The sequence below is a fragment of the Accipiter gentilis genome, chromosome 1 (genome assembly GCF_929443795.1).
Source record: "Accipiter gentilis chromosome 1, bAccGen1.1, whole genome shotgun sequence".
Lineage (NCBI taxonomy): Eukaryota > Metazoa > Chordata > Aves > Accipitriformes > Accipitridae > Astur > Astur gentilis.
In genome coordinates this window covers 18,571,039-18,798,087 of record NC_064880.1, presented here as the reverse complement: position 1 = coordinate 18,798,087, position 227,049 = coordinate 18,571,039, and the positions used below count along the sequence as shown (strand labels likewise).

Sequence of the window (227,049 nt, the reverse complement as noted above, 5' to 3'; positions counted from 1 at the left end):
CCTTCTGCTTTTATGGAACTGACGTCCAACAGTTCTCTTAGAAAAGGTATCCAAGTGAAGAAGCTGCAGTGTCACAGCTTTTTCCCACCTCCCTGGGAACCAGATTAAATTCATCTGGAAGGGTTCACCAAGGTCTTCCTTCAGTGTTTGTTCTGGAATTGGGGAGGTGGGTTAATCCATGTACCAATTGTTCTGTATTGCAGCTGATCAAGCAGATATTCAGGAGAATATCTTATCAGGACTTAATGTGGCCTGAAACAGTGCTAATGCCTGCTGGGCTCCTCCCTGTCTGCTAAATTGCAGGCAGAGTGATCTCACTCAGTATAGCAGTATTGCTTGTAATAAGGCAGGAAAAGGTAGAGGTGGGAGCACAAAAGCAAAATGGAAATACCACTAGAAAATTCCCTTTCCGACAAATTCTTAGACTTTGCCATTAGCATCAATTTTCCTACTTCTGATGTCTGCCACCTCCTTGAACAGAAAGAAGCCAAACAAAATTCTTCCACCCTTGGGATAGTTATCTGTAGTTTTTAGAAAGGTGAAAGAATTGCCTTTGCTCCCTACTGTGACTTCTTCACAGAAGGGAGTAATCAAACATGTGATTTGAAAGTTGTCATGAAAATAAGGTAACAGGAGGTGCAGCATTGATTGGAGAGACGGGAAAAAGAATGACAGGCAAAAAAAAAAATGTACTTGCAAAGGAAAAACAGGGGTATAAAAAGAGATGAGAGTGAAAATAAACAAGCAAAGGAAGGTGAAAGCCAAGACAAATACAGGAGAGCAGTCAATAAAGAAAAGTGAGTAAAAGTAAATGAAAGAAGGAAACAGAAGAATACATAGGAAGAGAAACAAATAGGATGCAGGAATACTAAATGAAGTACCACAGGTCTAAAGAAGAGAGAGGAGAATCCCTTCCATGCTCATTGTTAAAGCCTAGCATATAAATACAAACTAAATAATATGAGCAATCTAAGTATCTACATCTGAACCCTAAATTAGTAAAAATAACTTCACATACTTCAAAACCAACTGTTTTAATTCAGAAAAATAGTTATTTTCCATACAAAACTGCATTAAAGGTTCTTCAGTGACTGCATTTCCCCCATCTGGTTTTATCATGCACTTTTTTTTTTTCGTAAGCAAAAATAAATAGCCTCTCACTAATGTGCTACAATGTGTTACATCTTCAAAACTGTCGAAATTAAATGCTCAAAATTACCTAGCACTGAAAAAGATAAGGCAGCATATACAAAAGTGGTGTCAGAGACAAAAATTAAGAAAACAAGGAGTAAGGAATTTTAGGTTTCTTTAATTATTACTAACATTAGTGACTTTACAGTATTGTTATTCATTAAAGTAATAAGTTAATGTAGTATTTTGGGGAGAGAAGACAATTTCAAATTTTCATTCTGTTAATATTGACGAAGGAATGAATCCAGTCAGAGAAAAAGAAGAACAACACCTAACTCAGGTCAAAACATGAACTTATTTTGTTTGAAAATTCTGCTTCCAAATTAATTTCTTATGCCCACTGTCCTGTTTCTACTGGGATTAAGTCTATAAATAGGGAAACCTGCCTCAGATTTCACAGAAACTAACAGCAGCAGCTTGTCATTTATGCTTCAATTGTGAAGGCATTTACACCTGTGAAAGACTATCTTAATGAAGGGATCCCATTAGATTATCTGCACACTGGATTTTACCTAACCACACACTTCATAGCTAACATAATAAAATTATCACTTCCTCCAGATAGCTAGGTAAGGAGTAAACTTAGTAATAAAAAATAATGCCATGTCAACTTTAAAAAAAAAAAAAAAAAAAAAAAAGAGTTTTTTTGAATCTCCATCTGTTCTGCGAATGTGCCAGTATGGAATCCGCTTCTCATAATGGCAATTTGTTTATGAGGATGTCTGCTTCCAAGTGTTCACAGTCTGACAGAGGAAAAGTGAGCTACGGTGCAGTCAGCAAATACTGAATGTAAAAATTAATGCCAAGAAAAATACTGCTCCCTACTGGCTCATCTAGATAAGAACAGAAAGCATTTTCCTTTCATATTTCTCAAAGTAACAAATTATTTTTCCACAAATAAACTCCAGTTTTGAACTATAAACCAAATATCCAAATATCAGTAATCAGACATGTATTAAAGAAGTAGTTGATTAGATGAAGCACGCAAACTGTTATGCTTTCTAATGGAAAATTAAGTGAGGAAAATGACAAATATCTCTAAAATAATTATTCTTCTTTACCTCTAAGCTTTATAAAGTGAAAAAAAAATTTAAAAAAACTATACAAATAAACAAGATAGCTAGGTTATACAAATGATTACTGTTCAAGAGTAAGGATACCTAAATTCTTAGCAATAGCTAGAATTATTTTACTTATTTTTAATCTGGCAGCTTTGGCTACAGGTAACATTTCACTACCCTCCCTAATTTCAACCAAGATCTGAAAGTGGAATCCCGGAATACTGCCACTATGCATTAGCACTGATTTGACTATATTTCAAAGACATTGGATAGAAAAACAACAACAATTTCATGGACTTGACAGTTTGCAAAACCTAACAAGAGCCATATCTCAATTCCAGCACATCAAAACAATCTCATACAAGGGCTTGTCTAGCCAGGGAAATGCAAAACAAGCTGGAATGTCAATCTTAAGCCTAATTGCTATTCTTTACTAACTCTCTACAAAGTCACTTTCTGAGAGGTAAATGGGTCGGTTTGTGGTTTAGTTGAAACCATTTCCAAATGCACTGACATTCAACCACATGAAAATGCTTGTACTAAATCACTGCTAAGAAGCTAGTAAGAAATATCAGCCTTTCATTAATAATTTTGTGCTATTCCCTTAGGTAGGCTCTACATTGATTTAAATTTTGGAAAAAATCAGAACTTCTGAACATTTACCCAGACCAGGCTTGAGACATTTTAGATGTCTGGATTGGAAAGGCTCTTACCTCTGGAACTCTAAGTAAGGCCTGATTTTTGCTTGTCTGCACAGATAATAGGGTGGATTTTTCTCTGTTTCTGTCCTGCTTCTGGCTGTAGATCTTTTGGTTTTTTCAAAAAGTCTGATCTGTGAATTCTGGGCTAAATTTGCACTGCCATCCAGAATCTCAGTTTATCTCTGGGCATTAAATTTACACTATCAAATAACTCTAAGCCCTGAAAACATGCACATTCAAATCTAAACTGTACTTTACACTAACAGTTTAGTTACCTGGGGATACATTCTCCATAGTAAAAAAGAATTGTTCTTTATTTGCTATTTTCAATGGTAGGCAGCTGAAAGGATTTGAGTTGTGTTTTAGTCTGTGAAATATGATAGCAGATATTTCTCTTACAGTATGTTTTGGACATACACCCAGGCTACCAACTGCATAGCAGTTCAGCAGTGTTTTCAAGCTGCTAAGCAGAACTGGGATAAGGAATAGCTAGGCATCAGATATCCATCTTGACAAGGTGGCAGCTATACTAAATTTAAATCTTACCACGTGGCTTTCAAAGTAAAAGGTACAGAACAGGTTTGCAGAAGAATGGCAGTAAGATTCTGCTTCTACACTTCTATGAATGGAGAGATATATTCAAATTATTGTTGCTCAATTGGCTGTCCAGTTTAATATGCTGCTGTAAAATTCCATTATCAATGAAGAAGTCACAGCTTATCTTATCCCCCCCTCCCTCTGGCAACAAATCAGGTAACAAAGGCAATTAAGGGTTCCAGGATCCTGCCTCTTCCCAGCTATAGACATCTTCTTCAGCTTGAGGTAGAACAATTGCAGGAAATGGTGGAATTATAGCCTTTTTTTTTCTTTTTTTTTTCCTAGAAGGGGACTTTGAAACTTAGAGAAGAAACGCCTATCAGTCCTCTACTTACACAACCATGAATTGGAGGAAACTGGCCACATCAAGTGGATTTAAGCTGACTGACTGACATGACATAGAACTAGATTGTCACTTCCTAAAAGGGATGGGCAAATACACTCCCCGGATACACCTTCCTCTAACATTTCCTGTGCCTTCCCTATTAACCCACTCCCAGTATTCCACAGAAAAGTTTGGTATGTGAACACTAAAAAAAGCACCCCAAAATACTTTTCCTCCAAATGCATTCAGTATAATAGCTAACAGCTCTTGCATTGAAATGTTATAAATACAGGAAGAACAGACTTTGAAGAGAGATAGAGAAGTCACTCATCATGAAAATCAGCTGAACTCCAAACAAGCTCGCTGCCTGATGTTGTAAAAATACTACCGAAAACCCCAGTGTGGGGCCAAACTCTTTGGAGTTAACACAGCCCCTCAACTTCACAAATCCTGTATATAACTGGAAGCTCAGTAAGTGCTAAAGACACAGGGGGGAAATACTATATTTTATTGAAGCCATTAGTTCCTATGGAAAATTAATTATTAACAAGATCTTAAGACACGGTTGAAATCTTAGCAAGAGAACTTTCAGATAAGGAACAGAGAGAGAAGCGCAAGGCATTTCCTGGGGATTAATGACTGACTGGTGAGAGCTGATGGCACCTGGCTAAGCTTCAGACTCTGAATCCAGCTGATCTCTAAGTCCCAGGAAATGTTTTGAATCTCAATCATTATTGTTACTGTAATATGACAATTAAATACATACATGCACGCATGCACAAAGGTCTACAGTGTTTTAACAAGGGACTTGCTGTTTCAGTTGGTATTCTCCAGGACATTGCTGCAGAATTAGAGCTCTGTAAATTAGCCAGCTTGAATCATTTCTCAACATGCCATTCATCTTATGATAGATTACATATGGTATTGGCACTTGCCAGGCTACAGCACAGACATTTTGCATCTATTTCTACACATCTTCCTGTTTTAAATGTCTACTGAGAGAAATAAAATCTCTGGGTCAAAACAAGATTTCCTCTTTTAATCACATTCAGCGAGACATACGCATTCTGAATTTAGCCTGGAAGTTATGCTGCGTGTATCTTACCTCTCAAATAGTTGTTTCAAATATATATACATGAATATTTTCCTTTTTCTTTTTAAACTTACACTGGGTCCACAGTAAGATTTTATGCTCCTAACCTTAGTATTTTGCCTTTCCAAACTACAGAGACTGACACCACTGTGCAGACAACCTACTATGCCCACAACAAGCAATCAGACTATTTTGGACATGTGTATCCTGAATGTGACTCAAGCACACCCTGATACAATGTCAGTTGAACTAATCCAATTCCAGGACCATTAAAACTAACTAATTCTCTTCAGTTGTCCCAGGTTCAGTGCTATGCTGATTTGGCTTCATGATAGAAGATAGTGTCACAACAGTGCTTTGCATATGCTACTTAAGGGGGAACTTCAATGTTGCACAGCATTATACCATACAAATGCCTCTGCATTCAAGCTCACAAGTGACCCTGAGGGATGTGGGGGGATGAGGGACACACAGTCTATCAGTGCTGTCACTTTTAACCTGATACAATCACCCTAAATTAAGCCGAATAAAGCAAGTAACTTCCTTAAATTTATACAGAAATGTTCTTCTTGAAACAGCACCAGATAATAAAGACAGAATAGTAGACTTCCACCTCATCAATAAACTCCAGGGAGTCAGCAGCAACACTTCTCCAAAGCTTTTATATGGCTCGGTCATGCTCAGCACCGAAGTGAATATTTGACTACCACAGTCTTATATGCTGAGGGAAATTAACAGGTGAGCTCAGTTTAGTTATTAATGTTGTGGGGGTTTTAAAATCACAAAGACATTGGCAAATTTGGCCTATTTATCAATAAAGTCACTTTGCATTTTAGCAGTACTTTCTCATTCCAGTCTCAGGATGAACTCTCATACCCAGAATAGCCCAGAGGAAATCTAACTTTTATGCTTATTCTAAAGAATTTGAAGCTGAGATGCAGAGGTTAAGTCTCAGACAAGGCCACACATTAAGTTAGCAGAAGAACCGGGAACAGAGGTCAACAGTTCTGATTTTCAGTCCCCTTAGCCTAAACACACAGCTCCTTGAGAACAGCTAGTTCCAGAGGAATTCTCTCAACAGCAACCAATCATAAACTGCCTTTAAAATAAGATTCATAATCTACTGGTTCATTATTAATGTGTAAACAACAGGGAACTGAAAAATGACCATAACATGAAGACATTTTTGTGAGTTTATGGTTATGTTTAACAACAAAAGTGTTCCTCCCACATAGTTAATACTAAAATTATATCAATGATCAAGCTATTTTTTCTCCTCCTTAATTTTTCACATCACAATAAAGACACATAATAGGACTCTACAGGGGAGCTCCCAACATTCATATTCCTGCAGAGGGAAGAGGCATCAGCTACACATATTCTTCTATGTGGGTAGCACATTACTCTTCGAGTCCATTAGCAATGCTAGGGCCCCTGCGAAATGTGACCACAGCTACATCCATTTCCCAAAATGCAGGCTGTTTCTCTCCTTCAGTTAATTGCTTCCCCCACCCCCCGGCCTCTTAGCTAGAGCTTCATAGCCATACATAGTGTAACTCTTGCACCAGGTGTGGCCCTGAATACTGAAAACACATCTGCAGACAACATTTGTCTCCTTTTTATGCCATGAGCAATGAAGTGAAATTTTGCCTTTTTGCTCTCATGAGGAGAGCTCTGGGACTAATTCAATTGCAGATTTTTCCTTTTTCTCCTGCCTAACACAGATCCTGTTCTAATCTAATGACTAATGCTAGGGCCAGAAAAGGAACAAGTTTATCCCAGCAGGAACAAAACCTCAGGATGAAATAAAAGAGCTATTTTGTGCAGTGCTAAGTAACTAAGGATTCAATAAAAAACAAAAACAAAACCAAAAACCCAACACATATTAGCATCACTTCGTACACAGTAGTACCGTTTTATTTTTGTCCTACTATACTGTATTAGTTTCTTATGTGTAGAAAGAATGTGAATGGAAATTCCGTATGAATTTTAGTTGCCAAGCTTCTGATCTGCTAATATCTCATAAATTATAAACTACAGAAACCTTAAAACATTCTGTGCTTCAAAGAAATTTGAAGAAAATTATTAGGAGAAAATGAAAGAAAAAATGTGAAAACTGACGGACATGAGAAAATTTTATGGCATTACACCATTTGTCTCTTCTTCATAGACAAGCACTCAAACAAAACTGTTTGGGGATATTCAGGTCCAGATTTGACTTATCTCCGTGGGAAATTCAGAACAGATCCAAACTGAAAAGGAACTAAGAATCAGAGTATTATTGTTGTAGATGGATTTGTCCAGCATGTTATGCCACTCCCTCAGGTTTAAGAGGCAGAAGTGGGACTATTTTGCTGCCAGAAACAGCAACTGCCAAACTGACAAGAATAATGAACTGCACTTTACAGAGAAGGTGATGGTTGTCACCTGTTGTATGCTTAGATACTGGATCATGCAAAACCAGATAGAGTGGCACCTATGCAGTCTAAGTAGTAAAGGATGGTCAAAGCTATCTTGGAAAAGAGCTGGCTGGTATTAGAACACATTTGTTTTCTGCTTTATCATTAAGTCTTTGCACAATCATTACTACCTATAAATTCTTGGAATAAAGTTTTCAATACTATAGCACTATGCTCTCTGTAAAAACTAGCAACAGTACATAACAAATGCTCTAGCCAAAAGGAGCTACTAAACTGCTATTAAGAGGGCAGTTTACCCAGAAACTTCACCATATACAGACATCTACCACCTGGATGGTAATTACAGGGTTCTACATGTCAACTATCAGCATGAAAACCTCTGAAAAAACAACTGAAGGTAACTGTGTACACAGTAACATCCACAAAGTTTTGGAGTCACCAGGATTTCTATTTAAGGATTCATTGAGTACTATAAGGCCTTCCTAACTGTTCAGTAAAAATAATAAAGAACAAAATAGCTTGCTGTCTTGTGTGCTTTTTACATTGTAGCCACATCCTCTGCTATTCAAGAACAGTATAATGCTCCAAAGTTTGTTTTCATATAGCTCTTCCAAAGTACCAGGTATTACATTTTTCTCAGTCACATAAATCTCACCTCAGAGTTCAGTTATTGAATTTCATCTTTACACTGAAGGAGAAAGTTAATCCATTTTCTGGGGCATGCAAGCAGCTGTTTAATGAAGCCATCAGCCACTACCTTTTATGAAGGGATATAAACAGAGTGGATTCCATTTATAAGCCTCCAGTCCTGAGCCAACGTTCCTTTCAATTCCTCTGCCAGCCTCAGAAAGGAGACACAAGAATTGAACCAACAAGAAACAAAAGTTGACCTTCAGCAGTTGGGGGAAGTTGGGATGCAGGTCTGAATTTAAATGCCAGAGTTTGGGGGATTATTTTTTGTTATCTGATTCGCGTTTTGCAGCTTGAGATTACTTCTCAGAACAAGGAAGACCTTCAGTTAACAAACATAATACAGCTACAGATTTTGAATACTAGCAGAGAACTCTGGATATTCACTCAGATTTATGCCAAATAATGCACCCACATGATGATTCTGCAAATATACTTTATGTCCTTTTCTGAAATCCAATATTAAGACATTATTTCTCCATGAAATTACATGGATTTCAGTGTAGACTGGGATATTAAGTCAGAACAGAATGCTGTCTGAATCAGCTCTACAACTGATTTCTTAACACTGCATATTTTGAATACAGTTAATTAGAAATAAAACATTCATTTTCCTGATCAGACCATTCTTCAGCACAGTGAAGTAGCATCAAGCCAAAAAACAACCCCAAACCTGGAATGGTAAACCATACATCAACAACAGTTACAGACTAAGAAAATCATTATGTTTCTAAAGCAAGGCCTTTATTTACCAAAAATTAATGATGCTGCAGGTGAGATATGCTATGAACACCAGGTTGTGTACCTTTCTTAAAAAAAGGGGGACAAATAACAAAGTATAGAAATTATGGATGATAAAACAACTAAAAAAAGCAGGGACTAGACAGAAGGGAAAAAAATTATACCTTGTGCATCAGTAAATAATTTCTGCAAGAAAGAGAAGAAATATGACTTATTTTTTAATTCTGTGAGAAAGAGATGAACTAAGTTCTAATGAGAAGCAGATAACCTGACTCTTACCAGAAGCCTGATAATGTCTGAAGAAACTAACTCTCTTAATATTTTTCTCCATTTATTATTAACTGCAGTGTTCTGAACAGCTGATGTTTTCTGAATCCAAAAGGCAGACACGTCAGCAGGAGATGAACTACAGTACACCCAGTTATGTCAGTATTCTGCAAGGCTTTTATCGCTGGGCGTGAACAGTAACTTCCAGGCATGTGAAACTCAGAATTAGATGCATTTCTTAGACAATCATGGTAACAAAAATTTCATATATTTAAAAAGTAACTGGGAGATGGAGGTTTATTACTTTTTTGTTTTTGTTTTTGTTTTGTTTTGTTTTAAGGAAAATGCAGTACATAACTTCAACCATTATTGCAAGAGAATTCTTTTGATGATTCTTTGTTAAAACCAGAAATGTTTTATCATGTTGCCCATTGTGTATTCAGGGAAATTTTACATAATGAAGTAACCTTGATTTTTTACCATTGTAATTCTGAAGACATGCTACTGTCCAATGAGAAGATATTTTCAAATTATGGATTTCTGCAATTATTCATAATTTTACTAGAAAGAAGTATTGTAAATTTAAGTTTGAAGAATAGATATCCATGTTTCAAGATTATTCTTCTTTCAATTTTCACAAAATTAGTATTTAAGTGAGATTTATATTTTTAAGATGGAATAGGCTCTGCAGTATGCACACAGCATAACTAAACTGTCCTTGGGCAACCTTAGCTATTCTCAAGGATTTGAATTATAATCTCTGTGTCAATGATTCCCAGATTTCTTTCCTCCTCACTTCCCTTTTGTTCACACTTGTAATTCAAACTGCTTCTACAGAATCTTCTCCAGATGTCCTTTTGCCAAATGAAAATCAGCATGTCAAAACCAGCTCATCTTCTCTCCTCCCAACTTCTTCCCTCCTGTTTTGCTGTAACTGTCAACAATTCCACCTTCCTTCCTATCCCACAAGCCCTTGAGTATGGGTATCATTTTCAGCTCTTCTTGACTTGCAAAGGTTCCATGCACCCAATCACATATTTAATGATAATCCTACTGCCTTCCATATAATCTCTCTGCAGCAAAGTTTCAAAATAGACATCAAATAAACATCAAGTGCCACAGGCTGATTGAATGAAAGGAGGATTTACAAGTCACAGGTAGCCTTACCTAAATCTGACAGATAAAAAAAGGAAACTCTTACTCCTGTAAAACAAGTTCTATTTGCTTGCTCACATCAATTATTAATCTTCTATTTTTCTACATACAGGTATAGAAAAATAAGAATGATACAGAATGCAAAATATAGCAAGTGAACAATAATTTAGGCACTAACTAAAAAAGAAGATGCCATCTGTATTAAGCAAGGCTGCCTACTGTGAAAACATTGCACAATATCAGGTCCTACTCCCATTTCGGAGTTTGGGGACGATTATGCCCTTGTTATAAAAAAAATGTAACTAAACCAGCCACCATTACTGGACTTATTTAGTCGCTTATTCATCTTAGTTCTCTTTACTATCCACACAATTTTAATTTATCCATGGGCACAAGCTCTTTGATTACTACCTTTAGATCTAACCTTATAATAAAGATGATGAGTCCTTCTTTCAGCTATGAGTTCAAGATCATTTTGTTTTCTGAATGAAAGAAAGAAACCGCAACAGAAACTTCAATAGTTTTTGCATTCCAGTTTAGAGCCCCTGGACTGCATTTCAGTGGCATTTTCTTGAAGCAAACATATTCATAGACAAGAATAACATGCACTTATAATTGAACATGGTAAGCTAAAACAATTACATCATACCCAGCATGAAAAAATGAAGGATTTAATCTTTTTTGTTTCCTTTAGTCCATCCTAATTCAACACAAACATGTGAGAAATATTTCCCTCTGTTGAGGTAACCAAAGTGATCCAATATGTTCATTATTATTTAAGAAAATCCCCAAATCAGGCAAGTGTAATGTATATCCTGCATTATCATGCTGAAGTACTGAATTTGAAAGAGAAACTTACCTGTTCTAGTTTTCATAAACACGTAACATTTTCAATTACAGGAGACAGCTCTCTATGTATATTTCAAATCTTAAGCAAGTTGCCTGAAATAAGATGAATAGGGCTTGATACTTAGCAGGATTTTCACTTTATAAAGTCAGAATTTGCTCTTGTCTTCTAACCATGCAACTGGACTGTATGAAGTGGTGCACTTCAGAACCATAGCATGAAACAGAAAGGGCTTTTATGAAATTGACAAATAGAAAATATCAAGAAATCCAGACCCAAACCCACTGATAAAGAAAGTGATGAAGACAAAGCAAAAGAATCCCTGTTAATATCTGGAGCTCACTGCAAGCATTGCTCTGACAGACAGTTACAGCTTATTTAGTTTCAGACAAGAGCCATCAAGCTTATGCTGTGTTTGCCAGAATTCTTAGTTATTTTTATGTAGAGCTAAATGTTATTCTCTGGCTGGCAAGAAGATTTGGATATGGTATAGATATTTAACTTTATCTGGTATAAATGGGCAAAATGTTGCCTAATCTTGATATTTCTCAACCACCGAGCAATATAATTCCCTCAGCACCGAATACAAAAAAATATGTCCATAAAAATATTTGTGAATTTTAATTAAGAAAATAGTTTTCAGAAGTACCCAATTCACATAAAGCTGAAATTCCATGGAATATAGCACTTTTTTTGAGGAGGAGGGGAAAAAAAATCTTGAGAGAGTAAGTGCTGTTTCCATTGTCTTTGAACTTATCGTTTCCTACTTAATGGATGTTTTCATTCTCTGCTGCTCACATCTTTATAAGTATCATCTGAGTTTGTCATTTTGCATGCCGTCTTCCCATCTGTGACTCAGTGATTTCTGTCTATCAGTTTAGCTCAGAAACAGGGCAAGCAAGAAAGCACAGAGCCATATGGGAATGTAAGTACAACTGATTACTGACTTGTTTTAGTTTCAGCCAAACTTGGACTTCATCCTAGTACTTTCTTCACATAACCCATTATGTCACATGCTCAGGCAAAGTAAGGGATAATGAAAACTCAATCTAAGTTAAGAAGTCAATAAAATGTTTGCAGAGCATCTATTTCCTAGAGCTTTGGAGGGCCTACTAATGACTTAGCTATCCAGCTCCCCAACTTGCACCACTGATATTAACACCCACATTTCCTATCAGGGAATCCCTTTGAATAAAGCTTCATTATTTGTGATGTGGAAAGGTGATAGGAGAGCCAGTCCCAGCCCAAGCCTGTACACAGGCTCCATTTTCCTGGAAACAGGTAATGATTTGGAGCAGAGCACACTCAATGTCAGCATAGCCCTGGGCCACAGGTCAGAAATTAATCTTCTTTCAACAGAAAAAAGTCTTCCGTCAGCCACAATTGCTCATTTAGGAGATCCCCACATAGATTTTGCAGCAGAGAAGATATAACTGGCAACATACTAACTAATCCTACTGAGACGATATGCTTTAAAAATAGTAGCCGTCCACCAGGAGGAAAGATCTTATAATTACAGTTTTAAAAACCCATTTGTATGCTGTTTTCTGTTTGTTCTTGAAGATTCAAAAGCTAGTTTTCTATTTATTTAGGGGTTTGGGGCAGGAGAGTGTTGTTTGCTGGTGGTGTGGGGTTTTTTCCCTGTTGTTTTTGGTTCTTTTTTTTTAAACAGCTCTTTTTCTTTTGCTTTCCTTGCAAGAGATTAGTACAGAAGTTAAAAGCTTTTTAGAACCTTTGTGCATTTAAAGATCATTTAAAGAAAACACCAAAAAAATCCAAAGACACAGCTGTAAGGAATATGAAGGCAATGTACAAAAAAAACCACCAAAACACCTGAGACAGCATCAGACATGGTAAAAGGTGGAAGAGTACCACAGAGAAAATATACAACTGGAAATTTTTATATTTGAGAAAAGACATGACAAGATGAAGAGTCACATGGAATAATTATTCCTTTACTGATTTGTTCCACTGGGAAGAGAATTTTTATTTTTAAGTGAAGCTCACTTATGCTTGGCTTGGGTTGTTAAATTTTGGTTGCTTCTGCAGGACATTCGTATACTGACAAGTTTTTATGGCCTTCTATTAATTACTCCAACTTAAATAATGGTCCTATAATTTGAATGCATTTTCATTTATTGTATTTTCATGCTTCATATCCTAACAACACTAGCACCAGCACCCACTGTTCAGAGGTCATATAACACTTTCATGAATAATGTATTGGCACATAATTTTTATAACACATGGATTAATTGAGGCACAGAGCCTTTGTATTGAATGGCTAGAACAAGTAGGAAACAAGCATTCTCCTAAATTTCAGACGTGTATTCTTTATCTCTTCAGTATTAGCACAAAGAAACAGCTCATCTTTCTCAACATGGCTCATCTGAACAAGCTTATGATTTCACTGCACACAACAGCATCAATGTTAATAAAAAAAAAAATCAAATCCCTTCAAACTAAGTACATTACAAAATCAAGTTAAGGAGTAGAATAGCATTTGTGTAGAAACAAACAATTGAACACAATACTTGGCTTTTGTTCCCTTGCTAGATTTATTGAGAAGTTGGATGCCAAAACTGTCTTTTTTTGTTGTTTTTGTTTTAATTTAATGCCAATATCTAGAAAAAACATCTGGTTATTCTACACTATATTGTAACTAAAATTGCCAGAGAACAGAACATCTTTTGCAGACAGTACTGAATGTACCTCTCAACTTTCTCAGGTTTTATTTTCAAAATTATAATGCCTGTTTGCTGCTTGCTTTAATGTCTTTCCATATAGAGGCAATTCTTGTAAAGGATTCAGTCTTCGGTCTAAGTCACCTACTCTTACTGCCTACTCAGTGATACCAAAGACAGTTTTGTTTGAGGAACGCAATTACTGTTAGCTTACCTGGACTATAGAGAATCATTTAAATATCTGGTCTCTGAGAGACACTGAGATCTGAAAGGTGTTTTAAGGTTTGTTTTATTAGTAGCATATTTTAATATATGTATCACTGCACAAGGATGAATAAAAAATGGAAAAAACCCACAGTCATTCATCCTGGCTTTTCCTACAGGTTACACTCATCATCAGGATCAGTCTACTTTTTGAATGGCAATTGAATTCATCTGGAACATCATACAAGATTTTTGTGTGTAACTCAACTCTTACACGATTTAAATACATATAAATTGTGGCAAATAACTGATGACTTGATCTCAATTATACCACACAATAAAGCTTAAAATTCCACACGAACTAAAAACAATCACATGCATGACCTTTTTTTTTTTTTTGTGGTTATATCAACATAGATACACACTGCAGGTACTATAACATGGATTTTGCAGCACAATTTTCAGAATTAATATCAGACAAAAAAAATAGGCAAGAAACCTAGATCATGTATTTATTTTGGCCATTTTTTTTCAAAAACATTCTGGTTTTTATTATTTGAAACAAATTTTATTCATATTTTGATATTTTTCCTGACTTACTTTTTCCCTATATTTAACTCTCCTACCTCAGAAATAATTCAAACAAACAAACAAAACCCCTGAACATTGGCTTTAAGCGGGGTTTTTTTTAGGTTACTTTGAATGTCTGAGTAAAAGTAGTTTAATTCATGAGATCCTTTTCCCAGCTGGTATGCATCATTATAATACTACTGATTACACTGGAGCTATGCCATTGACATGTAACAAGTCCTTGAACTAGGAAAATTCATAACAAGTGAGAAAGCTACCAGATTAACAAGCAGAGTAATTCAGTCAAATATTTAAGAAAATCTGTAGAAATGGTCATGCTATATTTATTTGCAATTTGGCAAAAAGTGTCTGAGAACTTAGAAATATCTGAAATCATGAGATAGAGAGGCAGGGCCAATTAGCCTTAACAAGTAAAACCACTGTATTTTACAATACTTTCTGCAATATTACAAGGATAGCAAAGGCTTTCTGTCCTTGTAATCTGTTGCTCCAATATAGCATATACCGAAAACACGCAAATACTCGGATAAAGATGAAACAGCAGCAAGCCAGACAATTACAAAGTCAAAATAGCAGACAAGAAAATTCAAGTAGCTACTGTGTATAGCAAATGGTTTGGAAGCAAGTGTCTGTTTACACACTACAATAATGTGGAATCCTTCTGAAACTTAATACCTGTTGACAAAATTCTCAAATAAAATAAAATAAAATAATTCTGATACTTGTTTGGTTTGTGGCTGTGGCAAAGTACCAGACCAACTTTTCTGCAACTATCCTTTCCATCTTGCAACCCAATACTGCGTGTTCAGCTGTAAATACAAAAGCAAGCATTTAAAGAGTTTAGGTCTGTTACCAGGACTGGTAGCTATCTGACAGTAACAGAGGGGATTTAAAATTTACTGAATATTTTTTGACCTAATAGCTTGACATTTTTATAGTTTTGATTCTAAAGTGACCAGCTGATAAATGAGGTAACTTTAACATCAAGTAGCAGATAATTTTGAGTGCTGCCTATACAGAAATGCTAGCAAATAAGAGGGAGCAGCAAATACATCCGCTAAGCAAACATGGGTATGATTCTTGTTGGCTAGAATATTACTTCTCCTAAAATAGCAATAGGACAAAGGAAAAGACATCACTGTCCTCAGAGCAATCTCTATGGCTTGCCTGTCATCCCTCAGAGTCAGGGAAAGTATGACAGTAGTCTTCGCAAACACTGACAATCAAGGTGGCTCTTCCACTCAATGGCCAAACTTATTTTACCTTTAACAGCCTAACTTGTCATCTCCTACCTTATCCATATACTGTTCATATGATATATGACACCCACATGATATATGACATAAATTATAAACTACAGTTTACTGTGATTCAACAAAAGTGTCTGAATGCATAATGTTACATAAAAGGTACTTCCATCAAATGTTCTCTCCATTTATTAATTACTGTATATCATCATAAAGTTTTTACTTGACTGAGGCTTGTTTCAAGTGTAACAGGAAATTATATTCCCCATACCATGCTATAGGTATTTCTGTTTAACAAATTAGTTCTAATGGGAGGAAAAAAACCCCCAAACTCTGAAGATATCCTCTGACAGCCATATTCCACTTTAGCCAGAAAAACTTCTAGGAATGCATACATTACATACTTCAAATATTACATCTTCAGGGGTTTTGCTTCTTTAATCATGTCTGTGTGCTGCCTCTTCTGACAAATACCAGAAACAAAGCCTAGCTGTACTGATTAAATAGCAAGTGCATGATCCATTAAATTGTAGCTCTAGAAGTGGATACAATAACATATATTTGTAATTTGCATAGCTCTTGCTTTATGTGGTTATTACAGAAATCAAGCAGTCACAGGCCTGGAGTCCTCTCCTATGGTCTTTTTCAAAGGCATCAAGCAAAGTACACAGACTAAGGGACAATTCTCAGGATGGAGAAGGGTCAGGAGTGTGCACAAGTGAGTGGGCAGGAGAAGGCAGTTTTATTCATCTGGATCAATGACCTGGAGACAGGAGAGAGTAATAAATCTCCTAGTCTGTGGATGATCTCATGCTCTTTCAGGTAGCCAAATGCCATGCCCTAGCAAGTAACTCAAGTCACCAAACCCCATGAGCAGGGAAAAACACAGCAGAACTTCCATGTAGATAAGTGTAAGAGAATGTATTGGGGCAGGGGTGGGGGTGGTGGGGGTGAGGCAGGAAGCGGGGGGAATCTAAACCATGCCAGCATGACACTGAAATTGGGACTGGCAGTTACAGCTTAAGAAAAGGACACTGGAATCATCACTGGCTGTTCTCTGAAATCAGTGACTCAAACAGGCAGTGGCGGCCAAAAAAGCCAACAGATCATCAGACGTCATTCAGGAAGGGTATGAAAAACAAGACAAAGTGCTTCATTTTGTGACAGTATAAAATCTCTCTGTATCCGCACCCGAGTGCTGAATGCAGGTTTGGTCACCTCGGAAAGGATGGATGCCCCTGAAAAGGATGTGATCAACTTAGAAAAGGCACATGAAGGGCAACTAAAAATATCAAGTGGATGGATTAGCTGCCTGACTGAACAGGCTGGCACTCATCAGGAGGAAAGGGGAAAGCTGAACGGGGACAACATAATCAAGGTTCAGAGAAAGCTTCAACAAATTAATGATCTGAAACCCAGAAACAGAGACAGGGCAGAGGTATACCCTCTAAGATGCCCAAAACAACAGTTCTGGATGCTGAGGAAGAAGGGTGGGCATGCTGTCACAGGCAACAAAACAGTTGGGGAATTCCAATCAATTTAATTCCCAATTAACAATGGTTCCTCTTCTTTTGCTGCTCCTCAATTCTTACTCCACTGTTCTGTTGTGGGTTCCTCCACTGGCCACTGGCCCTTTGGGGTTTGTACCTTCTATGCCTTCTCTGCAGTCCTGTTCAGGCAGCTCTTCATTCCTGCCCCTGCTCAGGCACCCCTCCAACCATCGCATCTCTCCTGTTTCTCCTCCTTTCCTTTGGCATCTCTCTCTCTCTCTCTCTCTCCTGTTCCTTCTGCTCAGGTGTGCTCCTTGTTTCTCCTTTGCCCCTGCTCAGGTGTCTCTCCTGCCCTGGCATCGTCTCTTGTATCTCCTGTGTTTCTTCCGCCTAGTGGCTCCCACCCTTTCTTAAATATTTTTTTGCAGAGGCACCACAGACTACCCTGACTGGTTCAGTTCTGGTGCACAGTGGGTCCACTGTGGAGCCAGGTGTGCCTGGCACAGGACAGTGCCTGACCTACACACATAGAGGTCTCCTTGCAGTCTCCCTGCTATGAAACTCCTGCCAATTATGCCCAATACACAGGGACAGCAGGAACTGTCCAATCTCACTTTCTTCCTGACTAGCCTCTCCTTTACACCATTGGAGGTACTGATGGGCTAGACAGACCACTGGCTTTACACAGTATGGCATTTTTTTGGTTTTGACTATGCTGTCAGCCATGAAGTACATCAAGGCTCCTTTGAATAAAAACCATGACCTGAAGCAAATACGACTTGGATACACATACTTGTTCAGAGCTTTGACAAAATCTTGATTTCATGTATGAATTTGCTGGAAAACCTATTTATCTACAGAAGTCTGTCTTGAATGTGTGTGCTGAGCCAAGAAATAAATCTAAATGGCTGGGGAAATTAGCATTTTAAAATCCAAAAGAAATGGTCATCCAGGTGAAAATCTAGACAAACAATAGAGTAGTAATATTCCTTATTATCAACTACCTAGTCTTGGACATCTTAATTACTGTGTTCCTAAAAGGAAAAGCCAGTCCCCATCTTTGCAATAAGACTTGTAAAATAGATTAGCTAAAGCCATCTTAGTTATTTGTTGTACCTTTTAACTACCTAATAGTTTAATGGAACAATTTCTTTCATTCTGTATTTTAAAGTTTACCAAAGCATTTGTGATAGAAGCTCCCCTAGCTATAAATTTCCTTCAGATATTATTTCCAGTAACTTTCTCATCTAAAAGAAAACTTGCAGCTGTTGTGTTTTGAAAAACATTGGCAGGAATGTATTTGTATGTTGTGAATGATGTCACCATCTTGTGACAAGCTACAGAATGCTTTTGGCTGGGTCAGCTTTTGTGTAGGCCACAGTTATCTACATTTATTTTAAGCCCTTGATTAAAATATATCTTTAAAACATGCATGCATGCAGACATACAGCAATGAAAAGTAATTCCTTTTGTTTGTTTCATTTGAGTCGTTAATTCATTATACCAAACTATACCATATGTTCCTTCTCAATAGAAACAGATGGTATCAGATAGATTTACATGGAAGCTGGGTATTCACCTTCACCTCTTGAGAAATATTCTCCTAGCACACATCATATCTCAAATAATTGTTTTCTAGTAGGAGAATTTTATTCTAAACAGGGCTGATCCCATGCATCAGTTTTAACAGTCAGCAAAGAAAGCAGTTGCCTAAGGCCTCAAATGGGACAGCAAAATTCACCATAAAAGCTGAAGCTGTGTGAGAAGCTCGGGGGAAAAAGACCATGCAGCTGTCAGGCATCCCTCCAAAAGGGCTGGGCATAAAGGAGAAGTGGAAGCACACAGAAAGGGAGGCTGAAGATTGACCAGGCTGCCACCTCCACAGAATTGAATTTTGCTATCCCCAGGCCTGAGGACTAAATAAGTTAATTCAATTTGTTTAATGAGCTGGAAAGCTTCTAACAAGCCCTGCTTTTAAATGTCTGGTCAGGAATACAGAAATCTTTCTGAAGCATTAAATCTACTACTTGCAGAGAAGAGGAAATGTTCGCTTGTGTAACAAATAAGGGTGGTGAGCTACAGAAAAGGATACAGCCCTGTCAGGAACCTTCGCAAAGCAAAGCGTTTTTCATTGGAGCATACAGTCTTCTCAGAAATGTTAATTACCTTTCCCATGTCCAAAACACTCTCTACCCTATTTGGGAGCAATCCAGGTAGGAGGCCGGAAACCAGTTTCCACTTAGAAAGTTTTGATTTATTTTCTTGGAGAAGTAGATGAGGTTTCTGCCTTCAGACTATTTTCTCCCTGAAATATAACCATGAAGGAAGATGGGGAGCAGGGAAATCAGTCTGATGTTATTATGTACAAAATATCCCACAGTATTTTTCTCAGGCAAAGTTTGCCTCCTACATTAAAAATTCAAATCTTTTCTACTTAGACATTTACTGTGGGCTTTAAAACTCACGGAGGACACTGAGGATATATGCTAATCAGACTACTAATAGAAGCCTGGCTTCAACTATATTCTAATTATTCTATGAGCCTTGACAAATATAATTTTTGAAAGCACATAGAATTGTAATAAAATGTTCTCAAATGCATTTCCCTTACTTTTTTTTTTCCTGCAGTGAGTGACATTTAGACAGCATGTTTGACTCTTAGGAATTTCAGCAAATTACAGTTCCACAAAAAGATTATTAGATTTCTGTCTAACAGATTATGTTCCTCTGCACATTATCTGTCATCTTGTAAAACAACAAATATTCTTGAAGAACATATTTTAAAATAATACCTTTGACTTTCAAAGTTCCAATTTTATTTGTACTGTGGACTCTTTCAACTTGGCATAATAATAGAGAAAAAGCAGACTCCACTATGTCATTCAAAATGAATTATCCATACAAAAAGAAAGCAATAATACAGAACATATTTAGTATTCCAACAAATACTGAACATCTTTGAAAGTTGTCTCCAAGACAATTAAAGCTATTGGTATGAGTTCTGAGTGATGCAAACTCTAACTAAAATAAAGCTGAGATATCTGCCTGTTTCCAATGCTTTGGGTTTTTTCAATGCAGAAGATACTCAAACACCCTCCCCCCCCAAAAAAAACAACCAACAACAAACAAACAAAACAAACAAACAAACAAAACCAGCTTTCTCCTTTCTTTTGCTTTTCCTTTAAACAAATTGTTATTTCTGGTCTTCATGAACTTGATGAGAAGCAGAAAAAAGGAAAAAAAGAATCAAATCCAAGTCAGGTGGTTCTTAAGAAAGAACTCCAAATGCTGTGTTTCTAGGATGTCAGGATTATGGAAAAACAAGCTTAACTAGAAGTTTTACAACTGATTGATAGGACAGAACACTAGTTCTGTACATCAGTTCTTTATATATGTCAAGTCTGGTTTTATCACTAATCCTAATTTCAGAATTAGCATTTCCCCTTTTGCAAATGTACAAACCACATTCAAAGCTAGCTGTTCTTCCTTTTCAACATTACTAAACCTCTTTTCCTATGACATTTGAAATGCTATAATGGATAACAGAGTTGCTCTCAAGTCTTCTAAACAGTGCATATGATCTTTTTTATAAATCAATTTTCACTTTCCTTGACATTACTTTCCTGGGTAACATACTATACCTAGGAACTGGAACACAGCAGGGGTTATAGCAGGACACTGTCCAGTATTTGTCAGCTAATAGAAACCGGGCCACTAGGTAAAATGCCCTCCTGGTTGCAGATATAGCACCAAGTCTGAAAGGAATTACAATAGGGAATTAAGAATACTGCATGGATATCCCTGCTATTAGATATTAGCTGTAAAGATGAGTAGCTGATCTCTGCTGAAGGGACAAGACAAAAATGATCTACCTTTTTATTAAATGCTTACTGGTATGATAACAGTCCCAATACAACCAACTGAAATGATAACAGCCCTTTTTTACTGGCCAGACACAAGAGTAAACGTTCCAGTTGCAGACACAGAGTAAGGCTGTCAACTACTCATCCTTGTCGGTGCTCTAATATACCTGAATTACGATAGCAATATTACCTACAGTAGTAAAAGAAACAGAAAAGAAACAATTGAATTAGGATTCTATAGCAAGACATTTTAGCTGTGAAAGCTATTACCATTAAGCTTCTGCACACAGAAACTCATTTCTTTATATATTGACTTTGTGTGACAAGGTTTTGGTAGCGGGGGGGGGCGTTACAGGGGTGGCTTCTGTGAGAAGCTGCTAGAAGCTTCCCCTGTGTCCAAGAGAGCCAATACCAGCCGGCTCTGAGATGGACCTGCCACCAGCCAAGGCCGAGCCAATCAGCGATAGTGGTAACGCCTCTGTGATAACATTTTTAAGAAGGAAAAAAAGTTGGGACAGATGGAAAACGGCAGCCGGAGAGAGGAGTGAGAACATGTAAGAGAAACAAGCCTGCGGACACCAAGGTCAGTGAAGAAGGAGGGGGAGGAGATGCTCCAGGCGCCGGAGCAGAGATTCCCCTGCAGCAGCCCATGGTGAAGACCCTGGTGAGGCAGGCTGTCCCCCTGCAGTCCAGGGAGGTCCATGGTGGAGCAGATCTCCACCTGCAGCCCGTGGAGGACCCCACGCTGGAGCAGGTGGGTTCCCGAAGGAGGCTGTGACCCCGTGGGAACCCCGCACTGGAACAGGCTCCTGGCAGGACCTGCGGATCTGTGGAGAGAGGAGCCCATGGAGTAGGTTTTCTGGCAGGACTTGTGACCCTGCGGGGGACCCATGCTGGAGCAGTGTGCTCCTGAAGGACTGCACACCGTGGAAGGGACCCATGCTGGAGCAGTTCGTGAAGAACTGCAGCCCGTGGTAAGGGCCCACGTTGCAGAAGTTCATAGAGGACTGTCTCCCATGGGAGGGACCCCACACTGGAGCAGGGGAAGAGTGTGATGAGTCCTGCCCCTGAAGAGGATGAAGCGGCAGAGACAACTTGTGATGAACTGACTGTAAACCCAGTTCCCCATCCCCTTACACCACTGGGGCAGGTAGGTAGAGAATCCAGCAGTGAAGTTGTGCCTGGGAAGAAGGGAGGGGTGGAGGGAAGGTGTTCTGAGATTTGGTTTTATTTCTCATTAGTCTACTCTGGTTGATTAGTAATAAATTGAGTTAATTTTCCCCAAGTTGAGTCTGTTTTGCCCATGATGGTAATTGGGGAGTGATCTCTCCTGTCCTTATCTCAATCCACATGCCCTTTGTTATATTTTTTCTCCCCTGTCCAGCTGAGGAGGAGGAGTGACAGAATGGCTTTGGTGGGCACCTGGCGTTCAGCCAGAGTCAACCCGCCACCCTTTATGAATCAGAGAAACAATTGCAATTGATGTCAGTGTTGTCAATGCTGTTTCACTTGTAAGAATTTAGCTACAGAGATTTGATAGTGAAAAATAGAAAATACTGCCATACCCACTAACTTTATTTGCTACATTGTTATTTTTTCAAGTTTGACTTCATTCTCTATTTTCCTGTAACCTACAGACTGAAACCACTCTTTACCCCAATCATTTCCAACTTTTGTCTTATTAAGCTTTCATCAACCAGTATAAAAAAAGGAAAATGCTACGTTACTCTATAAGCACCAGCAAGTCTTTGAAGGAAATGAAAGGTATACTACATGAAGGAAGAAAAGGTTCATTCCAGTACAACAGTTCAGAAACTTTAATTTTCTTCTCTCTTTCTATACCAAAAGCAAGGCCTATAATGACAGACTAGATTTGATAATATAGCCTACTAGTACCAAAGCGCAGTGCTATCGTAGTAAAACACTTGCTCATAAGAGCATCATTATGAATTGCATCAGACTTGAATACAGTGTTGCATTTAAATGGCAGGAAAGATCTGCTCTCGGCCACAACAAAAATCATAGAATTTTCATCTGTCTGCTTCCCATCACACACTGCTGTGGCTTTGAAAACAGAGAAAAATTGAAAACAAGAGATGTATTATTTTGAGTGAAGATGTTTGAAGATGTTGGCTTTAGGTCTATGAAAGTTAAGAGCTGAAATCTCAGTGACCCTAGTCACTGCATCAATGATCATATTTCCTGAAATAAAATAAAAAATTTTAAAAAAGGTAAAAATCCCAAACAACCTATACAAAGAGACAAAATATCCATCAAAGCATAAATTCTGCTATGTGCCTCTTGCACCAGCCCTACAAATTCTTCTGTGAGTGTGACAGCTCCTATCTTGACAGAAGCAAAATAAGAACCTGAATTTTAGAATACATCTAAAAGCACAGATCATTGTGGTTTGAAATGAAAGGACGACTTAGCAAGGCAAGACCTACACCATCCTCTGTGGACTAGCAAAGAAATAGAAATTGAGGAAATGACTGTACACAGATATTTTAGTTTCACTGATTTCAGTGGAGCTTTTCCGTGAATAAAGCTAGACAGATCTGTCCATCGAGTAGCAGTCAAGACCTAGCAGAGACCCAGTTAAGTCATTATTCATTGGTACAGGTAACGCTACTGTAAGACAGAGATTTTAGAGCTGGACTCTCTGATGGCATATTTACAATTGCTTTCTTTCTATCTATTGACTATGTTAGAAGCCTGGACAGATTAGCTGCTTAATTTACACACTTAAATTATATGCCTATAAGTAAGTGGTGTTAAGATCTCCATCTGTGCCTTCTTACTTATACAAACTAACATTATTTACTTCAGAGCACTTTACAAAATATGTTGACTCTGCTTCAAATCCACTCCAGCAACAATAATTACTTATTATGGAAAAATGACAACTTGATTCTCTCTTTTATATCAAAGTTGGCCCAACTTTGACCTATGAATCTAACCCCATTTTTTGACTCTGTCCCTTGATGTACATGTATCTGAATATTTTGGTTTGCCTGTCTAAAACTGAAGACAGAAAGACCTAACCATTTGCTATTTACCATAGAAATTAATCAGTGTTTAACAACTGCAATGTTGAGTTCAGTAGGTTCTCTCAGTTCTCTATAGTGCAACATTAGTTTACCACAAGATTAATTTTCAAGGATTTCGAGCTACTTCACAAAGTTCATTAAAGTTATAATTGTACTGGCTTTTGTTAATGTCTGCCTAAGTCACTGCAGAAGTGCAAGATGTTGCATGTAATACAACTTCAGTATACCTCTGGCATTACTGCTTTCAATTTAAAAGAATAGGCAATAAAAAACAGATTTGAATTGCTTTCCTGTCATTCAAAAACCTAAGCTAATACAGGAAAAGAGAAGCTAAACAGAGAATATTACAATTTTTCCACCCACAATGATTCCATGTGTTTGTTAAGCTGCTATCATAGCACATGAGAAATGAGAACACTTTCCAAATTAAATTAATTTACTACTGTATGATCTCTTAAAAGTGTCATGTATTAATATTTTTTCCCAGAAACATGACCTCTGAAGGGTCAAAGCTACCACAACTATCACACACACAAATCTAACTAGATACTTCATAAATTACAAGTGTCCTGTGTATTTATTTTCCTTCCACTTATTTCCACCTCAGCCAGAAGTCTGTGTGCATTTTTATCATACCATGGTAACTGTGGCTTACTTGTAGGCACTTCATCTTTTCCAGCAGATGCCATAATCTACCTTAAAGAAGAACATATGAGAATGAAATAGCACAGGAAGAACAGCACAAGTTCTTGGGAGAAATACCCTACTTTAGGCAAGTTTGAAGCAGAAATTAAGATAGATTTCTACCAACTTCTCCTTAATCAATGGGTCAGTTGCAGGAGAAAGTTAACACCACAGTCAGAGCATCTCAGCATGGCTAGATAATTAGAACTCCTGTGGCTACTAGAAGAACTGTAAGTAAATGAAGTGCAACTCTGCTCATCACCTCCAATTCTTCCTTAAATTGTCACCTGAAGATGACTCGTTTGCTTCAGCAAGGGACCTGGGAGATACGGAAAGGGTTTAACCTTTCTATTCAGTCAGCTTTATAGCTCATCCACAAATGATTCCTACAGCAAGTTATCCTTAAAAATCAATTTTTTAATAGAAAATAAACCCTTAGCAAACTGATATGACATAAAAAATCTAAAATATTTTGAATGTGAAAATACCATGAAGAAAAAATGCAGCAGTTATTTATATTTGCCACCTTTTGCATCTCCTCTTTATTCCCTTGTATTTTCACTTCGCATGATACTAAGTGCCTGTATGAGACTTTGCAACATTTGCTGTTTTCCACAGAGTTAGCAGCATCACTAGCTTTCAAAGAATTCTACCTTTTTTTTTTTTCTTTGGGGTATACTAAATTGTCAGATGCCTTAGGAAACCCAGAATAATGGTGTAATAACAGGAGTTTGTCCAGCATTTTTTATTCTAATATAGAGCAAACAGAACAAATAACAGCTAAAGTATGCAGTTGTCAAACATGATTTTTCACTTAAACTGCTTCACAGTGTTGTTTCTGATCCCTTATTACATGTAGTAAGTAACCTTCCAGATATTACAGCATAAGCAAATTTCTTTAACTTCCATTCCCTTATGGGACTTTCGCCATTGACTTGGCAAAAAAAAAAGAAAGAAACAACCCGTTCCCTTAATCCTTTTCAAAAACATGATCTTGCAAAGGACCTTCATCCTACATGATGTTCTGTGTACGTGGTTTTCAAATCCAATCCAGAATTACATTCCCACAGCAAAGAGTAGAACATGATTCATATGACTAAGTCAAAAAGTGACAGGCAGTACGGCAGTGAACGTATATTTGTAGGAGTATCAAATTGAAAAAATAAGATATTCAGGTATGTCTGCAGCCCTGAAAATGTAGAAAGCAATAGAGAATTTTCTTTAAAATAATTATTTTCTTTTTATCTCACAAACAATTTACAACTTAATGGTAGAACCACCAAAGTGCAGTTGATGGAACTGCTTTTTCAAAGGTGAGCAAGGAGACAATGGTCTTCTAAGAAAAATGAATCAATCAATATAAAAATGAATTCCCCACACATCTTTCACCTGTTTTTATTTAATGCTTAATCAATTTCTAAATATCACAAAAGAAAAACATGTAATTATCACACATTTGTTATATATCAGAACAATTACTGTCACATCTGTTAACTTTTTTTTTCCCCCCAACTCTTCATCCTATCCACCTAGCTTATGTTTTCTTTGAGACATAGTTCTTGAGACAAGAACTAGTTTGTTATGATGGGTTTTCTTTTTGCAGGTGTTTCTACGTTGCCCGGTGCCTTGTTCCAATCCTTTTATAGCAGGCAGGGTTTTGGTCATGAGGAAAGTTCTGGTCATGATGGTCACATATCTAAAATGCACTAGATTGCTTTTCTTGGCATTGCTCCCCCATAAGACCTGTTTTTTCATACATATGAAAGATAAGCTGACTGTAGCAATCTCAGGTTTTTGACTAAAGTAACAGACATCAAACCCACAATGAGAATCAATAATCTTCTTAAAGTAATGAAAATAACTAACCACTTAATCTCTCCATGCAGGTACTTTCCTCTATATTCCCAATATTTCTAAACACATACTAGACTTTCCTTGTTTTTAAACAAAAAAAAAAAAAAAAAACACAAAAAAAAAAAACAAGCCAAAACAAAAACAAAACCCCAGTTGGGAAACCAGTAAGAATTCACTGTTTGCCCCTAGTATTTTAGCCCCAGTTCACAATGATTCAGGTAAGCATTACTGAACCACTAGCTATTTTAATGTGCTTAATATAGTGACACATAAGTGGAAATTTTGGTGGTTTTTGCCACTGACTTCAGTGGGAGCAAAATATAGCCAAGTCTAAACAGTACATGCATAAGGCAAGTCCAAATATCATGCAAGAATAATTAGGTTATGCTAGACATATATCGTTGCAAAACAATTCCTTGTGCTTATGATGCCCACTACTTACAGCCTGAGCAGATAACATAAATTACAGTTTGTAAAAGGTGCAGTGACCATTTTTAGAAATGGAGAGCTAAACGCTGTGATAAACAATTTTATTTAAAAACTCATTCTATTTTGAAATCATAAGGCAGATCCCAAAAACATTTGAATGGTTCCCTTTCATCTAAAAGAAATGAAATAATCTGTTTTCATTACAAGCTGTTTATCATATGAAGCCAAAAGGATATTAAGACTGACAAAAGGGAATCAGTTACAGGCCTTGTGCTACAGTGAACTACAAAATCTTATGACATAATACATCTTAATAATGCATAGTTGATAGCCATATAATATTCTTTTGCTTTTTTCTGATTCTAAGTTCTACATATAATTCAACAAATGTTTGTCTAGAATCCATCCAGGTTCAACACAAGGTTAATGTTGTGAATATAATCAGGGGCAGGCAAACTGGCTTGGAAAAAATGTCTCCAACTTCCCCCAGTTTTCCACCCTACATTCATTCTCATTCAAATCTTAGGTGTTGCCAAATTTTACAAAATATTTTTTCTATTTTATCACACAAATGGTAAACATTAGGGTTTTTTTCTTAGTTATTTTTTGTTTGGTTTTGTATTGTTTTAGTTAATCGCACTCAATAAACAAAATTAAATTCCCATGCTTTTACTGTGAAAGCTGCCTACATAAATCCCATTATCTATGATTTTTCAACTGTTTGTCTGGAATAGTGCTGCTCTTTATGTCTAACAAGAGGTTCAGCCAACACAGTAGCATTAGAGTGGCTTTCTGAAATTCATTCATCTTTATCCTCACAACATCCCAGCAAGGTCAGAATATATTATCCCTATTTTCAAAGTGGAAAACTGACATTTTGAGTAAGCTGAACTATAAGGAGACCTAGAATCGACCATAAGATTGCCAGACTGCTCTGCCATTACGCTGCTAGACTAGTAAAGGCAAATCTTTTTCATGCTATGTGTTATTTTCCATCTTCTGCCCTCTTCAACTCTGGTCCTTACATATTTGGGCCCCATTCACATACTGATGGCCACATGCTTATTCTGGCACATGTGCCAGAGATCTGTCACTATACTAGATCATTCTTCCCATCCTTTATAGTTTGTTATTTTATGCAGCTCCAACGGATATTGCTTAGCTCTAGTCATCTATGCCTTCATTAAGCAAAGACTTACAAAAAACTTTCTAGATATCACTTGCTTTTCTGTACCCTCTCACTGTCTAGTTCTTTTTTTTGAGTCAGAATGGTGAGGTACTATGGGAAAGGCTCAAAACTTCCAGTAATTCTAAAAGGAGGAAATACTAATGAAAACCTGTTTCTCAGGGGACACACAACCTGAACATGTGGATCTAAAAAATTGAGAAAGAGTCAAACAAGCACCTGTTGCTTGGGTGTTCAGCTATACAGGCATTTTTTGAGCACAGTTGTGCCATACATTTGATATCTTATCATGGTCAAGCCCAGAAGTGGCTTCCACGATTCCTTCAGAATGTCTATTAAAATATAAAGTAGGTATATACATTATGATAAGCGAGATGGTTGCATACTTCTGGTTATATATCTTCAGAAGGGCTTGCCCACCTGCATCCAAAAGGGAGATGGGATTGATTATGACAGGTCTTGGAAGAGGTTTAATCTTTACTGGTGACAGTACAGATTACTTTTAACATGTAAACTGGATAGAAGTGGGCAGATGGATTCATCTACAGTCACATTACATATTATTTTTCATATATTAAAGAAGTCTGGAATGACACTGAGGCTTTTATCTCAAGTGGGTCATTATTCTCTTTACCCTGAACTTCAGGATTACCTCAAGTAGTCTGGGCTTCAGATCTCAGGAGCAACATCTTAACTGTTATTTCTCTAATAACAATACTCCAGTAAAAAACCAAAATCATTTAGTGCAGAAATGTAAAAAAAAATGTAGACTCGTGGTGTCCAAGAATGCTTTGTATTTCATAGATGTCTTTTCCTACAAGAGGCATTTTACTTTTCCATCTAACTCATCTAGCATATCTTAATTTTCATCTGCCCATTTTCTCAGCTTTATTTTCTTTACTGGCTGGTGGAGATGTATGATAGAGAGCTTAATTTGTAGTTGATCTTAGAAGCAGACATTCGGACTCTACTATGTAGAAATAGAGTTCCTGGATTATGGTGATATTCATAACGTCTACATTCTTGCTAAAATTCTATATTTACTGTTCAGAAGTAGGCAATAAAGTTGATTTTTTTCCGTGAAACACTGGAAATGTGACCAGAAGAAAGCATAACATAATAGGAGAACAAAACTACAAGATGGTACTGAATTGATTTCTCTTTTCAATAGAGCCACTTCATGCTACTCCACCTTTATCTTAAGACAGGCATCCTCCAGTTTTTAGTGCTAAATTAAATAGTAAACTATTAACAATAAATATTATATATATTTTGAACTGCAATCAGTCTCAACTCTTTATTCCAGAAATAAATCATCTGACTACAGTAAACTGTAGAAAATTAATTCTGCACATCAAAATGAGAAACGCACAACACAACGATTATTAATTACCAGCTGCTTCCTTAACTGAGAGATGTTTTTTGTTGGCCATTCAAGCCTGGACATTCGCTGTGTCCATACAGATAACTGTCCTTCAAATAGATAAGTTTGCTAGGAAGGAATTTGTTGACAATTTACTCTGATTGAAATGCTTTTCCTTTTCATTGCTCCCCTTCCACCCCAAAAAAAGATACAACATGTAAAAAGCTTTTATTTCTTTTACTGTGCACTGTAGAAACAGAGAATATGTTTTTCTCCAGAGATTCAATACAACATTATATTTCAGAATTAAAGAACAAGGATGGAACAATGGCTCTTTCTGAATGTATCCAAATGGATGACTAATGCAATCATGTCCAAGTGAAGAAATAAGTTTAAAATAACTATTTAAAATCTACTGCAATCTTGTACATTTTGCTTCATACAATCCAAGTGTATTTCAAGAACTTATGCTGTGGCTTTGCACATGCACTCTCTCCTAGATGACATATAATTTGTTTCTATTCAGGCAATATTCTTCTCCATCAGATACTTCCATAGGATTCTTTTTTTGACCGATATTTATTGGTTTTTTAATTCCATCAACTCCACCTTGAAAGTCTTACCTTTTAAAACTCCTACACTTCTTCCAAATCAATCAGTCCCTCAACATCTGTTTCTTATTTATCCATCACTTGGATAAATAATTCTTATTTAGTAATTCAATAATTCACTTGGACCCACGTTAGCAATGGATAATAAAAACCTGTTGTCTTGAATCAGAGAGGGTAAAGCCTTGCTGCTATGTATTACTTGGCCTATCTGCTCCCAACAGTGGCAGCCAAAGGCTACATGTGAACTTTATTTTTCAGTTTTTTCAGTTGAAAGTCAACTTCTACCCATTCACGTTGGAGAGTTATAAAGCAAATGGCCAATGATAAAGCATGACAATTTGATAATTTTGAACCTACAATTTTCCTCTTTGGTTTTTTTTTTTTTTTAGAAGCAGCAGCAAACTGCCAGTGTAGACATTATCTATACATGCTAAATAGCTTAAGACAAACTCCTACCATCTAAAAAAAAGGCAGTTATACTCAAGATCTGATTAGCTCCAAATACATAATTTTAATTTATTGCATGTACCTTCTGCCATCAAGAATGTGCAGACACTCACATGTTTTTTCCTCTGCATTCTATTTAGGTCTATTCCCCATGGCATTGCAGCCCCTTTCTTGAGTCCAAGAGAAGCTCCCACTGGTATCTGTAGAGATCAACCCTGTATGTCTGTCACTCATTGATTAGTGCGGTTTCTTGAGACTACTCTAAATGAGGCAGTCTTTCATTTCCTTTCTCCCTCCCTCAAGAAAAAATATATGTGAAAAATACTTCTATATTCAGGCCAAAGGTGAAAAACTTAGTCATCTTTACTCAGCCATATTTAGGCATAGAGGGATAAAAAGGGAAAGTTTTTCAAAGTGTAAAGCATAGATGCAAAGCATTTATGTGAGAGAGCTGAGAATTAAGATGTAACACTCATTCAGTTAGCATTTGTCTCCAAGGAGGACTGCAGTTATTTTAGTAACAGTATAATGCAGCTAGTTTCATGTTTTCTTTGTATTAATAATTTCTAGTTAATAATACTTCTGCCTACACTAATAACAATTTCAGATGTGACCTTTTGCCATTCTTTATCTAGAACTCCTTCTTGCATAGAGGATAAGGAGGGTGATGGACCAGAATCTCTAAAGGCATTATGATTTATTTTTTTTAAAGGCAGACATAGCTTTTTTTACAATGTGTAAAACAACAACAAAAAAAGCATAACTGAAAAAAAAAAAAAAAGATTCTCTGAGAATGATGGGAGTCTTTCCACTGCCTGTGATAGAAATAGGATTTGTCTTTAAAAGAAAGACATGTCAATACATAAGGTGCAACCTCACACTGAAATACTTAAAATTCTACTAAAAACTATGGAAAATTGTATGTTTCTATAGAAGATACTGGTGTAAACAATTCTGCAGGTGCCATCCAAATGACAACAAAGAGGACAAGCAGGGTCCAAGCAGTGAAACAAGATCTGGAAGCCTCAAAGAAATGAAGCTGAGCAGGTTGATACATCAACCTTTCTTAAGAGCAAAAGGCAAAGCTTAGAGCTGGCTCAAATCACTTAATTGTCATAGTTGGCACTGACAGGAATGGATTTTACTTTTTATTAGGCAACAGCTTATATTACAGAGGTTTTACTAACTACTATCTATAGGAAGCTATTGCAGATTCCAACAGCAGAAGCTGACACAGAGCCAGCCTCCAATATTACACTGCTTGCCAGAAGTCAAGAGACATTCGACACCTTCTGACAAACAGCAATTTGCATATGTGTCTGAGGTGGTTTATCTCTTTTGGAAGTATAACAGAAATTTATGGCTCTTCAAAACAGTACTTTAAAAATTCCAGCAACACTGTTTGCATGTCATTCTAGATTATGTATTTGTGTTAAGAATACAAGCTGGCGATCAACAACGTATCCTGTATGTATTTATTTAATTCAGATTCACAGAGATCCCTTGTTTGCACATGACTGAGAAACAATTAAGTATTGGACCTCATAACAACAGCAGAAAGAATGGGATTCTTTCCTCAAAGAGGACTTCCCGTCACCAGGAAATTAAATGTTTCTTCTGGCAGACAGTAAAGTACACACAGAAATAAAAATTAATCTGTAGGCTTATACTTACATGCTTTCTCAAAGTTAATTAAGAGAGAAGGTTACCCAAAGTTCAATGAATGAGGCAATACCAACTCAGGAAATTATCTCAACAGATATGAAAAATACAAAATTCTATTTGTTGAGCAGATTAATATATATAACAACTTCTTCTACTGTCTTTTGCTAAGTTCTCTGATTATTTTAAAGTGTCACTCTTTGAAGTCCTCTATGAACACATGCAGGGCTTACACTAGAGGAACACACTCTCAAAAATGAAAAAAAACCACCAAAACCAAAATTACAAAAGATTGGGTAATTAACACAGAACCAGGTTAGGTTCTCTCTGCTTAACAGCCAGACTTGCCTAGATATCAAGAACACACAGGGAAAAACATGGCCCCAGTTCGTGTAACGGCAGTTCAAGAGCTGAACTACACAGGTGCAAAAATTCCCCAAGTTTTCTTGTAAGTTAAAATAAAAAAATTAGATTCATTTGTTTAAGACAAATAGGGAAAAAAGGATCTGATAGTTTCTGGGGGGACAGAAGTTTCTCTACCATCCTGGAATTAGTAACTTTGTCCAGGATTTATTTTTTGATGTGTTTTACCTTTTCCCTTGTCATTTTAGCCCCAAGATGAAACTTAGAAGGACTGACACTACAAATCTGGTAGCAGACGCTACTTAATTTAAGGGAAGGGCAAGAGGGTAATTTTTTTCTAACAGTCATTCTAACTGTCTGCACTATTATGCTTTGATCTTCAAATTAAATTGAAACCAACATGTTTATCAGCTCTGTGCAATCCCATCTTTGCTGAAGCTACATTGATACTTGGAAAAGTGAAGAACTAGCTTCTCAATGATAGCTTGGACTATGCATCTTAGAACTTGGTAGTAAAGAAAGAATTTACATTCTGGAAATTAATCTAATTGGGAAATCAGGAGTAATTAAACCTAGAGACTCAAAATACCTGGGATGTAGCACTGAGCTCCTCTGAGAACAGTGTGACAAAAGGCTACGGGGGGGCACTCTGCTAGATTCTGTCATAAAAACGTAGCCAGAATAAAGATTCTTCAGGATAACATTTACAGTCCTGTTTCAGTTAAGGTGTTTTCCAGATGACAAGAAACACATAAGTACTCATTTTCGAAGATGTCTCTGCCACAACCCAAAAAAAATGGTTTAGGAAAAGTATTTTAAATACATATATTAATTTCACTTAATTCCAACAATCAATGACTAAAAAAGAGGAGCATACACATTCTGGGAAATCTACATTAAAATTATCTTTGACTTTCATACATTCTCAAAAATCTAGGAAATATAGACCACTAGTGATATTTTAGGGTACTTTTTATGATGTTCACATACTTTGGATACTCTGTAATTAAGTACCATCCATGTAGAGAGACAGACAAACAGTTCATCAGTTTCAAATCTATAGTTAGGGCCCCAACTAGGCAAGGAAACCTTTATAGGTCCTTTTGAAGATTACAGCCCGGGGATCAGGACTGAACTGTTAAGCAAATATCTTAAAAACTTTACTGGCATCGACTCATGACAGAGTTGCACAGCTCATTCTTAGATTCATTTTCTATTATGTTTTTGTGTAATGCTTAGGCTCTAAAAATACCCCACAAAAGCTGAAAAGAATAAAGCTAGCTAGTCTTTTTGGCAGGACAAATAATTTTTGTGATATACTAACAGAAAGTTTTATGCATGATATAGCAACACAAAATAGATTTGCTTTACTGTAATAAAGTTTGAGGTTTTATTTTGACCTTTTAAAATATTTACATAAGGTCAAAGCAAAATTAACAGGCAGTAATCACCCTCTTCAACATAGTAAGTCTAAGTAAATCCATACTGCTGCTCCATTCAGAATGGCATATGTCACTGCATACAAGTTTAGGAATTCCAGTGGGTCATTGACTCGCTTGCTAACTGCAAAAATCAGTTTGGAGCCACTATTATCAAATTCCAGGGATAAGGAGAAAAATCCTTCATGTTTACTCCATGTTGCTCTGGCTGGGAGCCAACAATAGCAAAGGAACTTAGAACTGCAGGACTAAATCCCCATTCAGCTCACCCTTGTAGTCATAAAAAGGTTTATGCAGATAAAAGGACTGACAGAATTGTATCAAGTGCCATGCACTGAATTACTAAAAGCTTCCAAACACCCTTTTTATAAAGAACCTTAAAGGAATGATAAATCATTTTCTTAACATACCGCATGGAAATTTATGACACTAGTAAAATATAGTGGGTTTGTTGTCATTCTGTGGCAGGGTATGCTTCTGTCTTATTGTGCACAAAAATACAATCTCAGAATGTTACCAGCCTTATTTTACACAAGGAGAAATATAATCCAGAAGATTTACAGTGTTTGTATCAAGAGAAGAGAAATTATGTATGCAATGTGGAGGGAAAAAAAAAAGAATGACAGGTGGTAGATTTAAAACTGTTGTAACACTTCAGTTATATAGTTAAAGCAAATACCAACTGTTGTGGGAAAGGCTAAAACAAGCAGGGAAGAGAAATGTGAGTTGTTAAACTATCACACTGTTTACATTTGTAAGCAATGCGACAGCAGTCATGTTTAACATATCAGACTAAGTAAAAGCAAAAAAGTTTAAAAAGCTAAGTTAGAAGCCCTCCTGTTTCACATGCTTTGATAGCTGCTCTCTATTGTGACCTTACTGCCTTGAATTAGATTTTTAGAGAGGACTACTGTTATTTAAGAGCTTAAGTGGTGACACCAAATTCCCTAAAATTATCAGAATGCAAAAAGTCCCATTTTTCTCCTTTAAGTGTCTACATGAAAGGTATTTGAAAAGTTTAGGTATTCAAGTATTAGTCACATATTACTTCTTGCATCTGTGTCAGTATACCACGGCATAAACTGATTCACACGCACTAGTAACATCACACCCATCTATGATTCTATGATCCTGATACATATTTTGAAATTTTCTTCCAAACTGACCATGCTTCTTTTCAGAAAAACCTATAAATTCCCACTAAATAAATATTTTGCCTTTCTCTCTGCTAAAAAGATTAGCTACATTTTAAATTGACCATCAAAGATTGACTAGAGCAAACCCACAAAGCTTTGATCGGTTCTTCACGTTTCTTCTAAATAGAGGGGTTTTCTCACATCAGAAATATTATTAAGAATCTATAACTGGTATCTAATATGGTCTTCCCACGTGCAGCATACAATAAATGCTTCCATGCTTAATTTGGTGCATTCCAGATACATGGTTTCACAATAGGAATCAGTGGGGAAAATCATCACAAAGGTGTTCCTGCTCTCCACACACTCCATGCTCCCTTTCAGTTCACTTCCATGGAAGTGTTGGCACACCACGTAACAGAGGAAGCAGGAAGGACAGAGTTGCAAGATGGAGAGAATACCCTAAACTGGCACTAGCACTAAATGCTTTAAAATTAAAGACTCATGCACCCAGCAGGTAGATAGTTGAAATGCTGGCTTCAGTAAACTTCCCTGATGCTTACAGCCTTCCCACATTCACCCCATTATCTTTTCCCTTCTCATTTATGCCAGAACAAGTCATACAATTAAAAGCTTAAACTGATACAGGGTTAAAAAAAACCAAACTCCTCTTCCTTGATGTGTTGCTTTCACCCCAAATTAATAATTAATTCAGACATTCAGTTTGCAAAGTTCTACAAAAACAATTTCTCTGGCAGACCAGAAGCAAGGGGAACTGTGATCACAAAACTTTTAAGACAGCCTTGCTATGAGAAAGGCATCTCATGGAACTAAACACAACATGTGAGAGAAAACAAGCCCTGCATTATGGCTTCATTACTCTGCACAGCTGGTGACATTTTGCACAGATGCCGCTACTTAGTATCAATAAAATGGAACAACACAGAATAAACAAAAGATAATTTATATGTGTCATTTGGCATGGGTCATACCTCAGGTGAGAATGCTTCAAGTATCAGTGCAACAGCAAAATAAGAACAATAAACTTGGAAGAGGTAAAACAGAAGAAAAGAAGCCTTTAACTCCCATGAACATTCATAACATCTGTGGGATTTTGTCAAATATCTTTAGTGTCCAGTAGTCTGGAAAAATCAAGGTTCTAAATACAATTTAGAAATCTTACTAGGGAATGGAATAAGTAAACATACCAGTGTTCAACAACTCTTAAAAGTTTAAAGACTACAAAGTGTATTGCAAGGGCCCTAAGAGCATCCCCCCTCCTGGAGGCTTGTCTACCTGGGCTCAGGGCCAAGTTAGAGAGTGCAGCTGCAGGCTATCCCCCTTCCTTTGCTGACCATGCAGAGAGGCTCCCAGTGTTTAACCCCTTTCCCGTGGGAGCTGCTTTTAAGCTGAGCCTCTGCCATTTGCCCCTGCCTGAGCTACACCTCCTGCTGTGATGCAGCTGAACCTGTGTCTCCTCAGGGGCCCTGTTATTCCAGCCCACCTGCGGGCTGATCCTGGCCTGGCCTCGGTTTGTCTTGGTGTCCCCAACCGGCCATCTTGGGGCTGTGTCTGACCCTTTTTCTGCTCACTGGACCTGCCTTGCTTACCTCACTCAGGTACTGCTGTCTGCATTACCACGCTCAGCTCCTGGCTCACCTTCTCTCGTGGAGCAGCCAGCCCTCACTGCTTCATGACTGTCTAACCTTATGTTTTCTCTCAAGCATTCATGAGGGAATATAAATGGCAGAACATGATTTATAATGGTCTAATTACAACTGAAATAACTCTTACCCAGCTAGCTTGAGAAAATAAAGCTGAGAGGAAGTATAGAATAAAACAATTTTTAGGTCAGTCTGACATTTGTTGCAGGCAAATATTCCGTATGAAAGTTAGACTCTATGGTCACATGATCTCAAAAGGAATATGGAAAAGAAGACAGCTGTCATCATTGACATGACTGCTAACATAACAGAAAAACTTCAGCTGTGCCTAGAAAGTGATATAACTGGCTGGCAATGCATATATATATGGATAAACTTTTGACTCAGCTGTGGTGGAACAAGAGGGTATATAAACCAAAACAATGAAGCTTAAAGGGAGCAAATTCTTTCCAACGGCTATAAACTTTATAAACAGCAAAATAACTTGATAACTGTGAAGATTTAAAACTCTGGGATGAGTATTACACTAATCTGGACAGCCTTCAGGGGAAATGTATTGTTGCTTTGGTAGTTCTACTCATAAATTGTTCAAACCTATTCAAGTCATATAGCTCTTCCTCAAGATATTCTGTCAAGTGACAGGCCTGCACTCACCATTTCGGTTTTCTTGTTTAAAGCCTTTAGAATGGGATCACTTACATTACATTGTCAGATGCAGTTCCAACAGTTAGAAACGAAAAATCAAGAGCTTCCATGGGATTATGTTCGAGAGTATTTCTGTTCTGCCATCAAGTTATTTTTAACATACTACATTTCTTAAAAGTTCCTTATCATCAGGGACATAGTTCATTTCACACAGTTCTCCAGAACTGTTATATTACCTTTTCCATAAATACAAGTTACTTGTGCTAAAAAGAATCAACCTCTTCAACTACGAGTTACTGAAAAAACAGAAAAAGAGGAAAAGCATAAAGCAACCTAGTACTTGGCCTAACACAAGCCTTCCAAAACCAGCAACTATTGTTGGAGTCAGGGAGTAAGAAAGAAAATAATATTTACAATATATAAAAAATTAACCTTCCACTGAGTATCATTTTATGCATATCCCTAATCTGCAGAAAGTCTGATCTCTCTTCAGCACAGGAGGAATTACATATATGTAGGGCCAGGGTATCTGCTGGATCTAATAATTACTGGGGTAACCAGAGACATGGGATTAGAATAGAACTATTCTGAACTACTGGTACTGGGCTAGTTTCCTGACAAAGCCACATTTCTCAAACTACACTGGCAGCCAACAGTGCTGGATCCATATACCAGCAGGAATCATAGAACAATGCCACAGCCGTAACTTGTTCTTCCATTAAAAGCAACTGGGGTTCTAGAAAGCTGATCCTGAGCTTTTGCAGAGTCAGCACATGTTATCACATTAGCAGGGTTCTGATGTAGATAACCATCCACACCAAGTTACAGCGCAAGAAACCAGAGCATGAGGTAAAATGACAGTTAAAAAATGCAACTCTTCTAAGGTTGCTCACTTCTGCAGTAAGACAGAAAAAGTGATAAGTAACTGACTACAGATACAAATAAAGAGAAAAAAGGGTGGGAATATTGAAGGAAACAGAATACAATAGAAAAAAAGTATAAGAGAAAGAAAGAGAGAGAAAACAAGTTTATGGAGCAAAGACAAGGAAATGGAACGAGCTAAGTGTGCATAAACATTCATTACAGAGAATTCAGTTTACTTCAGCTCCAGACTTTTATTAGCAGTAATAACAGTGACTGATTCAGTTATAGGTATTAAAAAGGAGCTGAGAATTAATCTGATAAACTCAGACAAAACTAACAAATTCCTGCAGTACGACTGAACTGGGATGAGATTATATAGCTAGTGATCAATTTGGCCCGCTAAACACTTGCAAGAACACCTAGCTTGACAACCTAGGGGTGATCCATGACCAACTTGACTATCATTCCTTATTTAAATTGACTAACACAAGTGAATGTTAAAATATCTGCAGCTTGATAAGTGAAATATGTAGTTTTACATAAAGCTTCCAAGCGATTCAGAAAACATATGTGATTGTTGCCAATAAAGTATGCTTTTCACATAGAACCACTATTTGCAATCTTTTGATCCCAAAGTAGAACGCATTTAAGGCCACACACAGAAGGACATCAGTTCAGCAGGCACAATTTCTTAAACACGTAAAACACACAGTGGATTTAATTTCTGCAGTAACAAACAGGATTTACCTTTGGTTCAGCTAAGGAAAAAAAAGTAAACACAATCTCTTGCTAAGGCTAAGCTGGGCAACCCTTACAAAGACACAAAATAAATAGTTAACTCTTAATCCAATGGCTTTAGCAGTACAAAGGGGAGTGATCTGCAGATATGGACCAGGTTCACAATCTCCAACTAGCATCTCCTATTTGCCACTCATAGAGAAAGAGTACTGGCCTACACAGACCACAGATGCATTCTATATGTCCTTAAAAACTCATCTTCATAACTACGTTCAAATTCAGAGACTAGAGGAATGACCATCTGCACAAATTCTCACAATTACACCCTCATCTTAGGACACCACTATTAAAAATGCTGGGTAACCATAAAGTAAAGAAACAGTAGAGCTAGCGAGGTACTGCAGCACTGTGCTTTTATGACCTTTTAATCTTTATTACTTTTTAGTCCATGGAGTTTATTGCTGTTTCACAAAAAGCCTACCAAAAATATACTGCACACAATCCCATGCAAGAAAACAAACAAAATATGAAGAAATCGAGGTAATAAGAAAACTTCAAAGCTTAGCCCAGTTTTAATTTAGCTAGAAAAGAAAACCATTCCAGCACATGACACAAGAGAGGTTTGTATATTGTTTTTCTCCAAATAAAAAAAGGCTGAGAAATGGTAAGTTTGTAATCACACCTCTCAAGGTGAGTATGTCTTCCCACAAACAGTATTATTTGAATGTACAAGTTCAATACGCAAAGGTTCATCTACCTAAAAAACAAGATTAATTTACTGTTTCTGAGCTCTTCCTCATCTTTTTACCACTATGGTACTACACTCCTCACTGTTATATCCTCAAGAATTTTAAGAAAAATACTAATTGTAATAGCACTAGGCTTGCCATTTATGGAAATATACACAGTCATCTAGACAGAAAAGCAAAATGACTGCACCTTTATCTGAAAATTTTTGGGCTGAGCTTTAAGTAAGAATTTACCTTTAGATATTTTACATTTCCTTCTTTAAAAGGAATACTTTCTTTCTAATGGAAAGCAAGCAAAATTATATATTCAAGTTTTTCCAAGGGTTCATTTTGCTCATTTTTACTTCTGCAAAATTTAAAGGGGAAGGGAATGTAGAGGAAAGAATTTGTCAAGTTTTGATAACATATGGAGAACTCACTGAAACCCTCCAATCTTTATTTTGAAAAATATGTAAAAATAATCATATTAGCTTGTCAAATAATGTTATTTTAGAATATTTCTATTTATACCAGTGCACACACATACAACACTGATTTATAGCAAAATCTTACTTTTTTGAGATATGACTACTTGAACAAAAGCTTTGGCATCCCAAGCATTTAGCTCAAAATTTTTACCTCCTCACCAGTAATATCAGTTCACAGATACTGGCACTTTTCTTCTTTTTTCTGCCTAGCTCAGCCATTCCCCAACTCCTCCTCCAACAGTGGTTAGTGCTTTTCTCAGCAGGTAATTTGCTGTGAGGGGGAATTTGCAGTGAGATGGAAAACACCTGAGTGGGAAGGACAGCTCTGGGGCTGACTGCAGAATGAAAGGTTCTGGTCTCACCCCATACGGTCAGGGTTCAAATGACAACATCCCAAGATCTCTGTGCTACCTTGGAAAAACTGTAAAATTCTTATGTGAGGCAGGGCTTACAGTATTATAATGCTTCCTCACCTCGTTGCCAGGTAGCCTCTTCCATCTTCAGCCTCTTATCTGAGGACTACACCTTCTCTCTGATGAAGGAGGTGGGGGGCAGGTAGAGTAAAGAAGGTCTCAGCAAGAGGACACTCCTCTGCCAGTTGACGCATGTGCCATTTTACACTTTTCTCAGCATTTTACTCTCTTCCATCTGTGATAAATCTGTTGAGGGGAAAAAGTGGTGTTGAGAGACTGACTCAAATGATTTCGATGTGTTCAGGAGAAAATGCAAAATTTAAAACCAAATTATAAATAACATACTGGAAAATAAAGAAAACTGCTCTCTGTTTCAGGAAAATGAATGGCCAACACCTCCTGACCTCAATAGCATAACATTACAGTCAATATTTGTGTCTCTAACATACTGATTTTTGAATGTTTGTTCAGTTTATTTTGGAAAGTTCATGCCAAAACCAAAATCCAGTTCTCCTGCATGTAGCTCAGACAAAATGTGCTTTACTTCAACACAGGCACTACAGGTAACCTGGAAAATTTCATTAATCCTGGTGATGAAGGAAACGGTACTGGCTCATGATTCTGATTTAAAAAATCCAAGAATTTATTTCTCTCCTCTCACAAATTAAAACTAGAAAATAATCTAAATACAATGCAAAATGGTCTATTTAAATTACTTTAAAGTCCTTATATGTATATATTTATTTTTAATTTATGAATTTATTGAATACCAAATTACATGTATTTTTCTTGCTTTTTTTTTCTCACATCAGTACCATCCTTTGTAAATTTAAATGATCTGCAAAGATGAGGAAAAAACAGCATTAAAATACAACTTACAGCCAACAGTAACTGTCAATTCAATACTAACTATAATCTTAGGATTCCAAGAAAAATTTTATTTCTTAATACTGAATTTATTCCACCTAGAGTAGTTAGATCTTCGTTCCCTGAAGCTAAATGTGAAGCTAAGAAACCCACATTACTGCCCAGCTTTTGTAAAAGGGAGGGAAGGAATTCCATTGTATTTTAAGTCTCAGTCTACATCACAGTGTTGTAAGTACTTTTCCTTAAGAAAAAAGTGAAATCAGAAATTCTGGTTGATGATTTCATTTCTCACTACTCTGTCTTCTGTATTTCTTCGGACTAACAACTTACACAAAATATTCTCCAGTTTCTCTGTTTTTAACTATGCAAGGTATGAAGACTTGGAGAAAGAGATTGGATTTAGCACTTCTAAACTATCGGTCATCATAATCAGTCATAATCTCTTCCTCTAGAAACTAGCATATAGATGAGAAACCAGCTTACTGGCTATTTTAAAGTGAAACTGGTAATATTTAAAGACTTCCAGAGAAACAGATGGGTAAAAGGTCTAGTGAGGAAATATTTAATCAACAGAGATTTGGCAAATCTGTAAATGAATCCTTGCATGTGTGCTCTTTTCATTACAGGAAAGCAATATCCCTGCTGCCGATCATTTCCCAGCATTTTCAGTGCTAAACTGCACCTTATGACATACTGCCCCAACAGACTTAACTGTTTTAGCAACAGCCTCCTCGACTTACAGGCCAGATAATTCAATCTTTAACATACCACCACCACCACCACCCCCGATTTCATATTTGGCCCCCCCTGAGGATCCCAGAGGAAGGTTCTACTTCTGGAGATTTTTGATTGGACAAATCCAGAAATGGAATAATATGGTTACCTAAGCAGGGATTTGGAGTGTGACTTTGATGTTCCAGAGATGAATGATTTGGGGGTATGGCTCTAATCTTGCAGTTCAGTAAAGCAAGCAAGGAAAATGAATAAGTGCCAGCTTTTCACTGACCCTATTGTTTTCCAAAAAAACCCGCACCAAACTGGTTTTCTCAAACAAGTTTTGTAACAGCCTAAATTCACATAATAGCAATACTTTACAAGCCCTCACCAAAACTTTAGCTTTCGAGTATTTATAGCTCCTGCTCTTTATATCACAGGAAAAGTATGCAGAGTCTTATAAGCGGGAGAGCAGAGATGACAGTGTAAGGAAACTCAATAGTCACTTCGTTATAATGCAGTAGCTTCAACAAATAAAACATAAGCCTTAAGCCTTAACATGGCAAAGCATCTAGTGTGTGAAATGTTTTAATCTATTTTAGAAGAATTATACAACTAAGAGGTAATGATTTCACACTGGTAACTCTTTTTTCTTATTGGCTTCCAGGATCAGTCATAATTTGTATGTAACTCCTAATAGAAATCTATGCTGAAATCACTCCTTGAAACCCTAGACGGCTTTTCTTTCCAGCCCTCCCTGAGCTTCTAAAATGCAACAGGTATTACAGTAACTGTACTTGTTCCTTTCCCCTTGAGATAACCATGTGCCACAAAGAAATTGAAAAGCTCTTGCCTGCATTTTTCCAAGTATATTAAAAGAGGCTTTACTGTGTAGATATTAATTAGAAAAATTACACTAATTTACTTCCATTTACCACAGCTGCCTTCCATCTACTTCACATTAAACCATAATAATCTCTGTGATGTCCCTTTAGGGAAACCTCCACTCACCATACCTATAGCATTAAAATAACATAGATTTGAGGAAGTTACAACATAACTATGCCAAAGGCTAGCAGGTGGTTAATATGTCCTAGACAGGATATTGCATTTTACATTATTTGTTACATAGATAACCTAAAAGACCAAGTCCAGGCAACCAGATACCCTGTAATGACAGATTTGTGTTCTTGTAGACCCTAGAAATGTGAAAGAACCAATTATTGAAATGAGTAAACATGTTGACCCTTATTCATGCTTTTATCAGCTTCAAAAAACCTGAATAGAAATGTTGTACTTGTGATTACACTCAGGAACACATTGAAATGCTTGGACTTTACAGTGGTTTCCATCCAGATGACTGTCAAAAGAGCAAAATGAAGTTCATAAACATTTGAGGAAAGCAGATTTTTATACTGATGTGTGAGTTCACTGGAGTCCACAGGTCTCTGCTACAAATTATGCTAGAATTTATTTCATGAAATTATAGGAGATGAGGCAGCCAGCTTCAGTTCTGACAGCAAATGCATTATCTCACAAACTCTGGCCCATGATACAAGGGCAATGCATTGGCTTCTACTGTTTCTATCTGTACATCAATCTAGGAAAAAAAGTATTTAATGTTGTTTTATGTTCACAAAACTAATAAAGAATTGTATACCTTATAACAATCTCTATATTCTAATATTTTTTATGTTACAATGCCTACAGAAATTAGCTCTAAGTTATTGAATGTTGGCTATTCTATAGAGCAAGATGCTGTGATTATTCAAGACATAAAAATCAGGTTTTTAATGTAAATTTGAACACTCCATTGTGGCAGTTGCATTTCATTATTTGAGAGGACTACATGAAGGAGTTTTATATTAAAAGTCCAGTTTACAGAGTTCTGTAAGTGGTTATGAAAAAAATTTATATTCTTCCTCAGCCTTCCAACTCTTTAGGGAGGAGACCTTTTCTGCCTCTAAAGAATATAATGTGATTATTTAAAATCTTATTAGGATCTGTCTAGACTACCATAAAATTTGGTATGTCATATACTCCAAACCTGGTATGACTTTTAATATATTAATTTTATTTTTTAACGCCAACTTGAAAGGAAAACTGCAGTGCTGAAAATGGTAAGCACTGAAATGTGTTGGTATACACTTCAAAAAAAAGAAAAATATTGTTTCTTCTTTTGCCAGTATAGTTGCTGTATTTTCCCCCAAAAAAATTCAGGATATAAATGTAAATGCATGTTAGTGGTGAAGGAGAATGACTACCATCTATGTGCATTCCTGGTACATGAAGGCTACCAGAGATGTTGCAAACTTGTTGCCAGTTTATCCAGGTGCTCTTCAGAGAAAGGGAAATATGTAGATCCTCAGCTGGTAGGAATTGCCAAATGTACAGGAGTGAAAGATATTATAATCATTCATGTCAGACTTTATTCCTGTCCCTCTAGGATCCTTACCACTAGCTTTTTTTATTATTAAATTACATTTGCTTCTTAAAGTTGAAGTATATTCAATGAAGTAGTATTATTATTAAAAAAATTATCATACCTACAACCCCCAGATATAGTCCCTAAAATAACAAAGCACAGAGCCAAACAGGCATAAAAATAAACTGTGCTTAATCTTTCTGAATACAGTTTGAGTTCATATGCAGCATAGACATTCTGGAATTATCTGTTCTTAGCTCTTCTAGAGTATTCTTATTATGTGAAACTAGGAAACTTTAAGTATTGGTATATTTACTTTAAAATCCAAGAGCCTGAGCCGCTATGAATCACAGTTCTCCATACTGTGGCCAGCTATGGGCTAATAATTTATATATTAACCTCAGTTTGACTTGCTATAGTGACAGCAATGTGGAAAAGCATGATTTATGAGGTAAAGAAAGTTTAATCCATTAGAAGAAAAATACTAAGTCAAGCACACCACACTGTGGGCTAAAAAATAAGAGGCTCTTTCCCACTAGATTTTCATCCCTCTCTAGACTGAACCTTTCTGGCCACCAGATGTCTACCCACAAAGATCATAAAGGGTTGTGTCAGCCTAAATCTTAAGGCAAGTTTAAGAGAGAAAATGGGATGTTCTATGCTGGCTTCTGCATAAAGGCAAATTTCACCCAGAATGTAAATCAGACATTTTGTATGACTGTTTCAGGCCATTACCTAATAATTTCTCCTGCTGTCAGAAAGATTATGGAATAAATAGATTTTGTCAGCGGCATAGCCTAAATGATTTCTTGACGCCCCTTCCAGCCCTATTTTTCTACACTCCTGTAATTCTGGAAAGATGTTAAAATTTTCATACTGTAACTAGAATCTGAAGCAGAGTATTTCTTCACTGCTCTGGATGGCAAAAGTGGGGTCTGAACACCAGAGCATCAAAGCTGCTGACCATTAAACTCCATGACATAACAACAGAGGAAATATTCTCTCCAACTCCCTTGCGTCCACACTGGAATTCTTGAAAATCCTGGTGGTGTTTCCTTTTTTAGACAATCCTGTTAACACTAGGAAGCCGCAAAAGCCCAAAGAACCACACAGCAATATGATTAGTGGTATACTTTGCACGCTGCATGGTGAGTAAAGAAAATAGGACATAGTGAAAACAATGTTCTAATATGTATGTCCTTAGGCACAGACAGAGGAGAGGGAACTGAAGTCCCTGGATCCTTGCGGTAACTTTGGGCAAATCACTCGAGTTAGGTCTAAAATGCTAATTTTATTATTTTGGAGTGCTTCTGTGCTCTTAGTCGATATGCATTCCCCCTCCATGTTCCAAATCCATATCAATGCAATGTTCACACCCTCTATGCCTTGATCTTTCACAGAACCACAGCCACTAGGAATATCACTGCTCATTCTTTCAGGGCACCACTGACCGGAGACACTCAAACTCCGAACCTGGAGGTATAATAGATATCTTAATTTGAGAAACAGTGTTAATTAGTCCTATTGTGGTGCTATAACAACACAACTGTATCATTTCCAGGTCTGCAGCTAGTATTTCTAATGGCTTTATGCTGCATATTTCCACAGGACAATTTAGTAGAGCTATCTGGGGATCTCAGAATTGTTCTGCACTATGTAATGTAAATAGATCGTTTATAGTCTAGTTCTCTGTCAAACATGGGACTAGTACTCTCTACTTCACAAAAATGCAACTGCAGTAAACATTCACTAAAAATATTGCAGCACTTAAGCACTAAATTATTGCAAGTGAAGAGAGATACTCCAGAATGAGAAAACTGGGATAGAGTCATTAAAAAAAAATACAATTATTTTGCATGGGATAATGGTAGCCATTCCAATATGTTTCTACAAAACAAAACAAAACTAGACCACAGTAACCACAGGAACTCCATAGCACTAGATATGAGAGGTGTTCTCCACAAAAGTATTAAGATTGTCTTCATCAACAGAAGATAAAATGATCACAGAGGTGACACTGACATTATAATATTAAAGGAAATATCACTCACCATAGCCTTTGGTTAGCCAGTCATGGTTCTTTTAGTGCACTATGCAGTATGTTCACAGGTAAAGCTGTGTTTAGTCTACCTTCTGCCTCAGACTCTGGAAAAAAGAGGTGATATGTTCATTCCAGGCTTATGGTTTACCTCTAGGTAAAAGAAGAATGCAGAAAAGATTCTGAAGTTGAGCAAATCTAGAAAATAGCAAATCTAGAAAATGCAACATTTTGATCAAACTAGGCTTCCTCTAACCAAAGCCATGCAAATTTAAAAAAAAAAATCTAAGAGCAAGAGAGAGAAAATGCTAATGAAAGAAGGCGATAGGACTTAATAGTAATCCATATGCCTCTAGGGTAAGACACAACATCCATCTCTGTTTCCCAAGACTTCACAATGCAATATTAAAACTGTAAGGTTGTGCAATACAGCTCTGCTGGGATCGATTATACTATGTAAATAAACTGAAATATATCAGAACCTCCTTGTACGTCAAGATGCATTTATCTGTAGTGTAGACAGCTCTAATAAGTAAAGCAGCCCACCCCAATTGACATACTTCAGGGATTCTAAACCACAGTTATCCTTCTGTGTTATCGTTAAGTGCATAAAGAATCTTTTTATAAAACTCTTGCAAGACGCAAAATATTTCTTCCCAGAAGGGAAACTGTATAGTCAGAACATCTCATTGCTTTTAGAAAGAAGATAATTATGAATAATATGATGGGAACTTTCAGAACATACCGCATCAATCAAGTTCTGCATGAGTAATTATAATAATGATTTATAACCTTATTAATTTTGTCTGCAGGTTTCTGAAATACAAGATTTCTTCCGCAAAGGACAATAGCCCTCGGCATAAGTTCTTGGTAAATTACTGTGACTCTGCTGAGAACATCCGAGTAGTAAAGAAATATTTGTTTTCTGGACTAGGATTTGGATGTTGAGGTCACAGAGGGTATTGTCTGCAAGCTGGCTTTTTTCCTTCTGTGGCAATTGTTGTTTTAAAAGATTTTACAAACGTGTAAGCTGTGTACAAATGTACAAGCTGTTAGGTGTAGGATGGCTCATGTAAGTAAGCATTAAAATTCTTTTTCCTTCAGTGGGAAGCCAGCTCCCGTCTTTTCTCTTTATCACTACTTGAATGAGTATCTGTCCATTTCTTAGGGCTATATCTTCAGATTTCAAGTTAATATTTAATTTTCAGTGTAAGTATCATAAAGAAAGGAATTAATAATTTCTTTGCAAAAGTCAACTGGTTGAGAATAGCTTTACTGTTATAAAAACAAGATTAATTTTAAGCAAAGCTTACTTTCAAAGGGCAGAAGTAGGAAAAATGAGGCAAAGAACTAGTTTGTTACAGATCACATAAACTTACAGTAGGTTCAGAAATTATTACAGAGGTTCATATAAGCAATCACCCCTCAAGCATTTCACAAAAATAGTGAGAATAAAAAGGTAAACTTTAAAGAAAGGCCAGAAATTGCACAAATAAGACATGTAGAGGAAAACAGACGCAGAACCAAAATGAGGAAGAGAGGACTAGGAAGGAGATAAGGAACTAATTACTTGAACGGATGACAGGCCATCCATGGGGAGATACCAGAAATGTGAAATTGTTGTCAGTTACAATATGACCCTAAGATAGGTTTTAAGCAAGACAGTCATGTAATGAAACCCTCACTTTTCTGAAACAAAGCTGCTTCTGTTTACTTTATGCAGGTCTGTCTTACCACACAAGAAGTATGGTCAGGCTGACTAACAAGCTTTCAGGATACTTGTGAAATTAAATTCCTTTTTAATAAGGAGCCATATTAAGTCTTTGTAAATTAAACCATTTTCAGTTAAACCAGCTCTGAATTAACAATTTCAACATAGTTAACAAGCAACACCTTACAAACAAAGAAATTTTTTTCTTATTTTTCAAAAGACACTGATCTGATTTGAATGCAAACCAAGACAGATCAGATGGAATTCAGTTCAAATATATTTGTTCCCTTGCAAGAAAAGAAAATAATACACAGGATTATTCTTTTCCTCAAATTTGTATTATTTACTTCCCTTCCCATCCATTCATACTTGTTTGCTTGTTTCTTTTCTACCATTGCAATATGTCCCAAAGATATACCATGGCGTACACATTTAGTCGGTAGTGCATTAGTAGAGGAATGAAAATTTTGATACATTTTTAACTTTATTTATTTCAGCCATAAATTTTCCTGATGGCCAGCTTGATGATTTACTAGACGTTTCTCTACTGTGATTTCTATTGCTGTCTTTCCACTTGCTGTGTTTCACAGTAGTCCACATTTTCCTTGAGACACTATTAAGATACTAAGGGGTCAATAAAGAAAAGCATCCTTCCATTCTGTATTTCTTCAATCCCTCTATGTATAACAGAGAAATTAAGAAAATAAGGCTCCTATGCAGATGTATAACATTCTTCACAGACCAGCATGTCCTAATAAAAGCTAGTGACATGAAACCTGTTTCTGATGAGACGTAAGTCTCCTTTATCCCATGTTCATAAGAAGTTCAGCTGTCTGCCTTTCTTAGGTATATTTAAGTTGTGTGATTACTAGTGCAACATTTTAAAATAATATAAAGGTGCTCTCCTGAATGCAGCGAGTCTCCATAATTCATAATGCCCTTCGATTGCTCTCACTTGGAAAAATGGAATCAATAAATGCAGTAAATATTATAGCATTTAGATGCCCCTATTATTATTCTCTTGCTCTGTATGTCATTGATCATCTTACACCAAAATAAGCTATTTTACTCAAATATTTAGACATCAATGAAAGATAAAAATCTCATAAACATTCAGTTTCCAGGTTTTCCATGTCACAGCTGGCCACTAATATTACACATGGGGGAAAATGTATTTTTATTTCTGCAATACACAACCTTTTCACATTGTTTATCCACTATATCTGAGCATGCATAGATTTGGCATATGTAAAACATGCAGGTGTATTTGTAGCACTGTACTGCCCAGCTTTCTGATCACAATCTCTATAAGTATGCAATTTGTGTATAAAATCATTCCCCTAGAATACAAACTGGAAAGCTATACCAAGAGATTCAAGTGATACTCATTGGATGTAAGCCTAGCATTTTCTTAAGATAATATAAGGCTGAAAAATCCTTTCCTAGATAAGATGACCCCCAGTCTGATGGAACAAGATGAATAGGAGCCTCAGAATGTTTACTTCTCAGTATTAGTCCCCGAGAACAATTTCCTTAGGATAAAATTAATTAGAATTTTTTTTTTTAGAATTCTTTTCTTTTTGTGGTATTTGTTACTTAATTTTGACTGAAAAAGTGCCACATTAAGTTTTTAATATTAAACATTTTAAACAAAACTGTCATTTGCAGGTATTCCAATGATAATCTACACTTCAGTTTGTAAGCACCTCTTGCAGTAGTTTGACTGCAGTTGCCTATGAAAAACTTTCTGAATGAGAAATATTTGTCCATGTCGTATGACTATTACCAGAATAATTTAAGAATAACTGATATTTTCAAAAAGAGTAAAATTTCATATGCTTCTCACTATTTAGCCTTGAAGATACAGTCTCTAAGACTTATATGCAAAACACAGTAAAACATTTAATCTTATTTTAAAAAGTGAAATTTTTTAATGCTGATTATTTTGGGGTGCCTTATTTTTATAAAATTCATTGAATTGGTTTTTTTTGTCTTTAAAGCAGCTCATAAATCTCAGCAAAAACATAAGAAATAATAAAGGTAAACACTCATAGGTTTAGGAGATTTAAGTTTGTAAAACACGACTCACCAGTGGAAGGGGTATGCTGCCTCTCACACAAAGCAGTCAGACATCTAAACATTGCAAGCAACCCTGGTGTTTCTTAGAAAGAAGGTTCCTGTGTTCCCATATAGTCCATTGGTGTTATAGAAGAAAAAGGCATCATGAGCCCGTTTGGTGAAGCCTGACAAAGTTTCCATAAATCCACATCAGTAGTCCACTAAGGCTTCATGACAATGAAGTGGCAGCTGTAGGGTCAGGCCGAGGATAGGTACTGTGTATAACATCAGTGACCTCAAAATGCATGAAACTGCATACAGTGAAGGCACCCCTCACTCGCTTTTTGAATGAAAAAGATGTGAAGGATGACCTCAGAGACTTGATCACTTTAGCCCATAGTGGACTTGGCTATCCCATCTGGTTAGCCACAGACTAGGCTACTCTCTTGAGCATAGAACCATAGAAAAACCTAGAGTGAGCAGGACACCTGGAAATCATCTGGTTCAATCTTTTGTTGAAAATGGGGCTTTAGATTAGGTTATCCAGGGCTCTGTACAGCTAAGTCTTAAATAGTTCCTGTGAGACACAGTCCATCAGTTCTCTGGGTAACCTGTTCCAATGTCTAGTTGTTCTCATGATGAAGAGTGAAAGAAAACCTCCATCTTGCAATACCTTCCAGTATTGCAAGACTGTGATTGCATTCCCCTGAGCGTTCTTTTCTCTAGGCTGAACAAACCAACTTGCTTCAATCTTTCTTCATTTTTCAAGTTGTAGAACTCTCTAATCATCTTGGTAGTTCCCAGCTAGATCCTTCCCAATTTTTCATGTCTGTTGAAGTGGGGAGACCAAAACTGGACACAGTGTTCCATGTGTGGCCTAACAAGTGGTTGAGTAGAGTATAATAATCACATCCTTTGACATGCTAGTTATACTTTTGCTGATACAGCCCAGGCCATGGATGTGTAGATGTGTACTCCAGAGACTTAATGTGAAGACATGACACAAGATTGTGCAACAGGACATGGACTACATTGGTCATCCCAAATATCATACGTGGTTCCACCACTGAACTTCTCCTCTGGGCCCAGACCATCCGGCTGAGCACAAGCCTGGAGGGTTGGAGCAGGAAGGATTCCCAGACAGAAATTCTGCCTCTGTTCTGCCTCGGCAAATGGAGGATCCAGGACAACAGGCAGCTCTTCATTCAAGGTGTCCCCCCAGCACAGTAACACAAACTTCAGATCTAATGATCCTAACCCTAATTTCTGCATTCTGCCTCAAATAATAGGAAAGAAAAGTTTTGTCAAATCGTAAGTCACCCCACAGATAAGCAAAAGCCAGCCACACAGCTTATAATGATACTTGTTCTTTTCTAGGTTACTTTAAAAGAATGTTAATCTGACACTTAAAATTACATACAGCTATGTTTATATATATAAAATTTCCAGAAATGGTACCTTGACATTCCCAGTCTGGCTTATTCCTTACTTGGTCTATGGGAAGCACTTCTGTTTTTTGGTCTCCATGGCAATTCAGGTTGTTTTAATTACAAGGTTGTCACAGTATTTCCAGACTGAAGTGTGCAATTGAAAAGGAAATCAACTTTGAAAAAAGAAAATGCTTGTGTTGAGTAGATTAAACAAATAGTTCCTATTTACAAAAAAATAATGTTCTCCCTGCCCTCATTTATAGTTGCTCTGGTTCTACTGGTAAATTACTCTTTATGAATTTTAGCGCTCAGTTTTGTAGGCAAACCACAAAGAAAATTACATCAATAAATCTATCCACTGTATATTGAAAAACTTACCGGGGGTTGAATAAAACATATCCACAAAGTCAGGGGGAAAGGTTTTCATTCTTTTAGAACTACTTGTAAGCAATAAACCAATGCTAATTTCACAAATTACACCAGGAAGTGAGGGAGTAGGCCACAGTGTCCTATTTCCAAAGGAGTATTAGCGCTATCATGGTAGTCCTAAGTCATTGTCATTCACACTCAGTGATTAGTTACTGATGTTGTACAAAATGGAACAGCAGCAGCAAAGAAAGTCTAGGAGACTTAGACCAGAATTCAGTACAGGATGATGGTTAGGACATTAAATCAGAAGGTGATCACAACTGGAATTTCTAGTAATTTCTTAGAGTAATCAATTTATAGAAAGCTATCGTCAGCCGAGTAACATGGAGAAAAGGAATCACTTCACACAGCACAGTTAAAAGTATGTACAATTGTGTCCTTGGAACATGCAATCCTTTCAATTTCAGTACATCCTGAAGCAGACAGAAGGTCTCCTGATGAGACTTTTCCTTCCTTCCTCTGCGTAGGAGTCCCTCACATCAAAATAGAGTGCTTCTTTCCTGTCACATCAAAATAGAGTGCTTCTTTCCTGTCACTCATTGTTCCAATCATGCAGGGTTAGGAGATCATTTTGCCTAACAGAGCACCTCTTTAATTAAAGATATCCTTTTAGGAGATAGCTCTGCAGCATCTTCACAAGGGCTAGACTGGGTGGGGTTTAATCAGATATGGCTGATTTGAAAGAAGCATTTCCCCTTCAGAATAGCACTATGGCATGTAAAATGAATGTATTTCAAGTTATTGCAGCTTTTGTAGGCATGTGATTATTAAAACTACTGATTTGTGAAAGTTTTATTTTGCTTATATTCATACAAATGTTTACTGTAAGTCATATATTTTGACAGGAGGAACCCATGGCAGGAGGCTTTCACTTAAAGATGTGGATTTAAATAAACATAAAAACTGGAACTGTAAATCTAAAAAAACTCTATAGATAATGAAGATGTCTTTTTAAGTACTTGCTCAATCTTTGCCTTTAATATTTGTGCCTAAACCTGCATTCCACAATTTCATAGCTATGTCTTTCTCCTATAAATAATTAACAGGCTTCCTTTTAAATTAATTAACATTAAATGGAAGGTAGATTCTACTCATTCACTGGTTTACACTTTTCTGAATTTAAGTGACTGTTTAAAAAACAGCTGTCTCAGCTGCAGAAACAGGTCAAACAGAACTTTAACATGTACTGCAAGAGACTGATTTTTTTTGATGACTCTACTGGAGCTTCTCTGAATAGCTAGTCATGTTCATAATACAAATATGTTCCTGTATTTAAAAGTTAATTTTTGCTGGAGTTTGAGGCAGAATCCTGAATTACTCATGGATTACTCAAAAGACTTCTCACATTCCAAGAAATCTGCTTTTGAATTTTGTGCCTATATAAAAAAAAACCAAAAAAAACCCCAAAAAAAACCCACAAAGCAAAAGTCAGCCAGCTTTGGTTGTGGTTGCAAGTATTTTGCAAAGCTGCATTATTTAGTTGGGAAATTTAATCAGAAAGAGATTGCGTGGCTTAATATCTAGTTGTGCAATAAATAGTACAGCCCATTTTTTGTTATGTGTTAACATGAAAGTGGCTTGAAAGTGCTGAAGTTTTGCTGAACAACCTAATTGTGTGCCTTCAATAGGGTATGCTAGCTTTGTAATATAGGTCCTCAGGACAAAACCTGTCTTGAAGAATAAATGTATTCTTGTCCTTTATTGAAAACATTTATCAGCCATGTAAGGAATCTGCACAGGATTTAACGTTTAAAATATTGACATCTAATGACACGTAATATTTGACACAGTGAAATATGTTGACAGCCACATTGGAAAAGCAGGATGCTATTATAGATATGATAGACATTATCAAGATAAAATGAGAAAAAAGCTAACAATATTCTGATTCCATTAACTGCTAGGTATAATCTTCAATGCAATAAAAGAGAGAAGCCAGTGGAGAACTTACTGGTGAAAAAGCAAAATGCAGATGGCTGTGATTTAAGTCAAAGACAATTCTTCATTGATTGGATTTCACAAGCAGTATAAACCTATATAGCTAAATAATACTACTACACAGTTCAGAATGAGTGACATTTAAAATTGGCTGTTGTAAGTTAAATAATTCTGATATCCTTGGTGATGGCTTTGCATGTCTAGCTTTGATTTTAAAACACAACTGTGCCTCAGAAAACTAGGGGGGGGAACTACCTGGCATTAGTGTTACCAGAACAAATCATTTCAATGACCAAAACAAATACATTGAAATAATAATGGCCATAGAGCAGCAGAGAGCAGTAATTGAGCAAGACAGTAACCTTTTCTATCTGCAATTATTTCACAAAGAGCTGCAGGTATTTTCTTTGGATCAGCTGAGAGTCAATTCTCAGTGCACTCCTGTCTTTGCCCCTCAGTAATTTCAGAAGTCCTCAGACTATTTTTCTTTCCCCCAGGAGAGTGCAAAGGAAAAGCCTATATTCTTGTCTCAGTCACAACAGTAAATCATATACTTGCTGTCAGTCCTTGTTAAAGCCTTGGTGAAAATGAAAGCAAAATGGCAGCCCTACACAATAATGAGAACATACATACAAGGTTCTCATAGAAACTAGCATTCTGGATACATGGCCAAAGAGGGGTGTAAGGAGAAGAGGCTGGCGAAGATCCCCATTCAGAACCAGTCAGCCATGCAGGAACAAATTTTTGGAACTATAAAACATGGTATGTACCCAGAGGCTACCAAGGGATTTTGAAGACTCAAACACTTCAAAGAGTGGCATTCACAGCTTGCAGAACTGCACTCTGAATGCACCACTTCTTTCAGAATTCTCCGAAAGAATGGACCAGGAAAATCCCTTTACTGTGGTTCTAACTTACTTTGCAAATTGCATTTTACTGAAGAGTGGTTCCAAACCATGGAGGATCAGTGGTGCCATTTTCAATCTCTAATTTAGAAAAAAAAAATATCTCCAGGACACAGAATCAAAAAGTAAGCATCATGATCCATACCAATGATTTTGCTACATGTTATTATGCATTTGGTACAAATATTATAAGGTTGCTTAATAAACTGCAGGACAAAAACCACTACAAAGATTTCCAATGTTAACATTAGACACAAACTCTTCACTTCAAATTGTAACAGATTTTTTTTAAACACTCCACATGTGCATATGTCTGCAGGGAAGAAAAGAGGGGCAAACACAATCTATGCCCTTTTTTTGATCCTGGAATATCACAGCAAAAACAAACATTAAGAAAACAGTACATGTGTCTGGATTATTTCAAAATGAAATTAACCAATCTTGAATCTCATGGGGGTATATTTTCAAAACCCTTTGAAAAATAAGCCAAAGGCTTTAGCGGATACTGTTCAAAAACAACCAACAGCTAATGAGAACAACATTTTTGTTCCATTCATAAAGCTCATCAAGCTTGTAAATTAGAATAGAGGAATAAATTATTCCTTATGTATTGGTTTAGAGAAACTATAGTTGTTACTGTAAACTTCACATGAAACACATTATTTTAACATAAATTGTTATTAGCTTCCTGGAAATGCCACAAAGTTTATATTTTCTCTCTAGTTTAAGAGAAGATACTAAGAAGGCCGAAGAGAAAATAGATACAATATTAAGTTAATTAACTGTCACAGATATACTCTCCTTTAAGGTAATACAGAGATGCATTTTTATAGGGAATTAAAGGCACACTTTGGAGTACTTAGTGATATTAATGTTTGAACTTTACATTGGTAGAGAAAAATGGAAATAAATTAACCAATACAATTCTATAATTATTACACATAGCTGATATAATTATTTATAGGCATGGTTCATTAAGCAAAGAACTTGAAATATTAGCTGCTATATTGTCAAGAAGGAAAACAATCCACCAGAAGCAATGCCTTTGAGCTACATTCACAAAACTTACATTGCACTATATTTGATTCAGGGGCAGAAGCTCTCCATTGGTGCTGATAAATACAACATTCGAAACACAGGATAAATACTTTCTGCACTTTTCTAAAGCAAAATAATTATTTTCAGAAGCCAGCACTTTCTCAGACCATTACTGGCTCCTGGCCCATCTAGCTGCAGTTAAAAGCAAAAGGTGAGTACTCCAGAGCATTTATGTTCGAAGTGACTCCCAGTGTCCCACACAAGGCATGAACAATCTGCTCAAGACTCTGGACAGCCTTCAAGGTAAACCGCAAGTAGAGTCCTAAGCCAACAACAGCAAACAAGTTTGGGAGAAAGAGGACAGAGAGGCAACTTAGCATGTTTACCGGTCACTGCACAAGCCCATGTATAATAAGCACCTTTTATCCCAAAATTCATCATTCAACTCAACACAAGTCATTCTGCTGACACTGTTGTTTGTTTCCTCTGCCTTACACACCCTTTTCATGCAAAACCATACTTTAACAAGTTAGGTCGGGGGGTGGTTTCAATCATTTTGAATCTCCAACCAAGATAAATCACTCATTCCTTTCAAAGAAAGGATGTTTGAGACTATGCAGGATGTGCATTGAAAAAAACCTTATATTACCTATTCAGCCATCTTCAACATTTCTACTTCAATATGCTGAGGACCAATAGAGGAAAAAGCACTGCTCTAGGGAGAACACAGGAGCAGGCAAGTGTGGTATGAACATCTCTGTCTTGCCTAGACAGATGTGCTGACAGGCACAAATTACTTTCCAGCAGCAGGGATAATATGTTTGCTTGTATCCACTAGAGATAACATGCCAGCCTCAAAATCTTATTTTGTGTGAGATTTAATGGGCATTATATACAACAGTCCAACTTTATGGAAATATATTATTTACCCCATTAAAAAAAACTGAAATTGTTTGCCTGCCTTGTAGAATTAGCTAGCTTTGAGGAAAATTCATACAAGCCAGTGGAAAAGAATTCCATCATACACATCACAAATCAACTAGCTGAACCATTGTTTGGCTGATTGTGAGGCAGCTTTTAAGCTGCTCTAGTAGCTCTTGAACAAGAATAACGAGTGGATGTTTGCATTTTCTTTTTTTTTTTTTTTCCATATTATGAGATATTGGTGTATTCTTATGACACTTGCATTTCCTCTGTGGACTGCTTTTTCTGCTAGTTAGTACTCTAATGAAAAGACATTAGAATGAAGAGCTGTTGGCAATCAGCATATTACAGATTTCTATATCTAGTATTATAATTCAAATGTGGTATTATGAAGAAAACGCTTAATGAAAAAATCTGTTTAGAACAATGTTTTGCAGTTGTGTCTAAAAATTAATTAAAAAAAAAAGATGCACATGTAGTTTAGAAGTTGCTTTATGTTCATATGTTGACAATCAATAGTCTGTTCTTAAATCAGCTTTAAAATTTCCTTGAACCTCTTAGAAACCACAATGCAAAAACTTTATGTGAAAGACACCCAAATTCATGTGGTCCAACTGTCTTCCATCCAGATTTCTGACTTTTCCTCAGGGAACATCAGGAACAGCTGCTTGAGCAGTGAAACCTCTTCCAAAAGTCAAAAGCCTTCTCTTCTGTCTGTTGTAGCCTAATGCAAACAGTTGCTGCCAGCTGTAGTTGCTGGCAGGAGAAGACAGTCACTGGAAGAAGCAAGTGGTGGTGTAAGAGTGAGATGTTGAGCTCTCATTCAGAAAAATATGTGAAAGGAAGGAAAAGGTGCCCTGGGGAGATGGGAGCAACATCTAGATTTGCCTTTCACTGTGTGAGATTCAAGCACCTTCGTCTAAATTCTTGCAGGGCTTTGTTGTACGAATGTCTAGTCGGAAAAGAACTTCCGAAGTGTCTCTCATGGCTGTATCCCAGATTCCAGTTTTGCATCATGTATTATGCCAGGCATCCCAGTCTTCTTATAGTAAAGCAAACAATACTAGTGAGGGGACAAACCTAAAAAAATTATTCTGCAATACTCTTTATTCCATGTCTCCAGGAGATTAAGCTGAATCTAATAATAGTTTATTCATATAGCTCTCATCTGTTATATAATTTATTGAACATTTACAGCAAGTTTTCTATCTTAAGAGAAACTGTTATTGATGTTTGCTTAAGTTTGCATTGTAGGCAAAATAGAGGCCTTTTTAACACCCATAAATTGTAGCTGTACTAATCAGGATATAATTAATATTCGCTTGCCTTGAACCCAAATATTGGTATACTAAAATAGCACAACTAACAACAGTATCTAATGAATTTCTAATACTGTGATGGCATAACTGGACATAACGTACAAAACTTTTATACAAATATGTGATCACTGTGACCACCAAACAGGCAAAGACAGATGAGTGAGTACATGTAGCAGGCATTCAAGTAACTAGAGTTGTCAGACAAGATAAGCAGAACAACCTTACTACACAGGAAGGATGACCAGCAAAGCCAACACCAAGATAAGCAGCACTGTGACACCCCTTTTGGGAGGGAGTAGGCAATAGCATAAGAACATCACACGCAGTCAAAATCAGAGAACAAAGAAGAGATCACCTTGATCTCAGAGACTAAGAACCACCAAGGATTTCATCATCAGTCCTAACTACATAGCATCAGTTCTGTAGTCTTGTATGCTCAGTGCTAATATAAGAGTTACCAACAATTTTGCATGATTAATATAGCGTAAGAACTAATCGTTATCAAGAAGTGTGTTGTTGATGAATTGTTTTAGTGAGGTTAATCTTCTAAACACTGATTACAGCAATCTGTAATTCTCTGTTCTCTGTCCACATATATCCACCTGCAACAGTTGTATTAAGTGAGATTATAGAATACATTGGCTAGTCTTCAGTAAATCACTTAAGTGCACATCAGACTGTAAATAACATGATTAGTCCCAGTAAATGCAATAGAATGACTTATTTTAACAGGTGCAGCATCAAGAAGTTTTGCTTATCGTGGGAAGTTTTGATGTCAGATCTGAAATTCTAATCTTCTAATGTTTTGAATAATCAGAAAAAAATTCACTAGGACCACAAAATTGTATCAGTAACAGCAAAATTCCACAACAGACCCACCTTTCCATCAGTAAAAATGAATTAACTCTACTCAGTAGAAAAAGCAGCTATAGGATCTATTAATTTTGTTATCCTGGATATCTCATGCTACCATAATCTGTGGTGGTATACTTTGATGTCTCAAAAGTCTCATAACTGTAGAAGATTTATTCAAAATACCAAGATAAGAATTAAGGAACCAATTCCCAAAATTTATAAGCAAGCTTTCCAACCCAATCCCATGAGAATACTTTTTCATCTTAGATTATCTCTTGCAACTTAATTTTTGGAACAATGTCTTGTTCTAAGCAGGGCCAGCATCATGAACTGATTTGAAGACAAAGTGGGCCATGAACAAGGCAAGAGCAAAAGTTATGGTAGCAACAGAGACAAAACCACCAAGCTCTATCCAATCCAATCTGCACAGGTCACAGCCCTCTTCAGAATTGGGAAGGAAGTTATGGAGAGTGCAGACTACAGCTGGCTACACATATTTCCTTTCCCAGTTGTAAGGCCTGTTCTCTAGGTAAGCTCGACATAGGCACTCAATATTAAAAAGAGTTGGGGGACAGGGGCTGAAAAGGCATGAACAGAGAGAGTTACTAACTACAACCTTAAATATTTCTCAGTCTACAGTAGCTGCAAAATATCAAAACATAACTGTGATTTTGCAAGAAGGCTGAAACAGTAGTTGTGTTCTAAGAATTTAGGGCAGAGAAAATGAAAGACATTATTTTGATTTCTCTGTCTTGCTGCTTTGCTTTTTTTGGAAATTCTCCCAGGACATTTCGGGTTGGTCTCTTTACACTTCCTCAAATGGTCTATGGGGATTTCTAAAATCCAAACTACAAATGAAGACGTGTATTTTATGATCACATCTAACACTGGACACTGTTAATAAAGGAAAACTTGATGTGCTTGTATTAGTCAGAATCACATAATTTACAGAGGCAGGCATGGCAGTTCGAGTGGACTGAAAAACTATATTCTCTGTAGACAGTACATTGATTAAAAAACTGAGCACTTCTGACATCCTTTCATAGTATTAGGCAGAGGTCTGACTTCATTATTTGAAGACTAAGCAGCAAACTCAATAGACTCCACTCATTCCTTCATATTCCCTCATGCTGTAGCTAAAGAGAGAACACTAAACTGGTATCTAGCTTATTGGCCATGAGAAACTGTTTAAGTGATTGGAGTTTAAAATAAGTTATTTGTTTCACCAAAACGCTGAACCTTAACAGTTTTCTGTTCCTGGGAAATTGGGATCAAAGACACTCTAGGGTTCAAAGGCAAGTTTCTTTATATGTACTTCCACAGGATTTTTTAATCTGTCATCTTGACCGTTTAATTAATTCCTCATTTGTCCCTATCTGTCTGTTATCTCTTCTCTTACATGTAGATTACAAACTTTCTAATGCAGACAGGGCCAATCACTTGTAGTGTATGCTCCCCTGTGTGGCACAATGGATGCAGGACCCAAGAATTGAGTTCCTAAACACTACAATAATGCCGTGAAATACCACTGAAAGTCAACAGTTAAGCTGTATCTCATTGATGAACACATATACCAATTTAGCTTATAAAGAACGACAGAACACAGTCAAACTGAAGATAAGATTAGAACCCACATTCAGTGTAGTGCTTTGGGCCTTGATTTAAAAGTTGTGTTGAGTTACATTTTAATGAAGCAGAGCAACTATATACAGGTTTTAGCAGCTTTGCTGTTACCAAAAATCCATTTACAGACCAAGTAACCGTGTTTTAATTGTGTGGTTCCCCATCAAGAAAAACATCATTCAGAAGCTTCCTTAGCCAGAATTACAGACTAGCATCAAATACCCTACAGTTGGAGGAGTAGGCAGGAAGGAGGAAGCCCTTTCATTTCTCTGTCTGGTAATTAAAATGTAAAGCCTTTAGAGCTAGCTCAGCCTTTTCAATAAGCTTTGGACAGTGCCCAGCACAATGAGCTCCAGAGTCCCCAATTAAAGTGCCTATGCTCCATCACAACAGGAATGAAACTGTATTGAATATATTCAATAGACATTAATTTGTCAAATAGCTTAGGGTGATTTTTCTGTTTCCTAAAGGAGGATGGCTTGAAAGGAAGTCACTCACGCTGTAAACAGGAGTTTATCATATTCCACTTCCTTCTTAATTGTGTAACAATTTTTCTTTTTATGGCTACCTGATTTATGGCACCATACAGAGCTCAGCTGCTAACTAAAAGTGAATCTCGGCAGCACCAGAGGCTTGTCTCTCAGATTTTGACTGCATTCTCACTATGCCCCACAGCGTCCATATAGCAAATGTTTGCAGAAAGCAAACTGGTCTATAGATTAAATAGAGATAACCACAGCACTCAGGTCTGCATTCAGGAGAAAGACATTCGCTTCCCACATTCTGAGGGTGTGCCTTTGCAATGAAACAGGAACAAACTAAAGAAGCAGCACCTCTAATCCTTTTCTCACTCAAATTCTATGGTAGGAAGGAAGATACGGCTTATGCCAGTGTATCTAACATCTGAACTTTAAACTCACACCGACGTTAAGGCACCTCTAGCCTGATCATCTGTATTTTTGTCAGATAATAAGAACAGATGGTGATACTTGATACAAAATAATCAGCTAAGTTAGCAAAGAGTTGGGTATACATTTTCATAACAAGGCATCTGATGAGGCTGATAAATAAAACTTCCCATGGGAACAGAATACTGGAAATAACACCCTTATAATAGAAAAATATAACTAATCTAAAAAAGAGCAACTGAAGGTACACTTAATTATAGAAACCACAGTACTTACAACCTTTATGCAACTGGAATTACATTTGCAATATATAATTGGAAAAAGGTGACTTTCCCACCACTGATAAGTGCCAGCACACAAACTGCTCAAGTGTCCTATTCTTTACCTAGATAATCATTTTGCAGTAACGCAGGTATTATCAAATAAAATAATTGCAACTAAAGCTGGTCAAGAAATTCTTATCAAGTGCTCTTCTTCAGAAAATATTAATTTTTACTACCATTAATGCCAAATGTTTGGCAGAGAAGGCTTTTTTCATTACTTTTTGATGTCAGAAGAATAGTAATCTTAAAAGCTTTAGGCTAACAATAGTGAGTTTTGCTTGCTGATTTTTCTTTATTCATTTTAGAACTAAAATATATTATGGAGATTATTTTCACCCTTCCTTCTGAATGTATTTTTACTTAGGAAAAGTATTACAGCTATTATAATGGCATCTCAGCTGTGCTGAAAATGAGGAAAGAAGTTTATTAAACAGAACAAGATAATAAAACTTGCTTTGTTTTGTCTGTTGTCTTGTATATGAGAAAATACCCATTATTGACAATGGGTCAACAATGAGTTCGGCAATAAATTGAGTTAGCTGCTAGCTCTGCACATCTTGGAAAACTAAGCCTTTCTCTGTGCAGTCTTTAAATAGGCTTTCTCAAATACACGGTATAGTCTGTGCGACTCATACTGTATGTTTTATTCGTATTATATTCCAAAAGAGTTTAGATTGTTCTTACCACAGGATATTCAAGATTGCAGGATAACATTGCTTTGGTGTCAATGCAAATTCACTGGATTTTGGTATTCCAGAGCTGAACACTTCATTATGCCACTATCACTCCATTTGGTTCATTTCTCAGACTGCACACAAATTTCAGCTGAGATTAAAAGGATTCTATGATGCAAGAGCTCTGCTTGTCTGCAGACCACCAAAACGTAACACAAAAACAGTAACTACATAATAGGAGCAACAGCTGATGGGCCCATCTGGTCTTTTACCAGGCTTACCTGTCTAGGATAAATGCATTACCCTTATCATAGAGTAACAGTCAATAGCAAAGAATAATAAAGTCATTCAGGCTGCAAAGAACTTACAGTTGTGTAGGCCAACCTCCTGCTCAAAGCAGGATGAACAAAGAAATAACTATGTCAGTCAAATATACATTTGTTTAAAAGATACACAAAACCAGTAAGTTTCCCTGTTAACTTTCTCCCTTGGAAGTTCTTTAAATCTTGATATTTTTAAGATTAAACACAATAAGTAAAACTAACAGCATCAGTGGAAAAGTCTTCCAAAAAATGCTATTCTGTTTGGTAGTGTAGTATGACACCTGTTCCTTTGGGCTTATGTACTTATTTCTCAGCAGGAAGACAAGAAGCAGAGGTATGTTTATTTGAACAGCTGAAGAACAGTGCAAAGAGTTTATGATGGGAAGACTGTGACCTACAAGAGTCTTCTCTATTACCAGCTGTTTTTAAAACCTGTATAAATTTGAAACTCTATTACATATAACAAAGAACTAGGAATTTCTTACTTAGTAAAGCAAAAGATCCAAAGTCTCTATCCAATGTTTCAAACAGAAATTTAAAAACTTTAAAAATACATTATTTTTCTTTTGTCTGTATGTGTCTTGTTCTTATAGATAGTAATCCCTGCCAAAATAATAAGGGTTTGTTAGTTTTCTTCGCATCTTTTAGCTGGGGACCAACATCAGAACAAATAATAGGCTAGGAAGAAGTAAATGGGATGCAGTCTACAATTCCTGGTCAACAGGCAGTGCCTGCCTACCCTTGCATTTTGAATTCTTGGCCACAAGAAAGTAGAGCTGAAGAAAATGTGTGTGTTCAGGCTGTGTTCTAAAGAAAAAATATCATTAGGAAAAGAAAGAAAAAAAAGAATTTGAAAAATTCTTCAGTGGAGAATCCATTGCAAATGTAAGGAAAAGCATTTCTGACCTCAAAGCAAGAGGAGGAAAGAGAGAAAGAGTCTTCATTTTACAGACAGAAACAGGACAGAATTAATGACCGTATCTCTTAGAACTCCAGTTATGAATTTGCATCATATTTGTGTTCAAAACCGTGTGTCACATTTTAAATATAAAACACCATGATGGTCATAAGCAAGCACTATGTAGATTCATTCAAGTGTGGGAAAAAGAAAAGTGTGGGAAAATGCAAATGGGAGGGGTAATGAAACTTATGCTGACCTTCATTCAAAGTTCCCAAGAGTAAATACAAAGCAAATTGTAGTTCACATTGTGGCAAGTTTTTATGATGGCCTACACTTGATTTCTGAGCTCGGCTGTACTCAATAACAACAGTAGAAAAGAGTGAGGAAATAACCCCACTGTAATTCTTCAGTAATTCTAACACAAAACCCACTTAAGTGTAAGATATTTTTTTCACCAGTGTAATGCCCAAGAGATGTGTTCTTTTATTCTTTCTTTTTTTCTCTTTTTTCCTTTTTTGGTTGGGATTTTCAACAGAATGTTGAAGTAAACTAAACAAAGCTGAAAGGAAAAAAGCTGTGTTCCATTTCAGAAACAAAAAATGGGCCTCCATAACGCTGTTCCTCACAACGGATGCATATAGTCCTCTGACTATATGCTTTTATATGTGCGAACAATGTTTAAAAATTACTCTTCCTGACTTTGCATTTGTTAAAGTAGTATTTCTCAAAGTATATGTGCTGTTACCTTGAAACCCATTTCTTTCCTAAAAATACTGCATTTTTTTGTATTCTATTACTTCAATTGTAAGAATACTCATGTAATATATATTCTCAGACACTGGAAACATAAAGGCATAAAATAAAAAAGCCACTGCCACAGCCCTGCAAAGCCACTCAGCTATGCATTGAGATCTTCCCAGAGCATTGCTGCTGTTTTAAAAATCTTGAATTGCTGCCAGACATGCAAGATATGAAATCAGTTTATTGCTGCATGGTGAGATTTTCTAGAGAAAGGTCCAACCCCCATCATGCTTACTGGCAGTTAATATGGACTATACAACACAATAAAAATACAGAACATGGCTAATGTAGATATGAGTGAAAAAGTTTTTCTAAGAATTACAGGCATATAAACAAATACTTCAAAGAGAAATGACTAAGTTCTTCCTAGAATTAGAAAGAACAAGGAGGTTTAGATTTCCCCACATAGAGAAACAGGATTTCTGCATTATCTTTCTTGCATCATAATAATTCACTACCAATTGAAATAAAGTCTTTGCAATCATTTACCATTTGAGACAGCTCTTTTCTTCTCTAAACCTGGAGAATAAATCTTTCCAAACCTTTTCTTCACCAAACATTAAAGACACCATCTCCCCAGTCACATCATCCTATATTCCATTGTGGAAAGTGGAGGCTTAGCCATTTTCATAATATTGACTATACTTTTTCCCAAGCATTTCCAAGAATGCACTCCTCCTGCTGGATCTGCATGCTTAGAAGTGAATGAATGAGCCAAGGATGTATAGAATCCCCTAACCTGTCAGATTCTTCAGACATTATCCAGAAAAAAACAACAAAACTTAGAGTTCTATTATTACTTTTTCCAAAACCTGTTCACAGTGAGGATTCTGAAATACGGCAATGAAATTTGTCACTTTACCACAAAACAAGAGGAGAGCCTTTATACAGGATGCTGACATCCTACAAATACCATCATAAACATGGGTAGTGTCTCAGGTGGACAAAGCATCATTATTTCATTTACTTTAGCCTGATTGCTGATGACTTGGATTCACCTTGTGGTGGTTCCATAAAGAAATGAAGTTTCTCACAGAGATTTCCTCCAAACTCCTATTCTATGAATTTCACTGCTTAACAGTATGACCATGCCCAAGAATGCTTTTACATTATAATTTTTACAATTATATATTTGCCTTCAAAGTACAAAATAAAAACCAGTATGGAACAATTGTTTTCTTACTAACTGCCCATTGTTTTGACCTAAGCTTCTCAACAATTTTATAGTCTATTATTTAAAAACAGAACAATCCAACAATAAGCCCATAATGAGGAGGACTTCTTTTATCCTCACAAAATAACCAAAAAACAAACCCACAACCTAAACACCCTCTCCTATTTAAAGCCGAGCATCACTTTTATAAATTGCAAAGAACTCCAACGCCCTCTTGTGACAAACGATCAGAAAACAAGCACAGTTTCACAATGTCATACTGCACAGTTTGAAAGACTTCCATCCAGATAAAATCACTTTAGAAAGATCGTGAGACTTGAATGAAATAACTTCGGTTGCATTACTTTTTGCTGATTTATTCCCAACATCAGAACAGATGTCACATGAAGAAAAGCATCACAGCACAGTGACAGTATTCTGTTCCTGCTTGCTCTCTGGGTAATAGTTGCTTGGCTTCCTTCAGTCATGATTGTCTCTGTCTTAACTTAGATAGAAAGGTAGCTATCAGACAAAATTGTACAAGATAAGAAGAAGAAGTGTTTACCTATCAGTATGAATTCCTTCCACCTCTGTCATTTAAGGACCGTTTGTACGCCTACTATATCTCAAGCAGAGGATACCAAAAAAAGCTCCACTGGCTTTATGCCATCTAAGAATTTTTCCATGCTATGGAAATACTCAGGTATAATCCGAATGACTCATGGATATAAAAAGCAGTTTTGGTATAACTTCCTGTTCCAGTAGTGCATAATAAACATAGCTTTCAGGACCACCATAATATTGGCTACTTCTCTTTAATCAGAGTACTTTTGGCCTAAGTTCTTCATGAATATGATTTGCAGAAGGGCAAGGGACTAAAAATGGAGGAACATATGTAGCAAAATGCCCATTAAAATTTGGCCTGGCCAGACATATCTCTATATCTGCATCTATGTAGATACATATATGAAACTACTCATAGACTTTGTATCTCAGCAATTACATTTCAATGGTGAACAGAATACCAACTTACACTACACTGACTTACTGACTTTACAATGGGATAAATTCAGTGCCTATATAATACCGGTGTATTGGAAAACCACCAGTACCAATTTTCACTCCTGTTAATGGAAATTTTTCAGAAACCTATTTAGGGTATGAGAAAGCTAATGACTTTCAGAACTAAGGCAGGATCCCAAGCAGAGGGTAAATTACCATGGTTCAAAAGAATTAGATTGACTTTTCCTTCCTATATAATTTCTAAGACAGGATTTTCCCAAAAGATAGGTAAAATACATTGTAGATGTTTTGAGTATTCAATCCTGATACATGTAAATCCATCCAGCTAATCGTTCATTCCTTCCCTCTTGTTGCTTGGTATTGAAAACCAGTACAGTAGGACATGATTGCCAGTCCAAATTACTCACAGCCTACTTCTCACTCCTTGACATTTAGCTCTCAGTTGAGGGCAGCTGTTTTCTGGTAGCATCTCATCTTGGCTCCTTATCTGTCTGACTATCTATTGTTATGGTGTGCCTTCTTCAGTCGATAATCCTTGCAGCAGACTCACCCTTGTCTCAGCAAGTGTCATGATTTTAGAACAAATCCTGGTAGTGGTTTGCTTCTGCTATGCAGATTGAAGAAGCATTTGGGGTCCAGAACATGATCAGAGTTCAGAGCCTCTGATGGGCTGACAACTGTGCAGACATACTGGTCCAAGCTAACAAGCCTTCTACTGAGCATAACTGGGAAAGAGCCTATTGCTTCCAACATGCACTGCAACATTTAAAGTGCCTGTGCAAACCACTTTCTGAAAATTTTCAAGATACAAATGCTCTGAACTACCCCCTCATGCATTGATGGTATTCCAAAGTTATCTATATAAACCTTCATAAAGATAAGTCCATCAAGACAGAAAAGCTCTCTTATTCATTTCCCACAATGGATAGTTAGGAAAGTGCAGAGTCATCAAATGAGTTTGAAAACCTTGTTTTCTTCAAAGCATCTCCAATACCTCCAGTTTGCATGTATATACAGTTCAGAGTTCCACTGGAGGGTATAAACATCTGTATTAAGCAATACAAATTCTTGAATAGGATTGTTTAGAATCAGTCTTCTAGAATATCAGAACTAGAAATGTTTAATGCCATTTCTATGACCTGCAGATAGACAAAGATCAAAAGGTTCAGAATACTTAAGATGATCAATTGTACATTCAAACAGCTCACCTACTCAGGCCTTATACAAACCAAACTACTGAATCTCAGCAGTTCAACTCAAATGAGTCCACTGACTGTCTTTGCTCAAAGGACTGAGCACTCAAAAAAATTCAAAGATTGCAGAAGAAAAATAATACCAGTCATATTTCATGTAGAACCACAAGCATACTCCTCCAAGTATCTCTTCTTTGAGTGGGCCATCTGCTCTGGATGAGCAGTTTAAATGCCAGCCGAATAAAACGTGTCCTTCAGCCTCATCTCTTCTTTCTCTAGCTTCACCATATGTCTAATTCTGGGCATTTCTTCACTGTCACCTTTCATCTTTTAATCTATCAGTGAGCATAGGTTTTTTGGCATTTGGATTTTAGCTAACAAGAAGGGATGCCAAGTATGACTTATGGATTGCTGTAGTGATGAACATCTCAGTTTAAAATCATGGAAAGGTATATTGGGTTTAGCCAAGCTTAAAGCACAGGTATAATGACACAGCCATACTCTTGGCTAAAACCATAAGTTTCATTTAATTTTTCATTCAATATCCTATCTTCTATTCTGTTGCCTGCCCTTGTTCTCACCTTTAGCCATGCTTGTCACTATGACAGGTACATATCCACCCATTCTGTCTACACAGGCATGAGCTCTGCTATGTCATGTGGTCACACGTCTTTTCCAGCTAGTAGATAATATTTTACTGTTAACAATATACTTCTTCTCCCTTTTCTATTCCCCCAGAAAAATACTGACAAACTTTTCTGATGTATTGTAAAAACATTTACACATGCCCAAATAAAGTCTGCAGTAATGATACAGATCATAATATAAAATTATGAAATTGTTCAAGCACCTTCACTCACGAGTAAAACAGAAGAGACTGACCAGATCATAGCAGGATGGTGAGTAGAAGGCAGCTGTTTATATTTACAGCAGCAACTCTATAGTGGAACACCTACAGTTACTTGCCATGATGGCCTACTTCTCTTAGATCATGATTGAAATGTCAGTTAAATATTATTTCAACCTTATTCTCCACCTCAGGGCAGTGACCTAAAGTAGTGCTTAATGCCAGGAGTCTTTAGGGACAACCTCTGACCCCAGCTGGTGCCACCCCTTGGCTTAGATGAAAAGCTTTACCATGGTCTCTGAGCTTCAGTTGCTGTGAACTCACCATTTCTTGCTCTTGGTGTCCTCTGCTAGACATACAGGCAGACTAGGAACTCAGAAGTTTGGGTTTGAGTCATGACATGGTCCTATTTATTCACGTATCACACGTTTTCACAAGACTTTCATATCTGCTTACTGTTTCCATCCACACAGCACTCCAAAGGGGCAGGATACTGGTACTGGATGCTGGATCTATACTTCTGGATGGCTAAAGCTAACGTGCTGGCTTCACATTTAAAGTAACCTAGTGATCTCAACAGAGGAAGCAAACCATTTTAAGGCCCTTCTGAAAGCACATTAAGCTTTTGGCATAGCCAGTGAAGGTGTGAAAACAAAGATGTAACAAGTAGAGAGATGGGACAAATTGCAGCAAGACAGTTCACTGATGCAGTGCTGCACTCACTGGCACTGGCACTATAACAAAGACCCCATTCCTCACTTCCCTGAAGGCATGGGCAAGTAGCAGGCTTAAGTCTACTTCTGTTGTCCTCTATTCCCACAGATATCTTTATTTGTTATTTATGGTGTGGCCTGGAACTTCCAGGTAGTAGCAGTACATCATAGTAGAGCTTCAGCTGGACCTTAGAGACAAGAGTTAGAACTCAGTGTGCATGACCTGATTTGTTCTGTGCTAAGCAAAAGCCAGAAGATAGGAACTAGTATAATGTATTGGGAAGACTTTCCTGAAGCAGTAAACAATGTACCGGAAGCAGAAGACAAGCTGCAAATAGATCCAAATTTAGCACTAATGAACGTGGTTCCAAAATACTGGCTAACAGTGCTAAAAGCATAGAGCTCCTATTAAGCCAATTTCACATTCCAAAATTAGAGAAGTGGAAAACCCACTTTTACCAACACTAAGATGTCATGACCCCCAGCATTTCATTGTATGAGCTTTGCTAATATGTTGTACATCATTTTAATCCTGACATACAACATACCGTATGTTAAAATGAGGGAATCGAGAACAAATTTAATGCAACTCACATCCTGTTTGTTAATTGGCAGTATGAAAATGTATCTGTTCAGATGAACTTCATGTTCAATTAATTATCACTTAATCCCACTGCAGCTTTGCTCTTTACCGAATAAGTAATTGGTTTTTTTACCATTATGCAGCCCCACCTCAGGAGATGATACCACCTGTAAAAGGTTTTAAATTTATATCTGTACTTAGGCTATAGTAATATTAAACCAATCAACAATAGGTAACCACTCTTCCCTGATACTAAAACATACACAGCATATAGAATAGTATTATTGGGTTAGAGTATTATTAGCTATATACTACCTTAGCAGAGCTCCATCAGCTTTTAGCTAACCTGACGCTTTTCCTGTATTTGTACTTTGTTGAACACAAGCAGGCTCACAGCTTCCTGTGTGATGGCGATAACATATGTCTGACTTTGTTGTTGGCAGCTGGAGTGAAGGGGAAGACAATGCCCTTTGACCTGTGAAAAGCAGTATAAAGCTTATCAGATCCTTTCCAGATATCACTGAAGGAAATGGGCTGGAAGAGTTGGCCCCACATAGGAAATATATATAAAAAACCTGTCAGTACTAATCTTTTTGTAATGTCATTAAAAACACACTTGCAAATCTGAGTCCCAACTGGACAATATCATTTGTACAAACTGAACTGAAGTAAAAGTGGAGAGGAAGAATTATACACCACCCATTAAACTTAGGTTCACATCAATTGAAATGACTCAGTAGTCAGTAGTATCAAGACTGCTGTACTTTATGGTGCCAAAATAAATTTTTCTTAGCAATTATTTCTCTGCTCCACTTCTGAAGTAGACCTTTAAAGGTCACATATTGTATAAAACATTATACATGACTTTTCCCACTAAACAGTTAATTTGGGGGTTTTATCTGTAAGGCCTTCTAGGCAAACTGTGGTAAAGTAAGATCATGGACTGACCCCCACAAAAAACCCATATATAATGAAAAATATATTTGCAGGTTAGTGTTAAGGTAAGGTACTTACTGCCCTGCCAGATATTGTGGGCAGCATTAGCATATTAAGCTTTTAACAAGAATTACATTGTTTTAAATTGGTAAAATAGCTATCTCATTTACCTTGCACTACATAGTTACAAAACCAGTTAAACAGCACCAACACAAAAGTTAAAAAGAAAAAAAAAAAATCTAAAAAAATCACTCAGACTTTGTTATATGATTGTTGGAAAAAAAACCAACAACCAAACAAAACAGTGACAACAAACACAAGGTTAAAAAGATTATGAGCGGAGATTCAGGAAACCAAATTCTTCCTTTCGATGTGCTCACTTTGTGGATATGATGCCACCAGTTAAAAAGTAATTTTTCAGCATCTCCACTGACATAACGGGGAACATTTCTAGTTATTTCAACTGGAGATGGATACAAGGGGTGGGGGAGGGGAGGGGAGAAAAAAATGTAATCTATCATCCTCACATTAGGCAACTGAAAGAAAAAAAACAAATCTGCAGTTGTCAGGTGAGGCATCAGCAACTGTAATACTTCAAAATCTTTTCATGGAAAATTTTAATTTGTTGGGGTATTTTGTTGCCCCTATACCAGCATCAATATGCAGTAGTAAAGTTTTGTGTTTCACACTCAGAACCCTTGTCCTCTTAAACACTGGTATATTAACAACGGTTAAATCATTTAGGAGTCAGGAAATCACGCTGCAGATCATGATGGTGGTGTCAATGTAATAATGTAAGCAAGAGTAAACATTATTCCCATATTATTTAAAACATATTTTAAAATAACATCCAGGCAAGATTATTGGCAAGACTGAACATGCAATGTTCCACTGCAGATCTGCCCCAATTTATCAATGCTGTGCTCTGTTCCAGGTATCTGTCAGAATCCAAGCTTCATACTTCTGGTAGAGGAAGAGAGGAAGTAGGTTTTTCTGATTTGGGGACTTTGTTGTTTTTTCTTATATTCATAGCTTCTGAAATGATGCGGAATGAATGAATGCAGTTAGCCGATGTCTGCCAGAGATCAGTACCTGTGTAGTTTTACTCGGAAACTACTGTTCTGTTCTGGGAGCTCACAGAAGTCAGTGTTCTATTGAACAAATTCAAATCCCAAACTTATGATCATTGCTTAATGATCATTAGTAAAGCAGAAAGTAGCTGATCAGCACTCCACTGTATCACTGTCAATATATACTGACAAAACTCATTGAATATATACTGAGAGCCCTGAACTCCCTCTCCTTAAGAGGGGGCATCAGTCTAAACAGACAAGGCAGGGAAGAGGAGAAAGGAAACATTCCTGATAGAAAACTGAGGCATTTGAGCAATTTGCTCAAGGTAACTCAGGAAGTCTATAAAAGAACCAGGATGATTAGATTGTCCTCAGTCCTGGTCTACCGTTAAGCCACAAGGTCATCCTACTTTTTAAGTCTTACAATAAATAGTTTTTCTACTACTAAGTCAGTACCTCTGATAGGAGATACATCTTCTATTTTCATGACTTGCAGGAGATTTCAGAAATCTAATAATTCTTTTTGATCCCCAAAATCTTTGATCCTATGTTTCAGTGGGTTTTTTTGTTTTGTTTTGGTTTTTTTTAAGAGCTTCTTTGGAATAAAATTTCTTACTGTCCTGCTCCCCAGTATTTAGAGGTTCCTGGGATAAAGCAGTTGCAAAACACTCTTTGGAAATAGATACAATTAATTCTCAACCAAGGCAGGGAGCAGCTGTCAGACTTAACTCCACAGGAAAAGAAGTATGTAACCTGCAAATCCTGTGGGCTTAAGCACAACATCGGTATACATGTATAGAACAGGACCAAGATATATAAAAAAGAATGCCTAACCCCAAAGAGGGCACAGAAACCCTCTTCTCCCCAGAAATGGGAAGGTCAGTACTTCACAATGAGTTTCAAGGGGATGAAGGGGGAAAGGTAGCAGTGGTAGAGGCATCCCCCACCCTCTGTATCCAACAGCTACCAGCACATGGAAAAGATGACAAAATTTGCTTGGAGAACATAATGAATAAAGCATAAATTTTGTAATCAGGATACTTACCTGGAAGAGGAAATATTTAAGATTACATATCTGTCTTCTACTTGCTTGTATTTTGTTCAATGATGTTTAATACAGAGGGATTACCAAAAAAAAAAAAAAAAAAAAAAATGTGCACAGACTAGTATATAAACTAGCAAGATAAAAAGTCACTTTCCTGCTCTCTGGCCCAAAAACCCTTGACTTACAAAAGCACAGTTTCAACAAGAGAAAGGCAGAGTTCCCTTTCCTGTATGATTTCACATAGCTTAAACTCTGGAAATCAGAGACTTCCCAAATAGACAGAAAATGGAGATTTAACCTTCCACAGAGATGGGAACTGAAATTTTCTTCAACATTCCACTTCATATTTAAATTCAGAACTGGGATCCAGCAGTATTCAAAATTGCATCCCATAAGGGTGAAATAATCCACCATTGTCTGGACACTTCATGGTAACAGTTTAGAGAGATGAAAACAGATGATACCACATATCTGTACCTCTTACAAAGCCAACAAAACTTAGAAGTTCAAGAAGCTTTTATGCACTGATATTAAAGACAAAGCTCTCATTGCCTTAAAATACAATAAAACAAATCAAGAGGCACATGGCATCTCAAAGAACATTAGAAAAAATGTACTATTACACAACAGTTATTTCTAAAGACCATTAATACAGCTAGATCCTGCCACACAGCATGAGGCTTCTCATACTAGGAATATGCTATTCAAGCTGCTGGGCATGTTGACAAAGATCTATAGTGGCTGATCTGCTTTGAGGGTGAAGCAAACAGTGCCATTTTGCATTCTGTAACATTTCAAGAGGATGAGGATTGAGAACACTTGTACTCTGAGGCTAGTAAGCTGGACAGAACAGAAGCTGAGTAACTGCCAGACCAATTCTAGAACAGGAAGGGTTCAAAAGACAATCAGTTTGTAAGAGCAAAATGACACATCTTGCATCACATCATGGAACAGTTTGTAACTGCAAATGGGAATGGTCTGTCGTGTGTTATATATAATAACCAAATATAACAATATTCCCCATTTGCTCACTAGAAGGTGACCCTATAAACTGTGGGTCCGAAATATGCACAATGTAGCTGTTAATTTGTAACATTTACTGCAACAGTTTCTTTTCTGAAGCTCTTTCTCTGAAAAGTTCAACAAAATCTGAGACTTAGTCCTTTATATATGTTTGCAATCCTACCCTTCAAAAGTTTAGCAAGATATGTGCATTGCTAGGTACCTTTCTCAAACCTACCATTGAGAATTGTATAAATCACGAGACCGTGGGCTGGTCTTAGCTATTATTAAAATTCCTCTTCCCTCAGAGCAGATACTATACGTTTCTGTATGGCTGTTAACACTACGGCATCTATGTCTAGTGGGAAAGAAAAAAAAAAGTGAAATACAATTTTTTATTTCCTAAAACATCATTCAGAAGAGATGACACAGTGGTGAAAACAAGGAAAAGGACATCAACAACCTGGTCTGCAATACCTAGCTAAAAATTACACCCTGAGGAATTTGCTTAAGAATGTTGCACCAAGGGACTTTGTCTATTGATCCTCTTCCAGCTCCCTACCCTTTAGCCTTGGCCTGCTGGCAGGGGTTTTATGAATTGGTTGGAAGAATAAACTCTGAGGGTTATTTGACACACCACTTAGTTAAAGACAGCCACTTCAATCCTTCCAGTTTGACTTGTCCACTTGAGTTGACTCAAGTCACTCTTGTGACCAACTCACCTGAGTTGCTGTATCATGTCACTATATCAAGTCCCGATGTAGTTAGTGCCTTCCACGCTACTCAACGGTTCTTTCCAACCCAGGCACCAGGGTCCCCACCTGTTTCTTTTGTGAACATAGCATTCAAAAAAACTCCTCTCTGTCTAACCTTGTTCTCAGTTCTGCACAGATCTGGATCAGGGTCCTGCAGCTAGATCAGCTTTTCTTCATCAACACTTTTCCTCCACCACCTGGCATGGGGGGGCATCCATTTTGACATGGCACAGCACCAGGTCCCAGACTCCCGCTGCCTTCCCATAACCTCATCTCAACTCCTCCGGCATTGCCAGGGGCCCCTCTGCTGACTGTTACTGCCTTTCTGGGAGCTCTGCCCCATCTCTGTCACTTCCCAGCAGGGCTCGGTCACTTCTGAAATGAAAAGGCACTTCAGAGAAGCCTAGCACAGGACAAAAAGTCTTTCCTATGCCTTTAAAAAACATATATGGGAGTTAGACCCTCATTACCAAGTTATATCTGTTCATATTCCGGTAAAGACTACACAAATAACTTTTATATTATCAAAAGACTGGTAACTATCAATTGTTTGAAGAATTGATACAAATACTTAAGAAAAAGTGAAAATAAAAGACTTTTTTTAGACTCCAGGGAGTGCAACAGTTCCCCCTAGCGACTACGACGCAAAACAGAAACCCGCCCACCTTTGTGGTAAATGTTTTCAGAACTGTCTTTGCCTTACAGAAAGCGCGTAGTAAATCACGTGTAATTCAAGTGCGTTAAAAAAGAACGGAGGACTGCCGAGGGAAGAGAACAAAACTGGGTGAGGAGTCGACCCTTCGCTTTCTGAAAAGATCTCACCGATAACGCGAAGTAAAAATACCAGCCGTGCACCGAGCATCTTCACGGCTTTACGAGGCCAGCGCTGCGACACGCTGCAGGCAGCCGGCGGGAGCAACGGCGAGGCTCGCAGGAGCCTGGGCTTGGGCACGGGCACGGGCACGGGCACAGCGACGGCGGCAGAGGCCGCCTCAGGGAGCGGCGGGCGCCGGCCGCGGCTGCCGCCGGTCGGCTGTGCCCGGCGGCCCGCCGGCTGCGCCCCGAAGGCGGGCGGGAGTCCGCGGAGCTCGGCCTGCGAGGTGAGGCGGCCTCCGCTGAGGGGGCCCCTGGTAACGGCCGTGCCGTTGCCACGGCGACCGGCCGGCGAGGCGGTTGCAGCCTCGCGGCGGGAGCGCCGAGCTGAGGCGGCAGCAGGACCGGGCGCCGAGCGGCACCGCGCGCCTCCTGCGGCAGCTGGGGCACGCCGCCTTCCTGCTGCGGGAGCAGGGCCGGGACGGCCCGCCGCCGCGGGGCAGCTTGCCCGGCGGGGCCCGTGTCCTCGCTGGGCCGAGCCGGAGCTGCCAGGCCGCCCTTCCACAGCCTGCCCGTCCCGCCTCGTCTTTCGCGGGCGCTCCTCGCCGTCTGCGGCAGGTGCTGCTGGCAGCGCCGCGCTCGTGCACCCTGGCCGCCTCCCTGGCGGGGAGCGGCCCCGCGGGCACCTATGCGGGTGAGGGGAGGCGAGGCGGGACGGGGCCGGCTCCCGGCCGTCAGAAGCGCCGCCGGCAGACCCGTCTGCCAGGTTTCCCCGTCGGCTTGAGGGCGGCGTGGAGGCGGCCGGGGCCGAAGACCTCGGCGCCCGCGTACGCGGTCCAGCTTTAACGTGAGGCGCAGCAGTTCTCTCTGCAAAGGAACAGAGCCTGGTAGCGGGGCAACGTATACTTACACCGGTATCTTCTTCATAGCGTATTGGCGTTACCGACATGGAGCTGTTTGGTTTTAGTACCAGCAGGGCGTGGCGGTGAGTAAACAGGTTTATAGATCAGAGCAGGGGGGTTCCCGGCACAGCAAAGACAAACCTGGTGTCAAAAACAGTCACGCGAGATCCATTTCAGACTTGAAGAGAAAACCAGGCAGTTTGCACCAAAGCCCCTGATCCACTCCAAATGGAGTCACAAACCACTGCCCTAACCTGAAATCTCACACAAATCAGCGGAAGGGTTTCCTGCTGCCACAGGAGTTGTGCCATTCTCTCCTCACTGTTAGGGATGTATTACTTGTCTCAGGATTTGACAGGCTGAATCAAAACCCACTAAATGAACAGAAAATTACTGGGTGTGGGTAGGCTAGGTTTTTTGGCAGTCTGGAGAATGGAACCAGATCAGTTAAGAAATCAGTGACAGAAACATAAGCTAGGAGTGGGACTATCCCCTTACTTGAGTTTTTGAAAAAGGATTTAAATTAAGCTGAATTTACCACAGTTGAGATTACTCAGCTTCTCTCACCTCACCCCACAATTAATACTTCCTCTGTTAAGACTACATAAGATTCTTAAAAGGCTGCAACCTTCAAATTGTAAAGCTAAACTAACAACTAAATTCACATTGATATTGTTACATATCAGACATTTTGATAATAAATTCTAGGGTACTGCTGAAATAGTATCCATTACTAAAAGATCATGAATGTAAATATTAGCCTCTTTTATGGATCGCATGTAGAGTTTATAAATTTTAAATGTGTGAAGCAACGTCCTCTGGAGTTTTGATAAAATTTCTTTATAAATGTCCGTCTTATTCCTCCTCTCCCTCTTTGTCCTGGTTTCAGCTGGGACAGAGATAATTTTCTTCCCAGTAGCTGGTACAGTGCTATATTTTGGATTTACTATGAGAATAACACTGATAACACAGTGATGGTGTAGCTGTTATTTAATGCTTATCCTAAGTCAAGGATTTTTACCTTTCCCACGCTCTGCAAGTGAGGAGGTGCACAAGAAGCTGGGAAGGAGTAGAGCCAGGACAGCTGACCCAAACTAGGCAAAAGGATATTCCATAACATATGACATCATGTCCAGTATATAAACTGGGGGGAGTTGGCAGGGACAGGCAGATCACTGCTCAGGGTCTGGCTGGGCATCTGTCAGCAGCTGGTGGTGAGCAATTGTACTGTGCACCACATCTCTGGCTTCAGTTTTATCTCTGTTTTTGTTATCTTCCTTTTCATTACAATTACTATTATAATTTGTTTTATTTCAATTATTAAATTCTTCTTACCTCAACCCACAAGTTTTACTTCTTTTTTTTTTTTTCCCCAATTCTCCTCCCCCTCACACCTGGGGCAGGGGCAAGAGTAAGCGAGCAGCTATGTGGTGCTTAGTTGCCAGCTGGGGTTAAACCATGACACTCTTCCACTTGAAAAAAATTTAGCACACTCAGGCATTTTCCAATTTGTTTCATTTTTTTCTGATACCAAACACTTTGTGTTATATCACTGATTACAACTGCAGTTTCAAGAAAAATGAAAATGCAGAAAAATCAACTATTTCAAATATATACAGTAAAAGCTATTTGTTTATAAAAACACCTTGTACTGAAGTTAATCTAGCGCTATCAAGATATTTAGTGGGAAGACACTGACAAATTTGCTGCTTCATTTAATAAGAAATTAGCTATAGAACTACAGTTCATCTTTTATCACTTTTGTGTAGCAAGTCCTTCAGCATAAACTAATATAGCTGCAATGACTTTTCTAGCTCAGGGTGATATTTTTACTTTCACATCATGTAAACTGTAGTATTTCATGAATGCTGCCAGTATTGTGGAGATTCTCCTTCAAAATTATGGGTATGTGAAGAAAGTAAGCTGTGCAAAATGAAATCCTTTACTGATTTTTGACAGTTGTGGCTTTCTGTCACCAAACCCACAAACCTTTACAATCCAGAGGGTATAATCTGTATAGCCAGGTTAATTTTCTGACACGAGTCAGGATTTTAGGCTATTATAAGCCAGAATCTCAAGTGGTTTGTTAGATTTCCTTTCCTAGAACCTTAGGAACTCAAAAACCAGAAATAATGTAAACATCCTGCAAAATAATTAGTCTGAAGATAGTTTCCCAAGTAGTAACAAAGTAGCTAAATACAAACCAACCTTAAAGAACAGCCACCATTCAAGAAGTTACTTTTAAAAAAATATTTACAAACCAAAACATCTTGTACATAGTCAGAACCTGGCTTGTATTCTTCTATCTGAATTAGATTTTAGAAAATCTTACTTTCTGAAGTTTTGTACAGGCAAAATAACTTTCGTAGAAACCAGTGAGCTGGTTTTCATCCTAACTCATCACTAGAATTTGTAGTTTCTGGCTATGGAATATAGTGATGTGTGGTGTCAAAACTGTACCCAGACTGACGGAGTTTCAGAGAACAGATTAATTTGCCAAACCTGGCTGTTCACAATTTCCTACCTTGCATCATTTTCTCCTTGTGAAAATAAGGAAACTTCAAGGAAGGCCCTTCAGTGTTTTACTGAAATGTCAGCATTTGATTATGAGATTGGCCTCCTGAATCTTGGATGAGAAGCAAAATACATTCCATTCTCAAGCATCATGAATTATATTATGGAAATACTGTTTATGTCTTTATTATTCCATGTATCAAAAGATGGTGCAAGGCTTAATTCTTTGGGGTTTGAAAAGCATTTTTAGATTTTATGTTTGGTTGGGGGGGGGGGCAGGTTTAGCGGTTTTGGTTGGGTTTTTTTGTTGGGGTTTTTTTGTTTGTTTGGGGGGTTTTGTTTGTTTGGGTTTTTGTTTGTGGGGTTTGTTTTTTTTTTTTGGAAGAGGTTACTAGAGACGAAAACACTATGCTGTTAGTTTTTCAAAAAAATAATATTCCCAGAAAATCCTCCATAGTTTTTCACTTCCAGTACTTAGAAGCAAAAACTTTTTTACTCTGACTTAAACATATCTATAAAGGGGTCTTTTGGGATGAAATGCTGCTTTGACCAATAGATTTAGTGAACCAAATTTAACTTACTGAAAAATTATTGAAAACTTCACAGATTAGAAACATTTTTGATTCATTTTTGCCCTGGACACCATTTTAGATAGGGATTTGCACAAGCAATACTCTTAACAGTTTCTGTGCAAGTTATAAAAAACAATTACAACTTTTTGGGGCTGAAGCGTACTGCATTTATTTGACAGAGAGAGTACCTCCTGCATTTCATAGAGAATTACCACAAGTGAGGCAAGTGCAGAGTTCTGCCAAAAAATTTTTGTGTTCAATTTTGTTAGATGCTTGGGTCTTCTGGAAAAAGAAATCGAGGATGTGCTTCAGCAATTGCATCAAGAACGGACACAAAATCCAGAGGAAACTTCTCACAAACATTGTATCTGAAAAATGACAGATGCACTGATGAGAAAGAAATTGATGAAGAGGATGTTTGTCCCATTTGTCAGGAGGAGTTAGTAAAGAAAATGCTTCCCATCACTTACTGCAGGTTTAATACATAATTTGTTCCTTGCCTTGCTACATTTCTAATTATAGAATAAATGTTAGAAGATCTGCTAATACAGCTAGCTTCAATACACAAGGAAAAAATACCTGACAGTTGTTACAGTCCTTTTCCTATCTGGAAAACTCAGCAACTCTACAAGTTAAAATGTGGGTGGAGGGAAAGGGGGAAATGAAAAGGGTAGACTACTTAATATTTTTCTTGTATGCTTCTAAAGAGATTACAGAAACTGGAATTCGTTTTCTGTAGATAGAACTGTGATAACAACATTGACAAAAAATGTATAAAAATTTGGGCTGACCACCAAGATGAACTGGAGAATGACTCTGTAGTGAAGTGTCCACTTCACAGAGAAAACTTTGCACCTCTAAGGCTCATTCTAGAAGAGTTTAAAAACTCTAAACAACTTGTGACTGCAACAGAGACAACAAAACCAGCCAGGGACCTTGGAATCCCTTGTAATAACTGCAGAGTATTTTCAATTATAGGAAATTGTTACAAGTATTTTTAAACTAAGATTTCAACAGTGTTATGTCTTTGAGTATATCTTACAGCTTGTCACTTATTTCTCTGCCTTCATGAAAACTAACTAATTTCACCTACAGAGTAAACAATATATGCTTTGTAAACAAACATACCCCCATGGTAAACAAAGCAAAGATTTTTGGTTTTAAGTTGCTTTTAGTGCAGTACATCTCCAAACAATTCTGCAGTATGTATTTGGGATTATCCTTTTCCAAATAATAAATCTAGCTACTACTTTATGATAAAGTGCTAACTGCTTTTTAACCTAGCTCCTTATTCTGTTGATGTGTTTTTGTTTTTCCTTTTAGGTGTACTGAGTATCACCTGCGTCATGAATGTTTCACTGGCTTTTGCCATTCTCCACATTTTTATTTTTAGACAGGTACCAAGCAGGTTTTCTTTTGTTATATCAATAATAATTTATCTCAATTCCCCTTACACAAATCATTCAGACCTTGCACTGAAGCTAAAGATAATTGAGATAAGCAAAAATAACACCACAAACTACGACAGTTTGATCATCCTTTGCTTGTATACATTGCACCATGGCACCCTTATAGGGACAGCAAATGCAAATACATCCTTGCTTACTTAACCTACCTTTCTTGTTTCTCTATGTAGATAAGCCCTTGCAGTTGACAATGTGATGCAAAAAAAAAAGCGCCATAGTACCAAACATAAAATGAGAAGATTTTGGACCTTCTTTGAACTCTGCTTGCCCAGGGCATAGCATAATGCATCAGTGCCAGAATCTTCCCCAATTAAATCTAACTGTACTTTATTAACTTCTCAATTGTATTATCCAGGATACCAATCACCTTGTGTGAGAGATGTACCTGAGACTATTAGAGTCTGGGGGAAGTTCTGTCAGCACATTTTTTTTCCAAATAAGCGCCAGAAGAAATTTGCTAAGAGTCCAGGCCTAGAACTAGAGCACAGAAACCACAAAATTAAGAAGTTGTGAAAATGAGTATGTGCAGTTCTACAGATACCTGATTCTTTTATACTATTAATTCACTGTGTAGACTCAAAGCAGTAGGGAAAAAAATAATCAGTGAATTCACATTACTGTAACCACAAATGGATATACTTATGTCTTAGAAGCTAATTTTGCTGCTACTTTTTCTCTAGATATCCAGAAATACCAGCATTTCAAGTTTGAGACAGTTGTCTTATAAACAATGAGAATGTCTGCAAGTCATAGCTGAAGACTTCAAGTAGATATTCTTTGTTCCAGGCTTTGCAAAAGTATGAGATTTCACTTAAGATGGTTAATTGTATTTGCTACACCAAAAATTTTTAGGAAATAGATTTGTTGAATTGTTCTCAGCCCCGCTTTTCATCATTTACAAGAGTGTTTATCCTCTCTATCTTGAGTTCATTTTGTCTCAATTACTTTTGCATGTTACAGAAGAGAAATAAAAAATTGAGAGCTCTTCAACAGCTTCCAGAATTAACAGCCCAAGGACAAACATTTAAAAGCTTTAAGCCAGGAAATAATACTGAAGAAGAGATATTGTATCTTCAGGAGAAGGAAGATGCTTGTCTTTTTCCATACTATCTATTATGACAAACATGAAATATTCTTTTAACAGTTTCTTTACTTTAACAGTATCTGAAGAAAGGGCAATAAAAATATTTTGAATAAGAACATAAAGTAATTAACACTTATAATAAAACATCAAGTCATCATAACATGGTTAAAATTAAATATATCTAGAAAACTAAGTAATTCTCTTCATGTAGTTTAGGAACTCGCAGTAAAAGTATCAGAACAATATTTTGAATTTTCATAGTGAAAATATCACATGTTTAATAGTATTTTAAAAAAATGTTAGCAGTTTTTCACTCAAACATTTGACATAACAAATACAACAACCAAAACTTAACTGACAGCTTCATTGTACAGAAATGAAACAGATGATACAGAGAGAAACAAAAGCTTTTGTTCATCTTTGTATCTGCCACATCAGTGCACAAGGACTCTCATCAGAAAAACAGTGCTACCTGATGTAGGTGCTGCATGCATAAAAGATCAACAGTTAAGAAACATTCAGAAAGGATTACAGGTTCACATTCCAAGATCATCTCAGAAATTAACTGGTACTATCCAAAGCAAAGACTGAAGCTATTTCTTTACCCATGTACCATGAACATATGGTTATAAGTAATAAGGTAGTCATTCTTCTACACCATATAGAATCATAGAATCATTTAGATTGGAAATGACCTTCAAGATCATCAAGTCCAACCATTAACCATGCCCACTAAACCATGTCCTGAAGTACTCTGTCCACTTGCTTTTTGAATATCTCCAGGGATGGCGACAACCACTTCCCTGGGGAGCCTGTTCCAATGTTTGACAACCCTCTCAGTAAAAAAAATTTGCCTAATATCTAACCTAAATCTCCCTTGCCTCAACTTGAGGCCATTTCCTCTTGTCCTCTCTCCAGCCACCTGACAGAAGAGACCAACACACACCTCACTACAACGCCCTTTCAGGTAGTTGTAGAGAGCACTAATGTCTCCCCTCAGCCTCCTTTTCTCCAGGCTAAACAAGCCCAGTTCCCTCAGCCACCCCTCAAAAGACTTGTGCTCCAGGCCCCTCACCAACTTGGTTGCCCTCCTCTGAACACGCTCCAGCACCTCCATGTCTTTCCTGTAGTGAGGGGCACAAAACTGAACACAGGACTCAAGGTGCGGCCTTACCAGTGCCGAGTACAGGGGAACAACCACCTCCCTGCTCCCGCTGGCCACACTACTTCCGATAAAGACCAGGATGCCGTTGGCCTTCTTGGCCACCTGGGCACACTGCTGGCTCATATCCAGCCGGCTGTCACCAGCACCCCCAGGTCTTTCTCTGCCGGGCAGCTTTCCAGCCACTCTTCCCCAAGCCTGTAGCGCTGCATGGGGTTGCCGTGACCGAAGCGCAGGACCCGGCACTTGGCCTTGTTGAACTTCATATGATTGGCCTCAGCCCATCGATCCAGCCTGTCCAGATCTCTTTGTAGAGCTTCCCTACCCTCAAGCAGATCGACCCTGCCTCCCAACTTGGTGTCATCCACAAACTTGCTGAGGGTGCACTCAATCCCCTCATCCAAATCATCGATAAAGATATTAAACAGAACAGGGCCCAACACCGAGCCCTGGGGAACACCACTTGTGACCCGCTGCCAACTGGATTTCACCCCATTCACCACAACCCTCTGGGCTCGGCCATCCAGCCAGTTTTTCACTCAGTGAAGAGTGCACTTATCCAGGCCACCAGACACCAGTTTCTCAAGGAGCATGCTGTGAGAGACAGTGTCAAAGGCCTTGCTGAAGTTGAGGTAGATAACATTCACAGCCTTTCCCTCATCCACTACGTGGGTCACCTGGTCATACATGGAGATCAGGTTGGTCAAGCAGGACCTGCCTTTCGTAAACCCATGCTGACTGGGCCTGATCCCCTTCTTATCCTGGACTTGCCATGTGAGTGCTAAAAAACTATCACCACTATTAGCTGATCAGGCTTTTATCCTTACCCTATGCTTTGATAAAAAAAAAAAAAAAAAAAAAAAGCACTACTGAAAAGAATGACTGAGATAATTACTCAAACATCAATCACTTCTCTAGAAGAGTATCAATGACTACCCAAACCAGACTACAGAATTAGGTTCAGAGCCTATAATCTAAGACAGAGCAAGATATCACCCCACATAATTTCAAACCTAAGGTAGCTTTGCAAAAAATCACAATATTTGGGTTATGAATTCTGAGCTTGGGTTTCAAAAGGTCATGAAAACTTTTGTACCTTTTGTTCAGAGAAATTGGTGTAGAAAGTATTGTGTAAAATTCAATGGCTTACATCATGCAACTGTTCAGGCTAAATAAACATACTAGTTTCTTTTTCTGAGAGGGGTGTGTGTTTTCTGACTGTCACAGTAAGATCAACATCACTGGAATGACTTTCACAGCAGCTCTGGTTTAACAAACTGGTTAGCCCATCTAATAATTTAAGGTACTATTGAAGAGAAACTTCTGTCAAAAGACAACTTAGCATTCTGAAGCATTCAGCTTTAGTTGCTGTTTCCGAATTTACTGGGTTTTGTTTTCTTTTAGGACTAGTTGTACCCCAAAGAACACTGTACAATATTTACCCATTGTTTTAATTAGTAAACATAGTAATTTACTTGCCCCAGGTATTCAGTGTAGACTTTGAAGAGCTTTCAACTTGGTCAGCATGTAAGAATCCTACCATGTAATCACAAGGTAAGAGAAAAAACAGCCTTGTAAACATTAAAGAGCTAAATCTTCACATAGCCTGTTAACTTGTAGCACATTGGACTTTCTAATGCTGACACCCTCCAGCACATGGTGTATTGGAACTCTTAAGGCATGACTGATACGAGTGTTCATGTCACCGGTCTGAAAGTTCGCATCCTTGCTTAACTGTATGCCTCAGTCTTAAAATCTGCTTTAAGGCACAGGAAGCATAGTGGTTAGGAATGGCAGCTACAATTATTTTTTACAAGCCAATGGCAAGGAGCAGCATAATCAAATGGTCTGATACATAACTCTGCTAGCAATGAATCAGATTGTTCCTATGTCTGCATTCTTATTCCTGGAGCTTAGACAAGGTAAATAACATCAGAAACAAAAATTGCATCAGGGATATGTATGTTTTACGGCCATTAGTGACAACTGCAATGCTCTTCACCATTATCTACTGTTACCAGTGTTTACTTCTCTACAGAACAAATTCTGAATAAAGCGGTACTTCTCTTTAGGAGCCTGGTTCACTATTCATACTCTTCAAATTCTGATACATTTTGCCAGAACTCAGTAGCATCTCTCCAAGTAGACCTTGAATGAACTTAATTTTTTAAAAAAATTAAAACAGATTATTTTGAAAAGATTTAGACCTGGGTATTGAAACGCTGAAATATTTCCTGTTCAGTCTTGCTGGTTGATCAGCTGAAGCCACAACAAGACTCTTTCCGTGCTTCTTAATCAGTGTCAGTTAGCACCTTCCCATCTTTGGAGAGGTATATTTACATCCTCTGAGCAGTTTATAATTTCAAACACTTAGCAGTGGAGCTTTGATCTGTCTCAGTATATTTCTTGCAAAAAGGAGCAGAGTTTGCCTTAAAGTTGGGGAGCCTTTTGCAATCCTGCAGCAAGTTTCATAATTTGGAAATACCTTAGTACTCAGCCAACTTGTGAAGTTCATCTTTGCTACTTTGTACCAGCACCCTTAACCAAGTTCACAGAAGACAGCCCTTTGTCAGATTTATTTAACTCAAACTAGCTTACCTGACCAGCAGTATTTCTTCACTGATGACACAACAGTAGTTAATATAAAATTCCAACTCCTTGCTCACTTGTAGGATCTTGGTTACGATCTCAGTAGTTAGTACCCTTTAAGTACAGAATTGATATGGAACAGAATCAAAAGGGGAATTAAGCTGAGAGGGAAGGCTAGCAGAGTCATCACTGATTCCTCATAGCAAATATATGTGTAATTATATTATCTGTTACAGTTAAGTAACTTGCTATTAGCAGCACTTTTAAAAATGGGATTTAAATATCCAGTTTACAGCAGTCAGGAGAATTTTAACTAACTTCCTTTAGCTTGCCAGTGTCCAAAACCTAGAATCTATTCATTCTCTACATAAGCAACATAGCCCCCTAGCCATCAGTGAAGTTCCTGTGGGTTTGCACTTCTAACACCAGAGAAGAGGCTTCTTGGAATTAATTATATGCAAGAACAATTGCTTAGTCCATATTTAGCTAAGAAATATTATGCAGCAGCTGACCTTCCTACCTTTTCAGTTTCATAGGGAATATACTGACAGTTGGCTACTGCAGCGAAGAATCACGTCCTATTAATGGACATTTTGTATACAGTGCAATGCGTGGAAGGATATGCCAGCCAAACATGGAAACTACCCAACAGGTTCTCATGCAAATCTTGGCAAACTTACACAAACTTCTGGTTCCACCTGCTTTGCATCTGGAAATGGATTACTTCACAAGCAAACATCATCTGAACATGCATCAAAACATTCTCAAACTATCTTCAGAAAACTTTCTAACAAATATGTGCCAAAGTCCCAAAAGGATTTAAGATTTTTTAGCAACCTCCATTTAGAAGAATCTGATCAGAACAGCAGTAGAAACCTAAGTGATTTTTCCAGGCATAGTAAGGAATACTCTCTAAGCTCTTTTGAAACAGCATCTTCTGGGAAGCTCAGTACCATTAGAAAAGATGACATTCATAACACTTAGAGAAGCCAGCATCAGTTTGACTGTGGCAATACAAAGTAGTTACTTTTAAAAAAGTAGTTACTTTTAAAAAAGATGGCTGTAACAATTACACAATTCTAAGATATCCCAGGGAGTTGAACTTTGAAATCAATTTGTGCACAGCAAGCCATTCCTCAAAAAAGGGCAATAAGCATGTTAGAAACACCAGCCATCAACAGAGACTCCTAGCAAGACGACCACCTAAACATAATAATCTGAACTTTAAAACAAGAAAAATAGATTTATTATTGGAAGGAATTCCACTGCATACCAGCTCATGGTTGTCTCATTTTAGGTAACATACCTATATTCTTACTTTCATGCTCCACATGCAGGATTTCTTAGAGACCAAGAAACAAATTAGCAAGTGAATAATCAGATGTCATGAACTGTAGGCACTACAAAAATTAACTCAGTGCTCCTCAATGTTGTGAGAAATGTTCATATTAAATCTTCTCAAATAAACAGAAGAACTGATTTGGCTGGTGTAGATGTATTTCAGAAAATAGCCATATACTTGTAAAATTGTCACTATTTCTTATTTGCAAGTTTTTAACCTTCAGTCAAGTAAATTACTCAAATGTGAAATGCAGTAAGCTTTTATATTCTTGAGAGACCAGTTAGGTAACAGTTCTTATTCGGAGGTGTAATAAATTAAGCCAGACTCATTTTAACATTATTGCTGAAAGAAATTATATGAAATGTGCTACTTTCAAATGTGCAACAGTAAAAGCAAGATGGAAGAAACCTATTTATAGTATCAGCTACATTCTGTAAGATCTGCTATGGTTTCCTGATAGTTAATGCTCAAAAGAGGAGCTAAGCCTCCAAATAGTATACAGGAACCACCCACTTAGCCATTTTCAATCATGTACAGATGGCCAAGCCAAAGAATTCCTGAGTCTAAGAAGTATTTTCTAAATGGTAATATAACAAATAAATTTAAATTTTAGTAATTTTAGTTTTATTTAAGGTCTAGATTTCCAATAAGGTAATGAGGATTTAAACCTCAATACCTGCAATAAATGTAAATATAAAGCCCGATTGCATGAGAAATACCTTTCTTTCAACCCAGTTGCCAGCTGTTGATTAAATAGAACCAAGAGAGGTGCAGTAAGAACCTGCCATTTTTTAAGTTTTATTCTGAGATTCTAAGAAAAATGGGAATATTTTGTTGGATCTTAGCCAGATATGCGACTTGACTCTCCACTTACCTTTCCTTATGTTTTAATAGAAATCAAAATGTGATAGCATGGCTAACAACTTATTTAGAATAGATAAAACAGTATCATCTACTCACACATACTTTATTTAAATGAGTAATCTGTATAGTTTGGATTTTGTATTTCCTGATGACATAGAACCAAGTTGAACTTCAGTCAATTTTGACAGATCAGCTGATGACCCAGATATCTGATTTTTACATAGAAGTGAAATATGACAGAAAATACTGTTCTTTTATTGAATTGGAAATAAAATTCCTCTGATTTCTTTAGCTTCTTGTAAAGAGAAAGTTCACTCCATCTATTTTAAAGTATCTAATGGATTTGCAATGGTTAAAAAAAATTTACTTACTAGCAAAGTTGAAAATAAAAAAGTTATTCTGTGAGAGTAAGAAGAACAGCAGTAGTTTACTGGAAGACTGTAGCTTCTCAGAGCATTAAAGGAGTGATCATAGAACACATGCAAGTGCCCCCCATGGTAGGAAAACCTTTACAATGTGCTTGCCTGCAGTCTTGCAGGGTTTCTGAACAATGGCGAAAATACCAAAATGTGGCTTTTGTAAAGCTTGGAAAAGAAAAAGGCTTGAGAAATACTAGTGTTAGATACAATTAAGAATAGGACATTATATCCTGAAGTTTAGCTTAAGCTCTTCTATGTCACAATATTGTCTTGTTCTTCTACCTGGATTTAAGTATTTTGAGCTTATTCATAGCTGGAATGGATGCCTCTGTCTTACGCGCTGTGCAGACATACAGAAATGATCTTTTATTTGTTCTTGGAGCCACAGAAAATCTCTAAATGAAAGAATGCAGAAGAGAGATATTAGACATAAGAACAAAACCTGAAATAATATTCTTCTCTGGGTACCCCTTTCAATTGCAACAACATCAGTTTACACATGGAATAGTCTTAGCTGCACTAACCAAGAAACAGGAATCAGGTTTCATGTGGATATAGAAGTCTTACTTCAGCAGAAATAGAACAGAGAATGTGACTGAAATAGAATTGGTAAACTTAAGGATAACAACATTGTCATTAGAATTATGATGATGACAGAAATACACATTTTTTTAGTGATATTTAGCGAAAAAGTGTTAAGTAAGAGAGGTATGTTCCTAAAAACCTTACAACTTCAAAGACATTCAAATAAAAGTTAAGGCACTGATGTCTTTTTAAAACTTTTATTATATTGCATAAGCTATAACATTTTACAAATCTTAAGTTACATTTTCAGCAACAGATACACTGATACTGTAGTAAATACAGAGATGAAAAGACACCTCTGACAACATATAAAAAGGTAGAAATACTTAAAACCAGGATGCTGAATATCAAGAATGTTTTACATAAACAATATCCACACTAGAGTGTTTTTGAAAACGATTGCCAAGGTAATGAAGTGTTTGTTGAATGTAAGGCTCCAACGTGCAAGGTGGTGAGCACAGTCAGTTCACCTACCTTTCAGCATCTCAGAGCCAGGCTTTTTATGAACTCCATGCTCTAATGAGCACTAAAAAGTGTCATTCTACACAATAAGATGTAAAATTACTGTTCTAACATGGACTGAAGTGCAACAAGTTCTTCAAAGAAACTGAATCAGTTAACTGGGGAATAAAGTACCAGTACATTTTGAGGAGGGGGAATATAGGAATGTTCAATTAGTCTTAAACTGACTGAAAAAAAATTAATTTGGTAAAATAATTTTCAAGCTGAGTGCTAATACTAGAAGTGACACAGTTTTCCCCTGCCAGTCTAAAAAAAAATCTGAAGCCATTCTTTTTTGATAATCAGAACACAGTGAATACTGCTTTTCAAAGAAAAAGAAGCTCAAATTAATTTAAACCACCTTTCATATAAATTCTTCAACACAAATGTAGCTGCCTACTGTTAGAAGTGTGGCACAAATAAGTGCAAACTACTATAAAAGAATGCTCACTTTTAACTCTGTAGGTATAGTACTGTGGTTTGCATAATTCCACTAAATTAAGGGAAAAAAAAGCAGAAGCTTGGGTTATATAAACAATGCAGGTTAGGCTCGAAATGGAGATAAAAATTGGTTCTAGGAAGTAAGAATTAAGTACCTATCTCCACATCCTTTCTGCTTCTACTGGCAAGGAAGGTTAGCAGCTGAAAAAAGGATTTTTATCATTATAATAGTTTTCATATATAAACATATATTAATTTAATTTTTGAAGTTAAAATCCCAGTTTCATACCTGTAAAACCAGTGACTTCGAGATGCTTACTCTTGACTTACGAAGTTGAATCAGATCCCATATGTGCATTTTTAAAAGATACTACTGTTCAGATTGTTAAAGATATATTTTTTTAAATTTCTTTTCAAACATAAAATATAAAACCCCAGGGTTTACAGCAATTACCATCATCATCAACATGCAGGAGTCAGTATTCCAACATAAAACCCACTAGATCTGCCTTTTAAAATATTATAAAACCTACATAATTGTAAGTATGAATTGAGGGTTTTTTGGCTAACAGAAAAAAACCCCATAATGTGCTTTTCAGATAGTCAGATGTCCCACTGATAAAATAAGTTTGATGAAAGAGAAAGGCACTTCAGCAGGCTAATTTTTCTTCAGATTTTCCTAATATGCAGTACTAGACAATGGATGTAGTGTACTGCCTTTTAATTTGCACAGTGTTAGATTAGTAATATTGTTAACCCGTTTCACTTTTTAACTAATGAGAAGAGTTTAGACTGGTGCCTATTCATTTCATCCTCTTTGGTACAAATTACTGCATAAAAACAAAGCAGACAACTAAACATTCCTACATCCTGCATTACTTTTTGTGCATCATCTCTAGCTCTACATTGGTAAATAATGTCCCTAAACATCAAATGAGTTTTGGTTTCAGGTTTGTAAGATACAAGAGTTCTTTTATTTTCTGACAGTTCTATCAAGATTTTTCCTGTTAATCAAAAGGAATTGTTAAGTGATTCCCCCCCTTTTTAAAAAAAAATTCTATAATTTGTGGCATTTGGTGACAATCTGAAAGTTACTGTCATTTAGCTTATTCTAGTTAACACAGCCAGATTAATGTAAACACAGCTGCATTCTATTTAGCCTGATCACTTCCCTTATATTTATGATACATCAAAGCACTGACCTAAGCCACATGAATTAATCTGCAGAAACAAGCCTTGGCTGACTCCATTAAACCACCTTACCAAGAGTATGTAAGACCTGGAACTATATACCCCTCTGCAAGAAGAATACCAACATCATGTATTGCAACCATGGTGGGGAAACTGTCCTGAAGTTTATTAACCACCTTTAACCCTAAGTATATGACAAAAATTGGTGCTGAGTGTTCTGTATCTACCTAATACCCTTCACTTTAAGCTCTACTTACATCTATGTGGCTTTTTGCAGAAGCTGACAGCTCAAGAAGCATCTTGTGAAAAACTGAGATATAATTCTTGCAAACATTTGTGTTCTTCAGAAAGAATCGATTCCACCAAAGCACAAATACGTATCAGTTTGGAAACAAGCATCACAAAGAAGCTATATCCTTTACAATTTTCCCCACTCATTCCCTCTCCTTAGAGGGGGGCTTACTATAAAGGTGTTTTAGGCATGTCCCACTTCTTATTCTCAAGGTAATCAACCTCCAGATGCAAATAAGTGAAAACCTCTGAATGTTTCCCTGGCCTTTCCAAGAGCAGTGTGCCACAAATCCTTGCTGCTTCTTGCATAGATCTAATGTTAGCACTAGCATTTTAGCACTCTGTTAGCGCTGCAATACTAAGCCAACAGAGGAAAATCTTAAATAAATTCAGTGATTCCTATAAATTCGTGTGTGGAAATCTTATATATAAACATAGAAAAGCATTAGTTTGAGCACAAAGACAAGTTTCATGATAACATTTTGTCTTTTCCACATATGTTACACATCATATACTGTTATCTCTGGAATTAAAATTTTTAGAACTCAGTGTAGTCAAACTCCTTTTTTTTAATGATCTAAAACCAAAAAGAATTCTAGTCGCTAATAGGTAATATAGGTTTCCAGTGCATAAATTCCAACATACAGCTGCAACATGAAGACTCCAATAATATATTCTGTAAGGACTGAATATAAATATGATGTACAATTCTAATAATTTTAGAATTGTAGAGAGTTTTTAAAATCCAAGATTTAATGCTCATGATAGGGCCAAGGAAGAATTCCCTGTCATTGTGTGCTTATAGGCATCAGCAGTTTTCATGTAGCATTTATCTTTGCAGATACAACTGCTACAATAATTTCTTTCTACAGAATAGTTTTCTCATATTCTGACACAGAAAACAAGTTCTGTATTTATTTTTAATATAAAACTCAACTTTAGAGAAGCCTTTTCAAGTGCAACCAGCAGCATAAGACATTTGTGATAAACGCTAGCAAGTTACACACAGAAAAGTTGGTGTATGGGATCTACAAAGCAAGCAAAGATAGCTGTGGCTTGACTGGCATGGATAGAAGCAACAGCTGAAGACAGCCTTGGAAACGGTATTACCAGAACTGCAGCATGTGCACTCCAGAAAAGAATTTAAATACTCCACGAAAAGTCCACCCCCTCATTAAACAAGGGAGGAGCTACTATTTAGTAGAGATACCAATCCTATATATGATGAGATGCTTATTTTCTTGAAAACTTTGTTCTATCTTTCTTCCTACTACTGAGAAGCCTAGCAGCAAGAAACTCCTGCAAGATCTGTTCCACTCTGACTTGCTTTGTTGGCTAAAAGCTGAAATGCATCATTGATGCACAGCCTTTAAAGGGGCCATTTTGCACTACCATACATGCAGGGTAAAATCGTGACTAATCCAGACAGCCAAAAGCTCCTTTAGAATGATGGTACAGAACCGAACTCCTCTCTTTGCTCTTGATCAGCTAGCAGAGCAGACAAGAATCTGTACTACTTAAGCACATTTTTTGGCACTGTTACTTTGAAGTCCCAAAGTTATAACTGATCTTTTCAACATTTCTAATCCTTCTTCTTTGGTGACCAGATACCTAGTCTGACGCAGAACAAGAACACTGGAGTGCAAAACTTAGTTCCTTTGAACTCACATGAATAAAGCCATTTATAGTAGTCTGTATTTTTTAACAATACAGGTAAGTTTGAGGAATTAGGTCTTTTTGGCATATACAATGAAAAAATGCATTGAAAAAATCTGCAATATATTTAAGTTACTGTAGGTGAAACAAAATTTCCAGTGGAGACATATCCATTTAATATTAACACCTCAAAACCATTAGCTTGTCAGAAATTTTGTTATGGTCAACAGAATACATAATATTCTCTTTCTGAAAAGGGAGCCATCAGAACTGATGCAACTTAAGAGCAGGGCAATATTAAACCTCAAAAGTCAAAGCAGCTTTCAGAAGAAATGTACTTCTACACAAAACACATGAATTGATTCCTACTAACATATATAGGAAAGCAAAGGATGAAAATATCAGTATTTGGGGCTAGAGAATTAGCCATTCACAAAATCCAGTGGAACTGCACATAGGGGAAAAAAAATATTATGAAAATGTATTCAGTATAGGAAAACTGAATTACAGTTACCTAAAAAGAGTACCAAAAGCATGCTAATATGACAAGCCATCTTCACCTCTGAAGTAAATGAATTGTATAATTAAACCAGATTGTTTTGTCCAATTTAATTATAGACTTATTTGCACACCTATCTCCAACTTATTTTGCACTTTCATACTAGTGAACTCAACAAGAACGTCATACTTTGTTCATGAAGCAACTGCACACCAGAAGTTGGATTGATGTATTGCTAGTACCACTCTGGTTACCTTGCGTATTCTTCTAGAAACAGGACCAGACAACTGACAATCCCCACGTAACAGACATACTTCACAGTAATGTTTCCTGAGTAAATATTCGCAGAAGCCCAGCTGCATAGGATATTTCCCAACTCTTGAGTGTACTACAGGGCAGACAACCGAATGCACCTCACCCCACAATTCCGATATAGGCATTGTATGTTTGGGTCTTGGTACAGAACCTTAACCAAGCTCTAAGGGAAATTATTATAAAGCTTTTTTAGGATGATTTATAATCAAACTGCCAAAGCCAAAATGCTGGAACTTATTTCATCAGAGAAACAGCTTCAAAGCCACAGAAAGACATTCTATATGCTATATGAAGCACATTAAGGGATGTATCTACTTTTCTGTTAGCCAAAGTTGAAACGATCACTTTGACAAGATGAACATTAAAAATAAAGAATATTCTGATGGCCTTTTCCTTCCTCTATACATATCTTAGTTACATTTCATGCATTCATGACTTTTGGTAAATTTAACTCTAAGATGAGTCATAAGTAGTATTTATATTGCATTATAGACCAAATTTCGCAATCTGCTCTCTCATGCTCGTAAACCCCCCCAACTTTTAAAGCCTGTTTAACCCCTCTGCGATGCACAACCTAGACAAAAGCAGCTCAGGCTGGCAAAATGTAGGCACATAAACCTCTGATGATCTTCCATTTTTTAAAACATACAATGAAAAGCAACAGTACCCAACTTTCCTGCTGAAGGAAACTATTTCAAAGGCATAATTTGTCTAAACTTGCACACTGGGCCAAACTTATAAATATGCAGCGATTCAAGACTATGTTGTGGAGCACAACTGGCCCAACAGCATGCAGGAGAGAAGACTGTAACTGACAACAAAGCCAAAACAAGACACTGGGATCAGTAGCAGCAGCAGCTTCGAATGCTACTAGAACCAGTCCTTTTCTGCTGGATGTGGACACTTCATCACAGATGTCAGTCTTCAACGTCCACAGTTTGTAATAAAGCAGATTAAAACAAAGCAAATGGGCAACATCTTAAGACAGCAGGGACCAAGAACTTCAGCAGCCACAGAGCTTGTACACTTTCCCCTTCTGCCACTGCTATGTGGAATGGCAAACTTTTGCACATGGATGGGCACAAAGGGAAGGCAGTAATGCTATAGAGCTCTACTGATAAATCCAACAGAGCTCATCTGCTGGTGTCATGGGACTAACTGATGAAACACTTTACATTATATGAAGAAGTAGTAACAGACTCCTAGAAAAGTTCACATATAAAATACTGTACAGATGGTCACATTGATTAGGAACAAGGCTGAGGAATGGCTTTAAACTAGTCTACCAATGCGTTAGCAACAAGTGCAAAAAAACCTGAAACATGTGCCTACATTTCTAACCGCGCATTCCCAGAGGTGTGTCCAAGAATGACAGGCTTATTAAAATGTGGGCCTTCCCTACACTGCCAGCAAAACTAGGAACTGGAAAATTTTAATAGTAGCATTTCCCTGTTTTCAATTCACATTGAATATCAATTGCCTGGTTGAAGTTTAGTAACTCAAATCTGTATATTAAAAACAATTTAACTTTTCTTGATACTAGAAAACAACCTTTCCCTTGTAAACCCAACACTGCAGAATTACAGAAGTAGCCAAGAGACCAATAACCAGCAGGGAGAGCAACAAGACAAAGCACATTGTGTTTTAATTTATAGGAATAAGTGGCCGCTCCTCTCTTTTCTTCCAGATACTGGTTTTGCTATCTCTTCTCGTCATAGACGGTCTATCCCTTTTTTTAGCAGAAGGGATGCCAGATTCGTGACTTCCTGATACAGTTTTTCTTCTTAGACCTTCTTCATCATGCTGTTCTATGCCTGGCCCATTCCCTCCATCCAAAATATGCCTCACAGCCTGGTCCTCTGGAGTGCAAACAGTGGTCCCACTTTCACTGCTACTTAGATCCAGATCTTCCAAGTAAAGGATCTTAGAATGTGGCATATTTTTTATGAAAGTTTTCTCTCTCTCCAGTTTCCTACTAGGATGATGCTCATTCATGTCCACACCAGAGTCCAGACTGGTATCATTACTCTCTGTTTTTCTGCCCTTTTTCAGATCTATGAAAGAATGCCTCACTTGAGCAATCGGCTTTCCATCCAGGGATACAAACCACGCTCGAGGGTGCGGAGATGGTTTTCCTTTAGAGAGTTCCAATAATGTTTGTTCTGAAATACCTTGAAGTTCAGATGAAAATGGAGTCATTACAACCGCTTCATTCAATGTCCCAGGAACAGAGACAGACTCCAGTAAGCTATTAGTGTATCGGCCCCAGTTTGATGTTTGAGAAGGTAAGCCCTCTTCACTATCTAATGTACTGTTTTCATCTCTGCAGACAGAAGGCTGTGGATGAGAGTGCACTGGCATTTTTGGTAACGTTTGCATGTAACTGTCACGATTCATGGGTTCCATCATGGGGCTATATACTAACTGCCCTTTTCTTGGCAAAGTTGCTGATTTTGCAGGATGCAATTGCTCTGGAGAGTGGAAAAGGTCAGAGGTTTGAAGAATAGCAATAGGTTGATTGTAAAGATGCATTAGATGTTCTGGGATATGAGAAAGCCCATACATTTCCTCCTTCAGTGAAAGGTACCTGTTTTGGTCTTGAATGTCCCTAGGAGCCTGGGAAATAGTAGTGTTACTATGTTTCGGCAGCTGTAAATGCCTAACTCCAGCATTAGGCTCCAATGAATTGGCTGAATTTCTTGACTGACCAGTCTGACACGATGACTGATAAGAAGCATCCTCTGTGTAGATTTTAAAATTGTCTCGTGATTTTCCCTCTTCTGTGTCTATGGACATCCTTCTTTGAGGGCTGTATGAAGAAATCTTCGGTGTATATAACTGTGACTTATCCTCCAACTGTAAAGACCCTTTGACAGCATTGACGTGATTTATGTGAGTTGTTGACGTTGTCTGGTCTTTTTTTATGACCTCCAGTCTAGTTGTATTTTTTTCCTTCTTTTGCGTCCGACCACATTTATCCCTATGCAAAAGAGATGCAAGGTGACTGTAGAGCATACTAGGAAATAATAGACTGTTGACTACGAGAGCTGAAGACTAGATTTTGGTTAGGAAGTTGCAGTGTAATGTGACATCACAAACTTAAAATGAAGTTCTATAATAACTGTAATTTTTGAAGAAATATTAGGCTACACATTATAGTTTAGCCAAGGAAACAAGTCTTAACTTCAAAAGACTATTTTATCAACCTTAAATTCTATTAATGCTGAGCCTCTCTTTTTGCTTACCTGCAGTAACAAAGAAGAACAGAAAAAAATCCAATGATAATGACAACAGTACCTCCCAGTATGGCTGTAAGGAAAACTGTGTGATAGGCTGTTATGTCCTTGGAAACGGCACTAATAATGGATTCTAGATTGTCGAACAAAAGCAGACAAGAATTAGTTCTCAAAAACAAATAATTCCACTTGATATGCAGAGCTGTAGCTAATAAACTGTACTTTTCCAGTGATTTTGTGTTCCTATGGCACTACATTCATCCTTCCCTTTTCACCTTGCTATTTCAGCAAACTAGAAAATACACAAACAGTGGTTATAATATAATGGGTCTTCAAAGGTACATCTCAAGTACTAAAGCCTTACCATGACACCTACTCAATTCCAGTCAAATTACACTTGTATTAGTTGTCCAAACTGACCTAGAAACACACTCTACATTTTCTATTTAGTGCTTCTACCACAAAGTGCTATCTGTCTTTAAATTTTGACATCATATTTCTCCAGTAAGAATCCCTTCGTATGAATTTGCAAAACAGGCAACAAGTCTACATAAAACAGAATCCACTCCGACCGTTTTACCCAAGACTAATTTTCTTCTTGTATTTCCTCCTGTCATACATCATCCTCAACAGTAAGGGATACAGTCCTGCTGATTTTTAGATCTCCATAGTCACAGTTCCCTTGCAGGCTTCTTTCAAAAGATGGAGACAATATAAATATACAAGTTCAAATACAGTCTGAACTTTTCCCCCTATAGCATTTGAAGTTCTAGGAAACTGTTATATGCACAAATGCATTGAAACAAAAGTTTTCTAACTGTTGAAATTGCATGTCTTTTCTCCCATTCTGTTGTTAAATAAAGCCATCAAACTGACAGCCTTAGATACATTGTTACTTAGGCTACTCAGTAATTTCTTTGCCAGTCATTGCAATACCTCTTGTTCCAGGCAGTGGAGCTGCTATCCAGTAGCCTAAGTGTTGAGCAGTATATGTCCATACTAATTGACCATCTGCTTCCTTTACCATTCCTAGCCCACGGCTTACCCAAGCACCTGAAAAAAAAAAACCAGACAAAATATTGCACATGCCATGCAGGATTCTTCTTTATCTCAAACCATTAGCAATTAAGCTATTACCAAAAAATATACAAGGTCACAAGAAAAACTGAAACTTCTGACCTATATACTATTTATTACACAGCTTTCACTAAACATGCAAACTTTCTCTCTTGACAATTTCATTTCAAATATACCTATGTGGACATTTACTTTGAAACAAATCATCAAAATTACTTACCAGAATTAATTTAATATAATTCATTTTCTATTAACAAATGTTTTTCATAGATATGCATTCAAATAATTTGAAAAATCCTATTATATGAGCTTAAACATGTATGAAGGCCAAGACTAAAAAAAAAAAAACCAACAAAAAACTACTAAGGAGCAGGTAATCTAAGCATACGAATACAAGTCTAATATTAGCTAGCAGCACTTAGTGGCAAAGCATTATTATAGCATAATAAGTTACAATAGGATAAACAGTGTCTTGAATGTTTCTCTCCTTCTCCCTGCCCCAAGGCAGTAAGAGTTCAGTTCACCCAAGGAAGGTCTATTGTTAGGACACAGATTCCACACCATCTGTTTGGCAACACAAAGCGCAGGTATTATGGTATGCTAGCTTCTACAATTAATAAAGCATGCAGTAGAAGAGACAGAATTCTACTGAACGCACTTGAACACATTTATTGTGGTCCATCTGTTAAATTCTAATGACAGAAAACAAGCTCATATGAACGACCTTGTATTTTCAAGCTGCAAATACTGAGAAGGAGAGAGAACCACCAGCTTTTTTAAAACAACAATAACCAAAGCATGCAAAAAGTATAATTCATATAAGCCCAACAATTTCAATTTTTCTCCAGAACACTTCTTTCACCAAAGCAAAAGGAAATATCAACCAGACAGGAGGTAAAGATGGGAACTCACACATGCCACAATGTGCGCATGCACAGACATGCATGCGCACGAAGTATCATTCAGCAGTAAAACTTGCAGCCTTCTCCTGGTACTTGTGATGGCTGGCAGAAAGGAATAGCAGCAGCAACCAGCCACCTAGAACCCTGAAAGATGTGGTTTCTCAGTTACCTGGAAAACCTCTTGTCCAGACTCAGGAGCAAAACCAGCCAGAAGAATCTTCCATCCCTAACTCTCATATTAGAGGCAACAACAACAGATCCTCAAATTCTCTCTCCTATCACGTCTAAGGCAAGATATCACTATAAGGCAAAACTATTGTTTTACAAGTATAGAGGGTGGGTTACTTACAGGCAGATAAAAACCAGCACAAACCACCACATTTAAAGGGCAAAAAAAAATTCTAGGTCTCCAGAAGTTCTATCCTGACGGAACAAATCTGTAAGAAGCTATATAATCTCTGCTGTCCTCTTCAGAAAATTATATCTCCCCCTGATATACTCCATAGAACATAGTACATGTTAAGAAAAACATGAAAATGTGATTTATGGTAAGCACATATTCTCTTATGACTTACTGCAATCCCAGCAGAAGGATATGATTCTCAATTTAATGTTACAATGCAAGCTTTTTTTTTTTTTTATAAATTCTATTATAATCCATAAAGTACTTTTGGTACTAATGAGGAAAAATATTTAGTAAGAAGGAAGCCAAGTTCAATATACATCAACAAATTCTGCATTTACAGCAGCTGGAATATAATTACAAAAGCTCATTTTCCAAGAACAGTCTCAGTACTATTACACATTGAGTAACACCAGGGAACACTGCATGAGCAGACATGTAAAAGCAGTTTCTATCTCCTTCCTGGTATGTATGGATCAGTCTACACAATATCAAACACAGACCTGCTCCCTTACTGCTAACAATACTGATAAGGAAGCTCCGATTACCATTATGACATATTCCCCAAGGACTTGAGAGTTTAAAAGTGTGTGTCAACATCTTGCTGGGGACAACCCACATGCAACATCTTTGGATGCCAGAGTCTCCTTATTCAGTGCAGTGGTAGCTCACCATTCAGCTCAGATGGGGGCCTGCTGCTACTTACGGACCCTCATGAATGCTTGCTGGAGAGCCTAGGCGTTCAGCTGTCCTCAGTTACCAGAACCTTGACTAAGGAATGCCTTGCTGCTACTCAGTTACTGTAGAAATGAGTCATTTTGCACATGTCAGATCAAAGGTAAAAATAAAAGAAACGTATTTAAGAATTAACATCCAGAGCAGTGAATACAGTTGCAATTTTGACTGTAGAGAAGAGATGAGGAAGTGGAAGAAAAAGTAGAAGTTAAGAGTTATGCACAAAAAGTCTCTATGCTTGTCCACAGTCCTCCTTGTCCTCTCTCAGCAAGCAGCAGTGAAGGCTCCACGCAAACACTACACCTCAGTGAGCACCCATCACAAACAATTTACCTTTATGGAATCTCTATCAGAGTACACCCCATCTGACAGGAAAAAAACCAACGGTTTTGATAGTTTTTATTGGGTCAGCATACCACACTCCTACTCTTGCTCTACCCCCAAGGCCAACATGCCTAAGTAGGCATGTTGAGTAGGCCCCTCAACACCCACATACACACCTCACACTGGTTTATACTCTAGCCTGACCCTGTGCCCAGCTGCTCTAGCTCTGTCAACTTTTTGGTTTAGTACCATTGTTGACCTACTTTTCTGTTTAGTGAGTTAAAACAGTTCGACATAGGTACAGATGAGCACAGGAGCTGGCAAAAGTGGCTGTGGCAGCAAGAAATCAAACCCCTTTGTGCTATTTTACCACGTCAGACTAAAACCCTTTCTTTGATGAAGAATGTTAACCCTTATCACTGGTTACCCTTCTGAAATCTTCTAGGTGTATAGACAGACTTAATCTTCTACACCAAAACTTATTCTATTCACTCTTTTCCCAAGAGACAACCTAGCCAATTTTTTATTAGCATATTCTTCATTCAAATTAATGTTCTTTGGTTGTTCTTCAATAAGATGAACAGTTTGTTTCTTGAACATGTAAACAATGCTTTGCTGGAGTTGGTGTCCTCTCCTGTACTTTCAACAGCTGAATAACAGCTTTTTGCCTTAATAAGGAGTAAGACGCTTACCTCTTCACTCGCATGCATATTTCAAGACCAAGTGTGATGGAAAGTATAAAGTACAATTTAAGACAATCAGTACACTAATGCACACATGCCTAATACAGGACATCTAAATGGGATAAGTGTATGTAGCTCATTACTCACTCCTGACTAAAATTAGACAGGAAGGGATGACAAAAGGTTTAGAATGTCTAATCCCCAGCCTCCTCTTCCCACATATACTGTTAGAACTATGTTGTTCCCTTTGATAACTCTTATTTTGCCTTCATTTCACTTTCTGAATTGCTTTTGTTAACTGAAGTAATATCTATCCAGGTTTAGTGTCAAATATATAGCTATATAGCTTTATAGCTATAGTCTAGGAAACAAAGCATCCAAGTCTTCAATTCTGATTTTTCTTTTAAGAAGGCATTCACAAAATTACCAGGCTTAAAATTTAACATCACCTAAAACGTGTTCCCTGAATCCTTAGCCTCCTCTGAAAATACAAATCCATCACATGTAAAATTTGTTCAACAGGAATGCTAATGGATTTTACCAAAGATTTTTGAACTCATGTAAGCAGGGAAATTCCTTCAAACAATTCAAGTTAACCAGTCAAAAATAATACAGAACCCCTAATAAAATTTGTGGCTATTTACCACTACCTCATGTATTACTGCAATCACTGTCCCATGACATAGTGTCATGTGCCCAAAACTATACACATATGCTAAAAGGTAGAACAACATATAACTCAGCCCACTTACCGGTTTTCATATCGAATGTCCACGCAGGTATAGCATCTCCTGATTTTACAGTACTTGTGGGAAGAGGAAGTGTGATCTGAATGGGACCATTTACTTTCAGTTCTTTCCCAGTCAAAAGAACGTTTACGCATACTGCAGCAAGAGGAGCTAATTCCATGCTTTTGAAACCTGAATGTAAGAAATATCTTGTCTGTAATTTTCCATTCATATTCTATTTCTTAAAAAAAATATATTTAGAATTAAGAATCTGTCCTTATTATAACTAAAGTCAAGCCCTCATTCGCAACCAGTTAAACAGTCAGCTGTCACCAACTTGGTCAAATAACAATAAACATTTCTTCTCTTCTGGACTTTTAAAATCTTGTGATCAAAATAAAAAACAGTCGTATCTACACCAAATCTGTAAAAGAGAAACAGACTTTTGACACATAGGTCCAATGCTGACTGTAGAACCAATCATTAGGCAAAACTTGGCTTAGGGGTGGTGGAAGAAGGGTTTTTCCCCTCAGATAATTTGATTACTAAATAGCTAACCTATGTGAAATATAGACAATGTAAGATTTTTTGTATAATTGCAATATATATAACATTGAATCAAACTGAAGACTTATGTAGATATATGACTGCTGCATTTCTCAGTTGAACAGTCCTCTTAAACTCTCCTGTAAGGATTAACTTTCTAATTTGGCAGTTATAATCAACTGAATAGTTAATCAAGAGGCTCGTCAAAGCACTCAAAAGGAAACATTGCATATACAAAGCTTTACAATGCAGGCTGAAAGTTTGTTTCCTTTGTTTTCCTTACACTAATTTGCAAATATTTCAGAAAGCAGAATATGACAGGATGGTGAAAGAAGCTGAAACAGAATTAGTAAGTACCAGAAAAATGTTAAATCTATGCAAGCTGTTAGAAGCTGGTTGTGAGAAAACTCCTGATGCATCAGATATCAATTAGCTTCCACCTGCCTTAAAAGGAAGCCCGTTCCTTTAGGAGTATATGAATAATTTAAAACATATGCCAGACGCTGAAAGGAAAACTCAAAGGGGAGAAACACTGCTTATTTTCTTATGCTTTACATTTAAAGAGGTGAACTACGGATAAGAAAGGTCTTAAAATATGTAAGTCAAGATATCAATATATATGATGATTTTAATTCAGTGGAAATTAAAGGAGAGCAGGACAAGTTCAAATAAGCCATGTAGTGGCCACGTCCTGTGCTGCAATGAATTTAAGAGTCTCATGGCTTCAGGTCCACTGGGAATAGTAAGAAAAGAACAAAAGAAACACAGAACTGCACACAGTACAATCTACCAGAGATTACTGCATTTATGCAAATAAAAAAATCTGATAGAATAACAAATACTAAAAGATCCAACTGCATATGAACAGAGTTATGACGACTCACAAAACCACTTACCACTTCTCCAGTGAAAAAGATGCACAGAAAACATGATTACAGTTGCGCTCGGTATACTTAGTGACTACTTTCAAAGAGGGTTACACAGATTAACTGTCTGTGAGCCAAACTAGAGCATACAATCTTTATGCTAGGTGTAAAGCTCCTAGAGCTAACCATTCTAGTAAAAATGCAGAAAACCCGTCAGCTGCAAGTCAATTGCTGCAGTTTTACTGATTTCTTTAGGTTCACTTAGTTTACACTCTGGCCATAACCGTATTTTTAAGGGGGTTACTAAACCAGTTCCACAGTCTCATGAGATCCTGAACATAACCTATACACATACACACACATGTGTATAAGAAGCAGACTGAAGGAGTATTTTGGTGTAGTAAGACATGTTATGTTCTCATACTACATGGAACAAGGCAAAGAGTGACATCAGTTACTTACCTGATGTGTTCATAGCTTACTCCTATAGAAGAACAAAGCTTTGTGATTTAATGCAACAGAAGCAGGTTCTGGCCCTTTTAATTTAAAGCATATGTTTTTCTGAAACACTGTGCACTCATATGCATTATAATTTGAAGATTTCTTCTTTTAAAAAAATCTTAAACAACATATTTACATACCAGATTTATTTAGAAGAATTCCTGTTGTGTAGAGAAAGCTGTCCACTTTCAAAAATTGCTCTGGCACTGTCAGATAGGCTGTAACATTTGTAATATGATGATTTGTTGGAAGCTTTATTAAAAATTTTGGAAACTGAACACTTGGTTGAGATTTGGCATCTGTAAAAGAGTAATATTTTGTCTTAGCAATGGTAAAACATACAGTGTTTTTATTACTGTTCAGAAATCCATCTAGCATAACAACTTGGTTTCACCCATTTTCTCCATGGTTTGTCTATTTCTAGTCTAGCACTTCTCACAGCCACACATACAGCTACACCATTAACTGAAAATCTGGCTTTGAGTAAACAGGTATTATAAGAGTATATGAACATGCTAAATTTGTTTTTGTATGTGTACACATGGTTATCACAAAGTGTTTAGATTATGGTCTGCATACACTGAACTTACCAGACAGTTTTCCAGTAATTAAGACAGTATCTTCAAACAGCCATATATTAGCTTGACTTTGTGGGAATAATGAAAGTGTCACAGACGAGTATACTGTGGAAAGTGATAATATCTGTTACACTGTGCAACCAAAAAAAAACGCTGTTAAGATCTCCAGTTCTGAGGGAATACTGAATAGAGCAGTTAAAAAAAAGAAAGTATATGAAGACTGGATAAATAAATTACTCCTGTTGTCCAGAGCAGGAATTTCAGTGGTTAGGCAGGAAGATCTCTGTTGTATGTTTGCTACTGTTTTGTGCCTTCTATGGATAAACAAGCAGCTAGAACTCTTAAGAGTCCATCTCTTTTAAAAGGAAAAAAAACCCCACTTCATATAACTTTAAGAGCATGCAACAGTGAAAAAGGAAAACTTGTGAGGAAACACTGCTGAGAGGAAACTATAACAACAGGTTATACCTGTTATACAGGACTCAAAGCATCCAGGATCACTAAAGGACTCCAGGATCACTAAAGACAACATGATCTTTTGTCAAAACACATTACCAGCCCTTTGCTAAGTCTAGGTAAACAACTTCTCAGAATATACTCATGATATCACAATATAACCTACTTAAAAAGGGCTATTTTCTGTTTTACAACAGTAAGAACTTTGACAAGTCTAATGGATCATTCACCCTTACATCTGCATTGACAGGCGCCACCTCCCTTGACTGACTTCATTCAGTCTTTTTCAGTTGACAGTAACTACCCAGACTGCTGAAGAAGAGAGAAATTTAATTACCGACAGATACAGTTTAATAATAGGACTTTAAGACGCTTACGTACTTGGCATTCTCCCAGTCTTCCAAGGCAAAGGTGTTAACATGTAGCCATCCTTGTACGATAGGATAGTTAAGCTTAATCCTAATTTGTAGGGAACTTTTATTAATACTGCTCCATTGTTACCAGTAAGAGTAGAATTTGTCTTCGTGTAGTTAACAAACACTTCTACAACCGCTTGTCCCAGGTACTGATGACTGATGATGTCATTTACTTGAACTTTTAGTGTAAAAACAGATCCTATTAACAGAATGAAAAAACAGGAGGTCATAACACATCATAACTAAGGGCCATAACTTAAATTTGTAAAGAAGTCCTAGAGTTTATGCCTTATCTATTCATCCACTGTATGGTGGATCTCTATCTCAAGAGAGGGTAAGAACTGGCCAAAGCGAGGAGTAATCATACAATTGTATACCACAGAGAAGAAGGAACCTTGAGATGGGGCACAAAGATGCCGAAAAGTGTTTACCAAACTCAGCAAATATAATACCTAACCAGTTAAAAACAAAAAACAACAGCAAACCAAAATTACAAAGCAATTATTCCCCTTTTCATTTAATCTTGAACAATGCATCTGGGACAATGGGAGATTCAATGTGCCTTGCAAGTGCTCTGCAATATCACACTGATAATACAGATGGTCTTCTTATCCAAGTATAAACCATGGCTTGGGTCACACATTTAAAGAAGCACCTTGAGTTTCTAAAAACAGAGAACCTAAAGTCTACAGACTGTGGGATAACACATTTATTTTTACATGTGTAAAGTTATTATACAGTAACCAAAGCATCCAGACACTTTGACTGGTTTAATCTATCATGTCCCATCAGATTTACACTTCTGGTCTAGTTTTCAACTTCTAAATAATATTTGTCTATGTCTAATTAGAGGATCTGACATTCCTTTACAACACCTAGCATCTTGCAGAGATCATAGTTACAGTGACTGAGCAGTATCTTGAAAACAGTAAGTCCACTTGAGTAAAAGTCTCAAGATACTCTGAATTATGTTCAGTTTCTCTCCCACCTTGATTGTAAATAATGTATCAGGGAATCTTTTCATAGACAGCAGGTACATGAAAACAGACAGAATTCCATGTTATTTCCGTGTGAAATTAAGTTACTATCATTAATTAAAATATCTATGGACCACTGTTAAAAATATTTCAAACAACATCAGTTTTCCAGGAGTTTGGTTACAGACATACTACTATTGAACACCACTGCACTACTTCATACCCCAATATTTTCAAATAAATTAATTATGAACATGCATTTCTATTTAGGTCAAATGTCAGGCTAAGTTTGTTTGAAATTTATCTTCCTAAAATCGTAGTTCAATTTTATTATGTTCTCTCCTCTATAATTGAGATTGACATTGCACCAAGAGATTACTACTATTGACCTTGATTTGAATGAAAAGGCCTTGAAAAGCTGAGTGCAATCCATCAAAAAACCCAGCATGTAGTGAAGACATCCAAGTTAGGCCTCTATGAAATAAGTATTTATTTAGATCTATTGTATGCATGGAGCATACCATATATTCAAGCAAAAAATGACCTGCACACAACAAAAGCTACACTGGCCTCAATTTATTACTATTTATTGCATACACAGCAAAAACTTACCAGCTGTGCCAGTTTGATTCTCTCCAGTGTTACAGAAAAATCTACATCTTCTTGTGCCATTAATATATACTTTCAAAAAAAGAAAAAAGATCCCAATTGTACTCAAACATATTTGACTGAATGAAACAGAAAATGAACAATAGTCTTGGAACAATGTAATCTGTCTTTTTTTTTCTTATGTTTGATATTTCTAGAATAAAATTGCTTTTGAATTGCTGTTGCTAGAGGGTTTTTAAATCACATGATTAAAAAAAAATTATGTAAGCAAATTACGGCTACTAAACAGATCTTCAAGGCATTGATGCAGTTACACATATACAAAACTGGGAAGACAGGTCATTTGCCCTTGGTCAATAACTATTTAAAAGGCTACTAGATAGGGAAAACAGACTGTACAATGTTCCGAATCTGTAATCACTTGGAAGCCAGGAATATCTCGTGAAATGTTATTTAAAATTAAGAAATTCAGTACTACAAAATCCAAGCTCATGCTAGTAGGAACCAATCCCAGAAATGCCTGGTATGAACTAGTATTTTAACAGCTGGAATCAAGTCAGGAGAAAAAGGGCCTAGTATTAACAGCTGAAATAAGTCATAAACCAATGAAAACCTAGAATGTACTCAGAAAGACACTTTCTTTCAATCATTTCACACTTTTAATGTGTATTTTTCCATTTCCTGCTAACAATAAGCCTAATGAAAATACAGGTTGGGGAGTCACTACATTCCTCCGCCAGCTGTTAGTAAATCCAAAGGTTAATTGTGCAAAAATATTTCTTCCTCTCATCTCCTTCAGCTACATCCATATTAAAACCGGCTTTTTTACAAGCTTTTGGTTAAAAAGAAAAAAAGACTGCAAAAATGTAGAAAGCAATACTATTTTCACTCTTTCTCATCATGAAGCGACAAATATCATTGGCTGCCTTTAGCCACACTCAACTTCCATTACCTATTTCTCATATGGATTCAGAAATTGCCACAGCATTTTTCAAAACTGATACTCTGCCTGAAATGGTGTTGTGAAGATGCAGAAGCGTAGTTGTAAATGCTGACTGAAATCGTAGGGGGTTAATAAGACAAAGGTCTCCCATGTGAAAACAGACAGGGTCTTATATAATGCAAGCTCTGAAAGAGTAATTACCTGCATATTACTGTTATCTATGTAAGTAGCACTTACTCAAGTGAAAAATGCTCACTTCACACCCACTAATATTAAGACAAAGATTAAAGGAGACTGAATTCCTAGGTCTCATTGCTTTTGCCCTTATCTTTTGTGCTAACACAAGACTTTTCCTGAAGAGAGAAAGTATGTCAATCAGCTGGAAGTTGTTCCCTCCCTGCAAGTAATATATACGAGCAAAACATATACATTTTCTAGTATCAACCAGAATATACCCTGCCAACAAGTCACTTGAAGTTTGTGTGCAGTGATTTTTGGGAAGACATTTTTAAAAAAGAAAAAAGTAATCACCTTTTAATCCCTCAACAGTAACAGTGCAGAAACACGAGCACACAATATTATGCCTCTGAATCCAAATGTAAGTGAAATGACAATATGTAAAAAATCCTAGTTAAAAATCCAGCATCCAACAGTAACAACAATTTTCCTCCCCCACAGCCAGGTTTCACTATTGTTTTGTGTAAAACAGAGTGTACCAGAGCATCCTACAGCAGGCCAGCTGTAACAGCCTAGCTAAAAGCAAACCAGTCATAAGGTCCTAAGAGCTCAGACAGTGTATGCAGTAGTGGTCCAACATGTATGACTGATCTCTATCTTTCCAAACTTGATATCCCTTGACCAACCCCCTCACATGACTCGCATGCATTTAATGTGCAAATTTATCAGACACATTTAATGGCATTGAGTTATGAACAATGTCATATTAACACTCAAGACATCTAATTTGCAAAGAAAATCCTGGCAGTTTTTCTCCTCTTTATAAAGATCTTAATGCACAAGTCTTTAAGGACACTTTTAAGCCTCAAATATGATGCAGACTGCAGCAGCATTTTTTAATCACAATAAAACGTAATTAAAAACATTTCAGATGCAGAGATGAACTGTTGGTTAACTGTTTAACAAAACCAAAGCTGATAAATTAAACAATAGATGAAACTTGTGCTTTTTTTCCGGTCACTAACACTTGCCAAACACAAGTGGGTCAACTGTATCTCAATATTAAACCAATTTGACAGAACTCCTACAATTAGAAGAAAGAACTCAGTCTTAGCTAATTTGATTTGTGCTGCCTCAGAGGAAGGGAGATTTGTCTCTTGGCAAGTCCAATGGAAATGCCAGTTTCCACAACATTTAAATGTTTGCCGATAAATGATCGTACAAACGCAGCAGTTACTTAGACAAACAGGGCCTTCTACCATATTTAGCTACTTCAGATACGTCACAGCCAGTAAAGTGACATCTCATTTCTGCAAGCAGCAACATCTAATGCCTGGAATTTGGCTTCATATCACTGTCCTAACTTGGAAATCGTATCACAGAATTAAGCCAAAGAACTGCTTGGAATTGCAAGCTGGGTACAAAGCAGTGCAAAAAATTCTCTCTTTATAACGCCCCTATGTAATTTGTTCTTAATCCTTTACCTGCAGATAAGCAGTCATCTGGTTACCACATTTATCTGAGATTTAATTAACGTGGAAGGCCACAGACCTTACAGGCACCAATATATTTCAAACTACACTTATCATTAACTGTGAGATACAGCAGTGAACACACACATGGAGGGCACTGCCCAGGAAGTATTCCTATACATTCGTCGACCCAGACGCAAGCCCCTTTTCCTATTTATCACCAAGGTCCTATAGCAAAAGAGGTTCTACACCTCGAAGGAGGCAGTTACTCTTCTCAAACACAGGCAACTACCCAATTAAGCAACTATCTTATGGAGTGCAGGGAACAGTAACTACAACTAAATTATTCATTAGTACCTTCTCTCAGAAAAGACTTTTCTCATCCTTGCCCAGAGATGTTTAAACCCATGCCAGAAAAGGCACATGCTTATCTGTGTTCTATGGAAACTGCCTACACTGTATTACCATGCTCTCGGCTAACTGAACAGATGAAACGTGTGCTGTGCAATTTGCTTGGTCTTAGCTGACTGAACAATCATTTTTTCCATCTTTTCCATTCATAGAACACCATATTTTTTGGTTTAATATAATTAGGAACATGAAAGGTGCACTGATCCGTAAAGAAGAAATCACATGTTCTAAGAATATCAGGTTTTACTACACATGCAGTACTGCAATGGATTTTGCCATTACAGGGTGGGGGCAGGGAAGATCAATGAAATACATAATCTACACAGTCAACACACATCTGGCTTTAGTAAAACAACATCATATTAAAGCAATCCTCCTGCCCACAAAACCCAATCATTACTACTTAAAATGTCCTTAAAACTACAGTAATGCTAGTGACAAACTACAAAAGTGTACCTATAAAAAGTAAAAGCCTATTATACCTTTAAAGCTCATTAAAAAATCCATGTACGTGAAGGTGAGTTGTGGCAGCAACTCACTGACATGGGAATGATTTAATGCTGAAGTAAGCCCTCCTCACCACAGTGCACCATCAGCCTGCGGTTACCTTTTGTTCTTTATTAAGGTACAATGCATTGACACAGTACAGATTTTTCTGCCTTGCATAGTGCATTAAAATGACATAATAGGTGACCCCTAAACTCCAGTAACTATTTTATGGCTATATTTTGACAGTTATTCTCAGATACTCAGATAAGCTCTCTGACCAGCTTTCAATTATGCTTCTCATAGCTATCAAATAACCTGCAAGTCTCATTAATAAGCTGTACATCCTAACGTAGTCTTCATTTGCCAACTATCAATGTTCTTTTATGCTGTCTTACTCCATGCAGTCATTTACAGACCCTACATACAGATGGGCATGTACATGTATAAAGATATTTCTAACCCTACACAAATAATTCTATATATTCCAAATTGGTAATGGAATATCTCATTTAAAAACTAATTATGTGATTCTTTATAAAGATATTTATATGCTATTTATACGCTGCTCCTCTGATTTAAAATAATAGCATAAATGCAGAAAATTATCTTTCCTCCCTAAAATGACACAGGAATACTACTAAAATACAAAACACACTGCAAACATTTTGCCCTGTGCAATTTTAACTTTGTCTTTTATTAATGAGTTACAAGTACAATCTACACATTTTATTTTCAATGCATTAAAACTGAACTGAGAAGCAAAGAACCTCACACGGTTCACAAAAGGTCTGTGGAAATTCAGCAAATACTTAATCAGCTGTAAAAATCAATTTCTCTGGAAAAGAGAATGTTAGAGTTAGATAAGACACACACAGGATAACAAATACAATCGTTCTACCTGCCTGAAAAGAGAAAACACCTGAAAATTGAGAACTAGCTGACACAGTTCCATTCTTGCACTTAGCACAAGGTTAAAAGTTGTACTACCCCTCTCCAGAAGCACTCTGGGAGTTAAAACCTTGATCTAGTTAGCAAACAGCCATGTAACTAACTATAATCATGAAGTGACTGGTAAAGAACATTGGGTGCATAAGGACAGACCCAAGTTACAGTGACAGCTAAAACTTGCCCTTGTTTAGGTTGATCTTAAACAAAAGGGCAGCATGATTACTCTGATTTTAAAGCAAATATGGACTGCTCCTTGAAATGCGCTTTGGAAAAAGAAGATATTGACATTTTACTGCCATATGTCAGGGATGCTGTTCAATAGTGTTCAACTGTAGAGACTTACAGAGAACTGCTTCTAGGCAATGCAAAGATACTGTAAAAAATTAAATATTAAATAAATTGGAGCCCAGAGCTAATCAACATTTGCTCCTTTTGTATATGAACAGCCAATCCTGTGGAGTTAATACCACCACATAAGCTATACAGCACAGTTCTGCAGTTTAGCACTCTCTTAAAATATTTGAATGCAAAATTGAACATTAAGACATATATTCAGAGGAACAGCTTTGGCAAAAAATTCTGCAGTGGTGCAGAATATATTACCGACTTCCAAGGACAAAGCCACAAAACGGGGTCTGGGAAAGTAGGACACCACAGTATTCCCACTGCCCTATTTCTGGTCAACCAATTTCCACAGAAACCATCAACAAAATCCCAATTATGAAGGCGCTAAGGCTAGATCCTGAGGGGGGGCAACCAGTGCCTTTTACACAGAGAAAGGCTGTTACAGTCATTTTACAGGAGATAGTTTAACCCAGTCTAGTCCAATCTAGATGTCTCCAACAAGCACTTGCTTCATATTCAAGAGAAACTGTAACAGATTACAAATTAGAAAAAATTTGAACACACCATTACCTAAGTAGGGGATTTGTCACCCTACTCTGGTGAGCTTTTGTTGGAAAAAAAAAATAATTGTATTCTAACTCTGAGAGCTTTTCAAACATTTTCTTTTACATTTGCTTCAAACAAAGCATTACGTCAGAGAAACACTTCCTTACTTCAATATCACATGCTGTGATAGGCACATGCAGACCACAGTGCCAGAATCCTTAAGCATGTGTACATCGGTAAGAAAAAAATGGAAATTATTTACTAGAAGGTCATTCATATTGATAAATGCATTATTCCAGCACATACTACAGTCTTCAGGTGGCCCTTCTTTCCACCTTGCTGGGAAAAAACCAAAAATAGTACTTCAGAAAACATTTCACACACTATCCTGATAACTCAGTTCCAAATCAAGACTAGGCTGCATCTCTTGAAACAACTGGATACGTTTGCTTTTAAGAGCTGAACAAAACAGCCGTGTAAGAAAGATGTAAACCCAACAATCTACTGTAATCTCAAATAAAAACATCTCATCCTTGCTTCCATGGCTTTCTGCTCATTCATTGCTTTCTGAAAACTATCTTTCCCAGTTGCTGTTTCTCCATGCCTTTCATACTGTCCTCTTTTCTTGACAGAACTCTGTTGGTCTCCTTCCTCCCAGCATTCCTCCCATCCTGGAGTAATCTCTGTGATGACAACTCCCCATAATATTTTAGCCCATGAGATCGCTGATCATGAAGATCAATACTTCTATAAAAATTAGGGGTTTCGCAAGCTTCAAAAACTAAAAGACAGTGATAAATGCATTACATAAAATTAAATGCATTGAATCCAATCTATCAGGATGTGCACTTTAAAAGGAGACTTCAAATCTAGCAGACTGAAAAACTACAGGGGACTGCCTGTGGCAAAATTAGCACATGATACAGATCAAACTTCAAGGTTCTAAGTAAATTGGTAGGTCAAAAACTAGTTATACATTTAGGTCAAAACAGACCCAAAATTCAGTGTCATGTTATAATAAAACCATATTAAACAATACGGAAAAGCTGACCGCCTACCAAAATGCTAGAAAAAGTGTTATATATTTTACAGATAAGAACAAGGCCTCTTTCCCTTCTAAAAGGGATTTTGGTAGCAAAGAGAAGTAAATGAAAAAACCAACCAAAAACAACCAAAAAAAACCAACCCCCAAACCACACTACTTTAGAAATAGACTGGCTCAGTCATACATTCTAGGGTTTTTTTCCAGCAAAAATATTTATGGACTTAGGAGCATTTCTTCACATAGAATTAATACTGAATTTTTACTAATGCTTTTACAAAAAAGGTTGTTCATTGAATTTATTTACTTAAAATAATTTTGTTTCACTTAAACAGAACAATTATTTTCCTTTTATACCAACATAATTCAGGGGTTTATATTTTGTATATATGTGTGTGCATATATAAACATAAATCTTAAGCAAACAAGAGGAAAGGGAGGTTTGTTTTTTAAAGAGGGAGGTAAAGAAAATTACAAAACATTCTTAATAGAAATCTTGCCCTCAAATATTAGTTTAAATTTATGCCTTATTAGTACTTGGGCACTGAAATGATTTCCAAAGTAGTGAACAGTCATTAGGTCAGTGTAAATCAATAAACTGATTTTCTCGCAACTATTGGAATCGGTTCCTCCAAATTCAGAAGCAACTTGAAAGATTAAATCTAATCAGGACTAAATACGGCCAACATTCGCTATCACATCTTGATAGAGGATGTACTTGCCTACCGTGAGCTAATTTTTCAGAGAAGTGAAAGAATTCAGAAACGCCTAGTATTTTTCAAATAGACATTACATAACATTCCAGCTATCTACTTCCACGACACACTTGTACAGATATAGACTGCAGCACTACCTTGAGTTCATATTTTAAAAAAAACAAAACTTCTACACTTCACAAACACGCAAGCTTTTAGGGCTTGTAATTATTTTATTGGATTTGAATTATGTTATGATCTGGACAGCCCCAGAGTTTGAAATTTGTACCACTGCACAGGTAAATGAACATTTCAGCTTTTTCAATTTTAAGATCTGTTGTATATAAGAGATGATTGATTTAATGAGTTATTTAAATAAATAAAACCAACAAAACAACCCTCTTCTACAACCAACAGCTGAGTAATACCATTGTAAATGGTTATACTTCCAACCAAGATCTCAGACGAGATGCATAAAGAAAGTAAGTAAGCATGATATTCATTCCACAAATGTTGACACAAACCAAATGCTGATGAAATTTAGGTCCTGCAAAATCAATAAAACAAACCACATTATTATAGGCTGTATCCTTCATGATTACTACTGCATAATCAATAATACACCTTCCTGGAATGATCATGCTTGTAAGAACTACACAAGAATGTCACCAGGTTAATCCATAAAGCTGCTAAATCCACTCACCTATCCAGTGGGAACATACCCCCAAACACTTTCAAGTGCACCTAGTAAAATACATAAAATAGAAAGAAAAGAAGAATTCCCCTTTAAATATTTTTATGGGCTACCTAAGAAAGAGCTATGAAATTTAGAAGAGATCCCCCTCCCCTCCCCCCCTGTATTCCTTTAACACTGCATGGTATAAATATGTCATTTTAAAAAATCCCATGGAATATTTTTAAGTGCATGTCATTTACTGCTGTTAAAGTCTTCATTCAACTCACATATTAAAATCAGAATGTTTCACCATCCAAGACAGAACACAAGAACTCACAGGATACAATAACCCAGAATTTTCATTACAGAATTATATTTCACATGTCTTGTTGTATTGTTATAAATAGTAAGAATTTCAATAAAATTCAAAATTGACATCTGTTAGTGAAGCTATGACAATTACAACTACCATAGCAACTCTTCATTTTTATTTGCTGCTATTTTGTTGCATCAGCCAGCCTGGTTCTCAGAACTCTGGTTACTATGAAAAATGGAAGCTGGATAATTCACCTTCCTGAAGCAAGGGAGATATGCAGCAGACAAGATGAAATGCTGCAGTCTGCAGAGCTTCACTTATTTAGGATTCATTTATTTTAAATATCATCTTCTGTAACCTTAGATAAGTGAGATAAATGGCTGATATTACAAGACCAAAAATCTTTAATAAAACTTATATATCAAATAAAGATAAATTTGCAAGTGAAAGATTTAAATAAGCAAGTAAATACTAGTAATAGAGTTCCTGAAGCCTACAAAATAGAACACCTTTGCCCAGGCATTTCAGAGGCCATTGTAAGATTATTTTTTTCATTTCAGTTTACTCATTGGCTAATACTAAACCTGTAATGCTGCTCGTTCATTTTTTTAGGTGACTGCCTGTATCATTCTACCTTGTATCAGAGTTGAGGGAATGAAAAAATGAATATTAAAATTTCACACTTTGCTATAGAATACTGGGAAAAAATGTACGTAAGGGAAACATCAAAATCTGCATAATACTCTATTTTCAATATGCTATCTTAAATACCCACATTATATTATATACCCTGAAGAAAAATGGGCAAGTGCCTATTAGGTGATAAGCAAACAACATGCATTTCCCACTCATGAAATTTACAAACAAACCTTCATTATGTAAACAGAAAACAATAAATCATTCAGCATCATCTCCTTGACAAAATGAGACCATTTCTTATAAAGAATTTCTAATGATTTGTCAAACCTACCCTTTAATGGTGAATATACTTGGACAGAGGAGGAATATTCCAGTAACCCTGTAGCATTAATCATCAGGTTAGGTCAGATACAGTATTTGTCTCATGTAATTCTTAGTGGTGGGTAGCGAGTGGGAAAAAAAAAAAAATTGTGCAAATTCAAACATCCCCTTAATTTGGCAAGGAGTGGGGGAGAACAAAATCACAGGAAAAAAAGCAGTACCCTCTTCAAACGTGACATTTAATGCCATGAAGGTTTTAGCCTTAAGACAGATATGCCTGTATAAACCCACAGTGGCATAATATAACCTACAAACTATTAATTCAAACATCAGTGCATGTTACTCGCTAATCACAAAGGAAAACTACTGATGCATTCAGTGACATTATTCAATAACATGCTGGTCACTATTCTTTGCTGAAAATACTTTTCTTCCCCAAAAGCTCCAAAATCTCATACTACTGCTTAAAGAAAGGTATTTGCAAAGTTCCAGCAATGTTTATCTTTCACTTATAGGCAATGATCCTCTAACCCCCTGAAGAAGGCCAGTGTGTAAAGACATATATGGAGAAAATACAATTCAAAGTTTGCAGGCCAACATTTCCTAACTGTAATCCTGTACATGCAGGAGGGGAATTTTTTTATGTCCTAGTCAGGAAATCCATATTGCTGCAACAAACAAGAGCACGCAACAAGCTATAATCTCTTTCATATACAAGTCTTTATTAAAGTTGAGTTTCATAAAGTGAATGATCAAAAAAAAAAATCACAAACCATCAATAAATATGACATTAGTTTTTAGAGAAATGATTGCAGATACCTACCAACTTTAATTAAAAGTAAAATTCCACAGATGCCATAAAAAGAGTTTAAAAAAAGAGAAGGATCTGTTAAATCAGATGACAGGATAAAGCAAAACAATTGAATCAATATTGCCCCCACAATAATATAACTCTTCTGCATACATGGATGCCATCAAGGTAAGTGGCAATACTGAATATTGCCTCTCTACCGCTCCACACAGGATAAAGCGCTCCAGGATCCAGCTAAAGGACAGTTGTTCAAGATGAACACACTGTCCACCAACTGTGTCTCCAACACAAACAGCACCAACATAGACACACAAGTTCTCCCTTCACAGCAAGTGACCAATATTCCTGTAGGGAATATTTCAAAAACAACTTAACACCATGGAAACCTTTCTAGGATGATAGAAATATTTTTATTGACACCAAGACTGAAAATGGGACAGTAAACACTGTTTTCTCCCCCAAAATACTCAGATACATTCAGTACCTCTGATATTGTGCCAACTGGACTGGGGGGAAACAAATCCACTTAATTATTTCTGAGACAACGTGTTCCATGAAACATTGAAGAATCCAGGAGACAGAATCAGAGAGGAACAGGTTTTTTATAATGTGCTTAGGGACAAACCCACACCCACCCCCCAAAAAATCAAACCAAAACCCCCAAAACCAAGCACCAAACACAAAAGGGGGAAAAGGAAAAGGAACCTGACAACTAAGAGGCGAACAGCTGTGACAGATTCTTTTGCCCAGCACTGCACCAAAACTATGCAGTATCTCACAAATGTTTTGCTGGTTATCTATTCCAGTCAACATAATTAGAGGATTTTCTCAACATCGGTGGTCCATAATCCAAAGAAAATCTCTCCTTCAGCCTAGTGAGAATAAGTTTTCTTCCTTGCTCTCACAAACAATGAAATAAGCTCCTATGATAGTTATCACAAGGCATAGTTCAGGTTATTAACAGCTTTTATTGTTCCAAACACACACTCTACTGATGTCCTGCATTTACCCAACATAAAAACAGTCATTTCTCCTGTTTAGTCACTTAACGAAAGGCTTCAAGAACAAAGGAAAAATATTTTCCACAATGACCTGAAAAAACTTTATAATTCGGTTAGTGTCTATAATAGTTGGAGGAGGCAAGCACCTCCTTATTCATTCCAGCAAAATGGCCTATATTTTCAAATATCTTGACATCATTGACCTTTTTTTCTAGTTTAGCTCACATTAGCATAGACAAATTATCAACCAGATTTGCTACCTCATAGAAAATACCTTATACGAGAATGTTCCAATCAGTTTCATTTGGGAGCCTTGCCCATATAAAATCATTAATAATAAGTAATTAATAATAAATAAATTTGGTGTCTTGCCAAATTTCATAACTAGAAGTCCATGCAATGCACTAATATCTATTTCGATAGACTGAGCCAACTGTATACACCATATTTATAAAACAGCCCCAATCTGCAGCAGAGGATATAATTTGACTTTCTTCTAATGTACATGCATTAGAGGAAAACAGTCTACCCAAAATGAAATGCAGAAGTTTTAAGAGAAACATTAGTGCCTGACACCACCATAGTCATGTAAAAGTCTAAGTCAGTGATTTGAGGCAGGGACAAAACACCCTCCAAGCCTGTAGATGGTAACGAGCTGAGGATGCAGTCAATATGCTTCAAGGGACCTAGACAGAGATAGGGGCCAACAACAGCCTCATGAAATTCAGCAGGGACAAATACAAAATGATGCATCTGACCCCTTCCAGCAGTACCTGCAAGAGATTGACTGGCAGCGCAGTAGCTCTGCTGAGAACATCAGGGAGCCCTGGCGAACAAGAAGATAAACATGTCAGGAGTGCACCCTGGAATCAACGAAGGCTAACAGCACACTGCACTGCATCAACAGAAGCATAGCAAACAGAGCAAGTAATTAATGCCTTTCACTTAGCACTCGCTAGACTGCATCTGGAAAACTGCATTCAGTTTTGGACCCACAGTAAGAAGTGAGCCTTGTTTAACCTTGCAAAGGAAAGGCTTTGGGGCACCTAAACAATAGCCTTCCAATACCCATGAGTTTACCAAGAACACAGAGCAGAGTGCTCTGTTGAGATGCATGGCAGGATAACAAAAGGCAAGAGTCACAAACTGCGGGGAAGGGTCTGACTGGACATGAGGAATTTTTCTTCTCTCTGAGGATAAACAATCACTGGCACAGGTTGTCCAGAGAGGTTCTCCATTCTTGGAGGCTTTCACGGCCTAACAGGAAAGAGCTCCCAGGTCTGACTGAATTCAGTGTCAACCCTGCGTTATGCAGGTTGGACTAGAGTGCTCCTGATATCCCCTCCAGCCTGAATACCTCCACAATTCCAGATCCTCATAGTTACTTCCAAATCACAGAAAACACCGGAAGAAAAACCCACACAGAACAAAGATAATCTTCACTTGATTGTGGTTTATTCCAGCTGCTAATTGTAATACACTTCGCAAATCTGACTGGATGTTTTAGTAGCAGTACAGCATCCTATGATAATGTGGGGCTCACAACCTAATGCAAATGCTATGTTTTATTAAGGAAATAGGATGAAAAGATATACTTTTATCTTACATGGCCTTACTTGGTTACACTTGCAGTCAATGAAAACAGAAACATCGACGAATCTGAAAATAAAATCTGTTCAACTAATCAAAGGGTTGCTCAGACCTGCAACTAAACTCATCTACAGCACATAACCTGAAAGCTACGTGCACATTCCAGTGGGAAAGCTTAATCATTGAATACGGGTAAAAGATTGATGAGAAATAAAGAAATAAAAGTATGTCCACCAGAAGAAAACATTTCAGAAGAGGCAGATGAACTATTAATGACCATCTAGAAACTACAAAAAAAACCCAAACCAACCCCTAAATTAAACTCTTTCCTCCAAAATAAACTGGATGATAATGGGTCAGTGCTCCAATTTATCTGGCTAAAAGCACACTGTGTTTAGTAAAAGTGCTCAAGCAAACACTCAGTTGTACAGGCTAAAGCACTCATTAATCGAACAACACTCTACAGACCTTAGAGCGCTTTTGGGGTGCAGTGCTCATATCAATAATGCATTTCAGCAGGAGTATGCTGGGGACATGTTGAAGCGGTTGTGAGATTCTCTGTATTTCGCTGCTTCATGACCTCCTAACGTACATGGCTCAATACAGGCCTCACACTCATACCTATAACCACTGCATCATATTCAACACAAAAAAACCACGCCCCACCACAGCTATTCAGCCACTTGGAGGTTAATCTGCTATAGCTGCCAGTAGTTCAGGTAAGATCCACACCAAAACCATCACATTTTTCAAAATGGGACAAGGAAAATCAGAAGGTAGAGGGCCAAGTTTTTGTGGTTTTTTTTTCTTCTCTCTAACTCACCAAGAGCTACAATTTATTTCCACGTAATCTCAATGAGAGACCACCTCTTGCCTCTTCCACTAGTAAGACTGCACTATCTTATGTACCTGGTACTATGAACAGTAAATGCAGAATGCTGAAATAAGAAGGGTCATGTGGAAGGTCCAGCAGGAGGATCTGACCCTGTAATCCATCTCCTTCAACTGTCTCATTTCCACATTGTAAACAGTACCAACTGTGCCCTGAAGTCTGACTTAACGTCTTTCAGTCAGTAGAGACTCTCTTCAAGCCCACATGATGAAGCATAATCACAACCTCAGGGAAGAGAAAGAAGAACAAGAATTTGAGGAGGGGAAAGAATAAGGATAGCATGGGAACCTGACAGGATTCATACCTGCACTTAGTGAGCCTTAAGGCGTTTATGCATGCACAAACAGGAAAGAACATCACTCTCTAGCCCTGTCAATCCCAGCAAGTCACACAGGATGGCTCTCAGGAGCTACATCAGACAAGAACACACATCACCAGGGTCGTGCCATGCATGTACCACAAACTGCAGACCTGTCAGTATTTTGTTTACAAGAACGCATAATATGCTCACAGTCAGAGGGCAAGCAGAATCATTTGGAAAGTTACAGCAGCTGGTCCAACTGGGACTGGAGGAGGAGATTTTCTTCACATCATCTACAGACAGCTGACAGCTGCTCGTGAAATTCATAGCATATAATACAGGTTTTTTCCTGACAGATCTGGTGGTGCCACATGTTAGTCCTGTGTTCTCCCCATGAAGCTGTGTTTAAGGCAACTGGTGCTTTTGGAGTGTCCTCCACACACACTGGACTATGCCTGTTGATGTTTATCACCTAGTCACAAGAACCTGCTCACACTACAGTATATGTGTGCTCTCTCAATGGTCTAAGCATCATCCCTTCCCAATCTATGTCCCTCCCAAAATGACAGGGCAATACATTCACCAAAGGGGACCCTCTGCACAGACTGTCTCTTCTGTAGGTGTGAAAGGGAGATGTGGGGCTGTATGAACATATGCTCTATCTGTGCTGCAGCCTCAGACATGGTTTGGAAGGACTGCTCTTTCCCAGGGACCCAGATCCTCTACTGGATGGATCTGGAGTGCCTATTCCAACTGAAAAGATGAGTTACAACTTGAGTGAAATCTCCCCTACTAAACAGCTGGCTTAGGGACAGAGGGCACTCCTAAAGATTAATTCATTCTCTTGAGCTTTCTAACTTTAAGTTCTCTAGCACAGGTTGTTTCAGCAAATACACTTTCACATTGCTGATTGTAAAGGTGAGCACACGCACATCCTCCCCTCAAGCATGTGCTAGCATGAAAATTGCTTTTGAACCTCATGTTTTCTCTACAACAACTAGTGCCAGAAAAGCAGAGCAAGAAATGCAATAGCTGCTCTGCAGCCTGCTGAATACTGCTTCTTGTAGACTTGTGTGGAAGATGACAGTTCAGGAGCACACATGAGGTGTGCTACAACACCTCTGGCAAGCTAGGATTAGGTAGGAGGAGCTAGATCTGGTAGTTTCATCCTAGTGAGCACAGAAGCATTATTCAAGTGTACGCTAACCCCTATGGTGCAATGGAAATTCTTGTTCACAGGGTCTGGGTGCTCCTACAGCACACCAGATTGCTAGATCTGTGAATTAGGAATTAAATGGAATATTGGGAGTAATACAGAGGACTCATCTGCTCTGTCACATTGTGCCTCAAATCCCCATTCATATAGAAGGATATAGTGAATATAAAAATATGCAACTTTCAAGATGACAAAGTAACCTGTGCTATTTTTCTAAGTTTGACATGCCATAAAGTAAGTTTATTTTGAATAAGCTTTCCTCTCAGATTTTTGCCTCTGTCTTCAAAGACTTCATCTACTGAGCTAGTTCACAGAGAAAGCATGCTATAGATCCCCAGTGACCCAGATAGTTGCGTTACAAATCCTGAAACTACCTTTTTCGCAGGCTGGCAGCAATTCTGTGAATGTTTTTACATATCAATTAGCCTTTGATAACATATCATCTGCCAAAAGATTGACAGAAGTAATGAAACTTTAACAAAACAAGTAAGAACTGCAAAAGCTACCATCTTGCAATAGGTAGCTTCCTGCCATCATCGATCACTCTTGCTTCCTGCCACTTCTCAGCGTGTAACTGTGGATCCTGTTTCTGTGAAAGCTAAAACGCATTTCTGTGCTTGTCTCTCTCAGTTCTTTACAGTGAAATTTACTAGGAATGCAAGTTTCCTGAAATCAAGTTTTCTGAAGTATAGAGCATGATGCTTCATAATATATTACAAGCTTCAATAAAAGCAAGTTTTCAACTCAGGAGAGCGGCCTACCTCTTCAAAACTCCTCAGTAGCTTTTTGTTTATAGCAGTTCTCTTTCTGAAAAACAGAGAAGTACATCTTTTTTCATCTGTGCTTGACCATGGAAAACCCCAAACTCCTCTTTTTCTTGCGTTAGCAATTGAGTGACCTAAATTATGGAACGCATAGACACGCAAATGAAACTATCTGTGAATATTTCTTTTTCATTAGTCATTTCTGTCTGGAAGTGCAAATGCTTTATCACCTCTCAGTGTCATAATGCCCCTCCTGATATTTTGTTGCACTACTAAGCCTTAGATCAGCACAGAAAGCTAAGTCACTTAAGAACATCAGCTCCAATAAACCAGGACAAGTCTAAGTCTTACATTCTTTGTCTACTTTCCCATCTAGGTGAGAAACCATTGTTGCAAATCCCAGAGGCTGAGAATGCTGAGAAGACTGAAGAACAAATCAAAGGACATTTTCCGAGCTTATTTCCATAGGTGGAGTTAGTTGCTTGCATTAAGCCATTTTACATGTGTGTGCATGTAATACTTCAGGAGTTCTATTTCACAAAGAAAGACTTATTTTTCACCAGATCGAAAGTCAGCTTTCCAAAGTTTCATTAAGGTTCTTCATGTAAGGAGCAGACAGATTCCCAAGAAATGTTTACATCTGATACATCTAAAACAAATCAAGAGTCTTATTTTAAAGACTGCAAACCATCTCCCCCATGTCCAAATAGAAAACAATTACTATGATTTAACCCATAAGCTTTGACAAGTTAAAAATAAACCTTTCCCCTGACACCGATTATATTCCAATACCTACTGGATAAGAAGGTTGTGTTGCTGGCTGTATAAAACAATTAACCCCAGTGCTGATCAGAAGTCCCTAGTTAGACGGCCTTGACTTCTTGAGCAGGAACCGTATCCTACGTAATCACTCAGTCATGAAAATTATTGAATTTCCTTCTTTATACGAATGCTGCAGAATCTCCTACACAGCTTTTAACTCCTCACTCATTTTCTTGGGGTCTGTATCTGACCACAACAGAAGGTCCAACACAGAACTGGATTTATTGCTACCGTACTAATCCCCTATCCAGTGACTATAGAGACAGTAAACCGCAGAAGTTGTTCCATCAAGCAACAAACAAGCCAGTCACACAGCACTATAAGTTTGTTGTTTTTTTTAAAAAAGTGCATCATTATGCATTACCACCCAAATTCAAACCCAGATTAACAGAACAAACTATCAAAACCAAATGCTCCTCTAAATACCTAAGTACCACGTACACACCAATATACAAGTCATTAGGAAAAATATTTCACTAATAGAAACACTGAAAAGAAAGATTAGAAAAGCTGTAAGTCACACAAGGATGCGTCCAAGAAGTATTTCTGTTCCACTATCTCAAATAAAAAGGAAGCATGAGAAAGTTACCTCCTCCTCGAATGATTGGGAAGAATAAGACAACATACAAAAGAGTTTAGGAAAATCTTCACTAGGTAACTCTTGTCTAGAACACTGCTTCACATTAGGTAGCAACTCATCATCACATGCAAGCAGATAGTACTGAGAAATAGGCACGGAATCAAATTCCACAGGCAGCATCCAGACAGCATAATTGTCTTCAATAGGTACAAAAGTAATCTCTTATTTTCTTCTGGGTTTGCCAACAATCACATATTTATCTCATCAGTCTCAACAACCAGAATTAACTGCATAAATACGCACAGTGATTCCAATTCTCTCCTCTCCTTTGTTCAAGACCACCATTAGCTGCTACTGCTTTTTAATTTCACCCTACAAAAATCAAGCTAATCTTCCCATTGTATGCAAAACCACCTGCCTAAAAAAAAAAAAAGGGGGGGGCAAAATAAATTTCTTTTTCTCTGAATTCTGGAATCTGAGGCAGATTGGGAATGGTCTATAATAAATACCATGGCAAGTATTTTCTTGTTTGTGCTGGGTTTACAAAAGGTATGGACAGTACCCACAGCATAGAACGTGCAGCTATATGACAGGAACTTGAAGAAATAACACCTATTTTAAAACATACTTCAAGTCTAATTTAAGGTCTCAATGGGGAACAAAAATTCCAACATTAAGATGCTGTATGTCATCCTATGTGCTGCCTATACATAATGCGACAGCTTCTATTTGCACAACAGCTGTTTTTTCCAGAAGAATCTTGTTCATTCAGTGTAAGTCAGATCTGCCACAGAACTGACGGAGTTAAGTATCACTTAATCAATTAGCGGTCTCTGCTCTGTTTACTGCCCAATATCTGCATTATAGAGAATAACAATGCACCACAACCAGAATATCCAAAGCATCCATGAACTTCAAAGAATACAACCCTTACCTCCTGTAAAGAATGCATCTCCATAAAAATAAACAAAAGGGAACAAGGAAAACAAAAACAGATTTGCCTGGATCAAAGCCAGGACTATAATATACTGAATTCTGTGCTCAAGCTCGCTGACCTCAATGCTGCATATTCAAAGCTGCCTGTGAAGTCTCTTCAATTGTTTCTGCACACCAGAGTCCAGATTTCTGAACTGCCACGCAGAAAATCGAAAAACTCACTAAGAATAAATAACAAGGAACCAAGACAGGTTCTCCACTTCAGCAATCACCACCCTAACCAGAGAGGCCCATCTCTCTCTCCCCAAATATTTTTTTTTCTAAAATTTGGAAGAATAGCTACATCTATTAGATAACATGAGTCAGAGTAACTTGATGAACCGAGTCCCTCTTATGCATGCCTTCTCTGCCTTGTCTTTAGAGTTTACTTAGTTCTTCTGGCAGTGGTAAGTTTTTTGTTGTTTTTAGGGGAGAAGAAAGAAGGGATGAACAAAAAATCCTATTCAGTCATGATTCAGTCATTCGGCAACTCCCTTCTCCCTGCTACATTTACATGTCAGCAACAGACTCCGCATCCCAAACCTTCATACACAGCTGTGCTGACTTTAGCATCTCTTCTCAGACAGCATAATAATTACACCAGCAGAAGTCTGTTAATCCAGGAGGGAATTGATCTGTAAAACTGTATAATTAGCTGCGACAGAACAGGGACATCGATACTGGAACGTCAAATGAGAAAAGGTTACGAACTCCAACCTTAGCTCTGCACCTCCCCTGTTTAGGAAGATAAGGCTCCTTTGCTCTAGCAACACTGGGGTCACAAACACACAGCATAAATCCAAATTCAGCCAGACTCCTCCTTACCTCCAGAAGCCACTGCCTGCCTGGCAGTTCCCAGCACAGGACCTGCAGCTGCTGCAGGAGTGGCCTCTTCAAAGCATTCCCCCTAGGGATTACTCTGCTGCCAGTCTACTGCTGGAAAGGCAACAGCCATTTGTCCTGCCTACCTTTCAGCTGTAAACCATCAAAAGATAATTTCATGGAAAAAAACATTAGTATCTGATAAATATATGCCTGGAATCAGGCTCTTCCTTTTTAAAATTTCAAAAATATCAATACAGGAAAAATTACTTACATCCCTTACTGAAAGGAAATACCACACAAAACCCCAAAAGTGCTTAGCAGCTTCTTCAGAATAATAAAAGTTTCGTAGCAGTGATTACCTTGTCTTTTAAAAAGATTAATCACTGTTGGCTTTTTTCAATTTTTTATGAAAGAAAAAATTAATCAAGATCATTTCAAAAGCCAGCCAAGAAGTGAAATAAAGCTTTAATTGTATTTAAACATACCATAAACAAATGCTGAGGATCAGCTCAAATGATAGTTTTTAACATTCATAAACTGGGATTGATCATGAAAGCTGCGTACTATAAGACACTTTCAGGCCTCCCATACCTCAAAACCTATGAAGCATAATAAGCAAATAAAAGAAAGCAACAGCAACTAACATGGGTCTGCAACAGCAACAACATCAAACCAGTAGTATCAGCATCAAATTGTTTGGTACCAACAAAGATTTTGGCCAGGGCTAAAGGCAATAAGGTAATGGAGCTTACTGAAAAGAAATCAATACCTGAAACCAAAGAGGTTCATTGAATTACAAAACCTGCCATGTCCCCACCCTTTCTTTTTTTTTGGCCACACAATTTTTCATGAGCAAAATGTTCACTGCACAAGTTAGAAATGCTGCCAATGCCTTTTAGTGGGGTTTACTGGTGATTAATGGTATATTCCTCTAAAAGGATAAGAAACAAAATAATGAAAAATCATCAGTTCAAAAGGAAAAACAAGAACCAAGCTGTTCATCAAATATCCTTTTTTAAAGTCCTATAATTTAAACATTTGGAAAGGGAAAAAAAAAAAGCCAGCAAAAAAACCCAACCACACAAACACAAACCCACACAAGAAAGAAACGAAAAAGCAAGCCAAGAAATTTTAAGAGTGTATCAGGAGAATTTAAGAGTGTGTTCATATTCCACCAACCAAATCTAGTTTCTTATTCTATATCTTTAAGAAGTTACAAGTAAAGACCATCATTCAAGATCTTTGCTTATATTTCCTAATTAACATAGATATTTTGGCAGCTTTGTAAATTGGCTTCAATTCATCAAAATATTAACCATATGCCTGAAACCAAGAACGTTTTATACCTTCTTGAAGTCAACTGGAAATAGAAACAGGAATATATGTTAAAAATGCAACATATGCTCTAGTGATATGCCCAAACGGAGCCTTGGTGCTAAAAGGTCTTAAATAATTCATGTTTGAAACCATTTTGAAATTCTTTGGTGAAAGGCAATATGTCAAGAAAAATACTGGTTTTATCCTAATTTAAGCCACTAAGACTTCAGAATATACACATGTTTTTTAAACCTTATCACTTGCCCCAGTTCTGCAAAGGGGTAACCTCATGCATTTGACTGTTAATAGCAAGGCCTAATACTGAAATCAGCACATTATTTTCATACTCTCAGCTGTTGGATAAATGACATACTTCCTCATTCTGCAGAGGAGATGCAAAAACTAATGAGCTCACCAGCCCCATCACTCATTTGACAGACTTAAGACACTTGCATATGTATCAGCTGCTTTTTATTTATTTATTTTCATACTGATGTAAATATATGCAGAAATAAATATAAGTTTTTTGTTTTGGTTTGGGTTTTTTTTTAACGTCTATTATACACGTATCTTGCTCTGGTGACTCCTGCCAGCAAGTAGGAGTTCATAGAGCCACGCTTCCCCAGAGACCATCTGCCTGGGCACTTGAGGGACCATCTCCAGCTAGGTCAGAAACAGGCTACACGATTACTGGGTTGTATTTTTCACCACGCCAGCGACACGCTACAGCAACTGCATACAGATCTTCCGACACTAAAGATGGATCCTCCTCGCCCCGTAGCAGCCGCCACGGCTCCGCTACCCGCTTCATTAAAAACGCAGCAGCTTATTCTTCCTTTCGGCAATGCCGCCCGTCCCTCGCAGGGTACCACAACCCCCCGGTTTCGCAGGCTGGCAGCCACTACGCAGCACCGGGCTCAGCCGACGCGGCCCTCTGCAGCCCGGCGGGGAGCAGCTGAGGGGGACGCCGACCCCCCGCCCCGGGAGGAGAGGGACGCGGCGGGGCTGAGGGGACGCCGACGGCGCAGCCCCGGGGAGGAGAGAGGAGAGATCTCCACAGGGAAAGCGCGAAATAGGGGTACCCGCCCGGCGGCGGGGAGGGGGGGGGGGGGATGGGGGAATCGGTACCTGAGGCCGCCGCGGCGGCGGGGACGCCCCCCGGCAGCGCCGCCCGCTGCTGCTGCGGGCGGGTGGCGGCGGCGGCGGCTGCGGCGTCGACGGGAAGCGGCCGCCCCATCAGCAACAGCAGCAGCTGCAGCATCGCGGCCGCCAGCCCCAGGAACAGGGAGGAGAGGCGCCCGCAGGTCCCCGGCATGGCGAGCAGCCCGAGAGCAGCGGAGGCATATTGCGGGCGAGGACGCGGGCGGGAGGCCGGGACCAGCGGCTCCGGCGGCGGGACTGCGGCAGCAAGCGGCCGCCTCCACGCGCGGCAGCCGCCGGCCGGGGAGCCCTGCGCCCGCCCCGCCCCCCGCACGTGACGGGGGCGGGGCCCCAGCGCCAGGCGGGGCCACGGTGCCGCCGAGGCGAGGGCCGGGCCGCGGCCAGCGGGAGGGCGGCGAGGCGGGTCCTTCTCCGTAGCGGTGAGCGAGCAGCCCGGCGGCGGCGGGGAGGAGAGTCCCCGCCGCCTCCGGTCCGGCCTCGAGGCCTCTGCGGAGGACGTGGAGGTGCGGGCCAACGCCTTTCCTGAGGAGCCTCGCCGTTAACGCCTGACGGTGACGGCTGAGGTGTGCCGCGCGCCCCGCGGCCGGCCGCCCGCCCGGCCGGCAGAGGGGCGAGGGTGAGGCGGGCCGGTGAGGGGAGAGCGCGGGGCCTGCCGGCGCTGCGGCCTTCCGCCGAGTTACCGAGGAAAGCCAGCCGCGCCGCGTTCGCTTTCTTTCAGCCCTGCGAACGGGCAGCGCTTCGATCGATTCTAACGCCTCTCGCCGAGAGCGTTAAAACGCATTTGGCAACCCCTGCGCAGCACGTCACGCTACGGGGCAGACACTTAAGATTGGCAATCTTAATCGAAAGTCGCCTTCACTCAGGCGCTGGTAAGCGGCAGTCAGTGCAGCGATCCTTGTATATGAGTACTATCTCCTAAAGCTTTGATTGTACGCACAGGCGCGTCTTTGCCTTACTTACGTGTTGACTCACATTAACAGTCCCGATGCCAAGCATTACGCGTTTTTTAGGAGTAAGGATACGCATAACAGGTAGAATTGGAATGCAGGTACAGACACAACCCAGGGTGGCATCATGGAAAAATTACTACGGTTGTTCACAGCAGGTAAGACTTGCTACACCTGAGCAAAGGCAGCACATCTGGGCAAATCAAACTCGCCCACAGCACGCAGGCAGCTGCATGGTTGAGAGCTAAACACATACTAGGAGCACCTCGCAGTGAATTCCGCGCTAGTGTTGATGAGCATGCCCAAGCCGTGATTTCGTTGAGGCAAACAGCTCGTTCACTAAGCGTGACTGTAAGTCAGCACCTCAGAAACTCTTCTAAGAGTCAGTTTTGGAGTTTTAGAAAGCAGGCAGTCTTTATTGCAGCACTGGATGCACGGGGGATCGTTCCACCTATCGAGCGTACAAATTCTTTCAACAGTTGAGATTATATACAAAATGGATATCATATTCAAGATTTTTCATGGAAATAATTAACATATTCATCTGAATTCCAGGATCTCATTAATATATGTAAATGTCCTTGGTGCAGGCACACTGGAGATGGAGATCGTTGGTGGTCTTCAGGGGGTCCTCTGGTGGTCTTCAGTAGTCTTCCTCACTTGTCCATTAGCTGACCCGGGTCTAGTGATTCTATGCCGTGGAACACGTTACATGTTTGATACTACTTATCCTAAAGAATGTTCGTTAGTAACTCCACTATTGTATCTTTTCTTGATTTACATTCTTTTGTCGCAAACCATATTGACACTCTAAGCTAAGTTATCCGAAAAAGGCCTAAGGTTTTTATCTTCTCGGGGAATTGGCAAGGTCGGCCAGAAGTCATTTTCTCTGGTCTCTTACACATTTTGGAACATACAGGATTTCTTATACAACATTCTTATCCATTTCTTATCCACTGTCTTATAGTCGATAAAACAAAGCCACTGTGTTCTTTCCTTAACACAAGGTGTAAAACATCTTTTGTCATAAGGACTTTCAGAACTTGTTGATACTACCTTTTCAAAGTATGTTTGAGTAGTGAATATAAATTTCTTTGAAAAGTATGAAAACACTTTATTTGCCTTTTAATAAAAGAAAGATGACCCAAATAAAAATCTTGACTCAAAACATAACAACATAGTAGGCCAAATTCTGTAGTTTTCAGATCTCAGAAAATGTCTTCAATGCAAGGGGAAAAGGAAAGGAATAGAGTTACAAACTATAGAGAAGTAGAAATTCGGTTACACAATTAGGCACATTTTCAACAGATCTCTTAGAAAATCTAAAGAAAATACAATATATTGTTCCTTTTGATTCAATGTCATTCCATACAGACCAATGTAATTAATTCATTGCCATTAACAATGACTTCAAATAGATTTTGGATTAGCATAGAAAATACAATTTACTTTTATCACAGTTGCTGATAGTTGGTTGGCACCTTTTGGGACTGCCCAAGAACGGACTGACTTCACCCACTCATGCATTATGAATGATTGCTGCCTGCCAGCCAAATAATGGTGCACTGGGAAACATACATTCTCCTCAGCTGGTACTCTTCAATACTTTTCTTGAGAATAGTTTGTCAGTCTCCCTCTTCTTCATCAGCACCAAAAAAACGCCCATGCCATGAAAACGTTATTTCATTTGACAGGGCCTTTCTTTTAAGTAAGCAAAGAGCACAAAAAACCCAGACAAATAATCAGTTACTTGATGTGGAACTCTCCTCCAGCAACTCACAAGGAGGAGAAATTCTCGCTTTTGGTTAGAAAAGATTTGTTCAGTGCCTACTTGCCTAGTTAACATCTTCTCACCCGGCTTCCTATTTCAACCTTTTATTTGGGCACTGCAAAGAAAAAGAGGCTGCTTCTGCACAGCCTCTGTTAAGAGTTGAATTCATTTTGGAATCCCTGCAACATTGTGTGTTCTCAGGTGGAAGGGGTGTACAAAAAGCTAGGTAAATGCTTTAAGCAATTTGCTTCGTTAAATGAATTTGTCTGGTGAATGAGTATGTGGTATTGAGGAAGTGTGGATCACATACATGTTCCATTTCCAAATGTTTGTAGACTTGGGCTTTTAAGAAAGATATAAATCAAGTTTATGTGGGGAGGAATAGTTGAACCAACCTGGCAGGTGCAACATTTTAAATTAATGTTGATGATGTGAATATGCACAATTACTTACTTATAAAGTTCTGAAACAAATCTGTTAAATGTGTGATAAAAGTTTTACTGAAAATGGCTCCAAAACGGGAATAACGCGTGTTTTGAATTGTTTGTACTGCATTTAGATAAGTTACTGAGAATGGATTAGAGTACACAATAACATCCATTTCAGAAAAAAAAAAATCATAATCAGGATTATGTTTTCTTAACCAAGTTTTCTTTGAAAAGAGATAAAAGCTGATAATAAGTAATTTATTTCAACTACCTGAGTATTTACTAGAGAAAATATGTACAGCAGTAACTCCTGCAGTTGCTCACATGCTATTCAAACTTAAAACAAGTTACAACCATCGTTATTAACCACCGAAGGTATGTAACACATGGGATCTGATATTTTTTCGGGGATTCAAAAGCGTGTACAACAAACAACATAGAAATATAAATGTAGATAGATTCTGCAAAACTCTCTGAAAACAGTAACACAGACATGGTCTGCATGTGAGTTGTAAAGACTAGTAATGTGGTATTTTACTTTTTTTTTTTTTTTTTTTTTTTTTTTTTTTTGCTGCTCACATTTGGCAGGTGCGTGTTGTGCATTTGTGTCCTGCAAGCTTAGTCTTAGCACATCCTGTATGTCTGCCAAGACAGGTAATGATTCAGCACCAAACTTTTAGAAGGTTTATCAGAAAGATGCAGTAAAACAAATTGATTGTAAAACACCTTGTGAGAAGATGGGCTGCTGACAGGACTAACACTATTTCTTTATGTATATGAGAATATATTGATGAGATTTTCATACAAATACTTAAAAAAAAACCTCTTCAATTTTTCCACCATGTTCTTAAAATTACTTGAACTGGCAATTTAAAAATATATTAATGTACTAATATGTAATAAAATATTAATATATTAATAATTAATTTACAAACTCGCTAATGATAAAAGCATACAATGAAATATCATACATGCACGCAAAGAGTCTGAAAACTAGACAATGTAAAGCAGCTTAACTCAAGTGGAGGCAGTGGAGTTGTGTTGATGTAAATGACCTCAAGACATGGACCATTATTTTGTTTAACGTGGTTATGGCATAAGATGGGAATTCGAAAAGACACTTTGTTGCCTTGTTGCTGTAATGAGACAGCTGTTGTCACTAATTTCTCAATAATGCATTAATTTGCAACTGCTAAACAGATGTAGTGATCACTGTGCTGATAACTAAGCGAAGGTATCTTATTTAACAAAAACTAAGCCTGTGCTGGCTGCAGTGTGTATTGAACAAATGCTAAGAGTCAGGTTTTGACTGCTACTGTGAGGTCAGTGAAAGCTGTTAATTAGAACACATATTAGTTTTTCATCTTTTCAGTGTCCTTTTTTTAATTATTTTCTTTAGGCTAACACATTCTCCACTAGTAATCCAGGGAACTCAGTAGTTCAGAGTTTTTCTGAAGGGTTTACAAGGACCAACATTTATTTCTAAATAGGTGTTCTAGCAGTGTAAAATAAATGTGTATGCCTTTACTGTGACACAAATATTTACTGTCACAACACTCGCAAAGATGAGTATGACTGTTAATCAGGAAAAATGTAATACTAAGATAAATTAGTCTAATAATACAAGAAAAGAAACACCACATCTCTGAGAACTTTCCTAACCAAAGGACAAGAATTAATTATCTACAGTGATGTGGCAGCTACAAAATCTGAAATACTATTGTTGTTACACAAAAATTTTTGTAGGCTATCAGTTTTCTGGTGACAGAATATAATGTGACTAGATCCTCTTTGTTGCTTGTGATAACAAAATTTTTTGACTCAAGGTTTAATATGTGTCACTTTAGCTGAGAATGTAAAAGTTGTGTAAATGTGACCTTTTCATATTTAGTTGATAACTGTGGATTACAAACACATACAATTAAATATTTTGAGGTGAATTAAATGCATTATAAAAAATAGCCACAGGGTTAAAAAAAAAAAAACAACAAAAACAAACAACCAAAAAACCACCCCAGAATTTCTGTTAATTAAGAGGTATTTTATTCCAAAATTCTAAGTATCAGAATCAACTCAATACTTACGTTTTTCATTTATCCAATCATAATATTTTGAAACTGTATACATATATAGAAAAATACAACCTAATAAAATCAATTAGATTTGAATTAGGATGAAAAGAATGAGTTGAAAAGAAAACCATAGCTTAACAGCTATATATTTGTTATCAGTACAAAATTACTGTGCCACAATACCCATTTTTTTTGCAAGATCTATAATTTATTAAAAATAAGGTGACTTCAAATGTATATTGCTTTCCTTATATGTACCGAAGACCTTTGAAACAAGTTCAGTTACTGAAAATATTCCCGTTTATGTTACAAGTATTTACTACATGACTAAGAAAACCAAAATGCAGCACTCCCGTTAGTACATTAATTTTCTGCTCATGCGAACAATGCTCTACTGATTTAATGCACGAGCAAAAACAAAGGCGGCAAAAACATTATATTATGAAGAAATAAAATGTTACATTTTCAACATATTTGTATCATAGCAAATACAGGTTTCCTTCATGGACCAGAAGGATCCACCTAAACCTGTAAAAGTTTTTTGAAGATTCAAATACTACATTAAATCTTCATTTACTTTGCAAAAGCCAAGGGTCAAGTTATTCAACCTTGATGCAGCATATTTGGAGAAGGTCACTGCATGAAATGTTAGATTTCCCGTGTTATATTAAAATTCTACACACTGGAAAAAAATAGACCGAAGTACTATATACCATAATCACATGAAACAGTGGTAGTACTACAGACTCAAACCCATTATTGTATAGTCTCTAGTCAAATTTTCCACAGTGGACTTAAAGAATATTGTACCAATTCTCAATAACCCAAGAGTTAGTAATGGATACACTTTAGAATAATACATCGTTTCACCCAATGTGGGTGATCAAAAACTTCCTATACCATTCATTTATCACCTCAATTTAACACACTGGTTTTGTTAATGTCCTCAAAAATATTGACCACTGCAAGTCAACAAATGCTACATCCCTTCTTAGGCAAACAAAAATAAACAGACAACTTGGCAGTGAACTAGACCTGATCATGTTATATTGCACTCAGGAATTAGAAGCTAGAGATTCAGTACCTAAGAGTTCAGACCCCACCCAAGTCAATGAGAGTTATTAGAGCTCAGCATATAATCATGATCCAAACTGTGGGATTTGTTTGTGATAGAAGGCCACTGCTAACGGAGAACTAATGGGTTCTTCCCATCTCAGAAATAGACAAGCAAACAAAAAAATCATCTCTGCTTTAAGGCTCATCTGTGGTCTGCCATCACCTTTGTATTTTTTGGATTTCCCTTTTCCTTTTATAAAATCCTTTTTTTTTTTTTTTTTTTCTTTTTTTTCTCATTAACAGCCAGCAGCATGGAACACAAAGGGTCACATTCAAAGCCAGTTGCAATGAATGTCAGGTTTTCTGTGACTGCATTAGACTGTGGAATAGGCCTTAGTCTGGACTGAAGACAAAACCTGACTAGATTTCCACCAGGTAATGCTGCTCTGTGACTGTTTGTGAGGGTGTAGGAAAAAATACTGCAGGGCCTATGCCAGGGTAACCAACAGAAAAATTGAACGTTGCAAAAAAATCTAAGTGCAACATGAATCCTTCAAATCACCAAGAACATGCTGATTATAGATGAAGTATTTTCAAAAATACCCGTGAAAGTTTACATTAAAGACTATTTAAGCATAGACACAAGTTTAGAAACAACTAAATATTAAAAATCTTTGCTTCGAATACATGTTTTATAAAGGAAGAGCATATATAATGAACTTTTGTAAAGTTTCTGCAAGCATTATGTGAATCAAAGGTCAACGTGTAAATCAAAATTTAAAACAGAAAAATGGGACAAATAAAATTACAAACTTGATACCAATAGCTGCAAACATTTCCTCAAAGATTTCAACTTATGTTGAAACGTATCCCATATTTGACTTTGCAGTCATGCTTAAACAACCAAAGCTACCTCCACAATTTGATAGTTTCTTGAAAGAAATGTAAATCTATAAATTAGGTTCCTTGCTTTACGTTTTCTAAATATTGTCAAATACAGTAATAGTTAATATGCATTTTGTAATGTAATTCGCTTTTTGATATTGATCGTGAGATGCTGCAATAATTGCAAACTGGAGTACTTAGAGAATTTCATATTTCATTATAAAAGATACAGCTCTTTTAGACAATGAAAACATTTTAAATAATTACATAGCTGTTGATTTTATACTCATAAAAAATACGCTTCTGAAACATAACTCTTAAAAGAGGACTAATTCTCTGTTAATGTACTTGTATTTTTTTAGTGCTTGCAGTACGCATTTTATGCACCTCAAGTTTGACTGAAGGGCATTAATTTCATTCCAAACTAAATTTTTTTTGAAATTTCTTTAGAAGTTTTAGCATCATTCTACAACATTTGCTATAAGAATACATCAATGCCTGTAAGTCAGTATGAAATTTATACTGACACAAGTACATATATAACCTGTAATCTTATTGCTGAATCTAGAATGTGATATCAAATGTCTCCTGCACCCCCATTCAGGGTAACATCCTGTTCAGAATCTTCCTGAAACACAATGGTACTTTAAACTGAATCTAGGGTGTTACATCTATGTTCACTAAGTAACCTGTATACTCCATGTACATATGCTGCTGGTTTGGTGCTTGGTTTTTTTTGTTTCGGTTTGTTTTGGTTTTTTTAACCAAACTGGAAATTAGTGGACAAGGGAGAAGCAACTATTTGCTTTTACTCTCCAGGAGAATGCAAGAAAATAAAAATCACTTAAATAAGTCTTACTTTATGTAACTTCAATAAATGGAAGAAACTTTCCATAGCTACAGTAGTTGTACCAATAAAATGTACCTTTTCATCCTGAAAATCAGCAAAATGTGAGTTTCCAGTTGCCACAGTAAAATTAAGATGCATTTAGCACTGACATTGGTATCCCTTCCACATGAGTTGAAGAGATCTTGATCGTGCTTTTTTTTTAAAAAATTTTCATCTCTTTATAATGCCTAGACATGCAAGTAGTCTAATAAATTTCAAGTCAACACAGTGTGTACATGTAATGAAAGCACACATGTAAGAATTAGAGCTATTATCTGTCTGACAGTCTCTTAAACCTCTTAACCTACTAAGATTAAGACTGGGTAAAAACAATCTCCGTGCATAGAGATAATAACTGACAAAGTGTGTGAACTAGAAGCCTGCATAAGTAACTGAAACTGTTTTATAGAAGTCACATTCTGAGGCCAGGATCAAAGCCCGACTCCTGATTCTTCAACTAAACTACTAGTAACAATACTAGAAGTAAAGACAAAAATAGAATGTTGGCCACACTGAAGACCTTGAAAATTCAGTGAAAGCAGAATTATGCCCTATGACCTCTCATATAAACTAATTATATCTAAACAAATTGTCTAAAACAAAAACATGTAAATGGATAAATATGCAAGCCTATATCTGATATACATACTGGCCCCCACAGACTTTGTGCTGTCTCTCTTAATGACTCAAATGCCATCACGGTTCAGTGACTAAGAATGGACTTAACAATGAAAGCCTTATGTGAATTTTAAACCTCAGAAAGGATGCAGAAACGAGAGTTGAATCAAACTGTTAATTTCAGATACTTCTGGGTTTACTAGGCATTGCAGTATTTATGGGGGAGATGCAGCTTTGAACAAAAACCCCAAAATACAAAACCAAACCAAACCAGAGATTTTGTCCTTTTAAGAGCTTGTCTGCATAGAAATCTCACTGGTATACTTACAGTAGAAGTCTTCCTTTCTGTATGTGGCTGCATACAGGGAGTTTATAGTGTAATTTATTCCCTTTTCGGAATAAAGAATAAACAAATCTCATAAGGCACCTTTGTAATAGTTTAAGTATGTCCACTCTAAGATTTGTGCAACACAGCTGCACGTGGTTGCAAGCCAAATGACCTCCTAATTTGCAGTTATGTGTCTACTGAAATGCATATAGACAATGTTCTTCTGTTCTCTTGTAAGACTAAGAAGCTTCATTTTACCACACCAATGCTGAGGGAAATAAGAATGACATAAACCCATGGCTTTAAACCACTAAACTTTTGGTATGTTTAAAAAATAACAACGAAACAAAATATTTAGTGTCTTTTCTGGTAATGAAATGTATTGAACATAATGAAATGTTTCGTGCAATGAAATGAAACAAGCCAAATCAACCTTCTCTTTTCAAACCTTTTCACGTTGCCAGCTATACTCTGCTTCATTTGATAAACTCACTGTTCTCTTAGAGCAGGTGGCAAGGCAGGCATGAGTGTGGGTAAAGTACTGATGTAATCTAGATAACATTTGGCTGGCAGATAGTCCAGTTTAAACAGTCCCTATATTACTCCATCCTGCACTTAGTCAACCACAGAACGTGAGAATTAACAAGAGCTTCCTTACAATACTTCAGGTAACCTGTCACAAAGTATTCCCTCCATTTTTTTTGCTAGAAACTGAAATTCAGCCCGAGTAGTATGCAGCCTTAACTTCAAACCCTGTGGAGGTTTGACTTGTGAACATACAGGGTATGGCTTTTCTCAGCAGACATGTCTGTTGGCAGCCACAGTCCAACACCTCGTCCGTGGCAGTACCTGAATGGATCCATGCTGCCAAGGATTCTGTGGAACACCTGGATCCTGCTCCGTGGAAATACACGCCAGAGTCTTTGGATCTTGCCCGGAATCTTTTCACTATGTCCCATAGAAAGTACATAATCCCCAGCTTTCTACCGTTCATTTCCATTTCTGTAGGCTCAGTCCCTACAGTAAGAGATCTAGGGCCTGGAGAACAAATATTTGTAAAGTCTAGAGGGAAACCACTGGACAGATGAGTGAGCAGGAAGGGGAACAAGCATGCAGAGTAGCTATCAGATGTGAATGATTCCACCAAATAATCTCTTCCATATTTTTTCAGCAGAAGGAAAATCATCAGCAGAGTTAATGAGTCAAAGAATATTCTTCAGTTTTGTAAAACAAGCCATGTTCATTTTTTTGTACAATTAGCTTTCAAGAGCTAGGAAATGAAATGTAGTGTACTCCAACAAAAATCAACTGAAACTAAACGTGTAATCCAGCAAATATCTATGCAGGCTGTTGGCCTCAAGAGCAAACAGAGAATCTGTGTAGCAATTCATATAAAGTCGGTCCATGAATCAAAAAAAGATGTCTCCTCTATCCCAATAAGCAAAATCACAGCACTACATTACTTAATTTTTTCACACACAAATCAGTGCAGACACGTTAGTCACATGTATGAACATAATTAATACAAAAAGGAGGATTTAAATATATTGCTCTTATTTTGTACATGCTGATACCTTCTGAGACCAGCAGCTTTGCAGTCATGATTTTTTTTTTTTTTTTGCTTAAGGGGAAGCCAATATTCGTAACCAAGATGAAGGCATTTTAAAATTTCAGAATGTCTTACAGATAAAACTCTGCTTAAGCTTCTGATGTTCCTTCCCCGTTCTCGTGCGGTTGCAGTTGTTCTCTTTCTTGTTCTTCCTGAGGTGGTCTCACACGTTTGAAAAAGCCCATCTGTGATTCAGAGAACAATAAAGAAATTGCACTGTGATCTTCAAAACATACACACATCCTTTCTCTCTCCTTCTTGATGAGATCTTAACTGATTAGGGTTTTTTGCCCTCCTCTCTTTTTCCTTATTTTTGACTTCAAAATCCAATAAATACCAGCTGAAAAATTGAACTGAGTTGAAAATTGAATTGAACAGCACAATCGCAGACATCCTCTTTTATTCAACTTCCTCCTGACAAAGCTGAAAAGTTTTTACAGTTATCCAAAAACTTAACTGATTCAGATGATTAGGGGACCAAAGTATTTCTGCAAGCTGCTGGTACTATTTGAAGTATTACATCACAAGTAAGGAAAAGAAAATGATACAAAAAAACCCAAATACAGTACTTACCCTGTACATAACAAACACTAGAACAGCCAAGAGCAATAATCCTGCTAGAACAGCCAAAATTATAACCCACACCGGCACAGGCATAGGCTGTGGTTGAATGCCCCATGTAATATTTGTAGTAACCTGATAGAAAAACACAATAAATCACACTTTGCACAGCAGTGACATACCAAGTTCATTCATGCAGTTTAAGTCTTGTATATCTTTATTCCATAGCATTTAAAATAATCTTAACCCAGCATAAATTATTTATTCTCTCCAGTGTCAGTAAACAGCTACAGATTAATAGTGACATAAAGGCTTCACTGACCTAAATTTAATAGGATTTTAAATTTAAATAAAAACAGGAGTTTGGGTTTTTTTGGTTGATTTTGGTTTTTTGCAATCAGTGGTACCATGGCAACATGTATTCTGTAATGCTTGATGATTTTCAGTAAAACTGTAGGAATTCGGAAATATTTTGGAATTAGAGAAAAATAATTCAGGGCTTTTGCTTTTTTTTTCTTGAAAGGCAGTATTACTTGAAAAAAATATCAACTCCACAAGGTTTAGGAGAGAAAAAACAGTTAATAATAGCCATTAGAAACCATCTTCAAAACAAATCAATCACAATCCTTTTCAACCCCTTTCTTAAGATCTTTTATGCTATAGTGCCTACCAAAAACTCTTAATTGGGCAGCCCAAAAAAATGGCCCATATCTTCCTTTCTGTTTGCACCCTGTCTCCTTTCTCTTTGAAACCCTCTAGGGCACAGATGATCTTTTTGTTCCACATTCACACAGTACTTCATATAATATAATAGATGTTCATTATTCAAGCTCTAAGTGCTACTACAGTAGAAGATAATTTTCAAGTAAATTATTTCTCTAACAACAATGGCATTAACAAGAACATTAGGACTGTTCACCATCTTTTTTTTTTTTCATTTTCAGTTAAGTCTTTAAAGCTACAAATATTGTTAACTCTAGTTGTAGGACAAAAATTTTTGTTTTATCCTCAATTGTATGTGTATAACTGAAATTAATACATGAATCAAATATTTGATAAAACTACAATTATAGCAAGCCACAAAAAAGCTACTCAACAATCATTGGTTTTGTATTAATTTCAAAGTAACTATGTATGGTAACTCAAGCTGGATGTAAATGACTTACTACTGTAGAATTGTGGATATCTTCAAAGGAAAGGTTCTTATAAGGGAACTCTATAACATTGAAAGAAGCAGACGATTTGAGAGAATAGGAGTGATTCTGATTTTCTTTCTGTGTAAGAAAAAACAAATTTAGTGTTGCATGAGGATACCAAAACCACTTTTTTATGTTTCGGAAGCAGGGACAGAATATTCACACTCACATTCATGAAAGTTTGGGTCCAAAGGCGTGATTTTAAATACAATATTGCACTCTTTCCCCTTTCCAGATGGCCAACTTGACAGACTATCTTTAAACAGTCAGCAGTTCCACAGCCCTGCATATAAAAGGAGGAAGGATATTCCAAATATGAACATATTTGAAAAGTTGTTAATGGCATTACTATACTCATACACATACTTTAAATAGTCTTCTTTTCCTGGCAAAGCACAATAAACTATTCAAATATATTCAATAACCCCCAATATTGAATAATTACTTACAGTGTCCCATAAGTATGCACTGAGAAAAATATTATGTGAGCCACTTGGATCCCAAAAGTGAAACAGCTGGCAGTAGCTTTAAGGTATGTACTTTATCTACATATGTAGGAAAAAAATGTTGGGGGGTGGGGGGGGACAGTTTCTGGTCAATTCACATTACGCGCATGTTTTTTGATAGGAAAACTCATGGCAATTAACTGTACTTGGTGCCAACAAAATACACGTTGTTGCATTCAACGGAAGTCTTCAAACTTGACTGACTGACCTAATCTATAAGCCATACTTACGACTACAGAAGTTCAGCTGGCCTTTCTCAAGCACGTTTCCATTAAAATCCATCAGACAATATTGATGCTAAACCATCAGTATTTCAAGAAGAAAGCAGAGCAAAACAAGGCTTCATTTTATAATTGTGATTTTAGCTGTACTATAGATAAAAGCACTGTACAGTGTAGGTACATCTGCCAGTGTAAGTATGACTCAGTGAAATTATTATGAATACTGGACATTAGTCTCTGGGGTGAAATCGTGCCAAGTCACTGGGAAGATCTGGCAAAACCCAAGCCTTTAAAAAAAAAAAAATACAAACCACAAACCCAACATTCAGAACTGCATTTATAGATACTAAAGAATATTTGTAGCTTATATTTAAAAAAATAAAGTAACTTTTCTCCCCATAAAATAAGAAATTAATTCCTATTTTCACTTTCTTTGCTCAGCCCTTTTTTTGTCCTCTCCCAAGTCTAAACATTTCTGGCATTGGGGTGTACTGCCTTAGTCCTGTCCTAAACTCCCAAGCATTTCTCTCAGCTGCCTGCCTGTCCTGCCTTGCCCAGAGCAGGGAGAGGTGCATGTCTGCAAGCGCAGTTACAAAGACGGTGATACAGTACTATATTTACTTCATATTACAGATTATTTCCAATCTTGTTTAGAAAGGACAGGTCCTCCATGTGTCTGACTGCAGAAAGGCCACTGATCAGCTATGAAACACATCATGTGAAATCAACTGTAATTTGTAGCAAAGGTGATGACTGCAGCACTCGCCTGCTTCCTCTCAGTTATCCTATTTTACCAGCCTTCCTCCTATAAAGTACTGATTTTTCAAATTCGGAGAACAGCACAATATAGAAGACTGACAGGAAGTGCCCAACTTGACCTTTGTTTTTAAGGACTTAAACCATAACAGCACAAAACTGTAAGCATATGCCTCACTGGCTGACCACCCTGAAGAAATCTGATGCACATTAGAAAACCAAAACAAAACAGCTCCAGAGCATATGGCTCTTTCATTTGTTAACCATTTAAATACAGAACACAGCTTTCTGGAATGATTCTTCATCTCCTGGAGCTTTCATCTCCATCTTCATTAAAAAAAACTGAACATATTACCAACATATCAATGCTGAGAGCTTACCAAAGTATGCACATCTCCTTCAATGGCTGTTATATCCCTTCGACTGATACGATGATCCCGATTATCTTCCCTGCTAAGTGTTTCATTCTTATCATCGTCTTTAGAAGCAGAAATCTAGGATACACCAAGGAAACCCAAACAATAAATAATTCTCACATTTAGATATTTGCAGTCTTCAAAGTTAAGGTCAAGAAAATATGTAACTGATCAGGTTTCTCTCTCTCTACCCCCTAGCTATTCTTCAGAACCTACCTTTACCTACAGGTGTAATTAAAATGTTACTGCCTTTTCTAGATCACTGATGCAAATTTCTACTACGAACAAACATAGAGCCTTGAGTATCTTAATTCTTCAACTCAAAACTTTTTCATGCATAGAAAAAAAATACTCTCAGACTGCAATAAATAATTCCGTTTTGCAATCTTGTATTAAAAGTTTTTCCTCAACATTTCAGTTTTTAACTCTGAAAAAGCAGCACTAGTATGGTACTGGTGTACCACATACCACTGTACATGCGTACACATATCCAGACATACACAAAACAACTTTTTTAGGAGGGGCTTGAAAAAGTACACAGTAGGTTTAATAAATTATTTCAGTAATCCCTTAGAAATTCCCAATGTAAAATTGCAAGTTTACATACGGTACTAGGCAGAGCCATGCTATTTGTCCCCTACATAACAAATTTATATGAGGAAACTTACAAGAGAGTTGTGAAAAATATATTATTACAAATGGTATAGCAAAAGCACAGGAAATTCGTATTTATATATTCACTAAAGTTCTTTCTGATTATCAGATACATGAGTATTCTTTGTTGTTCTATACACTGAATATCTTCCCTTACTCTTTTCATACATATGTTTGCTTAAATTCTTCTAGAACCAATATACTGATTTTTACTACTTGTTCCAAATTGTCCTAGAATTCAGCTCTCTACTCTCAAACTTGCTGGTTTTTATCTGGTGTTTCTTTGTCTGGTCCAACCTAGGAAAAAGGAGCTCCTTCTGCTCTGTGCTCTCCAAACTGCATGTTTTGCTGGCAGTTGTAGCATACTTTTAAGCACCATTGAAGCACCCTTATTGACCTCTGTGGCATTTGGATGAGGGCCTAGAAAAATAAGCTAGTAATAGAAAAAACAGTGCCATTTTCTTCCAAGAAATAAACCCCAGAAAATTTACATAAACAGCCCAGAAGCATCTGGAATGTTTTTGTTTATGACCACATTCAGTAATTCCATTGCTTTAGACTTAGAACTCATACAGTCTTCAAGTGAAAAAAAAAAACCAACACAACAAAAAGAAACAAGACAAATTTACCTTTGGGTTGACAATCTATTGTCTACCTTTTATTTCACCTGCTATACACATTGTCAAGTACTATCAAACAGTGCAGTCTTGTTCCTCAGCAACAGATGAAAACTTAACTCAGACAGCGTTAGATATTCTCAGGGATTTGGGTATTTTGAGTGTTTCCAGAACAAATATACCTCATTCCACTCAAACAAAAAGAAAGTCCTGCTTACCTTAATTTTCAATGGATTGATTTCCATATCAGAAGTGCAGTTCATGGGACCATCAATTTCATACTGAACAATATACAACAGTGTGTAGTTTTTATATTTGTAAGGCCACTGCAGAGTCATCATCACCTTGCTGAATGCACTTGGACCATTGTTTCTCAGCTGATTATGAAAGTAAAGTTAACAGACGTAAAAAATCCGCAAACAATGCCACCTTCTTTGTTAATGTGCATATAGTTGTTATTTTACATTTGAGCCATAAATGATAGTGCTGCTACCCTAACCCCCAACCACTTCTGGTAATAGCATCAACAACTTTACCTAAAAATGGTAGCTAAACTTCAAGCCCCAACAGGCAAAACTTAAAATTCTGTAATTTCATAAAAATTACTTCAAAGAAAAGCTATATGGCATTAGGTTTTTTGCCTTGAAGAAATGTAACTTCTTTCCTTGAAAAAATCGGGGGGGTTTGGTAGGTTTTTGGTAGTGGCATGAGTCACAGCCACTGTATGTGACTCAGCCAAGATACTCTGAGCACAGATATATACACCCATCAATTTCACTAGATAAATGGTCTCAAGTTCTAGAACATCTTTCAACTATTCTTACTCACAAAGATATCTCGGTAAAGTTTTATTTAATTAAACAATCTAGATTAAAGCTGTGATCATTCTTTTAAGGCAACTTTAAATACTTAAAATTTTTCAGGGCAAAAGACTTGACAATAATGATTCAGAGTAGCTGGAATACGAATGAGGATGCTGAATAATTTACAGCCATGAGTCATTTTCTGAGTTCAAGTTACTTCAAATGTTTTATCTAGATCTGGAAGGGCTAGAAAATACAATATGTGTAATGATGTAAAATTGAGATGCTTCTATTTGGCTACTCCTGTTACACTAATTGCAGGTATTCCAACTCTTCTTGCAGATACCAGTTATTGACGCAGCATTAAAAAAATAATAATAAAAAAAAAATCTTTGTTTCCATGCAAGAACAAAATGGAGAAAAAAATTGTAATTTACTCCAGAGAAAAGCTACACCAAATGATTGCTTTTCATTTATCACAGAATTGTGTCACTGAAATTAGTAGTAATCACATACCTCATAGATATGCTGTACTAGAGGCCCAATATCATCTTCTGTTTCTGGATTCTCCTTCGGCTGCCAGTTTGCAATAGGAAGGAATATGTGATCAGGAGACGACACACTAAACAGCAGAGCAAACAAGTCATTATTATAAAGTATGAAACGATAAATGTAATTCTCTAGACTATCTCAAAAAATCAACATGCTTAAAATACAGTCTTCAATTTTTCAACCTCTGTATATAAAAACAGAAAGAACAGAGGTTGAGTGGCTTACATATTAAGTGTTCAATTTTCTTCTGTACATGAAAAGATGAACCTTGTATTTAGAAACATTTTTTTCCTGTCCTAAACTTTGGATTCATCCTACAACATCTAGTAAACCATTAAGAGAATTAAGATACACACATGTAATCCAAAAACCACAAGTATGAAATACTTTGATAATAAAAAATATTGATGATGTAGAGACTTATCAGTACAGTCATAAGAATTAATTCAGCACGCAGTGAAAACAGCGAAGCTAGCAATAATGCTTTTCAGTCGTACCATCTCTGCACCTCTCAGATATCAACAAACTTAGATCACAATCAGGAATGTAGTGGGAATTTTAAAAAATTATGACTCCGGAAACTGAGTTAACTGTCTAAGCAAAAGGATTGTACAGCTTTTAGGTGTGAATTATAGATTTCTGGTAAGCAAAAGTAATAGAGGTAATGGAGTCATTACAATACTAATACTATGCTTAAGACTGAAGAAGGTGAGGGCATTGTAGGGCATTATCTTCAATAGGTTTTTCAACTTTGGTTTTAGAAAAGGTTTCAGGGGTTTTCAGATGAAAACCCAGTTGGTTGTGGAGGAGGAAAGTGACATGGAGAAATGTGTCCAACTGCAAAAATAAGAGTTGGGTTTTTTTATTATTATTATTATTATTCTAAAAAACCATTAGCAATAGAGGACACAACATTCCTTTTTGGAATTAATTTTGTAATTATTTAGAATTATTTAAGATCTGAAAGCCCAAAGGGTGGCTAGAGAGAACCATATTTTCTTTAAGATTAAAAATTCCCTAAGGCTTCCTGAAAACTTATGCAGACCTGAAAGAAAGTTCAGTGAATATAAAGAAACAAACATTCAAAGCTCATTTGAGAAAGATGTTTATTAAAACAGTATCAATGCTTACCCTCTGATTTCAACTGCTGCTAAAATAGCAAGGTCAGCCTGATAGAATGCTACTGGACTTAGATTGTCGTACAGGTTGGAACTGCAAAGAAAATGTTAATTTGTTACATGAAATAAGCTAAGTATTAAAAAAAAAACCAAAACAACCCACACCTTAAAATAATTGTAATGAAACATCACAGCATGACTCCTGAGCCACTGCAGGAAAGCATAATTGCTAAAAAATAAGGAGCAGATTCCAGCAAGTTCTCACTTAAATGCATGACCATCCCACCCTCAGCGCAGTTTGGAGATCCCTCGGCAGGGAGAAGTCAATAAATGACACAAAGCTAATGCTGACTCTGTTCCTTAGCTGCCACATATAAGAAAATTCAAATGCCAGTGCTGTGGGATAACATCAACTATAGAGCTAGCAGAGCCTTAAATTCCACTTTAGGACATCTGTTTTGCTCGGGGACTTGTTGGCTTCAAACTAGTCCCAGGGCAGAGAAGTATGCTAGGACTACTCTTGCTTACCCCTCTTCACAGTGTTTAAACCAGTAAATGAATGCACTTAACATCTGATTCCTACACTTCAGATGCACCAAGAGATGACAGATATTAAGGCATGTAGAGCCATTCACACATAAAATTTCTTCAGACTTTCCTTGTAAACAGAGAAAAAGAAATACAGAGACCACTCCTATTCCCCTCAAAGCGAAGCTGGGAACAGTATTCTGATCAACTCAGACACATCTGATTATTCTGTCTGCCTTGCTAAACAATTTCCTTCAGAAAGATCTCCCTGAATCCTCCAATTATTCTTCACTGCTACTGTAATCAAAAAATACATCCAACAGTGTTTTCTTCCCAACCTGCAAATACCTCTTTCTTTCAGAGACTAGAGTTGTTCTGATAGGAATTGTGCCAGCTTCGGAAATCTAACTTTGTGAGTTTAAAGATAACTAATGTGATATTTAAAACCTTTTACAGATACTACTTTGATAATGCCTGTCATGATGAACTGTGATTACCATGTTCAGTTGCATCACTGTTCTTGCATCCATAAGTCATATAAGGAAATTCCTTCCATAAAACATGTAAAACATTACAGGAACTTCCTTACTCCTCCATCTGAAGAGAACCATGACTTAAGCAACCTCACTGACTGTTTTTTCTCCCAGTGAAAGGTAGTTAGTGACTGCTGTTAGCCCAAGGAAGACAACAGACACCCCAGAGAAGATCACTTTCTGCAAAGAACTGGAGTCACATGCCACTGGTGTTGCTTACTAACTGATGGAGAAGAGGGAAAAAAAATTGGACAGCAATGTGAGATCAAAGAGATATTAATGCTGCCAAGGCCTTTGATCAGTATGGCAAACCACCGTAACATTAAAATAGAATGGCAGGTTTAAACTTATTTAACTCTTGTAGATGGAAAACGCATATGTGGATGAGAATAGTTTATTCACTGCATTAAAAAAAATGAAGCCCTTAAATGGAAAAAAGAAAAGAAGCTTCTGGTCCAACATGGTGAGGGTGGGAGGTAAGGCAGATGTATTTGTACTGTCCATTAAGCAACATAAAACTGTATTGGGTAAAGAGAGTCCTATTGATCACATAAACTCTTAAATACCACCTCCAGAAAGTATAAATTCAGATTTATGTATCATATTTATATGAAAGCACTGCGCTCATCTTATAATTAACAGAAACACTAATGTTTTGTTCCATTTAATTTTTAGGGTCTCTTATGCTGGCTACTGTAAAGCACTTAAAATGGTTCACTGCATGTTGCTTCTGCTCAGACCATCACATGCATTGCCTTTTCTGAAAGACTTAAAACTCTCATCCTCAAAACTCATGAAATTTGAAATTCTGGCTTTACATCAGAAGGAATTCATGAGTTCAAACATCAGTTTTAAAACAGGGCTAGAAACCCAAAGACACAAGTCATTCTGTGGCACTATGCAAGTGTCAGGAGATCACAATGGTATGCAGGTACAAAGCCACAAAGTTTTTCTTGAAACATTTTAAATGGTTTTGTTCCTCATTAGTGTTTCACTTGTGCCATGGCTTACCTAAAAGCTGTAAGTAAAAGAAACTGCATTCAAACAGAAAACTGTGTTTTCTTACATTTTTTCCTCTATTTTAGAAAACATAATTCATTAAAAAAATGTGTTTATTTTTTAAACAATTACAAGGCAAATGCCAGAGAATTAGTCCAGAGTGAAAGTAACTGCTAAGTTCACAGTCTGTTTACTCAGCATGTTATCTACCAGGTGAGGTACATACTCATAGATTTCCATACCTTCGGATTTGCAAGTCAAACTTCACAGAGGTATCCATTTCAGACTGCTGGTGCACACTGAAACGCAGGCCAGCTAATAGCTTTAGAAAAAAATCATCGTGGTTCAGTGGAAGCACAATAAAATACATGATAACAGCTTCTTAATACTATTATAATACAACAAAATTGCTTGAGGCTTGTGGTCATAAGAGAACACACACAGAGAATTGTCAAATAAAACTTGTCCAGTTCATCAAGACTAGAAATGTACTGCGCTCTCTGTAGATTTCAGCTGATGCATCACTGCCACAAAATAGAAACATAAGGTTTACATCATGCTAACCCCTTTTGGTTCAGCCATTTTTACACGTAACTAAGCCTCCTTATGTGTTGCAAAAAGTACTGTAGTCTAAGGAACAGGGCACGCTTTAATGATTCTAAATTCAGTTCCCAAGGTTTGTTCTAAGTCAGTGCATGATAGTTGCTTCGACATCTGTATAGTTCAGCTTGACAGAAAGACTTTGGAAATAACATTTATTCATCTATACAAGAAGTCTCTTGGAAGAAAAGCACCATCAAAGTGTCTGTAATTGTGACTGATTTTCACTTTATTTCCTCAGAAAAAAAGACTTATTATGTCAAACCATCTTAGTAACTGCCAGGTCCCACTAAGAGTTTTTTAATTCTTCCAATTTCAGCTACGGTTGGTGAAATTGCAGAGGTCTGAATTAGACAAAACTCTCAAACTTCACAAAAGTAGGCAGAATAGAGAAGGACTATTAGGTTTCCACTAAGAGAAAGGTGTATTATGAGCTAGCTCTTTGTTAGATACTAAAAAATAAATATCAGATAAACCTAAAGACCAACTCATGAGGGACCAGAGTTCATTAATTCCATTGTTTAATGAACTACTCCTTTTGAGTTGCATCATAAAACTCATGAACGCTCCTTTCAGCCTTTGATTTAGCTGAAAACTTCAAACCAATTACCACTGAGCTAACTAAACGTGGACAGCTAAATGTGAGCTAGACCTAATCTTAAATTCCTGTGAGTGAAATCCTGCCCAAACACTGCTGTCATTAAGAAAAATGCCAACTGCACTCCTGTTTCAGCTACCAGACACCTGTTGGACCAAGTCTTACCTTAGTTCCTGCTTTCATGGGATTTCCCAGGTCACAAACTACCATGCGAGTTTGATTCTCTGTTTTAAATGCACATGACAGTCTTGCTAAAGCCTGCAGTAAACCAGAAAGCAATATTAAGGAATGTCATTCTTCACATTTGGACACCTGGATGAAAGTCTGGAGAAAAGTTCTAGATATGCTGCATTAATTTTAATATAATTTCTCAGTCCTAACACAGTCAAGCACTACAATTAAATAAAATCTGAGTATAAAGGTCTCCATGGAGACAAGTATTTTTGATACAAGATAGATGCTCTTTCCAAGGTTATAAAAAAAAGACACTCATAGCACTGATGATTTTTGTGACCTAAAGCATTTCTTCACCTGATTCTTTAAAACTTATGTGAGGAAACTTTGGCAATTGGGCAAACTCTCCATAGGAAGATAAACACTGGAAGGGAAAATAACATGAATATTTACTAGCTTACTCAAAAAGAGGTCTCAGAGGAGCTATCAGATTTTGGATAAAGCCACAACACAAACCTCTAGAGTAGCAGGGGCAAACTGAAGAACGAAACCAAGGCATGGTCCAATGTCTATGAAGGATGTGGTATCAAAGTTGGAATCCTTTGATATAGGGGGAAATTAGTTTTCACCTTAACATTCTGCAACTTTACAGATATATTGACTGATCATAGATTATACCAAATAAAAACAAGGATGAAGAAAATCTGAAAGTATGTTACTTATATATAGCTATAATGGGCTAAACCAAAATTTGGACTATACCAACATGTTTTCAAAGAAACACAGATTATGCAGACATTTTATAATACAAGGGAAAGTAAGGAAATAAATTTAATGTTCTGTGTAGTCAGGATAACTGACACCCAAGACTTTCCACATACTTAGGTATGTATTTAGGAAGAGAATAATAATAATACACAACATCACTTTTTGCCTCACAGATGCCCAGCTCTTTACCTAGCATATCACATGCTAAGTCTAAATTTAAATAAATTAGCAAGGGCACTGTTCAAATAAAGACTTGTAGCAGATAAACTCTGTGTGTCAAGCTCCAACACACAGATGATTCTCCTCTGTTGCTAGGAGTACGCTCAAACTGGAACCATTCAGCAAGGTGTTATATAGCTTTAGGGCTTGGAAGAACCTTTTAATTTTTTCAGTGCTGTGCTTTAAGATTGAAGCATAAAAAGCACCACTGACAGACCCTGTCCCACAGCCTTCCATAGCAGTACCTGAAGTATGACTACTCAAAGAAGATAGATAGTTGGAATTTTACCTCATTGTTACGAACAACACCAATGAAATCTGCTTGGGGTGGAACGATGACAAAGAGTTCTGCTTCATAGGCTCCTTCCCCTTGATTCTGAGCACTGACAATTAGTGTCAAGGGATTGTCATCACCAATATATATCTGCTTCTGATCACTACAAAAAACAAGTGTAAAAAATGAACTGCATTCAGGTTTTGAAGTGTGTTGAACTTAGAGAAACAAGAGACATTTTGAAATTGCACAAAGACATCAGAGAAATCTAGAGGCAGTACCTATGCTTCAGGAATATCAGGAGAGCTCTACACTGTGTTTAAAACAAAAACGTGTCTATAATCACAAAAATGGAGCAAATATTACATGTTGTTTTGTAAGAATCTTTTTTATATACTTTACAATAAACCACAAAACCACTGACACTTTTTTTTTTTACAAAGAACAACAAACTATGAACAGCTAAATCACTGTGTACATTTTTAATTACAAGCCTACTTAGCAAGAGATACAAGCATACATTTGTAACAAAACTGATGGAAGTCTCAACTACAGAATACAGCCAAGACCTCTGTAATATTCATTTGTTCCAGATACAAAAAGAGTATCTTTCCAAACAATGTATTTTCATTTCACCAACTACAAGGAAACCAAACTGTGCCTGTACTGATGTAAAATGTTTCTGGAAGCGTCTGCATGAATCAGTATGCTTGTGAACTGTACTACCTACATACATGTGCATATGCTATACCTCTTCACTAAGGGCATAAAAAACCCCCAGAGATTACATTTATGAGTAAAGATAATACACTAAGAATGGCTTTCAGGCATACAAAGCACAAAAAGCCCGGGCTCATGGAATAGTTATGAGTTAAAAATTGTTTATTTTTTCCAGGTTTAATAAGAGATATTACCAATATTAACAATTTTTTTTCATACGTGTGACAACAGAGTCCTACTCCACCCCTTGCTGGATTAAATCATGCCTGTTCACATCTTCACGTGTCTGTCTAGTATTAAATAACTGAACAGTGGTACAATTGCAACTAACACTGTTTTACGCTTGCTATGCATGTCCAGCCTAGCAAATATACAAATAAATACTGTATACTTATAGTGGGGGCTGGGGTGGTGGCGTGTGGTCTCCCTGTATTACCTGCTGAAGACATTAGGTTACAAAGCAGAAAATGGGTTTTCCTTAAATAAGCATGAGTTTAGATTGTATACATGGAGGAGTCCTACTTACTTCAATCCTCTTAACAAAAGTATTACAAGCTCTTGAAGTTCAGAATTCAAGTAGGGAAGTTACTTTTCCCTGTAGCATTTTTCTCATGTATTTACCTTTCTACTGAAACCTCCAGTTTTGGTTTGCAGACATTATCATCACCACAATCCAGCAGAATATGTGCCTATGCAAAAATCAAATGCATACTGTTGTAATAATTCCTGCATCTGTTCTATCACACATTTCCAATAATACTGTTTCATCACCAAATAAAAATTTTCTAAATAGCTCGTTATGAGGTATCTTCATCTCATTAGTCTCAGAAGAGAACAAATGAATTTTTATATATGGAGGGCACTGTGCTCATCCTCCCACACTGCAATTCTAGGACTGATGTCTACATATCATAATCTTCCTTCCATACTCTGAATAATCTGTTCATCTTGAGTTGCATCTCCACTACCCTCTTTACAAACAAGTGTAAAAATTTGTATGAAGGGCAGAAATAGAAAAACTATGTTTATTAGCTTAAGAGTTATTAGCTAATAAACTATGTTTATTAGCTTATAGGGATAAACATAATATACATAGAGCAGCATAGTATGAGCAAAGGATGTAACACACCGATCCTTTATGATTAACACCTTCAATACTACTCTAACTGCTTTTCTCCAGTTACTTAGTATGCATGAAAAGGAAGTCTGGCACTAAGGAATAACATGTCAAAAAAGAAATTTGACAGAGAGAAGGAAAAAAAAGAGAAGACAAACATACAATAACCATTAATATTTCCATAATTTAAAGACTAAAACCTACATGTATATTTTGGTATCTTAATTTTTCAGAAGTCCTAAGATGACCATAAGTATTGAATAAGTACTGAAAGCTGAAAATACATTCTGTGTTCTCTCATCATAGATTGCGTAAGAAGTGTACCTGTCTGCTCATATTAGCAGGAGTGAACTGGTTGAGGATAGGGTGCAACCCTGTTGCATCTGCAGCTGTTCTGTAATCCAGACGATATTCCATAAAAATAGTAATAGGAGTTAGTTTGTCTCTAAATTCAGATTCATCCTGAGGAAACCAGAGATTTGAATTACAATTAAAACATGTGAAGAAAACAACAACAAAAACACATCCTTCAAAAGTCTCTATAGGCAACAAACAGTCATCCCCAAGAGCAATACTAAGCAGTATTTTTTTTTTTATTGTTCACGCTGTAGTAGGAATGAGGAAGCCAAAACACCATTAAAACTTCTGAGCTTTTTTCAAACTAGACTATCTCTTTTCAGAAAACCTGCAGTGTAGACTTTGAAGACTGACAATTTTAGTAGCAACATGCCCGTTTTACAAATGGAAAACTGGAGCATATGGAAGTGTTAAGTCATAGAACTAAAATAGCAAGAAGCCTAAAGGGCTATACAATTCCACTCTTTCCTGTCAAACAAAATTCAGTATACTTCTAAGATCCCTCATAGATACTCATCTTTGGACTTGTGATTTTTCCTTCCTAAAATTACTACTTGGAGTTGCTGACTTTCATATTGTTCATTTCAAATTATTCTGTTTATTAAATGTAAATCCTGCCTTTCAGAGTACTTGCAAACCACCTCTTAGCTTTACATTAGCCACAGATTTTATCAACATAAACTCTGCTTAATTATTCTAAATTCTGAGAATAATGGAAATTACTGAATCTAGAACAGCTCATTGCAGGATCTTTCTTCAGAAGTTATCTCCTGTGGGCAGAAACCTATTGATAACTTAGTTTTAACTGGTTTTGCATCTAATTTAAGGTAATTTCATCTAGGTCACGTGTCAGTACTTTCTTTATGAGAATGTTGGGTAGAAAAGTGTTAAAGCTTTACTAATACTGAGATCTGGGATGTCTATTTCCATATAGTTCTCACTTACAAGGCCAGTCAAAGAAGAGTATTACCTATCCTCTAAGAAACCTTAATGATTACTAGTGTTTTTATTGGGTTGGGGGTTTATGTTTGATTTATAAGTACTCAGAGATAGATCTGAGCTGCATCTAACTTACATAGCTACACTTTCACATGTCTGTCTTCACTTCAGCCAGTGTTTCTTCTACTAGGTTACACTTTTTAATTGTGTTAGCATCTGCCCACATTTGTGGGGACTAAAACAAAAAGACTGAGAAAAAGAAAACTTAATATTTCAGCCTTCTCCATCTCCTCTGTTATTTGCTGATCTTTGCTTTTTAGTTGCAGACCCGTATTCTTCTTTATTCTTTTACCTCCAAAGTAGAAGCACAACCTCTGCTTATTGACTGTCATGTTCCTTGGAAATTGTAACAAATTTTATGCCTAGATGTCTTGTCCAAGAAGTCCATAACAAAGTTCAGAATTGAATTTTCAATCCATTTAGTGACCAGAACCTTAGTCACAATAATATCCATCATTCATCCTCTGACAGCAGTGATATCCCAGGACAGACATATGGTTTTAGTAACTTTAAGTCTATCCATTCGGCATGAAGTTTCCCTAGCATTTCTTTTTTCTATTTTTTTTTTTTTTAACACCTAACACAGGGAACTTGTAATAAACAATGCACCAAAAATTATTTGCCTAAAACATAAATGGCTACTTACCCTCAAAAAGGCATCAAGTTCTTCACAATTCATTTTGCCCCCCTTTGTAATAGTCATGTTCTTAGAGTGGCTAGGCTGTTTGCTGTGGAGAAAGAGAGCTCTCCTTATAGCTCCTTTCTGCTTAAGTTTATCCAACAGCAGCTCCACTTGGAAATCTGTCCAATCCAAAGCATTTAGGTTAGGGATGTTTCATTCAATTAAACATAGTGCAGATTCCCATCAGAAATGGAGCTGAACACTGGTTTCAGCTATAATGAAAACCTAGTACTTGGAACTTTTAAAACTTCCAGTTCTTCCAATACAAAATTTGTTACTACATTAGTTCTCAAACTAGTAACAAGCACTGTTGTTGTCCTAATTGGACTCTGCTTTTTCCTTAAAAACTGGAAACACAGAAGAGCACTGATAAATTTGTAATTTATAATTGCTTTAGAACTGCAAGAACAAAAGTTAAATTTCTTTTCCCCTAGAAAATTGTAAAGCAATCTTGCACATAACACTTACATTATTTAACTGTATTGCTAATCTATTTACTTCAAATATTTGACATAATGAAAATTAACATATGTAACAGCTATTTATGAATCTTTCCAGATCATACCACCTCCATACAAATCTTCCCATGCCATACAGAAAATAAGGAAAAGCTTTTATAATCGGTAGACAAAACCTGATTCTAGCAGGCTGTCTGTCACACTAGCAAATCCCTTAGAGACAACTTAAAAACCTGTTTGAAACAAACTTTTCCCATTCTGATCCAAAGAATCTGATTAAAAAAATCAGTAATATCAATCAGAAGGTCAGGATTTTAATATAACAAGCCCCTTGTGGCTTGTCTTTATTTTTCAGGCCTAACAATGCAGATACTTGAATATTCTTGTCTAGAACTCCCCTCAATGAGAGTTGATCTCAATTCTGTAAAATACAAAGATTTTCCAAGACTAGTTCCACCAAGTGGTTAAACATATACTTAAATCCCAAGTATGCTCAAATCCCACTGACTTGAACACAATTTCAGCAAAAAAACTGCTTAAGACAATCATGTAGACAGTTACTGAACTGTTAGGTTGTGCTGTAAAGGGTAGGCAACTGTTTCAATAATGAAAAAGAACAGCGACAGGTGCTCATGTCTGCAAGCAATATAAAAAGACTTTAAAGTTTTTAAACTAGTAGAACTTACTGAGTGAATTAGGGAGCTTTCCTTTGCCATCAGCTTTTAAGCAGAACTTTACTTTGAAGCTGTTGTGGAGGAAAAGAAAATATTTATTTCAAACACTTTTTTTCTCATTTTCTTCTAAAATCCTTTACTGTTTTTCTCAGTTTAAAGGTGTTCTCTTTTGAGACCACCCCAAAAAACTATTCCCAAAAAGCTCACTCCCAAAAGCTATTATCTACTGGTGGGAGAGAAACTATAACCTATTAATAAGTAGACAGCAATGCAAGCAATGCAAAGCTTTGGAGTCTTGATTCATGTAGTAGTCGTCACCTGTAAAGCAGAGTGTTTATTCGTGAAATCAAATGTGGCTCATTTATTTTTAAAGCTAGAAGGAACTGGCATACTGAGTTGAAAAGGAAGTTAGCACTAGAAAGGAAAAGTGAGTTTAGATAATCATCCAGGAACGAGAACCAAAACCAGAGCAGAGCAGATCATTTCCCAAGTGTTTTCCACATGCCCACCTAAAAAGCAAATTAATGGGTAAAAACATTGCAAAAGCTGTGTGATCCATTACCATCTTGGGAAGATCTTGCTCTACTCAACACTGACAACTGCCAATCTCTACAGGTAGGATGTAACTCTAGGAGTCAGTCTAGCATCTATTGAAGACAATGTTGGTCCTCCCCCTGTTGTCAAAGAGTTCTTATTTTGTATTGTCTGTTCTTTCAGAAAAATCTGTGTTTGATTGCCTTTTTTTAATTAGCTGACTAGACTTCCTGAATCCTTTTAAAAGTGAAAGCTTTTGAAAATAAAAACAAAAAAAGTCCCTCCCCTCAAAAGGGAAACAAAGATACCCTACTTACCAAGAAACTTTTACATCTGACAGTGAACAGGCTTTGTTTTCTGGGTTTAGAATGGTTGGGTTAACTTCCAGGGCAGCATTTACTCTAATAACTGGTCTAGCCCTGCAAAGAAAACACCCTCTTAAGCAGCATTCAACACCATGTTAGACAATACCCTCCCCATCAAATTGTGAAATATACACATACACACTTAGACAATATTTAGTGAAACTGCAAGAATAACAAATAATCACTGTGTTGATTAAGGAAAAGCAGGAAGCTTTTTTGGGCTCCTTCATTACCATCAGAGTCAGAACATGGAAAATTGAGTTAAGAGGAAGTCCTATTGATTTCTAGCACAGCGAAATAAGGTATGTTCCCAAAATGAGCAAGTTTGGATGAGAATATCAGGATTGCAGAGCAATAGCTAGCAGCACCCTCTATGTGTCTGAATCTAGAAAACTGTCACTCAGAAAGTCTTGAAGACAGCTTATTTGTATCTTAACTATAGATTATTGAGAAAGATAAATAACAGATAGCAGACTGTACATTTACTCAGTGAAAACAACAGCATAACATTTTTTTACTTCCAGCAGCTTGGAAGGTGGAGTAGCAGAATTTCAGACTTCTCTGGTCCCGCTTTCTTTAGTAACTCAAGAATGCCACTGAGCTTTCATTCTGCTTGCACTTACGTAAAACCATAGAGGGATACTTACCTATACAAAACAGCTGTGTCAACACCAAAGGCTCCAACAATCAAGTCTAGGAAGAAAGGAGAAATATTACACCTTATAATTTATTTTTTAAAATATGCTGTTAGTCAGAGGTGGGGCTACTATTAAGTTATTCTAAAGTGACATTTAGAGCAAAGGACCTGGATATCCATTTTTGTCCACATCTGTGGCTCCTTTCAGCGAGTACCCAAAACTGGGTGGCATAGCGCGAGCGGCCCACCGCCCTTCAAGAATTTGAGATGGGACTGCATTCAAACCATTTGCTCTTCCATTATAGATATAGACAAGTCCTCTCTTGTCCTCTCCACCATACGGTGCAGCAACTGCAATATCTGTAAACCAAAAGAACAATCATCAACATCTCCAAACACAGACTAGGAGAACATCAATCAATAATTTCTGGTATTAGTTTCAATGTGTATCAGTAGGGAGGAGATGCTGAACCAGCCTTGAAAATGCTCATCAACAACCTTTGTTTTTTAATTGGATGCTGCTTTTTGTAGAAAGTATAAATGTTTAACAAGAACATGTATCATAGATGGGGGGGGGGGGGCGGCGGAGAAAGGAATAGTTCTGCAAACACTTCTGCCCTTCAGTAACTGACTTGGAGCCAAATCATATGGATTTGAGATGCTTTTTAGAGTACGAAACACCAAGAACTACTCACTGTTGGTGCCAAATCACAAAACTAAGTGGGACTATCTGCCCATTTCACTAACACACGCATGTTTCTCCAAAGGGTGTGACTTTTTAATAATTCTGGAAAATTTAAATCAGCCTAGAACAACGGCATCAAATTCCAGTCTATCCTGATCATGGCCTGGCAACATGTTTTATGGAGAACTTCCAGTTAGTGCAATTATGCTATCTTTTAAAGCTTAATAAATTTAAGAGTACTTATTCTCAATGACTGAAACAGTAATAAACAAAATGCTAATTGGACTATCTCTAAGGACAGCTTTAGAAGTGTACATATGATCTAAATTCAACATTTCTCCAATTGGTTCAAAGACCAAACATGAAACGCTACACATATTAATTACACTATTCCCTCCTCTTTCTTTAAATTTCAGAAAGTTTCATGAAAAAAACAAGGACTCAAAAGTTTACCATTTTGTATTTTTGACTCATCTTTACAAAGTTTATGAAAGCAGTAGAAATTCCAATCTTGCACCGTACTGTGATGGAAAGCATTTTAATTAATGCTCCCAAAATGAAACAGAGCAGGATAAAAAAAAGACTAAAAAACCAGACTAAATAATGGCAAAGTAATTAAGAAGAAGCAGCTTTTGCTATGATTTTCTCATCTACAGTATATATCAGATAGAAATATGATGGAATCAAAACATTTTTGGATCATCTCCTCAAGTGACCGTATTTTTGGCTATTAGCTGTAACCTTTCTGATGCCTTCTGTGAATAGTTGCACACTAATTCTGTATACTATTAGCAACTAAACATGTCCCTTCCAGCCCAAACTATTCTATGATTCTATGATTTCATTAAAAAAAATAAATTAGCGCTATCTGGGAATATTAGCCTATTATAATTTTTGATCTTTCAGAAAATACTTAGCTTGCAAGCAGAATGGAAAAAACAAAAATGAGCATTTTTTGCAGAACTCAAATTCCTACCACTCTTTAGGAAACACTGGAGTACAACTTGCAAAACAAAACGTTCTCCCTAGGATTCCTGGAAGTCTCCACCTCAAAACTGTATGACTCTTGTCTGCTACATTGCTCTCCATTCCTAAGTGAAAGTAACAAGAAGTACTGGCAACAGGTTTGAGAGTCCACAGCTTCAGTTCTATCAGACTTGGACTTCTCATCCAAATACTTGCTCGAGACACTCTGCTCTTAGTACAGTTGGCTGTAGTTGTTATGGGATATTTTCACCAGATTCTTCCATTTTGAAATTTAAAAAAAAAAAAAAAAAAAAAATCTAGACTTTTCTCAGGAAAATCTCTTCTATCAGAACATTTTTAACCAGCTCTCTGAAACAAAACCTTTTTGGTCATCATTGTGTTTCTGGAGAGGAAAATTGGCTTTAAGCAATGGAAACAGGAAAATTATACTGAAGATGTCCGAACAAGTCACAGTGGAGAGTCAGATATTTCATTGAAGTTTCTACTGTACTTATCACTTAGAAAGTAATGAACTGACCAGTGTAACAGCTAAAATAATCCATGCTGTAGTTTAAATGGTATAGTCTCTGCTCGATGCATCCATGTAACTCCTGTTAGCATTCTTGGGAGTAGCATACAAGCATCGAAAGGAGTCTAGACCTTAGTGTCCAACATTCAGTCATGGTTAGAATGCCTAATGTTTGCGTGCAGAATCCACATTCAGTGTGCTGTCTAGATTTCATCTACAAACAGAAAATACTGATCAATAAATGATGTCCTACCATTGAAGCCATCCTGATCTAGATCCCCCAGAGGGGCAATAGAACTGCTGAATCTTGCAAATATCTCAAAACCATTCAGCTTTGTGATCTGAAAGCCTCCAGAGGCTCGTTGAAGGCAAATGGAAACTTGGCCAACCTCTTGAAGTTTCCCATCAGAACCTCGATCCATAAAAAGAGGGGCTCCAATAAACAAATCTGTGTAACTGGAACAAAGAAGGATAAGGTTCTTCAGTAACAGCATGAATATTCAGTTTCATTCTCTTAAGCATCAGTTAGTAGGACTAACTCAGCACTGAAGTCAGTATTAAGATGAAAGTTACCTATCTTTAAATTGCAACTGAAGGCAAATATCTATTGACAAAGTAAGCATAAATATACCAGAATTTAACATTTAAAGCATGTGAATACACATGTGTATTCATGTAAATAAACACAAAACAAATCTACAATTGTTAAAACAGAAGTTGAGTGTTAGCAAGAAAGTGTGTTGCGCAGACACATGTTAAACCAGTAACAAAGACAGAAATCTATATTGTAGGAAAGAGGTTTTAATGAAAGCTGCTTTTTTTCTTTCTAGAAACAAGCTGGGTGGCAGTGGGGAGAGGAGGACACTTACTTGTCCCCATTGATATCTGTGGCAGCCACCGAATACCCAAAATAGGCAGCCATCTGGAAAACAAAATTCAAACCAAACTTGAGTTGTAGCGATATAAACACACAAACAAGTTTATAGAAAGCTGTATGGAAAAGACATTAATGGAAAAGACATTAGGGAGATGATAAAGTATACCACAAAATTTTTTGATCCTTTCTCCTTGTATTTTCCTTTCTCTTCCTTAGTTTGTTGAAAAGTAAACTGAGCAGTTACCTTCCCCATTCCCCCTTTCATGATCCAGTCCTCTTTACCAATTCTCAAAATAGGAAGCATTTCCTTCATTTAAGTAAGACTGTTTTTCTAAGTAGTACTATAAAACTGAAACTCACAGAACATACATTTTTAGGATACCTACAGACTGTATAAAATTTTTCTTTTGCACATCAGCTAGTAACATCAGAAAATTATATGTTCTAGTACCCTAAATACCGTCTCAACATGTCATCTTTCTATAGGAACAGCCTCCTGGTCACCCATCACACTGAATAAAGCTACATACCTGCTCTCCTGTGAAGTTGTACATGGAAGACATGTTTTTCCCATTGTAAATTGACACCTGCACACAAAGAAATACATATTACAGCATACCAACAATATTGATCATTTTACTTATTGTAGAGTTTAATGTTTCAAATTTCCTACCATGCCCAGAGTTCTTGCTGCTCTTGGGACTCCTGATACAAAGTCTGAAATGTAAAGCAAGACACCCAGATAACTTTCAGGTCCCAAAGCACAGTGACTTTGCTTGAACAGAGTAGCTCACTCCTAGTGCTTTACATATTTTTCTTGTGCACTGTATCATTTGTTCTAAACCATTTATTTGAAAGACCTGTCCAGGCCTATTAACATGATTTTTTTACTGAAGCAAGGGCCTTACCTTCTATGCCATCACCATTGAAGTCTCCAACAGCCACCGAATAACCTGATGCAACAGACAAAATTAGTAAATCATTTTAAAAACCTTAGTAAACCTTTCACCTCTCTTTACATTCTTCATAGGTCTCTAAGCACAGTCCTCTCACTTCATCTTAAAGTGCAATGGAATAAATATTGCCGTTAAGTAGCTTAGATTATAAACAGCTACATGAATTGACAGTAATACAGCAGCATCCATGAATTTGAGATCAGAAGATGAAAATTTTAGAATTATCATCCTGGGAGCTGTCACGGTCTAACCTTGCTTTCTTCTGAACACGGTTAGACATATATGAAACTAGATGATGATTACCCACTCTTCTAAGGGACTCTATCTGCTCTCTTCACTACTTCCCAAACGTGATTCTTCTACATCTTATTTTGTTTTGGTAGATTATTTAGAAACAGCTGCTTTTCTAAAAAAAAAAGGTACACAACTAACTTCTCACATAAAAATCATACCTTGGCCATTCCCATATTCGGCCTGAATCACAGAGCACAAAAATTCATGGAAATACTTACATTTATTTTGTCATTAGGTGTTTTTTGAATCAAGGCTATGGCAAGGTAACTAAGCTTCCACCATACATAAACTACTGCATTTTCAAGTATGTAGCTCTTTAGTTATCTGTCAAATGTTGAATTACTAGTAGTGTGACTTAGACTTAGGTATGAATAGAGCAAGGGAGTTTTTCAAGTACAGCTAGGTTTTCTTCCTTTTCAAACTACGCACCCAAGTAGCTGTCATCAAAAGCAGCACTAGCAGGTCTGGTTGCTAGCTGGTCATCATACTTTGTACTGTAGACTTTGGAGTCATATTTAGCCACAATCTCTGTCACTCGATCAGAAATAAGTTGGCCTAAAGAGAAAGAAAACAGCTTAAAACCACAAATAAAATATGTGTGCACTCATTCAATAAGCAACAGGACTCTAAGAACGCTTGCTTCTAAAGCAACATCTCTTCCACAATACTGACCAGAAAATAGGCAACAGCAGCACCACCAGAAAGGATACAAGTGAAAATTTGGATCCTACTTCAGCAAATAATTATGCACATATTTAATCAAAAGCACACGAAGATTTCTCACTGAAAATAGAAGCTGCTCCTACACGTAAGCCAGGACTTAAATGAGACTGCTCAGTTAGGTTAACAGTAAGCATATGCTTATGGTATTGCAGAAATGAGTCATCGCTCCTTATCTAAATACATAAGAGCTTAATATGGCAGACAAAAAACTAAGATGAGCATAGTGTATTACCGTGTTCTCTGTTTTCATTTCATGAGCCACTAGGTGGTGACTTCATTACATTCTTTTGAGTATAAATTAAATCATTAATCACAAAAAAATTTTTTCAGAAGAGCATGTACTTCACATACATATTCATGTATGTATGAAGCATAGGGAAAACTACTCCTCCAGCATCTTAGAATGTAGAATAAAACTTTGGGGTGAAAAATCTAGTTTTTAGAAGTATACTATTGTCTTCTATTCAGAGGTAAGGTTGGGTTGGGTTTTTTTGGTAGTAGAAGAATAAGGTTGTTTCAGCCAATGAGATCGCTTTTGCCAAAAAGCAATAAAATGAATACAGAAACAAAATCTATACTATACTGTATCTGCCATTTAGTTGCAATCACTCCACTTTGTTCAGAATTTAAAACATAGGACTGGAAACGAGCCTCCTGTGCTGCTTCATCTACACATAGGCTGGCATGATACTGAAAATCTTTCATAAACATTAGTATTTACATTCAAAAACAGGCAGTAGAGTTTGGCAGCTATGTCCTTATTGTAGCAGCATCATCTTTTGAACAGAGAGCTATAGCTAAATGCTGAATGATCCTCCAAACAAATACTGATGGAATCCCACAATAGCAAAATACATACATAATGTTCTGTGTAAACAGCGCAGTTAAGTAGTAAAATGTGCACCACAGCACAAAACAGATCAACATAAACAAATGCAATAATGATAGTTCTCTTCGCAGGGTGCATTTCTCATTGAAAATACATGTTTCATATGTGTGTCAGAAATTACAAAGCGTGTAGATTTTCAAACAAGCAAAATATCCCAGAGGAAACTTAGCCTGCTGGTGGAAGCAAATTCCACATTCCTGGGAAAATGCCTTTAAAACAATCAGAGTTATTTAAAAGACAAAAGACACATCTCTACAATTATTACTTCAGGTTTAATCTGTGGTTGCCTTAATTATTCAGGAAATACTTTGAAGGAGGAGGAAGAATTATTTCTGTTCGTTTTCTTACTGATGAAGACTTTGACCGTAGTTGGAGGAGTGTGGATAGAAATGACTAAGAGGATAAAGAGAAAAATCAAAGAGGTCAACTTCTCTGTGTCTGAAATGATATATCTCACCTTGCCAGTAAAAACTTCCAGGTCCTCCAAGCAGCACTCTGTCTCCCTTGGTGGGGGGCGGGATGGGACAGGGATGGGGAGAAAGAAAAAGAAAAAAAGAAAAAACATATTAAGCATATCTAAAAACAAGAGAACATGTCCTATGTTTATGGGAAGTAATCCCATGCACGTATACCACAGTAGCTTCACCGACCCCAATACATTTTATTTTTTGAAGGAATGATTAAAAGTGCGTCCCGTAAAATGCTAAGATAACAAACAATATGCCTTCTGTGACTTGCTTGTCTGTTTCACCCATTTAAAATTCTAGGCAGAATTGTGCTTTTATTGTAGGAGACCCTTCTACCCACATACATCTAAGGCAACAGAAATACAATTAGGAGAAAACATAAGACTGCTATAAGGCAATCATAACATGTTTTTAGGTCAGTACACAAAACTAGTTTCATCTTCTGCCCCTGCCACTTTCTGTAATTTATCTTTAGGAAAGTTTTATTCAGAAAAGCTGTGATGTAATTCCCCCACACTTTGTATTCATTGGTACAACTGCAATCCACAAACCATTTTATGAAACTTTAACCTCATTAGTTATCCCAGTGCTGCGAATTTGCTCTCTAAGTAGTGAATTGGGCCATAGGCTTTGCTGCATAATTAAGCCACTTATTCAGGTTTTAATCTTAAAAACTCCCATATTCACCACTCAGAAAAATCTAGGTCAGCGATTTGAAGATACCTTATACCCAGGCTTGCCCACTCTGCTAGGGTTTTGGATTAGAGCCAAGGTTGGTTTTAACAGGGGCCAGAATCTGCACAGTAAGCTTCAGGTCTGCACAGTAAGCTTCAGGTGTGCATGTAAAGTAACTCAACCCTTACAGTCCTTCACTGCACTTTGCAGTTTCTTCTGGAGCAAAACCAGAGTGTCCTCAGGCAAAGAGTGAAGGGCTATGACCCAACCATAAGATGTGAAGAACCCAAAAAATTGCCACATCACAAATAGGACTTGCACGGTCTTAACGTGTCTGGACTATGCTAAACAATTTAAATGTACAATATAAAAAAACCTACAGTTAGTTCGCATATTTGTGCACAGTTTTTTTGTGCTTAGATTTAAAAAGTAATTGTGAATTTAAATTTAAAAAAAGAACCATAAAAGGCAGGGAGAACATAAAAGTAGAAGAAACACAAGACAGACCGCAAAAAAAGAAAAAGCCTAATGAGAAAAACAAAACATAATTGACAAGAACATTGTTTACCAGTTCCCTTTAGCAGTTATTCTTCCTCAAGAAGTAACACTAGCTATGCACTCATGCCTTCACAATAATTATCTCAAAAAACCTGACTACTACAGTTTATTTCACTTGAGGACCAGCTACAGCAGAGGTTTATGGCATGAGTCTGGGAAAGCAGATTATTTGTTCAGCACATGATTCCTACAAGAGGTTAAAGCGTCCCACTGTGAAGATGTAGGGAGAAACTGGTTTATAATACCGGAGTGGTTTGAAGTTATTTTTGTTTATTTACAAGGATGTGTTTGGTTGGGTTTTTTCCCCCAAGGAATGGTAGTTTACATTTAGTTTCATAATAGCTGTGCTTGTATGTGGTCCATATCAGGGTTGTTGTCAACTTGCAACTGTCTGCTGACTCGTAGGAATTGAAAAAGATTCACATACCTTTGTAAAGTCAATACTAAATCCACCTTGACAAAATCCCTGTCCATCTGCATCAATAGTGGCTACAAAAAAGAACGGATAGAAAAGAGAAAAATAAATAAAATAATTATCAGTACCAGATCAGATGATTCTGTGGATACTTTCCAATGCATCTTCCTAAGTAACCATGCACTCCTGAACTTGAACCTTGAAAATTTTTTTCTCCTCAGTCAGTATTTTCTCTTCATTAACAACTCACAACCAAATGCTGTAACAGCTTTAGGGCTGGCCTAACATACATATAACATCAACATATGCTCTGGCCTAACACAGTCAAAGTAAACAGCAACTCCACAGTCCTTTGTATTTAATCTTAATTTAAGTTTTGGGGAAAAACACTTGCAATTTTTCTTCAGGAAATAAGGTATCCAGAAACTATTAAGTTTTTCTTTTGGTATGGAATAAAAATCTGGAAGGCACATAACCGGAAGTTGTTTCAAGTATTGGCTTAAAACACAAAAAAAGCAGCATACCTGGCTGAAAAGATCTCTACGTACTGAGACTCATCCCAGCAAGAATTGTTATGGCTGAGTTAATCTTATGATCATACAGCTCCAAGGTAGAAAAGTTGAGACCCCCTTATCTGGAAGTATGACTACTTAACTAGCATGCTTTAGTTTAATACATGCTTATTTAACTTCTTTTTATGTTGGGACACACTGGATTTCATTCCTGCTGTTCACCAATGATTTTCAGCAAAAAAAAAAAAATCCTAGCCCGAATGTTCAACTTTTAGGCTTCTGTATTTTAGAAAAAGTTATTAAGCCTCTGAATAATATACCAACTCAACTACATGATATGGATGCAAAGCGTTTGGAATATAAGACTCAATATGTTCAGCAATGAATTACTGAATTACTTGAATAACAATAATTAGGCTTCAGAAAATTCTAGAGTTGGTCTTTGAAAAAGCACTAGCTACATAACTTTGCTTGAGTGATTACTACAGAAGTAGTCCTTTCAAAAACTGAAGTCCTCAATTCCAGTGATACTTGGATCTAAGATTTTCCTCTGGCCTACAGTAGAGAAAGCAAGGTCTGCATCCTGAACATCAACTGGAAGAGAATTCAGATGTCTGGATCTAGCTTAGGGTTTTTTCGAATTGCTATAAGCCTATACGTGGAAGGGGGTAATATCTGTAAAACATCCCGCTTCTAATGTACACAAAAATATAACACAAGGGAAAGTCCAAACAGAAAAGCAATGACATGTTCTACACTTACTTGACCTGCAGGGTGCATATTCCACAGATTTAGATCCAGCAAGGAGGTAACAAGTTCCTACAGGCTCCCTCTCTTGTTTTGTTTCAGTCCTCCAGTGGTACAATGGGGCACAGGCCTAAGGAAGAAAACATGGCAGTGAGAAAAACTCCTCTTCAGAATGCTGGGGGGTATAGAATAATACAATGGAATGCCAATTTTCTACAGAATAGTAACAAAAAAAAATTTTGGCGGATGTACCACATGTTATTAGAGAAGATTTATACTATCAGCACTGGGCTGGAAGTATCACCAGTTTCTATTTTTAGAAATAGCTGGTTTATCACAAGAATTTTAGAAATAATAATTTCTTAAAGCAACAGTTGTCAAGAGCTCGTCAAGAATTTATAACACATTCTAACTTCAGGAAAACTATTTCTACTCCGTTCCACAAAACCAGACAAGAATGCTACAACCTTTGTTTATAAAGGGTTAAAAAAGGCTAGCCAATAAATTCTGAGAAAACACAAGCCATACTGATTACTGGGATTGTGTTTAAATTATGAGTTGCCCAGATCTTTTCACTTTTTTTTTCACTACAGTATCCCAGTACTGAGGCATTTGAAGGGCATCAAAAACCTACCAGAATTTTATCATTTTTGGATCTCACAGAGGCTCCAAACCACTGATGAGACTTAAATTCTAGTGGATCATCAGGAGCAAAATCTCTGTTGCCTACAAAGAAAATGAAAAAGAAGCATAATTTCACAGGAAACCGTATAGCAAGAATTAAAAAAAACAAAAAACAAACAAACAAAAACGAAACACCAAAAAACTAAGTCATTGGTTTTGATGTATACAGAGAAAAACAGAAAACAGTAACATTGGAGGATATCGTCCTTTCATGGAAACAGGATTTAAAAAGGATTTTTTGTTATTATTCATTATTACATATGGGGCCTAACATAGCTATATTTACATACCAAGCATTTGTACAACACTGATTCCTTGTAAAAGCACAAAGTTTATAGCATCTTTGACAGCAACACAGTGAATAGCTCATACGTAAGATATTTGACTTCCAAGTCAGATTACAGCACTGCTCAAGAATCAGTGCCAAAGCCAAGTTAGGACTAATGCTTCTAGAAGAAATATTGCCCTGATTAAATTATGTGACTTTTGCCTTTGGCTAGAATTGGGACAGAAATTCTTCTACTACTCTATCAAGTGTTAACATCTCCATTCTGAATGTCACTGCAGTGTACAAAGCATGGCAATTAGCACGCTTACAAGCTTATGAGTAAAGTGAAAGGGTATTCAGTAACAAAAATGTTAAAGAGTTTTCCACGCAGAAGGGTAAGTTAAATTAATGATAATCTGCACTGTTGTCTGTGTTAACTGTTTGGTGATGAAGGTTGGTGGAAGCAACTCAATTAGTGGTATTTCTGCAAGCGTGAAGGTTAGAATTCTTTAAATCATTTAACGTTTCTTACGTACTTTCACTGGAAAAACAATGGAAACTTTGCCAGCCTAATGAGAAAATGGATGTAACGCTGTAGAAAAATGTATCTTTTAAAAAGTCACCTAGATCTGTGGTTTACAGTGCCTAAAGCTGAAGGAGTCATTGAGGTCAACAGCCATACATCACTTCCACAGGCTGCTGGGGGGAATCCCCAAACCCAACCCTGCTATGAATCAGAGACCTGTGACTACTTGAATCAAAACTTCCTTGCTTGTCTCACACCTTGTAAAGAATGTTCTGTCTCAAGAGACTGTTACTTCCATTAGGAAAATCCCATGAAAAGGAGAACAAACGTGATTCTAATCTGCAGAGTCAGCCAAAACATGCAAGTATCTGGACTATGTTTGCTCTTAGATTAGAACTATGTAGAAATAAATCAATGCCAAGCACATAGCACCAGAGAACTAGTGTGGGTTTTTCTAATTTCATCAACAGTAATTAAAAAACCCCACTTCCTTCTGTCACCCCCTCCTCCACTCTCTTATTGGAACAGGTGCTAAATACATGGAGGGCCTGATGATTAGCACATCATCTGGGCAGATTTACGTACACTTCAACATTCATACTATCACCCTTGCACAGACAAAAACGTAGTTTGGAGATCTGCATGTCACCTCCTCATGGTACAGAAAACCAAACCCAGATCAAGACGTTTTCCAAATAGGGAATTCTCCTTAGCACACTTCTAAAAATCCCTGTTTTATCACCATCTTTTCCCTTCCTTGCCTTTAATTCATGTAAATCCACCCAAGGACAGTTTTGCTCAAAGGATGCAGTTACATGACTGAGTTAGTTTCAGATGAAGCTGCCACCAAAAGGGGTAGCAGTTCCCATCTGCTCCCGTCCACATGTTCCTGCTGCCAGCCTCTGTCTTGGCACTATTACCTTCTGGTCACATAGTCACAACATGAACCACCTAAAAACAAACCTTACTCAAAAAAATATTCAACAGGAGCAGGGACCAGCCCAACTGACTGCACAGGGAAGAAAGTAGTGCTAAACTGCTGGGGAGAAGACAGAAACATTTGACTGGGAACTATTATCTTTTTTGGCAGCATCAGGGACCTAAAATTGGTTTATTCTGCTTGTAGTCACACCCAAGGTTATGCAGCCTAGAACGACAGATTTGGCTTCTATCCGCTATTTGTCCAGCTACTCTCAAATACAAAGAAACCTCTCTGCTTTACTTGCCAAACAAAGCTTTAAACAAAAGAAACTTGACAATAGTTATGGCATGGCATTTTACACCTTTCTCTACTCTTGGATACTTATGCAATGCTATATATGTATGACTAAAATGAAAGGTAGTGTAGCAGTTTTATAGCGTAAAGCAGAATCCTATTGTGCTAGGTACTACAAAAGTGTCTAGGATGAAAACTTCCCATTTAAGTTTAAAACAATAAGCAGCAAGCAAAAGGAATGGTCACATTGCAATAGCAGGTAGGCAGCAATTCAGCATTATCACCAATCTGATTTTATCACAGGTGTTAAGGAAATCAGTTCCTTCAAGTTTCAGCTGAATGCATCAGCTGAGACAGCATAAAGAAATATTTTTTTTTTAAAAAAAGGCAGTACTGGTTACTGATGCCATCTACCCATAGTCTATGTTGATTGGACTGAAGAAGAGGGAAACCAAGCAGTTTAACCAGCACATGCTGCCAAAACAGCTCCTCTCTGCCTTTTTCCTGGGCATTCTTGAGGTGCAGGCGCTGCACCCCTCAAGAAAGAATCAGTGTCCAGGACAGCAGCTACAAAAACTTCCCTCTCCCTTGATCTTTAGGGGACAAAATTATTTTTTCTACAGTACTGAAGAAACCTCGATTCAACTCTCAAATGAGGGTATTATTAGAAACCACTCTTCAGTTTTATTTTAATAGGTAAACATCTAGGCTTTGAGATATAGTCAGAAGCTAGCATATAAAAAAACTAAAATCTCCAAATCAAAAAACAAATGAACACAATCCCAAGTTTACTATGTTCCAAATGTAGTTTATTATGCTCCAAATGTCATAACTTCAAAAGTCAGCATAATAATTTCTGAAGGCCTAAGTAACAAATTAGGAATTCTAATGCTTAAAAAAAAGCCTCACCACAGTCAAATGTGCTCCATTAGGCAATTTGGCTAAATAAATTTTATTTATAGCATGCTACTATTGCAAAAATATTTTACAAACATCTTGGTGAAATTGTCTAATGTCAGTGCAGATGCAGATTACATAAAACAATATCTGCTACAACTTGAAGATGCCTTACATTGAGTTTATCCTGTATTCAAAGCTTCTTCAGGTTCTCTAAAACTAAGCTGGGGGTCTTGGGGAGAAGGGATTGCTGTTCAGCTCAAGACTGGCTTTAGCACAAGAAAGTGTGTTAAGACAAAAAACTACATCAAGTAGAAAGTACACACATTGGAAACACGGACTTTTCAGATAAAAAAATTGCAAATGCCCAATACAGGCCAAATCTGATGTTAACTCTCCATTAAAGAACAGTAACCTTTATTTACTCACACTCATTCAAAATTCTGCCCAGGAAAACGCTGTGTAAATAGATTATGAGCCTTTCCCTCAGGTCCAGAAGAAAAACTAGTTTTATGAGGAACTCTGGAAAACACCCCGTCATCAAAAATCCCCTTGCTTTAAATGAGAAACCATTTGGGTTCCTGACTGGGGAAAACAAACATAAAGAACACTTAAATGAGAGCACCCACTGAAGCAAATCAGAGTTAAATAAGGTGTTTTAGCTATACCATAAAGTAGATTCGTCATGGGAAGATATAGGACTGACTTCAGCACTTCTGTGTTTTAGTATAAAGAGCCTGACTTTATTATTATTTTATCATGATATAACTTTTCAGTGGTGGTTATTCAAAAAAAACAAAAAAACCCAAAAAAAACCCAAAAGCGCCTTTCCCACACCCTTTAAAAACAGTACCTACATTAAATGAAGCAAACTGTAATACAGGTAGGATTTAAACATACAGGGATTTATAAATCCAGACCGACATTTTGATGTATTATAGTCAGCCATACTACTATAATGGTTCTTACAGCCACTGCTGGTTTTCTTGCATTTCTAAATTCATGTAGACTGCCTCAAGAATACCTTAGAAATGTCTTTAAACCAATGATGTACATTTTTAAAAAGGCATTCAAACAAATGTATCTAGGCAATACAAACTATATTCTGACTAGACTTACTCAAGAAAGTATTCAGAGTTTTTACACAATGAATATTTGCCAGACTAAAATGCAGCCGCTACAGGGACTTCGACTCAATGGGTCATTAATTCCAGGATTATGTCATTTTACCATAGAGTATTATTTTGTATCTGTAAAGGCAGCTTATGAGGTGTTTTTTCCTTTGCTCCCTTGCACTGTAGTAGACATCAGATGATGATTTTACATAACTCTTTCATTAGGGGAAAAAGGGCTGACATGGAGAGTCAACAGTGCTTTGTCTCACTAAGTACTTTCCAGGTGGGGTGATGGGGTTGTCAAGGCAGGGACAGAATTGCTTTAAAAATCCATTACATAGGTGCGTTGTTGCTGCTGTACCAATGGAGCTTTGTCACTTTACTGTGTTACATAGGATTTAAATTTATAAATAGAAACCAACATGGAGAGATGCCGAGTAGAAATCGCAGAAAAAGCAGAAAACAAAATAGTCTAAGCCATCTTCCAAGTCTAATAAAAAGATCAAAAGTTCTTTCAGTGCTGGTTTTCTTTTGGCTATCAGCTTGGGATAGTTGGGGCCTTCTTTTTCCAATGTAAATGTTGTCAGTTACAGAAACAATGGTGTTACTACAAAATGATTGGAGTTGAGTAAGTGGATCCAGTTGTAACTTGCAGCCCGCCTGTTTGCATGGTAATGAGAAAACTGAACTAAAACATTTGCCCCTGATCTTGAGTGCCAGACTTAACTGAGATAATCATGAGTCAAGAGGCAGTGCACTGATGAAGCCTGGTTCAGTGTTGTCATACTATGAATACTTACGAAGTTGTAAAATTTCAAGTCACCCAATTCATAGAATTTCCATTAAAACAAACCTCTTTGTAACTATGCCAATTCAACACAAATTATGTTGCCCCTTCAGATAAAGGGAAAACTTTATGCAGCTAGCCAAAAGAAAAGACAAACTTGTATATTTTATAAGAGCACTCTTTTTATAATATGAGAACTTTATGTAGTATAAAGCTAGCCATCTTCCACCCAAAATCTCAGCAATTTCAACCTCAGTTAATGAGGCAAGTGAGTACAAGCTTGTCTTTACCTGAAACTCCCCATGCTGTGAGGCGGATGATAGTTTATCAACCTTGGTTTAGCCACAGTGTTTTGTTAATGACTCAGGGAGACGGGAATACAGAGCTTCCCCCTATTCCCCTTCCCTCTTCTGAGGTATGAATCCTGCTTCTTCACCCAGGCAGTGCTGGAACAAAAGCATCTTTTCCCTTTGCCTAACATAAGAAAGACTTTTTTTTTTTCCCCCAACTAGTCATACAGTTGAGATCCAGCTACACACACGCAGAGAGCCAACAGTATTCGTGCCGGAGTCTACCTAATCACAAAAGCATGAGCATTTTTCCACTGTCAGCTATAACAACATGCAGAGGAGGCCTTACACGTTCTGCCACCCTCCTTCGTATTCCGAGTAGTACGCAGAGCCCAATGCAGACTTCAGTTACACCAGCACACATGATAAGGGTAACAACCAAACTTCAATGGTGTCGTGGTTTAACCCCAGCCAGCAACTAAGCACCACGCAGCCGCTCACTCACTCCCCTGCATCCAGTGGGATGGGGGAGAAAATAGGGAAAAAAAGAAGTAAAACTCCTGGGTTGAGATAAGAACGGTTTAATAGAACAGAAGAGAAGAAACTAATAATGATAATGATAACACTAATAAAATGACAACAGCAGTAATAAAAGGATTGGAATGTACAAATGATGCGCAGGGCAATTGCTCACCACCCGCCGACCGACACCCAGCTAGTACCCGAGCGGCGATTCCCTGCCCCCCCACTTCCCAGTTCCTAAACTAGATGGGACGTCCCATGGTATGGAAGACACCGTTGGCCAGTTTGGGTCAGGTGCCCTGGCTGTGTCCTGTGCCAACTTCTTGTGCCCTGGCTGGTCATGAGAAGCTGGAAAATCCTTGACTTTAGACTATACACTACTTAGCAACCACTGAAAACATCAGTGTGTTATCAACATTCTTTGCATACTGAACTCAAAACACAGCACTGTACCAGCTACTAGGAAGACAGTTAACTCTATCCCAGCTGAAACCAGGACAAATGGGACTGAGGTAATGATAGATTTAGCAAGACAAAAATCAATCCATTTTACTACAAACAAATGAATGGTCTACACACGATTTATTGCTTTATTGTTGATTAAATCGACAGCCTTTGAGATTGAAATCCCCATACAGATTGCACCCTAATACCAATAAAACCATCAGCTAAAAATAAAACAGTACTTTGTTAAAGCACGCTATTTGCGCAAAATACCAACCTATCCCACGCTTCCTTATCCATCTCCTTATTCTGTAAGTAGAAAGGATGGAGTTATGAACAATTGACTTATTTGCACCAATGATCAAAATCTCCAAAAGGCAAATATAAACTCATGACACCCACTCCAGTCATAACATCCCAACATCAGCAGATCCTACGCTGTGCAATGCTACAGCACAAAGCTGCACAAGGCAGTAAAAATACCCACTTCAAACTAAATAGGTCACAGATAGATACAGCCATGCCAAACCAGTGGTTTAGGCTTCCAAACAAAGACTCCTATTGTCTAGAATCACCCACTTGGGGATAGAAAAAAACCCAAATGTGGAAACATAAGGAGGAATCGGGAGAGCTTTTTTTATAAGTATTTTCCTCTTCAAAAGCTTCTTTCTCCTCTCTTAGGACAGACCAAGATAACCAATCTTAAAAGAATTTCATCCAAAAATATTTAAGAACAAACCATTTCTCTAAAATTACTCTGATGGTCAAAACACATGGGAAGGGGGAGAAAAGGAAGGACGGTACCACTGTTAAAGTGACAAAACTTTTTGCAGCCAGAGGCTACACTGACTTCTTTTTCCAAAGCAATAAAAACACACCACACAGAGCTGAAAACATTTGAGATGCTCTTAGGTTTTAGTATTCAACAGCTTCTGTAAGTTTCCCCAATCTTGAATTCTGAGATCTGATATAGAGAACAAAAGCCGTAGGGAAAGCTTTTACCAAAAGAAGGAATGACAACTTACCAGAAGAGCAAAACAATACATTGTCTGAGCAAGCAGATCTTTCTGTGCTAAAAATGAAATCTGCTCAAGAAATCTGCAATTCATTAGCATAGAAGTTCAAAGTTATTTTATGAGCATATTTTCCTTTGTAACAGTTCATAGAGCTGTCTGCATTTCATCAGATTATTCTAAATGCAGAAGCTCTTGAAACACTCTCAGTACTGCACTTTTTGATGCTGACAAAGAGCTGCACTTTCAAGCATGCTGTACTGGAGCAAGTACGTTTCTCAAAGTTTTCTTTAAAAAGACGGCAGATTTTTGCAAGAGAAACTTCATCATCACAAAACTGTTTTGTTACATTTTTTATGAAAAGCCATGGGAGCATGAAGAAATGCTATTTGTACCAAACCGTTTCCCACTATTCTTGACTGACGAAGAGCTAGGACCACAAAGATGAAAAGTAAAATAATATGAATAATTATGAAGATTGTTTCCTTTTGGAAAACAAGCACATAGGAAACTCACTTGGTTTACATTAATTTGCTACATATGCTCACATGTGTACAGTCTGATTAACTCCAACTGGTTACACGGATCCCTGAACAATTTTTTGTTTGTCAGAATGAAATGATCCTGCTCTCTAAAATTCCATGGCCAAATAATGGAGGTATTTATCCAGATGTCAGACAATTAGCTAAGTGTATCCACCCTGCTATTCCACGTATGCCAAACTATAAAATACATAAAGACCTAAAGATCACTTGCTGATTTTCCTAAAAATCATGTTTGACCACCCCTCTGCTCACTGGTTTTGTTGTCTGGCTCAAAAGTGAGCTTTTGATCCTCCTCCTGCACAGAAAAACATGTTTAATTTTATATACAAAAAATGGACAACTATACAAAATAAATAAAACTCTCAGAAAAACCTTAAACTTTTCAAGAATCTTCTCCCTGAGCAAGACTATGGAAATACTTTCAGTAATATTTGGTACTATCTATGCAAGCTTTGCTATGCTAGTCTGTGAAGGCTGTGGAAGGAGAAAAGGAGAGGGAGAATAGATGTGTCTTTAAAACAAATGGGTTTGGACCATTGTCTCAAAACTGATCAGAAACAGAAAATGGACTGCTATATTACATGCATTCCTTTCACAGTCTACCTACAAGAAATATGTTTTTCCTGGAAAAAGCTGCTAAGCAGCTGGCAGATGAAGCCAACAGTTAAGCATTCTAAGAGAGGAACCACTTCTAGTACTAGGGCTCAGCAAGCTGTAAGAGCAGGTTTTCCACCATTTGCTTTCCCAGATTCTTTCTTCTTTGTAAGATTCAGAACATTCCCCTATTGTTATGGATTAGAGGAAAAAAAACAACAACCCCAAATTTTCAGTCACAGAATTATCTGGTGTGGAGAATGGATAAGAATGAAGACAAATATTTACCCACCTTGACCTATAACTTGTGGGTTTTGGTAATTTGAACATGAAATGTAAAATGTCTTGCAAAGGAAAGGATTTACTAACATTGTTTATGCTTATGACAATTTTGAAGAATACATTATCTTGAGAACGTCAATTTCCCCCTGGTGCTTGTCCTGAAAAACTACAGCCTCCTACACATTCTGAAACTGAAAGTTAACTGAGGGGAAAAAATCCCAAGTATTTTTCGTAACAATTCAATCGAAATTGTGGTAATGCTGTGGCAACTGTAGTAAGAAGTAAAGATATACAAGAATACAAATACCAGAAACTTCAGTTTTGTGACAGTGGCACATTTAGCTACTGAATTAACAAGGTAAACAGGAATAAGGCAAAAAAAGTTCATCACTTACATAGCACTTTTTAATCAGATCTTTTTCTATCTAGATTTGCAGGATAACCTGTTAAAGTAAGAGATACAAGCACTGCTTCGTATTTCAGTTTTGCAACAGGATCAATGAAAGCATGAATGTGAGGAAGCTTGCTCTGGTAGTTGGTTCCTTTTTAACTTTAACCTTTATGTGCTTCTAAGAGCACGAGCCAGCCAGAAATGCATGCCTGATGATACTTGAAAGGCTTTAAAAAAAAAAAAAACAACAAAACAACCCTAACTTTCTGGCCATGTACACACAAGCACATGCAGCACAGCTATACACACCCCTGAATTTGAGGGCATTTTCTACCACACATGTTTGTTATGCAATTTTCACATAGTCATAACTATGTTAAATCAAAGCCAACTGATGTCAATGCTAAAATGCTCAGAAGCCCCACAGCGAAGCATCTTTACATTTGGGAAGTGTTAATGTGCGATATAAACATTTTCCCTTCCAAAGCCACCATGTATACCAGAACGTCAAAAGCAATTATTATAATACGCACAGAAACACACGCACACAGACATATATACAGAATACTCTCTACTGGATTTTTACAAGTGTAACCATTGTGCTGGGAGATCTAGGACAAGGGGAGATCCCTCTTCCCCTTTGCAAATATATTGCTGTTTTAAATGAGAAAATACGCTGTGTAAGAACAGTGAAAGAACATTTCTTTTCAGCCAGCAGTTTAAAAATTATAATATGCACTTTAATAAGGGGGTTTTTTTATGGTACAGGATGGTGGGGAGGGCATGAAAGGGAGGGAAATACATATATTTTCAGCATGAGAGCTTATGCGAGTTCCGTGAGTGGACTGCTATTGCCCAGCTCCCCTCCTGAAAGAGCCAAGTTGTCACACACACAGGAAGGAATAAACAGAAGTAGTACATTTGGTACTACCAGGAACTATCAGCTTAACAACTTATCGCTTTCCTCCAGAGTAGCTGGGATGAAGGTAAATGCAAGTAACAAGCAATACTGGTATAAGGTAAGGGCTTAAATGACTCCTCCTGCAAAGATTAACATAAAGCAGCTAGTACCTTCTCTCTTGGGCTACGTAATAGCTGTGCCATTTGTCTCATGGAAATGACCACACTTCTGTGCTAATAGGATATTAAAGCCAAAAGCAAGTGTTAGAAAATGAAACCCAACTCTGTGCAGTCACTGCTGTGCAGCTGAGCTCAGTGTGGCCTTTGTATGGGTAGGGAAGAAAAAAAAGGACCCATAAAACTTGAGGAAAACTTAACTAAAAAACAAGGAATGTTTAAGAAGAAAAAATAATAACTGAGAGAGAAAAAAACCTTGCTTGGTGGATCTCTGTAAAATGCTACTCTCAGATTCATTTGTGATACAACCACAAGACAAGCGGACAAGCACAACCTCACACCGTCAGAACAAGACTCACTCTTTCCTCCATTCCCTCGCTACATTCACAGTGCAGAAACATGGCCTCTTCCTTGCTCTCAGACGCTGTGTGCAAGACACAGTGGCTTGGCCTGGTCCAGGATCTGCTAGCTACGCTATCTGGCACAAGAAAGCAGGAGGAAGAACAGGAGCATGACTTTTTTACAACCCCACGTAGGCAGTTTGGCACCAACAGGTAAACAGAAAAAAGCCGCAAGTAGAAATGTTCTCATTATTTTCACAGGTCAGATTTCTCACTAGCTGTAAACAATTAGAAAAGAACTCTGAAGAAACCCATCTAATTAATTACACAGAACCTGTGCTGCTTTTTCCATTAAAAAAACCCAGCTAAACAATCTTGGGGGCAGGAATAAAAGTCTGCCTTGAATTGCAGGGCTAAGCAATACCTCTGGAGTTACAAATCATATTTATGCAAACGTTGCAGTAGCGATGGATGAACCTGAATTCTTGCAGAGGTTGAGTCATCTACAAAAAGCACCTTCGCATTAGCACCACAAGTCAGTGGTCAAATCTTCTGCTTCCTATTTCCTGCAAAGGGAATCACAAGTCTTCCCTAACTCCTGCTACCTTATGAGGTAGGGGCAGGCAAGAGTGCGGGGTTACGCTGTGTTGGCAGTAAGACATTGTCATCATAACATAGGGAATCAACCATTGTATTATGCACAAAGAAAAAGACATTTTATTTTGTCTCAGTGCATTTATTATTTTATTATGCTGAAGTACAATGCCCCTTTCACCCAGGGAATAATGGACAAATGCATTATTTCCCAATTCATTGCCACAAAACTAGGATGAGTTAAAATGTGCCTGAAAAAAATCCTGCTATTTCTACTGTTAAATTTCAAGTGATTAACATGCCCATTACTTAAAGGCCAATTATAAGCAAAACACTATTTGTTTGCCCAGTAGCATATACCTTAAGCACAGACACACAGAAAAGCAGCACAGCCTCTGTATCTATTTATGCTGCCGGGCATACAGAAAAGCCTATTGCAAATGTTCACAGTATAAACAGATAAATGCACTGCAATTCCCATTGGAAGATGCACCTAGAACCTACCCAGGTGGCTCATCTTTCCCTACCGGAAGTTTTTTGGCTATTATATTACTGGTGATTATTAATTACGGACATCTAGATTCTTTCTTTTAAAAAAACCCAAACAAACAAAAACCACATCTGTATTCTAGTAAACAATAAGCCCGAAGTAAAAACAAAACAAAAAAAACCCAAACAAAACCAAAAAAACACCACACCACAATTTTTGCTGTCTTACACTGATGCAGACATGCCACACTTTGCAGCTTACTAAAGACCTTAAATAATCAGGCAGAAACGTTCCTGTAGAGTGAAGTAAAGAGACTGATAATGACTTGGGGTTTGCATGTACCATTATGTACGTCATTCTTTATTTCACAAGAGAACTGGTAACATAGTAGTTTTTAGAAAAACATGTGGAGATTTCAGAAATGTGAACATCAACAACATTTTGTGGTATACCTTGACAACGGAATTGGAAGAGCTTCTCCGCTGTATCGTACATGATTTATGAAGGCTGCATAAACCTAACAGCCTTTAGACTGCTGAGTCAAAATACCAGCAGAGGCAAGAATGAATTATAACCAAACAGACCTTAAAAGCACAGGTGTTTCCTCTGCCCTACCACATGGGTCTTGCTAATCCACTCCCATGCCACGGAAAGGTTTTTCCACTGGTCTGAAACATGCTGTGGAAAACAGGATTCAATGCTGAATGGCTCAAGCAGAAAAGCACATGCAGCGCGTTCTCATATGACCTGCCACAGCTTGTGGAAATCACTATGTGTACCAGAGCATGAAGAGTGAGTGAAATGTTTAATGTCAGCATTGTCGCTGATCAACCTTAGTATACTTCAGAATGGGTAAGTAATGCCTCTGACCTGAGGCGCCCTAAGTGCTGCTATCATAAATGTCACAAATTCTGCGAAGCTACATCTGAGAGGAAAAATAAAAAAAGAAATTTATTCTGCAGTTTGAAGTTTATACTCCCAGTTTTAGATTAAACTTCTGAGTATTTCTGCCTACACCACCTTTGCTGGTATTAAAAAGTATCTTTCCTCACATGCCATATTCTTAACAGGCAATAAACCCTTTGAGGTTTGTTGGGATTTAGGTTGCTAAATGTTTCTGGATTGCTGGGAAGTACAGAAGAAAAATAGAAACGGGTTAAAACAAAAGAATAATGTATGCTCACTCAGGCTTTCAGCACATACCAAGGACAACAGAATTCTAAAAGAGAGGGGGAAGAAAACCCACACATCACAGCAAACCAAGCCTTGACTGGTTGCCAGTCCAAAACCAGCTGCATTCACACCGACCATTGAGAAACCCCAAGTGAATCTGAATCCCTTCTGCTTCCTCACACTAGGATTAGAGCAGGGACACCCCATCGCCCCTTACCATGAAGTACATGTTACCTGTGGAGTCAAATACAATCGGCTGGCAGTTTCTGTTTGAATTCCAGTTACATTTGAGCACCTGGCCTCCTTCTACGATGTTGTGCTGGGTAGTGTTTGCCTTTGGAGCTCCCACCAGAAGAAATATCCTGCAGTAAAAAGAAGAAATACAACAAAGGTTTCGCCACCTAAGGCACAGATGTTGTTACTTTGTGACGTCCAAAGGGTTAAAAAAAAGCAAAACCCTTGCCCATTCAAATCTAAGTCTGACTAGAACTACTTTGAGTTTCAGAGACCTTCATATTAGGTTTTAGTCCTGAATCCCTCTTTTCTGCAAGCAAAACCAGGCAAAAAACCACATTTACCAAAAAGAAGAGACAAAAGAAGATAAAATAATTCTGTCCTACTTAAAAAAGATATTTAAAATGATATAAATATCTTTTATAGTCTTTTTTTTTTTTTTCTTTCAAAAATATGTATGTATACAGCAGAACAGGAAATCGTGTACTTCTGTAATTTAGGAAAGTCATCGACTGTCATAATTTCTGGTTAATTTTGTACATCAGAGTAATTCAAGGAAGTCAGTCAAAAATGGAAACAATACATAAACAAAACAGTAGTGTTTCTGAGCTCAGAAGGCACCAAGCGGTGAGTCAGCCTAGTGTTAGCAAACGTTCTTTTAAAAAGAATGTCCAAGTACCCAAGTGAGTGTCAACCATAGGTCTGTACATTAATGAAACTTTACTGAAATTCATTACACAGTAATCGTTTTCTTATTAGTATCTGTTGTGCTTTCACAAATCTCTGCTCATATGAACACGTTAAGTGCACTCTACGTACAAACTGCTACAAGATTACGCCTGTGCGGCTGGTAAAATTCAGAAGTTGCGAAGTAAGAAACAGACTGAATAAAAAGCCAGACCAAACAAGGTTCTTATCAACTTCCAACAAGGTTATTAACATTTTCCAGGAACTCTGACACCTCTGAGACACACTTGACTCATCAGTGCTTTCCTGAGTAAGTCCATTTGAAGTATAGACAAAGACATATAGAAGACTAAATGCTTCCTTTCATCAGAATCTGCCCTGTTGTTTCCATTTAGACTGTCGAAGAGAGAATATAGCTTGCAAGAGCAAGTCTTATCATCCCGTATCAGGCGTTATGGTTATTTAGTTTTTGAAATCGGGTTAGCTGAAGAAGCTGCAAGACTGGTTGGAGAGAATGTCTACAGGTAGACAGATCCAGACTTACCAAACTTGCTCTGGTTTTCACAGCCATCTTCCAGACTTCACTTTAGTACAGAGCTAAGTTTGTATTTCTTAACATGTAAATACCAGGTATAAACACGTAACACCTCATCAATGCTCAGTTCATATGAAGACCAACATAAGCTACTAGTGTTCAACTCATGTGACTTTCCAGAACTTCAAAAATTTCCTGGTGTGGACCCTGATAGAAAATCCAGGCTAGTTGGCAATCTATTTGTTTTCCTTAGTTGCCATTCCTAGACTCTCTAGATTCCGAGAACAAGAATTCGGAATGCTTTAATCAACTTAAAGTGTCCTCTCTGGGCGTAACAGAAATGCTTAAAAATAAACACCATCATAATGTCAAGTAAAGAAACACATTAATTACTATAATTACAATCTATTAAACAAGTGGTAGCTTGCCTCCCACTTCACTCTTGCATCACTAGCTTTTGAGAAGCCCCCCCCCCCAATTAAATACTTGTTTAAAAAAAAAAAATAAAACATTCCCATTCTTTCATGTATTTAAAATCTTTCTTAAGATAATCTTTGTGATGAAATTTATTAACAAGATTACCAATAAAGGAATCATTACGGAACTCCACAAAGGTTTGGTCACCTCTTCTCCCAAAGCAAAAGAATGCATTTTTATCATCATAGACCAAATGAGCAGATTTTATCATAGGTCTGATAATAATATACAAATTACCTAAATACAAAAAAGTCTCTAGTCCACATACTTTGAGAAAGGGGGAGTACAGGGAAAATTGTTATTTCCATGGGAATACACCATCTATGCTTTGATACTGCCTATCTCCTACATGATGCAACCATCTGCCCCAACACGATGCTGTGGACAAGTCTGGGGGTGTATTGACATCCTCAGAAGTTCAACTTCGGTAGCTGTACTTACAGGAATAATCACTTGTCAGTGCTTTGCCATGGGCTGATAAAGAGAAACTGGTATTTCCATGTACTTGTATCCAGGAAGACTGACTATCAAATGCAAGTCTTTTAAAACCATGGCATGCATGAGAAACCTTTTTCAGTTTTTATGAAGTTATGTTCAGTCACTTCTTATAGTTATGCCCTGTCAGGCGCCACATAGCACCCTGATACAAGACTACCACTTTGACTCCTGGAATAGGTCTTTCATACTGGACTTCTAAATATGCTTTATTTTGGTATCCAGCAGGTGAAAATAGACTATGAAACAGCAGCTTGAGCATTCAGGAATAAATAACACTCCTTTGTTGTCAGGCTAGTCAATCCAAATAGCTTTAGCTCAACTAAATTTACTTAATCTCTACTACTCATGTAAAGAGCAGGTGATAAATAAAAATTCAACGAAGCAACAACAAAGGTGTAGGAACCAAGTGACACACGTGACACTCAATAGAAACCATGTAACAAGGCTCATTTTACTAAATGCCTTTTGCTAATCATGCTGCAAAACAGTTCACTCAGTTTTTTACTTAAGATTTAACTGCAGATATCGCTGCGCTCGCTGCTGTTCACCACCACCTTTCCTTCCCCTCCAACAGCTCGAGGCAGGCATTACAGTCTGTGGGGTGTGTGCGTTGATCCTTCTTGAAGGATGGGAAAGACATGGGCCTATGTCTGAAGGAAACTGTATACAAGTATCTCTGGCTATTTCAGGAGACAAAGTATCAGGCCTCCATAGGCATAAACTCAAAAATTTAACACTACTAGTGCCTCTTCCTGTGAAAGTTGCATAGGTACTTCGTTTCAACTACGAGCTTCAATTTAAGATTAAGTGCAGTACTAGGGTTTGGCTTCGCAGATACAGACTAACTTCTAGTCACACCAAACAATTGAGAACATTCCCTTAAAAACAGGAAGGAATCTTTCATGCTGTCTGAAAACCACTAATGTTGAAAGTTAAAAAAAAAAAAAAAAAAAAAAGCCAACACTGTCTTCTTTTACAGCCACGTGCTTTTTGGTCAAGAGTTATTATAAAAATAATGGAAAAGTTCCAAATAGTGATTTCAATGAGAGCTGGGTCACGTTTTTCCTTATCAGAAAGCAAGGAAGAAAATTTACTACATGTATTTACCAGTCTCCTGATAATTTAAGTCGGCATCCACACATGCCGACTTAAACATAAAGGGAGGAACACAAATAGAATCTTTTTTCTTTTAGTGCCGAGACTTACAAGATTAAGATAGTACAGAAAGACGTTGCAACACGCACAAGTTAAGACAGGATGACTTCTAATATTTGTAGGCAATAAAGAAATGCAAATAATGCTAGCTTATGTACTGCAAAAAGACTTGCTCGATAGCTATAGAATTTGTTTATAAAGTTCTACGAGAAAGAGAAAATCCCCTCAGCGTGACAAAGGCCAGCAGCTCTTCCAACTTTACAGCCCTTTCTTCAGGTGGGAAAGGCAGGCAAAAAAAGTGGCAAAAACGAGGTCTTAACGTAGCCCGCACTCGAGAAACACGGACTAATTCATTACGGCAACACCACGACTTCGAAGTTAGTGACACGACTATCCGAAAGTCTGAAACGCCGCAGCTACTGCCTGCACATTGCTTGATTTTCATTTAACACAAAAGGAGAACACGTTCAGGAAGCAGTCGTGGAGGGCATTTACACGGAACTTCTTCTTCCCCAGACTCCCCAGCAGCTTTGTGACCCGCACAGACAGAGCGCAAGTCAAACGCGGCACTTCTGCACAGAGCCGCCAAAAAAAGAGCACAGCAGACAGAACTTACGGGACAAAAACCTCCGAGGCGAGACGTAACGAGGGAAACCACCACAGCTTCGCCTTGCTGCGCCGTATTTATTCCCACCATTAGTTGCATAAACCGCGGACCGACAAGGCTATTCAGAGCACCCAGCGGTGCAAAGCCTATGCCGCGTTAAGAGACCCCTTACCCGCCGCACGGAACCAAGTCTTTCGCTTCCCGCTGAAAGGGTCCCAGCGGCCGGAGCCCTCCCCGGAGAGAGGGGCCCCACCGCCGCGGCACCCGTGCCCGCGCACGCCGCGGAGCGGGGGTCCCCGCTGCAGAGACCCGCCCTCGGTGCGGGTCCAGCTGCGGGCCGGGCACCGCGGCCGCCAGCCCGGCCGGGGGCAGGCGCGGCTCCGCCACAGCGCTCGCGGGCCGGAGCACTGGGCTCCCGCCGATTAACCGCTGCCCTTCCGAGAGCCGCCCTGCCGTCGGCCCTCCCCCCGGCCCGCGCTGCGAGCCAGCGGTAGCGGCTCGGCTGCTGACGCCGGGGGAGCTTCTCCCGGTCCCCGCACCGCCCTCCTCACCCTCGCCCTCACCCTCCTCCCGGCCGGCCGGGCTCTCGCACCTCGCCGGGACGGCGCCGCCCACGCACCACAAGCGGAGCAGAGCCGGGCAAGGGGCCGCCAGCACGGGCCCCCCCGCCCCGGGGAGCGGCAGCCCCGGCAGACGCCGGCCGCCCGGGGACGGGAGCGGCCCCGCGGGGCACTTACGAGGATGGGTCGGGAGCGAAGAAGTCCACGGCGAAGCCGAAGTAGCTGCCCTCCGGGCCCGAGTAGACGGCCGGCTGCTCCACGTCCAGGTTGAAGGCGCTGCCCGGCGCCAGCTCGCCGCCCAGCAGCACCAGCAGCCACGGCCACAGCCGCGCCATCGCCCGGCGCCGCGCTGCCTCCGCGGGGCGCCCACAGCCGCGCGGCTCTGCTGGGAGGCGGCCGGCCCCGCGCTGCCCGGCGGCGGCGAAGGGCGGGGGGGGGGCGGAGGGGCCGCGCGTTTCCCGCGGCCGGCGGCGGGGCGGGGAGCGGAATCACTTCCTCCCGCCCTGCGCCCAGTTCCCTTTTCTCCTCGGGACAGGGGCGGCAGGAAGGAGAAGCGGCATCATGTGGTGCCGGAGGCGGGCCCTGCTCCGCACCGGGCCGCTGCTGCCGCCGCCGCCGCCGCCGCCGCGCCGCTCCCTTCCGCCGGGAGCCGGCCGACCCGGCCCCGGCCCCGCTGGGGGAGCGCAGCTGCGCGGTCGGGGAGAGGCCCTGCCCGCGGCGGAGGGGCTGGAGCTTCAGGGCGATTAAGTTTCAGCTGCGGGGTGGGGGGAGGACTTGCCCTGCCGTCTGCCGTGGGTGAGGGCAGCCGGGTCTCGAAGCCGTTGCGAAGGCTGCGAGAGGTGCAAGCGCCGTTGAGAAGCGCTAGAAATAAGAAGAGGGGGTGGGGGGCACATCCATACTTGGTCTTACGGAGTCTGTGTGGGTGAGACGTGCCCTGTAAAGCCTTTCCCACCAAGTCTTGGGGACGAGCTGTTTCAGGAAAGCTGCTAATACGAGCAGGGAGGGAAGTAACTGCCTGCGTGGGCCCATCCACAGGGGACAAACCCAACGATTTTCCAAGTGATACGATACTAAATGAAGTAATTCGAAATGCCGGGGTCCCGGCGGAGCCCTGCTGCACCTCCACCAGCGCGAGGCACGCCGAGCAGCAGGTGCGGGGCTGCGAAGAGCTGGGTCTGCAAAACCTCCCTGACGGACCTCGCCTCCCGTTTTACCACGGCACTACCCAGCTGGGGAAGGAGTGCCCGGCGTTCGGCTTGGACGTCTTCGGTCACGCTTCGCGGCCCTTGGGTCTTCTGTCACTCATGAGATTTTAGCACTGTCATCGCGGTAGCTCAGGCGGTTGTAGCCTTGCCCGCATCAGCCTACAGCGGAGTTTAACATCTGCTCGGTATAGCAGCATTTCAGAAAAAAATGAACATGCTGTAGCACCTGTAAGGTGGAATTACTTCATATTAATTCAGAATATTAACCCATAAAACCCAACACTGGTTTGCACGTAATCAGTTTCATGCTGTTGCCACCAAAAGTCTAAACTTCTGGCTTTGGTTTTCTCATGTGAGCATGACAGAAAGTCAAGGAACAAATAATGAAGTTTCAAACCCTAAGTACGAGTTAAAAATATCCCATACATACTTACCAAGAGACAGATTCAGAGGTAAGAGAATCCTGAGAGAAAATCATTTATAAAATAAGCATATGAAAACCCACAAAGCTATACAAGAAAAAGCCTCAGAAAACACACCCGGCTGTAGAGACATTATGCTGAGGCCTCTTGAACGGAAGTGATGAATTCTAACACGATGGCTGCAACAAAAAATTGAAAAATCTTGCCTTAAAGGGCTTGTTTAATTTCAAGAACAGAAATTACATCAGTTAGAGTGCCTTTCTAAAATACTGCTCTAACTCCCCCCTCCAAACTTTTGAACTGGTGAAATTTTGGACTTAGATTCTACAGGAGATCATTTTAGTTTGAAATCTGTTAAATTGACAGTAAGTGGACTTTTCCAGGCTCAGTTCTAAAAAACATCAGGTGCCTTAGGTAGAGCCAACAAGATTCAGAGTGAGCAAAATTAGAAGCCGCTTATTGAGAATGTTTTCAACAGAGAGCAATCATCATGGCAGAACGTAATTAAAATGATCAGGAATACTGGCAGGCAGCTTAATACAGGCAGAAGCATAATGTTTGCAAACAAACTTCTAGTTAACCTACTGAAGAGAGACATGATTTAATAATCATTAAGTATTCCTGAAGTTTTGATGCAGTTGGCCTAATTCAGTGTGCACAAAGTAGTATGTTAAAACTTTGAACTAGGTGCATCAAACACTGTGTCTTCCTTTTCATGAATTATTCCTTCAAATAACCCAAGGGCCTTTCACACAAAAAAAAAAAAAAAAAAAAAAGTGCTTTCTTCATCACCAACTAATGAATCGTATCTCAGTATCAGTTTCCTGTTTTCTCTTGGAGTGCAAATTTACAGTCACTGTTTGGTTTTTGGTTTTGTTTTGGTTTTTTTAAGCAATGTCCAATCAGCCTACATTCACCAATACCATGGTATTTAGGCTTACAAAAAAAAAAAAAAAAAGTGTAATGTAGAAAGGATTCCAAGGGGAAGAACTGAACTTTGATATTGGGTGATCATTTCAATTTCTTACAAAATGAATAAAGAAAGTTGCTTTAAATTAAAAACTGCAATGTTGTTCTATCTTAATCCAGTCAGATTTTACATTAACATGCAAGCTAAATTAAGTAGTCTTGAAACCAATGGAAAATACAGTAGACTAAGAGAAAGAGGCTGAGCAATGGCAACCTTTTAAAAGCTGGATGTAAAATATGTAAGCTGTATCGTACACCATGGATTCTGGACAAGCCTACTGCTACTTACCTACTGTTAAAATTTTTTTGCAAGCTCATTTAGAAAAATTACCAATATGAGGGGAAAAAAAGAAAAGGAGGCTAGAAAGCGAGAGAGGATTTTGCAATAAATTGTTTTCGTTGAAAAGGCATTGTGAGTTAAGAGTTTTAGGTTTTAAAAATGCTTTATGACTGAACTGTTTCCTCCCATCTAGAAATACTTGCCTTAATACTTGCGCAACCCTGCAGCACCGTTGCTCCACTCTAAGCAGTAAACAATACATATTTTTCATACTTACACTTTTAAAAACATATAATTTAAACATAGGTTTTTCAGCAGTCTCATGGTCTCCCAGGGAAGAACCCCGCCAAACATTTCCATTGAGTCATTCTCCCAACTCCCCTGTCTGCAGTAAAGTATATCACAGCTTGACGAACAGCAGCACATAGAAGATAAGTGGTTTGTTCAAGTAAATCCATGGCAGAGCCAGAAAAGAGAACAAGGTAATCCTGTGTTCCAGTCACTTGTTCTTGTTACCAAGTGATAATAATAATTCCTGAAGGAAGCCAACTCAAAAATTCTTATTCTGTCAAGAAAAAGAGCAGAGTTCCTATACCTAGACTTGATCCTTGTTGCTAATTTTCCTAACTTCGCTGCCTCTTCATAGGCAAGAAAAACAAAAAACCCCAAAACGTTAGTAAAGATTAACTGTTATTGTTATTTACTGACTTCTCTCACAGCTGTTGTACTACAGACCTGATCAAAGCAAAACTGCAGATAAGTTCCTGAATTCTAGCAAATAGGGCAATAAACTAAAAGAAAACAATGGTTTATGTGTACTTTGATCAGTAACTCAGTAGCTTAGGGAAAAGGAGGATTTATTTTCTCTACTTGATTGTGTAACTTTACAACATTAGACAAACAGTGAAGGATAAGGTATTTTTAAGGTATTAGAATTCTTTCACCAAATGATAAATTTTGGCTTCCTAAGGACCGGTTGTGCAGCACTACTCCTTGTTGTCAGCGAATCGTTGAAGGACAGGCCAAAGGAATAAGCCAGACTTCACACAGAGTCAGAGGTTACTCATCGCTAAGGAAATCTTTTTTGCCAACCGTTTCCTTTCTTCAAGAAGGTAATTGCTTCTTCAACAGCTGTTTTGGGCATACCTGCTTTCTCCCATCATTTGGGCTGAGAAAGGTGAAGCCGCCTGTTATTTTCCTGACTCAGCACCGAGCACCCTGCCCCGCTCCCACCGAGTTGAGTCACCAGTTGCGAGCGGAAGCAGTAGCGTCACTGCTGTCTGGGCTTAATTCAGAGCACAATCACAGTCAATCGGTCTAGACAGCCTGAGAGCATAGCCACATCTCCCTATATGGTATTCTACCCCCCAGCCTCAACATGGGAAAAAACCTAAAATGTACAGCTTGGGATTCTACTTCTAATCAAAGCCAAGCTTACTGTAAATGAAGGAAAGGATTTTCTGTTGCAGAAGGGGCTGAGTGACCCATTCCATTGCTTGCATTGAGCTACTATGACCGAATCATGGACAGAGGAATGAAAACCTAAACCAGACTTTGCTCCTAATGTAAAGCGGGATAATACCCTTCCAGTGGAGATGTGATTTTTGCTGTACGAGCTTGTTTAGTTCTCAGCATGACTAACAAATAGATAAACAACAGCTACTGAGATCATATTAAAAAATGTAAACAAATGAATTACATGTTTCTGTATTTACTCTCCTGTTACCTCTAGTTTTCAATGTACAGGCTACTGACTGACTGAGATATTCAGTGGTGAAAATTTACCTCCAAGAAGTGGGCAGTAGGACCGGGATTCCTTTTAACAGGATATCGAAATTTCTGTCTGTATTTATAATTGAATACAATTATTTTTAATTTCTTCAGAGAACAAAGAACCACTTTCCATTATTCAGTAGATAAAACTAAATTGCATCTTACAAGTTGTTAGTCTTGTTAGTTTTTACTCATACAACTAGTTATTAACACAGCTGAATAAAACTTTGCAAGATGCAAAGCACTTTTGGTAGACAGGGACTCACTTTTTTTTTTTTTTTTTTTGCTATTCCTGAGTCTCCAGCCTATAACATGGATGGAGTATTCCAGAATATTTTTTCTTTGCAATTACGTCTTCTCCCATGACATGACATTCATCAACAAGAAATGGACAAAGTCCTGTAATCTGGTAGAAATTGCGAATGTGCAAGCCACCACGGTCCTAGTTCAAAGGCTTAGCGAGGTGTCCTGCGTATAAGCGATAAGCTTCAGCCTCTTAGCAGATGCAGTGCTTTACAGTATCAGTAGTATTAATATATGGAGCAAAAAAAGGATTAGCACCGATTTGTTCATCGGTACTACTATTAGTCTCCCAGAAAAGCCCTTTTCAACATGAGAGTTTTAGTACATATTATGCTCTTGTGCCATCCAGACGTTTCGACTTGTAAAGAGGCTTAGCTGCCCTGGACAGATCTTTTAAGAAATAACTCCATTTCTAACAAGGCAGCAGAAAGCAAGCCTAACTCAACCAAGAAGATGGACTGTACATATTATTTTGGTTTGGTCAGTTGATGCCTTTTATTTCTATTTTGTTTAATATTAATGTTTAATGTTCATTTTCCTGAAAGAAATATTAAATCTGAAAACTATGGAAGCATTACTGGGTGAGAAATACCAGGAAACCACTACAGCAATGTTGAAAGCTTGATTTGCCTTATTGCTCCTACAAGCAATTCACCACATTAGCAAAAATCTCATTCAATTGTTACGCAAAAGCTGTCCTTCGCCCAAGGCTATAGGGCAATGTTTTCTTTAGGACAATGAAGGTATGACCATGTTTTTAAAATCAGCTTCTAGCTGATAAACAGCTCTCAACCTAGAGTTTGAAATCTTCCACTTCGAAAGGAAGTGAGTCGTACCAGGATTTTTTTTCCTCATTTGTTCAGTACTGATAGCTGCATTACTTCAGTATTAGTCAGTGTCTTTCCGCCATCTCCTTTTTGTGTTTTATAGAATGCTCATTACTCACCAGGCCTTTTTTTTTTACATTAGGATATTACAGCATCAAATTCAGGGACAGCTATATGCTTGATTTACAAAAGCATTCATGTTTCTTCAGTCTGACAAAATTCATCATTATAAAATCATGTGTGTGTCTGCTTCACAGAGCACTTCACTTACGCAGATCTAACAAATGTATCCCCATGTTGCTCAGTAACGCCCCCCAAAACTTTAATATTTTTTAAAAATATTTTTAAACAGTATTTTTACTCTAGAGAAAAGGATGGACTAGAAATAACATAATAAAGGAGAAATGGATCGGGGAAAAAACCCAACCTCTGTAACATTGTCTACACAATCTCAAGAAAAACTGTCCTCACAAAATCTAGGCATATGTAAGATATAGTGAAGTTAAATACCACCGTAACCCGTTAAGGAACAAGGTGTGGGAACACACCAGCCCGGGGAAGAAAGACTGAGAAGCTGCTACACCTACCTCCCAAATTGGCGCGGTGCCCCCAGCTAACCATGGCAAAGGAGCTTTCAGGAGACAGGCAGGGAGGGACGGAACTCTCCTGTCTTCTGGTGGGAACGGTCTCAGCAGAGCTTTCTAGAAGGGGATGGGGAGAGTTTGCTAATCTAGAGAGTGTAATGGAGCTGGCTTTCTACTTCAAAAGTAGGAAAAGAAAACAAGTGAAAGGAAACATCGAAATCACAGGCTTTCTTTGCTCTTCCATCTCGTGTGGAATATGCGTACTGTGTACAGAAGGCGTTTCTGCTTCTCTGACCCTACCGAAATGGCTGACCTTACATAGCATCCGTGTAGCCTGCTAGATGAAAAAGCTCCAGCTTCCTATGCTAGTTACTACTGCCATGACAGCTCCTTCACAGGCTGATTCAGACAGAACTGTGCTTCAACCTGCGCTTCTTCCTAATCCACCCTTCTGTTTTTAATCCTGCAGAGCTAGTAAATACACAGCAGGCACAATTAATACAAGAGTACTAATATTATTCTTGAATAAAGAATCATCCCTACTCTCTCTTCACCACTCTCTTCTCCACCTTTTTTTCCTTGCTCTCCAGCAAAAGTAAATTGCTCACAGTATGTCATAAATTTAACTCTGCCTTTTTACATTCACAAAAGATGCTCTAGAACACACTGCTTTTATGCAGTTCCCCAGAGGTGAGGAAGAAGTAATTATTTGTCCATCATCTTATTTTCTTAATTGCATCTAAATTTCTCTCCTAAAAACCTTTCCTTTCTTTTGCCTGTCACTGTTTTCATACAATTTTATGTACTGTCCTTTCTGACAAGTCCATCAGTCATAGCAAGCACATACAGAACACGTTACTAGAGCACACACACAGTTTTTATTTAGAAAGTGGAAGTGGCAATGCCTGGCAAAAGTACTTGTGAAACACTATTCTGCCAGGAGCAAAGAGAAACAGAACACTTCCCTGCAGTCAGGATCTATAGGCACAGAAGACAGGGGTCACTTTGTAGTCGATTTCATTTATGGAGAACTTCCAGAAAACAAGATGCATTTTCTAGTTTTCGCACATTCTTGCCTGCTTCTGGTTATACAGAAATACCGGAGGTCAGTGCTTCCTGTTATAGAGATATTGCCATTCCTGTCTTTAGTGCAAATAATCTTTGATTTAGTAAGAGTGTGATAGTTTATGTACAACTTCCTTTCTATTTCCTAGTTCTTGAGATTTTTTCAGTGATTTTTTTCCATCATGCATTTTCAAAGTAGTCTGATAAAGCTCAGTCTCAAAGAGCAGTCATCTTTGCTTTTTAATTTACTACTCCAGAAACATAATGCCACGTCTTGCCTTGAAGCATCTGTCCTCTAGTGCTCCTGTACTACAGCAACACTTGCATGTTCCTGCTAAAGGATTTGGAACAAAACCAAGTTTAAAACTTACAAAGAATTCCCTGGTTAGCAATAGGGAAAAAATTTCTTCAGACTGCTCCATGCTTGGTAATGAGTTCAGACTTTAAAAGCATTGAAGAATTATAGGGCAAAATAACAACAGGATGCAGAGCAAGTAGAACTGAAAGCCAGTGGAATAAAGCCAAGCTCGTTTCTATCTGATACTCTGAATAGTCTTTTACACTCAAATATGAAAGCGCTAAAAGATTGCATGAAGACAAACTGACATGGAAAAATAGTATTTCCCTCCACCTCTCTGAAAAAGCATTTAAAGTGTTTGAGCCCAGGCATCCCAGGCCTTGGTAAACCAGCTTGGCCATCAGCTCCAGCCTCTTGACTTCAGAGGACGCGATACCGTCTTACAGAATGTCCCCAAGTACAAACTTCCTCCTTCTTCCCCGGGCAAAAAAATCCCCTTTCTCCCAAAGCAAACCAAAAGCCCCAACTCACCCTCACTTTGAAAGCCATTACGTTTTGAGTCTCTGTATCAAGGGAATATTGTCCTCTCTGGTATGAATATTAAACCAAAGCATGCTGTTATCTACAAAACATTTTACCGGTGACTATGTCCTCACTGGGTTGAAGAATAAGTGTTTATGTCAAGGAATAAAGCTAAAGAAAATGGATCAATACAGAATCAGATCCCGAACCATTGTAACAGAGGGTTTGGCCAGGGGGGCGGCGTTTGGTGTTGGTTTGTTTTGTTTTAAAAGTTTTTATTGTTTGCTTGTAAGACATTAGCCTGCAATTGCCAGGTTGTTCCAATAGACTGCCAGTTGGGTGCTGCTGGTGAAAACACTTTTTTGGATCTATCAAAAAGAAGTCTGCCAGTTAATGCTGAGAACAGTTATCAGTGATAGAAATTGCAGACACTTCTGTGCTTTGAACAAAGAGCACATTTAAAAGCTTTCTCCTTTTTGCTATCTTGGGGGAAGATTCCTCATTCCACTTCTCCCTGCCTCCCCATACATACAAAGAATGGGCAATTATTTATGTATAGCACGTATTCTGTAGAACTGTAACTTGATATTTCTGTGGAAGACACTGTGTGGGACAAAAACTAGAATCACTATTTAAAGAATACAAGCTTTTTGTATTGACAAGACTGAAGAGCTTGTAGTGCCAGGCTGATACTACTGATAAAGTGTAGTTCTGACACCTACTAGGTTCTTAGTCAAGGAAAAAGTTTACAAAGGTGGGATGACAGAAGTTAAACTCCTTTTGATCCCTTATAGTTTATCACCTCTTATTTTGACGCTAGTCTGACAGACATTTGGAGAAATAAGATCTTTGCTACGTCCTCTCTGACCAACTTGACTAATCCTTCTTCTCTCCATTTTATGAGCAAAACCCTTGAGTGTTTAGAGCCACCTTAGCAGAGGACGCTGCTGGGCAATACTGTGCTTTGCCCCTTGCCCATGGAGGGAGCCCAAAGGGAGAAGGCAGCTGGTGGGCTTACATGACAGTTACTGAACTGGTTGATATGGATTAGAGGGCTCAGTCAGAAGAGCCTCCTTTATGTAATATTTATACTCAGCAGAGAGAGAAGACAACAAAAAGAAAGTGATGAAGAGTGAAAATTAAAGGTTTCTTGACTTGAAACTTCACCATTATCTATTTTAAGAAAGCATTAAGCTGCAGCTATAGAATTTTTCAAGTGCAGGTCAATTCATCTTTTTCTTAAGTAGTCTACTGTTCCCAAACCATGACAACTAAACTACTTGACACATCAAACATGACTAAGATTGGGAGAAAACATTGACTGAGAGCTTACAATGGATTCGTATTATTGTACAGAGACCAAGCTACCAAGTGATGCCTTTGATCCAATCTTCACAGGCAGTGTACAGAGCACAAAATGGACAGCCTCAGTCTCAGAAGGTAAACAAAGGAATAAAACAGGAATGGAGATTAAACATGACCGGGACAAAAGGTCTCCTAGAATAGCAAGCCTGTTCAAATTTATTAGAGGCCTGGAAAAATAGAAGGTTTTAGCTGATATTCTACAACTACAAAAGATGCACTACACCCGTATTTTATGCTGACAAGACAGTTTCATTCCAGCACAAGTCCAAGGACACAACATCCGTAGAACACATTTCCCCAACGGCTGACTCCACAAAGAACATTGTTTTGCTTTGTGAACCTATAACAATTAGCTCCTCTTCCCTTCAGGAATGCTTCTGCTTCTTCCCATGCTGCCGCCTTTTTTTTTCTTTTTTTTTTTTTTAAAAAAAAAGGAAAGCTATGATGCTTTCTTTTGCATTGTATCTTGCTTTAATTTAGGAGTCCATCTCATTTTTGAAGTCCGATTTGGTATACTTTGGGAACACCTTTTCAGTTTTATGCCAGAGTTGCTCAAATTTACGTCCAAATTTATTACAAATGCTCTGCAAACACTTTCAGTCAAAAACATAAAATAAAGAGATTACCTCTGAAGTCTCTTTCACTAAACACAAATTAAATGCTGTTGTTCTATGATTGAAAGAACTGATTATTTTTGCCATTCATTTCAATAGTGTGCTATGAAGGAGCATACTGTGGTCACATATTAGGGCTATAACATCATAAATGAATAAAACATCTTGGCCTTATTGCTGATACCAGCAACAGCCACTCTCCATAAAAAGACAGAGCATCTATTGAAACGGAAGAACTAAAAATAACAGCCTAAGCCAAGGTCACTTCTAAGCCTCTAATACTAGTGTGAGGGGAAAAAGCGAAGGGTGATTTGCAGATACCACTATAAAAGCACTTAAGGTGATCATAGCTACATAAAATACCTCTGGTACATAACTGGGAACAAAGACTATTTGCTTCATTAAAGATTTTGCTGATTAAGACCCATTCATAGCAAAGAATCAAGCACCTTAAGAGAAATAAAAGTTTCTAACTGTGTAAAAAAAATATGTTTCTAGCACTGAAATATGTCAAGAGATTGTGTCCTTCACAACTGAAATACATCAACTCCTTTTTTTATATCCACTTTCTCTACTTGGCATCAACTCAAAGCAAAGGCAGGCATAGGATATCACTTCCTCTATTTTCCCCTAGAGATCTAATAATACAAGCTAGGAGGAATCATGTTCAAAACAAGATGTGGCAGAGCTGTGGAACTGCTGGGTTTCCAAAACAGGCTAAAAATGTATAGGGATTCAAAGGAGAAATAGGGAATGTACTTGGAAGAAAAAGCCATCATGGGCTACACCTAGTAGAGGAAATCGCCTAGATTAAGAATTGTTGGAAGCTACATATGACGAGCGCTCCCGAGAAGTACACGGGCTTGTCCTCTTCTTACCTCTCTCTTCCCCACGTCTGGTTTTCAGACTGTGATAAACAGTCTCTTGGTCTGATGCAGTGTGGCTACTGTTACAGGGTTTTTTTGTGGCTCCTCTGGCCTTCCCAGACCTCAGTTTTCCAATTCTATTCCTATTCTTACTGATGTTACTCAGGGGGTATTTCTCCTGAGATACTTCAGGTGAATATATATGAGAGAGATTTGCATATGAAAGCAATCTCATTCTCTCGACTTCAGGCTGTAATAATTTCACTATGAGGGAAACAAAGATCTAACCTTGTCAGATTTTTAATTTAGTCACTTAATCACTCTATGGTTTCAGTCAGTTATTAAAAAGCAGCACATGGAACAACAACAAATACTGTTTATGAAACTTCCAAGTACATTATTTGCAAGATATATAAGCTTACAAAATATTTAAGCCTGCATTGCTTATTATATTCAGGTAATTTTTTAAAAAGGGGCATAAACATTGCAAAATAAGTAGAAAACAGCATTCAGAGTGTCTGAGACATACTTTTTTGACACTTGTTATTCTACACATCTGACTAAAGAACTGTAAAAGAAAATATTAATGAAAATATACTAATTTGTATGTGTAAGTTTCCTGTACAAACGATTTGCTAAATGAACACAATCTATTATGACAATACTGAATTGCCAAGAAAAGCACTACTGCTTCGTCCAAAGTTTATCCATAGTAAAACCTCCACTTGCTAAAAAGCAGTTGGGGAGCGTTGTCCATTTAGAAATGGCAACATTTCTGTTACAAACAACTAAGAGATGATGTATTACTTAAGGTCAGTCTTAATATTTAATTTTTCTCCAGATTTTTTCCAAGCCTTTATCAACAGTGTTCATTATAAAACAAGTACGGAGCTCTGAGTAACAAAGCAGTAGCGAGCATAAAAACCAGTCACACAGCTCTCAAAAAAAAAAATCCTATGAGAATTTAAAGACAGTTGAAGCAGTTTTTGGGTGATGGTAACAGGACTTTTAACATACCTCAAAACTTAAAGCCCAGCATATACTCTAGTCCCACAACAGCAAACACGAGGAAGGAAAGGCATGGTTTTTCCGCAGCACTTTTTAAATTGGTTTTGCCCGCGCAGGTGTCCAGTAACAAAGGTGCTGCAAAGGCAGAGCGCTACACTAGTGTATTTCCTCAAGAAATGTTAAAGCCACAGCTACACTACACTTCTCACACAGTACTCATTTAAGTTATAAGAAAAACAAGATGACACAGAATGGGGCAGGCTGCAAGGAACAGGAATGAAGTTCATTGCAGAGGTGTTTCTTCCGTGGCTTATGATCCTTTACACCCTGACCTCGACCAAGTGTCTCAGACCAAGCCCTCCTGCTCCTGTAACAGTAAAATCCTGTATTTTGGACCCATACAAACAGGATGGTCACTGAAGTGAAAATACTGCTATTTTAGGATGCAGATTGTATCTCCTTTTTCCGTAAGTGACTCATTCACTTAACATCAAATTAATTTGGGGAAATTTGCATCAATAGGAACAACTCAGTGGTAAAGTCACATTCAGGTGGACTCCATGCTATCACAGTGCTCATTTCCAAAATATTACTAATTCATCTAACCCAAGGCCTTTGCATTCATTTTTAGTTGAGCATTTATTGACTGAAACTCCCTATCACCTGCAAATTTAGGCTTCTTTAACTCACAAGATGAAGAACTTTAACAGGTTATATTCAAGCCTATCTTCAGGCAGAAGAACAAGTAGCATCGTATTGCTACTAATCCTCAGAAGTATGCCTGAATGCCACAATAACAAAGACGTCTTCAAAAGCAGTCACCTTGCTTTCATGGTTAGAAATCTAGACAGACCAACCCAGCCAAGAGGCTAGAACAAGTCCAGTCAGAAGGAGTGCCAGCGTAAGTTGAAAGGAAAGGGTGAAAACCAAAAAGGGATAGCAACTATCGTTTCCTGACCACATGAAATAATCTGTCAATAACTACTGCAAGTTGTTCTTCAACTAACTTACAGATATTCAACATACTTAAGTACTATGCAAGGCAACTGTCCTAATGTTTAAATGATGCAAGCACAACAGAGTTACACACCACAGCTGAGCCCTTTAGACTCAAAAGGGCACACACGCACTCTCTGCCCATCTATCTCAGTGTTTTATTAGCTGAAATTAATGTTACCCTGCCATTCCTCCAAAGATGGAACCTATTTCTATCAGTATCATAGAAATCAGTATTATATAAAATATACCGGTCGCTAAGAGACAACATATAGAAAGCCATTGTCATCCTTGATAATGATTAAATTACTTTTATTCCCATTTAAAATATACAACTTTAAAAATTATGCATCATACATTCAAATATGAATTGCATTCTTAAGTGTCCTGATATCCAGGTATCCTATTGCTGGCCAGTATAATACAATAATCTGTCAACACTGTTTATTTATGGCCATGGGAGAAAAATCTCCATAAATAAATATTTATATCTGATATTGCAGCTTTTCCTTAAACACTTACATTTAGAAGTCAATTTCAGTAGGCTTCTTTCTCTTAAACACTGCTTCTTGTTCCTATAGGAGAAAAATTCCACAAAGATCCAAAAAAAGGCAAAAATTGTCTAAGTCAGCTATTTTAGAAATAGCATTCAAGATACAAGAGTCAATTTAGCAGTGTCAGAAATAACCATTAAAGCTACTATTACCACCCAAAAGCAGTTCAAGTAAAGCTCACTAACAATGCCATGAATCGTAATGGTCTTCAAGTAGTTAATTTAAAAGCCTTAGAAAAATCGATACAAACAGTATCATTAGTACAGCTATACTGTTACAGATATTATTAGTGGTACCACAAGGAGGCACAACCTACAGCCCCCTTGAAAAAGCACCATTACTGAGAAATCCATAGGGCAGGGATTCAGCAAGTTTTAAAAGGACATGTTGACTTCATTTAAAGCCTGACAATAAGTGCCCCCTGCAGGGTACAAGACTGTTCCGCTTTGAGGCCACTTACTACTGCGTAACTTTGTGTTATTTATAGAACACTGAAGATATGACAGGCATTTTTTAAGACCGTAACATCCCGCCTCTTCAGAGCTTGAAGTCTTCACTAACATACAAAACAGTGGGGAAAGAATGAGACTCAAATAGCAATGAGTAATTTATAACATGTATTAAATCAGGATGGGTAGGAGATAACAACGGGGGGGACGGGGGACGGGGACAGTCAGCTGCTGACTTTTACACTGCATGAAGTGTATTAAATTAGGGCTAACTGAAATGACAGTTTTTTAACTGAAGCTGACATCATCACCTCTGTATCAGGACTGGAGAGAAAACTATTTATGACTGTATTAGAAAATGAAGTTATTAACAGTTTGGTATGATATCGTAACTTAACAGAGAAAAATCAACACAGATATTTTAAAGTTGATAGTTTTTATTTACAGTTTTGTTGGCAAAAGGCGGTGGGAAAGTTTAAAACATTTTGAACAGAGGGCACCATATTGTATTGTATGATGTATCAGTTCACAATCTTCAGTATCCAGCTGATCAAATAAAGCTAATCACCACTTAAAGAAGCATAACCTGCATCAGCTCCATTAGAGTATACTGCCTAAAACCACTTCAGACAGTTTCTAAACACAATCACTAATAAAAATGCAGTTCTGGTGAAGAATGTATACTTTATCTACTGCACCTGGTATCAAATTGCCCACTTATACTTGCATACTGGCAAAGCAGTTACACTTCCTACTTTTAGTTGAAAGTTATATCTCATTTTCTGCAAATTCAGCTGTCAGGTAATTCTGAACTACTCTGAATATTTTACTGTGAGCATAGTCAAGATTGGAGTAGATGAGATTGAAGGAAAATATTCCTGGTATATGATGTGCCCATCAGAATCAGCTGGGTAACCATAAACATCCTGTTTAAGAATGCTATTCAAAAAGGAGAAAAAAAACATAGTCAGTTTTCACTTTGTCACATAGATTTAACTCCTCACTTGATCTTTTTAATTCATTCTTCTAAATCAAGAGTGTTTAGTTCTTCTTCTAGTTCATCCAAGTCCTCTCCAGTAAAAAGATTTTCATCAACTGGAACTGCATCAATTACTCCATTTTCCAACTCCCCATCACCGTCATTATCTTCCTCTAAATCATTTTGCTCACTGCTGTTAATATCACCACCAGAAGCTTCATTTAATTTATTATCTGAAAATAAAAATAATTCTTACATTTCAGTGTCACAAGTTTCTTAATCACTAATTCACAATCCTACTAAACAGGCTTTAAAATTTTGAAACTATAAAGAAGTTACTTCATTTGAAATTTATGTAGACTTATATTGGCTAAATTACATGTACCTGATTAATATGCAGGTTTGGATCATTAGTTATTAAAACAGGTTGAAATAACAACTCAAAATTCCCAACTCCTCAAACTCCTATTTTCATAACTGGGTCAAACTTAATGAGCTACTCCTACTCAATGTCTGCACTTAAAAGACTCAGGGTCATAAAGATCAGGGTATGCATTCCACAAGCGCACCAAGATCAAAACCTCACTCTAAGAAATGACAAGCTAACTTAAGTTAGCTAGAACATATGAAGAAAAGCTTGCAGTTTTGTTGATATTATTCACTCAATCATTTACTAAATCTGAAGGGGAAAAAAAAAAAAAGAATCTACTGAAACATCTTAATGATTTACTTGAAGTGGCCATAAACACTATCTTTTATTTAAATTTCAACAAACCAAGAAGTGCATAGCATTTACTACAAGCTTTTTCTTTAGTAACTACATGTATCATTGATGGTAATTTCACTCCCCTGCCCCTTTTTAAACAAATACTTACTTTCAGCAGATAATAATTCATTTCTATCTACCTTTCTGGAAGCTCTTAACAATTCAATCCAGTATTAGTGATGCCTAAATAGTGAGCTTACCATCTTTTTCTATTGAACTGTATGTGCTGAATCGCTCAGGACTAGCCACAGTAATGCCAGTCTCATCTACAGCCTTTGGGACATAGAGGTTCAAATCGACATCATTTATGCACACAGGGTCTTCCATCTGAAAAATAAACCAAGATGCTCTGCATGAATTACTTATCTACAGAAATTCTCATTTCTGCAGGATTTCTACAAGTGGGGATTTTTTTGTCTTCCTTTTCATATCAAAATTTTGACAAAACACAGTCTGTAGCAGTGTTGAAGAACCAAGCTTATTAATTGCACTGTAAAAGCTCTCAAATTAAAGGTTTTCAAATTCGAATGTAACTTGAAATATTATTTGAGTTACTGTTTTTTTACCTCATCATCATCTCCCGTTCCTTGAATATAATGCGTGTCATCTGCTTCTTCATCATCCGCATCAACTAACTCTGGTCGGAACTCGAATACTTCACGTCCACTAATCTAGTCACAGAAAGAGAAATCTTAATTTATCACTTCATAGTATTTATACTGCTGAAAAAAAAAAAGAGAATAACAGAAAGAAAAAAAGAAAAAGCAAAGCAATTCCAGGCCAGCTACCTCATTACAAAAAGTTATTTACTCTTTCTTCTTATATTAAGAATTGGACTGTAAAACATACCACCAACGCTTTGCCAGCTTTAAAATCTGCTTTCCTCCTCTCCATATCTTGCTCAGCCTTATCAATTTTTTCTTGTCTTTTTCTTCTCTTCCATGCAATAAAACACTCTAGAGTAATTTTGGTAACATTTGGTCCTAAGGCAGCACGCTGTCAAGTAAAGAGACCAATTAATGCTAGAAATTGTTTCCAAAGGCTATAACAAATTAGAGATTTAATTACTCTTTTCCAGAAACTAACTGAAAACATTTATTTCCAATTTCTTCTTCACTCTTGCCACTGTCGCACATGTGCCATCAACTTGAAGTTTGACTCAACAGACAGTATTCCAGTTAGTTAGGTGAATTGACATGAAAGTTAACATGAGAAGTGGAGGAGGAAAGAAACCAATGATAAAAGCTCAGGCTCTCCTCAAATTGACACTGCCAGGCAATGGTGACAGAAATAAGCACAGCAGCAACGTAATGCCTTCAGAAGGCCCCGTTCTTTTGGTGTTGCTTCCTCATTACAGAGTTCTGCGAAAAATAAGCAGGCAGTGAGCTGGGGATGAGAAAGGCCCATAGAAGCAGTTGTAATAGATAAAGCGAAAATAACAGGAAAAAATAGAAGCATCCTAAAAAAGGAGTAGTAGCACCTGCACTAAGTATGCAGCTACAGTTTATTCACCAAGTAACACTTTCTAAACAAAAACATGAGTCAAATATTACACATCCTTCACTCCAGCTCATACAGCTCCAAAAACATTTTATACTTTTTCATTATGAATTAGAAAGTTATTTACAACTGTCCCTTCAGAATAATGAAAACAAATACCACCAAAAGGTACCTGTCTGACAACTTTACCTCTTTTTCTATTAGATCTTCTAAAGAAATTTCATCTTGCTTTTCCTCCTTCTTTTTGTCTTTTTTTAATACAAAACCTGGAGGGAGAGCATGGCGATACATGCAGTTGTCTCCTCCGCCTGGACAGACCCAAAACCATCCATATTTGTTGTTTTCAATAGCATCAAGGAAGTATTTGCAGACCTGTATAAAACAAAAAAAAAAATGGTTGTTAGCACTGCGTTCTCTTCATCCCCAGCAATTTACACTACATGCGTATCTACTACATGTCAGAAGTACAGTAATTCAAAGCCAGTTGTAGTCAAAACTGAACATGTGAAATGCATTGCCACTAAAAATGTAGACAAAAGAAGTGCAACTAATTATCTAAAACTCATGTAGTCAACAGCATTTTCCCATTAACATAAACCTAATTTAAAAAAGACAGGGTGACTCAGAAGACTGGCAACTGTGTACAACTGTAAAGCCAGCAGCACATGTAAAAGCATGCTGACAGTCTTTCTCTTCCTGCTCACCACCATCAGTGTAGTCTTAATCAAAATAAATTGAAACTGCCTCAGATGTTAAAGGATCATGAGCTGGAAGCTTAGGTAAAGATGCCATTCTGGAACTTGTTCACACTTAGCCATATCAAAGTTGAACTTTTGCAAATTTAGACAGTATCAACAGAATATTTAATTATTTGGTAATGAAAACAAGGTGAAATAGTTCTGAAGAATGTAAAAGGGACTAAGATATTATACCATTTAATGCACAAACTAAAGAATATTCTTGAAGTCAGAGGTCAGGAACTACTAATGACTCTCAATTAGTAAATTTCAGCTTACAGGAGAAAATTTAAACTTATATGCTTATATTTCACCCAGTACATAAATAAGCCAAGATATACAGCAGTCACTAGAATGAGATGATAGACCTAACTAATCACAATACCTGAATCTCCTAAGCAAGTAGCATGCATTACATATATTACTGATCCCTTCAGCATTTCTATTCTGAAAGCACTGCATCTACTATCCATTTGTATTTCACATGAGAAAATACCTTATGATGACTGAAAGAGCTTCAGGGTGGGTTTTTGTTTGTTGTTTTTTTTTTAAATACATTATTAGAAATACTATCAGCCCAACTGTATACTCGGAACGTTGTTATAATATTCCATTCAAATCTTTAGATAACAATAAACATATCTAATACCAGTCCCCAGTTAATTCTCTCTACTACAGCTCAATTAAAAAAAAAAAAAAGAAAAAAAGAACATACTATTTGAGTTTTGGGTTTTTTCTTTTCTGCCTCACCATGCTTCTTGTTCACCACTTCTTCCAGCTTCTTCTCATCCCAGTTATCCATTGTATCTAGAAAGAGACAACAGATGGTTTCACAAAAATTCCAAATACTAAACAACGCTGTCAAGTTGCTTTTCTCCCTAGTAACAGTTTTCATATGTGATTCTTACATTTTAGTTAGTTTGTAGAATGAAAAATAAATTCAGGCTTTTATAATAAAGTTTTCAAACTCTCCTATGCTGCTCACAAGACAATTTCCTCAAAAGCCTTAGAAATTTGTATTTTGAGATGCACAAAGCGTGTTTCAGTTAAAGACTGAAAAATGTGTCATTCCATCTGTACACTACTGAGCACAGACAGGGGAAAAGAAGAAAAGGAAGACGGCTTGAGTAAAAGAGAAGGTTGGAGGCTAATGTCCAGAAATACAGATAATGTAACTGGAGAATTGAAAGAGAGAATACCAAATTTTCGGTGTTAAAAGAAGGTTCCATCAAAAGAAGCAAGATCACCAACAGTAACAGTAATAGTGAATCTATGGGATCCTATCGTATTCATTTAGGAAGACAGAGGCTAAAATTCCAATAAAGACTGAGATGTGATGAATTGTGGAAAAACAAAAGAAATTATTTCGACTATAAAATCTCTAACCCCTGCTAAGTAAAAGTGAAATCCAGAGTACTCAGCCAACAAACGATTTGGGGAAAGGAGATTAAGTCACAGAAGAAATTCCTAAGTATCATGAATTCTAGAACTGTGCACATTTGGGTAAACACTAGTAATAATTCTGGAAAGCAAGTATGGTTGCTCATTACACCTCCTCCTTCTGCACTTCCATTTTGTAGAACTTGGAAGAAACTAACAACTCTAAGACAGACAAAATACTGTATAACTTCCTACTTGTATGACATAATACATTACACAGCAGAATTAAAAAAACCCACCATCCAAGATCACTATGTCATACTTTTTCTAAACAAGGTCTAAAGAATACTTGTGAGCACGTGTTTTGAAGCGAGTTTCACTGTTGTTCATAATTTTGAACGGTGGTACGTGTTGTCTTGGTCATTGACCAGGCTCTTCAAGATCTTAACCACAACACAAGAAGACTCAATGTTAAAAATCCAGTTTCAGAATCAGAATAGTTTAGTAGTCATTTTCTACAAGTATTATACCTTTTTCAAGGTCTTCATCTCTTGCATCAATGTAGACACTTCGTTTTTCACACTTCCTTTCCAAAGACAAATCATGAGAAAACTTGCACTTGTCTCCTTTAGTGCATTGTCCTTGCTTGAAGAAAGCACAAACTACAGATTTGGGGTCAGCACCTGAGTGAAAAAAGTTTTTATATTTTTATACTATTTTCAAGCTAAAGCTGTGTATTAAAAGCTCTGAAAACAATGCCTAGGATCATACAATCTTTAGGACCTGTGCAGAATGAAAACACATTTTTAAAAGTTAAAGTTATTTGATGTGAAGTTCATCACAAGTAAATACTCCATGTCCTGAACATGTCGTATTTACTTTGTATAGCATGGTATTTACATTAAGTATCAAAGCTGGCACTTGACTATTTAAAGAAATATGGATAGACGTGTGCCTGAGTAAATTATTCATTCATATAATAATACATACAAGATATCTCTCTGTGCAAGTTCTTCCCTATACAATAAGCTATTTTTGCCTCTAATACACAGTAAAGCATCGTCTAGATGTCAGTCTTTCCTTAACAGATGAACAACACACTAGAATAAATTATAATAATCTAAGCTGCACTCATTCAGACCACTTTCTTTAATAATATAAATAAGATGGCTGCTGGTAGCCCCCAAAATAAGCAACTATTGCTATAGTATGAACTACTTAATCAACCTAACTACAGTTTAAGTAAGTATCATAGAATCATTTAGGTTGGAAAAGACCTTCAAGACATGGAATCCAACCATCAACCATGCCCTCTAAACTACATCCTGAAGTATCCCGTCCCATCCATTTTTGAATACCTCACCAGAGATGGTGACTCAACCACTTCCCTGGGCAGCCCATTCCATTCATCCCACTAAAGGAATTATTTGACCATTAGGAAGTGAGAAAAGAAATGAAAGCAGGTAGAAACATATTTATGAGACAACTAAATCAGAAATACTTTACTTGTAATATTCATTAAGTGCTCATGTAAGATTAAGCTTAAGTTTTAGCCTTGTGATTTTATGCTTGGTGCAAGTCACCAGTGACTAGAGTACATTTAAAATCTTAACTAAAAATCAGTTTTTAAACAGTGAGTGGATCCCTAAAAGAACTTCAGGTAATAGAGCTCTCCTTGTTGGCACCCTCAATAGAAAGCATAAGCTTTAATTAGGACACTATTAGTCTTCCGAAATAACTTTAAGTCAAGACCTACTTTATTTGGAAAAAGCTGACCACTGCAAATCATAAACAGAAAACCAGCTTTTGCTGCTGCTAAGTGCCACAATGAGCAAATATCAGGTTTGCTTTGAAGACATGCACAGAAACCACACTTGTTTAGTCAAAAATTATTGCAAACTCACTAGTTCCAGAAGATTAAGGCAGAGAGTTGATAACATTTAGTTCATTCCAAAAAGTATGATTTTTTTTTTCTCTCCCACATGACAGCCAATTCCTAGAAGTATCAAACACTCTCAAACTTATATTTCATCACAAAACTAGTTTGTTGAATAACTTGAGTTCAAGTAAGACCACACTTCCAAAACCAAGTCCTACTGTTAATGGTGAGGTAGGACAGAAGTAATTAGAAAGTTTTTAGTGTTCCAATTTGAATACAAGTTTTCTGTGAAGACAATAGTTGTCATATTATATTACTTGTAATACCTGGATGTTCACATTTCCCTGGAGAGGCAGGCTGCTTTAAACAAATACTGTCACACACACACACAGAATCAAGCCACTCACGCAGAAGCATCTAATTAATGAACCTGGATATAGCAAAGTATCTACAGCTGCCTCGTCAGTATCAATGCAGCTTTTGATATTCTAATGATCTAGTAACCCCAGATGACTTCCTAAAAAAAAATGTCAAATCATTATTGACAAACTACTTGGTACACTAGATACAGAAGGAAACAGATATATCTGCTTTATTAAAAAAATGAATTGGTGTTTTTAAAGGGTTGTTTTACCTGAAGTAGATATATGAATAAGAGAACATAAATGAAGAGAATTCAGTTACTCATACCTTTGCTAATTTTCTGTGCAGCAACCACAGGCTTGAAGAGTTCATTTAGTTCTTGTAATTCTTTTTTCTTATCTTCTTTTTTTAATTTCTTATCACTTTCTGTTTGAGCAGCCTATAATGACCCCAAATTTGAAGTCATTAATATAAAATTATGACATTACTCACTTCACATCAACTGTACACTGAAATAGCAAATTATTCTAAATTAGTTTATAAGGGGAGGAGTGAAATAACCAGTAATAATTTCTGAATTTCTCAGAATTCCTGCCCATGAGTGCATAGCCAGTGCCATCTAGTGGTACTGACTGACCCTTCAAACAGAAGGAATTTCAAATGCAATTTGTCAGCGATGTGAGATGCTGGTAGGTACCATAAGATGACAGTTTCCTCTAATTCCACCTTTACAGGCTAGGAAATCAAATGAAGGATATTGAGACTAGGAGAAGAAAAGTTAGTTGCTCTTTTGTCTTACATTAGCAGTGCAAATATTCAATGCAGTTACTCCAAGATCTGCACAAAAGCCTCTCTGACTCTAGTCCCCTACATGCTACGCTGTGTTGCTCCTCCTCTTCACGCATGCCGGTAGCAATTCAGGAAATCTGTCTGTAGAAGTTGGGAACTGCTTTTAGAACACTATTTGTCTGAATTTATAACAATTCAATATATCAATGTTTCATTGATAACCAGTGGTTTGTAAGACAAGAACATTAATTTTATAGGTACTGGGGGCCAAGGACTGAAAACCAAGCTCACCTAAGAAACAAAAAGTTTCTGTGTAAAAAAAAAAAAAAAAAAAAAAAAAAAAAAAAAAAAAAAAGAAAAAAGCCACACCCGACTCTGCCTTACCCTTTTTGGATAAGCCAGAAAAGACCTGTATCTATACCAGAGTAGCAGAGATGGATGAAGACAGATGAAAGAGGACATAGGAAAAACTATTAGATTATGTGACTCATCCTTAAAGAAAGCTAGTGAGACTAACACCACTATACAAATAGGTGGGGTACTGTACTGGTAAAATGCAGTGCAATATTAAAAAAGGAGCTTTGTTCTTATGGTGAATTTGGCAAAAATACACCAAATTGTTTTAAAAGGGAATTGATTAGTTTGGTCAGTTTTCATACTGAAAGTTCACAAATCCTATTTTATATAACATGCAGACCCACGTGTCAACTACAAAAAGTAGTACTAGGGTTCTAAAAGCATGAAGATGAAGCTTGCTTTTCAAAACCAAAAAACAAAAAACCCACACCAAACCTCAAGAACTACCCCCCTCACCCCCACCCCAAAACCAACAACAAAACCAAAACAAACAACAAAACCTTGATAGCATTTCCTTTTGTATCTCAGGACACAAGAAAAATTGCTTTTAAGTGTTCTTTCTTCCTCAGGGACAACCCTAACTGAAAACTATTTTACACAGTAATGAAGGTATAATCAGGTCTGAAAACTAGCTTCTGACATCCAACAGTCAATAGCTACAAGCATTTGAGAAAAATTATTTTAGGTGGGCTAATTTGCATACTGGTATTCCTATACATGTACAGATTCAGGGATTTCATATAGAAATTTCAGAAGGACTGTAACACCAATGTTTTTGAAGTGACATCAAGTAGCCCTTTCCACTACAAGAAATTATTAGATTAGATCTAATAAGCCAAATAGCAACTTTAAAAGTAAAGTTGTACTTCACTATTGTTAGTTCATCCTTATGTTATTTAAAGAATTTAACATAAATTATGACATCATGAATTTAGCTGACACAAATGTCATTATTTTACAGGCTTATTCACAGAACAGGAAGCTGTGTAAACACTTAACTAGCTTCCCTAGCACTGTAGGAATAAGAACCCTGGCTCACTTCATGAAAATAATATAATGGAAATCAGTGCTTTCTGATTAAGTATAATCTAAACATTGTATCTCAGCCACATCACATTTTACTTCATCATGCAAAAGAAGAGCATAGTAGACAACACTGGCTCAAAATTTCGGTTTCTTTGACCAGGTCAACAAATAGCTGCAGACTTATTATAATTTAAAGTTGAAAAAAGTCTGACAAGTACTCCCATAAGTAGAACAACAAGCACATATGGGCTTAAACTTTTTTAATCTTCCCCCAACTTCAGTTTTTAGATTAGTAACAACTATTCTTATTTTTAACTGTTCACTATTTCTTAGATCAGGTGGGAATTAAAAAGAAAAAAGGAGAAGGAATGTGCCACTATACTTTGCTGATAGCCAGTTTCTACAATTTAATTTCAGGTATACCTTAAACTTAGTTGCATTACTATTAGAATACTATGTAAACAAAAAAAGCACGCTTATTAGTTGAGTTTGATTTGGGTGGGGGTAAGGGGGCGGGGTTGTTGGGAGTTTGGGGATTTTTTTGTTTGTTTTTTAAAAAAGACAACCAAACAACAAAACCCCATACTCTGTACTACCTTTACATAATTCTCAGCTAGACAATAGATTACAATAAATTTAACTATCTCTGCTAGTCACAATACATTGGGCAAATAACACCTTATCTTTTTTCTACTTCAGTATCGTGACATATATCTATACATATAGTGAAAGATGATTTGACTATACAGTGGAGAAACATTACAGAATAAATGCTTACCTGACGTGGATTTTGCTGACCAAATTTTACCTGGTGAGTCACAGCCTTGATAAATTTCTGTTGTTTTGCACCTTTTTTATTCTTCAGGCCAAATGTTTTGTCCTGAATCAAGAGATAAATATAGCCACATTAATTGAAAAAAGTTTAAGTTGTTACCAAAAAAAACCCTGAAAAGTAAACCACCTGCCACTCCTCTCAGGTTTTCAGTTAAACACAGGTTATTTCCTCTAGCAACACAAACAATCCAAGAAACAGTTATCAACAATATTTAGACCCCTCACATGGTCTTTAAAACTCGGTTTTCAAAAGAACCTACTGAATGCTGCTTCTATCACCAGACCTATTTGTGTCCAAATATTAGTGTGAGCACATACACAAAGCATTTTGAGGCCTCCTACAGCAAAAGGACAAGATATTTTTGGTGACTATCCAAGTAACATCTGAAGAAAATATGAAGCATGAATAGCCATAAATACTGCTTTTTTTTCCCCTATCTACCTGAAATCACTTATTACTTTTATCTTCAAGCACTCATATGTAAGTGTTATATATTTGTTATGCAGATAAATACTGGCATATGTAACATATTACTTTTTATTTTCAAGTATTTTAAGCTTTTCATTTTCTAACCATATTACTTTGAAGACAACTCTTTCCCCTGTCAAGTCCAGAGAGGTGTTTGTACTTCCTTAACTCCACTGCAAGAAGTTTCTGTTTACTGCCCGAACCAACTCTTCCTCCACATCTCCAATTTCATTGTTAGAGACAGGTTTCTATACCACACCTATTAAAAATTTAATTTAAGAAAAGCTTACTTTCACACGAGTATCTGAAGCAGAAATTATTTTTTTAACTGAAATACCTACATTAAAAAACTATCCATGCCTTGGATTTGATACCAACATTTTTTTCCTTCCAGTAACAAGTAACAGATGTCCATCCAGTGATAATATCTCAGTTCAAACATACTTTTAGAAAGCCTAACAATACAAAAATATACTATAGAAGAATTGTAAAACAAAAGAGTTCCAAATTTCCCGAGTCACCCTATTTCCATTTACAATGTATCCCATACCAACAGCAACTTGTCCTGTTACATCCATAATTTCTCAAAATAACTAGTTGGGAAAAAAACATATATCATTCAAATACTTGGTTTTTGTGGCAAATGCCACAAGGAACACATAACCTCTGTGTATTTGAATTATGTAATAAATTATTGTTAATAGTCAATGCAAGTTTTTCCCCTTTCAGCTACATTTTTTTTTGTAATGAAAAAGAGAATTTTCCTACACAGCTGGATTCAGCAAGAACATCAGAAACACTGAGGCCACCAGAGAGTGAGAACAACCACTCTCACCTAACGTTTCCAAAGAACATAGAAACAATATTCTGGAGTCCTAGATTTAAAAGAACACCTGCATTACACAGATACTCTGCCTAAACAGCTGAGCAGCTATTATCTTTCATGCTGAACAGATACAGGCAAACACTTATTTTGTATAACTATTTTAATAACTAAAACACAGTGTTTTTAAGTCTGGTTTTACGATGGAGTTGAGCCTCAGAAGTTTAAATAGAATACGAGATACAACTGATGAATCTTCAAATTATTTTGCATTCAACTTCAACGAAGGATTTACTAAGCTGTTGTTCCAGGAAATGCCTCCTCGGCCACACAGGTCAATTTGTATTAACCCCCCCTCCCAACCAAACCACACACGTGTTTTAAACAGAGTGAGAAACGCAAACCTACACCCCAAAGAGCTGGACTCAGAAAATACAGGTACATGTAGAACACAGAAATGGAGAAAGAAAAAGGCGAGAAAGAAAAAAACGAAGAGCACTCTTGACACTTCACCTCCTGTTCAAAGACAGCTCTGGCCTAAAACCGTCCAGGCTGAAGCCCCAAATCCCGGCCCAAAAAGCGCAGCGAGCACAACGGGAAGGGCGACGGTCAGTGATTTGACAGATCTGGGCAGCGCCGGGGCCGCGAGGGGAACGAACCAACGTCCCCCGGAACGGCGCTGCGGGCTGGGCCGCCGCACCCACCAGGCGTGCGTGCTCACACCCCTCGGCGCACACAAAAGTTTTCGGCTCTACGACCGTTTCGTCGGCCGCTTCGGCCGAAGAGGCGTCCCGCGGGCCGTGACGGCGGGCCTTCCGTGCCCCCGCGGCCGTGGGAGGCGGCAAAAGGAGCTGCCCGCCTGCGAAGGGAAACGGCAGGCCCCAGCAGGGGCCAGGGAGAAGGCCGCGGCGGGAGAGCGGCCCGCCCGGCGTGGGCCGTGGGCCGCGGCCCCCTGGGCCCGGCGCGGCCCCGCTCGGCTCGCCTCACCTCGATGATCTTCTCCTTCTTCTTCTGGTCCGCCTTCTTGCTGCCCCCCGCCGGCTGCTGCTGCTTCTTGGGGGGCATGGCGGGGAGGGCGGAGCGGCCTCAGCTCTCGCTCGGGGGCTCTCAGGGCCGTGGGGAGGGCGGGGCGGAGCGGGACGGGAGGGGAGGGGACGGGACAGCAGCGCCGCCGCCGCCGGGGAGGCGCAACGGATCCCGGCCGCGGGGCACGCTGGGAACGCAACGCCAGGCGCGCCGCGCGTTCGAAGCGGGGCAGCGCGCGAGGGCCCAATTGCCTCCCGGCAGGCACCGCGCGGCGGAGCGACGGCCGGGCGCTCCGCCGACGTCACGGGGGGCGGGGCCTACACTGGCCGGGGGCGCCCCGCCCCGCGGCGGGCGGCCGCTCCCCGCGGTGGGCGGCCGCTCCCCGCGGTGGGCGGGGCTGCGTGGAGTCCGTCTGCCTGCGGAGCCTGGCGCGGCTGCGGAGGCGGCCGTTGGCAGTAAGGGAGGGGCGCGCACCGCCCCCCCCCCGTCCCCGCCCTCTGCGGGGGTCGTGCCTCGCCGGCCGGGGAAACGGTTAGGCGAGGGGGGATGGCGGTCACCGGGGGCGCTCCCCGGCCGAATCCGTGCGCGGCGCTGGGAAAGCCGGCTTTCGGCGGGGACGGCGTGGTTCACCAGCGGGAAGGGTGGCCGGTTCCCCCTCCGGAGCGGTGGCTGGGGGAAAGGTGAGCTTCCTGCCACCCCCCTGGGGGGCAGCGACCTGCCAGCGAGCAGGCGACCTGCCCTGAAGGGCCCGAACCCCGCTCAACACCGGCAGCCCTTCTGGGCAGCCTGCTCCTGCCTCTGCCAGCTCCAAGGCTTCAAGGAAGCGGTCCGGAAAGCAGCAGGTTTACTTGCTGCCTGAAGGGATGCGGAATGACGGCTGGGGACGCGTTCGTGTGACCCGCAGAGGCGTGAGGGAAAACCCAGGACTGTGGGGTCGGGCAGCCTGACGTGAGGGTGCCCCTGCACAGCCCTCCTAAGGCCGAAGGGGCTGGGAAGGCGGCAGGCGGTGAACAGCCTGCCAGCGGGTTTCTGAGCGGCTGGGCGTAGGACGACGGCCGGCACCCACCGTGGTGGTGGTGGTGGTGGTGGTGGTCGCGCTGGCTCACCGTTGGCCCGTATGGGATACGTACTCTGTGGAGGGAGTGGGGATGGGCAAGGTGATAGTGCGTTTGTGCGTGTACACAGCTGTTATTTTTTTTGCTGCGGTCTCTTTGCCAGAGGAGGGAATGCAGCTGCTGTATGAGGACACAGGGGACTCTGCTGCTTATTAACGGCAATGATTTCCTCAGGATCAGTTACAAAATAGCATCCTAGAGAACCTACAAACTAGACAGTCAAACGTCAGGGAGAAAAACAGACTCTCCCAGGCTACTTCAACAGTCAAACAATAAAAATATAACTCAAGTCAGCCGCTTGCGCGGTCGTCTTTTTCCCTCTGAGTTCCACTTGACAGATACATCTTTCTCTAAAGACTTCCTCCAAAAAGCAACTACAGTGCTGAACTCTGATTCTGCGTTGGGTGCACTGACACATTCTCCCTAGGGATTAATGGGAGACAATTTGGTACTGCAAAGGGCTCAGCTGTTTGAACATTAGCTGCCTACTTCCCAGGGCAACTGCTAATCAACCATCCCTTGTAAATAAGCAGTCCTTCTGTTTGCGGAAGGTATGCTGTACTTTAAAAGAAGTGGGTCAGGTTTGAGCATGTGAAGCAATGGTAGTCTGCCTGAAGGAAGATAAACTTCCCATTTATCCTCTTCATTTGCATTCAAAGAGCCAAGGTTGGGTCTGGGTTCCACCAAAAATGGCACAAATATTTCCATAGAAAGGGTGGAACAATCCCAAATTGAATCCAAATGCCTAACAGGATCAGTGGTACATAAATCCTATGGAGTTTCTTAGCCTTGACACGTACTGCTGCTTTCTCATGCTATGGCTTCCATGCCTGTTCTCTGACCACACCAGAAGTGTACTTTTTAGGTTGGCTTTCACAAGATGGGCTTTCATAGCTCTTTCCTTCCCACGTGTGGAAAGAGTTTCTGCAACAGGAAGAAACGCAAAACTTTGGTACTACACTTGCTGTTTGTGAGTGGTACCTGTTCCCTCTAAAACAACTAGAAAAAAATGCTTTGAAAAAAGTGGAATGTATAGGGGGACATATGTTATCCAGATTTCCCAACTTCCGATTTCTGAAAAATGTTCCAATATCAAAATACTAGTTGCTGATAACAGATTTCAAGATCCGTCTGTTTCAGCCACTATAGCACAAATTTCCATTGTTGATTTGAGTAAGGTACCTAAGGCTTGCTGTGATGTAGTTTCATACGTTGTATTGTAAGTAAAAATTCTGCTGTTCCTCACCGAGTTTAGTACTTTCTGGTACAATGCACGTCCAACAAATATTTTAGTAACAAGGCATTTTTTTAAAATGATCTCATGGGCCAGAGGTAAGAAAACAGGCTGTGCTGTAAGCAAACAGCAAGCTGTTCTTACCAGACTTTGAGCACCTACAGATCCACAACACAAGAGATCCAAATAGTCCAATAAAATATTTTAATTTTCAGAGTGCTTAGCTAAATAACTGTACCAGCCATTTGTTACACATGGCACTATTTCTGTGCTCTGAAATGATGGAATATTTTGGTTTTACAATTTTGGTTGTACATAGCCTTAAAAAATACAGGAGAACAATTTCAGATTTTGGTTTTAATATCAGAATCACAAAGTACCATGAGGCAGCGGAAGGTCTAACAGGCTAACATGCAAACTTTATTATATCGGGTAAGATTTGTAATAACTAATGATTTCTTGATCCATCAGAAAATGTATACCAGCACACAATAATTGGAACCTAACACAGGGGGACTTCAGTCTGGAAATGAGTGTGTGTATTTTGTTTGAGCTATTGGGACAACTTGCTGCCTTAAGTCAGTCAAGCTCCCACTAATGTCATTGCTATTCCACTGTATGAGGAGCCAGGCCATAATGTTTTCCTCTCCTGTGAAATGGATTGCACTTGCAGCAAAATTCATTATATCTTCCAACTTAAAGGAAAAAATATTCCCATTTTGCTACCTCCTCTCATCATGATCTGAAAGAATTAGTGGAAATTAAGATTATCATCAATATTTTATTTGATAGAGATGATAAAAGCCTGCTCTGTGGTCTGAGTAGCTTTGACCATTCGTTTAATTAGTTCATTTCCTTCATTGTTGCAAATTCACATGATCAATTTTGTATTTTGATCTCTTGTTCAGCTAAGAAATAATTAAGCCAGTTCTCAGACTCAGAATCAAAGGAAAAAAACCCCAAACTTAACAGTCATTAAGGCTCAATTCAGTAGTAATGTATGCAGACCTGCCATAAATTTTTATGCAAGTTCCTTTTTAGCAGAGGCTGCAGATCCCTACATGCCAACTGGTTCTTCAGATAAATGTGAAGAGCAGAAAGAACTTCTTGCCAATGATATCTGGTATATTGAGAGCTGAATGTCTGAAAAATGCTATTAAAAAGAAAATTGCTATATCCTAAATATTGGAGAGGGAAAAAAATAGTATAAATTGATCTAAAATGTATTGTAGGAACCAATCATATCCAGAACTTTCAGTGTTGAGCAGGCAATCTTGAGCAATCTTTGTTGAGATTGTACTTCTTCATAACACATAATTAAAAGATTTATCCATCCAAAATTTATCAAAGCCTGCAGAACAGTATTTTGTTTTTAGGAATTCATGCAACTTGGCTCTAGTTTACATCCAGCATTAGATTTAGAACTAGCTGAGGCTAGAGTTACAAGCAAATACAAGTCAACACTATCTAAAATATTTCATTTAAAAAACCCTAAACAATAGAAATATCAGGCTTAACATGACTTGAGCTTCTTCATTTTTTCCACATTCTTTGCTGTACCTAAAAATTGAGACCATTACTGTAGTTCTTATTAATTGCTTTATGAATAATTGAATGAATGAGAAGTGAATAATTAACCTTTAGGTGTTTATGGGTAGTTCAAGAGCCCATTGTACTTCACTAACCTGTTTCACTGTTATACATGCATCTTTCACAATTAAAAAAATAACCCAAGTTTAATACATGATACTGCTCTTTCCACAGAAATAAAAATCTCCCCATATGTTTCTAAGTGAGAAAGTTAAGTGAATATGAGCTTACAAAAGTACAGCCAAAGAACTACAGTTTGCGTCCAAATTGGAAGAAGGAGCAGCTTTCAGATCCTTCCTTCTCTGTCAAAAACTAGCTGTAGATTTCTAACTCCTGCTCACCTGAGTATTTCTTTTGCACTTGAATAATCCACACACCCCCAGCAAAAACACTGATTTAATCCTTTTAGATCTCCCCAGCTACCTATTTTTATTTGTGCTAAACCAACATCTTAAGCCTCTACCCCTCCAACAGACTTTATAGAAACGTAAGTAATAGATTCTAAAGCCATCAGAAAGAGCCTGACAAAGACAACAGAAATGTTGCTTCTCCTTTTAGGAGACCCTCCTCTAACATAGCTGAGACAAAGACCTGTTCAAACCACCACACCACATCTTTCCTCACCAGCCTCCCATGGAGGGTTTTGTAAGATAAAACCTGACTTAATTGGTTAAGTCAGCTGGAGATGTTCTGCCTAATGGTGAAAGCCACTTAAATAATATTATCTATCACTTCATAAATAATATTATCTATCAGTTCATATCCTGAGGGAAGGGCAGGATATATATAGTATTTTGAGGGGAGTAGTAACTGGTTTAGAATCCCTGCTAGAAATTTAGTAAAAAGTGAGTAGTTATGATTTTTTTGTATTATAATTTATGTATAATCTATTTTTGCTTATTTGGAAATCTGAGGAGGGGCTGGGATGGACTTACATGAGCCCTGGGTGAAGGGTGTGTGGAGGTGCTAGGCAAATGGGACTGCTTATTTGTGTTAGTGTGGTAATAATAGATCAACTGTGGCATTTTCTTGTGATGTCACTCATCAGGAGACAGCTCTCCTGGATATATTTGGGGGTGACAGCCTGTTACCATTCACTTGTGCTAGGAGTTAGCCCTAACAGCCTCGTTGCTGAGTGCTCTTCCAGTGGTACAAACAAAGGCCTGAGGAGGCACTTCAGGTACAAAACCTGCTGCCCCCGAGGAATTCCTTCTGCGAACCGGGCTTTGGCAGTGGGTGAGTTACTTATATCCTGTAACCAAACAAGAATTTAGAACTCCTAAGTCTATACTTTCCATCTTTCTACCCTTAAAGTGTTGACTGTTTCTCCCAGTAAGGTCAGATATTTCTCCTGAAATGGGTTCCCAAGTCTTGAGCTCTTCAGGAAGAAGAGGGAAAGGGAAGAAAGCAAACAATCGCCAATGATTTCTTAGTATCTCAAAATCAGAGGGTGGTGTGACAAAAGGGCAAGCCACACACCAGCAAGGTTAGTGGAATAGACGTAGTAAAACCCCATCCTGCTGCACCTCGGGCGTGTTGGACTTGGCTCAATTTAAAATAACGTATTGTGTAGAGAGAGGCTTGTGCTCAGCAAGAGCTGCTGTCAGCAGTCTCCACGGGGGAGCGCAGAGCCTGAGGGGGCAGCATGGCTGCAAAGCTGTTAGTCAGGGTGCACCTGTAAGCATACGTGTGCCATTTTGCTGTGCCTTTGTCCTTGTTCACTTGCATTTGGTTTCCTGTGTGGCCTGGAAGAGGGAAACTTTGCTTTCTCTGGGGCTGGGCTACTGCCACAGGGTTGCTGGATATTGAGATTGAAATCCTGGTGAGGGTGAGACACTGCTGAGCCTGGAGAGAAATGCTGTGAAAGCAGGTTGTCGACAACTCTCCTCTGAGAAGGCTGCTTCACTGGGTGTTCTGAGGGAAACTGGCTTACAGTTACTGTATCACACAATTAGGCATTTATAAACAAACAACCTAAGACAAAGATACCAATCATCTGATTTTTCAAGACAAATAATTTTCATCTGTGCTTACTTTTGTTCATTATGTTAGAATGTATTGGTCTTGTGTGGCAAGGTTTTGATAGCAGAGGGGGTTTACAGGGGTGGCTTCTGTAAGAAGCTGCTGGAAGCTTCCCCTGTGTTCGAGAGAGAGCCCGTACCAGCCGGCTCTAAGACAGACCCGCCGCCGGCCAAGGCCGAGCCAATTAGCGATAGTGGTAACGCCTCTGTGATAACATTTTTAAGAAGGAAAAATGTTGGGATGGGGAGAAACAGCCACCAGACAGAGGAGTGAGAACATGTAAGAGAAACAACCCTGCAGACACCAAGGTCAGTGAAGAAGGAGGGGGAGGAGATGCTCCAGGCGCCGGAGCAGAGATTCCCCTGCAGCAGCCCACGGTGAAGACCCTGGTGAGGCAGGCTGTCCCCCTGCAGCCCAGGGAGGTTTCCACGGTGGAGCAGATCTCCACCTGCAGCCCGTGGAGGACCCCACACTGGAGCAGGTGGGTTCCCGAAGGAGGCTGTGACCCCATGGGAACCCCACACTGGAGCAGGCTCCTGGCAGGACCTGCGGATCTGTGGAGAGGAGCTCACAGAGCAGGTTTTCTGGCAGGACTTGTGACCCCGTGGGGGACCCACGCTGGAGCAGTGTGCTCCTGAAGGACTGCACACCGTGGAAAGGACCCATGCTGGAGCAGTTCGTGAAGAACTGCAGCCCACGGGAAGGACCCACGTTGGAGAAATTCGTGGAGGACTGTCTCCCGTGGGTGGGACCCCACGCTGGAGCAGGGGAAGAGTGTGATGAGTCCCGCCCCTGAGGAGGATGAAGCGGCAGAAAATAACGTGTGATGAACTGACCGTAAACCCCATTCCACGTCCCCCTGTGCCGCTGGGGGATGGTAGAGAATCCGGGAGTGAAGTTGTGCCCAGGAAGAAGAGAGGGGTGGTGGGAAAGTGTTCTGAGATTTGGGTTTATTTCTCATTACCCTGCTCTGGTTGATTGGTAATAAATTGAGTTAATTTTCCCCAAGTTGAGTCTGTTTTGCCGGTGATGGTAATTGGGGAGTGATCTCTCCTGTCCTTATCTCAATCCACAAGCCCTTTGTTATATTTTCTCTCCCCTGTCCAGCTGAGGAGGGGGAGTGATAGAAGGGCTTTGGTGGGCACCTGGCATCCAGCCAGCGTCAACCCATCACGTAGAATAACACCTTTTGTGTGGAATTACACAGCTGAATAGAGACATTCATTTACACAAGAGGGTGAGAGAAAAGAGAATTAGAGGCCTGAGAAGCAGTTGAGATCAACAGGTGTCTCTCTTACTGCAGGCCTGTTCTTAAATCCTATTACTTGACAAGATCATGGCATTTTTCATTTTCCCCACAGCAAAATTCTTAGAAATTGGAGTCAGGACTTAAAAGAACATCTTTTCCTACATTATGCCAAAGTGCTGTACCATTACAATGAGTCATACATGTTAGAATACCCTCCTTTCTTCATTGTTGGAACAATATTATTTTTACTGCAATAGCAGATAACCAAGGAGTGCATCTCTGAAAAATAGTGTTATAGAAATAAATTGCTTTCATGGTATATTGCACTTTATAAATGACATTTCAAGTACTTCAATGACATTTTTTTTCTGAAGTGTTTTTTTTTTAGCTTTCTTGTAGGTGGAAATAAAGTGGAAGTAGTCTTTCAGTTGGAATGAAATCCTGTAAAAAGTTGGTGCTGGGTATAGACAAGCTTGACTTTGGTCAAGAGTGCATTCCAGCCTAGGATGTGTGATAATTAATAGCATTTGTTATTTTTATTTCATTTCTGAAACATGCAATAGGCTCACTTAAAGAGTCTCCAGCAACACACAGTTAAGACATAGCATTTGTATAAATATAGATTTTTAGTATTATGTCTGTCATTGTTTGCAATCATCTGGTTCTGTTCAGTAAGCCCAACTAGAAATGAAAAGTCTATAAATGCACTGGCTTTAAGTATGCTTGCATAAGTCTTATTATTTTTTTCCCCAAATATTGTGCTTGTACCTTCTTCACTTCAAACGAGCTCCCGTTTTCTTCACTGAACGTTCCTATTGGAAAGTTTTGTGATAGCTTGTCACATATGTAGTAAAGTCTGAACCTAGATCACTGCAGGAAGACTTTATTCCCTAGTTATTCAGGATCCATTTTAGGAAGGTGTAATCTCATGGTATCAATACTAATTGCATTATTAAGCAAAATGCTGTTGGAAAGACCATGCCTTGCTACACAAGTAATGGAATTATTTTTATGTCTACTAACAGCCATTTCTCAACCATGCAGTTGCTGGAGCTAATTCAAGGGAAGGCATTAGGGAGAAATAACTCCACTGTTAGTAACCTATGGTTGGACTAATTTATGCCGATTATGAACTCGCAGCTAAATTTCTTCTTTAGCACCTAGAGTTACCTACTTACATCCCCATTTGCATGGTTTTATAAACAGATATTTGCATCTCCTGGGGTTTACTTTGTACTCTCCATTTCTCAGTATGGGCTTTTGTAAATCCACAAGGCCTTCCAATTAAATACTGTCAGAGTATTCCCCTGTCTTTAAATCTAGGTGACAGTATTTTTTTTCCTAACTTCTGTCTGTTGGGATGCCCTCTTACCTGTCCCATCAACACTTGTGCCTTTTAGCTAAGTCTTAGAACCCAAAACACCTGCTTAAATTAACTATGCCTTGTGATGTGAAAAACTATTTTTTTCCTACTTTTCAGCTTTTCATTAGAAAGTCTTTTACTTTCTCAGTGCTTACTTTTTTATGATCCACAGAGCAGGTAGTTGCCTTTACAAACAATCTAGTCCATTGTGTCCATGAAATGGGAGAAATGAGGACCATGTGGTGTTCTGGAAAGCTGTGAGGTTAACATATTGGCCTTTACCATGAAAAATACTTTATTCGTGTATTGTTAGGTGAAATGCTCTATTTTACATTTATATACAAATCTAGACCTTTTTGGAAGCAGGACTGAGTGTATGCCAGCTTTCCTGCGAGGAGCTGCACAGCTACATGACTGTTTCACCATGTGTTACACTAACCCTTTGTTCATTTATTTCCGTTTCCCCAGGTAACTGCAGCTAACTGAGGGGAGAAGAAGTCTCAGAAGTTTTCAGAGGAGTTTTGGCCATTTTGCTGAAGAGCACAGTCCAGCACAATGAGCACTGTGAGATCAGGCAAAAGTTGATACGGAAAAGGATGCTGGAATTGTGAGTATAATCTGAAGCACTGTTTTAATTCTGTGGTGGAAAACTCGTAAGTCAGCTATTCTGTATCCATTGGTCATGTGCAAGCAATTGACTTTAGAATAAGCAAAGTATGCTCAATGATTATTTAAAGTACTAGTGAGAGATGCTTATGCCTTGTGCAGATATGTGGTTAGATCTCATGTACTATAGATGCACTCGCCATATCTGCTGACTTGATTTGGAATGGCTATGATGAAACAGGTGCTAATTAACAGAAGGCACTGTTTGTCATTGCTGCTGGTCAGTCTGGTGTGTTAGAAATAGTGAATGAGGACAGGTATAGGTGAATCGAGAAGGGGGACAGAAAGGATCATAAAACTTCTATCTTAAGCAGAAAGACACTGAGATAATTTTATTTGAGCATCAAGGGACTCTCTGCCAAGTGTGTGAAAGTGTAAGGTAACTTAACGGGAATCCAAGTAGCATTTAAGCTGGTAATTTTTCTTCTGCTAACTCTGGGGCCGTGCTTATTAAGGATTTATCATAGGTCATATACAAGAACAGCCATAAGGTGTCAGAATTCCCCCACGTTCAAAGTAAATTGCCCAGAAAACTGTGTAGCTTGTACCATCAAATTCTGCTGCCATTTACAGAATAATTACAATGGTTCACAGGTTGCAAGTCAAATTCCTGAGAAGTCATGTGGTTGCCATAGTTATAGTAATCCTTTAAGTAAATTTTACCTTTAAAAAAGGTCTTTTCACACCAGGAATGAGGGACAGAAAATAAATGACAATGGATAGCTTCTTGTTATATAACAAAAGGAGTGAGAATTCAACAAAGATCTCAAAGACTGTAAGATTCAGAGACAGGTTTAGTGGGAAAGATCCAAAGGGATGTAAACCTGCACATTATTCCTTCTTTTTTTTTTTTTTTCATGTTCATCTTGGAACCACATATATTGTACTGGCAACATGACCAGTACTAATAAAGGGATGTGAAAGAGAGGGGAGGTGTCTCCAGAGGTAGCAGCACTGTTTTCTCTGGATTTGCACTAGGGTAGCATCAACTCCATGTCTGCAATAACCATGTTATGTACTGGATGGTGTTGCCTTTCCGAGGTTTGTGCTCTGGGAAGTATGCTGTAACCCTTGTGTTTCATGTTTGTACATCTTCCTAACTACAGCTGTGGAATTCTAAGTGTTCTCTTTAGGATTCTCGGAGCTTGCACTGTCTCTATAGAAGAATCCTAGAAAATTATCTCTCTACAGAATTGTATATTAAATTCAAAATTCTATTAGAGGATAACATTCCCTAAACATGAAAGAATAAATAATTAAGGAGGTACTTTTAATCGGAGTTTAAAATATGAATCAATTTTAAGAATTAAATGGTAGCTTTTGTCTAGGGTTCATTTATTACAAATTACGTTTGTCAGCTCCTGATACCACAGCGATTTTGAGACATCTGGTTTAAGTGTCATTTGAGATGGCAAAATCAAATGCTTCCAAAATTATGGTGATCCAGTGTCAGTGGTATTGGGTTTATAAGCTCTTTGGAGGACTACCCTTTAGAAGCTAATGAATATTAGAGATAGTAGCAGCATTTGGTGTTGCAAAGAAGAGAGTTTTATGAACATGGTGGACTTACGGGGAAAAAATTCTGATATTTAAAGGTTAAACTGTTTCATAAATTTCCCTAAAGTCTAAATAATATGTGAATTCCTAATTTACAAAGCTGAAACTACTCTGATACTTTTACTATACTTCTATTAAATGGTGTTAAGAACTGACTAATAAGGGATCACAAAAGTAGGTGTCTGTGGGGAAACATGATCATCTGCAAAGACTAGCAGAGGACCTCTCTGAATATTTTCATTGTTGAACTGGAAATAATTATAACATTTTATGACAAATATTATGGATGACAAAAATAAATGGTTTGGTAAATGAGAAAGATGAAGCAGTTATGCAGAGTAATTGCACAATTTAGTGAGCTGTGCTAATACAAAATGTTTTCTTACTGCCCAGTATAATTTTTTTTTTTTTTTTGAAACAAGAAAACTGGTTATGAAAAATGGCTTTCTTTGGTCACAAGCTACTTTCTGAGCAATACTTAAAAATTCCACATGAATATTTGGTGTGACGCTTTGGCAAATATGACCGAAGTGATGCTAAATGCATAAGCAGGGGAGAACTCAGTTGTAGCAGGGAGGACGTTTAATACCAGTATTGGTGACATTCCAATTAAATAGTTAAATCACTGTAAAAGGATTTTGAAAAAAAATGGGAAGAGTATCAAGGGGAGAGAGAGTGAACAGTTAAGAAATGGAGGAAATGTGACTCTCTGAAGAGCATATCTCCAGTGATGACAAAGTTCGAGTCAATTTTTTAATTTTAGTATATAAAAATGAAGGGAACTGAATGCACTATATACTTATTTTTACATCCTATGTATAAACCTAAGATAGAAATCCTGAGTGTAAATGGAACTGTACTTTGAAAAGGCTGGACATTGGAGCTAAATTAGAGTCTCAATTTATAACTAATGTGCAGCTGGGAAAAAACCATAACATTTATAGTAGAGATGCAGTAAATTGTTTTCCATTAAATATGGATATCATTTGAGAAATTGTAAGTTAGTTATATGCAAGTTATTTGGATTCAAGATGGGAATAAACTATACTAGCATGACATTCTTTACATCACAGGCTAATTGCTTTTTTTTCCTAGCCAAAAGCTGAGAATCACTTGTAAGCCTAGGAGCCAGACTTTGTCCTACAGAGTGTCAGGCTCCTGAAATGAGCTCCAATGCGTAAAGTGCAGCCATTAACTCTTATCCATAATCTATGTAGTTACTCTGTTTCTTTATTACAGGAATTTGTATTCCTGGCCCTCTTCCTGCAATTGTTCTTGCCATAGCAAGAAATTAGTCAAGAGCTGTGCCTCTTTTAGCTCTGCCTAAGTGAGCTGTCACAAATCTGGAGTGCATCAATATGCAATTGCTCAGGCAGTTGTCTTTAGTCGCTATTGTTCAACTAAGTTTACCTGAATTTTTTTATGTCACATTAAGCCACTCTTGTGCTATTGATGCCTGTATTGGTGACATCCATATTGGACACCAAACTTCCTCTAAAAGCATTCAGAAAAAGTAGTAAGAAATCATAAACATGTTTCAAAATTCTGGAGACTAATTTGTTAATTGGAATGCATAAAATGTAACGTATGATTATATGTGTGATTAGTGTATACACACTTAGCTGCCAGTATAAATTAATAATTGCCCATAGGAATTAGAATTCTGCTGGTCTCACATTGAGACCTGGGGGAGCTCCTATATTTGAGCTTATTAGCAGTTACTAAAAATATAATAGGACATCCTTCCTCTACTTTTATTTTCTTAGTCACTTGCCGGGTTTTTTCATTTCTTTTAAAAGGATATGACAAAACAAATAGTAAAACATTTTGTTGCTTTTTCTTGCAAGATACACTGCTTGCAATTAAGCAAGGATTCTTCATGCTCCACTTTTATGCACCTTCTGCACTCGGTAACCCTTGTATGGTATAGATGCTAACTGGGAAAAAATGTGGTGCAGTCTTATATGAGATTTTACTTCTACCTTGTATGGCATAAGTGGCTCTCTTTAATGAATTTTTTTTTCTTTTTAGTGCAGCAGAAATATTTCTTACTGCATATGTAGAATGAAAGTATTCAAGATTTCTTTTTCAGCACATTTGTGGACTAAATTTCTGTCAGAAAATTCTGCCAAGCAGGATGCTGTTTTGTGTATAAGTTCAAAGTTTTATTGTCTTAAAAAAGTGAATCTCAACTGTATTAGAGTTCAGGCTGGCTTAAGAAATGTCATAAGTACTGTACTGGAGTCCATGCTCTTTCTTATGAAGTTTCTGACATTCCTGTATTTTGACTGTATTGGAAATAATAGTGTCTGTATAATTGACTTCAAAATGAAAAATGTTTTCAGTTCTTTAAATCTTTGGTGTAATTCCATGAAGTTTGATCTTGGTTTTATATCAGAAATGCTTCACCTAGGTCTAGTTAGCAAGGAGAAAAAAGGTATTGTTAGCTTTGTTTTTAGCGTACCTTTGGTAGAGGACACTTGATTCCCTCCATCTTTGGTAATGGCTCTATCCATACTGTAAAGAACAATCTGTTGTAAGTTAGGACAAACAGGCACTCCTGAAGATGGCAGTAAACAGCTTTTCTGTAAGTGAAAGAAAAGTTTAGAGCTAGATGATACTGCAGTTACTGTCTACTTTATTCTGTCAGTATAAGGATACCAGTAATATAAGAATGGAAACTGAATTTGTGGATACAGACATGGCCATGCTTTAAATATTTCTTGAAATGCTCTGTAGAATCTTTCTCTGTCGCTATGTATAGTGACATACGTGACACATCCTCTCTCTGACTATATATAGTGTCCTAAGGTGTTCTATGTTTATCTTAGTTAAGTTCCAATTTAGTAGCTACAGGAGTAGAAAAGCTAAGGAATTGTAATAATAACAAAATGTCTACATCTGAGAAAATCTTAGCATGGCAATGCTCTGTTTCTTAGGTGAGACCCATTTTTAAGATAGTATCACTTGATCTGCTAGTGCTTCACAACACAAGGCAGCAGAGATGTCCCTATTCTACAAGTACAGAAAGGTGAAGTAACCTGTGCATTGTCATCTAGCTGGGCAATGGATGAGCATGCAGTAAAAAAAACCAAAACCAACAAAACTGACCTATCAAACAGAACACCAACAAAAGATGTTTTGTCTCATAATTTAATGAAATATTGACCATGCCATGCTGCTTTATCTTTAAAACAATCTAGTTTTGTGTGCATCTGGGCATGTCTAAATTACAGCTTTATCAGGACCTCTTGGGTATCTTTTGTAAAGGGAGGAGCTTGTTATTTGTTGAAGAAACACTGCTGTAACTTGGGAGTGACGTAGTCATGAGAATTTCAGTGTCATAAATAGCATCTAAGATTGATCTGATCTTCATAGAAATGAAGATGATTCTTTTAACTTTAAATGAAGAAAAATACCATTAAACAGAAGTATATCCATGAACGAAGCTCAAGGTTAGCCTGAATTCTTATACATAGAAAGATAAGGGGAACTTTTTGCTTGACCCTAGAGATGTTCCTATAATACATGTGTCTCATTTAAGAAAATGAGCAGCGTCTCCAGTAACACAATATAGACATACATTCACATTGAGTACTCTGCAATCTCTTAAGCATTATATCTAGTTGGAATGAATCTGGATGGTTCTGTATCTGATTTAAAAGGAAATAAAAGAATATATTTTACTTTGATATACTTTTGAACCATGTTATCA

At 37.9% G+C, this 227,049-nt stretch overlaps 3 protein-coding genes across 4 annotated transcripts; all 3 read right to left on the bottom strand.

The window, feature by feature from the left end:
• Positions 1–91,279: 91,279 nt before the first annotated feature.
• On the bottom strand, positions 91,280–129,259 carry FAM171B (family with sequence similarity 171 member B). Its single transcript, XM_049810521.1, has 8 exons — positions 128,944–129,259; positions 106,081–106,314; positions 105,256–105,348; positions 104,806–104,964; positions 102,777–102,944; positions 98,837–98,953; positions 97,910–98,033; positions 91,280–97,644 (listed from the first exon to the last, which is right to left on the bottom strand). The coding sequence occupies exons 1-8, from the start codon at positions 129,128–129,130 to the stop codon at positions 96,309–96,311; spliced, it is 2,418 nt and encodes an 805-aa protein (XP_049666478.1). The 5' UTR covers positions 129,131–129,259; the 3' UTR covers positions 91,280–96,308.
• A 1,081-nt stretch (positions 129,260–130,340) lies between these two features.
• Positions 130,341–186,023, bottom strand: ITGAV (integrin subunit alpha V). Of its 2 annotated transcripts, XM_049810507.1 has the most exons (31): positions 185,688–186,023; positions 180,992–181,119; positions 168,143–168,234; positions 167,524–167,638; positions 166,262–166,323; positions 164,592–164,637; positions 162,952–163,077; positions 162,181–162,225; positions 161,946–161,989; positions 161,803–161,859; positions 161,265–161,317; positions 160,649–160,851; positions 158,384–158,575; positions 158,226–158,271; positions 157,531–157,632; positions 156,692–156,750; positions 155,512–155,666; positions 153,834–153,971; positions 153,014–153,081; positions 151,688–151,835; positions 150,403–150,495; positions 149,282–149,361; positions 146,993–147,073; positions 145,826–145,931; positions 144,725–144,883; positions 143,200–143,313; positions 141,506–141,619; positions 141,307–141,414; positions 140,153–140,275; positions 139,655–139,764; positions 130,341–131,142 (listed from the first exon to the last, which is right to left on the bottom strand). In XM_049810507.1, exons 1-30 carry the CDS (start codon positions 185,843–185,845, stop codon positions 139,669–139,671), a joined length of 3,111 nt encoding a protein of 1,036 aa, XP_049666464.1. In that variant the 5' UTR covers positions 185,846–186,023; the 3' UTR covers positions 130,341–131,142; positions 139,655–139,668. The 2 variants fall into 2 exon arrangements, with proteins under 2 accessions (XP_049666464.1, XP_049666456.1); XM_049810499.1 differs by lacking the exon at positions 130,341–131,142 and having other exon boundaries at positions 136,882–139,764.
• Positions 186,024–200,027: 14,004 nt separating this feature from the next.
• On the bottom strand, positions 200,028–212,786 carry ZC3H15 (zinc finger CCCH-type containing 15). Its single transcript, XM_049805456.1, has 10 exons — positions 212,500–212,786; positions 210,165–210,266; positions 207,542–207,653; positions 205,503–205,655; positions 204,308–204,399; positions 203,045–203,227; positions 202,205–202,351; positions 201,922–202,026; positions 201,556–201,682; positions 200,028–200,822 (listed from the first exon to the last, which is right to left on the bottom strand). The coding sequence occupies exons 1-10, from the start codon at positions 212,575–212,577 to the stop codon at positions 200,629–200,631; spliced, it is 1,293 nt and encodes a 430-aa protein (XP_049661413.1). The 5' UTR covers positions 212,578–212,786; the 3' UTR covers positions 200,028–200,628.
• Positions 212,787–227,049: the final 14,263 nt, after the last annotated feature.

Excerpts from the sequence above, each read along its gene's own strand:
- FAM171B (XM_049810521.1), bottom strand. The coding sequence starts at position 129,130 with ATGCCGGGGACCTGCGGGCGCCTCTCCTCCCTGTTCCTGGGGCTGGCG. Across the intron at positions 104,965-105,255 it reads AATTACTGGAAAACTGTCTG|ATGCCAAATCTCAACCAAGT; the intron begins GTAAGTTCAGTG and ends ACTCTTTTACAG. Across the intron at positions 97,645-97,909 it reads GTTCTTCTTTGTTACTGCAG|GGATAAATGTGGTCGGACGC; the intron begins GTAAGCAAAAAG and ends TCTTTTGCATAG.
- ITGAV (XM_049810507.1), bottom strand. The coding sequence starts at position 185,845 with ATGGCGCGGCTGTGGCCGTGGCTGCTGGTGCTGCTGGGCGGCGAGCTG. Across the intron at positions 167,639-168,142 it reads CCAAAAATGATAAAATTCTG|GCCTGTGCCCCATTGTACCA; the intron begins GTAGGTTTTTGA and ends TTTCTTCCTTAG. Across the intron at positions 164,638-166,261 it reads TTAGTATTGACTTTACAAAG|GGAGACAGAGTGCTGCTTGG; the intron begins GTATGTGAATCT and ends CCCCCCACCAAG.
- ZC3H15 (XM_049805456.1), bottom strand. The coding sequence starts at position 212,577 with ATGCCCCCCAAGAAGCAGCAGCAGCCGGCGGGGGGCAGCAAGAAGGCG. Across the intron at positions 207,654-210,164 it reads GTCAGCAAAATCCACGTCAG|GCTGCTCAAACAGAAAGTGA; the intron begins GTAAGCATTTAT and ends GGGTCATTATAG. Across the intron at positions 201,683-201,921 it reads GAACGGGAGATGATGATGAG|ATGGAAGACCCTGTGTGCAT; the intron begins GTAAAAAAACAG and ends TTTATTTTTCAG.